At 33.7% G+C, this 288358-nt stretch overlaps 5 protein-coding genes, 4 long non-coding RNA genes and 4 pseudogenes across 10 annotated transcripts; 6 read left to right on the forward strand and 7 right to left on the reverse strand.

The window, feature by feature from the left end:
* Positions 1-49834: 49834 nt before the first annotated feature.
* Positions 49835-52039, forward strand: LOC120196249 (transcription factor MYB58-like). Its single transcript, XM_039198092.1, has 3 exons — positions 49835-50012; positions 50817-50946; positions 51140-52039. Exons 1-3 carry the CDS (start codon positions 49874-49876, stop codon positions 51891-51893), a joined length of 1023 nt encoding a protein of 340 aa, XP_039054023.1. The 5' UTR covers positions 49835-49873; the 3' UTR covers positions 51894-52039.
* Positions 52040-53988: 1949 nt separating this feature from the next.
* LOC120196259 lies at positions 53989-56081 on the reverse strand. The gene is made up of 4 exons (XR_005523147.1): positions 55888-56081; positions 55492-55601; positions 54724-54816; positions 53989-54436 (listed from the first exon to the last, which is right to left on the reverse strand). It is a non-coding gene; the product is annotated as an uncharacterized LOC120196259 (long non-coding RNA).
* Positions 56082-56203: 122 nt separating this feature from the next.
* On the reverse strand, positions 56204-57629 carry LOC120196258 (annotated as a pseudogene).
* A 5087-nt stretch (positions 57630-62716) lies between these two features.
* Positions 62717-63451, forward strand: LOC120196231 (SKP1-like protein 14). Its single transcript, XM_039198077.1, has one exon. The coding sequence runs from the start codon at positions 62791-62793 to the stop codon at positions 63301-63303; it is 513 nt and encodes a 170-aa protein (XP_039054008.1). The 5' UTR covers positions 62717-62790; the 3' UTR covers positions 63304-63451.
* Positions 63452-98830: 35379 nt separating this feature from the next.
* On the forward strand, positions 98831-99252 carry LOC120196384 (pyridoxal phosphate homeostasis protein-like). The gene is made up of 2 exons (XM_039198199.1): positions 98831-99118; positions 99235-99252. The coding sequence occupies exons 1-2, from the start codon at positions 98831-98833 to the stop codon at positions 99250-99252; spliced, it is 306 nt and encodes a 101-aa protein (XP_039054130.1).
* Positions 99253-100182: 930 nt separating this feature from the next.
* LOC120196265 lies at positions 100183-101072 on the forward strand. Its single transcript, XR_005523149.1, has 3 exons — positions 100183-100302; positions 100381-100479; positions 100833-101072. It is a non-coding gene; the product is annotated as an uncharacterized LOC120196265 (long non-coding RNA).
* Positions 101073-105054: 3982 nt separating this feature from the next.
* On the reverse strand, positions 105055-121852 carry LOC120196287 (annotated as a pseudogene).
* Positions 121853-141733: 19881 nt separating this feature from the next.
* LOC120196267 (DCN1-like protein 2) lies at positions 141734-146837 on the forward strand. 2 transcript variants are annotated; one of them, XM_039198108.1, is made up of 11 exons: positions 141734-141872; positions 142244-142305; positions 142651-142787; positions 143117-143175; positions 143310-143333; positions 143983-144065; positions 144174-144238; positions 144468-144517; positions 145359-145460; positions 146054-146113; positions 146453-146837. In XM_039198108.1, exons 1-11 carry the CDS (start codon positions 141870-141872, stop codon positions 146549-146551), a joined length of 744 nt encoding a protein of 247 aa, XP_039054039.1. In that variant the 5' UTR covers positions 141734-141869; the 3' UTR covers positions 146552-146837. The 2 variants fall into 2 exon arrangements, with proteins under 2 accessions (XP_039054039.1, XP_039054040.1); XM_039198109.1 differs by lacking the exon at positions 146054-146113.
* On the reverse strand, positions 146443-173214 carry LOC120196268. The gene is made up of 3 exons (XR_005523150.1): positions 173203-173214; positions 161900-161908; positions 146443-146560 (listed from the first exon to the last, which is right to left on the reverse strand). It is a non-coding gene; the product is annotated as an uncharacterized LOC120196268 (long non-coding RNA).
* Positions 162827-164010, forward strand: LOC120196266 (protein SOMBRERO-like). The gene is made up of 3 exons (XM_039198107.1): positions 162827-163010; positions 163106-163377; positions 163462-164010. Exons 1-3 carry the CDS (start codon positions 162845-162847, stop codon positions 164008-164010), a joined length of 987 nt encoding a protein of 328 aa, XP_039054038.1. The 5' UTR covers positions 162827-162844.
* A 1708-nt stretch (positions 173215-174922) lies between the features above and the next one.
* On the reverse strand, positions 174923-204285 carry LOC120196385 (annotated as a pseudogene).
* A 38277-nt stretch (positions 204286-242562) lies between these two features.
* On the reverse strand, positions 242563-254257 carry LOC120196303. The gene is made up of 3 exons (XR_005523156.1): positions 254247-254257; positions 247404-247408; positions 242563-242698 (listed from the first exon to the last, which is right to left on the reverse strand). It is a non-coding gene; the product is annotated as an uncharacterized LOC120196303 (long non-coding RNA).
* A 25536-nt stretch (positions 254258-279793) lies between these two features.
* Positions 279794-283942, reverse strand: LOC120196241 (annotated as a pseudogene).
* Positions 283943-288358: the final 4416 nt, after the last annotated feature.

Here is a 288358-nt window from a genome sequence, read left to right on the forward strand (position 1 = left end):
TGATTATTTCTTGGGTAGCTTCTTTTGACAAGCTTTTAGGTGCAAAAATCTCAACTTTTTCCTCAGCTATTTCTCGATCAAATCCTACCATTATCTTTCCTAACTGGTAATTGAGCTCAGTTTGAATTTCAGAACCAATCTCTTTAGCAACAATAGTTGTATCCTGATTCTGGATGTTTCTTGCAGCTGTATTTAGAGTATCATTCACTAAATTTCCCCCTGCTTTTCTTGATTCCAAAAGATTTGATATATGTGTCTCCAATATTGTATCTACCTTGCTTCTTTTTAAACCTGTAGGCCATTCTCAAATTACCTTACCTCTTACTTTTTCATTTCTCATTTTTGCATCTTCTTTTAGCTTGAGAAAAGTATCGAGAGTTAAATCTTCCATATACTTCATCTTCCTTGGCTTTTCCTGGTCATTCATTTGTTTTAGCATTATCGATTTCATTTCTGGAGTTGACTCCCAAATGTTTGATCAAAATGGATTAACTGTTGGCATCCACTTCTATAACTCCATGAGTCAGAAGATCTTAAACTCGTCGTTTGAAGTTTCCATAATTTTCGATGGAGTGTCCTCGGATTCCAGCATGATACTCACAAAAGACCCTTTTATTATACCACATTGGGTAATAAGGTACCAAAGGTTTAGCCAGACATGGGGCAAAAAACTGGGCTTTATGTAATTTGTCATATAACTTGCTGCATGAGATTGAAGGAAAACAGGGTAAAGATTCCCTTGATATACCCATTTCTTCACTATTGCTTTCCTGAAAATGTTTGCTTTGATTGTCTGACTTTTGACCAACGTCTTGAGAGAGATGACTTGAAAATTTATTCGTTTCAACTAGCTTTGAATTTCTGAGGAGCTTAGGTTTCCCATTTTTGAAATATAACAACCCTTCTGCCATAAGGTCTTAGACTTTTAATTTCAGCATTATGAAACTTTCAGTAGAATGACCAAAATCTCCAGAATAATAATTGCATGGATTCTGGATATTTTTCCAATTTGGATGCAAATAAGTACTAGGAGGGATGGGTGTTATAAGACCACTTTCAAAGAGAAAGGGTAATAATTCTGAATACAAAATTAGAATTGGAATGAAATGTGTCATCCTTTTTTTCCTTCTTACCTTTTTTATCCATTTTCAATGGGATTTGTTCCATGTTTCTCTTCTTTGAACCAACTTCAATGTCCATGGTATCTGTCGTATTTCCTGACCTGTGAGGATGAGTTGGATTTCTATATTCAACAACAGGTTCTTGGTCATTTTTCATTATATCAATAACTACATTATTGAAATCCAATTTTTTTTCCTGAAGCTTTTATCCTTTCATGTTCCATAAGGTCTCCATACAGTAAAGTAACCATCATACCCGTCATCTTAGACATTTATTCCCTATAATCAACTTGAAACCTTATTTTTTCTTCAAGCATTTCTCGTTGGATTTCTACAAGTTGTTCTTGGATTTTTTTCAGTCTTTCCAACTCAAGCTAATATTCCATTCATTTCCTTCAATCCTTTTTAAGACCTGCCCCTGACTTTTAGAACTCCTGATTCTAAAATCTTTCACTGATTACTCCCATGCTTTCATGATTAACACATGTTATCATGCTATACAAAACATGTATATATGAATGTAAAGGTACATGTAAATGCATGAATGAAAAGGTGTAATTCAAGAGTGACTATCTTAAAACAACTTCCATTGAACACAAAAAGGTTTTTTTTCTTTTCAATACATCCACAGGATCATTACATATAAGGGATAGCTTTCCCTCCTAATTTCTCTATCTCCTTAAAAATCCAAGTTAATTTCCATTTATGTTCCATAATCAGATCGTCATCCTTCTTTAGTTCACTCGTGAAACCAGTTAAGTCCACCAGCTTGTGGGCTACTTTGCTTGCTTGAGCAGCAACTTTCTTCAAGTCATTATCTTTTTCTTGAATTTTACCTACCATTTCCTGAAGTTGTAGACAATATCGTTCATTTTATTTCATTTGTGTTCAAGAAGTTCTTGTATCAGATCTCTATAGTCATCTACTATTTTCATCAATGTGTGGTTCTGAGTTTTAGCGGACTTTAATTCAGCATTAATTTCACATTGATGAATCAGATATGAAGTTTCCATGTTGGTTATATCCTTCTTCAATATCTGGTTTTCAGCTTGACATTTTTCCAAATCAATGATGGTTGCATTGTATATTTCTTCAGTAATTTGAAAGTCATAGGATAATTTCTTTGCTTGATCCTCATGTATCTTTTTCTAATACTCAGCATCACTTTCAGTTTAATGCTTCGACCTCTGTGCTTAATTTCTTGTTTTCGTCTTTCCAAAAACGGGCTCGAGCTTCATAAAATATTTCTCCCTTGTGACTGCTCCTATTGATGTTCTTACCATAAAATGCCTTCGGTACCAGTCTAACAGGATTTTTAAGTGCGTATCCCTCCATTATTTTAAAAGCTTCTTCAAGATACCCTTCTCTGGTTGCTTCACAGTTTACTTGATCGTGAAACCCTTTGTCCATAATAAAAGCCTTTGATTTTGATAATTACTCTTGAATCAACACCCTTGGGTATGTTATGATTATACAAATGCAAACAGAATAATTAATATGTGTGTTTTTAGAATATATACAAAAATTGGTTAGTAAGAAAAAATCATATCCTAACCTCATGCTTTCTAGTTCCATGCTTTGTTTGGAGAAATAACCTAACCGCATAATTTCTAGTTCGCATGCATTTATTCAAAAAAATAAAATAATACTAAATAAAATGAAAGACTCAGCATGCCTTTCCTTTGTGTACTTAATCTTACAAGACTCAATCAGGTTAGGCCTCACCTAGACTCCAATTCTAGGTTTTATTATATGTTGGGTTTTGGCTCTAGAGTAAGAAGGGTCAACGAATTGTCCTTTGTTGGTGTCCCCTTGGACTACCAATCCCTCAATCCTAGTCCATTACAGACTTTTAGATTAAGTTCAATTCGAAGGAACACACTTCCTTAAATCCACACAGAGGTGAAAACCACACGAGGAACATAAGGTGTGAGCTCAAAGAATGGTCCCCCTATCCCATACAGAGGTGAAAACCACGCGAGGGAATAGTTTCTCATTCACTTAAACAGGATAAGAGCATGATTTTAGCTCATGTCATGAATTCAGTGCACAGTGGGTGAGGAAAAGCATAAAAATGAATAAAATAATATACAGCATACTATTCTATTCTAATGACTCAAATTAAATATGTACACAAAAAAATAATAAAAATAATTATAACAAATTATTACAAATTATTATTTATTGCAAAGATAACTAATTAATAAAGTGGTGGCTGGACTCCCATTTTTTAAAAAAATTCCCCAGTAGAGTCGCCAAGCTGTCGAGACGTTTCTTTGCCCTGGCGACGGAGAGTGCAAATAGTACACCTCGAATGGTGTAACTAGTCTCGAAAAAGTAAGTATTTATCCTCCGTGAATCAGATAAAACACCAAATTGTAGAGTCGCCACCAATCTTTTAATTCGGTGAGAATGGTCACCAAAATATCATATTATTTTAATAAAAAATCCTAAGAATAATATTAAAATAATATAACTCAAGCCTGCTTTACCAAAAAAATGAATTCAGGAGTCGGTTACGTATGGGGAGGATTAGCACTGGAATAAGGATTAGCACCCCATAACGCCCAAAATTGGTACCGATATTTATTAATTAAATGTCTTTGCAGTAATTAATAAATTTGTATAAAACAATTTACAAATAATAGATAATTACTAAATAATATTAATTCTATTATTATAATCACATGGATTAAATTATAAAAAATAGTGATAATCTAAAATATAAATTCTAATAATATATACTAATATTCAATATTTAAAATACAAAATATTAAAATTAATTGACCTTAATTTGAAATGACATGAAAGTTATATACCAATTATGTAATTTATCCTAAATTATTAACACGGGATTAAAATATAAATTTATTAATATATAGGGACTAAATGCATAATTTAAACCAAATATATATATATATATATATATATATGTATATATATATAATAGTGACTAAAGTATAAATATTAAAAATAAAAAAAACAAAATTAAAATATATGAAAAAACCTGATTTCGGGACCAAAATGGAATGTTTACAAAGCTGGAGGGACCACGGACATGATTTGCTTCTCTTCGAATTACCCAAATACCCCTCCCCTAAAACCACGCCATTCAGGAGAGGGTATTTAAGCCCTAAAACATGCCCAAAGAGAGATATTTCTCTTATTTCCTCGTTTTGCTTCTCTCTCAAAGGAGAGAGAAGCTCTGAACTCTCTCTAAAAATCCCTCGCCTGAGGGATAGCTACTACCGGCCGGCAGCCTTACGCCGCCGTATTCTGCCATCTCCGGTCACCACCCACGGTGGTCGAAAATATAAAACTTTCCAAAATATAAATCTGAACCTCCTCTATCCAAATCTAACTTCCCCTTTCTCTAAAAACCTTCAGATCGTCCTGGATCTAAAAAAATACCAAAGGTTTTACCTTCGATTTCACGGTGGTTCTGACGATGTTGAAGCTTCGGCAGTTGGGTAAGCTTCTCACTCTTTTTCTCTTTGCTTTTACTGTTGCTGTGGATCGTTGTGTTAGGCTTGTTATATTTGTGTGGTTGCTATCTATCCTTCGTTGTTCTTGTGTCTCCTCTCTGTAGTTGTTTTTTTTTTTTTGCAGGTTCGATAGGGTCCTTTTATAGAGCTCGGTGGTACATCCTTTGGACCGGTCACAAGAGTTCCCTTCGGTGAGTCACCGGAGCTATGGTGGTGACTCATCCTAAGGTTACAACATGTGCGGCTGTTGTACATCTTCTGGAGAGTTCTGGAGTGCTCTAGTGAGATCTGGAGAGGCGGCGATTGTTGTGGCAGCGCCTGGTTGAAGCGATGGAGGCTGTGGCCGGAATAGACCCTAGGGTTACAATGATACCCTAGGGTTTCTGCTGGGACCCTTGGATTTGCCTCTGGATCAGAAGGTTGAGCTACTGGCGGCGCTGGAGTAGAGATGAAACCCTAGCTGCTGATGGATCTGAGCCATCAAATCTCCTTCAATCGGACGGCTGAGGATAAATTCCGGCGCTAAAGTAGAGATGAAACCCTAGCTGCTCGGGCTTCTCTCTTGTGGGCTTGTTGGAATTTAGCCTGAATCAGTCGATGGGCTTGTATCTGAATCGGGCTCGGGTTGATTATAACCGGGTCTGTGATTTGCTTGTATCTTAGGCCTGTGTGCCTTATTTTGTAACCGAGCCTTCGGGCTTTACAAATAATAATATTTATAATATATTATAATATTATAATAACGTCACTATGAAAATAAAATACATCGGTCAAAAATTATACATAACTGTAAGATTATACAAAAGTTGACTTGTTAATAATTTAGATTGTATTAGATTTTGATACCTTAATATATACACTTCAAATATTCATTTTTGTAATTAAATGACGTGATGAAATTGTCTTAGAAATCATAGATGTAGAGATAAGATTATGACTGGGGAGTAGGTTTAAGAGAAATCACAACTCACAAGCAAACAAAAACAAAAAAGCGTCATTATCACCAACAACAGAAGATCAAATCAATTGATTGAGGCATTTAATCAACCAAAATTTTCTAATTTTGAGATATTATAATTTTTTAAGTTATAATTACATATATTTAATATAATTATACAGAAAAAAGTATTATTACTCATCATAATTCTATATCACTTGACATTGGAAGCTCACATTCCTTACATTCTTATTGCATAAATTTGAAACCTCAAAAACAAAAATTCATTTATTACCGCTTGATTCGTACAACTTCTTTTTTAAAGTAGTACGTCTCTCAAATCTGCAAACTATTTCAAACCGAATCAACAAAATATTTCAATCTTCCAACTCTCTCTCTCATTTTATATATCGAAAATTAATATTTTATAAATAATAAATGAACTCAAACACTCTGTCATTCATAGTATGAAGTCTTTTCCCATTATGCAAAAATTATATATATAATCTATTTAACAAACACAGGTAACATATTCTCTTTGTTCCAATAAAAAAAATCAAGTACGAATTGGATTCTTCTAGTTGGGTTAGGTTGGTCACATTTTAGAGGTAGCTTGTGAATGTTTGATCATTAATTAAAACTAATTAATTAATATTTTATTTTGAATCAATCAAATTGTTCCATGTCTAACAATTACTTCTCGTCACTTTGATGTATTTCAGGAATCTTTGTGTATAAAAAATCTCTATTATAGATTCATCACCAAAATCAGATGTACGAACCGTTTCGATCCAAATTAATCAGGACGAAGTATTGAAACTAGAAGACAACAAAAAATACGCCATAGATAAATCCTCAAAATATTAATATCGTTTTAATCAAAAAAAATCATTAGTTTAATCGATTAGTCTTAATATTAAATATAGACTCTAATTTTACATAAAATATATTTAAAAATAGATAAAGTACACAAATGGTCTCCGATTATAAGGCATTCATTTTTTGAGTTCTCCAATTATTAGAAGTTACAAAATGATCACTCAACTATTTATATGTTTCAAATTCGTTTCTATTAAAAAAATTAATGGATGTCTGAACTAGATGTTAATCTGTTGACATAAATATGTAATTTATTTATCAAAGAATGTTTCATATATGATATATGGCAAAGGATTAAAATTTAATTATTATTTAAATAAAAAGAAAATTGAATAATTTCCTAAAGGGGTATGAGATTTTGTGAAAATCTGAGATTGTTCTCATCTGGCATTGAAGAACTTTCATTTGATTGGCGGATGTGAATCCACAAACCCTCCTTTGATGATGCAAAAAATATTACCCATATTGAATTATTTTATTACAGACAGCTAGAATGTGTACAGCTTATCCTGCAACACCGAAACCTTGGCATTGACATTAACAACACCAATCATTCGATGAAGTTTACTGTTTGGTGGAAAAAAATTTGTTTAACAAAGTGGCTTGTTAATTGTCATTCAAGGTGGTGAATATTCCTCAAGTTTAACAGCTCAAAAAATGACAGCCCACAGAAAATGTGATACCAGCCGTCCGAGGAGGACATTAACCATGGAAAAAATGATGTCCTAAACTGTCTCGTTTGAGAGTGAAAAAATAATTAAAGTAATATCAATATAAAATAAAATAACACATAAAAAGAAAAAAAAAAATTAACATAATTTGACATTATCTACCTCTACATGCACGGACGAAATGAACAACAATCAACTATAAACGTAGAAAACAAGATGAGTATAAATATATCATATTACATGTATCCCAAAACCTGATATAGATACTAAAACACTCTTCCAACATCCCTACAAAATTATCTTTGCAACATAAATCCCAAAAGTTACAGAGAACCCAAAAAGGTTACATCTCTTTGAAACAATTCCCTCACATTACCCTAAAGATTAAATATATTTTATATTTATAAAAATAAATATTTGATCACCGTGAATTATTGTCTAAAGTAAATATTTATTTTATTAAATAATAATAATCCTCAACTATTAAAATTACAATAAAATCTAACTTAATTATCAATTATAATTTAATTCAAAATATAACACTTCGTGGGTCCTTCACATCCATTGTCAAGATTGTTGAACGCAATAACCACAATATGGTTACATGATTATTTTAATTACATGTCTAATTAAAACTATGTGGATATGTCCCAATAAGAGTTATTAGTGATCCGCTTTTACTCAAAAACCAAAGGGGTCAGTTTTATCCCCGTTAACAGATAAAGGTTTTAAAATATTTGAGGAGGCTTTAGGCCCAAACCTCAAACTTTAAACTTCTTCAACTGTACAGATACTTTCTATTTCTCTGAGTTAATTGCATCTCATATCCCTAAATTATGAATCTTATTTCAAATTGGTCCTACAAGGTATAAATATTTTAATTTTATCCTCAAACTATGACTCTATTCTATATTAGCCATTAAATTTTTTAACATTCCGATTTCATCCATTTGTTAACGAAATTTATCTAAATATGCAATTAGTTTCAACCATAGTTTAAACTAAATTTTATTTTTCAAACATATAATAGTATAGCTTGGCCTAACGATTTTATTCACATAGGATGCGATTAGTATATACATATAGCATGAGATAAAATTAAAATGTTGAAAAAGTTTGGGGACCAATGTAGAATGAATGAATGAAATTGTTTGGAAATGAAACTAAAATGTTAAAAAAATTTGAGGACTAATTTAGAATAATAGTAATAGTATTATGGATTAAATTAAAATATTTAAAATTTTAAGGACTAATTTAGAAATTGGTCATAGTTTGAGGATGTACAATAAAATTAAGCTGCAATTTTTCTCTTTATAATTTGAAGCCAAACACCCAATCTTAAATCTCTTAAGATCAAAATCGAGATTGAACGAAAAAACCTCAATCAATATTTTTCTCAATTTTAAATATATTTATGTTTAATTTATGTTCGTTAATAACTTTATAATATTTTGCACAAACTAAGTCGCCTTAGCAGTTAAAGAGGTGATTGTTTTTCGGAAGGTTTCGGATTCGAACACCAGTAACTACATGGTATTTAAGCGTTTATTGCCAAATGATTAAGAGTCTTTAGAACATATATTGCCACTTGTAATAACCTTTTATTAATAAAAAATAATTTTAAAATCTTATTTGTATCGTTTATTTGAAATTAAGCGTATCATTCATTTAATATTAATGAATATGTGAAAAAACATATAACCAAATATGTTACTAAAATTTCACCATACGTTTTTTGAAGACACATGAGTGGAGCTTTCATTGAAGAAGATCATATTCTGACTGGCAGCTATGCTTTACAAACTATTTTTCCCCAAAGAGGCATTTCAAACGAAAATCATCTTAAAACCATATTTGATACAACTTGAAAATTATGTCTACATATGTGCATCAAATAATAAGGTAGCACGACAATGAGTAGGCAAACCGAAGTGTGAAGATGTCTCTCTCGAGAACTCGAAAGAACTAAATAAGATATTTCGAAGGCATGAGGCAATAAGCTCTTGCAAAAACAAACTCTCATTGTATTTTATTAAAGAAAAAAAGATGTGTAATACTCCCAATTTTGGGTAGTGACCAAAACATAAATTTTGAAAGTTTGGTAATCAAAGTATAAAGTTGGAAACGTATAGGGACCAAAGTGGTAATTTTTCCCAAAAAGAATTTTTATTCCATAAAGGAAGATTTCACCCCAATAATGACGTTTTGGTGGTAATCATATTTTTGATACGGAATTTGTGTTGAAAGCTATAAAGTGTTAAAGTCCGGTAAAAGTAAAAATTCGGTAAATCGGGTAGAATAGAAATTTTGAGAAAATATGAAGGACATTAAATTAAGCTTAAAAAAATTATTTTCACATGTTAAAATGATGGAAAATATTATAAATCATTGGATTTGAGGATTATTTCCATGTTGAATATGGACAGTTGGATTAAAATGGCAAGATTGGAATTGTTGGAAAATTGCATGGATAAAATAGTAAAGGGTGAATTATTTTATTCATCTTTGACTTTGGAAATATTTTAAGGGTTATGTGGCTTGGTATAGATGTAAATATAAGGTTTCATTAATGGTAAATTTGTCATTTCTCAATTAAATGAATTTTAAATTCATTTAAGCTTATTAAATGGGAAATTAAGTTGAAATTGCATGAAAGTTTGGTGTTCTTCGTTTCTTGTGGTCGTGTACACCAAACCCTAGATAAGAGAAATTATATTTTTTTTTTTTTGAGCAATTTCCTTTGGATTTTGGATCAAGTTGTGAAATAAAAAATTGTTCTATTCGAAAAACGATATCATTTGGTAACATGTTTACAAGCTAATCTTGCTTGATTTAAAAGATCCCAAATTCTAGGTGTAACCCCCTCATACTGATGTGGGTGGCCTCATCCGATCCGAGGTGTCACATTAGGGCCACCAAAGCGACTCACCGTAAAAATATCTAAAAAATTAAACTTGTTGTTAAAACACTTGAATCATAAAACAATTTATAAATACAAAAATAAAATTTAACAATATTAAAAAATAAACAGATATCTGATTCAGATATAAAAAATACAACATACATGCCCCTAATCACATACACCGTAAGTAACGCTGGTGAAACTCCCTTACTGACGTCGATAGTTACCGGTTCAATTCTCTTAACCTGAAAATGTGAGTAACAGTGTGAGCTTTGGAAAGCTCAGTAATACAGAACAACCAAATGATCTTGAAGAACATGCATATAACATATAAGCATATGTTACCTTATTGATTCAGATATATACAGAATTTTAGGCTAAGCTGAGGTCCCACTGATATCTCAGATAGTAACAGACAATAAGCTTTTAGTTCAGAGGAAAATATTTCGGATGACTGGGTTCAGGAGATCAGAATAGGTTGTCTAGTGTGTTCCCACAAAACCAGTGAAAATGCAAAGATCATTTTTAAAACAATAGCAGTTTAAAACCGTAGTAAAACCTTCCAACTGAACGCCATATGCAGTTCCCAGAACTGCATCCATAAGGACTTACCCTAGGCCCAAAAGGGTGTAGGAGCTAACCTAAGGGAACACCTTGGGTCCATAAAGTCTTACCCTAGCCGTAACGTAGGTGCCCACCTGAGGGAAATGCCCTCAGGCCCATAAGGTCTTACCCAAAAGCACATAGCAGTGGTGCCATCCCTAAGGGAGTGCATTAGGGTCCATAAGGTCTTACCATAAGTCCCATTAGGCCCAAGATCACACCCAAGAGCCACCTTAGGTTCATAAGGAATTATCAGTCGGTGTTGAACCTATACAATGAATTACAGCATCGATTGAACCTGCCAGAGTCTTCATACTAGATCCCAGAGTACCTCAAATAAACATTTTCAGTCAGTAAACAGAGATCAGAAATCAGAGCATATATCATAACAGAAATAAGAGAAAATATCCATGTGATCATGGAATACACTAGAGGTTTCATATATTATTCGGAGGTACTAGATAATCTTATCGGGTAGAAAAATAAGGATCTTCAGTATACCGATAGAATACCATAAATTAATATCACTATTGAAAGAGTTCATTAGCTGACGACATCAGTTATTCATATTGTAATTTATCAGGATCATATAGTATTCAGACATTTTTCGGAGACACAAATTAATCAAAAGGGTATTCAAAATCCTTTGCATCTGAGTTACTTGTGTTTTTAGATATGACCAGAGTGATTCCATTATTTAGGAAAATCGAAGGCATTTTGGGCATTAAGTTCTTGGAGAATTCATAGTGATTTGATCTGATAAAGGAGAAACGAAGATTCAGGGAATTTACGATTTGTGTCGATCTATCGGAATATCGGGTTAACCCTAACTGTATAAGTCCCATCCATGATACATGTCAACCGGTCAAATGGTTGCACTTCCAGAGTATTCACTTTTTAATACAGACAATTGTTGTCAAATTGATCATCTTTAGAATCATCGTGGAATGGATCTTAGGGAGACAAACATGTATTCCAATGGTCTTTATTCCAATTCGGCATTGCAACGTTATTAGGAAATGTCGACATGCTTGATTCGTGATTCAAAACCCATATGGACGATACAACATATAAGATCATCAGTGTTTCTAGACTTATCCAAGTTATTCACTTAATTCAAGGTTATCGAGGGTACTTAGGTCATTTAGTAGTCAAGTTTATCCCGGTCACTTCGGAGTTTCCAGAGTAATTCTATCATTTCTGAAATTCTAATACATACGGTATTTTCATTCAGTTCAACTAGGTTATATAATTTAGTCATTCCAAAGCTTAGAGATATTTTGGATTATTTTACTCTTTAGGGGTAATTTGGTTATTTTGTGGTTTACGGGTATTTCAGTCCTTTCCTCCAGTCAGGTCTTTCAATTTACTAAAATTTGTCTGAACAATGCAAACATAAATAATACTTTCGATGTTTTATCCTTTAGGCATTTGCTGATAAATCGTTAATTCTATGTATTGTACCTTCTCGGATGTAAGATCTGATTATCGTGACTTTTCGAAGTGATCAGGAATTTAACAGGTGAATCTACAATTTATCAGATTAAAATATGAATTCTTAGGGTACGTTTACTGTGAGGATTAGTCCATACCATTTTTACCCCATATGGGCAATTTTGTAATTTTATAATCAGGTGATTCTGGTATTAAACCTTTTAACGAAAATAATTATAATTTAATAAATCTGAGGACATTTGCTCTTCATATTAATCATTGTACTAGAAATCATTTCTTACCAGTCTTCCAATTCCTTTATTTAATTCAATAGAGTCTTAACCAATTTATCACCTAAATTGTATTCGGTTCGAGTCCATCCATAATCAAACATACACAATAGACCAATCATATACATCCATGCATTTATCCATTTATCAACATGTTTGATAAAGCGTGCAAAGAGATAGTAAAGTATTACCTTGATTTCTGTGTCCCACCGATCGAACATTTAATCTCTATTTGATTGCCCTCGATCTTTAATTCAATGTCCAATAATTCCTTGGATACACAACAACATAAATTTCATCAGAAATGGAGCTTAATTGTGAAAAATGGATCGAATCAGGTGATTAATCAGTGAAAAATAGCTTATATGGTTCGAATTCCTCAAAACGGACTCAGGACATCAAAAAACATCAGAATAGTTGTACCCGGAAAAAGTCAACGGTCAAGGTCAACGGCTCACCTAAGCGGCTAGACTCAGCTTACTCGGCTCAGCTCACTCGGGTCAGAATGGCCCAACCAAGTCAGACCGGTCCAACCGGTTCAGACTGGTTTAACCGGTTCAATAGACCCTATGGATGGCAGACGATACCCACGCGCAAGGGGCAGCGTGTGCGACGGCTCAAGTCATCGGTTCGGCGTGAAATTTTCCAGTCTTGTGGATCGGAACCTCGGGAGTCTCATACATGCATTATTTTTTACGAAACATGGCGAGTTGCAAAATTTTAAATTGTTCAAAATATTCCAACGATGGTTATCGAGTGACGACGATGGAGCAGCGGTGGCGCGATGACTTCGATCGAGTTTTGAGCACACAACGACGGTGAGTCCAATGATGCAGGCAGTGAGGCATGACGGTCGACAGTTTGGCCGGAATTGATGGAAATTCATGACGATGGGGGTTGAAACTGATGAAACTTTACATCAAAATTTATGGCGTTAGGCGCCATTTCACGGTGAGGGATTTTGGTTGCCGACAACTGGTGAGTTGAACGGCGGTTACGACGTACTGAACGATAGTCAGACGGAGCGACGGGGTGGTTTGGTTTGGGGTAACACATGGTTCACTGGGGGAGATGGTTTATGGTTCTATGATTACAAAGGGGTTCTGATATTTTATTTTTCACTTACTAGGAAAAATGGTAAAATTCAGGGTTAAGTCCCTAAACTTCCCACAAGTTCCAAAACCAAGCTGTAACTTTTTAAAAAATTATGATTTGGCCCTCAATTTCTCCCTTGATACAACTTTAATTATATACTTAAATTTATTAAAAAAAATTAGTCCCTAAATTGGGGTGTGACAATTCTACCCTCCATAAAAGAATTTCGTCCTCAAAATTCACTCAAGTCACAGTAATGCAGAAATGAAGCTTTCATCGGTTGTTTTATGTCTTCAAATAGCTTTTACAGAAGTACAGATCATCTACTAATCTTTAACTAGATGCGTATACATTCTCTTCAGAACTCTCCCTCATTCCAGTAAAAGAATCATAACAAAATTATCCATGTGGAATCAATTTAACCTTGGTTACAAGGTTAGGTCTATAGAACGGTAATATTTCCCAATTTTATTTCTGGATTCGAGTCAGAATTTCTCAGATGAGTAACTCTCACATTACTCCTGAGGCACTTTACAAAATTTGGACAAACATTATTGTATTTCTTTATGCATAGGTCGAGCTCTAATGGATAGGAAACTTAAGTTAGTTCGTTACAGAGAAGAGCTCGACTTTGGAGTTCCGACTTAGAGAAGTATGGTTGTAGTCTAGGGGAATGTACTGACCAGACATCAATTGGCATTCAACTGACCGGTCTATCTAGGAAAATTTTGACTCAAACAAGGCTCTGATACCACTAAATATAACCCCCTCAGACCGATGCGGGTGGCCCGATTTGATATAGAGTGTCATATTAGGGATATCAGAGTGACCCACCGTAAAATATAAGAAAATTAAACTTTTTGTTAAAACACTTAAAATCATAAAACAATTTATAAATACAAAAGTAAAATTTAACAATATTCAGAAATAAATAGATATCTGACCCAGATATAAAAAAATACAACCTACATGTCACCTAATCACATGCACCGTACTCCACAAGTAACGTCGGTGAAACTCCCTTACTGACGTTGATAGTTTCATTGGTTCAATTCTCTTAACCTGAATGGTTGAGTGATAGTGTGAGTTTTGAAAAACTCAGTAATATAGAACTACCAAATGATACTAAAGATCATGCAGAAAATAGATAAGCATATGTTTCCTTATTGATTCAGACATCTACAGACTTTTAGGCTGAGCTGATGTCCTACTGATATCTCATATAGTAACAGATAGTAAGCTTTATGTTCAGAGGAAAATATTTTGGATGACTGGGTTCAGGAGATCAGAATAGGTTGTCTAGTGTGTTCCCACAAAACCAATGAAAATATACAGATCATTTTTGAAATAGTAGCAGTTTAAAACATATGTTTAAAACCGTAGTAAACCCTCCAACTGAACGCCATATGCAGTTCCCTAAACCTGCATCCATAAGGACTTACCCTAGGCCCAAGAGGGCGTAGGAGCCAACCTAAGGGAACACCTTGGGTCCATAATATCTTACCCAAGCCGTAGCATAAGTGCCCACCTAAGGGGAATGCCCTCAAGTCCATAAGGTCTTACCCAAAAGCACATAGTAGTGGTGACATCCCTAAGGAAGTGCCTTAGGATCTATAAGGTCTTACTACATGGCCATTAGGCCCAGGAGCCCACCCAAGAGTCGCCTTAGGTCCATAAGAAATTATCAGTCGATGCTGAACCGATACAAGGAATTATTAACAGCGGCTGAACCTGCCAGAGATAGGAATTACCAGTCGGTGCTGAACCTATACAAGGAATTACTAGCAATGACTGAACCTGCCAGAGTCTTCATACCAAATCCTAGATTACCCCAAATAAAACATTTTCAGTCAGTAAACAGAGATCATAAATCAGAGCAGAGATCAGAACAAAAATCAAAGAAAACATCCATGTGATCAGTGAACACACTAGAGGTTTCAAATATTATTCGGAGGTTCTAGATAATCTTATCGGGCAGGGAAATAAGGATTTTCAGTATACCGATAGAATATCGTATATAGTATCACTATCGAAAGAGTTCATTAGCTGACGGGGTCATCAGTTATTCAGAATGTGATTTATCATATCATATAGTATTCAGACATTTTTCGGAGACATAAATTAATCAGAAGGGTATTCAGAATCATTTGCATCTGAGTTACTTATGTTTTCAGATAAGACCAGAGTGGTTCCATTATTCAGGAAAATCAAGGGCATTTGGGCATTAAGGTTTTGGAGAATTCATAGTGATTTGAGCTGATAAGGGAGAAACATAGATTTAGGGAATTTACGATATGTGTCGATCTATCGGAATATTGAGTTAACCCTAACTGTATAAGTCCCATCAATTATACCTGTCAACCGGTCAAATAGTTATACTTCCAGAGTATTCACTTTTTAATATAGATAATTCTTATCAAATTGATCATCTTCAGAATCATCGCGGAATGGATCATAGGGAGACGAACATGTATTCCAATGGACTTTATTCTAATTTGGCATTTCAACGTTATTAGGAAATACCGACGTACTTGATTCGTGATTCAAAACCCTTATAGATGGTACAACATATAAGATCATCAGTGTTTCCAGACCTATCCAAGTTATTCACTTAATTCAAGGTCATCGAGGATACTTAGGCATTTACTAGTCAAGTTTATTCAAGTCACTTCGGAGTTTTCAGAGAAGTTTTATCGTTTCTGAAATTCGAATACAAACAGTACTTAAAGATATTTTGGATTATTTTACTCTTCAGGGGTATTTTGGTTATTTTGCAGTTTAAGGGTATATCAGTCATTTCCTTCAGTCAGGTCTTTCCATTTACTAAAATTTGTCTTAATAATGCAAACATAAATCATACTTCTGATGTTTTAGCCTTTAGGTATTTGCTAATAAATCGTTAATTCTAGGTATTGTACCTTCTCGGATATAAGATCTAATTATCAGTGACTTTCCGAACAGATCAAGAATTTAACAGGTGAATCAATAGTTTATCGGATTAAAATATTAATTCTCAGGGTACCTTTACTATAAGGGTTAGTTCAAACCATTTTTACCCCATAAGGGCAATTTCATAATTTTATAATCAGGTGATTCTGGTATTAAACCTTTTAACGAAAATGATTAGAATTTAATAAATATGAGGTCATTTGCTCTTTATATTAATCATTGTACTAGAGATCATTTCTTACCAGTCTTCCAATTCCTTTATTTAATTCAATAGAGTCTTAACCAATTTATCACTTAAACCGTATTTGGTTCGAGTCCATCCATAATCAAACATGCACAATAGACTAATCATATACATCCATGCATTTATCCATTTACAATATGTTCCAAAAAGCATGCAAAGAAGTAGTAAAGTATTATCTTGATTTCTGTATCCCATTGATCAAACATTTAAACTTTATTCGATTACCCTCGATCTTGAATTCAATGTCCAATAATTCCTAGGACACAATAACAGAAATTTCATCAGAAACGGAGCCTAATTGCAAAAAATAGATTGAATCGGGTGGTTAATCAGTGAAAAATAGCTTACCAGGTTCGAATTTAGCGAAACGAACCTAAAAAATGGACACAGGACGTCGAAAACATCAGAATAGGTATACCCGAACAAAGTTAACGGTTGGTCAACGATCAACGGCTCACCCAGGTGGCTCGACTCGGCTTACTCACTCGGCTCGGTTCAGCTCAAACCGGCCCAATCGAGTCATACCGGTCCAATCGGTTCATACTAGTTTAATTGGTTCAATTAGGCCGGCGCGTGCGACGACTCTGGTCATCGTTTCGGCGTGAAATTTTCCAGTCTTGTAGATTGGAACCTCGGGAGTCTCATATATGTGTTATTTTTTGATGACGACGACGACAACGACGACGGAGAAACGGTTGCGTGATTACTTCAGTCAGGTTCTGAGCGCACGACGATGGTGAGTTCAATAGTGCAGGCGGTGAGGCACGACGGTCAGCGGTTTGGCTGGAATCGATGGAAATTCATGACGACTGGGTTTGAAACTGAGAAAACTTTATGTCGAAATTTACAGCGTTAGGTGTCGTTTCACGGTGAGGGGTTTGAGGTGTTTTGGTTGCTGACAGCTGGTATGTCAACCGGCAGTTACTTCGTGCTGAACGACAGTCAGATGGAGCGACGGGGTGACTTGGTTTCGGGTAACACGGGGTTCATTGTGGGAGATGGTTTCTGGTTATAAGATTAAAAAGGGGTTTCTGATATTTTATTTTTTACTTACTAGGAAAAAAGGTAAAATTCAGGGTTAAGTCCCTAAACTTCCCACAAGTTCCAAAACCAAACTGCAACTTTTTAAAAATTTATGATTTGGTCCTCAATTTCTCCCTTGATACAACTTTAATTTTATACTTAAATTTATTAAAAATAGCCCCTAAATTGGGATGTGATACTAGGGTTTATGTTTATATTAGGGTTTTATTATTTAATGAAGGGTTTTGATGTTATTGAGGTTGTAGAATTATTTCCAAGCTTGTTTGATGATTAAATCATGAACAAACCTCCTATATATATAGTCATAGATGTTTTGGCCTAACCCTAGATTTGGGGAAAGATTATTATTTGATGAAATTAAGTTAGGGTTTTTATTGTAAATATCTTGAAATGTTGAATAGAAGTTGATTTCGTGTTCGAATCAAGTGAAAATCATGAGAATTCCACCCCTATATGTTTCGACCTTAAGGTTAATGTTGGGGGAATTTGTGAAAATTTCATGTGGCTTAGTATTATCGAATTTGTCTTTTCATTACGACTAGTAGAGTTCGATAGTATATATCCATCTATTTTCATATTCTATCATCATACTTATTCTATCTACACCATCACGCCATCATCATACACAAACCCTAGGGATTATGACATCATACATACTATCGGGGGTAAATTTTCAAATACGTTTTTTCTCTAAATACGACCATCCAATCTTAATTTTGTTTTCACCATCTTCTTATCTTCTCAACCACTTTTCAACGAGCATTCATCCATCAAAATCCACCAACTACATCATTGGGTGTCAACTTCAATAAGGGAATATCATTGTTTCCTTTATTACATGTTGTATTCTTTGTCTTTAATTATTACCCTTGTTTCTTGTCTTTAATCTTCTTTAAATTTATTACCCTTGTTTTTATTGTCCTGATATCATCTCTTTTGTCTATTTTCCAGTAACTAAAGTTCCTCTATAAACCTTAATCTTATCGCCCATACTAAAACACTCATTCAAAGACATTCGCTTCTTCATCGAGTCTAGAACTTTCCTATGTTTACTTCATTGACAAGAGAAACGTTCACATCATCCGCTATCGATTTTTCTATCAGATGCAAGAGAGTAAGGTTGTAGCATATGCATCACGTTAACTTAAACCTGACGAGCATAATGACCCCACCCATAACCTTGGGCTAGTAGTATTGGTACTTACTTTGAAGATTTGGAGGAACTACCTATTGGTGAGAAGTGTCACATCTTCACTCACTCGAAAAGAATTAAATCGTAGGCAGGGAAGGTGGGTAGAGCTATTTAATGATTACGACTATGAAATATACTACTATCCGGGTAAAGCAAATGTAGTAGAAGAAGCCTTGAGCAGGAATCCGATGACAGAATTATGAGCCCTTATGGAACGTTTGAGTTTAACCAGTGAAGGAAGGTTAGAGTTACGATTCAAATCGGAGTTGGTAGGTAAGATAAAAAAATTACAGAGTTCAAACAATCGATTAAGGGTTCTGGTTAAGCAGGTTCGCTAAGCTGAAGCATCGAGTTTCATTGTGTGATGGGGATGTGTTGTACTTTAGAGGTTGGTTGTTCGTGCCCACTTATACTCAGTTGTGTGGAAAGATTCTTCATGAGGTGCATTGCATTGTTCACCCATGTAGTAACAAGATATACCAAGAGCTTTGTCAGTTATTGTTGGTCGGGCATGAAAAGAGAAGTGTTTGAGTTCGTCAATAGATGTATAGTATGTCAGCAAGTAAAAGCGGAACACCATGTTCCCTCAAGATTACTCCAGCCTATTCAAATACCTCAGTGGAAATAGGACAGGGTGACCATAGACTTTGTGACCGGGTTACCGATAACCAGAGAGAGAGACACGATACAATTTGGGTCATAGTAGACAATTTAACCAAGTCAACATATTTTCTTTCGGTTTGGATGGATTATACCTTAGAGATGTTAGCTCAGTTGTACATCCGTGAAATAGTGAGGTTGCGCAAGATACCAACTTCGATCATATCCGACAAGATCCTCGATTTACTTCCTATTTATAGGAAACCCTTAAAGAATCCCTAGGCACCAAACTACATTTTAACACCGCTTTCCACCCTCAAACTGACAGCCAATCAAAATGTATCATTCACGTAACACCTATAACTCGTATACATCTTGAGATACGTGTTAAAGATGTCACTGACTTTTTATAACATTCTATACTAGAAAACTCGTAAAAATTTTGTTTCATTTTAAAATTTCAATTTATTAATTGCAATCAAATAAGTTAATCGCATAAAAACATAAAATGATATTTTATCATCCATTTTGAATCCGATTTTAGGTAGCAACTAGGTAGTTTTATGTTGTCTCTCCACATATATGAAAATGTCATAATACTGCCTGATTTTAAAATTATTCAGTTACCCTTTATATTATAACTACTAACAACCATTTTAATCTATTAGAGCAATTCAAAACATGCCACTAATGAGTAAAATATGTCTTATTGATACTGTAGGTTGGTTTGACTTCCTAAGAAGAGATGCTCTTAATGATCCTTACTTCACGTCCTTTTTCTTTATTTGAACCTACGCATGAAAATCATTAAGCGCTAACTAAAACTTAGTGAGGCAGTAACACAGCTAAGGTGAGATAAAACATAAAATGTCATAAAATACTTTAAAACGTAAAAAATGTAATTTAAAGTAATTTATTGAAACTTTCAAACCGAGTTATTAAATCCAATTTCCTCTTCAGAAAAACCTGAAAATCATCATCTCGTGATTTTTTCAAAATCACATAAATCAACATAAAATATAACAACTATTTTATATTATTTTTCATTCGTACATAATTCAGAACTTTCATTTTCACTTTCATATCATTTCCTTTCAGTTATTTTTCTTAACTTTCATATTCATTTTTCAAATTTACTTTCATAGCCCAATGTATATGTAAGAGAATGCAAGGTACTTGAGTCAAACATAATATGTGCATTAGGCACTTCAAGGTGCCAATCATCATCATCATAAGATGCACTCCAAGTGTAATCATAACATTTAGACCAACGGCGCAATACATAAGGTACACGAATATACCATAACTTGACTCAACTTAATGGCATGCCAATTGTACCTACGAATCTCAATGCAATATACAATGGGCTTTCATATCATATCATATTTGTAACACCCCAATTTAGGGGCTAAATTTAAGAAAATATAAATTGGTAGATTTAATTTGGTATTTTGAAAGAAAAATGGGATTAAATTGTAAAGTTCTAAAGTTGGCAAACCATTTTCAGAAGTGCAGAAAGTTCAGTGGCTAAACCCATGATTTAACCATTTTTTTAATATGTTGAATTATAAATCTGATTCTCGTGCGCAGGCAGCAGAAATTTTCCAGATTTCCCTTCTCCAGCAACCCAACTTCCAACTCCGATCTACTCGTCGTCCGACCTCCAAACGACGAGCCGAAACAACCATCGTGTTCGTTGTCAACCGAGGAACAAAACCCCTCAAACCTTTTGTCGTGAATCATCGCCGTTCGTCGTGAATTTCAGTCGGAAGTATCGTCGGTAATAACTCGGTTTTAGTTGGTTTTTCATTGATTCACAACGATCGGGTCATCTGTTTACGACACCTCCCGCACCATCGTGTTCCTTGTGCTGTTCCGAGTCCACCGGTGTTCTCCTTTTTCTCCGGCGGCGGCGGCGCGTTGGGAGGTGAACCGGTCAAACTTCCCGATTTGTTGAAATCGAGCTCTCCGCCGTTCAAAATTATGAACCGAGCTTTGTAAGTATCTCGAAATCGCTCAAAATAATTTTTAGAAATTTTTCTGGGATTTTATCACTGTTCACGCGCCCCCACGCGCCGCCACTGCGCGTGGGGAAGGGAAAAGTGACCGGTTTGACCGGTTTTAGAACTGTTTTGACCGGTTTGACCGGTCACAACCCAACCCGACCCGTTGACCCGACCCGACCCATTTACCCGACCCGTTGACCCGACCCGTTGACCGTTGACCAGTTGACCGTTGACCGGAGTTGACCACTGTTGACCAAAACTTTGACTGGCTTTGATCGGGCATTAAACGACCTTTGACTTCGACCGAGTATACCTATCCTGACATTTTTCGACGTTCCAAATCCGATTCTGCTGTCCGTTTTTCGAAATTCGAACCCGAAGGCCTCGAAATTGTCAGTCAAACCCGTTGACTTTGATTTTGACCGAAAATTCCAAATTTCCGAAAAGTCATATTTTATGCTTTCGACGTCTTGAATCCGAATCCGAAGTCCGTTTCGCCAAATTCGAACTCGGTAAGCCGTCTTTCACTGATTTATCACCCGATTCGATCAGTTTATCGTAATTAAGCTTCGTTTCTGATATAATTTATGTTGATATGTATCTGAGGAATTATTGGAAGTTGAATTGAAGATCAAAGGCGTTCGAATGGAATTTTTATGGTCGATCAGTATTGCACGTAAATCGAGGTAATACTTTACTACCTCTTTATACTTTATGGAACATGTTGGTATTGATAAATGCATGAATGGAAATGTTTGGTCTCATATGTGTAATTAATGAAGATCTACACTAGGTACGAATACGGTAGAAAGTAGATAACTGAATATGGCTCAGATGACTATTATAAGAAATTGGAGGACGGTTTGAATTAAATTACAAGTTCTGGAATTAAGTAATAAAAGAATTAACCATGGATTGTAGATTATAATTTATCTCATTAAAGGTACTTAGATGATAAATTAAGAGAATATTTCGATTAGGGAAAATTACGAAATTACCCTTATGTTGGAAAATGATAAGAATTGTCTCTGGAAGTGGATTAATAAATCTGAAAAGAATTATTGATCTGCTAAAACTATTGATGTGCATAAGAAATGTTAGTTTTACTTGGAAATTATGGAGAACCGGTTTTTAACCCAAGAAGGTTTATGCAAGATACTAGAAGTGTGTTAAGGGAATTATTTCAAGATCAGAGATTGTTCAAGAAAGCAATTAATCATAGGATCTCTAAATTATATTATTTTCGTTAAGAGCTAATATCGAACTTATCTGGCTAAGAAATTACGGAAATGCCTTAAGAGGTAGAATAGTCTGAGATGACTCTGAATGAGAAAATACTTAGAGGATTCGTACTTAACTCGATTAAGTACAGATTTAATTGTTAAGATCCCGACTTAGTGCAGGAAAATTTATGATATTCCGTTTGTAAAGTCTGAGAAGACACTTGACCTGAAAATATTCGAATAATGAGTAAATACTGGAAGAGTAATTTATCGGGGGTATTCTGCTGTCAGAATTATTCGAAAGGACTGAAGTAAATGATAAGATTGAATTAAATAATAAGATCGGATGGAAGGAAAAGATTGAAATACCGTAGATCTGTAAAATGACCAAAATACCCCTGTAATGGAAATGACCCAAGAATATCACCAAGCTCAAGAATGATTGAATATCCTCGAGTTCTGAAATGAATGGAATAAAACTGAACATCAAAATTACCAAAATACCCTTATGGCCTAAATTAAGTAAATGTCTTGGATTAATTAAGGAATCCAAGTAAGCATAGGTATTGGACTACCTTTAAAGGTAATGGAAAATAATTTAAGTGAGTAGATCAACCCTAAAGCTATGTCAATACCTGAATGACATAGATATTACTGGAACATATGTTCGTCTTTTCAAGTTTGGCTCGATGACGAATCTTGGAAGTATTCAGTTCAGCTCAGATCTAGATCGTATTCAGTACTAAGAATTGGACGTTTGTTCAACAATCAACCACGAAGACCAAATTGAATGGGATTGAAGTACATGTATCTGAAATTCAAGAACGTTTGAATTACTCTGGAAAATTCTGAAGTAACTGGAATGGAGATGACTGCTAAATGAAATAGGTAACCTCAATGACTGAGGATTTAGTAAGTGATTTGGATAAGTCTGGAAACTCTGATGAGTTTACGTAGTGTACAATTACAATGGGTTATGAACAAATTAATCAAGTACGTCAACATTTCATGATATTGTGGAAGCGTGGAAATGAAATAAAGTCATTGGAAGATTTATTCAGCGATAATTCCGAAAATGGTCTACGGACAAGAATTTGTGGTATTAAAGAGTAAATACACTAGAAGGAAAATGAATTGACCAGTCGACATAGATTGTTAAGGTTCTGAATCTTCGTTCTCAAGTTGTTCGATTATCCGATCAATCGACATGGATGTAAAGGATTCTGAATACCCTTCTGATTACGTACAGCTTCTGAAAACTGTCCGAATAAGATAATATCCTGATAATTCACATTCTGAATAACTGATGATTCTGTCAGTTAATGAACTCTTTCAAATAGTGATTCTAAATTCTGATATCCTATCGGTATACTGAATATTCATGTTTCTCTACCTGTTAAGATTATCCAATACATCTGAATAATATCTGTAAATTCTGGTGTGTTCCCTACTCACATGAATATTTTACCTGATTTTCGATTTGATTTCTGATTTGATACTTGACATGGATTATGATCTGATATATGACTGGATTCTGATCTGTTACTTGACCTGATTTCTGATATGATACTTGACTGATTTATGTTTTGATTTTTGATATATCCGTTTACGGACGGACATATCTTACTTGGGGGGTAATGTTGGAGGAAGTATACCTGGAGGCTCCTCGGCTGTGTGCTCAGGGCCTTATTTACCGGTTCCTCGGCTGTGTGCTCAGGGCCAACTGGACTTGATGGTGGGTGTATGGTTCTGGGGAACCTACACAACTTGGACTTGTTGGATGGGGGTATATATATATATATGTTTTTAAAAAAAAGATCTAAAAAGTTACATGATTTTTGGGAACACACTAGAAAACCTATTCTGATCTCCTGAACTCAGTCATCCAAAATATTTCTCTGAAACGAAAAGCTCATTGTCCGTACCACCTGAAATATCAGTAGGATCTCTGCTCAACATAAAAATCTGTAAATATCTGAACCAATAAGGAAAATATGTTTATCTGTATCTGCACGTTTTTCAGCATCATCTGGTAGTTCTGTATTACTGAGCTTTCCAAAGCTCACTCTATTACTCCCCTTTTCAGGTTAAAAGAATTGTACCAGTGCATCTATCGACTTCAGTAAGGGAGTTCTTCCGGTGTTGTAGCAGAGTATGGTACATGTGATTAGGGGGCATGTAATTGTATTTTGATTTATATACGAGTCTGGAAATATGTTTTATTTTTAAATAGTGACAAATGATTTTATAAGTTTACATGTTCTGATAAAAAGTTTTAAAATTTCCGCTATTTTTACGGTGGGTCGCTCCGGTGGCCCTAATGTGACTTCCTGGATCGGATCGGGCTACCTGCATCGGTCTGGGGGGTTACATTTAGTGGTATCAGAGCTATGGTTTGAGTCAAAATTTTTCAAGATAGACCGGCCGGTCGAATGTCAAAATATGTCTGATCAGTACATGTCCCTAGACTGCAATCGTACCTCTCTGAGCCGGAACTCCAGGGCTGAGTCTCTATCTGTAACGAATAAACCGAAGTTTCTATCTGCTAAGGCTATACTTGTACAAAAAGGAATACCAGTAACATCTGTCTAAACGCTGTAAAGTAACTCATGAGCCATGTGAGAGTTATTCATCTGAGAATTTCTGACTCGACTCCGGAAATGAAATTGAGATAGTTGCTGCTCTACGAGCCTATTCAGTATCCAATGCTGAATTGATTTCACAAGAATAAAGTTGTTCTGATTACTTACTTGGACTGAGGGAGAATTCTGAAGAGATTGATTACTCGAGAAAATTTTAAATTCTTTTATTGAAATAAGGAAAAATTTATGATAAGAATGTATGCTCAGCTGGTTAAGGATAAGTGGAGGAATCGTACTTTTATAAAAGCTATTGATAGATTTGAAAGAACTGATGGAAGTTCATTTATGCAATCATGTGAAATGAAGGAATTTCGAGGACGAAATTTTTTTTAGGAGGGGAGAATTGTAACACCCCAATTTAGGGGCTAAATTAAGAAAATATAAATTGGTAGATTTAATTTGGTATTTTGAAAGAAAAATGGGATTAAATTGTAAAGTTCTAAAGTTGGCAAACCATTTTCAGAAGTGCAGAAAGTTCAGTGGCTAAACCCATGATTTAACCATTTTTTTAATATGTTGAATATAAATCTGATTCTCGTGCGCAGGCAGCAGAAATTTTCCAGATTTCCCTTCTCCAGCAACCCAACTTCCAACTCCGATCTACTCGTCGTCCGACCTCCAAACGACGAGCCGAAACAACCATCGTGTTCGTTGTCAACGAGGAACAAAACCCCTCAAACCTTTTGTCGTGAATCATCGCCGTTCGTCGTGAATTTCAGTCGGAAGTATCGTCGGTAATAACTCGGTTTTAGTTGGTTTTTCATTGATTCACAACGATCGGGTCATCCGTTTACGACACCTCCCGCACCATCGTGTTCCTTGTGCTGTTCCGAGTCCACCGGTGTTCTCCTTTTTCTCCAGCGGCGGCGGCGCGTTGGGAGGTGAACCGGTCAAACTTCCCGATTTGTTGAAATCGAGCTCTCCGCCGTTCAAAATTATGAACCGAGCTTTGTAAGTATCTCGAAATCGCTCAAAATAATTTTTAGAAATTTTTCTGGGATTTTATCACTGTTCACGCGCCCCACGCGCCGCCACTGCGCGTGGGGAAGGGAAAAGTGACCGGTTTGACCGGTTTTAGAACTGTTTTGACCGGTTTGACCGGTCACAACCCAACCGACCCGTTGACCCGACCCGACCCATTACCCGACCCGTTGACCCGACCCGTTGACGTTGACCAGTTGACGTTGACCGGAGTTGACCACTGTTGACCAAAACTTTGACTGGCTTTGATCGGGCATAACGACCTTTGACTTCGACCGAGTATACCTATCCTGACATTTTTCGACGTTCCAAATCCGATTCTGCTGTCCGTTTTTCGAAATTCGAACCCGAAGGCCTCGAAATTGTCAGTCAAACCCGTTGACTTTGATTTTGACCGAAAATTCCAAATTTTCGAAAAGTCATATTTTATGCTTTCGACGTCTTGAATCCGAATCCGAAGTCCGTTTCGCCAAATTCGAACTCGGTAAGCCGTCTTTCACTGATTTATCACCCGATTCGATCAGTTTATCGTAATTAAGCTTCGTTTCTGATATAATTTATGTTGATGTATCTGAGGAATTATTGGAAGTTGAATTGAAGATCAAAGGCGGTTCGAATGGAATTTTTATGGTCGATCAGTATTGCACAATCGAGGTAATACTTTACTACCTCTTTATACTTTATGGAACATGTTGGTATTGATAAATGCATGAATGGAAATGTTTGGTCTCATATGTGTAATTAATGAAGATCTACACTAGGTACGAATACGGTAGAAAGTAGATAACTGAATATGGCTCAGATGACTATTATAAGAAATTGGAGGACGGTTTGAATTAAATTACAAGTTCTGGAATAAGTAATAAAAGAATTAACCATGGATTGTAGATTATAATTATCTCATAAAGGTACTTAGATGATAAATTAAGAGAATATTTCGATTAGGGAAAATTACGAAATTACCATTATGTTGGAAAATGATAAGAATTGTCTCTGGAAGTGGATTAATAAATTGAAAAGAATTATTGATCTGCTAAAACTATTGATGTGCATAAGAAATGTTAGTTTTACTTGGAAATTATGGAGAACCGGTTTTTAACCCAAGAAGGTTATGCAAGATACTAGAAGTGTGTTAAGGGAATTATTTCAAGATCAGAGATTGTTCAAGAAAGCAATAATCATAGGATCTCTAAATTTATTATTTCGTTAAGAGCTAATATCGAACTTATCTGGCTAAGAAATTACGGAAATGCTTAAGAGGTAGAATAGTCTGAGACTCTGAATGAGAAAATACTTAGAGGATTCGTACTTAACTCGATTAAGTACGGATTAATTGTTAAGATCCCGACTTAGTGCAGGAAAATTTATATATCCGTTTGTAAAGTCTGAGAAGACACTTGACCTGAAAATATTCGAATAATGAGTAAATACTGGAAGAGTAATTATCGGGGGTATTCTGCTGTCAGAATTATTCGAAAGGACTGAAGTAAATGATAAGATGAATTAAATAATAAGATCGGATGGAAGGAAAAGATTGAAATACCGTAGATCTGTAAAATGACCAAAATACCCCTGTAATGGAAATGACCCAAGAATATCACCAAGCTCAAGAATGATTGAATATCCTCGAGTTCTGAAATGAATGGAATAAAATGAACATCAAAATTACCAAAATACCCTTATGGCCTAAATTAAGTAAATGTCTTGGATTAATTAAGGAATCCAAGTAAGCATAGGTATTGGACTACCTTTAAAGGTAATGGAAAATAATTTAAGTGAGTAGATCAACCCTAAAGCTATGTCAATACCTGAATGACATAGATATTACTGGAACATATGTTCGTCTTTTCAAGTTTGGCTCGATGACGAATCTTGGAAGTATTCAGTTCAGCTCAGATCTAGATCGTATTCAGTACTAAGAATTGGACGTTTGTTCAACAATCACCACGAAGACCAAATTGAATGGGATTGAAGTACATGTATCTGAAATTCAAGAACGTTTGAATTACTCTGAAAATTCTGAAGTAACGGAATGGAGATGACTGCTAAATGAAATAGGTAACCTCAATGACTGAGGATTTAGTAAGTGATTTGGATAATCGGAAACTCTGATAGTTTACGTAGTGTACAATTACAATGGGTTATGAACAAATTAATCAAGTACGTCAACATTTCTGATATGTGGAAGCGTGGAAATGAAATAAAGTCATTGGAAGATTTATTCAGCGATAATTCCGAAAATGGTCTACACAAGAATTTGTGGTATTAAAGAGTAATACACTAGAAGGAAAATGAATTGACCAGTCGACATAGATTGTTAAGGTTCTGAATCTTCGTTCTCAAGTTGTTCGATTATCCGATCAATCGACATGGATGTAAAGGATTCTGAATACCCTTCTGATTACGTACAGCTTCTGAAAACTGTCCGAATAAGATAATATCCTGATAATTCACATTCTGAATAACTGATGATTCTGTCAGTTAATGACTCTTTCAAATAGTGATTCTAAATTCTGATATCCTATCGGTATACTGAATATTCATGTTTCTCTACCTGTTAAGATTATCCAATACATCTGAATAATATCTGTAAATTCTGGTGTGTTCCCTACTCACATGAATATTTACCTGATTTTCGATTTGATTTCTGATTGATACTTGACATGGATTATGATCTGATATGACTTGGATTCTGATCTGTTACTTGACCTGATTTCTGATATGATACTGACCTGATTATGTTTTGATTTTTGATATATCCGTTTACGGACGGACATATCTTACTTGGGGGGTAATGTTGGAGGAAGTATACCTGGAGGCTCCTCGGCTGTGTGCTCAGGGCCAACTGGACTTGATGGTGGGTGTATGGTTCTGGGGAACCTACACAACTTGGACTTGTTGGATGGGGGTATATATATATATGTTTTTAAAAAAAAGATCTAAAAAGTTACATGATTTTTGGGAACACACTAGAAAACCTATTCTGATCTCCTGAACTCAGTCATCCAAAATATTTCTCTGAAACGAAAGCTCATTGTCCGTTACCACCTGAAATATCAGTAGGATCTCTGCTCAACATAAAAATCTGTAAATATCTGAACCAATAAGGAAAATATGTTTATCTGTATCTGTACGTTTTTCAGCATCATCTGGTAGTTCTGTATTACTGAGCTTTCCAAAGCTCACTCTATTACTCCCCTTTTCAGGTTAAAAGAATTGTACCAGTGCATCTATCGACTTCAGTAAGGGAGTTCTTCCGGTGTTGTAGCAGAGTATGGTACATGTGATTAGGGGGCATGTAATTGTATTTTGATTTATATACGAGTCTGGAAATATGTTTTATTTTTAAATAGTGACAAATGATTTTATAAGTTTACATGTTCTGATAAAAGTTTTAAAATTTCCGCTATTTTTACGGTGGGTCGCTCCGGTGGCCCTAATGTGACTTCCTGGATCGGATCGGGCTACCTGCATCGGTCTGGGGGGTTACAATATTCATTTAATAATCAATATTTCCAAACCATGATTATTTCAACTTATCAACATAAAAACCATAATGTGCGTTGTTCATACCCTAAAATAGTTCAAATAATATTTTTAAAATCATCAAGAAAATATATCATTCATAAAAATATTCAGATCATTCTTTAGAATTACATTAGAAAATTCATTTGAAATATTTTCAAAAGATTTAATATGAAAACATGTTGGGTAATTTCATACCCAAAATAATCATAGTTCCTCTGTATACATTATGGAAATATTCCATAATTAAAATAAAATCATACTTGAAATATATTATGAGGTTGACTTATCGCAAGTCTTCCTCGATCAGTAAAAGTAAATAAATAAACTACACTCACCTTTACCTCACTACTAAACCTTCAATACGATATTCTTTTATTCAATCGTTTTGCCCCTCGCTTTCGGATCACTAAGATAGCAAGATTTTTCGTAGTCTGTACGACATTACAATCATAACAAATATTCAAACTATATGTTAGTATTCTACTAACATAATCTTATTCCGATAAAATAAATTCTATAAGGCATAATCGTGACTAAATCGATATAAACCTAAATCACAATTCCATCATAACTTCAAACTTTCCAAATAACTATTCAATTCCATAAATGTTCATTTTCATTACCAATCATTCAATTTTTACAAACTTTGCATTTAAGTCACTATTTATAAATTCTTTTTAGAATTCACATCAACCTTTTCATTTAATTCATATTGGTCTTTCACCATTATTCTTACTACAAATTCCAGAATATAATTAATATACTCAATCCAACAATTAAATATTTGAAAACTTGTAATTTCATCCTTAAATTTCCATAGTCTTTTCGAATCCAACCATTAACTTTAGCAAACTTGCAATTTGATCCCAAATCAATATTTAAACTTAAAATCAGCATTCGAATAATAATTTTCAACCTTGTAATATCATAGTAAAATAATGCCATCACATTTGAAAACTCACAATAAGTCTCAACTTTTGAGACTATTCGAATTCCACCTTGGAATTAGTTAGATTGCATTTTGGCCCTAAACCAACTTTCCAACTTATAATTCAACATCTACAATTAAATTTCAACATTGAATACCCCAAATTACACCTTTATACATCAATGTCTCACAATTCTCAAAACCTACAAAATAATCCTTTTTCTATCTCAAGGTTTCAAATTGATCCAATTCAATCTCCAGAACTGTAGAACACATCTAACATCAATTCTAGACCATAATAAAATTTTCAACATTTTTCCTTAATTATTTCTCCGTGGTCGAATATCACTTGTGCACTAGGGTGAACTTTTCACTCAATTTCAAGCATGAATTCAACCTTTTAATATCAAATTCATGTTATTTCAATCATTATTGCATCAAATTCAATCAAAATTTAACCAATCCTCAATGAACCCTAACATAGTCGAATGCTATACAACCTTCTACAATTGATTTAATCATCATTCATACTTTAGAATTAATCAACAACATCAATAACATAGAAATCTTCCATTAAATCTTCAAAATTAAACATGTTCTTCATAAAACCCACAAATCTCATCATCCAAGCATGATTTTGTGTAATTTTTATACCTAATGATAGAGAATTTCAATATGATTAATTATCTATCTAATAGCTTAATCCAAAAAACAATCATACAAGCTCAAAAATCAAATTTAAAATCCTTACCTTAGTAGCCATGGAGGTTTCGCCCAAGGTGGGAGAAGCTAAAATTTTATGATTTTTTCTAGTAATTATATATAATACACTTGTCTTAACATTAATATAATTGAATTTAAAATTCAATTAATAAGAAATCCTAAAATTGTCATTAATGAATCATGATAATTACCATTTTCCATTGAAATATCTTCCATCAAAACATATCATAGTCAAAGATGAACCAACTTGAGGTTGATTTTCTACTTTTTCCATGCAATTTTCAAATATTTTAATATAGTCGCCAATTTTTCCAATTCAACTAAGTAGTGAAAATTAACTTCAATTCCATTGATCCATGCTAAATTGCACTATTCTAAAACATTGAAATAATATTTCCAACATTTATCTAACATCCTTCAAATTTTAGTGAAATTCTGGTTCGATCTGATATCTGATTTCTTAAAGGGCATGCTCAGGTGCACCATTATAGATCTTGAGAGTAGTTGGTAAGACCATTTATCTTTAATGAAGTTTGCTTATAACAACAATTTTCAGTCGAGCATTTAGATGGCTCTATATGAGGCCTTGTATGAGCGCAAGTGTAGGACTTCGCTATGATGGAAAAAGAACAGTGAGGGTAAGATAGTGGGTCTCAACTAATTAGAGAGACCGAGGAGAAGGTTTGGCTAATCAAGACTCGACTGAGAGAAGCCTCAGATAGGTAGAGATCTTATGCAGACTTGAAGCGTAAAGATATTGAGTTCGTAATAGAGAGACAAGGTGCTCCTTAAGGTTTCCCCTCGGAAGAAAGTATTTTGTTTCAGGTACAAAGGAATGTTGACCCTGCGTTTCATAGGGCCTTACGAGGTACTAGAGAGATTTAGACCAGTAGCATACCGCTTAGCCTTACCCCCCAGAGTTAGAGTGTATCCATAATGTGTTTCACATATCTATTCTTAGAAGATATCATTCTGGTTCTTCCCATAGCATACCCCTAGAGCATATTGAAGTTAGCCAGACATGACTTATGTGGAAAAATCAGTCAAGATCTTAGCAAGGGACATGAAAGAGTTAAGGAACAAACGGATTCCTTTAGTAAAGGTGTTGCGGAAGAACCATAGCATTGAGGAGGTAACTTGAGAAATCGAGGAGGATATGCAGCTTCAGTACCCTCACCTCTTATATCCAGGTAAATTTCGAGGATGAAATTTCTTTTTAGAAGGGAAGAGTTGTAACACCCCAAATCTCGAGTTAAGAAATTCAGGCTAACCCGAGAGGGCCTTTGATAAAATTAATAGCTTGTAGGAAGCCTTGACCCAAGTTTGAGTGGAATTGGACTTGTTTAGGCCCAATAGTTGGTAAAAATGTATTTTTAGAGTTGACCAAAACTTGAAAGACAAGGAATCAATATACCTATTGTTTGAAACAAAAGTTGAGTTCCCTTAATTGTGCATATGTCACCTGTTGATACCTCTTTTTCCTCCTATTTCACTTCGACATTTTCTTTATCTTCTTCAACTCCTTTCATTTTGAACTAGAGCAGAGGTAGAAAGTTTAGTGGTTTTCTCAATTAGTCATACCAAGGCAAGGTAAGAATTAAAAATTCTATCATTAGACATTTCTTTTAAGCCTTTCATCTCAAGTTTTGGCCATGGTAGCCATAAGTGGGTTTAGTGGGGGTTTTATAAACCCATAGCAAACCAGCTTGTTTTTGAAAGATTTAAGCCTCGAGAAATGTTCTAAACTCTTTCCTAAGCTTCTCAACAACATTAGTAATCTTTATAATCAATTTCGTCTAGTGAGAGAAGTTAGAGAAAGCTCTGAGGCCAAGGGAAAAGAGAAACTAGCACTTGGTTGAGTCTTTGAGAGTTTCCAGTAGCTTAGGACATCAAAGTAACTCACTTCTAACTCAACTCTACCACATGTAGATCACTAGGTGTGTTTTGGTATGTTGCATGAGTTATGAAGCATGTCCATGATAGATTCAGCATTCTAGTATTTTTCATCATGATAATAGACCTATTATGACCACTTTTAATCTCCATAAAACTCTAATAATGTTTAGGAACCTCGGTATGACTTAGAGGAGTTTGGGTGTCATTTTTGCACCCAAACAGGGTATTTTTGAGCATAAGTATCGATAATGTTCATCATATGGCTTAAAAATATAAGGGTTTTAGACAAGAAGTATAGATACTCATTCAATGGGTACCTAATATTCTCCAGGTATCGATATCCAGGGTGGAGTATCGATATTGAGCGTAGATATCATATTCTAGTAGCCATTTTTTGTATCAATACTCTAACCCATGGTAGTGTATCGATACTCCCAGTATGGTATTGGTACTGAATTTTTTTCAAACATCGAACCTAAATTTGGTATCGATAATTAGGACAGTATTGATACCCTAACACTGGAGTATCAATACTACATTCCCCCATTCAACATGAAATAGTCACTCAGTATCGATAGCAAAGGGAGTGTGTCGATACTCAGTGGTCAGTATCGATATTGAAGGGTTCAATGTTAGTACCAGCTAGCAGTTTTAGATAAAGAATCCAAATGTTAAGAGGTCTGGCTTGAGGAGCCCAATAACACCAGAATGCCAGTAAATAAAACTACAATTGAGAAAAGTAATTAAATACAGTATAGTTGAAACAATCACAGTTAGGATCACATAAAACTAGCCTTGATTGATTCTTGGGAAACAACCAGGACACATGAGTTTTTTTACCATAAATATGATCGTTTTAGTTGGATATATCTCAGTCAGTGTCAAGGCACTTAGTTATCGACTGGGCGTAAATGCCCCAAGACTCGATAGAGTAAGTTGGTTGGGTGTACGTTATCGACGCATTTTTTAATCTCACCCCAAATACTCGAGTGTATTTTAGGAAGTCTATAGGGGTGTGTACACTGAGATACAGAACCCTCAGCCACACCATGATTCCTATTCAATAGTTCATACAACATCTCACATACATATGTCACTTGCATGCTCATTTAGTGAATGCATGTAGTACAGTACATTTATTATTGTGGAACTAAGCTCGTAAGCTCAGCGTAAGGAATGTGTTCCCGTGTGCAGGTTCATGGGAGACCAATCGAGGAGGATTATCATTGTCAGCAATTCCAGATCAGTCAAGGCATCAGAGTTCATCTTGAGTCGTAACTCTGTTTTTAAAAACTCAGTGTTGTATTATTTTGGATAATTGGGAGCACCCCCTATTTGTAAACTCTTATTTTTATATTTTTATTTCATTTTACATTGGATGATTTTTTGTGATGATTTAGAGTCATTTTAAAAGAAATTTTTTGAGTTAGCTACTTCGGTAGCCCTGTGTGACATTCTAATCCATCGGTCTTTAGGTCGGACAGGATTAATGTGTTACACTCATAATATTCTCATTGATATATATATACTTTTAATAGTATGTTGTGTTTATAAAGTAGTATCAGATTAAAATTTTCTTAATCAATTGATAATACATACATTTTATAGATACAACTGTTCGAACTTAATATCTCTAGGGAGAACAACATTTCCATTTATTACTCAGGTCACTTGATAGGTTCTTTCCACATTTATTGTAAAATAATTTATCGAAAAAAAAATCTAAAGTATGGTAAATTTTGCCTCGAAATATTTGACATTTGTATGCCTTTAAGCCCGTTTTGGTAGGAAAAATGGTACGTGTATTGTATGGGGTTAATGACTAGAGAATATATGGCTCCAAACTCAACAACCAAGTGTAGGTAGAGATCACTTCAAAAAAAAAAGTGTAGGTAGAGACTACTTAAAAAAAGTTTAGGTAGAAATAGATATTTTAGCCTCCAAAAGGGTCCCTACACTATGACTTCATTAATCATTAGTTTACGATATAAAAATAACTCAATTCCTAATTTAGTTCAGTTTTTTTTCTTCGCAAGCAACCCTCTTTCTCAATTAATTAATAAATTTGTGTTTTGTAGCTACTCCCTATAAGATTGTGAACATTGAACTCTACAGATTTGAGGTTACATCTTATAGGGATTGTGCTACCTACTCATTTATGTTGATTGAGTTGTACTTTTTTATGGGGTCATGTCAGATGGAAATTGGAGGGCTAGAAAATGCGAACTAAACATATATAATAGCAAAATAATACACATTTTAATTGATTTCTTCAAAGATATGCTTTTCTTTACCCACTCTAATTGTTATAATTCAAGATATTCGATTGCATTGGAGCAACTTTTTTTTCCCGAGAGAGTGACATCCTCTAACTTTTACTTGTTGAGTATTTAAAACAATTAGGGTAAAATAAAAAATGGTACCCCGACTATAGGTCACTGCTTTGTTAAGTCTCCTAACTATTAAAAGTTATAAAATAGTCTTCCAGTTATATGGTGTTATTTTATTGAGTCGCCTAACTACTAAAAGTTGTAAAATGGTCGCTCGATTATTTATATTCTCCAAACTCGTCCATTTCTATTAAAAAATTGACAATCATCTGAGTTGGACTTCAACTTGTTGACTGAGATATGGTAAAATTTGATCCCAAAATGATTTGAGTTGTATTTTGTGGATCAACTCTATGTTACATTATGTCTTTGAGCCAATGCTTTAAATATTATGTCATCGAGCTCGTGCTTAAAGCAATAACAGTGCCAGTAGACACCATTAAAATATGATTTTATCATATCTCATTCAACAGGTCAATATCCAGCTTAGAAAATTATCAATTTTTAACGAAAAAGGGGGAATTTAGAACGTATAAATAGTTGGGTGACCATTTTATAACTTTTAATAGTCGAAGAACTTAACAAAATAACACCCTAAAATCAGAGGATCATTTTGTAACTTTTAATAGTTGAGGGACTCAACAAATTAAACGTCTTATAGTCGGGAAACCATTTGTGTAGTTTACCCTAAACGTTAATATTCGAATATTAATTTATTAACTGGTTTACTATTTATAAAAAAAGATTTAACATTGGAATCTTAATATATGTAAACAAATATTGATATTGTTCTGAAGTAGGTAATAACAAAATCATGAGAAACGTAAAGAGATTAGAAACCATGGGATGTGGTTGCTTTGACATGGTTCATCTCAGAGTAAATGAAAGCCACACAGTATGAAACCAAAGAGTCTTCAACGACCAAAAATTAAGTCAAAACGTCATTGCGGTTTGGCAAAGTCTTCACCTGCACCCCAAGACAAAAGCTATCTTAACCCACCAAACATCTGTTAAAACCATTGCTATTTAACTTAACGGTCAATTAAACCATTAATACAATGATAAAAGACTTGCGTTAGATTTAAAATTTTGGTTAAAATCGGGTTCATAATTCAAATTCTGAACAATATTTCTTCTTATCCCGTTTCACAAATGGTAGGAAAATCCAACTTAATGCACATAATAGTTTTTTTAATAGTTTAAGATGGATGATTAAGGCAGTATATATTTAAGATCTTTCTTAATCATTGACAATGTATACACATCAACAGCTCATACCGAATATCTCTAAGGAGAATAACACTCACTTTAATCACCGAGATCACTTGATAGGTTCAAGTTAATTTAAAGTTAAACTAAATTAAAACGTAAAATTATTTGAAGTCGAACACATTTTAATATTCAACCCAAGTAATGTGAGTATTAAATCCCAAAAAATAATCATGCACGCATGACATCAATAACTAATTAGTACAAATCGCTTATGTACGACTATGTGAAACCAATTTAAACAAGAGAAAATAACCTCAGTGACCAAAAATGCCTTATAATATACGATTTTAACCAACTTTTTTTTTGGATTTGCCAAAATGACCAACTAAATCGCAATGCGATCGATAATTCGCAACGCGATCTCCGGTATCGCAAATCAGTTTCCAGATTCGCAACGCGATTCTGACTATCGCATTGCAATTTCCCAAATTCGCGTTGCGATTTTCCTAATTCGCAATGCGAATACGTAAATCGCAATGCGATTACGTAAATCGCAATGCGAATTAGGAAAATCGCAATGCGATTACGTAAATCGCATTGCGATTACGTAATCGCATTGCGATTTACGTAATCGCATTGCGATTTACGTAATCGCATTGCAATTTAGTAAATCGCAACGAGATTCTGACTATCGCAATACTGAATTTCAAATTCGCAACTCGATTTCTGAATTCGCAACAGGTTTTAATTTCGCAACACAAATGTTTTGGGTATATAAATACGCAGCAGCAGCAACTCATAAACTAAATCCCTAAATCGCAACTCATTCCATCTCCATCTATCACTCTCTCCGACGACATTCGTTCCTATATCCAACGACATCCTTCCCCATCCGACAACAGGTTTTAGTTTCGCAGCTCGTTTGTTTAGTAAATTAATTTACAATAATGAAATCATCTAATGTTGATCATGTTTTGATAGATTTGTGTTTTGGAGGGTCATGGGGAATGCTCATGGTGTTTTATATGCCTTTACCCATGAATCTTCAACTAAAACTGTCATTAAAAAAGTTAACTTATGAAACTCTAATGTTACGTGTTGCAAATAAATTGAATTTAGAGCCCCTAAGTGGATTTAGGCTATCTTATCAGAAAAATGGTAAAGTTTATTTGTTAACCGACAATGAAGATGTTGAACGATTCATTGCTTACATTAGTGTTTCAAGTGATGATGTTACATTGTATGTTGTTGAACCTAGAAGTAGTGAAGTTGGGTCAGTAGCGGGTAGTAATCAACTAAGTTTTTCAACCCCAGTTTATGGTGCTCAAAATTTAATGGTTCCACCACAATTTCATCACTGAGCAAATATTGTTTCACCACATTTCCAATACCAAACACAATCTTAAAACCCACAACCTTTCCCTAATCCAAATCCCAATCAACTTTCAGCACCAAATTCCGGTTTTCGTATTGACCAGTTAGACGATGATGAGCCAACAAAAAAAATTGTGAGTACTAGTCAGTATTCGAAATTTGATCTTGGTCAATACTCGGACTTTGATCTTGGTCAATACTCGGATTTTGATGATTTTTCAGAAGAAGAAACAGACCCTGCGTGTAATGATTTTGATATTGGTCAATACCCGAATTTTGATGATGAAACAGCCGTTGCCGAGGAAGATGTTGTTGGTGATAATGAGGAGGAAGTTACGACTGTAAATGAACATGTTGAACATCCATTCTATAATTCATATAACACTGAAGAAGAAAAAGAAGAAGAAGAAATCCCCAAAGAAAAGTCCCAGAAGAAAATGCCACGGGAGTATAACTGGAATATGCCAGAATTACTTCAGATACCGGAAGAAGTTGGTAAAGATAGCAGTTGATTGTCACACAAAAATTATTCGTATCAAGAAAGATGATTGTTTTGATACAAAGGAAGACTTGAAGATAGCTTTGTATACGAAATGTGTGGAAGATGGCTATCAACTAAAAGTTAACAAATCAAGCAAAGATCGTTTCGAAACAAGGTGTATGATTGACAAAAACTGTATGTGGCGTATGATTGCAAAGAGGATAAAAGATTGCGAAATGTTTCAAGTTAGGACTTTTATTGATAAACATACATGTTCAAGAACCCAAGTTTTTCCTCACCATAGACAGGCAAACAAAAAGGTGTTGGGTGGTTTTCTGGCTGAGTTAATGTTTTTGAATGGTAGGGTATATCGGGGACATGAAATTATGACTGACATGAATGCTCGGTTCAAGATTAGTATCTCATATTCTCAAGCTTGGAGAGCCAAATGTTATGCCTTGGAATTGTTGAGGGGGTCGCCAGAAGCATCGTTTGCCCAACTGCCGGCTTATTGTCACAATTTAAAGCTGAAAAATCCTGGGTCGGTAACTCATATCAAAACAGATAGAGATGGACGCTTTGAGTTGCTGTTCATCGCCATTGGTGTTGCGGTTAGTAAATCAATATAATTTTGTTGACTCATTTTTGTTAGTTACATGCATTTCACATTTAAATGATTATATTTCTTGTGTATATGATTTTGTAGATTCGTTCATTTATTAATTGCATGCGCCCAGTTATTATAGTTGACGGAGCACATTTAAAAGGTCGATACCTTGGAGTAAACTTATTAGCAGTAGCCATGGATGCTAACAATGGGATACTGCCAATAGCTTACGGGGTTGGAAAATCTGAAACCTCTGATTCATGGACATGGTTTATGGGGCATCTTAGGGATTGCATAGGTCCTATTAGCAATCTGACAATCATATCCGATAGGGCAAACTCAATTGACAACGCTATTAGAAGGTGTTTCCCAGATGCTTTTCATGGACTTTGTGGTGTTCATTTGTATAGAAATCTAAAATCAAGGTCTGATGGTATAAAAAATCACAAATGGACATACTGGAAGGCTATAAAAGCTTATCGTGAAGTGGATTTTAATAAGCATATAAATTGTTTAAGACGTGTTTTGCCTCAGTGTACTCAAACACTAGAAGATGTCGGGTTTGAAAGATGGTCAAGAGTACATCAACTTGGAGCAAGATATGGTTTCATGACGTCTAATAGTGCAGAATCAATCAACGCTCTAAGTCGTCATTCCCGGAAATTACCCATTACTATGTTAATGGAGTTTTTTCGAGCCTCTATTCAACAGTGGTACTACAAGAAAAGAAACCATGCAGGTATTATTTCTTTAAATTCGTAACTTATCATATATTTTACTAAGTATTGTTTATTTAAATTTACAGGAACATTGGAACATCATGTTACACCATGGACAGAAAAAAAGATAACGAAATGTGTTGTGAAGTCAACGTCATGGAGAGTTGAACCATGTTCAAACACTTTGTTTGAAGTACTGGATAATAACTTAAATGGGCTTGTCGATCTAAATGCAAAGACGTGCAGTTGTATGAAATGGAAAACATCTGGTTATCCGTGTGGCCATGTTATAAAAGTTTCTCTTCATCTAAACCAAGATGATTCAAGCGCATACGCTATGGATTGCTACACTATAAAAGTATATCGACAGACTTATGGCGAGATTGTCTACCCTATTCCACATCCTTCTGAGTGGGACATACCAGATGACTTACAAACAGTTTTGCCACCAGCCATGGACAGAAGGCTACCTGGCCGACCAAAAAGTCACGATCGTATATCGTCTAAGGGTGAAGAGAAGAAGAGATCGACATGTAGTCGGTGCAAAGAAAGTGGTCATACAAGGTTGACATGTGGATCACCAGTGCCATCACAATCATATTTTCCTCTACCAAAATATGGATCCTCATCAAAATTCAAAGCTCATATGGTGTCAAGAAAAAGGCAATCAAAATCACAATCATCTTTAAAATCCCAATCACAACCTGCTTCACCTTTTGGGACTGTTAACTTAGGTGATTTTTAAATGCAAACGTTGTATTATGTGGATTTTATGTGTGAACTTTTAACATTTTCAGTTAGGCATGTATTAGTAACTTGAGTTTGAAAATTGCTATGATATGTTCAGTTGTTATCACTTATTAGGCATTCATTTGACTATCGCAACACGGAAATGACGTTCGCAATCATCTTAATGTCTATCGCAACGCGGAAATGACTATCGCAATGCGAAATGAAAATCGCAATGCGAATTTAGTTTCGCGTTGCGATTTTTTCGTTGCGATTTTCATTTCGCGTTGCGATTTTCATTTGCCTTCAACATAATGCAGATTGAAATCAACAAAATCAACCATTACATTTCAATCAATTAAACAAGGCAAATAAGAATTATGTTAACATCAATTAAACAAATCAACTTTTACAAATCATCTTTTACAAATCAATTAAACAATCAAAAAATAAGCAATAATTCTTATTTCCTCATCTACTATTGAATCAACTTTTGCAGCCATACATCATTTTCACGCAGCTCACTTCTGAGATTAACCTGCAGAAACCAAACATTTGCTCAAACAACACTTTCTACACATCTAAAACCTACAAACAGCAAATTATTGAATTCTAGGTACTTAACCAAACATTTTCAAACCACAAGCCTATAAACTTACCAATTATTTATGGACATTTTTATAACGCGGATGCAGGTAGGCAGCGTCTCGTATATATCGATCTAGCCATATAATGCCGAAACCACAAGCCTACTGCAGCTCTATCTCTATCGGTGGGAGGTAGATACTTTATACTTCCTGTGATCAAACGCTCCAACGCCAAGCATACGAGAGACCACAATCCCCTCTGGGTCCTTTCGTTTGTTGTGGTGCGGTCTCGTCTCTGCTAACTATAATATTGAGCTTTTTTGGCTTCTTGTTTCCAGAACGAGTCCAATAATTTATCGCATCCAAGAATTTAGCCAAATGAGAGCTCCATCCATTAATAATATCTCTTAAATCAGCCAATGATATTTAATTTATCTTGCTGTCATATACTATTGCCTTAAAGGATGGGAGCTGAAGCTCGACGAGAAGCCAATGTTTACGTTCCAAAACAGGGATAAACACCTGCAATCATAAGTAATAATTCATTCATTTGCGCACTTATTTATGAATACCTTTAAACTCAATCTAAAATAAATACTAACCTTATCGACCTCCCACCATGCAGGATAAAGTTTAGCTTGTCCATTGGCCAACGCAAATGATTCATCTCGTTGATTCTTCAAGTGAACGGCGTTAAAAGACGTCGGCATAATTGTATATCATGTATTTCTTTTATTTTCCTTAAGTTTCCTAATTATTAGAAGACGTGACACCCACGCATCGATATGCTGTTTTACAAAAAAAGACATATATTAGTAACTTAAATAATATTTTAAAAAAAATAATCAAATTGAAATATAAGAAAAATATAAGACTTACCCCTCCATCGAAATAGCCATTGTCTTCGACCCCTAATAATACGCCCCACCAAGACCGATCAAGCAACAAATAGATATCATCGTTGAGCTTGCATATGTCAGTGAAACACCCCTGGCTCCACTCATGTAGATAAAAATCAACTGCGGTCTTAGCCCAAAGGGTGTTATCCAGAATTGTGTCCGGTAGTTGTCTCCTCTCCACTTCAGATACCGGTATGGTACTGGCCGTTAACTCATACGAGAGCCAACTTGAATCCATCATGTCCGGCACGTCAGAGGGTTTCTCAAGAATCCTACATATGACGCCATGTGAATCGGGCTCTTGAATGGTAGGAGGGACCTCTTCAACGATGACAGTGGCCTCTTGAACGGTGGGAGGGGACTCTCGAGGAATGATAGGGCCCTCTTCAACGATAGGAGTGGACTCTTGAGGGATGACAGGCGAGTTGGGCTTCTTCTTGCGGTGTCTTTGCACTATTGGGGTGTACGGAGACTTAATAGCACGTGCACGCCGTCTGATGCGTGAACTCTGTCGTGCAAGAAAAACCCGACGTAAAGCATCCACCTTATTGGGCCGCTAAATAATTAAATACAAATATCAGTAAATAAATAGACATGATATTTAAACAGTGAAAACAAAGACAAATATGTTTCAAACTTGCATTGAATTCACCCAAGTCATTATTCTATCATAGTTCACAAAATGCATCAGATAACAAAGACAAATATGTTTCAAACTTGCAACACTGTCAACTTAGTATTTGTCTGTGTCTATTGGTTGAAGTAACACAATTCATTCAAGTTTCAATTTGCAGAAGAAGAATAGTTTCTGGAACTTAAAATCGCAACGTGAAAAATGACTATTGCAACGCGAAATGAAAATCGCAACGAGAGAATCGCAAACGAACAAATACTAACTTGAATAAAATATTTCAAGAATAAACTATTTCTTCTTCTTCTGCAAATTGAAACTTGAATGGATTGCATTACTTCAACCAAAAGACAAAACAAAGACAAATACTAACTTCAGAGTATTAAAGAATACACAGTTTAGCAGAATTGGCAGCAAACGAACAAATTTACTTTAAACCAAAAGACAAAACAAAGACAAATACTAACTTCACAGTGTTAAAGAATACACAGTTTAGCATAATTGGCAGCAACCGAATATACTTCAACCAAAAGACAAAACAAAAGACAAATACTAACTTCACAGTGTTAATAAACAGTTTAGCAGTATTGGCAGCAACCGAATAAATTTACTAACCAATCTAAGTGAAATTACGAGATTTATCATCAAGTTAAATATGGAAAATCTTAAACTTACCTCGTTGCGTAGAGTATGAACCTCATTCTGCAATGATACTACCATCTCACGTAGAGCGGCAACCTCACCACGTAAAGTAGACACCTCCACACGCCATGCGCCATCGTTATCGCGTAGAGTACCGATCTCCTCACGCAAGGCATTGACCTCATCACGTAACTCCCTTGACTCATCCCGTGGAGGTGGAGGTGGAGAACAGTGAGATAGAAGTCGTGGCATCTTTGTCGGTCGCCTATCATGAGGTGATGGTGGAGAAGAGGCTCGATGATGTGACGGGATAGGTGATGGCTCTCGTTGTAGAGGTGTATAGTCGGGTCGATCAGGTGATGGCTCTGGGTGAGGTGATGGCTCTCGAAGTGGAGGAAGTAGAGGTTGCTCATCATTCGTTCCATCAAGAAAATGCTGACTAGCTTGCCACCAATCAGTGGCAAGCTCAGCCTCCGTGGGTGTCAGTCTCATTAATGGAGTGTTGGTCTCCTAAAAATATAAAAACTCAAACAAAGTTAAACGTCTACTATTAATAACTTGTTTATAGATGATAGTATTTGTGTTAACTTACATTATTTATTGTCACATATGGTATTAAGTCTTCCCAATCCAACAGACGTTTCCTCTTCCAGGAAATAGCCCTAGGAATATCATTTGAGGTTTTTAATGCATATATTCGCATGCTGGGGAAAGCCTCGAATATCCAAATCTACAAACAATATAATAACAAACATTAGTAATTGTTAAATAATTAATTATAATTTTGAAAATATTATATAGAAATTCTTACCTTAAAGGCCCAAACAAAGCCTGACAAAGTGTATTTCGACCCATCGCCCGCAAACTTTTGCGGTCATCAAAGGCAGACGACAACTTAGTCCAGGTAGCTTTCCATATATGAACCCCACGGAAACAGATTCATGCATTTAGGTCCTCTACCAATAATATTAGCTCCTGAGGAATAGGTTGTCTGGCCTCTCTGCCTAAAAAGCCGGCATACAAAAGTAGTAGAAGGCATACTCGGACAACATCGATGTCATTCATCCGAGTAAAACCATCTTTCTTATTAAATAATTTCTTCAGGTCGTCGACGTGTAAGTTCGGCTTCTCTATTGACTCATCAGGAAAAACCCTGATAACCATGATGGGCGGGGATATGACGAGTGTACCGGCCTACATCATCGTGTCCGAATCGTAGACCAGTGATTAAGCAGAACTCCTTCCGCCCAAAGCAAGTATACACCGGTGGAAAATGAAACCATATCTCTTCCTCACCACGTTGTATACTGTCGGGTAGATCGCTAGTCATGGTCTGAAGCCACAAATAGGTCAAATTAGCAACTCCACCCGGATGCTGTACTCTCAGCCATGGCCCGAAGCAGGTTTCCTCAAACAATTTTCTTTGTGCAGGTGAAAGCTTCGAAGCAATTGTAGTGGTAGGCTAACTTTATTCCTTAATGTCAATGAAGCCGAAAAAAATTTCTACAAAAACAATAAACATACCAAGTTAGATATACCAAAAACTACACTGTGAAGATATACCAAAAACAATAAACATAAATAGTAGTTTATTCTTGAAACTAAAATTTGCAACACTGTTTTGTCTTTTGGTTGAAATGAAAATCGCAACTAGAGAATGAAAATCTCAACGCGGAAATGACTATCGCAACGAGAGAATCGCAACACGAAATGAAAATCGCAACGAGAGAATCGCAATGCGATTTTGGTTTCGCGTTGCGATTCTCTCGTTGCGATAGTCATTTCCGCGTTGCGATTTTCATTCTCGAAACTATTCTTCTTCTGCATTACTTCAACCAAAAGACAAAAAAAAGACAAATACTAACTTCACAGGGTTAAATACTAAACAGTTTAGCAGTATTGGCAGCAATCGAATGAATTTAATAAGAAATCTAAGTGAAATGGTTAATATATTATTGAAATTACCAGTAAACTTATCATCAATTTCAATATGAAAAACCTAAAATAATGCAAAAATTTCAAAATAAAAATAATTAAAAAAACTAACCCTCGGAGGTTGATTTTCTATTTCTGAATGATTGTGAGGGATTTCTGACCGTGAATGGTTGTGAGGGATTTCGTCGGCGATGGGGACGGAAATCTTCGGAGATGGGGACGGATTTCGCCGTAGAGAGTGAGAGATGGAGATGGGACAGAGTGTTGTGATTTTAGGTTTGAGGTTATGAGTTACGATTACTGTGGACGGTTCAGTTTCCGATATATTAAGAAAAAATTCGTGTTTGGAATTTGAAAAAAAATACGCATTAATACGAATGGCGCTATGTAAATCGCATTGCGATAGTCAGATTCGCATTGCGATTTACGTATTCGCATTGCGATTTTCCTAATTCGCATTGCGATTTACTTAATCGCGTTGCGATTTTCCTAATCGTGTTGCGATTTACGTATTCGCATTGCGAATTAGGAAAATCGCAACGCGAATTTGGGAAATCGCAATGCGATAGTCAGAATCGCGTTGCGAATCTGGAAACCGATTTTTTGATACCGGAGATCGCGTTGCGAATTATCGATCGCATTGCGATTTAGTTGGTCATTTTGATAAATCCAAAAAAAATTGATTAAAATAATATATTATAAGACATTTTTTGTCACTGAGGTTATTTTCTTTTTAAAACAAAATGATCAGTTTCTTTTTCAAAAAAAATAGTTAACGGAATACGACGAATAAAGACAATAAATCAATCAATCAATTGCATATGGATGAATGATCATTTTCAAACACTTCACACGGAGAGGGGTAGCGGAAGTCTAAACTACTCAAAGAGATTTAAAATATTTTTCCTTTGTTAAATAAGTCTATACTTTTTTGTTGGTAAATAAGTAATTATACTTGATGGGTTAAATAAGCAACGGTAAGTAATTATGAATTGAGTAAATTAGATTAAAAAAATCATTATTATGATAGATTTTTGTAAAATTTGATTCGAATAAGTCAAACAATAAATTATATACTAATAATTAATTAAAAAAACGAAAAATAACATTGTACTTGATACTGTCTTTTTGTGTGTATGGTCAACTCATATTGTGCACAAAAATTAATTTGGCTACCATTTCCTTTGAATAAACAATTGCATCAAACAAAAAATTTGGAAATGGAAAAGTTCTTAATCAGTTTGTTAAATAAAGTTGGTTTGACCATTAAAAAAAGTAATATTTTTGAAATAATATTTTAAATTTAAGTATTATAAATAAAATAATATATTAAAATTTTATTTTATATTTAAAAGTTTAATTTAGCTCTAGTTTAAATATAATTATAATTTATATTATTACTTTTTTTCCAATGGTCTATGATGATTACAAGGCAGTTTATGTTCAGGATTTTTTTAGTCATTGATAACGTACATGTAGCTGCTTAAACCTAAGATCTTTAGGGTTAACAATACTCATTTTATACACTGAGGTTACTTGATAGATTCTAATTCGTACATTGAAATCACTTTTTTCGAATACTCTGATGGTTACAAGGTAATATTTGTTCAAAACTTTCATAACCAATTGGCAACGCACACATACCCTACAGACACAACTGTTCAAACTTAAAACCTCTAGGAAGAATAATCTTTCTTATTTCTTTTATCATCAAGGCCATTTAATGGGTTATTATACATTGAAATCATAAACGAATAAAAAATAAATAGTTTGAAAATATTGAAATTAATCGAAGAAGACTAGTATTTGTTTTGGGTGAATAGTAAACTAGGTTTAGGGTTTACACTTGGAAATTGGATGAATTCATTTTCTAAGTAATTAGATGCACGTATTATGTGATGGAGTGGTTTGACAAAGTTGCTGCCCCACCAATGAGGCCATCTTGATTCGGCTACAAATCTTGTTATATTTGCATATCAAAACAGAATAAAGAAAACGTGACATCCCCAAATTGAACACTATTAATTTAACAATCCATCAGTCTAAGTATCCTAGCTTACACAGTTATAGGGTAATTATATATGGTGTCATTTAAAAGATAATATTTAAAAAAAATTAATTGATAAATTATGTGTTTAGTATATAAACTATCAGTTTTGACCCGTTTTAGTACCTAAACTTCTAATTTTTTTAAAAATCATACCTAACGTTTAGTTTTTGTTTCGTTTTAGTACCTCACCGTTAAAAACTTAATGGTTGATTTGCACGTGGAACCTTTTTTACGGGTAAATTGCATCATTCATCACTCAACTATCTTCTCACTCCTATTTTGGTCACTAAAGTTTAATTTGTTTTTATTTTAATTACTTAACTTTCAAATTACTCATAATTTAATAACTCTAACTTTCAAATTTATTCTTTTATTTTAAATTTTATATTAATCAAATAAAAATATTATGTCAAAAAATATTAATAAAATAAATTAGAGTAAATAGAGGGCATTTTCATAATTCGGAGGTCTCCTACGGAAGCTGCTCTCAACCTGGCGTTGGGGGTAGCCTACTATCCTACCTCCCCCTTACCCCATTACATATGGGAATAAGGGTCAGCTAATTTTTAGAGTAAATAAAATAGGAGCAATTTGAAAGGTGAGTAGTTAAATTAAAAAAAATAAACTTTAGTACCAAAATAGAGGTGAGAAGATAGTTGAGTGATAACTGATGTAATTTATCCATAAAAAATGTTGTGATGTTAAGTTTTTAACGGCGAGATACTAAAATGAAACGTTAAGTGAGGTTTTCAAAAAATTGAAAGTTTAGGTACTATAACAGACCAAAACTAATAGTTTAGGTACAAAACATGTAATTTACTCAAAATTAATTAATGTATGATCGTTCGAGTGATAAAAAATTATATATAAATTCATTAATTTTATGTTTAATTCTAACATATTAGATTTTAATTGTTTTATTTAAAAATATATATTAAAATATAAAATGATAAATGATATTATAATGAAATTAATTACCTCTTTAAAAGTTAATTTTCTTAGTAGTTTTTGAGATAATTGTACAAGATATCCCTTAAAAATCAATAGATTTGACGTCACACTAACAAAATAACTAAAATAGAATGATACTGATAGTTTGATTATTTATATATAATGTTTTAGTGTTTGAAGATTAATTTAAAATGGAGTTATATTTTGAGGGACGATATAGAATATTGTAATATTTAAGGATCAATTTAAAATGGAATCATTGTATTGAAACCTTTTATGCAATTAACTATACTTTTTTCAATCAAGTTGGTTCCCAATAAAGATTTAAGGATAAACTACTTTAAATACCATTAGCTTTAAGCATTGACTCGTTTATACCACAAACGTTTTAATTTTGTCAATTTTAACACTAGCGTTTACTTTTAAGTGTAATTATATCACTCTAATGTTAATGATTTAACGGTGCAATGACATGGTAGCTCCACGCCATGCATTGCTGACGTGGATGCCTAAAAAATGCCTAAAACGACTTCGTTTTGTTCACATAAATAATATTAATTTTCTTTAAAAAATCTTAAAATTCCTTTTAAAAAAATCCAAAATTCCAAAAAAAAAAACTAAATCCCCAAAAAACTAAAAACTCTAAATCATAATCCCTAAATTCACCAAATATCACTATTGATAGCAAGCGGTTGGCACTGCACTGAAGTCTTCCATTCTCGTTCTACGTGTTATTCATCATTCGCCAGTCGATTGGTCGTCGTTCATGTTCGGTTAGAACATTCTATATTCCATGTTTTGACGATCAATTAGCACATTCTTCTTCGATTTCCTGCGATGAGAGAGTGATGTAATTGGTGGAAAGGGTTTGCCGACAACGTGGTTGGCGGTGGTCGTTGATTCGACGACGATAATGGGTGAAACTAGGGATTTAGTATTTAGGGTTTTGAGTTTTTGGGAAATTTGGAAATTTTGATAATTTTAGAGTTGTTTTTTGAAAAATTATTATTTTTAAGAATATATTTGTATATTATATTTGTAAGAATATAACCAAAATTTTAAGTTAGTTGAGTAGCTAAATCTCATCATTTGTTTCCAAAGGTCAAAGTTAAAATCCTACTAAACTCAAACTTTAACAAAATCTATGTAAGTATATTTGAATTAGTTTACCTAATATTTAACAAAATCTATGTAAGTATATTTGTGGCCTTTTATATATATATATGCACACACACGTGAGTGGGTGACAGAGAGAGCAAAATCAAATCCAAAACAAAACAATAGCTTTTGGTGTTCCCCCCCCCCCCCCCCCTTTATCTGTCTTTCCCTGATTTTTGGTGACTGAAAAAGAGAATGGGGAAAGGCAGAGCTCCATGCTGTGACAAGGAGAAAGTGAAGAGAGGTCCATGGAGTCCTTCAGAGGATTTGAGTCTCATTACTTTTATTCACAAACATGGCCATCCCAACTGGAGATCTCTCCCTAAACAAGCTGGTCAGCCTCTTTCTCTTTTTTTTTTTCCCTTTTTGATGATCGAATTCAAATCAGGCCAGGATGGACTGAGTGGACGAATAGTTCATCTCCACTTAAAATTTTATAAATTTGCGTCTTAATATAAAGTTACGCACACTCTACCAACAAAAACATTGGTAATCACCCGTTATTCATTACTTTTCTCTTCGTTTGATCTCATTTTCAGCTTTTTTCCTTCTTGAATCAATGTTTATTAAGCCACCCTTTTGTTCCAGTTTTCTCAATTTTTGCAGATTTATCTGTAATTTTTATTTTTTGAATATTTTTGCAGATTAATCTGTAATTTCTATGTAGTCTAATACTATGCCAATGAAATCATATTCTATTGATGGTGTTTGGCCAGTTTTGGTGAAATGGGAAAAAAAGGTCCATTCAAGAATCTAGCTTTGTTTTTATACTTGACAATTTCAACTGCAACTCTTTCACAAGTCGAAGAAATTTCCTAGCTAAAAAAATAAGGCCGGTAAACAATTAAGGGTCAACATCACAAAGTTTTATGTATCTTTCGATGATTGAATTGCAAGTCAAAAATCAATGAATGTGACCTTTGTTTTATACAGATATAAAATTTTATGTTAGGAGAGTCAACTAATAAAATTCTAAGAGATGACGAGCATATAAAATTATAGTTAGATTTTAAGAAGTAAAGACATTCTGAATTTTCAACCGCTCCTCGGTTCATCCCTTTATATAATTGTATGGAGAAAATTGTGATTGGATTTTAGAGATTTCAAAATTTTGAATAGACTTATTGTGTGGGTGTAGGGCTATTGAGATGTGGAAAGAGTTGCCGTTTGAGATGGATTAATTATCTAAGGCCTGATGTCAAGCGTGGGAACTTCACCAAATATGAAGAAGACACAATCATGAGGTTACATGAAACTTTGGGAAACAAGTCAGTTTCTATTTCCAATTACTTATTATCTTTCTCACTGTACAAGTAATCTTCTTACATGAGAACAAATCATGCTAAATTAAAGTACAAAAACTAAATCCCAATTCAAGCATAGTAGAGGGACCAAAACCATAATTGGACCTGTATGCTTTTCGTCAAAGTTATCTCAGGTTACGAGTAAATTGGTTCTCAGGTGGTCTAAAATAGCATCGCATTTACCTGGAAGAACAGACAATGAGATAAAGAATGTGTGGAACACTCATCTGAAAAAGAGATTGGCTTCAAAGATTGGAAATACTCATCAAAAAGATAAACCCAAGGAATCTTCCATGGCCTCATCATTATCAAGTTCATGTATCTCATCAAATGGCAAAAACTCTGAAGAGAAACGTGCGATGGCAGTATCAGACAAAGCTCAAGACTTCAAAACTGATCAGCTATCAAACCATGGCAACAGCAGGCCATCCGAGGAGCTGGAAGGATTGTCGAGTTCTTCGATCACTTCCAACACCACGAATTCAGGTCAGGTAGGAGTTTCAAACCCAGAAGACCGAGCAGGGTCATTGTTCAACTTCATGGGAGGTTATTTTGATGCTAATAACAACACGTCGGAGGAGGTAAACAAGCCGGATATCCTCGACAACGCCCTTGACATCCCATTCGAGTCCGATTTGGAGTTTTGGAACATGTTAGATGGCTTAGGACCGTTCCAACCCGATGGGATCGAATCACATGACGGCACCCAGAGCTTGGATTATGGAGAATTTGAAAAGAACAAGTGGTTGGTTTACTTGGAACATGAACTAGGGTTACAGTCAAAGGATGGTGGTGAGGCTGAGCCACTGGTTCCTAAGATGAATGACATGGTGCTGAGGGCAGAAGGTGCAATGGGCATGGGTCATTATCACAACACGGTTCAGCCATATGAGCCAAATTCAACCAAGTAGCTCTTACAGGGCTTAACCAGTGGCTATACCATGTTATAAATATACTTTAGGGTTTACCTAACTTGTTCAAATAGGTCCTTTTAGATGCATGATGGATAAAATAAACAATTTATCTCATCTTTGGGTTTATGCAGTAGACATTGTAGATTGAACCAAACCTAAAATTGTCTCCATTTCAACCTTTTTAAGTGGGTAGCTCGTCTTTTTCTTATCAAAAGAAAATAGGATTTCACTAAAAGGGAGAAGCTACAATTGGGTTGGTGATGATATTCCTCCTTCTGCCTCTCTTTGTATATGACTTTGACCTAATTGAATTTTCAAACATTTTAATATTTTGATCTTCTTAATACTTTTAACATTTTAAACTGAATTTTATTTCAAAGTTTTAATATCATATTAATATCATTTTTCTAGTAATTTAATATTATTTTAGGCTTTAAACACCAACTTAAATCTAACACAAATCATATTTTAAAGTATACGGATATATATATATATATTAAATAAGCAATTTAAATTAAATATGTGATAAAAATAGACGTGTCAATTACTTGAATAATAAAAAGTCATCAACTAAAGCTGAGTATTGGGTCACAGTAGGCAACTTAGGAACGTACATGGATTAGGTTTAACTAATTCAGATTTACTTCAACTTTCTAAAAATTTAAAACACACAACAAATCACGAGCTACTCAAATTCAATTAGGTCGAAGTTCGGTCGACATTTGAATTAAATGAACTCGACTCGAATTTTTATCAAGCCGAAATAAAATACTTATACCAAACTTGAAAAGTTCACGATCAATTCAAAAAAAAAATATCATATTTTTTATTTTTAAATTAAATTATTAATAATATTAACAATTATATGTTACTATTTTTTTAACTGATATAATACTTTCATATACTTAAGGTTCAGATTCGAACGCAAGTTTGAGCTTCAATCTAGCTAAGTCTACAACTATTTCGAATTTCAGTTTTTTTTTCAAGTTCGAGTTGAGCTTCAATTTTTTATTTCGAGTCGTGTTTTAAAATTTTGAGCTCTAGAGCTTTCAAGTCTAATCGAGCCTCATTTTTTTATTTCGAGTCCGAACTTAATTTAAGTAATATGATAACATTAACATTCAGTAAAATTTAAGTAAACTTTTTTATCACTGAAAAAGTTACAAAATAGAAACTAACGCTATCGTGGTTTTTTTTTTTTAACAAAATGATTGCTCTAACCTTGACCCTCGTTGACTATGTGAAATTAAAAAGCTGATTTGGCATCCTATTAAAGAGAATGCTAGTTTGCTTTCAAGGTTTGTAGCAAGCAATATGATAATTTTCCTGCAAATTTTAGGGCATGGTTCAATTTGGTTGTTATTAGGGATGGCAAACGGGTACAGTTTCGTGGATTCCGCACCGCATCCGCTCTAATTGGAGCGGGGATGGGTATAATTTTAGCAGGTAGTGAGCGGGTGTGGATTTATAAAGTGGTACCCGCCGTGGGTGGTGGGCGGGTAATGGATTTGAGACATTACTCGCCCCGCATCCGACCGCCCCACATCCGTCCACCCAGCTAAATATCTATTAAATTTTGGAATATTATGAATTTAGATGTAATTTTAGAGACTAATTTATAAATTTTAATATTGTATAATATATAACATATAATTTATCCAAATATTAAGGATATTTAGTCTTTAATCTGGTCTTTAATTAGGGAAATATTCGGCTCTTTGATTAAACCCATAATCCCACTAACCACGTCACTTTCCATGTTCTTTAGCCCATGTTGCCTATCCAAACACAAATTAGTCGTACTATAAGCATTAACATCAAAAACAGCAGTTTCCATGTTCTTTAGCCCCTCAAAACCCATATTAGGCGCACTATGAGCATTAATATCGAAAGCAACACAACAATCCAGCTCTGCGACTACATGCTCCCTACAATCTGTCTCCATAACATTCGTAGAGCTACTCCTCTGACAAATTGAAGCATGCGCTGTTACCCCATCACGAACTGTCTGGGAACCAACTCCAACATCCCATTAGTTTGCTGTCAAGCGGGTCTAGATAGGTATGTCGCTAGTGGGTAGTGGGTGTGAGGATGGATTTGAAAATGTATCCGCGTGGGCGGGTGTGGATTTGAAAATTTGTACCCACCATGGGTGATAGCCGGGTAGTGGATTGAAAAATATTATGTGAGTATGGGGATGGGGGAGGGGGTATCCGCACCCGACCCGCCCGTTTGCCATCCCTAGTTGTTATCCAAATATTATCAAATGAAAACCCTTTATTGAGTGTGCTAATGCTCTAGGCACTTTGGCATGCATGGAACTATAGATTAATTCTGGAAAACGATTCACTCACCATCATCTCAAAATGTTAACCGAACCACACATGCAACGGCTAAGGTAGGATTGCTCGACTTAAGAGAAAGGCGCTGGTGTTGGGTAGAGGACGTGCCCTTTCGGTCTCCGTTACGTTGTTGAGGACCGCCAGCCACCGTGATAGATCGATAAGTTTTAAGACTTCGGGAAAAACTTGAGACCCCATCTGGAAAGCCCTCAGGAGTTAGTTTCATGATTAACAAAATCATCAACACATTCTTGTATAAAAAATATATTTTAAGAACCTTTTTTTTCTATTTTTTAAAAAAAAGTTGATAAAAATATTTAACATGATAAAATTCAAGGTTAACAAATCTGAAACAAACCAACCGTAACAATTTAGGCTACAGCACCTCACAACTCAAAAGCATCTAGTTTTATGCTATAAAACACCAGGGAAAAGTAATTAACCTAAAACAGTGATACTTGGAAAATAATTAAAATGCTAATTACCTAAATATCCATGATCAATGTGCCCTTGGGGTCATTGACTTGGCCCGTATGATGCTTCTGAGATATCAAGGCCGTGATAGAACCCCTTTTGACCTGCATAAGAACAAATGCTTCACAACTTTAGGATAGAATTACATACAATTAAAGAAGGGTAAACTACATGTTTAGTACCTAAACAATTACTTTTGTTTCATTTTGGTACCCCAAACTTTATTTTTCTTTTCAAAATAATACGTAACATTTAGTTTAGGTTTCAATTTGATATCCGCCATCAAAAAATTAACAGAACTGCTGACATGGCATTGCCTTATGGTGACACATCAACATCACCGTTAAGTTTTTAACGACGATGTACCAAAATGAAACCTGAACTAAATGTTAGGTATGACTTTGAAAAAAATAAAGTTTGGGTACCAAAACAGAACAAAAGTAATAGTTTAGGTGCTAAAAGTGTAGTTTATCCTATTAAATAAAAACAAAGTCTAAATATACTAACCCCTGAACTTTGTTACTCTACTTAACTAAGTCTTTATACTTCTATTTCACCCAAAATAAGCTTAAAGTTCAAATTGTACCCAACCAACTCATTAACCTTTAATTTACACCTAATTGAAAAAACTCTGAATATAAATCAAATTATAAGGACTAGTCCAAGGGCCTTTTTTAATATTTTAGCACAAATGTGATATAACTTCCCTTAACCATTGAAAGTCTCAGAAAAAAGACCGAATTGATATAAAGTCTTAATTCAACAGGACGATATCGAACCTAGGTACGGTCCCGAGGCGGCGCAGATCATATTCAGTTGCTTGTCTAAGGGCCCTAACAAAAGCCTTAAATGTTGCCTCAATAATATGATGTGAATTTTTCCCTGCAAGCTGTGAAAAGCCAATTTGAAATATTAAGTCAAAGGAACCCAAAAGTAGAAACGAAAAGCAAAGTCACAAGAAGCTTTATGACTGGTTTTGCTAAGCATGCATCTGAACTCAAGCTGAACTACTTAATCAAAATTTAGACAAAGTAAAATGAAAGGAAGCTAATGTGCAGAACAGAACTTGTATTAGCATAATATTTTATTAGTAATAAGAGTTTTTTGTATTTAAAAGAATGTTCGGATTGTTCAATATTAACGAATAAAATTTATGAACGTCTCAGTTTAACTACCTGTCGTATATGTAGTGTCATGCCAGAAGGATTGACCAAAGACTGGAAACAATGCTCCAACAACTATGATAATGAGGGTATAAAAATGCGCTGGTGAAATTCACCATAAACATATTTGAAAAGAAAGCAGAATGATGGCAGCAATAACTTAGGAAAGCATATAAAATGTTGAAATCTGGTTCACAAGTTTCCCCCATATTCGAACAGAACAAAAGCAAAGTGGTTTACCTGAATGTCATATGCCCAACTCTTTCAGTCGGAATGTTCAGATCATAATATAAATGTGGTCGGCCAGATAAATCCTAGGCCAAACAACATAAAATTTAGCACAGTAATGACTTTGAACATCACAAGGAAACAAGGTTTCTAAAGAATTACCTCCAAATAAAGTAAATTCAATGATACTTCATACAATCATCATCACCACACTATGTCTAGACTAGCGAGTTTGAGCATTAACTATTTGCCGAGCTTTCTTTGGGAAGATAGCAGTATCCAGAAATTTTCCTAGCATCGAATCCTATCAAGCTCTATGCATTTTCAGGAAATATCTTGGAATCAAATATACACTTTTGACACCTTAGAATTTCAAATAGAGCCATAAAATCATGCTTAAGAAACAACGCATGTCACTCATACCAGTGAAACATGTATCAATGCTTCATCAAGAGGAGCAGAAAAATTGCCAAACCGATTGATTCCCTTCCTGTGGCCTAGTGCCCGAAGCAATGCCTGATGAAGACAGATAACTGATTAGTTCACAAAAACTTGCACAGAGCAGGAAATGCAAATCAAAATGTTGGACCGCCGATACTAAATTAGTATAGCGATATCCCTTGGCCGATAAACTTTAAGCTATTTTGCCGACAACATTTGCAAACACAAAACTGCATACAATAGGAAAAGTTTGAATACTCTAGTTAACACGGAAAGAGTTAATCTCTTGCAGTAATTAATTAGGAGTAGGGAGCATTTGAAATCTAGACCTTCCATTCAGAGTTAAGCTTTTCAGTAATTAAACTCAACTAAATCTTAGAAATAGTAAGAGGCGAAAAGGAAGAAGCGAAAATCACCGTTCCAAGAGCAAGGGCAACATCTTCATTGGTGTGATGATCGTCAATATGAATGTCCCCAGTAGCCTTGACGTGCACATCGAACAATCCATGACACGCTAGTTGCTAAGAGGAAAAAGAAAGGACTTGAAATCAGTTAGCAGCTTAGAGAAATGCTAAATCAAGGCCAAAAAGGAAGGGGAAAATAAGAAGCATACATCCAACATATGATCTAGAAAGGGGATACTCGTACTACAATTAGCAAATCCATTGCCATCCAAATTGATCTTAACCCACACATTAGTCTCTTTCGTCACCCTCTCCACCACTCCAACCCGGCCTAAACCAAGAACCGAAAAAGATTAGATGAAGCAAAAAAGGGGTGATGATTTAGTTATTTTGGAATTGGGGTTCTTTTACCTGGGTGGGGTGAAGAGGAGCCATTGTTCTGGGGAAGAGAGGAACAAGAAAGAGGTGACCTGTGAATTAATATTCATCTGTTTCAGAATGAAAGGGAAAGAGAACGTTGGAAGGGAAACCTAAAAGGGACTCTGGGCTTGTTATTTAGAGTGGCGGTTCTGGCGGCAGTGGAGGAGGAAGAAAACCTGTTTAGGAAGCGACAAGGAAATGAATTCAGCTCCATTTGTGGATAGGATGAATGCTTCATCTAATCTTTTTCGATACGATGACGTATCGAATATTCCTTTCATTTGACAAAGGTTTAGGGAAATGTTTTAAATAGCGTTAATATTAATATTTCTGATAAAAAAATATTTAATTATTATTTTATTAAAAATATTTAAAAAATATTAATATTTTTTATCATATCTTTTTTTAGTTATATGTTAAGATTGTCGTACTTTAGATATCCTAAAACATTTTTTTTTTATAAAAGTGTTTTCAAGGGCTGGATATGTAAAATCATCAATGTATTTTGAAGGGTTAAACTACACTATTAATTATCCAATTATCTCCTCACTTATATTCTAGTCATTAAAATTTAATTACTTTTAATTTAATCATTCAATTTTAAATATTAAATTTTTTATCACTCTACCTTTTTTCCCTAACTCTGTGATGAAAGAATTTTTATTAATGTTTGAGATACATAGGCACTAATTAATACTATTTTTTATATTTTTCACTCTTTATCGTCTGTTGCTTTCATTTGTTAGAAAAAAATAATAGATTGGTTGAATGATATTGATATTTTTTATAGTTTCCTTATTGATTCGGACATCTACCGATTTTTATGCAGAGTTGAGGTCTTAGTGATATTTCAGGCAGTAAAAGACATTAAGCTATCAGTTCAGAGAAAATGTTTCGGATAACTGGGTTCAGGAGATCAGAATAGTGTGTCTAGTGTGTTCCCACAAAACCAATGAAAATATACATATCATTTTTAAAACAATAGCAGTTTAAAACGTATCTTTAAAAACCATAGTAAAACCCTCCAACCGAACGCCAATATGCAGTTCCCCAGAACTGCATCCATAAGGACTTACCCTAGGCCCAAAGGGCGTAAGTACCAACCTAGCGGAGCACCTTGGGTCCATAAGGCCTTACCCTAGTCGAAGTGTAGGTGCCTACCTGAGGCGAGTGCCCTCAGGCCCATAAGAACTTACCCAATGCACACAGCAAATGAGCCGCCCTAAGGGAGTGCCTTAGGGTCCATAAGGTCTTACTACTAGGCCCATTAGGTCCATAAGGAATTATCAGTCGGTGTTGAACCTATACAAGAAATTACCAGCAGCGACTGAACCTGCCAGAGATAGGAATTACCAGTCGGTGTTGAACCTATATAAGGAATTACCAGCATCGACTGAACCTGTAAGAGTCTTCATACCAGATCTCAGAGTACCCCAAATAAAACATTTTCAATCGGTAAGCAGAGATAGAGGAAATCATAGCAGAGATCGTAACAGAAATTAGAGAAAACGTCCATGTGATCAAAGAACACACTAGAGGTTCCAGATATTATTCAGAGGTACTAGATAATCTTATCGGGCAGGGAAACACGGATCTTCAGTATACCGATAGAATACCGTAAATTAGTGTCACTATCAAAATAGTTCAATAGATGATGGAATCATCAGTTATTCAGAATGTGATTTATCAGGATCATAAAGTATTCTGACATTTTCAGAGGCACTAAGTAATCAGAAAGGTATTCAGAATCCTTTGTATATGAGTTACTTATGTTTTCAAATATGACCGAAGTGATTCCATTATTCAGGAAAATCAAAGACATTTTGAGCATTAGGTTATTGGAGAATTCATAGTGAGTTGAACTAATAAGGGAGCAACGAAGATTCTTAACGAAATTTACGATTTGTGTCAATCTATCGGAATATCGAGTTAACTTGAGCTGAATAACTCCCAGAACTAATGCATGTCAACCAATCAATTCGTTGCCCTTCCAGGTTATTCACTTTTTAATACCAAAAATTATTGTCCATAATTCGTTTCCAGAATCATCGTTGAATAGATCTTAAAGAGACATACAAATATTCCAATGGTCTTTATTTCATTTCTACGTTGCAATAATATTATGAAATGTCGACGTACTTGATTCGTGATTTATAACCCATAGGGACAGTGCATCATGTAAGTTCATCGGCAATTCCAAACTTATCCAAATCACTTATTTAATCCTCAGTCATTGAGGTTACTTAGTTCATTTAGTAGTCAAGTCTATCTCGATTACTTAAGAGTTTTCAAGAGTAATTCAGACGTTTCTGGAATTCAGTTACATATGATACTTCTGTTCAATTCAATTTGGTCATACAATAGTCATTTTGGTATTCTATGTTGTTTTAATAATTTCAGAGCTTGAGGGTATTTAGTTATTCCATGACTTAGAGATACTTTAGATTATTTTACACTTTAGGGGTATTTTGGTCATTTTACACTGTGATTTCGGTATTAAATCTTTTAACAATATCAAATAGAATTTAGAGATTATGAGGTTATTTCATTTTTCCAGATAATCACTGAACTTGAAATCATTTCTTATCAGTCTTCTTGTGTCTAAACTTGTAGTTCGAGCCTTATTCGGTTTACTTTACTTTATTTCACATTCGGATCGAGTTTAGAAAGTGATCACTACATACATATGACCAATTATATCCATCCATGAAGAAATCAATGCCAACATGTTCCATAAAGCATGAAACAAGTATTATTATATTACCTCGGTTTTTGTGTCATATCAATCGACCATTTAAACTCCATTCGATCGCCCTTGAACTTGAATTCAACGTCCAATAATTCATTGGATACATAGCAACCAAATTTACGTCAGAAACTAAACTTAATTACTTCGGATTCAGAATCAGGGTGTCAAAAAACATAAAATAGGACTTTTAAAAAAATTTGACTTTTCGGTCAAAGTCAACAGTCATATAGGTCAACGGTTAACGGGTTAACTCGATCAAAGTAAACGAGTTGACTCTACCGAGTTGACTCTGCGACTGGGTCAGGCAGGCGGGTCGGGTCAACCGGGTCTGGTAGACCAGACCCGATTCTAGAAATTTCCTAGACCAAAACAAGTCTCACACGCACCATCGACGCGTGCGACGGCGACAGAGGCAATTTTCACCGGCCGATCACTCCAGCTGCTGCCAAACACCAAATTCAATCCATAACTACTCAAACTTCAGCCAAAACAACTTAAAAGTAAACAGAAAAATAGAATAAAAATAATTTCCATGGTGGTCGGAGAAAGAGCGATGATTAGGTGGCTATAATGATTGGGTTTTAATCGACATACCACAAGGATCTCAACGGAGTAAGAGGTGTGGCAAACTGATAACAGGATTGGTCAGAATCGTTAAAAAAAGTATGACGACGACGAGTTTTCGGTTGCAGCTTTCGATGAGCTTTCCACGTCGAACGGTAGTGGCTCACGGGGTGTGGCCAGTCAAGATTTGATCGGGTTGAGATGATGCCTTGGCTGGTTTTGGATGTGTCGGTCATAGGCGTTTGGAGGCGTACAATGGAGATAGAAAGTGAAGAATGTTTCTCTCAATCTTCCCGACGAATGGTGGCCTGAGCAAGCAAATATATATTCAGGGTTCGCTCGAAAGGTGATGACGAAGCCAATGGTGCTGGCGGTGACGATCACCGCCAGTCAGAAGAGGCTGAACGTAGGGCAGCAGGTAACGACTGGAATGATTCTGTTGGGAGGCCATCGGATTCTGGCTTTTATTATTTTAAACTAGCCTAGTGGCTAGGGCATGTCATCCCATACCATGGCACGTGGGTTCAAAACCCATCAGCACATCCCTTTCAATTTACGTTTAAATTTTTTTCCAACAGACAGGAGAAGGGAAAACTAAGGATTAAGCTCCTAAACTTCTAAGAATTTTGAAAATTACCTTGAAATTTCTAAACTTCACATATCAATCCCATAAATTAATTAAATAGATTTGAATTAAAAGCAATGGAAAATTAAGGGTGTTACAATAAACTTATTTTTCGGTTTATTGTTGCATCCATCCAATTAGTTTTTCAACAATTTTCTCAAGAAAGGTTAAGTATCTTTATCAAATAGTTTTAATGTTATATATATATATATATAGTTTAGACCCAATTTAGAAACAACTTTTGAATAGGAAAAGACTTAGAAAATTCCTTTTAAATTTGTTCTTCTCGGTGATAGAGAAAGATAAGATTATATTCGACTGATCACTGCTGTTATATTTATTGTTGTGATCGTTTGTTGTTATATCCTCAGAGACCTAGGTCCAACGTTACTCAAAGCACCGAGGATAGGACGAACCTTTCTAACTTTCTTAAGGAAATTGTTCGTATAGGCCTCAACAAAATATTTTCTTCGATTTATCATACTTTGCTCATCTGAATTCATATCTACATACGACTAAATAGTTTTGTTTCTCTGTTTTAATTTTGTATTATTTTACTTCGTTCGATTCAAGAGTAATATCTACATATTTTGATTATTATTTTATTGCCATATTTCACATATTAACGTCTTGTCTAATATTATTCTCGATTGTCTACTATTGTCGCCTGTTTTCTCTGTTTCTGTTCCAAAATAGAGCCACTGTGAAAAGGCTCCATGCTTGACAGTCTTTTAATTGCTTCTCTTTGAAGGTCTGAAAGTTGAGGTAGAAATCTATTCCAGACAATGGGTTTCATCTTTTGTATTTCCCAAATACCCCTGAATGAGTGTGGAATTTGCAAACTTCTACATTCAGTAATCAGCTGTAAAAAGCATGCTCTAAGATTATGAATGATATCAACACTAGATCTACGGAGTTTTAGGTAGTATCCAATTAAATGGATATACAATTTACGTTCAAAATGATGAGACGCATTCGGATAGAAAATTTGAAATCATTTGCCTCCAACGATGGTAGCCAACAGTGGTCAAAATAGAAAATGAGTATTTACTATGTGAGACGGACCAAACCCACTCGATTCATTAACCAAGGAAAAAAAAGAAGCCTCCAATGATGCAATATCATCAACACCCAATTAATCAGGGAATAAAAAGGAAACCATTTCAGGTAGAACTTAGGATATTAAAGAAGAACACACTTCTCTTTAATTACCGAGACGATTTGATAAATTTATTTAATATTATTTTTTAAATATTATTCTTGCAAATAACTATTGAAAAGATATTACACTATAGTTAGAAATAAAAATTCTAAACTATATTGAATTAGTACTCTAATAATTTACTTATTTCCCAAGTCAATGGGCCACGATATATATACCCTCAGTCCTAGCGATTTCTACCTACAAATTTCTCAAAATCTTCGATCCCCATCCAAATCCCTAACCCTAGTTCTCCCCTTTTGCCTCCACCCCCACACTCACGATGTCAACGATTCCAGTCAACAACAACAAAATAACAATCCGAACCGCCGATAATCACGAGTTCGAAGTGGATGAAGCAGTGGCAATGGAGTTCGGCACCGTCAAAACCTTCTTTGACGAAAATCCCGACGCATCCGATGAACCCATTCCGCTCCCCAACGTCTCTTCCAAGTGTCTCTCGACAATCATCGAGTACTGTAAATTCCATCTAGCACTCCGCGCCCGTGATAACTCCCTGTCGGTGGAGGATGAAGCCAAGGCCTATGACGAAGAGTTGGTCAAGGCTCACGACAATGAGTCGCTGATCGAGTTGATTTTGGCAGTTAATTATCTGAATATTAAGGATATGCTTGATATGCTGAATCAGGGCGCAGCTGACAGGATTAAGAATAAGAGCGTGGAGTATGTGAGGAAGTTTTTCGGAATAGAGAATGATTATACGCCAGAGGAAGAAGCTGAGATGAGGGCACAATACGAATGGGTGTATGAAGGTGTCGATCCGGACGAGGATTGATGATCGGGTTAGAGTTTTACTGTGTTTATTTTATAAACAGTTTTTTTTCTTTTCTTTTGGATTTAGTATTATGTACTAGTCGAACTTAATTTTAGTATTCTGAGTTGAATGTTTTTACAATTTGGTAATGATTATCTGCTTTACTCGTGATTGAAAATCCAGCTCTGTGAAATTTTATGTGATTTGGAAACTGACATCTGCTCTAATTATGATTGACTGAATCTAGTTTCAGTATGACCATTCAAGACCTCTATCCGTACATCTTCTTGCACACTCTGAACCTCTGTTTGCATAAGAAAACTAATGACCCAATCGTTTTTCACATCTTGAATCAATCCTCTCTTTGAAACACTCATAATATCAGTAGTAGGGCTCTGAACGACTCGAAAAGTGTAAAATTGAGCGCGATTTGAAAATTTGTGAACTTTAAATTGTCGAACTTGACTCAGCTTGAAAAAACTTAAAATAAAAAACTTGAGCCTTAAAAGAAGAATAACATATAGATGTTAATATTATTAATTGTTTAATTTAAAATTTTAAAAATATATTATTGTTTTGAGATGCTCTTGAGTTTTCTAAGTTGGATATTGAGTAGTTTGTTTTGGTTCAGTAAGAATTTGAATCGAGTTCAAATTTATTCAATTTGAGAGTTGATTGAACTTTGACAGAATCAAACTTGAGTAAATTACGATTTATCACATTTCATTTACAATCCTAATCAGAAGCAAAAGCTTTTTTCATAGGCAAAAACTTCTGCATATTGCTTTCTATCCTTTCTTACCAAAACCTCATATACATAGTTAACAGAATTATTGTTACTTTTAAGGCTTAAGTGCACCATTGTCCCTTAAAATATATTTATTCGTATGGAGTTGTCCCATAATGTATTTTTCGAGACGTTTGCTCCCTAAAGTTTAAATCATTACCTCGTTTGCTCCAAACAGTTAACTCCGTTAAAAATAGCTAGGTAAATAAACACAAAATATAATAATATTAGAAAGCTTATTACCTTTTTTTCTTTTCTTTTCTTTTTTTTTTTTTTTTGCTCCCTTGAAATTGTCCATTGAAGTTCCTAGGATAGCATTTGGTGGTGGAATGCTTTGAACAAGGTTTTGTGAACTGCTGAAGTAGCAGAAGCACAGTTTTCAACACTAAGCTTAGAAGATGGAATGCCATTTCTTCATAGTGTAGAATCCCTTCAACATTTTGGTTTTAGAGAAGCCTTGGAAGCTAAACAACAATCCTTTCGTTCCGGAAATGGAAACCCAGATTCAATCCATGGAACTAAAAAGCTGTGTAACCCATGAAATACTACTAGACTTGCATTCACCGGTCAAATCTGAGACCAAAGTTCTTAAGACAAGGCCCTCTTCAAGTTCATGTTTTGAAGTTCTCAACTCTAGGTCGAACCATGACCAACCAAACTCAGCAACAACAGACAAATGTGGTAGACAAGACAACAACTTGGGGTTGTCCAAAAACTTCACAAAATCCCCTCATGTCACTAGGGAATGACGGAATCAAAACGAACCAGGGCAGCCAAGAACAAAGAAGAAGTCGAGAGCAGACGCATGACACACATTGTCGTCGACCGCAATTGTAAACGTCAAATGAGCGATTATCTAGATTCCCTTAGCTCTCTTACGCCTCCTTGTGAAATCCAAAGAGTATTATTTTAACCTTGAACTAAATTTTAGCCTCGTTATTCTAACCATGGAAAGTCTTAGATTAAAAGTTTTGCACCTCACATTACCACTTCCCAAGCATATGTTCTTTACTCGTTCAATCTCAAGGTACTAGTCATTCTCTAAAAAAAGTTTTGTTTTGTTTTGGCTCAAACCGTAGTTCCCAAATTTCTCAACATTTGTCTTGTTTTCTTAAAGGCTTTGTTTTGTTATTTTCTGGGGTTGTGCTGTAAATGAAAATGGTAGATGGAGGACGACTCTGAGCTAGGATCAACGGATGAGATAGCAGCAGTAATTCATCAAATATTCAGCTAGTTCAAAGCTACAATGTTAGGGATAAATATTTTATAAGTTAAAAGATAAAAAAGAATTGTTATATATTAATTTTAGTCAAATATAAATGAACTCTTACATATTACAAATTTAAAAAATAAATTAAATCAAATTAGGTGATTAAAATGAAATAAAAATTTAAGTTTAATGATAATTTTAAAAAATAAATAGTTGAATTTAAGACAAATGAAATAACAATTTAAACTTTAAAGATTAAAATATCTTAAAAAATACTTTAGATGTCAACTCGATATAAATAATAAAGAAGGGACAATGGATTTAAGCCTACATTTTAAAACAGAAGTTTGAAAATTTAAGCCTTTTATATTATTTATGGGTTATTTTCACTTCTAGTACTTGTATTATTTAAATTTTTTTAGTCTTGGGAATCTGGTTTATTTATATTTGTAGGTCAACCCTTTAAGTTTATATTTTTACTATTTTAGTCCTTTAATTTTATGTTTTTGTTATTTTAATCTTTTAAGTTTCTATTTTTTTATTTTAGTCCTTTAACTTTTTGTTTTTTTTCTTTTTTAGTCCTTTAAGTTTTTATTTTTTCTATTTTAGTCCTTTAAGTTTCTATTTTTCTATTTTAGTCCTTTAACTTTCTATTTTTTCTATTTTAGTCCCTTAAGTTCCTATTTTTGTTATTTTGGTCCATTAAATCACTGAGTGAGCTTATTTGTATTTTAATCTGTATTGTTTTCTAATGTGTATTTTAGTCCTTCATATTGAATATTTATTCTACATGTCATATTGTTACTTGCGCTATGTAATAAATATTATTATCTCTATTTATTGTAAATATTTTATTTCACATATTTCCATTCGTAGTTATTTCCATTGTATTTCTTTATTTAAGTAGTATATGAATAATTTCAAGAACACGTATTTGTAGAACGGGCGTGGAGAGTATCACTTGATCGAAGTGGTACAATCCGATACGACGTTCGAACGAAATGAGACTTGAAATAAATTTAATTTATTTTACTAATTAAATCTCTTATGATTCAATGTATTTTTTATATAGCAATTTAATTTATGCAAAGGTCAATAATCAATTTATATTCAATTCGTATTTTTAAATCAATGAGGACAGAATATTCTTTTACGAATGAGAAATGGTTGAAATAGCTTTCCCAATGGAGGATTGCAAATTTCAAGATATCTTATCGAGTAAAAGGATTTTCTTTTAAATAATTAATTCGAAGCAATTTAATAAATGAATCACATTTTAATTTTATATTTGATTCCTAATTTCCACCATGCACGACAAAGTGTAAGTCACACAATACCAATTTTGGGCTTTGTGTGGGTATTAATCATTTCCTACGTGTAACAGACTCCCGAATCCTTTTAAATAGAATCTTTGGTAAACGCAGGCTGATTTTTGTCTAAAAACGATTTTTCTTAAAATTGTTTTAAAAAGACGTTTTAAGGTATTCGACCTACCAAACCCAAAGGTCGATGGCGACTCCGATCCAACTTCATCCAATTAATTCCAAATCACCAATTTTCCAAATAAAGAGTCATAACTGTTTTTTAAAATAATATTTTAATTGTTTTTTAAAAAAATTGGTTATGACAATACTAATATGGGAGAAGGTGGGAAGTTCGGACGTCTTACTGTGGTGGTTGATTTGAATAAACCCTTCCTCCCGTGCATTGGAATAGAAGGTTTCGTCCAAAAATTCGAGTATGGAGGTCTTCAAAATGTATGTTTCCGATGTGGTGTATATGGACACGTCCAAGATGCTTGTGGGAAGGAACATCCAGTGCCCAAAGGTGACGTGAATAAGGACCATTCTGCACAACTGAATGGTAAGGAGCAAGAGGGGGGGACATGTGAGGATTTGTATGGTCCTTGGATTATTTTTGCAACCCGAAAATGACACCCACGAGTTTTTTCGAGTAAACCTGGTCCCGGTGTTGGTGGAACTGCGGAGAAGAGCCAGGCTGGTCAATCTAATTCCCGGTTTGCGGTGATGGACTTAAATAATGGTGGTGATTTGAGTCCAGCTTCTAGAGCTGCTACAAGTTCCCTTCCCCCGAGTAATGCTAGTGTAAGCAAAAATAAAGGTAAACGGGCGATTAAACCGGATGGGAACAGAAAGCAGGTAGTTGCTGGTCATTCTCCTGAAAGTGCAACAGGTCCGAGTGGTGTGAGAGATGCTGCTGTGAACAATGTCATAGCTGGGTCATCTTCGACTATTTCGGGAATTCTTACAGCTTCTACTGGTGTGGGGAGGCCACAAGTGGACACATCTGGGTTAAGCAAGGAGGTTCAAGTTGATTTTAGGGAACCAAGTCTCCAGTCTGGAAATCATTTGGCTGTTTCTATTTTTGATCGTACAAAGGCAAACAACCTAGTTGAAGTAGTAGAGGGATTGGTGCTAAGGGAATACGCCTAAAAAGACAGCAAGGTCAAAAATCTCCTGGGTTCTCACGGAGTGGGTTCAATTCTCTGGTATAAATATCAAACCGGTGTCTAAGAAAATGGGTGAAGGGTTCTGGAGAATTGCCAGCTGTGGGTAAGGAGAATCAAATGATGCCTGCCCCAGGGTCTAATATTATTCCGTCGGAAGGGTCAGATTTGGGTGCGGTTGCACCACAACAATGACGCCTTCCTGATGATTGGTAGTCTTTTTTGGAATTGCCAAGGGGCGGGTAGCCCCACTTATCGTCGTTATTTTCACCAGATTATTAGAGACCACTATCCGAACGTGGTTGCCTTCATGGAGACTCGTATTAGTGGCTCTAAAGATGATGATGTTCTAACTAAATTTGGTTTCCCAAACTCTTTCCGAGTTGAAGCTATCAGATTTAATGGCGGTATTTGGTTGATTTTGGCTAAATAAGATTCAACTTCAGGTTTTGATAGATTCTCAGCAATTTATCCACTGTTGTGTTTCTAAGTCTAATTGCGATAGACCCCGATTCATTACTATTGTATATGGTGTTGGTAAAATAGACTGCTGCAAAATGAGGCATTAGCATTGACTGAAAAATATATACTGAAATATATAACTAAAGAACCAATTAATCGTGTCGTGGTATTAACCACTGCCTTAGAAACGAATTCGTCCCGATGTGTGTAATCGCTCCAATAGGCGGATTGTCCCCCGAGGTTAACACGGTCGCTCCAAATTTCGTACACCAGAAACTGGAGTGGACTGCTGGTGGTATTGCACTTCTGATCGGAAAGCACGAAGATAACAACTTTAGAAAACACTTAGAGAGTGAATTCTAATCGTAGAGAGTGTGAGTTGAGAAGCTGAATTCAGTTCTCTATTTATAGGCTATAAGTAATGGTAAATCCATTCAACAAGAAAATCAAATTAAATTTGATTTTAATTCTGAATTTAAACCCTTTTTGTAACTCCTCTTGATGAATTTGGCTCAAAAAGAGTCTAGGTTCATTGCATAAAAATAGTTATAACTCCTAAAATTAAATCAGATAACTCCTGTAACTCTTGTTATTAACAGTTTGTCTCTCCCAATAACAAAGCTGGAAATCAGTCTAGATGCATCTTAAGTTCTGATTTAATTTAGGAAAGTAACTGTCTCAGTAGCCTATAAATATCAGATGAATCTTTCACATTTTTCATTTAATGTTTCAGAGAAAAATTCCTTACGAATTTTCTCTAAAAAGATAATATTCGTGCGGACGTGTCAAAGACACATATTACCACACCTTGTTCTCTATCACTCAATAAGAGAATGGAGAATATGAACCTTAAATACCATTCTCACTAGTATTTCCAACTCTATGTGGGATTGAGCATTACCAACATTCCCCTACTAATGCGAAAGAATTCTTCTAAAACTCGAAAACAATCTTTCCAGAAGAGAAATAGCGAGATTAGTTGCTTAAGCACTAGTGAACGTATCTGGAACTAGTACATAGTGATGATGAGCAATTTTTCTCTTAGATAAGTGAAACTAGTCTTAAACTTTCTAAGATGAGGGTAAACTCATAACACACAACTAACCCCTTCATCCACTTAAGTCCTCGATGTGTAAGATATATATATATATACACAAAAGTATATATTTGGCCATCTTACCTCAGGATTCTAGTAAGCGTGCTAGAAAAGTGGCCCACATTTTTCATAGAAGGCGGCTAACCCTTCTCACTTACATAGGTTATTTCATCAAGTTTATCTCGACATAAACCACCCTTAACAGGGATATGAAATAATTAAGAGCTTTTATAATAGCTCATCCTCACAAAGGGTATGTTGACTTTCTTCAAGTTCATTATTAATGAACCATCCAAACTCTGGGATAAGAAGTCATTAAGAATAAATATTCAATCTCATTAATCGGTAAATTCAATAAGTCCTTCTCACTAGAACCATCCAAATTCTTGGATTTGAATTTATTAAGAGTTTAACAAACTCAACCTTTCTGTCGGTAAGTTCATTATTTCCTTCTCATTTAGGATTACTCACTCACTCTGGTTCATGAACTTATTAAGAATAGATATTCAGCCAAAATCGGTAAATTCATGAAGCCTTTCTCACTAAGACCACCCAAAGCCTGAGCTATGAATTTATTAAGAGTAATCAAGCTCATCCTGGGCATGCACATTATTCATCATAGGGATAGGCAGTAGGAATGTGCACTATAAGTCTTTCCATGGTTTCGTTTGACCACATGGAACTTAGATAACTAAGTTGGGTATCCACCATGAATTCCTCAACCAATGGGCTTTAGGCCCATCCCCCTCGACGAATCTAGGACCAAGGATTTGCTAGGTTTATTTTCAACTTAACATACTCTAAAGAGAGCACTCCATTAAGTGTCTAACTAATTCATGCCTTATGTGAATGTTTCTTTTCTTACCATTGTACAAATATTGCAGCTTGCGAATTACATAACAAATAAATCGGAGGAGTCGATCTTCCCCACAACAGAATATCTGCTAACAAGCTTCTGAGCCACTCGGCTTCTTGCCTATCTAGGTCAAGAGCTATAAACTTTGACTCCATGGTAGAACGAGCAATACAAGTCAGCTACGATGATTTCCACGAGATTGCTACTCCATCTAAAGTAAAAATATACCCGCTCGTAGAGCTTACCTCATCATTATCAGAAACCCAGTTAGCATCACAATATCCTTCCAGTACCACAGGATAGCCAACAAACTCAAGTTTCCAATCCAAAGTACCCTTAAGATACTTCAGTAAGCGTCTAATAACAATCCAATATTCACCACTCGGATTATGAGGATATCTACTTAGTCTACTCACAATATAAGCAATATCAGGCCGAGTATAGTTCATTAAGAACTTAAAGCTTCCGATTAATTTAGCATATTTTGTTTGGGAAACGCTACTTCCTTTATTCTTAAAGAGATATATGCTAGGGTCACAAGGGTTCGAACAGGGACGACATCAAAATTGTCAAATTTCTTTAACACTTTCTCAAGATAGTGTGCTTAACTTAAAGAAAAAAACCCTTTTCAGTTTTGGTAATTTTGACTCCTAAGATTACATTGACTTCTCCCATATCTGTCATCTCAAATTTAGTGGACAAGAAACCATTTGTTTTGTTAATGGACTCAATGTTAGAACTGAAAATCAACATGTCATCAACATACAAAACTTATGATGATGCAATCAGTACCAAACATCCTCGAATACACACAAGCATCCGAACCAATCACAATAAAACCAAAACTAAGTATAGTTTTATGAAATTTCTTGTACCATTGTTCCTGTCGTAACCGGTTTTCGCCCGAGCACGAATTTTTAACTTGGCGGGAAAAGTGATGTGAATAAATGGTTTTTAAAATAATTTGGGAGTCGCCATCGGCCTTTTGGGTCACGTAGGTCGAATACCTAAAAATCATCCTTTAAAAGAGTTTTTAAGAAAACATCGATTAAAAGATAAACTGATCTGCGTTTTAACCAAAAATTCGTTCTTTTTAATAATAAAAAAGGGATTCGTGGTCGGTTACGTTTAGGGAAGGATTAGCACCCCTACAACACCCAAAATTGGTACTTTTTAATTATAAATTGTCTCTATTATTAGAAATTTAAAAATTCAAAATATATTTAATTTATAATCCTATTATTTCAAAATTATAATTATGAAAAAAATATTAATTTATATATATTTATAAATAAAATATTTATTTATTTAGAAATATCAGAAAAGGACTTCTAGGTGCCTTAAGACAGCTCTTTTCTTCGATATTAAAAAATAAATAAATAATTAAAATAATTAATATATAATTTATAAAATAGGATATTTATTTATTTAAAAATATCAGAAAATGTCATCCAATTGTTTTAAGACTGCCATTTCTTAATATTGAAAAATAAATAAATATTAAAACAGGATTAAAATAAGTTAAAAGTAATTAAATAAGATTTTAATAAATAAAATAAATATTATTTATTATATAAATATATATATTTTATGGCTAAATAATAATAATAATTAAAAGTAAACATATAAAATTAACATATAACTAAACAATGAATAAAATTAAAACTATATATTTAAAATAAATAAAACTTGTAAAAAATAAATAAAAATTGAAATTAGTGACTAAATTATAACCTAATAGAATTAAATACCTAATTCATAATTAATTATTTAAAATTACAGGGATTAAACACATGTTATTTTACTCATTTATTAATTTATGGACTAAAATAAAATTATATTAAATTCAAATATTAAATTAAAACAAATTAAAACATGTTGTTTGTGATTAAAATAATAATTACTAAACTATAAGGGACTAAATTCAGTATTCACCCTAAATATATAATTATACTAGACATGACTGAAATAAAATAAAATAAACTTCGAAGACTAAATAATAATAGGCAAAAATTACTTTCAGTGACTAAATTGCAAGGTATACAAACTTGGAGCACTGCGGACGGGGTTTACCCTTTATGAAATTACAGAAACACCCTCCCCCAAAACGGCGTCGTTTGGGAGAGGGTATTTAAATACCCTAAACGGCTGGCCCTTCGAGCCAGCATCCTCATTTCTTCTTTCTTTATTCTCTCTCTAACTGAGAGAGTTTAATATTCTCTCTCGCATCTCTCTTCAAATCCCTCATCGGAGGGATTAAAGTTCCGGCCGGCAACCGTGCTCTGGTGCCGACCACCGCCTCCGGTGGCCGGAAAAGAAAAAACCCCTTAAAAGATAGATCGGTACTACCTAAAACCGATTTAGACCTCCATTTCCTTTAAATAGTCTCGGATTTACGTAGATCTTAAAAAACTACCTTCGGTTTTTGATTTTCTGACGACGTTTAGAGTTCTGCTCGGTGGTAAGTCTCTCTGTTTTTTTCTTTTCTCTCGGTTTGTATTTGCTCTCAGGTTTTTGCTTGCTTTCTATCTGTTGATTGTTGTATGCTTGCTGGGTTGTTGTCCTTCTCTTTGTTGTTGCGTTGGTTGTTCTCTCTGTCTCCTCTCTTTCTGTTTCCTCTCTGTTGGTTTTTTTTTGTTCTCGCAGTATCAATGGCTTTTATAGCCACCATGGAACTCCCTTTGGTCTAGGTAAAAATGGCGTCTTTTGGTGAGTCACCAAACTAGGGTGGTGACTCACCCTAGAGTATTGACGTGGGCGGCCATCTGGTGCTTCTGGAGACTTCGTCGGAGGCGGTGGCGCCATGGTTTAAACACCTGGCATTGGAGGTGTCGACAGCGTCGATTGGTGCACTTGGCATCAAAGGCTGAGGCGTCTGGAAGCTTGGAGCGACGACTGGTTGCTGAGATCATCAGAGGCGGCTAGAGTGCTAGGGTTTAGAAACCCTAGCTAAAACCCCAAATGTTTAAGGTTTTATTTTGGTCTGGGCCAGCAGAGAACGAGCCTTGTAAATGGGTTTAGGGTTTTGTAATATTTAATTTAATAATATCAATAATATATATAATAATAATAATAATTTTAAAAATAATAATTTAAATAATTTAAGTAAAATGAAAAACTAGTGTTTACAGCTGCCCCTCTTTGCTCATTCTTGTGTTAACAAGAATAGAGCAAAGACGAAAAAAAAAACAATAATTTTTCATTTTTCTTATTTTGAGTAGGACTAAAATGTTGAAAACATCATTCCAGAGGTCCTAAAAAACATCATGCACTGAAGGGATTACAGATGACCCTAAGGTTTTGAAAACATCAAAAAGCTCCCGAAGGCTTTTTGGAAACATGATGCACTGTAGGACTTACAGATGACCCTAAGGTTTTAAAAACATCAAAAAGCTCCCGAAGGCTTTTTGGAAATATCATGCACTGTAGGACTTACAGATGACCCTAAGGCTTTGAAAACATCAAAAAGCACCCGAAGGCTTTTTGGAAACATCATGCACTGTAGGACTTACAGATGACACTAAGGCTTTGAAAACATCCAAAAAGCTCCCGAAGGCTTTTTGGAAACATCATGCACTGCAGGACTTACAGATGACCCTAAGGTTTTAAAAACATCAAAAAGCTCCCGAAGGCTTTTTGGAAATATCATGCACTGTAGGACTTACAGATGACCCTAAGGCTTTGAAAACATCAAAAAGCTCCCGAAGGCTTTTTGGAAACATCATGCACTGCAGGACTTACAGATGACCCTAAGGCTTTGAAAACATCAAAAAGCTCCCGAAGGCTTTTTGGAAACATCATGCACTGCAGGACTTACAGATGACCCTAAGGCTTTGAAAACATCAAAAAGCTCCTGAAGGCTTTTTGGAAACATCATGCATTGTAGGACTTACAGATGACCCTAAGGCTTTGAAAACATCAAAAAGCTCCCGAAGGCTTTTTGGAAACATCATGCACTGTAGGACTTACAGATGACCCTAAGGCTTTGAAAACATCAAAAAGCTCCCGAAGGCTTTTTTGAAACATCATGCACTGTAGGACTTACAGATGACCCTAAGGCTTTGAAAATATCAAAAAGCTCCCGAAGGCTTTTTGGAAACATCATGCACTGTAGGACTTACAGATGACCCTAAGGCTTTAAAAACATCCAAAAAGCTCCCGAAGGCTTTTTGGAAACATCATGCACTGCAGGACTTACAGATGTGAGAAATAGTTTACTAAGTAAGAAACTATGAAAATTGTTTTCTTACTTTTCAACAATTTCATTTTTAGAAAAGATTGAATGAGAAACTATGGAAATCGTTTTCTCATTATTTTTCAAAATAACATGTTGATTGGGTATCATGCCCCAATCTTAAGATAAGGCTGTTTTTATGGATTACGTCCATCTATTCTTCAGATGTTTGCGTGATTCATGTATTTGCGGTTTTTAATACCTTCTTCTTGTAAGGTATTGTTCATCATGAATCTTCTTTTTCATATGAAGATCTGCAAAACCTTATGTTTGAATGCAATCATATGTATCAATGTAATGCATTGTCTATTGTGTAAATGATATTCTTATGAATGCATAAATGTTGATGCAATCTTCATTTGACTTCAAGTGGTGAACTAGGTCTTCCTTCACTTCATCATTTATTGCCAGGGTTACCTCTGGATATCAGTATAGAAACTTATGCTATCAAGCTTGCATTTATGCAGAATCATCTGATCAACTTGTATCTTGGTGCCTTCTTTGCTTCATTTAAGTCTCAGAAGAAATGTTTCATTTGTGGAACTCTTGCTGTAATCAGAACTAGGATTTTGATGCCCTATTTTATCTTTGGTAACACCGGTTTTCTTTATCTGGACTTGTGTAGAAATCCAATAAAGCTTTCATCTTTGAAAAGAGAATCTATCATCTTTGAAGAGTGTAGATGTAGATATATCTGACTCAGCAGGGATTAATTAGGAGAGTAGAGTATGTTCTAATTTAACTCTTGAAACACATCACAAGGAAGATTTATTCCAATTCCTTTCATGTCTCCACATATAATCAGATCTCAAATAAGGCAACTTGGACCATATCATGTCGAGATGTTTAACAACAACATGTCGTTCAACCTTAGTTGGCGCCACTAGTTTCTTGTTGTTAAAATTTCAACTCTCCTTCTGTGGAAAGAAATCTTCATTATATCTCACTTTTAATCTTGGGGTTGAAGAAGACAGACTTCATCTTCTATCAATAAAGGAAAACCATATGATAACAATATTGGTTCAACACCATAATCACTGGTTCATAAAACATTTGACAACACATTCTTCATCTTCTGTGGCTTCTGCTCGAATTGCTGGTCAATGAAGCTCTTTGCATGGTGTTCAAAGTTTTGTATGATGTCACAAGACCACTTGAGAACATAACTCAATGGGAATACAAGTGAAATACTGGTATGACCAAAAAGTTGGCCAAATTCGCCAAATGTGCTGGTGTCGAATTGAATAGGAGACACTAATTGATCTCGATATCATCTCGGGCAAGGGCAAGTGTAATACTGATCACGTTTTCTTCTGTAATGAGCATTGTAGAAAGTAGAAACACTTCAGCTATAGGATCCATGTACAGAAAGATATCCGTAGATTTCTTGCTGCTGGGGATGAAACACACATGATAAAACCCAAAATAGATAAAAATTCAGTTCATCCTGGCTGGCAATGATAACCCCAGTAATAGCGGGAATAACAGTAATGTAAGTGAGTCGAGTCTCCTTTTCCAATGTCATTGATTAAGCGAAAACTATTGTGAAAAACAGCTTCATAATCCCAACAGTATGGTTGTAACTAACTGCCAGGAATCTCAAAGAAATATTTCCAATCATCACCGACATACATAATACAAAATTCAAAGCTGAGATCTTGAGAAACTGAACCTGGATGGAGTAGTCTGCCTAGGGACCATCTTTGTCCATGATGTAGTTTAACACACTGTCATGTGACTCATGGTTTAAGAAGATTGGGTATTTGAAACCATACTTGCTGAGTAGATATTTGTTCGACAACAAGATTCTAATGCAACCGCCTGATGAACGAAGCAATTATGTATAGTCAGCTCGACTGTCACTATTTTATCATTTTCATTCTTCAAATCTTTCTGTCTCATTGGAAATATTTTCTCAAATCAATGATCTTTAACACATGATGATATGGGCCTTCAGCATGCCCCAACATTGCTGATACGAACGTTCAAAAATGCATCAACAGTCCTAATTCTGATTAAAATGGGCTTTCAGCATGCCCCGATATTTGCTTCTTGTTAATCTGAGCCTTCAAAATGCCCCACATGGATCTGTCTGAAGGAACCTTTAAAATGCTCCAACATTTGCTGATACAGATGTTAAAAGTGTGCTCAACATTACTTCTTGTTGAGATGAGCCTCCAAGAATGCCCAAATATTCATATTGTTGTGAGCCTTCAAAATGCCCCAATATTCTATTTCTGGTTGAAAATGGGCCCTCAAGATGTCCCTCTAGATTTGTCTGATTCACTCTCAATGTCTGTTTTACTGAAATGTCATGATCCCCACAAGGTCCAATTTTGACAATGAACTGTTGTAGGTACTTGTGGCTTTATTCATGCCCCAAATCTGTTTATCTTGAATACCCTCATTCTGGTGTCACTAAACAGTAGTATTGTAAATTACTGGATAAATTCTCTTCATGTTGTCACAAACTTAAGAAGTACTCAATCATTCTGACAGAAACGTCTGAGATATGTGTCTTCTGAATGAGGTGACCATTTCTGTATCTGGAGGGATTTAATCAGACAGAGCAGTAAAAATAGCTTGGTCATCCGTTCCAGGCTGACACAATGGCTTATTATTTTTCAGTGAAGGCCATCTCTGAAATATACTTTTCCGTGGGAGAGAAACCAATTTATGCAAACAGTAATCTGATGCAATAGCAAGACTACATATACAGTGGTACAGTCTCATCAAAAATCCACACCCATGCAACATGTTGATTTTGATAACTACTCATCTGATTATGAAGCGATCTTTCAGGATGATTTCATAAATATTGATAGTTCTTCTGATACCGAGGAAATCCTGAATTCTGATTCTGATGAGGAGAATAAACTGTTATACTTGACGAAAATGGGATACTCAGATGCTGAGTCTTCAATAGCCATGGAGAGATGTGGTCCGGATTCATCAATTGCAGAGTTGACAGATTTTATATGTGCTGATCAAATGGCTGAGGCTGCTAACGCACTTCTTCTGGTAGAAGATAAGAAGCCATTATACAATGATCCCAATTACAAGAAAAGGCAAAACTCGGGTTATGATTGATTTTTTTTAGGAAGAAACAGAGGAATCTTGAAAAGAAACTTCTTAATGAAGACTATCATCATATTCATCTTTCAAATCTAATGATTGGTTTTGGGGTTCATACCAAACCAGATCAGATAACTCAAAGAATACTTCCAGAAGATGCTATTGGGTCTCCTTATTTCTACTACGAGAACGTGGCACTTGCTCCAGTTAATGTTTGGACTGGAATATCACAGTACTTATTCGATGTAGAGCCAGAATTTGTAGATTCGAAGCATTTTCATGCTGCTACACTGAAAAGGGGCTATATTCATAATCTGCCAATTGAGAACAGATTTCCTCTTATCTTGTTTTCTCCTCGCACTATGCATGATATTTTTCCATTGACAAAGAAATGATGGCCTTCATGGGATCCAAGAACAAAGTTGAACTGTTTACAAACATGTACAGGAAGTGCCAAATTGACAGAAAGGATCTGTAAGGCTCTTGAAGCTTATGACGATGAGCCACCTTCGAGTGTCCAGAAGTATGTTCTTGATGAGTGCTGAAAATGGAATCTGGTATGGGTTGGAAGGAATAAAGTTACTCCACTTGAACCTGATGAGGTGGAAATGCGTCTAGGTTTCCCTAAAAACTATACATGAGGAGCTGCTAGAGACATGTTCTCCGGTGATATCAATGTCCTGTCTTTTTTTTTCTGGGATCAGTGATGCAGAGGTCGCCTTCTACTGTCTTGGCATATCTTTGGAAACAGATGTGCAAGAACTGAATGATGATCGGTTGGAGCAATTGATGAGTAGATTTGTCGAATTTGACCTTGTTGTCGGTGGCATCCAGCGTAACAACCTTACTGGAAGAAATAAACATCATCAGGATGAACTAGAAGATTTTTGTTGGTGCATTTTCTTGCAATGAATGCTACGAAAACTGTCTCTTCTGCTGCTCCAATATATCCCACTCTTTTCGAATCATGGAACGGTTTAGTTGACAGTAAAACTGGTCATCTTCAACTTTTGGAATCATGTAACCAATGTTACCCTATATAAAAGGCCTATAAGGGTAGATTCTGTTCCAATGTCTTATTCTGTGCCATAAGTCCTCAAATTCAAATTCAGCAATCTTCTGAAGGACATAATGGATATCATCTTGACAAAGAAAATGATCGGTATAGAAGAAGTAGCAATGATGTATCAAGAGTTGAGCCAGCATCACGGTATAACCAGAGTGCAGGTAGTGACTTGTTCATGGCTCTATGATGTAATCTTCTACAGAACATAAATTGATGGTTGGGGAAAATAATCTGTCTGGTGATGGTTATCACCCTCAGCATGAGATAAACGATAATATTTCTTGATGAGCTACTAATAATGTCATAGGAGAGTGTCACAAGTTCAATTTTCTAGACTTTCTGGCTTCTTGGACCACTTGCCTTCAAAAATGTGAAGTGCTTCATTATTCTGGCCTCGTTCATTCTTTTTCTACAACAGAGGTAGAATAAGCAACAATTGCTTCAAGGACCTTCCTCATTTGAGACTGTCCTGTTTGAAAATGTTTTTTTCTCCTTTCATTATTGAAGAATGAAATAATTTTGTAAAGTATTACCCCTTTCAGGTTCACAATATAATCAAATCATAAACAATGAATTTAATGAATATCAAATAAATCAATCTACACTTTTAAATCATTCAAAAATCATAGTCATATGACAAGTGTCAAAATTATTGATTGATTTGAGGTGTAGGTTGATTTTGGTAAAGTAGGTTCTTTCAAGTTGGTTCAGTATGTCGCTTCGGGCTTCCACTAACTTGAAGAAATGGTTGTTATGCTCATCTTGTCGAGATACTTCTTGATTTCAGAATCTCAGGAACGTCTTTTGGGATGTGCGGTGCTTCATTTAAGAGCTTAAGATCATCTCTTATGTCGTTTGTTGCACCATTCAATATTCGAGCCACCTTTTTAGGTTTTCAACTCGAATCCTCCTTTGGTTTCAAGATGTTATTTAAAAATTTACATCTTGAACCCCCTTTTATCATTTTTCATATCATGCATTAAAGATTTTAAAAACCAATTTTTGCAAATAAAATCAATCTTGAGAGGCGGAATGAATTTGAAGATATTCTCTCTTAATTGGATGCCTTCAATCTTGCTTTGCTTGACTTGGATCTTTGCTAGGGATTTTTCCATCATCTGGATCCCTCTAGACTGCCAAATTTTGGATTCATTTCCATTTTTTCATATCTTCATCATTTCTTGCTCTTCTTGTTGAATATGAATATCTGAATTAATTGTACTTGATCCATCTTGTAACTTGAGGCTCCCTGGAGTCACCCATCTTGATTCAATTTCTCCCCTTTTTCTTTTTCCCTTTTTTTCCTTTTTTCTCATTTTTCTTTTTTTCATCTTTTTCCTTTTTTCCTTTTTTCTCATTTTCCTTTTTTCATCTTTTTTCTTTTTTCTTTCTTTGCTGGATGAGTATAAGACTTTAATTGCTTTGAACACCTCTTTTTCCTTTTTGTCCTTTTTTCTTCTTCAAGTATAATATTTCTTGACAGAATATGAGTTTATTTGGTTTCTCAGAACTTTCCCTTCCGTTTTTGCCAAGATCGACGCTTCTCGGGAAAAGGCCTTTTTTTACAACATAGGTCCCTTCTCAATTAGACCTTCATTTCCTACAGAAATCTTTATGTATAGGCAATATTAGATCACACTCTTAGAACTCTCTCGGATGTACTTTCTGTTCGTGACCTTTCATCATCCATTTCTGATACATTGCCCATGGCAAATAGCTTTCAATTGGTTCTCATCAATAAGGTTGATCAAATCGAAATTGGATACATTCAGTCTTCTCCAATTTTTCCTCCTTTAGGATACAAAATAATGGGATCTCAACTTCAATTGATAATACTGCTTCCATCCCATAGACTAAACAATAAGGTGTTGCCCCAGTAAATGTTCGCACAGTAATTCAATATGTATATAAGGCAAAAGTAGCTTCTCGTGCCAATCTTTGTAAGCTTCAGTGGTCTTTGTAATGATCCTCTTAAGGTTCTTATTTGCTACTGCAAATGCCCCATTCATCTTTGGGTGATATGACACTGAGTTGGCGTGCTTGATCTGTGTGCGAAGTTTAGTCATCTCATACATAGAAGTCCTTGTAAAAAGAGATATCTCCAGGGGGATGAATATTCAAGATTAATTTTACTTACATGAAAAATGTAATTAATGCATGATATATTTATTTCAATTAATCAGTTTTCCTTCTTCTTTGAGTATGCCCTAATCACTTGAAATCATCTTCAATAAGTTGGCTCCATGATGCCTTATCTCGTCTCTTCTTGCAGTAAGATTCCCGGATAATTGAAAGTTTGGTTCTTTTAAGGTTTTTTTGGTTTATGATGGTTTTGTGTTTGGAATGACAAATTTGTGACTTATGAAGTCATGTATATGGTGGAATGTAGTGTCATCAATCAATTCTACCAGAGAAGATAAACATCTAGAGTGAGTGTCTCAAAAACAGGTAGAGACATTTCTTCAGAGTCTCAGATAATTGTAATGTTAGAATTTGGTTTTAGTAAGGATCAAGTAATTGGCATTGGATGGAAGGTATAGTTTTATCACTTGCCAAAGATAATAATTCTTGAAAAATTAAAAGAATATTTAATCTACTTGATACTCAATAATCTCAAGATTAAAATTTGATTCCTTGCTCATAACCATAAAAGAAACACACATTTATTTATTGCACAAAAGCGGAGAAAAGAAACAAAAAAACAAGTTCAAACAAGATGCTGAAAATAGAAAAGTACTACAGTGGTAGATAACAACTTCCACTTGTTTATTCAGCCTACCCTATCATTCCAGTAATGTTGGGTATGTAATGGCCCCCATTTCTTGATCATTTCTTGTGTCAAAACCCCTTTGTCAACAAGCATCTCAATTTCTTTTAACAGTGGCCTATAATTACCTGTAGAATGCCCATTTACCCCCAAGTGGAAATTACAAACACTATCTTGATCATAACTATGAGCAAAAGGTTTGATGTCACTTCAGTTGGTCTTGGTGTGATGTATTGACCTTTAACCAAATGAGGATACAAGTCTGAAATGGAAGTTTGGAACACTTCCAAAGTTTTTCTTAATTGCATGACTTTCTTTGGTCGATCCGAATAGTTACTCGCTCTTTTTCTTTTGCAATTGCGAGAAATCTAGATGCGACACTCATTCACATGATCAGCTTTTGCTTTTTGATCGTCGGGATCCTGGATGTGACTTTTGAGTTTTCTTCATTGATTACATTCTCAATTAAATCTCCACTTGTCACAAAATTCTCAAATTCCTTCGTCGGGTTTGCCTGCATTAACTTGAAGAAAGGCGCTGGAAGGGAAGCACGAAACATACGTGATATCTCTTCTTCTAACATGGGAGGTTGAACTTGTGCTGCCACTCCTCTCCATCTTAAGGCATATTCTTGAAATCTTTCATTGGTTTTCTTCTTTACTCTTCGAAGATCCATACGTGTTGGAGCTAATCCTTTAACATACCGATATTGTTCCAAAAATGCATCAGCTAAATCAACCCATCTCTTAATCTGTTCTTGTGTCAACTGATTATACCAGACTACTGCTGGGCCAACAAGGCTATCATGGAAAGAGTGAATTAACAGATCATCAGAACTTAAATATCCTTCCATTTTTCTGAAAAATTCTTAGGTGGATTAGAGGACAACCGGTGCTATCATATTTTTCAAAATTTGGCATTTTGAAATCATGGGGAATAACCAAGTGTGGAACCAAGTGAGTTCTCTTGCTTCTAGTTCTTTGTGGGAAGTATCAACACATTTCATATTTCTGATTGCTTCATCCATCCTCTTGAATCTTTCCTCATATTGTGAATAATGAACAAGGCTATTCTTTGGGTTCAATTGGGATGCCCCAGAGGGTTTTACCATTTTTGACTCTTCAATAACAGCAGGTTGCTCTTTATCAATTATCTCTTCTTTATCAGATGACATACACTGAATAATTTGATTTGATCCATCTGGTACTGAATCTGATATTTATTTCCTTATATCCTGAGGTAACCCTATCAATTGTTCTGGCCATTGATCTTGTAGTCCCTCATAAGATTGCTCCATTATTTTCATGATGATGGTAAAGTAATATGAATGAATGATCTTGGTTTTACTGTTACAAAACCTTTCATAGATTATTAACATGTTTTTATAATTAATGTGTACAACAATACTAAAAAATGTAATGTAAATGCGAAAATGCATAAATGAAAAATAAGAATGCAAATTGTGTAATGCAAAGATGTAAAAAGTAAGAATACAAAATGGAAATGCACAGATACAAAATGTAAATGCATGTATGAAAAGGTGTTACTAAGAGTGATCATCTTATAACAGATTTCATTGAACACAAAAGTTTCGGTACATCAAACAAAACTTTTACATGTAAGGGACAGCTTTTACTCCTAACTTCTCTATTTCCCTTAAAAGCCAAACTAACTTCCACTCATACTCAAGTGTGGAGTTATCAATCTGCCTTAACTCTCTCGTGAAACCAGCTAAGTCCACCAGCTTATGAGCCACATTGTTTGCTTGAGCAGCGACTTCCTTCATGATATTGTATTTTTCCTTCATCTTTTGCATTAACTCTCGAAGTTGTAAACAATATTGTTCATTTTTCCTTGTGAGAGAATCTTTATGTTCAAGAAGTTCTCGTACAAGATCTCCATAATCATCTACACATTTCTTCAATGTTTTGTTCTTGGCCATAGTGGCTTTTAATTCAATATCGATCTCAAGCTGATGAATCTGATATGAAACTTCCATGTTGGTCATAGCACTATTCAACATTTGATTTTCGACTTGACATCTTTTCAATTCACTAACAGACGTATTGCATCTTTCTTCTGCAACTCGTGAATTATGATAAAACTTCTTGGCTCGTCCTTCATGTATATTGCAATTCTTTTTCAGTTTGGTGACCCCTGTTATCCACTCTTTTGGGGTGTTTCCTATGCCAGCATTTTGAAAGGCTTGACTGACCTTATGGAAATCTTCATGTATGGTTTCCATTTTGGTGCTCAATTTATCGTTTTCAATCTTCAAATGACGTATTTGAGCTTTAAACCTCAACAAATCTTCTTCTCTCTGAGCGCCCCTACTGATACTCTTACCTTTGAAGACTTTTGGTATTAATCTAGCAGGACCTTCGGTTACCAAACTAGGTCGATTATTTACCATAAATTGTAAGGTTCCATGATCCAAAAGACTTTGGACTCGACGTTTGAAGGCAAGACAATTCTCGATGGTATGTCCTTGAGCTCCGGCATGATATTCACAATGAACGTTGATGTCATACCAATTTGGATACGGAGGTTGGAATGGTTTTATGTAATATGGAGCTACTTCTCGTGCTTCAAGTAACTTTTCATACAACTCTTTATATGATATAGGTATAGCATCAACATGAGAACCGCCTTTTATCTTGGATTGAACCTGAGTTTTAGACGTCGGGAGCATACTAAACTTTGACGATTTCAAATTGCATGATTTCTTCTCATCTCTAGAAGCTTTTACAGTGGTCATCATTTCTTCGGTATCTCCAGACGATTTGTGAATACGAATGATGATTGTTTGTAATTTCTCAAACTGGTTAAGATCAGAAGTCCCTTGTGTATCTGACATTGCAGAGTTAGGTTCATTGAGCTCTCTCTCTTTCTGTGCAGGGGTTTCTTTTTCTTTGTCCAAAACAGATATTCTATCCATCATCTTGGTCATCTGCTCTCTTATTTCTCGTATCTTCTCTTGCTCCTTAATGGACATATGATCTCTAGGTGTATAGCTCTCTTCTATCCTCGGAGTTCCCTCGGGATGCGATTCCTTGGCCGCGTCATATTTTGTTTGATCATAAAACTTTTTGTCCATTTACGATTTCTTTCCAATTTGATGAACAGTCTTTCAAGTCAACACCTTTTGATTATGCCATGATCGTGCAATGCAAACAAAAGAAACAATATAAACAAGTTTAGAGCAATGTAACATGCATGAAAAAATAAGAAAACTAATGAAAAAAATATATATATCTATCAAGGTATAAATCTTAACCTCATGCTTTCTAGTTCCATGCTTTGTTTGGAAAATTTAACCTAACCGCTTGATTTCTAGTTCGCATGCATTTATTAAAAGACAAAAAATTAGAACTTATTTCTCCTTTGTGTACACCTATGAACAGAGGTTCAGTATTGTCTTAGATCAGGTGAATTTCTAGGGTTTTATTATATGCAGAGTTTCAGTTCTAGGAGTAAAGGTACTCAAATTGTCCTTGTTGACGCCCCCTTGGGATGTCAAACCCTCAATCTTAGTCCATTACAGACTTAAGCGGATCGAGTTCAATTCGAGGGGACACATTTCTCTATGTCTGACACGGAGAATAAATTCTCACGAAGACGTCGCTTTCACTCCCACTTAAAAGGGACAAGCTTGATTAGAAAGCTTATGTTATGCAATGCAAGTGTTGTGTGTGAGGAGAAATGTTCAAACCTCTAACAGACAAATAAAATAATTAATACCTGAATAAAATAAATAAATAATATTAATAAAATAATAAAAAATAATAAGTAATAAAAAATTTGAAAGAAAAGAATTAAAAATTAAATATATGAATTTTTAATTTCCAACTGATAAAGACAATTTACAATTGATTTTAAAGTTTGACAATCCCCAGCATAGTCGCCAAGCTGTCGTAACCGGTTTTCGCCCGAGCATGAATTTTTAACTTGGCGGAAAAGTGATGTGAATAAATGGTTTTTAAAATAATTTGGGAGTCGCCATCGCCTTTTGGGTCAGGTAGGTCGAATACCTAAAAATCATCCTTTAAAAGAGTTTTTAAGAAAACATCGATTAAAAGATAAACTGATCTGCATTTTAACCAAAAATTCGTTCTTTTTAATAATAAAAAAGGGATTCGTGGTCGGTTACGTTTAGGGAAGGATTAGCACCCCTACAACGCCCAAAATTGGTACTTTTTAATTATAAATTGTCTCTATTATTAGAAATTTAAAAATTCAAATATATTTAATTTATAATCCTATTATTTCAAAATTATAATTATGAAAAAAATATTAATTTATATATATTTATAAATAAAATATTTATTTATTTAGAAATATCAGAAAAGGACTTCTAGGTGCCTTAAGACAGCTCTTTTCTTCGATATTAAAAAATAAATAATAATTAAAACAATTAATATATAATTTATAAAATAAGATATTTATTTATTTAAAAATAGAAAATAGACATACAGTTGTTTTAAGACTGCTCTTTCTTAATATTGAAAAATAAATAAATATTAAAACATGATTAAAATAAGTTAAAAGTAATTAAATAAGATTTTAATAAGTAAAATAAATATATTTATTATATATATATATATATATATATATATGGCTAAATAATAATAATAATTGTAATAATAATTAAAAGTAAACATATAAAATTAACATATAACTAAACAATGAATAAAATTAAAACTATATATTTAAAATAAATAAAACTTGTAAAAAATAAATAAAAATTGAAATTAGTGACTAAATTATAACCTAATAGAATTAAATACCTAATTCATAATTAATTTTAAAATTACAGGGATTAAACATGTTATTTTACTCATTTATTAATTTATGGACTAAAATAAAATTATATTAAATTCAAATATTAAATTAAAACATGCTGTTTGTGATTAAAATAATAATTACTAAACTATAAGGGACTAAATTCAGTATTCACCCTAAATATATAATTATACTGGACATGACTGAAATAAAATAAAATAAACTTCGTATACTAAATTATAATAGGCAAAAATTACTTTCAGTGACTAAATTGCAAGGTATACAAACTTGGAGCACTGCGGACGGGGTTTACCCTTTATGAAATTACAGAAACACCCTCCCCCAAAACGGCATCGTTTGGGAGAGGGTATTTAAATACCCTAAACGGCTGGCCCTTCGGGCCAGCATCTTCATTTCTTCTTTCTCTCTTCTCTCTCTAACTGAGAGAGTTTAACATTCTCTCTTGCCTCTCTCTTCAAATCCCTCATCGGAGGGATTAAAGTTCCGACCGGCAACCGTGCTCCTGTGCCGACCACCGCTGCCGGCCACCGCCTCCGGTGGCCAAAAAAGAAAAAACCCCTTAAAAGATAGATCGGTACTACCTAAAACCGATTTAGACCTCCGTTTCCTTTAAATAGTCCCGGATTTACGTAGATCTTAAAAAACTACCTTCGGTTTTTGATTTTCCGACGACGTTTAGAGTTCTGCTCGGTGGTAAGTCTCTCGGTTTTTTTTTCTTTTCTCTCGGTTTGTATTTGCTCTCGGGTTTTTGCTTGCTTTCTGTCTGTTGATTGTTGTATGCTTGCTGGGTTGTTGTCCTTCTCTTTGTTGCTGCGTTGGTTGTTCTCTCTGTCTCCTCTCTTTCTGTTTCCTCTCTGTTGGTTTTTTTTGTTCTCGCAGTATCAATGGCTTTTATAGCCACCATGGAACTCCCTTTGGTCTGGGAAAAATGGCGTCTTTCGGTGAGTCACCAAACTAGGGTGGTGACTCACCCTAGAGTATTGACGTGGGCGGCCATCTGGTGCTTCTGGAGACTTCGTCGGAGGCGGTGGCGCCATGGTTGAAACACCTGGCATTGGAGGTGTCGACAGCGTCGATTAGAGCACTTGGCATCAAAGGCTGAGGCGCTGGAAGCTTGGAGCGGCGACTGGTTGCTGAGATCATCAGAGGCGGCTAGAGTGCTAGGGTTTAGAAACCCTAGCTAAAACCCCAAATATTTAGGGTTTCATTTTAGTCTGGGCCAGCAGTGAACGGGCCTTGTAAATGGGTTTAGGGTTTTGTAATATTTAATTTAATAATATATATTATAATAATAATAATAATAATTTTTAAAATAATAATTTAAATAATTTAAGTAAATGAAAAACTAGTGTTTACAGTTCCCATATAGATCTCCTCATCTAGATCTCCATTTAAAAATGCAGTTTTAACATCCATTTGATGTACTTGCAACTTATGAATGGAGGCTAGTGCAAATAATGCATGGATCATTGAGATGTTCATAACGGGAGAGTAAGAATCAAAGTAGTATAGAACAAACTTTTGAGTGAACCTTTTGACAACTAGCCTTGCCTTGTACCACTGGATCAAACCACCTGGTCTCATTTTCTTCTGAAAGATTCATTTTCTACATATTGGTTTAAATCCTCTAGGCAAGTCAACTAATCCCAAGTATGATTAGACATTATTGATTCTAGTTCATCATTAATAACGTTTTCTAGAAACTAGCATCGATAGATCTTATAGCTTTTTAGGATCCTCATATAATATTTAAGCTATATGATCAGAAAAAGAGTCTAAATCATTTATCTCAGAAATAAAGGAAGTGATAAAATTTGGTCCAAATAGCCTTTTACTTCTTCTAGGCTCGAAATCAATTTCTTGAGAAGACCTAGCAGGAATACTAGAAGAAGTAGATAGAATATTTTCTATTTGAGTTTCTGCATTTAATCTACATTTTAAGACACCCCACATTTCTAACATTTTAGGATATCCATAAGTTCCTTGTAAAACGTGTAAACAAATACTAATCATACTAGAGTAAAGTTTGTTATGAGTTTTAGCCATAAAATTTTAACAAACTCAAGTTTTGTTACACATAATTATATTCTCAAAATTTTGAGAAGTTACAAATCATTAAGATTAAAATGCATAAACCACTATGAAATTCTATATGACTTTTTCTCATTCAAAATGAATTTCGATTTTTTCCTAACATCAGGAAAAATGATCTCAAGTTCAAAACAAGAGATTTTAGCACAAATTCTGAAATAGATAATCTCTTTTCTTTCCTCTACTTAGGAAAATCACTTAAAGAGATTTAATAGCTACAACATACTTTTAGTAGCAATATAGTCTATCATATACTTATTCATGATATTCAACATATTAGCCTTAAAGAGATCATCATATATTTTATTTACTATGACTAAATTTGGTATTCCACTCAACCAAATTAATCTCCACTCTTTTAACTTGTGCACTAAGTTTTAAGAGTTTTTATCTTGTCATAGTATTGGAATAGTGAGCATAGTAATGAACAATTCACCAGGTAGGTTTCTATGAAAGAGAGGTGGTGCACTAGGCACGCTTAAGTACCAAGTCTTCATAGAACCAATCCTAGACATGCACTTTCATACTCATCACACTACTTTCCAATAAATCATTTATAGATTTTCTCTTTCTTAAGGCTTCTTAAGAATTATGTTTGATACTTTTAATCACAATAGTATCTTATTAAACATATATATTTTTGGGCTCACACTACTGCCTTAGCCTTAGTAGTACCTTAGTCTTTACTAGTGATTTAATTTCATTTCATATTATCCACTGAGTTTTAAAGACTATCTTAAAGGTTCATACAATCTAATTCATGTATTTAAAAGGCATGAATTAACAGGAAATAAGTCTAAATAATCTGACCTCGCAGATAGAATCACAATTCCAAATAAACTTGTTCACAATGAATACAACTTCATTATTTGCATCATCATTTCTAATCAGAGTGATCCCAAAATCCATCGTGACAATCACTTCATCTGAACCATCATCTCTTTTGAATCTTCTGAAGTCAAATGAAGAATATACATGGTTAGTCACGAAATTAATTTACTAACAATAAATTGATAGTGACAAGATCCTTATCTTTAGGATTTTGGTTTCTTATCTTCAAGAGATTGTGGAAATCAAATCGAATTTAACAACTATTCGATTTTGGAGAATCTTCTCATTTCAACTTTACCAGCTCCATATTCCTCCAAATATTACACATTTCCTGTATCTTTACAATTTTTTTAAAGAAAATTATTAGTACGGTAAAAAATATTTATAATTATTTTCACCTTAGTTTTTAGGAACTATATTACCCAACATGGGAATAAGTTATTTTATATCTCCACATGAACCAACTATCACACATGCATTATCTCTCGTACCCATATATCAACTATCATCAATTCATAATTTGATGTATTAATTTAATATTAACCTCTCAAACCACATGATTAATATATTATTGCATTTATAAATACAAACAATACAAACGTCAAAAACATTTATTCACATAAGATACCATCATAAATTTTATAACTTATGTACATTCATTCTTCACAATAGCATTTAAAGTGTTATAATTTCTAATAAATATATATCCACAACTCACATGAATTTTTTAAATTTTTTTATTCAATCATTAATCCATTTAAAATTCAAATGAATCATCAATTAAAAAATACTACTAATGCATACTCAGCTGATGTACATTAAACACCAACGTTCCAAATTAATCAATAACATATTATCATGCATAAATGCTTATAACACAATATTAAAACTACCAATTAATAATAAAAATTGTTATCCTTTAAACTTCATAAAGCATTTATTATAGGACGTTGGCTGTAGTTAAAATATTTATAATTGCTTTCAAATATACCTAACGCATATCCATCTTAAAATTATGAAGCATGTTGTTACATCAAATAACAGCCAATCTTTAAAACATTGAAAGCACATTAATATTAATAATTCAAGCATTAAAACATTGAAACCACTAAAATTCATGGCATCGTCACTTGCATCAGACTGCATCGAACTACGATAATAATAATTTGTATCAAAATATTACATACCACTTTGATGCTAGGTTGAACTGATATTTGAATTCACACTTATACACAAACTCGAATCCAACATGTGGTTTCATCGTTCCTTTTACAAATATCATGCAGCAGCTCGAATTCGTTTCTAAATTGTTGGTAAAATACACTGCTGCAAAACGAGGCATTAGCATTGACTGGAAAATATATACTGAAATATATAACTAAAGAACCGATTAACCGTGTCGTGGTATTAACCACTGCCTCAGAAACGAATTCGCCCCGATGTGTGTAATCGCTCCAATAGGCGGATCGTCCCCCGGGGTTAACACAATCGCTCCAAATTTCGTACACCTGAAACTGGAGTGGACTGCTGGTAATATTGCACTTCTGATCGGAAAGCACGAAGAGAACAACTTTAGAAAACACTTAGAGAGTGATTTCTAATTGTGGAGAGTGTGAGTTGAGAAGCTGAATTCAGTTATCTATTTATAGGCTATAAGTAAGGGTAAATCCGTCCAACAAGAAAATCAAATTAAATTTGATTTTAATTCTGAATTTTAACCTTTTTTGTAACTCCTCTTGATGAATCTCGCTCAAAAGGAGTCCAGGTTCATTGCATAAAAATAGTTATAACTCCTAAAATTAAATTAGATAACTCCTGTAACTCATGTTATTAACATATTGTCTCTCCAATGAACAAAGTTGGAAATCAGTCTAGATACATTTTAAGTTCTGATTTAATTTGGGAAAGTAACTGTCTCAGTAGCCTATAAATATCAGATGAATCTTTCACATTTTTCATTTAATGTTTCAGAGAAAATTCCTTACGAATTTTCTCTCTAAAAAGATAATATCCGTGCGGACGTGTCAAAGACACATATTACTACGCCTTGTTCTCTATCACTGAACAAGGGAATAGAGAATGTGAACCTTAAATACCATTCCCACTAGTGTTTTCAACTCTATGTGGGATTGAGCATTACCAAAATATGGCAGTCCGCATGTTGTTTACAGGAACCAGCTTTGGATGTGTCTAGAGCAACTTAACCCTAGTCCGAATTATCCTTGGTTGCTTGGGGGATATTTCAACGCAATCCTTCGTTTGGCGGAGAGGAGATGGGGTGTTGTAGGTCGTATGGGAATCAGTAAGGGCTTCGCTGGTTTGGTTGATTGCTGTGCTCTTCTTGATATTGGGTTCCATGGCCCTCCGTTCACTTGGTGTCGTGGTAATTTGCAACAACGGTTAAATCGATGCCTTATAAATTCTTGTTGGTTGAGTGCTCATCCTGATTCTTCCATTTTCCACCTGGATGGACTCAGCTCGGACCACATACCAGTTTTGTTTCGCACTACCTATAATCGTAATACTCTTGGTCAAAAGCCTTTCCGATTCTTATTTGCTTGGCAATCTCACGAGGAACTCCATAGTGTTCTTCGTGATTGTTGGTCTAGGGACCTTGATTTCAATGCCAACATTTCCAATCTGCGAGGGAAGCTTGCCAATTGGAATCGTAACAATTTTGGCATGATTGGTGCTCGTAAGAAAAGGGTTATGGCAAACTAAGAGGAATTGATCGTGCCTTGGGTTGTCAGAACTCGGATTACTTATTGGAGCTGGAAAAGAAGTTGAAGACTGGGGTCCTTGAATAGGAAGAGAGTCTCTGGATGCAGAAATCTAGGGCTAATTGGATTGTTGATGGAGATCGAAACACGAAATTCTATCATTCCTATGGTAGAATTTTCCGTGATCGGAACACTATTCTTTCTCTAAAGCAAGCGGATGGCTCGTGGTGCTCGGAACTGAGGGAGTTGGGACGAATGGCAACTGACTTTTTTAAGAACCTCTTTACCAGTGGTGGTACGTATGGCTACACTTACAATATCAGGGGTTGTTTTCCTTCTTTGTCGAACTCATGCTTGCTGGACTTTTTGACCATGGTCTCTGACGACAAGATTCGGCAGACTATTTTCAATACGGAGCCCTTCAAAAGCACCGGGTATTGATGGATTTCATGTAGTTTTTTTCCATAAAAATTGGGATGTGGCTGGTATGGCATTTTGTCAGCTTATCAGAGAGTGCTTTTGAAACAGAGCTGTCACTCCTGATATGAATAAAACTATTAGTCTTTATCCCAAAAGTCAGTGCGCCAGAATCGATTTCTCAGTTTAGGCCGATAAGCCAATGTACTGTTCCCTACAAGTTGGTTACTAAAGTAATTGTTAATCGTCTGAAGCCCCTTCTCCCAATGCTAATCTCGGAGAACCAAATAAGTTTTGTACCTGGTCACAGTATCAAGGATAATATAGTCATTACCCAGGAGGTAATTTACTCAATGCGAAAGAAAAAATGGAGTAAGGGGTGGATAACTATCAAGATCGATCTGGAAAAGGACCGTTAGAGTGATCGTTCATTGACGAAACTCTTCAGGATATAGGATGCCCAAGCGATCTCCGGCAGCTTATTATGAATTGTGTTTCGACGGGTACTACTCTAGGTCAGTGGAATGGTGTTCTGTTAGATGAATTCAAGCCTTCTCGGGGAATCAGGCAGGGCGATCCTCTCTCGCCTTATCTCTTTGTATTATGCATGGAGAGGTTGGCTCAAGCTATTAGGAAAGAGGTTAGAGACGGCAATTGGATTCCAATTACCCTTTCTCATGGGCCCCCCTTACTTGTTTTTCGCTGATGATCTGGTTCTGTTTGCGTAAGCGTCCTTTGGGCAGTTAGATGTAATCCAGAGAGTGTTAAATAATTTCTGCTTTAGTTTTGGTCATCGGGTAAGCCAAGCAAAAACACATTTTGTTTTTCAGATAATGTGGATCCCAATCTTCGCAATGATATTAGTGGAGGTTTCCAATTTACTCCAGTTGATGACCTTGGACGATACTTGGGAGTTCTCTTCCTCCATAAGCGACTTACCCGTGAAACGTTTACTTACATTGTTCAAAAGATTCGTGATCGACTAACGGGGTGGAAGCTGAAAAATTATCTCTGGAGGGGCGTGTTTTGCTTGCTAAATCAGTTCTGAATACCATACCTTCGTACGTTATGCAAACTAATCGAATTCCAAAACCGGTGTGCGAGGAAATAGAAAAGTTGAAAATGAACTTTATATGGGGGCACTCGGATTCTAAAAGGGGAATCAACTTAGTCCGTTGGGATCAAGTTTGTTTACCTACAAAGGAGGGGGTCTTGGCTTACGAAGAATGGAGGTCCAAAATGATGCTTTTCTTATGAAACTCAGGTACCTTCTCATCGTGAATAAAAATCAACTATGGGCGAAATTTTTGTGTGCTAAATAGAAGGTCCAAGATGAGCTCTTCAGGAATTGCTGTTCTCGAATATGAAGGGGCTTGGATACGATTTGGTCGGATATCCGGCAGGGCATTGTTTGGACGATTGGTTCAGGTACGACGGTGGACTTTTGGAGAGACGATTGGCTGAATGAAACGGGACCATTGATAGTCCATTATATCGGCAACCAATCGGATTTGCCGGGGCCCACGCCAGCTGTTGATATGGTTGATCCAAGCGGTGATTGGAGGTGGAGCTATCTTCGATTGGTGTTACCGGATCATGCTCTCCTTGCAACTGCTGCGATTAAACCACCTACTTGGTGGGAAAGGAAGACAGGCCTGGCTGGAAATGGGATAAACACTGGAGATTCACGACCTCGAGCGCATATTCTAAGCGCCTTGGCGAACAGGTAGTTGACTCACCGGAGCTGTGGCGCTGCATTGCTCGGTATAAGGGACCTCTTTTTTGGTTCATTAGTGTGGTGTATTTGGATGAAGCGAAATAGGTTTATTTTTTCAGCTGAAACGTTGGTTAGCGAGAGTACTCAGGATATGGCGGACAGGATGGACGGAAGTCAGGAATGCTGCTAACTGGAAGAAGGTGGATCACTCGGGTGCTGTGGAGGATCCTAGACATTCAAAAAAATGGTGCCCTCTTTCTGAAAGCTGGATGAAGTTCAACACAGATGGTGGTCGGGATTTAAATTCGGGAGCCGTCACTTGTGGCGGGGTGTTACGAGATTCAAATGGTCACTGGATTACGGGTTTCTCGAGAGCTTCGGGGCGTTGCTCGGTGTTAGATGCCGAGCTCTGGGGAGTCTATGAGAGCCTGCGAATTGCATGGGACTTGGGAATTCGGAAGTTGATCGTAGAGATGGATTGCAGAGAAGCTTTGAACCATCTGTTGCAAGGAGAGGAGATGGAGCAAATATCTCATATTGGCTCCCACCTTATTGAATTAATCTCGAGAAATTGGCAGGTCCATTTTGTCCATACCTTTCGTGAGGGGAACAAGACTGCTGATGCCATGGCGAAAGCCGGAAGGATGCATCCGGTGGGGCTAGTTCAATATGCACTGCATCGACTGTGGATCGTCTGCTTGAAGAAGATTTGTCTCTGGTTGCTGCTAGCTAGTTACTGCTTTCATCCCACTTGTATTAAAAAAAAATTGTTGTCTGCCTCCCCACTACTCCACTGCAGCAAAGCAGAAATGAAAGCAGCCGGCTATGACTCCACAGCAACAACGTATCACAGTAAAGCAAAGCTTGAAGGCGACCCAACGGTGATTTGTACTTGGAATTTAAGAATCGAGTATTTGAGAATTTAGAGATTTAAGTTTAGAGGTTCAAGGCGACCACAAGGACAATGGTCGGTCAATAAGTGTATGGTAACGAATGCATGGTTGTTTGGTGAAAGAGGTAGTGGCTGGAGATGATCGACGACACTATTGGGATTTAAATTAGAGATTTGAGGGTTTAATGAGTTTTTTGGTATTTTACGGTGAGCAAAATTCGAATAGACTAAAAAATTGATTTTTTTAATTTCAAATTATTCTAGTCGAGTTATTCAAGTAACTCGAATTATTAATTCGATTTTTGAGTTTGAGTCGAGTTGAAATTTGAAAATTTTGAATTACTCGAAAAACTGAAATTTTGATTTAGTATTTGATAGTTTTACGATTTACTCCTTGATTTTATTATTAATTCAATTTATCATTTGTTTTAAGTCAATTTTTTACTAAATTTGAACCACGTGCTCTAAACCATAACAAAATACATATGTATTTTCAATTATTTATAATAAATTTTCTATTTTTCAATTTAATCCTTCAATTTTTTATAATTTCCTTGTTTCTTCAATTCATCCTTTTTTTTATCAAATTTGAACCACATGCTCATATACCATTATAGAATATATATAACTTTAATTCTTATTTTTTCGAAAAATATACTCTTTTTTTATTTAGCCCCTTAACTTTGCATTTTACTCAATTTGATTTTTTGACTACAATTGTTTGCAAATTATTTCTTTTTATTAATTATTTGACTCCTTTATATTCCCATCAATATTTTACCCTCAAAATACTTTCTTTAAAATATAATAATGTAAATATATTTTATAATATTAGATTGTATTCGATATATTAAATAACATTATAATGTGAAAAGAATAGTATAAATAATTATAAAAAAATTATTATAGAAACTCAAATAAATCGACTCGAATAACTTAAATTTCTTAAACTCGACTCAAATAAAAAAGTCAACTTAAATTCGAGTTATAAAATAGACTTGTCAACTCGAATAGCTCAATTTTTTGACTCGACTCGATCGAATACTAACCCATAATTTTAGAACGATTTTGAGATGTTATTTTAAAAAATAAATATTTAAAATTTTATAAAGGTGGCACGTGTTATTTAATGAAAGAATTTAATGACGATGACAGTCTAAGCATCTAAAAGTGTAACATTAGAAAAGTTAAAAAACAATTTAATCACTTAAGTAAAAAAATGATATTATTTGGGCACTTAGTTTTATGTAATTTAATATATTTTTAGTCAGTCTAGAAATACAAGTCAAATGAAGTAAATGGTGTAAAACCATGATCATCCGTTTTGTTTATGGTAATTGGTATGATCCAATTCCCATTTGATTCAATAAAGCCGGTTGGTCACCTTCATATCAGTATCTAAGCTGAAGTTACTCCCAACCCTGTTTGCACTCCCAGGTAAGTTTACCATTATACGTGACTTACTTGAACGTATTGTAATAACCATTTTAAAACGAAAAATAAAATTAAAAATAATTATGAATTTATTTTGGGAAATTGATTTTTTTTATAAAATTTGATTTAATTTGAATTTGGAGTGGATATCGACCTTTGGGTTAGAAAGATCGATTACCTAAAAATGTCGTTTAAAGTAATTTTAAGAAAAAATATTTTAAAGATAAAAATTAATCGGTGTTTACCAAATATTTTTAAGAATTCAGGAGTCGATTACGTGTAGGGAAGGGTGAGCACCCCACAACACTCAAAATTGGTACACAATCGCTTATAAGTCGTCTTAAATGTGGAACTTGCAAATTCGAGTAGTGGAACTTGCAAATTCGAGTAGAAAATTGAAGTATGATCCTTTTATTGAATAATTGATTAATTTATTTCGAGTCATGAAATTACACAAAAATGGGCTTGATTTATTTCAAGCTCGTTTTCCGTTTGAATGTCGTCGAATCACACTTCTCCTATCGAGTGGTGATTTTCACACGTATTCTACGACGAGTATTCTTGAAAATATTCGAGCGAGATACATAAAAATAAAAATACTAACAAATAAATGAAGCATTTTGTATTTTTTAAAAGAATACAGAATATATATATATATATGACTCAAAATACAAAATAAATATATACACATGGCACATAAATGGATGATAATAATAAAAAAATGTATAATATATGTACATGGTAAAATACAAAGAAACATACACCCAAACGTGAAATAATCATAGGGACTAAATCATAAGAGAAACAAAACTATAAGGACTAAATATGACCTTAATTATTAAATTACACAGTGACCAAAATGAAATTGAAATAAAATTTAAAGATCAAACTAAAATAATTAAAAGTCTCATCAGGGACTAAAATAAGATACACGTGAAACTAGAAGGAACAAACATGCTATTAACCCGAACACAAATGTCAGCATAATAGTGACTAAATGAATGTGCGATAAAAGTTAAAGTTCAAAGTAAAAGAAATGAAATTTGCATTTAGTGATTGAAATGAAGGGATACAAACATTGAATGGTCCCTGGTGCGATTATCCCTTAACTAGGCGTGCAGCAACTTCGACCCCTAAACAGTGTCGTTTTGTGCTTGGTATAGAAGGGTTCATTTGCCCTATTTTCCTCATTTCTTCTTTCTCCTTTGTTTTCTTAAAACTCTCTACCCTCTCTCTATTTTCAAGCAGTCGGTGATAGGCCCCGTCGTCGACACCGTGATTGCCACCGTCGGCCATCGTAGACGGTGGTCATTGATCTCCAATTTACACAGGTGTATTCGTCTCGACCTCGTGAGTGTAGATTCGGTGTTGGTTTTGCGAAAAACGCTTGCCCTTTTCCGATGAACGGCTACATCCCCAATGAACGAATAAGCGAGATAAGTCTTCTCTTCCCCTTATTCTTTCATTCTCTTTTTATTTCTTTTTCGAACTAATCTCTTGCAATCTCTTTCTTCTTTCGTTTCCTTCGAATCTTTTTTTTTTTTTGCTCGAATCCTCCTTACTCTTCTCTCACAAATTCTTCTCTTTCTTTTCAAACTACTTTCCCCTTTAAAAATGGTTACTGCTTGGTTGCTGATGATGAGGCTATGGCATAGAGGTGATGATGGCTCCCGGGAAATCCGGGATTTTGGATTTACTTTTGATTTTTTATCGGGGTTTTGTTTAGGTTGTGATTTTGACCAGATTTTGTTGATTGTTGATGATGATTGAACAGGGGTTTCGGTCGGGCTGAGGTGGTGGTGAGATGGCTCTAGCTTGGCTCCTCGGTGACGGCGACGGCGCGACTACTGTTGAAGACTGGCATCGGCGAGAGTGAAACAGTGGCTAGGATTATACTTTAGGGTTAGAGCTTGTTTGGGCACGATTGGGCCTGCTGTGTTGTAACATTTGGCCTGCAAAATAATAGAAAAGAAAAGTAAACAATAATAATATTAATATTAAAATTATAAAATAAAACCCAAATGAAAACAGGTGTCAACACTTATAAACTAAATAATTTATTCATTATTATTTATTATAATATTAATTTCATTCACTATTAATTATTTGAATAATCAAAATTGATCAACTTCATTTAGCTTATAATATCATTTCTTTATGGTTTAATGGAAAATAAATCAAAGTCGTTATAAATAAACTAATGCAACTGCTCTTTTTTCCCTCTAAATCATTGTTTGTTTTTTTCTTTTTCTTTTTCATCTTTGATTGATAGGCCACAACATTACTCTTGGGGTGATTGGATCATGGAATTCAAGATTCCGGGAATTTTTTTTTCCATATTCAAATTCCCATGTTTAGATGGGAAATATTCCCAATAGGGAGTAATGATATATTCTCAACAGTAAAAAATTCTCTCTTTTTACTGGGAACGTTAATCTCTTACTTTTCTTAGGTAATATTTTATTTCCATGTGCTGGGCTAAAATACCCTTCATTTTCTCCCAAGCGTTGTTTTTGCCTTCGTGCTCTCTTTGTTATTTTCTTCCCTCTCTTCATTTCATCTTTTCGGTTCTTCTTTAGATGATCTGTAAACCTCTTTCATGGAAAACACATCACAAATACTGATGAACAATCCGGAAGAGTCCAAACCAGATCTCTACCCACAACATCAACGAGAACAAGATATGACAGCCTCGTCGGCGACGATTGACGGAATAGCAGCGTCGGCTCTCTGGTCAGTTCTCCAGAGAGTCCAACAGGTCGCCGAGCGATGTGGTCGTGAATCACAGCGGATCCACGTCGTTGCCGTCAGTAAAACGAAACCCGTCTCCCTCGTTCGCCAAGTGTACGACGCCGGTCATCGATGTTTCTGCGAAAACTACGTCCAAGAACTTGTCGAGAAATCCCTTCAGGTTCTTCCTCCACTTCATTCAAAAGAAAAAGCATCAAACTAGTCAAAAAAAATCATTTCTATTTTGAAAATGATAAAGTACCGAAGTAATAATCATTTCCGTGCTTGCAATCGCAGCTTTCGGATGACATATAGTGGCATTTTATTGGGAATTTGCAGAGCAATAAATTGAAGCCTTTGATTGGTAAGCAAAGCTATGTGTTTTTAGGAACTTTCGATTAAAATGTTCGTGTTTACATCATAGTTTATTATTATTGCTTTTAAGCTGAGCTTTTTTAATGGGTATCTGAAATTGAACTTTTACTTCATTTGGTTTTGCTGGAGGGCAATGTTTGTTGTGTGTTTACTTATTATTCATTGTTATACAGCTGATGTGCCGAACCTCGTCATGGTGGAAACTGTAGATGATGAGAAGGTAATTATGTTCATTTCCATTAGTATAATTGCTATAAACTGTTCCTTTATGTATTGGAGACAGAATTAGAGACAACTTTTTTAATTAATTTATACCTAATTTTGAATCTAGTTTTAGCGAGAATGACTTTATGATTTTGTTTTCTTATATCATTAATCATTATGTCAAAGCTTTCAATTGATAGTGTCAATAACAACATTCATAATGTGGCCAAGTATTTGTGTTTTTTCCTCATTAAACTGAGCATCTTCCTTATTTTGGGCCAGATTACAAATCATCTTAATCGTGCGGTTGGAAACTTTGAAAGTCTTAGTCCAGGTGAACACCAGTGGAGAGGAATGTAAGTAAATTTATTTTTATTACAACGAAAATATATTGTTTTCGTTGAGTTGTGTCAAGGCTTTGCACGTTCAAGCGTGTTGTCATGTATTTGTCTTTAAGTTTGCTAGATAAAACTGGTCTTGTTTCTTTAGCTTCTAGTTCCGTACTATGCTCTATCAACATGGCTATTGGAACCTAGTTCATTGGGGCTAAGTACCTAGTTAGATTAGGTCAAGTATATTTGCTGACAAAGAGCTCCTTTTATCAACACTTGGAGATCGTTTTCATAGTATTTTCCTGCATCATGTTATTGCAGCAAAATCTGGTGTTAGCCTTCAGGTTGTGTGGAACTTGCAAAACATGTTAGTCTAAATTGCCCGAATCTTCAATTTTGTGGATTGATGACAATCGGGATGCCTGATTATACATCAACTCCGGAGAATTTCAAGGTGGCTGAACTTCTTATCTCGGTTTTTCCATCTTTTTCAATCGATTCTTTATTTTTCTAACTATTTTTTGATACCCAGACATTAACAAATTGCCGAAGTGAAGTCTGCAAGGCTCTTGGAATACCAGAAGAACAATGTGAACTGTCAATGAGAATGTCTGGCGACTTTGAGCTAGCTGTAAGGATTGTTTTCCCATTACCATCTAGATAAGGAAAACTTTATATTTGTATGCAATTGGCTTTGTCTATGCTTTAGTACTAAAACATTGTTGTGCAATGTCTGTGCTCCTGCCACATACCGTGCACAAAACCATGCTATGTTACTCAAATTTGGGTGTGTTAGATATGAGTATACTTAATTTTTTTTTCGAAGTTTATCATATATTTCGAGAACTCTTGTAGGGTTGTACCTTTATACTCATGTACCTATTGTGTCATATTCCCTAACCAAACCCCATAGAAGTAGCATTCAATTCTTTTAAAGCTTACGAGAGAACGACTGTCTAATGGATTGTCTCATTGTTTCCGCAGATTGAAATGGGCAGTACCAATGTCAGAGTTGGATCAACCATCTTTGGGGCAATGGAATATCCAAAGAAGAAATGAAACGCTGTATTGTTATTAAACATAATCATCGGGTTGTTATTTTGTTACACCGGGTTGATGTGGTTTGATCCGAGAGAAAGAATACACTGACTGATAGTAGAATCCATTTAACTTGTTTATTCCTTCTAAATAATGCTAATAAAATTGTAATTGTTTGATCTGAAATTCGATTCTTATTGTTCGGTTGGAAAATTAACCTCAAGTACACGAGTTTGAGTCTTTCGTTAAATCAGTTTCTCCTCACAAGGATCCCACAATGAAGTCCTCGCCACCTGCATATCCACGCTCAAATCCAACACACCCAGATTCCCACGCATTCCCCGGCCTCCTCAAAGCTTGCACTTCTCTGTTAGTCTGTTACGCACATCCAAACAAGGTCTCGAGGTCTTTAATTCAATCAATCGAACCAATTCAATTAGAGTCGGCTGATCTAGTGGTTATAAAATTGGAAATCCGAAAAACTGTACTTAAAAACCAAAATTGAAATAAAAAAGACGGTTGAACAAGTTATTTTATGGCTGAGTTAAGTACAAATTAGATTAGGATTGAATATTATTAGCTTGCTTGCTTTTCGTAATCAAGAGTTAAGTACAAATCAAATTTGAACCGAGTATTAATAATTTTATTAAAATATTAGCAAAGATAATGATGAATGACGGTGAAATATAGAATTATAGACAATATGATTTTTAGTGTTATATTTTCTTACTTATTTGAATTATGTTTTGTAATATAAATTAATGAGATAAATAATAATGATAAAGTATGCAGAATTAAGTATAAATATAAAAGATAAATAAATAAATTATTGTATAGAAGATATAATAAATATTATATCTTAGATAACAAAAATAATTTACATCTTTCTATTATTATGATATCTATGAAGAATTTCCACAATATAAACATTTAGTTAAATGTTGATGTAAAATTTTAATATATTTTACATAAATTATATAAAATTTAATATTAATTAAAATTAAATCATACATGATATTTAAATACTCAAGTAATATATATCAACAAATAGAATTTTTATATAAATAATTTTTATTTAAATATTTAGAATTTCATTTGTTAAAAAAACAAATATAGAACAAGGACAATTTGGTAAAATATACATTCCAATAATATTTTATTCCTTCAACCAAACACTGTAATCTTACATTCCTGCCAAACCAACCAAACACAGTAATGTAACATTCTCAGTAATCTTATTCTCTGGTAATCTTTTATTCCCACTGGTAATCTTACATTCCGTGAACCAAACGCACCCTTGGTGTTAATTGTTGCCTTCAATATATATATATATATTCTCCCATCTTTATTTTTTGTTTCTAATAATTTGTCTTTATAACATGATTTTTCCTGCCTTTATGATATGCTATTTTGGGTTTTTCATTGATATTTTACAATTTCTGTCATTCTTTTAAAGGTTGGATTTGATGTCGTCACGATTGATCAAGATAGCGTTCATTTATTATCTCGCTAATAATCCCTGATTTGGACACTCAAATTGAATTTAGATAACGCAACTTACGTACATAGATAGTTTTCTCTTGTTTGCCTCTGATTTGGATTTACCGATGGTCTTTCAGTATTCAAATTTCCTCGTGTGATTTATTTGTCGTAACAATCAAATCTATTTGAATTTACATATTGTTCAAGTTTTTTGAATGAGTTTTCCCCCTTTTCATTGTATGATCCTTTTATGATCTTAAGTGGCTAGTTTCTTGTGTTAATCTTTATCAGAAAATACCCTAATTATGTATTTAGCTTACAAATATAGTTATAAATAGAGGTGTTAAACGGGTCATTCTAATCGGGTTTGGGTCGGATCATTTCTGATCGGGTTATTTCAGATCTAGATTATATTCACTTTAATTTTGTTCGAGAGGGATTGGGTTTGGTTCGGATTAAGTTCGGGTGTATAGTAAATTGGGTCGGTTAGGGTATTGGATCAGGTCAATTTTTGGGTCGGTTGTTTTTTGGTTCGAGTCAATATAGAATCGGTTGATATTCTGGTCGGGTTAATATCAGATCAGTTGATTTTTTTGAACGGGTCAATATCAGATATATTGATTTTCGGTTCTGATCAATGTCGAGTTGATTGATTTTTGGGTCGGGTCAATCTTTAGATTGGGTCAATTCGAATTGAATCGGATATGAGTCTAATTAAGTATATATAGAATATTGATATTATTGTAAAAAATATGTCTATATGTTTGTCAATTTTATCATATAGGCTCAATTTCAACTTTCAATCGTTCAATATTTTGAATTAAACTATTATTTAGATATGATATTTAGCTCAAACTCGATCTTATAACGCGTGCTAGAGTTTGTAACTTGAATTTTATATTGAACTGATCCAAAAAGTTAATAGGGAAAACTCTTTGATAAAAAAATAAAATTTACTATTATAAATTTTATTTTCAATCATATGTTTAATGTTTAATTATAAATATTTCTTGAATTTTTATTAAACTAATCCGAAAAGTTTATAGGGAAAACTATTTGATAAAAAAATAATTTTGCTATTATAATTCATGCTCAATTAAAATTTTCAATCATATGTTGAATGTTTAATTATAAATTATTTATTAAATTTTAAAAAATATACCTAAGTAAATTTTTAATATTTGTATTATAAATTTAATATTTTTATTAAAATTTTAACTTTGTTTACATTAATTTATTATTAAAATAACTTTGATAGTTTGAATTAAGGTGAATTCTCTTTATTTAAAATTTGTGTCTCATGTAATTTGTGTTCCATGTTATTTTGTGTTCGTAAAAAATGAAATTACTTTTCTTTTAAAGTTAATTATTATATTCCATCTTTTTTTAGTAAAATTATTATATACCATCTAAGTGGTGAAATTAAATTTAATCATATAAAATAAAGTTTGGGGTAGTAACTTGACTTTATAATACTTCATACCAATAATTTTTAATTTTTTTTAGAATTATATCGGATCAAATAGGAGACAATCTTTTAAATGATAGAAAACAAATAATAACTATTAAATTATTATCAAACGTGGTACTAGTGGTTATTAAATTATTATCAAATGTGGTACTGATGGTTACTAAACTATTATCAAAGGTGGTAATTAACTATTAATATAATGCAAAAAGAGAATAAATCATGCATCATTTTTCTATTTATCATATTGTTAACAAATATATATAATAACAATAAATTATTCAATCATTTACTCATTTATTATGTTAAAATCGGGTTAATGTTCGGTTGGAAGTGGATTTGGTTAAATTAAATTCGGATTGCTTTCGGTTTGAGTTGCTATTGTTCAGGTTATTTCGGTTCAGATTGTTTTCGATTCGGATTAATTTTGATTCGGTTTATTTTCGGTTATGATTGTTTTTTGTTCGAGTTGCTTTCGATTCGGATTATTTTTGGTTCAAACTATTTTCGATTCGGATCAAATTGGATATGGGTCCATATTGGTTCAACTAAAATTTGGATCGGTTTTTGGTTCAAGTTGGATCTGATTCGAGTTTGGATCAAGTTTAGTCATCATGTTCGGATTTATATCGAATATCAGATCGGGTAAATCGATTTAGGTAATCAAATTTGAGTCAATTTACCTGATCTAGTTATAACCCTCGTTGTAATTTTAAACATTTTTCTTTCTTAATAAAGTAGCTGCTTTTTAACTTTATAGAACTTATCAAAGTAATGAAAGATTAGCCGAGAGACATAAGATATTAATATTAGTTTAATCTAAAGTTAAGCCACTATGTTAATACCAAACTAGCTATTCAAAGGAAAGTTGTTGAACCATCCGAGAATGGAATTTTACATTCCTATCTATAATGTAAAATAACCTGATCCAAACACTCTTATTACCTAGTTCTGGAGGATTATATCCAGTATACTTCGTACAAATGCAGACACATAAACGACTTTTTAAGAAAACACCATAAACACAATTTAAAACACAAGTGCATCAAAATCCAAGGATTCAAAGCATCACAAACAAGTCAAAATTTTAAGAAACGAGTCATGTTCAACAACAAACACAAGTCAAAATTGATGGGGACAGAGTAGAACACAATCAACAAGTCAAAAAATAAAATATTCATGTGTAGTAGTACACATAAGAAGAGATTGATCAAATTTCAGAAACAAGAAGCATCACTCAGATGGCAACTGCTATCCTCCCAGCTACTTGGTCGAGGTCGCGTTGGCCATTGGATGTGATTCTCCTACCACAGATGCACCTAAAAAAACGTTAAGATACGAGGACAATAAAGTTATTTCATCCCAAAATCAACTTTCAAAAGCCAAAATACCATGATCTTTGTTTTTCCTATCTGGTTTGTCAAACCATGATCTTGACAAAAGCCAAATACTTTACCCGTGCATTATTGTTTTTACATTGAAAACAGCTTGTAGCCTCAAGTGTTGGTTTAGCATTGTTAATTTAGTTGAAAGTATTTGCAAAAGTTACCTAACAGCTTGTTTCTTGGTTAATTTCCAAAAGCATTCAGCGTAATCTATGCATTCAGTCACCCAACTATCACTTTGGTTTAGTTTTGGTCACCCATCTATTACTTTTATTCAAAAACCATACTTAAAGTTACGCTTTGATCATCCGTTGTTAAAAACTAACGATGATTTTGACATGTCACCATAAGATAATGTCACATCATCATCGTAAAAAAATTTAAAAAATTGTCACATTAACATTCAACAGTTTTATTAAATTTTAATGGTCGGTGACCAAAATGGAACCAAAACGTATCATTAAATATGATTTTGGGAAAAAATAGTTGGGGACAAAACGGAACCAAAGTTAAAGATAGGTGACTAAATTATAGTTTAGTCAAGCATTTCCTAAAGATTTTTATTTTGGAAAGGAAAAAACCTTTGGTTTGTAGTACTTTTACTATCAAAACATGCTTTGGATAGCCAAGCAATGCTAAACACACCCTTAAGACTACGGTTAAACGACATTAGCCATTTTTTTTATTGTTTATTTCAGTGATAGAGATAACCAACTATCTTAATAATGTCGCAACAGTCCTACGGTGGTTCCGGGATGGCGTTTCGACTTAGGGTAATGGAGTCACCTGATTATTTTCGAATTAGGTTAATCGGACACCTGAAACTTACCACTTATCTGATTTGTAAATTACCAGAATTAGTCAGATTCGGGAGTCGATATAGTCAAGGAATGATGAGCACCCTTGTACTGCCCTTTCGATACCAATACAATTACTCGGTTGTCTTAATTGTGAAAATTGAAAATTTAATTAAAATTTAAATGTTCGATCCAAATTACTTACTTTGATGAATTTGATGTTTAAAAGGACCTAAAAGCATGAAACTAATGTTTAAAAATAAAAAACTGCAACAACAAAAAAAACTGGGCCAAGGCACCAATTTACAAAAATAGAAATAAGAAAATAAAAAGAAATAAAAGGCATTAAATTAAATTAAAATTTATGGGTTAAATTAATGTTAAATAAAAAGCTGCAAACAAAAAAGGGTCAATGTACCAATTTATAAAAATATAAAAGTAAAATTAAAAAGGCTAAATTAGATTAAATTGAAATTCAAGGGCGAAATTACAATTGGTGATCAAAATAAACTACGCATCAAAGTTATAGGGAATGCGAAAATAATTTAAAATCTGCTAATTATACTCTAGTTCTCCTTATAAATAGCCTTAATTCATTTTCTCCTCATTTTCATCCTCTCTTCAAAAACTAAAAAAAAAACTCTCTCAACCCTTTCAACTCAAACTCCCCTCCTAAATCGGTCACCCCACTAGTGCTTAGAACCGCCACTAACCACCACTTCGACCACTATCATCGGTGGTCGAGAAACCTAAAACTACCCCAAAACATCCTCTCGACACCCAAATACCGAAATAGCCCTCCAAACACCAAAAAATGAAACTCGCAGCCTAGATCTAAAACACCTTTCGGTTTTACCTTTTCCGACGAGTCTCATCACCTCCGATGACTCACTCTGACGAGGCTAAGTTTTCTCTTTTCTCCCTCGTGATTTTTATGATTAGCTTTGGGTATTCGAAAGCTTGATGCTCGTTCTTTGATGCTTGTTTTTTTTGGTGTTTCAATGCTTTTTTAGTGTGTTGATGCTTCATTTTGCAGGGTTTATATAGCCCTTGAAAGTGGTTTTTTTCCTCTTAAATCGGTGATGGATTAATCAAAATGGGGTTATTCCCCTCATTTTTCCAATTTACTCGAATTTGGAGATATATTTCATTCTCACTGAAAATCATGGAAATATTGATTCTGTTTTGTTTGCTCGGATTATGTTGCAATTTGGGTACTTTGAAATGCTTCGGTTTGGTGCGTAGCACGTGTTGCTGCTCCTCCGGCGCGTGGTGTCACGCGTCGGTCAGTTGGTGACCTTGTGTCTCTTGATGTTCTGTGGGTCGTTGGATCATTTGATCTAATCCAACGACTATTGTACTTGCGGAGCTGGATTGTATGTAAACCCTAGCTAGTTGGGTCAGACGATTTAGGTTCTTCCTACTGGGCTCACTCTGGGTTTGCTTGCTGGGCCAGGCTTGCATGTTCGGTTGGGCTTCGTTGTTAGACTGAACTTGGACTTTGACTTCTTGGACTTAGAGAATAAACCCCAAAAATATAATTACTAGTATAATAAAAAATAGAATATTACTTGAATATATAATGTAATGTAATGTAATGTAATGTAATGTAATGTAATGTATGTAATGTAATGTAATGTAATGTAATGTAATGTAATGTAATGTAATGTATATAATAATATAATATAATATAATAATAATATAATATAATAAATAATAATATAATAATACTAGTATAATATATAGTATAGTATAGTACAATAGTATAATACAGTAAGTACATATAGTATAGTATAGTATAGTATAATATAGTACAATATATAGTACAATAATATATATAATACAATATATTATATAAATATACTATATATTATCTTATATAATATACTATAATATATTATACTAAATATAATATATATATAAAAGGTCTCGAACGAAAATGAGTGTCTACAGCTGCCCCTCTTTGTCCATTATCGTATAACGAAAATAGGGCAAAGATAAAAAACACAGATTTTCGTTCGGTAAAATAAATTTCGAAAGCAAGCATGTTTCTATAAGTTTCTAAGTCTGATATCCTTCATGGTGAAATTGAAATCTGACTTAATATTGCAATCGACTCCCTTATCGAATATCCTCCCCATAGAGTTGAAATTCGACCTAGAGGTTAACTTGGCATTGAATGGTCCTTGAGTTTGCCTGATATTATTGTCTTCTTCTACTATAATATCATTCGTCGTGAAGTTAAAATTTGACTTTGGTTAGAAAATAGCTCCTTGTCGTTGAGCCAAATTATGGATAACTCATTCGTTGTTGAGTTGATCCGGACTGAACACGATATCCTTCGTCATGAAATTGAAATCGTGGCTGACTTCTTCTTCGTGAAGTTGAGTCGATCTCGGATGACTCGAGGTGGATATCCTTCGTCGTGAAGTTGAAATCTAACTCGGATAAGCTGTTTTAATTTAATCTCGAGTGTTCTTTGAGTTCATATCCTTCATTGTGAAGTTGAAATTGACCCTAAGAAAAATCTGCAAAATTGTGCACATGTGTGCAATGCTATAGATGCGATGTCCTTATGTCTGCCTAAAATGTATATGCAAATATGTTTTTTAGGATTTTCTGTCTTAGAGAGAGGTCTTGATCTTTTTCTGTCAGTCTTGATTTTCTGATCCTCTGATGTCTCTTGATCCTTATAAGTGCCTTTTCTTTTCTTAGTGGATTTGAATTGGTACCTGTGTCATTACTCGAGCATCGTGCAAGAACCTCTATCAGCTTCCAAACACTTGTACTTTTCAGGAGATCTTTATACAATAATGCGTAATGATCTTTTTTAAAAGTGAATAAATCATTTTTATTTAAATTCAATGCAAGATGCTAAGAATTTGGGTTCTCTCAAAATCATATTTATTTATGAGGAATAAAAGTAAATACATGACAAACATTCAAAAAAGAGAAGATATTCAAAAATACAAATAGGTGCCCTAAATATCAATTATGTGGACTCCTTTGAACTGGCTCACCGTTAGATGGCTTGAGTGTAGTTTCTATCAAGGGGACTTCAAGATTGTGACAATGTTTGAAGGGTGCAAAGTTCCTCCCAAATTATAAAGTCTTCGAAGACTTGGATGCGTGATGTTTTATCGCCTTGATCCAGACCTCCTCGTGCACGAATCCTGGATCGTTACCCAAGCCGCACTTTCGGGTTTTCAACTTGGATCCTCCCATGTTTCAAGACGCCCTTTGCGGGTTTTTATCTTAGACATTATACTTTTTCGATTTAAAGTGCCCTTTCCGGGTTTTCACTCTAAACATCATTTTTTTTTTTTTTTGTGATTTAGAGCGCCTTTTTGGGTTTTCACTCTAAACACTTTTTGAAAAACTTTAAGCGAAATATCTTTTGAACGCATTAGAATTAACTGGGTTTAGCAGTTCTGTCATCCATTTCAGAAGATTAACGCTCCCCTGAGAAGGCACGGCATAAGGCCCTTCCCAATTTACATCCATTTCCCTCGGAAGTCTTTGTTAGTAGGCAAATATTTCATCACGATATCTCCCTCATGAAATATTCTTGGGCGCACCTTCTTGTTATGTGTTCGAATCATTCATTTTTTATATATCCGACCATGGTGAATGGCTTTCAACCTCTTTTCATATATTAAGTTCAATTGATCATATCGAGTTTGTTCCCATTCCGCATCATCCAGCTTTACCAATGATAAAACTCGGAGTGATGGGATTTCATCTCAATGGGCAACACTACCTCTATTCTATAAGCTAGTAAAAATAGGGTTTCCCCAATCGAAGTCCGTACTGAAGTTCGATAGGCAACCAAAGCGAAAGGTAACTTCTCGTGCCAGTCTTTGTACATCTCAGTCATTTTCTCCATTATTTTGATATTATGTTTGTTGCTTCTACCGTTCCATTCATCTTTGGTAAGTAAGTAGTGGAGTTGTGATGTCTGTTGAATTGTTCACACGCAGCCTTCATCATTTTGTTGATTAGGTTGGTTGTATTATCAGTAATGATACTTTTGATAAACCGTACCGACATATGATCTCATTTTTCATGAATTTACAAATAGTGGATTGAGTGACATTGGCATACAACGCAGTTTCCACCCACTTGGTAAAGTAATCGATTGCCACCAGGATAAATTGATGGCCATTCGAAGCTTTTGGATGAATTTGTCCGATGACATCCACGCTCTACAAAGAGAAAGACCATGGAGCTGCCATTACGTGAAGAGGACGAGGTGGAACATGTATTTTATCTCCATAGACTTGTTATTTATGGCATTTTCGAGTGTAGTTAATACAATCACTTTCCAATGTGGACCAGTAATATCCGAATCTTATAACTTGTCTTGCCATCATGTACCCGTTTGCATGAGTTCCACACACACGGTCATGTACTTCTTCCAAGATTATTTTTGCCTCTTTTATATCTACACGTCTTAACAAGACTTGATCATGACTTTCTTGTATAAGATTTCTCCATCAAAAACATATACTCCCGCCATTCCTCTGATTTTTCTCTTGTCATTTTCAGTCGCTTCTTCTGGATAGCTTTGATTTTTAATGTACTGAAAAATATTGTGGTACCATGGGTTTTCGTCCTTTCTTTCTTCGATATGATAACAATGAGCTGGGTATTCATATGCTTGCATGTTGATTGGCATCATGTCGGATTCTCCACCAGCTTTGAATGCTACCGCCAAGGTAGCTAAAGCATTTTCCATCTAATTCTCTTCTCTGGCACGTAATGGAATGTGACTTCAACAAAATCTTCAATTAAATCCAAAATGAGCTTTCTGTACTCCGCCAGTTTGGCATCTTTTGTTGCTCATTCTCCTTGAAGTTAAAAAATCACTAAAGTAGAATCCCCATTCACCCTTAACGTCTTTATGTTCTATCCAATAGTAGCTCGAATCCCTAAAATACAAGCTTAATATTATGCCATGTTGTTGGTAGAATCGAAATTTAGTCTGGTAATGAATGGGTAATGATTTATGGGTGAAACCAAGATAGTCCCAATACCGTGTCCTAACGTATTCGATGCACCATCGAAGTGCATTTTCCAGAATCATATATGGAAGTATTAACTTCTCCTAAAGATATGACCATCGAGTATTCATCTGAGAAATCAAAGTCCAATGGTTCATAACTTTCGGAAGTTCTGCTTGCAAGGAAGTCAGATATGGCGCTTCCCCTTTATAGCCTTTTGACTTACGTATTGAATGTGGAATTCTGATAATAACATTTGCCATCGAGCCAACCTTTCAGAGAGATCGGGTACACCCATCATGAACTTTAATGGATCCAACTTGGAAATTAACCAAGCGGTATGGTATATATATTGTCTGAGTCTTCATGTAGCCCAGACTAGAGCACATCAAACCTTCTCAACTGGTGGATATCTACCTCATAATCAGTAAACTTCTTGCTAATGTAGTAAATCTCTTTCCGTTTTTCCCAGATTCATCATGTTGTCCCAGACACATCTCATTGAATTCTCAAAGATTGATAGATATAGAAACAACGGTTTGCCTAGAGTAGGTGACATTAAAACAGGAGTGTGAGACAATACTCCTTTATTTTCTCGAATGCGAGTTGGCAATCATCATCCATGTCCCAGAATTATTCTTTTGAATAAGACTAAAAATCATATCACACTTATCTGTCAACTGAGATATGAACCAAGCAATATAGTTCAACTACCTAGAAAACCTTGAACTTCTTTTTGTGTAAGTGGGGGAGCAAGTTCTGAATGGCCTTGATCTTGTCTGGATCAATCGCAATTCCTTTTTTGCTACCAACGAAGCCCAACAGCTTCTCGGATGTTACTCCGAATGCATTTGTTTGGGTTCAGATTGAACTGAAACTTTCTTTGTCTTTGGAAGAGTTTCCTAGGATTCTCGATGTGTTCATCTTCAGTTTGGGCTTTGACAATCATATCATCAACATAAACTTCAATCTCCTTATGCATCATGTTATGAAACAAGGTCACCATGGCTCTTTGGTATGTTTCCCCATCATTCTTTAGTCGAAAGGCATCACCTTGTAACAAATGTCCCCACATTGTGACGAATGTGGTCTTTTCTATGTCGTTAGGATGCATCTTTATCTGGTTGTATCCTGAGAAACTGTCCATGAATGAGAAAAAAGAATTTACGACCGTGTTATCCACTAGACTATCTATGTGTAGCAACGAGAAATTATCTTTAGGGCTTGCTCTGTTGAGGTCTCTATAGTCAATGCACATGCATACTTTTCCATCTTTCTTTGGCACCGACACTATGTTACCCACCCACTCTGTATATTTGGTTACTTGGAGAAAACCAACATCATACTACTTCTTGACTTCTTTTATCTTAAGAGGCATTTCAGTCCTTATCCTTCTCAGTTTTTACCGTACGGATTTACATTCTAGCTTGATAGGTAGTTTATGGACTACCATATTCGTGTCTAATGCATCCATATCTTGGTATGACCATGCAAACACGTCTTTGTACTCTTAAAATAAGTCTATCAAGCTTTGTCTTGCTTCAGACGAGAGTATTGTGCCGATTTTAACTTTCTTTTCCCTTCCTTAGTCCCAAAATTCAAAACTTCAATTTTTTCTTCATGGGGTAATATTGATTGTCTTTTCTTTCCACCATTCTCAACAATTCGGAAGGTAAGTTGCGCTCTCCTTTATTGTCACACTCATTGATTTCCCTTAGACACTTGAGCTGCTCAAAATCGATCTCCAGGTCAGAGTCAACATTATCCACATCATTAACATCTAAAGACCTAAAAGGAAAATAGGGGAAAATATATATACATGCGAGAGAAAAATATCCCACATAGAATGTAGAAACAAAAGTATTATATTTGTATATACATGAAAAAGAAGTGAAAGGAAAAGATGTTTGCTAAAAAAATTGCATCTTTTTTTAAAATATAAAAAAAAACAGTTTATCTACCCTACAAAAGATTACCTATTACCCCGAGTATAGGAAAATAGGGAAAGTTTAAGCATTACTCTGAAAGAGATTTGAAAACCACAGGTAGTTCTTCAGTAGTCCAGATGTTAAATATGAACCCCGACGGTAACGGACGGAATTCCAAATTGTCAACCTCATTAGTACTATATGTTATTATAGCATTGATATTCAAATCTTTTAGAGCTTTCTCCAAATCAAATAAGGTCATCATTATTTCTCCCTTAAACACATAACCGCCAAACCTGAATGTATCGTAAAGAGGAGGAAAAACCATTGGTTCCCATTTAACCTCTTCTCCAGTTAGCCTCGTTATTCTTCTTTCCTGGCACTTCTGGATTTCCTTCTTCTTTGTTGGTGACTATGTTGGAATCCAAGTCCAAACTGATCAAATTTATCAATTAGGTGAACAGGGTTCATTCTTCTAGCAAAAAACTTCTAAACCCTCTTTCTATCATTGCACATCTTCCCAATGTTTGCTTGATTTCCATCTTGGTGCGTTCTAAAAGTCTGGGTTTGGAAATCTTACCCCTTTCAGCCACAAATATGAAATTGACAAACTCTAATAAGCAAACGAACATTCGAGAGCTTCCTCATCTACATCAACGTAAGGGGCATCGGTGGTCACGTTTACCATTATGTCTTCTTCAACATTGATGATAATAAGAGACCCATTAATAACAAACTTGACTTTCTGGGAGTGTTTATGGTACTGCCCCAGCTTGATGAATCTATGGCCTTCCTAAAAGGCAGTTATACGAAGGCATAATCTCCATCACTAAGAACTCTACATTGTAAGTGGCAGGCCAATGTTCAATGATACTTCAATTTTGCCAAACACCTCCCTTTTCGTCCTATCAAATGCTCGAACCACACTTGGCATATTCTCATGTGGGAGGTATCCATTGGTAGCCTTTTCAGAGTGACCAAATGCATTACATTAAGAGAGAAACTATTGTCAATTAGTACAATTCGTAAAGCATGCCCCTTGCAATGAGTTGTAAAGAAATGAAAATGAATAATGTGTAAAAATGCAAGATGCATGAAACTTTCAAGGAATTGATCCAAAATGTGTATGTTATTATAAATAGTCTTCATTGAGACAAAAATTTTATTACAAAGAGACCAAAAATTTTAGAGGTACATTCTAGCTAGATCTTCTAGACCCCAAATGACTTCTAATAGATTAATAAGTCTTCTTGCATCATCTTTCACTGGCTGAATACCTTATCGAACTACCATAGCTTCTCTTGCCAAACCATACAAGTGACGGGCTATTTTTTGTACCTGCTCTAAGAATTCTGAATGATTGCATCCCTAGCCTTCACCTTTTGCTGAGCTTGTTCCTAACGGACACGTCATTGGTGTCCTCCATCATAGGGGACTATTTGGAGTTAGCTTGCCTGTTTTTTATACTTGTCCACAATGCCCTTCAGTTCAGCTATACGTTCTTCAAAGCTCTATTGTCATGCTCTTGTTTCTTTTGAAGGGATCTCTCCAGGTCATTTACCTTGGTCTTCATCTATTTGTTATGGTGTTGACTTTCCGATAATTGTCTTTGGGAAGCCCTTATTCGATCTTTTAGTGCTTCTTTGTCGCCTTGCTCTTCAAACTTCCTTTTCAAGTTACCAACTTTGTCCCTCCAATACTCTGAAGAACTTTTCAAACTAGCATTTTTCTAGACCTGCTCTTGGTACCCCTTTCTTAGATCCTCCTATTCGTAGCAAACTTTCTTATGTTCCTTCTCCATCATGTCTGCTCGATCTTTTTGAACATCTGTATATAGTTTCCACTGAAACCTTTCAGCTTCTAATTTCTTCAATCTTTCATTCAACTCTTTCTTTTCTGCTTCAATTGTTATCTCCAGTCCAGACGGAATTGATTTAAGATGCTCTTCTATGGACCGAGTGTCTTCATGATCAGGTATGGGGATGTTTTCATTCTTCCTTAACTTCCTCCATTCCAAATAATCCAGAGTAAGCATATCTTGGAGGCTACAACGTCAGTTCAGAATTTTTTCCATGACTCAACTATGTCCTTAACTTTCTTCTTGTAGTTATCTTCATGATATACGAACTCAGACCCAAATAAATCATGTCTAATCGGAATGAACTATCGTGCCCCATACTGTCGGAGGGCTAAAAGTGGAGTATAACCAATTCCTCCTCATAGCCCAAGTAACATTACCACTCCTGATTCTCCACATCGGTAAAGAATATCAGTATGTGTTAGCCAAGGGGATCTCCACACGATCTCCTTATCTAAGGTGAGTAAATACCTTTGTCCACTTTTCTCTTGAACGCTTTCTTGCCATTTTGTTTGAAGAATTCCTCCAAATGAGAGTATGTCGAACTGAACCGACAATAGAAAATCTCGTAAGTCTTCCAGAAATGGCTATGAATCCAAACTTGTAGTAGTTGTGTGCACCCTATAAAACGACCTCCTCCCATCTTCCTATAATGATTTAATGACCTGAAAGACTCGAATAGGATTATTGGAGAAGATTCACCTTTTTAGGCAACTGTTCAAATAATTCTACCACAGTTGCTTCAATATACCCCAACATTTTTTGGAAAATAACCAGTCCATAAATACCAGTGCAAAAAGATCGATCTCCTTCCATTTATCTAGATGATTCTTTATCAATTGCATGATGTGGGTCACGCAGTTCCTTCTCATTTTCCTTTTTTGAATTCGATCCGTCACCCATTTTCCATTAACCCCTGCAACCTTTGCATGTTTATTTTTGAAAGGCGAGATCTTAATATATTTGATGAATACCTGATCTATTTTGATTCCCTCACAATGTAAAGAGTGGTGTATTCTTCAATTGTGGGTACCATGTCCTCTTGATTGAAAGTAAAACAGTTGTACCCCAGATTCCAAAACTAGACCAAGGCTCAAAGCAGAGGTTCATCTACCTTAACATAGAGCATATATGCGATATCCCCATATCGTTGGCAAAATTTTTGCTTCTTGGCACTTTTCCAACTGTCCCAGATGCTTCGCAGTTCCTGAAGATCCTCTTGCTTGAGGCTGATTGAGGCATAGCCAGCCAAATCTGACATATAATTATTTTTTAAACTGTCTCCTTTTTCCTTTTGAGTCTTTTCTGACCATAATCATACCTCGACATTCTTGACCTCTTGCATTACAACCCCTTTGTCTATTAATAAAAACTATTCGAGATTAATGAACACTTTTGCGGATCAATACCTTTTTTAAATGATGCAAATGGTGGAAAAGAAAACAAAACCAGAAGAAAGAAAGGAAAACAAGTTAGTAAGGGAGAAATAATAATCAAATTAATAATAATTCATACCCCACATGCATTTATTCTTACCTGACATGATTTCTATCCCGCATGCTTATTTTATTGAACAGACCTAACCAAATATATTTCTAGTTCGCATGCTTTTGAGCAGTAAAATAAAACAATATAGTAAATCAAGCAGCCTAGGTCTTGAATGAGGTTTTGGGATGGACTCTAATTTCTCGCAACATCATGGTTTAGTTCTAAAAAGGTACTCGAGGTCTCTTTACTAGTGCTCCTTGGGCCTACTAGACCCTTAGTCCTAAGCCCATCACAGGATCTTATGGACCAAGTTAAACTCGAGAGGATACATTCTTTTATGTCCGTACGGAGAATAAATTCACATGAATACATAAGGTACATGAATCCCGAAGGTTACTTACTAGGCCTATACGGAGAATAAATTACCACGAATGCATCGCTTTTGCCCCCACTTAAAAGAAATGGTTTGGAGCTCGAGTATAGAGCTTGAGATGTATGATGTCTTTTAAAATAGGTTGAAATCATTAGAAAACCATTAGTCCAACTATTTATTTGAAAAAATAACAATCAAAGGTAAATAACAAGGATCGAAGAGATAAATTATAATCCAAACTTACAACTTTCACTTAGAAGATAACCGGAATCATTTTTAGGCCTGACTTTCTCACGATCCTCAGCAGAGTCGCCAAGTTAAATTTTCAACTTAAATTGATTATCAATTTCGAAAAATTAGATATACAAATTTAGTCGGGAGTCGATTACAGTCAAGGAATAATGAGCACCCTTGTACTCCCATTTCAGTGCCAATACAAATACCCGATTATCTTAATTACAAAAATTAAAAAATTAATTAAAATTTAAATGTTCAATCCAAGTTACTTACTTTTGATGAATTTTGTTGTTTAAAAGGACCTAAAAGCATGAAATTAATGTTTAAAAAATAATAATAAATTGCAAAAAAAAATGGGCAAGGCACCAATTTACACAAATAAAAATAAGAAAATAAAAAGAATTAAAAGGAATTAAATTAAATTAAATTAAAATTCACGGGTTAAATTAATGTTAAATAAAAAGTTGTAAAAAAAGTTCAATGTACCAATTTATAAAAATATAAAAGTAAAATTAAAAAGGGCTAAATTAGATTAAATTGAAATTCAAGGACAAAATTACAATTGGTATTTACACGACAAATCAACCACGAATACCGAACTGAACTGAACGAAAGTACAATATGTATCACTAATTCAGGAAAACGTCCAAATTACCCTGGAAAACTCCGAAGTAACTAGAATTGACTTGACTGTTAATTGGACTAGTAACCTCAATAATTGAGGATTAAGTAAGTGATTTGGATAAGTCTGGAAACTCTGATGAGTTTACATAGTGTACTATTTCTATGGACTGTGAACCACAAATCAAGTACGTTGACATTTTCTAATATCGTTGAAATGTGAAAATAAAATAACGACCGTGGAATATCTGTTCGTTCCCTTAATTTTATTAAGTGATGATTCTGAAGAGAATCTTTGGATAATAAATTTTGGTATTAAAGAGTGAGTACCCTTGAAGGGAAAGGATTTGACCAGTCAATCGCATTAGTTCTGGGAGTTGTTTGATAATCCGATCGATAAATATAAATGGTAAATGCCCTGAATCTTGTTTCTCCTTTATCAGCTCAAATCACTCCGATCATGTCTGATTCACACAAGTAACTCGGATGCAAAGGATTCTGTATATTCCAACTTTGTTGAGTAATGAAATTACTCTCCATAAATATGAATCTATAACTCATATGTATAAATGTTCATGAACACCTTCCTGATACACTTGAATCATAGTGGAATTCTAAAGTATCGATTTTAATGTCTGATTTGAACGAATAGTAATTGACTCCTTTTTAATAGGACCTCGTTCATGAGATTTGATCAAAAGACATCAGTTTCATGTTATCTATGCTGATAACTGCAAAATGCCTCTGATAAATACTGGGATTTCTCTAGTGTGTTCCTTATTTTTTTTAATAAATTTTTTTGTTGTTTTAACATGAGGTACACTGAAATCTATGGTTATTGTTTAAGGGATGCACTGACTTAATGGTGATGGCTTATGGATTTGTATCACGGTATAAATTGTATCTTGGAGATACAGATTTATATAGTATAGCTCTGATCAAGCTGGAAAATTTTTATGGACCTAATGTGACTCTTAGGTAGGCTCTGCGGCCCTGAGATTATTCTTGGGTAGGCCCTGTGGCCCTAAGATGTGTTCTTAGGTAGGCCCCGTGGCCCCGAACTTTTTTGGGTAGGCTCTCAGGCCCTAAGATGTTCCCTTAGGTTAACTCTTTGTATGGTTTTAAAATACGAGTTTAAAAAGCTCCACTACAGTATGGTTTATGGGATTTATTGAACTATCATTTGATTAGTGTACCTATTATGATTTTATCGTACTGATGGAACACACTAGACATCCTATTTGATCTCCTGAAAATGTGATACTATGAATGCTTCTTATGAACTGAGATATTCATGGATTTTATTCGTTGATCTACCAGTGGAACTTCAGATTTTCCGAAAACGGTATACGTTTGATTAAATAAGAAATGATATGACTTTGTTTATCGGCATGTCTTGCAACATCATCTAGTAGTTTTGTATTACTGAGCTTTTCTAAGCTCACTCTATTACTCATCATTGCAGGTTAAAATAATTGTACCAGTACAACTATCAACATCAGTAAGGGAGTTCTTCCGACGTTGCTTGCAGAGTATGGTACATGTGATTAGGGGGCATGTAGATTGTATTTTATTTTATATCAGAGTTTGAAAAACTTGTTTTATTTTTGAATAATAATAAATCATTTTATGATTTTACATGTTTTAAGAAAAGTTTTAAATTTTCCTCTATTTTTATAGTGGGTCGCTCCGGTGGCCATAATGTGACACTCCAGATTAGATCGGGCTATCCGCATCGGTCTGAGGGGGTTACAGAAACCGAAACCGAATGGTTAAAAAATCGAATTATGTGAAACCGATTTTTTCGATTCGGTTCGATTTTTTTAACGGTTCAATTTTTTCAGTTTGGTTCGATTTATCAGTTTTTCAATGAAAAATTCACTTGAAACTATAAATTTTTTAAAAAAAATTGTCTATTCGGTTCAATATGGAACAAATGGGTTCCATATGGAAAACCAAAACCGAACCGAATCAATAGAATTGAGAGTTTAAACCAATCCGAAAACTGAACCGTATAAGGTCAAACCGAACCGTTTTACTCTGTTCGTGTATATTTTTTAATTTTATCGATTTCGTTACTCAACCCTAACTGGCGCTTAGACCCACCGCCGACAGTCGCTCCAACCATCACCATCGGTGGTTGAGAAACCTAAAACAACCCCAAAACACTCTTCTCGATACCCCGATACCGAAATAGCCCTCCAAACACCCAAAAAATGAAACCTGCAGCCTAGATCTAAAAAAACCTTTCGATTTTTACCTTTCCCGATGAGTCTCTTCACCTTCCGGTGACCACTCACTCCTCCGGCGAGGCTAAGTTTTCTCTCATCTCTCATGATTTTTATGATTAGCTTTGGGCATTCAAAAGCTTGATGCTCGTTCTTTGATGCTTGTTTTTTTTTTGTGTTTTGATGCTTTTTCGGTGTGTTGATGCTTCGTTTTGCAGGGTTTATATAGCCCTTGAAAGTTTTTTTTTCTCTTAATCGGTGATAGATTAGTCAAAAAATATGGGGTTGTTCCCCTTGTTTTTTTATTTGCTCTGATTTAGGGATATATTTCCCTCTCACCGAAAATCGTGGAAATATTTATTATGGTTTTGTTTGCTCCGATTTTATTACGATTTGGATACTTTGAAATGCTTCGGTTTGGCGCGTAGTAGTGCGTGTTGCTCTTTTCACCGGCTCGTTATCCTCACGCGCCATTATCGGTTGGTTGGTGACCTTTGGGGTCTCCTGATGTGCTGTAGGCTGTTGTATCATTTGATCCGATCTGACAACTATTGTGCTTGCGGTGCTGGATTTGTATGTGAAACCCTAGCTCGCTGGGTCAAGCGACTTGGGCTTCTTCTAGGTTTGCTTGATGGGCCAGGCTTGCATGCTCGGTTAGGCTTCGTTGTTGGACCTGAACTTGGACTTTAACTTCTTGGACCTAGAGAATAAAACCCAAAAATAATAATGACTAGTATAATAAAACATATAATATTACTTGAATATATAAATATAAAAATAAATGTACAATACAATATAATGTACAATACAATACAATGCAATGCACTACAATACAATATAATATATATTATATAATACAAATTTATATAATATATTATATAAGTATATTATATAATATAAAGATATATTATATATATACTATTAGGGATGGGCATAGGACCCGAACCCGACTCGATCGGGTCAGGTTTTTAAAAAATTTCGGGTTCGGGTCAGGTTCGGGTTTAGGGTGAAAAATACATGACCCGACCTAAAAAAATATATATGATTTTACCTTATATATTTAGAAATAATTACAATAATACCCCTCTATATATTATTTTTTTAATTAAGTCACTATTTTTATTGAATAAAAATAATATTTTATCATTATTTCAGGTCGAATTAGGTTGAGTCGGATTTTGAAGTTATATATCGGGTCGGGTTCGGGTCGAATGAAACCTTGTTTTGGTCGAGTCGAATCTCAGGTGGAGGATTCCTTGTTCTTGGGTCGAGTAGGGTGGAACAAAAACTCGACCCAACCAGACCCATACTCATCCCTATTTACTATACTATACATACTATATAACATAATATTATAAAGTATACTATGTAATATAAATATATATAGTATATATTATATACCATATAAAATAATAAACATATAATATTTATATTATAATATATACTATATAATATTATCTTATATAATATACTATATAATATACACCGTACTATATAATATATATTATAAAAGGTCTCGGAGTAAAATTAGTGTCTCCAAATACCAACAAAACACAAATGTGAGTAGAAATCAGAATTTAACAAGCAGAAATAATCATAGCAAATAAAAAACTAACCCTTTAGGATCAATATCAATGATGTTAACATTCTGCAATTGTTGAAAATGTGACGAGCCACAGGAATGAGGCACTCCTAAGAACAATAACAAGTATTGAAATGAAGCTTTATTCATAAGCTTTTTTTTATATATATAAAATGCGCACACCATCGGATCATAGGGAGGAAGCTCCTTGAGTTTGCCATCTTGACGATATCAGTCCATGAAGGAAGCTCAATCTAAGCAGATAAAAAGGAAAACCCATTGTTAATTATAATAAAAAAAATGTTGAATTTCAAAACCGTAACTGCATCTCTAACAGTCAAATAGGGAATAAATTTCATGAGGAACCAAGGAGAAGAAAAAGAGAAACCTTGCCGGAGGGCTTGAGATGGGCGGCGTAAGCCTTGGCAAAGTGGTGGGGGAAAACGTCTTTAACTGTTCTCGCTGCCTCCATTTTGTTTCTCTTTGATTTCTGCAACAGAGACTGATTGTTTATTTTTGTGGCCTCGTGGATCTGCCAAAATATGGTTTACATAGAATTAGGGTTTCACGCTCATGCTGCTTGGAATACTCTTAATTACCTAAATACCCTTTGCCTAATTCATAAATCATAATCTCCTCTCTGTCCCCTGCATATGTGCCGGGTTAAAATTTCTTTGCTCATTTTCCTATCGACTCGAACCAAACTATCATTTAATGTTAAATATTTTCGAGGCTTAATATAAAAAAATATCTAAATTTCTATATTATATTATTTAACAATTAAGGCAAAATGTTTTTGGACTTGAATTGAATTTATTCAAAGTTTTCAAAAATAATTCAAAATCCTTAAAACTTGGAATTGAGCACAAAACAATTTTCTGGACAAGCAGTATCGATACCTCATGAACAATACTGACATTGTTCATATGGTACCGATACGGTAAGTGAAGTATCGATACTCACTAGGTAGTATCGATACTACCAGTAATGCTGAAATTCCAGAATGCAAAAATGGTGTCGATACCCAAATGGGTACCGATACTACTTTACATAGTAGTATTGATACCATAGGCATAGTATCGATACCATCAGGCCCCAACGGCTAGTTGATTTAAAATTAACAAATGTAGTACCGATACTCTCTTTAGGACTACCGATACCCTTTGTACTGGGCAGTTTTATTTTGTAGAGATTTCATCCCCAAACGGCTAGAAATCATCCCCAACAACTAGAAACGGCCACAACTTCATTCCAACATAAAAATACAAGTTCAAAACACTTGAAGAATTGTCAGAACACCTATCAAAGCAATCAAACACAAGAGAAGAGTTTTTCAATCTTATTTTCCTTTCTATTGTAAATATTGTGTTTGTGTTAGCTTAATTCTTTGTAAACACCTACCTTTGAGAAGTTCATTTGTTTATTTCTTTTTACCTTTTATAAAAGGGGATTAGTTTTCTCTTAGCCAAGTGAAAAAGATAGGGAGTGTAAAGGTTATTTCTTGATCCTAGAAAAAGAAAGAACAAATTAGTGAATTTGTTGGAAAATCCTAAGTGAGGAGCTTATGTAGTGGAAGTAGACTTGGTTGATTAGTCGAACCACCATAAATCCTTGTGTCAATTTTCTCTATCTTTTACTCCCCTTACTTCCTAAACAAATTATTTCCAATTCACTCTTTTACAACATTTTCGGTTGTCAATTTGAGCTTCCGCAAATCCTAATAGTTTCAATGTCCATTGTTCCTTTAGGAACCCATACTTGTTTAATTTTAAAATGTTTTCCTTTATTTAAAGGACAAGTATGTTCTTGTGACCATGATAATGACAATGTGAGCATTTTATCTTTATGGAACTTGATGAATTGTTTAAAATGATTTTTTTCTTTTGTTAATCATTCAAGCTTAACTTTTAAATTAAAACATTCTTTTTCAAAATTTTCAATTTTCACTTTTGAAAGCTCTAAATCATTTTTCAAAATTTCATTTTGTTTTTCAAAATCTAATTTTGCTTTAAAAAGAAAATCATTTTCGACTTTAAATTTTGAAATCATTTTCTTATATTTAGAGTTCATGATCTCAAACTCCAAAAATAATTCATCGTATGCATCTTGCAACTCATTAAAAGAATATGAATTAGATTCACTAGAGTTAGAAGATACCTTGGTCTCTTCAAGAGCCATTAAGCACACTATCTTTGGTGGTTCTTCTTTCTTGTTACCATGAAGTTCTTCGAGCTTATTCCAAAACTCTTTATTATTTGAACAAGAAGAAACTCCCTCATAGACATCGGGATCAAATGCACAAAACAACATGTGTATGACCTTAGCATTTTGTGGAGTTTTCTTCCGTTCTTGGGTGTAACCCCCTTAGACCAATGCAGCTAGCCAGATCTGATCTAGGGTGTCACATTAGGGCCACAGGAGCGACCCACAGTAAAAATCTCGGAAAAATTAAATTTTTTGTTAAAACATGTAAACTCATAAAACAATTTATAAACACAAAAGTAAAATTAACAATATTCATAAATAAAATAGATTTCAAACTAGTATATAAAACAAAATACAACCTATATGCCCCTAATCACATGCACCGTACTCCGCAAGCAACGCCGGTGGAACTCCTTACTGAAGTCGATAGCTGCACTGGTTTGTTTCTGTTAACCTGAAATGGTGAGAAAAAGAGTGGGCTTTGGGATGCACAGTAATACAAAACTACCAATTGATGCTACAGAACATGCAGATAAATGGAAAGCAATAAAATTTCCTTGTTGACTTAGACTTATACAAATTTTCAGAATGAGTTACGGTTCCACTGATATTTCTTCGAGTAACAAGCATGAAGATTTCAGTTCAGAGGAAACATTCAGAGAACCAGGTTCATGAGATCAGAATAATTCGTCTAGTGTGTTCCAACCAAAACCAGTGAAAATATATAAATCTTTTTACAACATTAATTGTTTAAAACATGTTTTCAAAATCATAGTAGAACTCTCCAACCGAACATCGTTATGCAGTTCCCCAGAACTGTATCCATAAGGGCTTACCCTAAGAACACAACAAATGGAGCCAACCTAAGGGAATGCCTTTGGGCCCGAGAGCCTACCCAAGGGTTACCTTAGGTCCGTAAAGATTTACCAGCTGGATCAGAGCTGAACCTCCATACTCCAGAATCCAACCCATATATAATCTAATAGAAATTAGTTTTAACAGTAATTCATGATATCTGGATCGTGATCCAGTTAAATCTCGTAAGTGTGCCAATGAAATAAACCATATAATTGCCCTCCACCTGTACACCATATATAGTCCCATTATTAAACCAAGGGAGTGCCTTGGGGCCTGAGAGCCTACCCAAGAAAGTTTCTCGGGGCCTCATAGCCTACCCAAGGGTCACCTTAGGTCCGTAAGGATTTACCAGCTTGATTAGAGCTGAACCATCAACCTACCCAGATAATGTCACAATAAAACAGTTCAAGTATAACCAGTGAAAACAGAAAACCATAGTTCATAATCTAGTAAATTCCATGATTCCAATAATCAAGAACGATCATATTTTTCAGTGAAAACCGAAATCAAAGAACACATACCATGTAGCCATGGTTCATAAGCCAGTAAATCAATAATTTCAGTGAAACATATTTCAAAACATATAAGACAGTAACGTAGTACATGGGGAACACACTAGAGGTTCCAAGTATTTTTCAAAGGCACTCGGTAGTTATCAGGAATGAAAAACATGAAACGCAATTTGATCAGATTCTAGGAATGAGGTCTTATTAAAAGGGATCGATTACTAACGGATCTATCATATATCTAAAGTTGATAATTTAGGATCTTTTTATGGTTCAGGTGCATAAGAAAGGTGTTCAGGAAACTTTACATCAAAATAATTCTAGATTCAGAGTTACTGAGAGTGATTCCATTATTCAAGCCAACAAGGGCATTTTAGACATTACAATTTCTAGTGGATTCTTAACTTAATCAAATAAGGATGAATCGATGATTCATGGTATTCAAGATTCATATCAATTTATTAAGATATCGGGTCAACTCAAACTGATCAATCCCAACATTGTGATACTTGTCAACCACTTTAATACCGAAAATACTAGTCGAACTGATCATCTTTAGAACCATCGTTGAACGGAGCTTGAGGAACTCTACTTATTCTGATGGTATTAGCTTAATTTATGAATTGTAACAGTCTCCAAGATGACCAACATACTTGAGTCGTACTCCCCAACCTTTAGGGGATATGCAATACTCAAGTCTTCTTGGTGTTTCCAGAATTTATCCAATAAGATTCACTTATTTCTAGGTCATGAGGGTATTTAGGTCATTTAGTAGTTAAATATATCTCGATCACTTTGGAGTTTCCAGAGTAATTCGGATATTTCCGAAATTCAGATATATATGATACTTCAATTCAATTCAACTTGGTCATATAATAAAGTTATTTTGGTATTCGAGGTTGATTTAATCATTTCAAAGCTTGAGGGTATTTAATTATTTGAGTGCTTATATGTTCTTTGGGTCATTTTACACTTCAGGGGCATTACAAATAGATAAGGAATTTAATCGGTGATTCCAAGGTTCAAGTGGATCAAAATGTAAGTTCTTAAGGCGTCTCCATTATCATAGCCATCGAATGTACTTTTTACACTTTAAGCATATCATAGTCATTCCACTCAATTCTGTCAGTGGCATTACTTTCGATAAATAGACTTGAAAGTATTCTAGTTCCTTTAGCGTTCAGAGTATTTTGTTCCTTTGATCATTGGAGGTTATTATAGTAATTACGAAGCTCGAGGACATTTCAATAATTTTTTCAATTCAATCATATGTATTGTTTCTGATAATTGGTCAAGTATGTCCTTTTCGAGTTATTTTACACCCTCCGGGTAAGTCTTGGTATTTTACAGTATAAGGGCATTTTTGTAATTTACCTCATAGGGCTAGTTTTGGTAATTTCTTATCCAAATAATCCTGGTATTAACCTTTAATTAGATTAATCATAATTTATGTGTCCTGAGATTGATTGATTTACTGATTAAATCACTGAACTTAGATTTATTTCCGATCGGTCTACCAATTTCTCATTTCCGAGCCGTATGAGTCTTATATAATGTTATGTATTTAATCCAACTTATGACTGAGTCCAATGATAGTTAAATACATCTTATGGACAAATCATTTTCATTCACGCATTTTCCATCTATCCATGAGTTCCAAAAACATACAAAAGTAGTAGAGTATTACCTCGATTTTTGTGCCATATCTATCGACAATTTAAATTCCATTTAATTCCATGTCCAACAATCTTCGGATACATAGCAAACAATTTTACGTCAGAAACTGAACTTAATCAGAAAACCAATTTTGATTCTGAAGATAAATCACTAAAAATAGCTTGTCGAGTGCGAATTTGGAAAAATAGACTTCGGATTTAGACTCGGGACGTCAAAAAATATTAAATAAGACCTCTTCAAAAAAGTTAACTTTTTGGGTCAAAGTCAACAGTCAACGATCAAAGTCAATGGGTCAAAGTCAAATCGTTAACTCTAACGATTTGACTCATCCGAGTTGACTTAGTCTGGGTTAACTCGATCGGGTTAACTAGACCCGGTTCGACTGGGTTGACCGGTTCAGGCTGGTCCAAACCGGCAGAAGAGCCCCACACGCACTATCGGCTCATGGTGGTGGTGACAGGGGCTGTTCCGGGCAGTCGATTCTTCCCTGATCATCTACACAACATATCAAGCTAAAAATTAACTCAAACATCAACCATAAACCTTCTAACATAAAAGAAAAAGCTCGAAACCCTTACCACACTGGTGATCGACGACTGGACAATTTTTGACTGAGGAGATCGATAGGGTTATAAACAGACGATGATATGGAACTCAGTGGTGGCGACAGTGAGGCGAGCTGACAACCGAGGTAGTCGAAATTCATGTAAAACTGTACACGAGGGATAGTTTCGACGGGGATTTGAGCTACATTTCACAGCGGAGGGAGACATTTCACGGCATGATAAAGTTCGGGCTTTGGCCGACCGATGGGGAGTCGAATAGGGGTAGCAATGGTCCAAACGGTGGTCGGACGGTGATAGTTTGGGGAGGCCAGTGAGGCTTCGATTTTGGGGGAAATTTTAGGGATTTGGGTTATGAAATTAGGATTTTGGGGTTTCACCGATCGGGGGGTAAGTTTATTTTTCACTGGTATAAAAATAGTAAAATTCAGTTTCAAGACCTTAAATTTCTTAAACTTCCTAAAAATGTCTGCTAGCTTCGAGATTTTACAATTTAGTCCTCAATTTCTCCCTTGATACAACTTTAATTCGATACTTTAAAATTAATAAATTCTAGTCCTAAAATTGGGGTGTGACATTGGGCACTCCACTCCTTCGTCTTCTTCTTTGGAGAAGGGTAGTCGTTCTCGATCATCTCCTATGCATCAAGATTATTAGATTGGATGAATAGCTTCATTCATTTCTTCCCATTACGATAGTTAGCTCCGTTGAAGTATGGAGGATTGTCGATCGGTTGGGAGTCTTCCATGTGGAATGAGCCGAATGTGGAAGCCATCTTCTCGGTAGTGTCAAAAATGGATAGAGCTTCTTCAAGGATCGTCTTAAGGTTGTTATATCTTCTAATGAGTCAAGCTCTGATACCAATTGTTGGGATATTCGATGAAGCTCAATCGATCAACTAAATATTACCAAGAGGGGGTGAATTGGCTTTTTGAGATTAGGGAGTAAAGAGTATGAAAAGATAGACAATTTGCAAAAGGATTTATAGTGGTTCAACTTCTCAACCAAGTCTACATACATTATCTTAGCTCATCACTAAGGATTCTCTAAAAAATATTCACTAATTTGTTCTTTTTTTTAAGGATAAAGAGATAACCTTTACACTCCCTAGCTTTTCAAAGGCTAAGATAGAACCACTCCCCTTTTAAAAAAAGAATAAAATGAGTAAACAAGAAAACCTCTAAAAGGTAGGGTGTTTACAAGAAAATTAAGCTCACAAGAAAACAATTGAAAGATTTACAATGAGCTCAAAAATATGAAATATTTATAAGAGAAAGGAAAATAGAAATGAAAAACTCTTCTCTTGTATTTGATTGCTTGGATATTGTGTTCTAACCCTTCTTCAAGTGTCCTCAACTTGTTTTTATATGTTAGAATGAGCTTGTAGCCGTTGGGGATTATTTTTCTACAAAATAAAACTGCCCAGGACAAGGAGTATCGATACTACCTTTATAATTTTTTAAATAAACTAGTCATTAAAGATCTTTGTGCTTGACCAATATCAATACTACGCTTCATGGTATCGATACCATTGTGTAATGTTACACCCCTGACCCGTACCCCACCCAGATACGAATCCAATGTGTCGCATTTGACTTTTTAAACATACGAAATTCACAAATAGTCATAATTTTAAAAATTATTGTTCCAATCAAGATAAAAAAATAATACCATTCCAAATATAAAATCATTTCATATAAAATCTTAATAATTTACATAGATAACCCAAAAGTAAGAGTTTACAAAATACAAAATTATACAAGTTTAAAAAATCGACCAGAGTATTTCAAATTAAACGTGTAATACATACCAACAGTTTACAAAATAAGCAAAACCTATTTTCAATTTGTATTGATCTGATCTTCAGAAACGTATGTTATCCTCAACCCCAGATGAATCGTCAGCCTTCTTCAAACCTACGTGTGAGAGAACACACGCTAAGTCGATGACTTAGTGAGGCAATACTAATAGTGCTAACTTATGAACATAAATCTTATTTGTTTTATTCAAACTGTTTTTCAAAGAGCTTTCTTAATTTCCATGTCAAAGGTATACTTATGAATAATTATACTTTGTATGTTTTTGTTCCAAGTGCCCAAAGTATACTATTGATAAATTTAGGTATTTGAGTAATATGAGATTGTGCACTAATGTTGTCACCACAACTCGTAATTTGCACGAAGTGCCATATAATTGTCCCAAAGACTACATAATTTGCACTAAAGTGCCACATATTTTTCCTGAAAGACACATAGTTTGCACCAAAATGCCACATATTTGTCCCGAGGACCACATAATTGTCTCGAATGATCACATAGACCCTCGACTCTTGGCATGCCAACTATACCTCTAATCCTCATACATATACATTGGGCTTTTAATCACATAATTAGGTTAAATCCTTAATCAAAGTGTTTCTTATTCACATAGCTTCTCTGTCATAGAGTATATTCACATTCACTTATTCGAAGTTCATATTCACTTGTCAAGGTTCATAACACATAATTTGTAAAAATGGAAATTGCATAAAACATTGAAATAAAACATAAAATAAATATAAAGTTTTTGATCGAAAACACTGAGGTTGGCTTATCGCAAGCCTTCCTCAACTCTATTACAAAAAAGATAAGTTGCACTCACCTTTGCCTCACTAAAGTCTAATCCAGATCCTTTCGAATCAATGTTCAAATACCAAGCTGACTGGAAGTTAATCACGTTCGATCACTACACAGGACAATAAAAAATCAATATCGTTCTTATCTCAATTATATCATAATAACTTGGGATGCAAGAAACCCTATATTTCATTTCAAGCTTAGGGGGTATTAGTACCTACTCATGTACCGATACCTAAATTGCATTCGAAATTGCAAGGGTATCGATACCTCCCAGTGTACCGATACACATGTAGCACCAAATGTTTTAAGGGTATCGATACACTCCTCAGTGTACCGATACACATATGACACTCAATGTTTTAAAGGTATCGATACACTCTCCCTTTTAATTACGCATGTTCTACTCGTGAGGTATCTATACTTCTCCTAAGGGTACCGATACACTAAGCATATAATGGCCATTTTCAACCCAAAAATCACCTAAAATCCACCCAAAAACTCTCTTAAACACATACTTTGAGTTTATAAACTCACCTTTATACCTTCAAACCAACTTGTACACATTTATAACTTCAAATATCCCAAATTCTCATTTAAACACTTGAATCTTCAAATCATACCCAACATTCAAGCATGTTATTACCCAATTATAACACTCATAATCCTTTAATTAGACTATTGACAAGTCAAATATCTCATTAAAACTTCAAAAACTACTTCATATCAAAATTTCATCTAAAAACCCATTTTTCAAATCATCTCTAAAACACTTATCTTGTTGTTTTAATGCCATTTAAGCTTTCCTTTAGCTTATATAACATCTAAACATCCATTAACAAACCAAAAATCAAAGTAATACCACAAAATTCAGATTCTTACCTTTAAGATGGAGCTCACGTTGAAGAAGAAGAAAACAATATGAGTTACCAACCCTTCTCTCCTTTTACTTCATATATATCCAATCCAAAACCATTTAAAATATCCTTCCCTACAATTTACCATTTTACCCTAGTTATAATTCCATATTTGCTATAATACCAACACAAATTCATCCATAAATCACTAAACTTATAACTTTATTCTAATTCAACCACTGAGTTTAGAAGTTCTTACAATTTGATCACTGACTTGATAATTAGGATATTACATGTAAAGTAGTATTGGTACCCCTTTGGGTATCGGTACCTATTTTGCATTCAGGAATTTGAGCTATTTGTAAAACAACTAGTAATATTAGTACTAGAGGGATGGCAAACGGATACAGTTTCGTGGATTCCGCACCGCATCCGCTCCAATTGGAGCGGGGATGGGTATAATTTTAGCGGGTAGTGGGCGGGTGTGGATTTATAAAGTGGTACCTGTCGTGGGTGGTGGGCGGGTAATGGGTTTGAGACATTACCCGCCCCGCATCCGTCCGCCCCGCATCCGCCCGCCCAGCTAAATATCTATTAATTTTGGATCATTATGAATTTAGGTGTAATTTTAGAGACTAATTTATAAATTTTAATATTGTATAATATATAACATATAATTTAACCAAATATTAAGGATATTTAGTCTTTAATCTGGTCTTTAATTAGGGAAATATTCGACTCTTTGATTAAACCCATAATCCCACTAACCACGTCACTTTCCATGTTCTTTAGCCCATGCTGCCCATCCAAACACAAATTAGTCGTACTATATGCATTAACATCAAAAGCAGCAATTTCCATATTCTTTAGCCCCTCAAAACCCATATTAGGCGCACTATGAGCATTAACATCGAAAGCAACTCAACAATCCAGTTCTGCGACTACATGCTCCCTATAATCTGTCTCCATAACATTCGTAGAGCCACTCATCTGACAAATTGAAGCATGCGTTGCTACCCCACCATGAACTATCTGGGAACCAACTCCAACATCCTATTAGTTTGTTGTCAGGCAGGTCTAGAAGGGTATGTCGCTAGTGGGTGTGGGGATGGATTTGAAAATGTACTCGTATGGGTAGGTGTGGATTTGAAAATTTGTACCCATCATGGGTGGTGGGCGGGTGGTGGATTGAAAAATATTAGGTGGGTATGGGGATGGGGGAGGGGGTATCCGCACCCGACCCGCCCATTTGCCATCCCTATGTACTACCTAGATATATCGATATCTCTTATCTTTGGTATCGGTACCACGCGAACAATATCGGTATTATTCATGCAGTATCGATACTGTAAGAACAATATTGGTACTATGTACCCAAAAAATAGTTTTGTGCTCAAATTCTAGTTTAATGGACTTTAAATTATTTTTGAAAACTTTGAACAAATTCATTCAAGTCCAAAAACATTTTGTCTTAATTTGTTATATCAAAATATTATAAAACATGGTTCAACAATTTAGTTCCAAGTTATGAAAACGTCAGTAGTGTTTTTAGTTTAAAATACAGATTCACCCTCCAACCGTACACCATATGTAGTTCCCTAGAACTTCATCATAAGGACTTACCCTAGGACCAAATGGCGTAGGTGCCAACTTAAGGGAGCACCTTAGGTCTATAAGGTCTTACCCTAGCCGAAACAAAGGTGCCCACATAAGGGGTGTGCCCTCATGCCCATAAGGACTTACCCAATGCACATAGTAGAAGTGTCACCCTAAGGGAGTACCTTAGGGTTCATAAGGTCTTACCCTAGCTGAAACGAAGGTGCCCACCTGAGGGTGTGCCCTCAGTCCCATAGGACTTACCCAATGCACATAGTAGAGGTGCCACCCTAAGGGAGTACCTTAGGTCCATAAGGTCTTACCACTAGGCTCATTGGGCCCATGAACCTACCCAAGGGTCACTATAGGTTCATAAAGAATTACCAGTTTGATCGGTGCTAAACCTACATAAGAAATTACCAACTTGATCAGAACTGAACATGTAGATACTTCATACCATATCCCAGAGTACCTCGAAGAAAAACATTTTTCAGATAGAACCAGTAGTGGCAGGAAATCAGAGTTCAGAAATATTTATTTATCAATAAAACAATAACCAGAGAACATGTGTCAAGCAAGCATGATTTAAAAATATAGTAAATCAAGAATCATACTTAAATTAGATAAAGCATAAATCAGATAAAGCATACGGTAGTCAAATCAGAGCAACCAATTCATTTCAAATCAGAGAAAATAATCATGTGCACATGGTATTTCAAACAAATTTTTAAAATAGTTATATGGCATACAAGGAACACACCTCATAAAAAGAATCAGTATGGGAGATCTATCGAGCACTGACTTCACTACACTCTTCTACTGTACGTGAACCTAGGTTATTACAAAATAGGGTTATAATCTGAGTAATATACTGAACTAAATATTTAACAGGGTTATGAAACTATACGAGTAATCACGGGCTCTCACGATTGAGCGTATCGGGAGTAACCGGGACAAGCAGAAAAATGGTCAAGAGATCTACGAGTACCTTAAATATATGATAACATAAATTAGTCCTTGACCCTTCAATTAAATTAGATGCACTAAAATAAATATTTAAATTACAAATGTACATTTGGGTTTGACAGCCAATTCGGAGGCTTTCGGGTTCGAATTTGGAAAAATACTTTTGATTCGGACTCAAGACGTCAAAAAACATAAAATATAATTTTTTGAAAATTTTGACTTTTTGGTCAAAGTCAACGGTCAAAGTCAAAGTCAACAAACATATCAACGTGCAGGTCAACGGTCAGGTCAAAGCCAACGGTTCGGGTCAAGGTCAACGGTCAGACCGGTTTAGGTTGACTCTAGTCAGTTCGGGTGGACTCGAGTCAGTTCGGGTGGACTCAGATCGGGTTGACTCGATCGGGTCAAACAGACCCGGTTCAGACCGGCTGCGCCGGTTCGGTCCACCTGGACCACTCTAGAATTTTTCTGGGGTGAGGACGAGCACCACGCGCATGCATCAATTCGTGGTAGTGCATGACGACGACGACGAGGTCGGGGCGACAACTGACTACTCTAGGAGCACCATACATCACTTCCAAGCCATACCAACAATCAAAACGGTTAAAACCATCAGAATCAAGAGAACAAGGTCGAAATAGTTCCCCAAATCGACGAAGAGGAAAATGGCGACAGTGGACGACGGCTTCAATCATGTTTTGAGCACACGATGATGGTGAGTTTAATAGTGGCGGCGGTGAGGCGAGTGAGCGGCTGGAACGATCATAATCGAGGAAGATCGACACAAGTAACATAATCGTGACAAACGGCGATCGAATCGGTGTCGCTGACGGTTAGGGACGGGTTGTTGGAGGACATCAGTCACACTGGTAAGGTCGGTGACTACAACAAAGGCCGGACTGAGAGGAAATCGGTGAAGGGTCTGTGGCACTTAAGGATTTTGAGGGAAGAAATTTGAGGATTTTTTTTTGGTTTTGGGTATTATAACCCGGGTAAAAAAATAAAATATATATTTATTAAATCATATTTGAATAGTGAGTTAGGGCAGATGGTAGGGGGATTGTGGTCATACCTTAGGTATAGGTTCGAGCCTCTTAACCGCCTTATTTTTATTTTTGGGGACATGTGAGTTATGGGTAAATTATGAGGTTAGTCCCTAAACTTTCTACACATTCAAATATGACCCAAAAATCTTCATAATTATTCATTTTGGTCCCTTAATTAAATAAAATTAATTAATTATATTTTATATAAAATTTGGGGTGTAACATTCGTTGCATTGTTGGTACTTAAAAAATAACTTTTGAAACACTAGACACCTAAATTAACCAAAAAAATTAAGCACTTAAATGGAAAAATGAGGTCGAGTTTAAACACTTTTCTATTTTAAGCCTGTTTTTAATAAAAAATAAACCTATAAAAAAATCAAAAATACTTACTAATATATATATATATATAACAAAAACGACAATAATAATAATATATTGACGCAATTATAGAACATGACTAGACAAGATAACCATACAGAGAATCTTGTTACAAATGATAATAGCTTTTGTTGAAACGGGACTTGCCTTTATACAAAGAAGCTTGTATTCTCTACACGAGGCTTTGTAACTGTTAGACCTTTGTAGAAAACTATTCAAGTCATTATCTCCTTATTTGAGACATGATAGGATAGGACACTGCTGTCAAATATGACCTTATAAAATGATCTTACATAGAATCCCTATTAAAAAGAGAACGCTTTTGTTGAAACAAATTTTCCTTTTATGCAGAGAACTTTGTATCCCTTATTCTTGAGGGGGGTCACTATAAACCCTATTTTTATTTGGGTATTATATTATTTTTTTATTATATTAAATAATAAAGTATTATAAATAAAATTCAATTCAGTTATTAAATAAAATAAGTGTCTAAGTTACAACTCAAATCAATCCAAAGGTCCATAATGAATAAAATACAAATTACCCCAAACCCTATTATATTTTAAAACTCAATCAAAATCCAAACATAATTGGCCCACAATTTAAGCTAAATCGAAATCTTAAGGTTCTCAATTTCTAGCCGTCATCTTCAAGTCTTTGTGATCGTTGGATGGCCATTTAATATGCCTTGGAAATCATGAAGGGCTATTAATGAGATGCATGAGATTTAATGTTCCATTTATTACACCATGTCATTAATCAGTGTGAGAAAGACCAAATGTATGCCAACTGTTGGATCAATCTTGATCCAACAGTCACGGGACGAATGCTCAATAAGATTCACACGTGTCTATCGCATGAGACTTTCAGCCGCGTATCACCTCAACCAATAAGAAGAAGTTGCATGTTTTGTCTCCAATCACTGGTCATCTTGTCATCATGCATGCACACAAATAGAAAGCATCAACAAAGAAAAATGATAAAAAAATCCTTATATGAACACGCAAGGAAAAGGCAAACAAAACCAAAACACATAATCATCGAATTCTAGGGCAAACACCAGCAACACGTCATCATTTTACAGAGTATAAATAGTCTCATTTATTACGACAATTATTAGGGATACACATAAAAATACATGCAAAAAGCAAGACCAAAAAAAAAAATTTACCGTCATCGTTGCTGTCGTAGTCTCGAATAACTCAAGGTTTTACCGAAGTATCACCGAAGGTAAACCCTTCATTTTTTGGTGTTTCTTTTGGATTTTATTGGTTTCAAAAAGAGGACGACATAAGTCGAAGGATCGAGGAGATTTTTTAGGTTTGAAGATGAGAGGTTGCTTGGTTTTGGATAGTGTTTAGGATTTAGGGAAAGTTCAGAGCATTCTATTCAATTCGGGTAGTGTTTTAGGTTTTAATTTTGAAGAGTTCAAGATTTAGATTGAAAAGAGAATGGGTAGTTTTTGGTTTAGGTTTTTTTTTGTTTTGATTCGAAAAAACAAAAAAAAATGCGAATAATTTAAAGATTTTTGGATCGAGAAAGATTAGGGATGAAGAACTAAGGTTGAATGTTGTTTGGGTTTTGTTTTTTATCTTAAAAACTGTGTTTGGAGGTTAGATTTGGGTATTAGTCTAGATCGAATAAGAAAAAGGGTGAAGAACACGTTGAGTGTTCATAAGGGTTTTAATGGTGTTTTTAATGGGTTTTAATAGGTGATAAACTTGTGAAGAAAAAGATCAAGAAAGTTCAAATTTTCTAGGTTTTTGGGTGTTTTTGTACAGAATGAAGAGGGCTTTGGTTGAGAGAGTTTTAGAGAGAGTGTGAAAATAAAAATGAAGGAAAATAGGCCGAAATTGAAGAGGAAAAGGCCTTAAATACATGTGTATATCGGGCTAGAGGTTCGCGCTTCCTTGCATGTGGCCCGCACTTTTTCGTGCCTTATTTTCGTGGATTTTTAGTATTGGATTAATATGTTTAATAAATTCAATTTGATCCAAATTCAATTTAACTTTAACTTTATATTTTAAATTGTTTCAATTTAGTCACCATGCATGCTTTACTTACTTTTAATTTCTATTTCTAATTTAGAATTACTTTAATTTAATCCTCAATTCGTGTTTTAATTGCTTTAATTTTAGCTTATGAATTTTACATTCTTTTAATTTAGTCATAGATAAATTACTTTGCTTTATTTTGAACATTTAGAATTAGGTTTTTTTAAGCTAGTCCCTAAACTTAGTTTAATGTTACACCCCTTTCCCGTATCCGATATCAAACACGAGACAGAGATGTCACATAACATTTATATACCAATCTTTATTTGAAAATCAATAAAAAATTATTTCTTAAAATTTTATTCAAATTTAACATAATTCATCAAAATTAATGTAATCGCGTAAAATCAAAAAGTAATATTTAAAAATATTTTTCGCATTTGATTATAGGCAAACACATAGTAGTTCAATACCGTTTCATATAAAGAGTGAAACAACCTAATTTAAAATTCATTTAGATAGTAAGTGAAATATAATTTAATAAACTACTAAACATGTAAACCACCATTTATACCTAGTAGTATCCATTATAGTCTCATATGTATTTAATGCTACAAACCATTTTCAATCTACTCGTATCAGATCAACAAAACATATATAGGTAAATGTCAGCTAGAAATATCAAAAAATCGAAAGATGACATACTGATACTGATGAGGCGATTCTCGGTAGATGATGTCCACTAATACTCCTTACTCCGAACGCTTTCCTACCTACCCGTGAAACCATCACACGCTAAGTATTCACTTAGTAAATCATTAATAATAATAAAATAGAATATCAATGGATATAAAATCTCATGTAAAACATAATATAGTAGTAACATATAACAATGTGAAAACATATAAAATAGACTTAACAAAGTCTCTTCTCTTCCTATAAAACACAGTTCATGTATATGTCACATTAATCAAATCCAAGTTGTTAATGAAATATTTACTTTCAATTAAACCAATCAACCTGCACTTTTCAATTTCACATAACTATAGCCCAATGTATATTGGATGAGAATGCAAGGTATGTGCGTCTCATCAAGTGTGTGCAATATGCACTCAAAAGTGTCTCTAGATAAATTCCACTAAAAAGTGCCTATACATAACTTGCACTAATGTGTCATATAGAATGAACACGAATGTACCTCGTTGAATGTACCAATAATCACTTTACCTCATGGTATGCCAATTGTACCCAAGACTCTTAATGCACATACAATGGGGTTTTTATATCAAAATTATATATCATTCATTTAACAGAAGTATCCATAGATACCAACATATCAAAATATCATGAAAAGGTGCATTGGCAGTTCATACCTGAAATCATCGATAAACCATTTAGTAAAATACCATATAAATATGCATTGGCCATTCATACTCAAAATCATCTGAATACCATTTTGTAAAACATTATGAAAATAGATCAAAATACGATTTAAATTCTTTTATATCTAAAATAATTCGAGGTTGACTCATCGCAAGTCTTCCTCATATTATATATATAAATACGTAAGAATGAACTTTGAAAACCTTACTTTCGATATAACCTCATTCTTATGCTTTTTCCTTTGTTTTAAGCTTCTTTGTATCTCGATCTCGATCACGATCTACACAAACATCATTTACCAAACACATACAATTCAAAGCATATGTTAGTATATACTAACATAGGAGCATACTAGAAATAAAATTCATAAAAATTCTTTGATACTAATTCAATGCTAGTTTCATTTCACAACATCAATGTTGACCTTAATACTTCAAAAAGACATTTCAAGTCCATTTCAAAATGACAATCTATATGAACTGTTTTGGAATTTAAATATTCTAACTACATGATATATGTTTTATCGTATGCTTTGACTTCTGATGTCTGATTTACTGTATGTTCTGGAACGATCTCTAGTTACGATATTTCTTTATTTGATTTTGAAAAATGAATGTTTTCATTTCTTAAAGAATTAAACCGTTGTTTTCACTCAAATTCATGCATATTTACTATCATTGGGGCTATGATTGGAGGAAGTATCTCAAGCCTAGTCTCTAACTTGTAAGACCTTACCGCCGACTCTTTTGCTTTGTGCACAGGGTAAGACCTTACCGCATGTCCTTATGCTATAAGTATAAAGTCCTTTCCAAGCGTATGGGAAGGTGTATGATATAGGGGAACATACACATTTTAGTGTTCAAACGGGGGTGGTGTTTATGTTTTAAAGAGCATGTTTTTATAAAATACTTTTATTGAAGTATTTATCTGAATGTTTTATATACTGTAAGGAGCACATTGTGGTTTTTAGCTCGCTCTTTAATTTTAACTTTTTAGATAATATCCAACAGTAAGCTAGCAGACTTGGCACCAATAGGATCGACGGTTCTCTGTTTTTGTTATACTATACATTTCTTATGCCCATCTCTATTAGATTTTGGTGACACATATTTTGCTATTATTCGTATGTATATGTATTACTGATATTTTTGTTCTGGATAAGTTTCATACGAATTTACCGATGTACTTATGTATATGTTTACTGTATAGACCCTACCGTTATACATATATTTTCGTACTTTACTACTTTATATATTTTATTTACTGAATTGGATTTTAATTGCGTTTTGAATATGAAAATGATATCTAAATAGATATGTGACCACTTAGATTCGGTAGTACTGTCTAGGCTAGGTCTAGGGGGTTACAATCCGTTAATCTATCACTTTTTTGGACCCTCATGTTAATTATTGATAGACACTTGCAATCATCGTAAGATAAGTCTTGATTGAGTTGTAATAATGTCGGTTTATCAACAAATCGTTATTTTTGTGTTAGTGTTGATGATATTTATCCTTCACTACTAGTAATGATATTTTTTAACTTTATGATTTGTCTGAATTATTTGGTTAGATTTTTAATTATTTTCCAGTATAGTTTTTTTTATATTATTATTATTTGGGTAAATTATATATTTAGTACCTAAACTATTAGTTTTGATCCATTTTAGTACCTAAACTTTTAATTTTTTCAAAACCATGCCTAATTTTTTTTTTCTTCATTTTAGTACCTTGTTCAAAATTTAATATTAAGTTTTGAAAAAATTGAAAGTTACGATACTAAAACGGACCAAAACTTATAGGTTAGATACTAAACACGTTAAGTTTTTAGTGGTGGGTTACCAAAATGAAACAAAATCTAAATGTTAAGTATAATTTTGAAAAAATTGAAAGTTTAGGTACTAAAACAGAACAGAACTTATAGTTAAAATGCTAAATGCGTAGATTACCCTATATTTTTTAAGTTATTAGTTTATACATCTTAGATAATTTTCAGAAAAATATTTTACTTAAATCTCAATTGGGTCTTAGGCATGCCTGACCTTGGATTGGGGAACCACCCGTGACTTAAATATTCTTATACCAAAAAAATATTTTACTTATATAACTAATTTACTCTTATTATCGTAAATTCTTTACATTACGTTATATTTTTTGAATGCTGCATTTTACAGCACAGTATTGCGGCTAGCTCAATGCTCCGGGCCTGATAAATAGCCCCAGAGGCATGGGTTTCAATTCCCACACCCGGACTAAATGTGAAACTATGTCAATTTTATTAATTGTTCACATAAGTGTTTCCGTCAATTATTAATGAAAGTGACTTGATTGATAAAGTTCAATAGTTAAGTGGTTTGATTGACAAAATTAAAATATCGATAGTAAAAATAAAAGGGCTAAATAGTTAAGTGGTTAATGATATAGTTTACCCAAAAAATTATAATCCTTAAGGGTGTGTTTGGTTGGGGGAATGTGAGATTCTCATGGGAATGGAATCCACATTCCTCCGTTTGGTTGGCCGAGAATGTCATTCCCGGTAATCTTACATTATCAATAGTGAATTTTTTGGGTATATTATCGGGAATGTCATTACCTCCCTTTCCTTAGGTATTGTTGGATTACCGGCGTTTTGGACTAAAATGCCCTTAATTTTTTTTTCTTTCAAAAATATCCTTATTCTGTTATTTAATAATAAAATTTCTACGAAGGTTAAATTACAAATTTATCCTTAAACTATTTTAGATTTACAAAAAAATCTATAATTAAAATTTTATATGAAGTTAAGGGGTTAAAATAAAATTTTACATTTTCATTAAACCTTTTTATATTTCAATTTTGTAAAAAAAATTATATAAATTTTATGAATTTAATTTTTTTAAAGAAAACATATAAATATTTTTCAACTTGTTAAAAAAATAAATATATAATAAGGACAATTTGGTCAAATATACATTCTAATAATTTTTTATTCCTTTAACCAAGCACGGTAATCTTACATTCCTGCTAAACCAACCAAACACAAAATACAACATTGCCAGTAATCTATTCCCTGGTAATCTTTTATTCCCACTGATAATCTTATATTCCGTGAACCAAACGCACCCTAAAATAAAATATGAAATAGCAAAAAGGAGTTACTTGTATAATACGTACCTAACTTATAACTCTTATTTTAAATTAGTCCTTAATTTTTTGAATATTTTAATTTTATCCTCAAACTATAACTTTCATTCTAAATTAGTCCTTAAACATTTGAACATTCTGATTTTATCCTTAAACTATGACCCTCTTTCTAAATTATTCCCTAAACTTTTGAATATTCCAATTTAATTCAAATATGTAATTAGTTTCAACCATTGTTTAACCTAAATTTTGTTTTCCTTGGCCTAATGATTTTATTAACGAGGGATGTAAATAATATATACATATAGTTTCGGATGAAATCGGAATGTTAAAAAATTTTAGGGACTAATTTAAATTGAAGGTCATAATTTAGAGATGAAATTAAAATATTAAAAATTTAAAAACTAATTTAAAATAAACTAAAATATTTAAAAGTTTAGATATCAATTTAAAAGGCGCGGTCTTCAGCCTTGGTGCCCTTTTTCAATTTTGAAATACAATTACCTCGTTAAAAATAAGATGTAAAATACAATTTTGAAATGTTTATCTTGGAAGATAAGTAAAGACGTGGTCTCAATTTTCTCTTCACAATTGTGTATTTAAGCGGTTTAAAAAGAAAACGGAGTGGAAAAAGAAGGAAGAAATTGAAGGGGAAATCCTGCGATTTCTTTCTTCTCACTGAGCGTACTGCAACATCTGCGAACATACACTCCCAATTTGCTGTCGATTTTAGGGTTCTTTAATTTTCTACAGTAAACCCCGATATGGTTAGTTCGTTTCCCTTTCTCTTTTTTCCTTAAAAGAAAAACTGTTTGTTTATCTTCGGTTGCTGCTTCCCATATAGAAGTTGCCTTTTGTTATTTTGAATTTTGTTTTCTTTCTACTTTCTTAATATTCGCCATAGAAAAATCGAAGGAATTAAGTTCTAGAAAACGATCATTAGGGAATCTAACTGAAACTAAAGATTTGCTTTCTGCTGAATTCAAAAAAAAAAATGTATGGGTTAGCTCTTGTAAGATGTTATTCTTACAGGCAAAATTTATTTCAAAATGAAAATGTGTTGTTAATTGTATAACCAGAAGCATGTTACCAAATTCCTAGCTTATATCGCGTAATATGATTTTGTTGTTCGGAACAGCATAAACTGGGCAGAGGTCATCGGGACAAAGTCCAGCAATTCATGACAATAACTGGAGCGAGGTAACCTCATTTTTTTATTGTTAATATTTGGGTGTACCTAGGATTTACTTTCAAAATAACTGTTGATATAGAGGTAGTTTTAAAAATGGACGGGAAAAAACAATTTCTGTGCAAAGATGGAAAAGAATGAGAAATGGATGTGTAAAAGATACAGATGATTGAATCAGGTTCCTCAGTGAAAATCTGTTCGTACTCTTCCCATGTTTACCAATGCCATTTTTCCCTGTTATCATTAAAATTATGGTTTTTGTTATCTATAACAAGATTGAAATTGTATCTGTGACTTGCTTCCCTCTTTTCCATTCTTTAGTTCATGTATTTATTTATTTGGTTATTTAATTGTAGTGAAAAACTTGCTCTCCAAGCTTTGAAGGCGAGTGATTGGCATCTTGAAGGAGCTTTCGATTTTTTCTATAGCCAGCCTCATATTAAAAGTTATACTGACATTACACGTTTGGAAGAGCTTTATAATAGATATAAAGGCAAGATTTTCTGTCCTTACTCCTTTCATTTTTTGTTTCTCTTCCTATTTTTTAGTTTACCTTAATAATTTGTGGTTTTGCTTGAGTATAGTATTGTTGATAGAACATAACAGAGAATATTGCTGATTTTCTTTCTGTTCTTTTGAGATATCGATATGCTCTTATTTTCAATTCAATGGAATCCTGAATTTCATTTCTGCTGCTTACTTTCCATTGATTGATACGTTGGCTGTATTTAGTAGCTTGTACGATTCCTTTCAAAGGAAAAAAAAGAAAGAAGGGTAAATAAATAAAATAAAATAAAATACTTACTCCAATATTTTATGCAGATCCTTACACAGATATGATACTAGTTGATGGTATTACTCTTCTATGCAATGACCTCCAGGTAGCTTTTTTTATCCTTCGAGATCTGTTGTCTGACATCTTGTTTACCCCTTTATTTCAATTTTTTATCATTTCATTTATACATAAATTCATCGGCATTTCAAAATATAACACATAGTAACCTTCTTTTGACAGGTGGATCCCCAAGATATTGTTATGGTATGTCCGCTGCCTGAAGTACAATCTCTTGTGATAAGAATCATAGATTCTTTTTACTATTTATATTCTCCTCTTTGGCTTACGTTTCCTCAAGTCTAAAGTGCTAACTAAAAGTTTCAGAATCCTGCTGATGTTGTCGATTGCTTTTATCATCCTTTCCTTGCACTGCATGTGTGTTGATCATGGTCTTTCCTTTTTCTCATTGTGAATACTTTTAGTTTCAAATTTTACATCCCACTAAATAATAGTCTTCACAAATGGTGATGCGGCTTTTCTAAATTATTTTTGAAGTAACTGGTTGGACTTAAAACAATTTGCAATTTAGTGGGTTGTGGAAGGAATATTTTTGCTTTTAGCAAAAGCTAATGAGTTGACTAGAATAGTTCTGAAACTTTCATTAATCAATGCTGCTTAGTATGTTTTCTCAGAGCTCTAGCTTCGGTTACGATGATTGATGACTTGGGAAAATGACAATGGTGGTACTTCAGGTTAAATGTTTTGTTAAACTATTGGAGGAAGTGTTGACATTATCATAGACGGTTAAATCTTCTAGGAGGTTTCACAAGATGTTAATTGATATTTAGAAGTTGTTCCTGTCTGGTTCCAATATTTTGTGGACACGTGTGCTAATATTGTTGGTACATTGCAGTTAGTCGTTTCATGGCACATGAAGGCTTCTACCATGTGTGAATATTCCAAAGAGGAGTTTTTCATTGGGTTGCAGGCACTAGGGTGGGCATTTATGTCTTTCTAATAATTTCCCAACATGAAATGAAATTAGATTCAATAATGACTTGCTGTAATGTGATTCTGACAGAAATTTACAACTTTTCATGGCAGGGTAGATTCTCTGGAGAAGTTTCGTGAGAGGATACCATTTATGCGCTCTGAGCTGAGAGATGAACGTATGTTCAAGTGCTCCATAGAGTATAATTTTCAGCATCCTACAAGAAATTATTTTAACGACTCGTGCATGTTGCGTTGGCAGAAGAAATGTCTTCTATTTAGATATAGTTAGAGAATTAGAATTTTTCCTCCTCCAAATTAGTTAGGTATATTCATATGCTGTGATTCATAAGCAAACATATTTGTGTGATGCAAGCTTGTTTTCGTCTTTGCTTATTGTGACTGCAGAAAAGTTTCGCGAGATATATAACTTTGCATTTGGCTGGGCAAAAGAAAAGGTAGTCTATCCTTTCATGTCAACTGTCCATGATAGAAGTTTTCTCTATGCAGAAGAATAATTTGCTGCTAATTGAGTGAATAGTTGTGGCATGGTGTTTTGTAGATTATAGATGGTAAATAGAGTTAGATTTACTGTTAATAACTAAGTAGTTTAGATATCATATGACTCTTATCTCTAAGTAGTTTAGATATTCTATAACTCTTATCACTTAATAGGATAAAATTTTATCTAGAGTAATTTTTACTTGTATTGTAACTCTATGCATCTAGTCTATTTAAAGGATAATTGTAACTCTATTTTTTCAAGAAGAAAATTATCACATAGAATCAACTTGATCTCCGTCACAAACACTTAGTTTCTACATGTTTCTTTCTCCTTGTTGGCAGTTGCTTGCTTCGGATGATTATCTGTGTTATATCAATTGGAGAATGTTTATGTTACAAAAATAAAGTTTCAGCCTTTAGATTACATGTCTTGCAATATATTTAGTAGTACATAAATTATTAGATGGTCCCGGCTCACCATGTCATCCATGGTCCCAACTAATAACATTTGTCCACATCATTTTTTTCAAAGGTGAATCTTCACCTCTTTCCTACATGTAAATAAAAAGTGGGTGGTTATTTGGAAGTTATTTTAAAATTTGTGGCTGTCATTCATTGGGACCATGGATGACGTTGTGAGCTGGGTCCATGAAATAATTTCTCTTATTAGTAGGTTTTCTTTAAAATGTGATTTATCCCTCAGAATATCCACTAGAACGTTAATCTCGTGAATAAAATACATTCCCCTAGATAATGGCCTTATGCAGGTACTTAATAATATATTTTCTGTCTCAGAGTCAGAAATCTTTGGCATTGGATACTGCAATTGGTATGTGGCAATTGCTGTTTGCTGAGAAGCAGTGGCCATTGGTTGACCATTGGTGCCAGTTTTTACAGGTACCTTAAAGCTTTCCTTCTTAGTACTCTTAGGAATTCTGGAGTGATCATTTTTAATTGACCTGCTAGATTACTTGCATTAATAATTCAATGGTATAATTTTCATCATATAAATTTAAATTAGTTTATCAACACTGTGATAAGAAACTGTGGCAAAAAGGTGATAATGCTTACTCTGCTATCGATGGTTGAATGTTCTTAGTCTTTTCTTGGTATGAAGGATGGAAAATTTGTTAATCAAATGGTTTTGAATCTTAACCATTTGATTAACAAATTTCCGTCCTTCCTCATTTCCATCCTCATACCAAGCAAAGCCCTAAAGTTGAGTAAATCTTCTGATAGCTGTCTTAGCAGGAATTTCTTTAGCATGAAATTATGGCTGCAAATTTTAATGGAATTTCTTTTTTTTTCTTTTTCTTTCTTTCTTTCAATCACTCATGAAAGGTACAATTTTTGCCTGATTTCCATAAATTTGAATGTACTATCCTTTGTAAAGTCTTGTCAGATATGAAATTATAAGAGCTTGCTTGTATTTCATCCACCCTGACTAGTTGCTCTTTAACTGTATTTATCTTTGATGCCGCTTGAACCAGGCTCGACATAATAAAGCGATCTCTAGGGACACGTGGTCTCAACTTTTGGAGTTTGCTAGAGTAAGTTAAAGGCTTCAATTCAGTGTCTTGGATATTTCTGCATGCATAGAGTTTAAATCAACTGTTTTCTATCATCTGTTCATTTGATTAATGACTTAATGCTACCTGACTTGCTGCAACTCGAGTGTTAGTGTTATACATGGCTATGTTGTTCAGATGTGGGTGTAAGTATCATACAAGATCTAAACGATCTGCGGATACTAAATGATAACTGGTCAGGCAGCGAGAATCCATTAAAACGTTATTGCTGAGGCACTGATGACATGTTAATTCTGTAATATCTATCATGTTATGTTAATGAAAAACATTATGATCTTTATATTTGTGTTTGTCGTGCAGACGATAGACCCTGCACTGTCGAACTACGACGCGGAAGGTGCGTGGCCCTATCTTATAGATGAATTTGTGGAGTACTTGAAGGAGAATGGCATCTTTTAAAAAGGACTGCTGGTTGGTGGACATGGGCGTGGAATTTTCAAGATCCATATCGTTAGTGTTGTTTATGTCGCGATGCCAACATGGAAGTAAGTATTTGATTTTTCTGAAAATAAGATGCAAAGTACCTGGTGTGGTTAAAGTTAAGCATTTTCTTTTAAATTACTCGACTGTGCTTCCATTTTTATTTTCTTTTATTTTTTAGGTTCATTGGGGATAAGAAAATGTGTTGGACTTTGGATTGCATTTGTTATTTGGACTTTAATCTTAATTATGAATTTTAATTTAATATTTGGTATTTGAATTTTGGTACTGCAGATTGATTTTAAAACCATGCATCGTGTTAAATTGTTTAAGAAAAATGCTTAATATAATTCAATAAGTAAAAACTACTACTGACGTTTTACATAAAAATAATAAAAAAAAGAATTCATCAAGTGGCATGTGGTAAAAAAAGATTATTTTCTTTAGTATTAGGTTCGAGCAGTTGTTGTAGGGTGTATATTGTCAATAGGGTAACAAATGTGACTTTCAATTTTTTTTCAAGAAAGAACTATTGTGGAATTCTTTGAATAGTTTTGGTGTTTAAAATGAGTATTATTTCCCTCCCTTTAAGTTTATGGATTTGAATAATTGTTTCTGTAGAGTATGTGTGCATCGTCAATGATAGAAAAATCATAAATATATATTATTTTGTAATCATCACAAATTATTAAAAAAAAGGAAATAATTATACTTTATTGTTACTCAACTTCAATAATAAAAGAGTATTTTTCCGTCTATAGGTAATTAAAATCTCATGGTGTGTATTTTTTAGACTAGAAGGGTACCTTGATTTCCTATCTACATCACATCAATGGAGTTCCGTTCATAATGATTAAGTGGCCACAAAACCAAGCCATTCATATTTTACTAGTTATAACTGGACTAGTTGGATTTTAGAGCCGCCTGCCAAATGGTATGAAAAATATTATAAATTGGAATGAGAAGATGTGTGGAATAGATCCTTCCATGCTTCTCGGCATTGGTGAAGAAAGCAGTTTGTGGATGTACACAAGCATGATTATTCAAAAGAAGATTGCCCCCTTTTGTTTTCATTTATGGAAAACAATGGCATTGGCACTGATTGCTAAATCTAAACGCAAAATGAATATGTACGCGTAAGCCTAGGATTCCCTCCTCATCATACAGGCAAAGGCATCTTTTGCATTAATAAGCAGCAGTCATGTCCGTGAAGGCAACGCAACTCGCGGGTACCATGTTTTGGATAGCAAATGATAAGGCCTGAAGAAGAGAGGGAGATTAAAGTAGGATTTTCAGCTACCGTGTTTGACCATTCACTCTTATTTCCCCCCCATTTTTATTTATTTTTTACCTTCAGCATTTAGTGGTAGCGTGAGAATCACTTTTCTTTTTTATACTCAACCCATCAATGTGAGCTGCATTTCCTCACTACTCAAATTTACCTTCTTCTAACACTTTGATTTAAACCTATGTCGGTTGCATCTATTTGGATCTGATATTTTTTTAATAACTTGGGTTATTACAAGGTAATATTTGTTTAGAATTTTTTTACTCATTAATAAATCGTACACCATATAGATATAACTACTCGAATCAAAATTTCTAAGGAGAATAACACCACCCTTTACGGATGAAGTCACCTAATGAATTCTTTGAATTCAATATTTTATCTGTTAATTAAAATGTTCAACTTTATTAACTGAAATAATTATCCACAATATTAATTTTGTTACATTAAGGGTAAAGTATAAAAATTACGTTACTTTGTTAAGTTTTTTGACTATTCAAAGTTAGAAAATGGTCTTTCGACTATACGACGTTGTTTTGTTGTGTCATTCGTCTATTAAAAGTTATAAAATGATCATCTGACTATTCATATGTTCCAAACTCGTCATTTTCCGTTAAAAAATTGATGAACGTCGTTAACCTAATGATCGAGATATGATAACATCATATTTTAATGATGCCTACTAGCGTCGTTGTTGCTTTCAAGCACTGTCTCAACGACGTAATATTTCAAGTATTAGCTCGAAGATATAATGTAAACGAATAGTTAATCTAAAAAATACAACTCAAACGGTTATGGGACTGGATTTTATCATATCTCAGTCAACAAGTTAACGTCTAACTCAGATGACTATCAATTTTCTAATGAGAAAGGACGAGCCTAGAATTTATGAATAGTTGAGTGATCATTTCGTATCTTTTAATAGTCAGGAAACTCAACAATGCAACGCTATATTATTAAAATGTATAAAAGATCGATGATCAAAGTGAAAATGAACAATAATTAAGTATTCATAAGTATAATTTCCCGTAATTTATCATAAACATTTCTCACCGTGTAAAAGAAATTCCAAAATTAAGTCTTTGTCTAAAGAAAAAGAATCATCATAAACAATTTTCAACTTGGGATTGAAGTGAGATTAATTAAGGATTAAACTCAAAATCTATACCTACAACTGATTGTCACAGGTGAGACAGAGTAATTATGATGGATGAATGGCAGTTAAAGTTAATCCCTAGTGATTCTTGCATCCCAATACCCAAAAGGCTTATTCTACGCCTTGCACTGAATTTCATGCCATGTGACATTATATAATCATTCAAGAACTCTCTACGTACTAATTCCCTGTATATATTCAATATACAAATAGGTTATATAAGTACACAAGTGAATGCCTTTTTTATTATATTTAAATACAATTATCTATATCTTAGCTAAAATCAATATTTATTATTCAAAGATATAGATAAACATAATAATAATAATAAGGAACTTTTTATTCAAAGAAAAATAAAGAATTTTAATTAAGTACAATTATCTATATCTTAGCTAAAATCAATATTTATTATTCAAAGATATAGATAAACATAATAATAATAATAAGGAACTTTTTATTCAAAGAAAAATAAAGAATTTTAATTAAGTATAGAGTTTTTTTTTGGGAATATAATTAAGTATAGAGTTGGTTTGAATGAAAGGGGCAGTCAAACTGCAGAAAAGACTTATTTCATTCCTCTGCTTAACTTTGCTAAGATGGGGTATAGGTGAAACGTACATGTATATCCACTAAATAATTAATTAATACTTGATCACCAAAAAAATGAATTATTAACTAATGAATACTTAATTGACAGCTGTGCAGATTTTACTCATTTTATGAGGCGATATCCAGGAATAAGGTCTCCCGTTCAACGGACATATGCCCAACCCTCTATTTCATAGAGGAACCCCCATTTAATATATATTATATCTGCTAATCCATTCTAAATTAATCATGGGTAAACTACACAAATAGTCTCATGATTATAGGGCACTACTTTGTTTAGTCTCTTAACTTTTAAAAGTTACAAAATGGTCACACGACTATTCATATATTCCAAACTCGTCATTTTCTGTTAAAAATATTGATGGTCTTCTTCATTGGACATTAACCTGATGATTGAAATATGATAAAATAATATTTTAATGATGTGTACTAGCACCGTCGTTGCTTTAAAGCATTGGCTAGACGACAAAATGTTTCAAGCACTACGACGATATAAACGGAGAATGGATCCATAAAATACAAGTTAAACAGTTATGAGATCAAATTTTATCACATCTCTGGTAACATTTCACTACAAGAAGTAAGATCTTTAGTGACTATTTGATTGTGACATTGAAGAAAGTCTTCACAGTAAGTAGATTATTTGTGATTAATTTTGTAACGTCTGAAATGAGTAATTGTGACTTAATTTTATTTGGTCACTCATCAGGTAATAATTGTGACAAATTTAAAGCACATCACAAGTAACTTGTCACTAATAGTGTTTTATTGTGACCAAAGTAAGTTGTCATTATCAATTAGTCACTAATAAAAGGCTTGAATTAACGCCAACTTATTTTTCACGAGAAAATTGTAATAGTGACAACATATAATTGTGACAAATACATTTTTGTCACTAGTCTTAGTTAGTGATTTGTGACAACAAATGTTTTTTTTTTAACTATTAAAATAAATAATTGTGTCCTATTTCTATTTGGTTACTTATAAGTTTTGACAATGTCATTTAATATTCAAATATGATTATTTTTTCTTAAAAAAGTGATAAGTTTTTATTTATAGTTTAGGCTTAAAGTAAAAATAAGTACATAAACTGTAACCCCTTAGACCCGACCCAGACGTTACGACCGAATCTAGGCGGTCACATATCGTATTCAAAAATCCTTTTCATATTTAAAATGTATTTGAAATCTACTTTAGTGAATAAAATACATATAACAGAAAATATCTAACAAAAAGGTTCATACGGTAAACACACACACACACACATATACAAACATCGAAAATCTGTATAACACATGTTTAGAAAAAATACAGATCATACAAATATATAAAGACAATAGCAAAAACCCATGTCATCAAAATATAACAAAAAGGGCATATATAAATATATAGCAGGTAGAAAGAAGAACAATTGATCCTCTTGATGCTAAGTCTGTTACTCTACTATCTGGTAATATCTGAAAGGTTAAATAATTTAAAGAGTGAGCTAAAAAGCTCAATTTGCACAAAGCAGAAGGACATGTGGTAAGGACTTACCATGTGCACAAAGCATGGTAAGGACTTATAGCATAAGAACTTACAATAAGAACTTACTTTATGCACAAAGCAGAAGGACCTACGGTAAGGTTTTACAAGTCATAGATTAAGCCTGAAGTACTTCCTCCATGAATACCCCTAATGACAGTAAATATGCATGTATTTCAGTCAAAACAATAGTTTAATATCAAAACGTGAAAACAATCCATGTTTTAAAATCATATTCAGAAAAATACGGTAACCAAAGATCATGCCAGAAATTTATGGTAATCAGAATCCAATAATCGATATACAATAAATCAGAGATCATGTCAATAAAATGTTCAATATCATCATAAGTTCAGAACGATTAAGATAAATAAATTAAAACAAAAATTTAACACCATCATAAACACACCAATATCAGTATGAGAAGTCTAATTGGGTAGCCTACTACGGGTCTGCCTATCACGATCAACGACAATGCTAGATCCTACAAATGGGAGAAACTATATCACTAACCTAATAGAATAGTTAATAAACTTTATTTAAACAATTTATATAAACCTACGAGTAATTCTCGAAGTACGTGGATTTTACGGATCTGTTGGACTAAAATCATCAGATCTAGTTGACCCTTAGTCGAGGAAACACGAGTACTTTCATAAAAATATATTCTCAAATCAATTCATTATTTAATACCCAAAAAATCATGTAGAAATGTTAAAAATACTAAGTATTTTTGGGTTAACGGGCTTATTTTGGGGTTTTCAAATTAGAATTTGGTGAAACAAACAACAAAATCAGACTCAGGACGTTGAAAAACAACAATTAGAAGGTTTTCAAAAAAAATAATAATGCCAATCAACATTCAAATTCAACATCAATCAATGGCAGTCAACAGGGCCAACGAACAAACGATTTGGTTCAGCTCGGTGTGGTATAGCTTGATTGGACTAGTTCAGCACCAGTTGGGCCATTTTGGATTTAAGCCGGTTTGGTTTGGGTTAAATGCGTTTGGAATGAGTCAGGCGGGTTGGGTCAGACAGGTTGGGTCATACGGGTTAGGTCAAACGGGTCAAGTTGACCCGATTCTGGAACTCTCCTCTAGGAGTGGAGGAGCCCAACGCATAGTGGCAATGTGTGCGGCGACGAAGAGCATCAAAAAAAATTGAAAAAAAATCTAAAATTCTTAAAACGAGGTTTTGAGTCACTTACCAAGCTTGATTCACGACGGTGAATGATAGAGAGATTGAATTTGCTATGTCAGAAACTTGTTTTCCTTCACCCTCTCACATGTCGTCGATGATGACTACAAATCTGACAGCGGTGAACTCAGGACAACTCTGGGAATGCAGTGGTATGGATGATATAGCAAACAGAGCTACAGTCAGTGAAATAACGATGATAGTTTTTTTGAGAAAAAGACCAAAAAAGAAGGAGAGAGAAAGAAAGAGATAATGGGTTTCTAAAAATGGAAAGTTTTCAACATCTAGGGATGGGTTTTAAACTTAACATATTTAAAAATGGCAAAATTATTTCATAGGTCCTCAAGTTTTTACTACTTTTTGAATTTGATTCAAATTTAATTAAAAATCCAAAATAATATCTAAAATTAAAATTAGGAAAAATTTAACCCCTAAATTGAGGTGACAACTCTCGACCCCTTAAAAGAAATTTCATCCTTGAAATTTACCTAATCTGAACAGATGTGGGAATTGAGCCTCCATCGACTCTGTTGTCTCTCAGGTAGCTTCTGTGGCATTATGATTAATCCACTTAACCTTAACAATCAAAATATGTCTGTTCTGAAGAACTCTCTCGTCTTGATCCAAAATCTGAACAAGCTTCTCATTATAAGACAAATCAAACCTCAAACTTACATCCTCAATTTGAATAACGCGACTTAAATCTAGATAGTATCGCCTTAGCATAGATATAAGGAAAACGTCATGAATACGACTAAGCTGAAAAGGAAACTCAAGCTGATAAGAAACATGCCTGACTCTTTTCATAATACGATATAACCCAATAAATCTCGGACTCAACCTTCCATTGCGTCCAAATCTCAACATCTTCTTCCATAGAGATACATTCAGAATAACCTGATCCTCGACTTCAAACTCAATGTTCTTCCTCTTCTGGTTAACATATGATTTCTGTCTATCAAACGCCTCTCTCAGGTGATCATGGATCAGCTTGATTGTATCTTAAGTCTCTTGAACCAACTCAGGACCCAAAGTCTTCCTATCATATAACTCAGTCTAACAGATAGGAGTGCAACACTTCCTTTAATAAAATGCCTCATGCGGTGATATGCAGATACTAGCCCGATAGCTTTAATTATAAGCAAACTCATCCAAAGGTAAGAAGTCCTCCAAACTACCATATAAGTTGATCACAAAACCTCTAAACATATCCTCTAGAACCTATATCACCATCTCAGACTGGCCATAAGTCTATGAATGGAAAACTATACTGAAATTCATATGAGTACGCAGGGCCTCGTGTAGAGTCTTCAATAATCTAGAAGTAAATCTCAAATCTCATTAAGAAATGATAGACAACAGAACATCATGAAGTCTAATGATCTCTGAGATATACAACCTAGCCAGCTTGTATAGAGAATAATTAGCTCACACCAGAATAAAGTGAGTTGACTTGGTGAGTCAATCGACAAAAATCATTTTTTGAATGAGTCAGAGATAGATCAGTAACAAAGTCCATCGTAGTTCGCTCCTATTTCCACTCGATAATCTTAATAGGTTGTAACAGACTCAAAAAATTCTGATGTTCTACCTTAACCTTCTGACAAGTCAGACACCTCACCACGTAACCAGAAATATCCTTCTTCATACCAATCCAATAATAACACTCTTTAAGATTCTTGTACATTTTGTCTCTACCAGGATGCATAACATAAGGGCTATTATGGGCCTCTTGAAGAATAGTTCTCCTCAATTCATCTTCATTATGAACACAATAACAGCCTTGAAAGCATAGGATACCATCCTGATCAAAAGTATAATATGAGCTTGATCATTGCTCAACCTATTCAATAATGGAAAGAAATGAGCTATTTTGGATATGCTTAGCCTTTATCTCCTCGGCTAAGGTTGATTTAACCTGTAACTATGCAAATAGACTGACATCATCATAAAAACTCAAGTTAGCAAATAATGCTCTCAGATAAGATACTACTTTATGGTTCAAGGCATCGACCACCACATTGACCTTACTCGGATGATACTCTAACTCACAATCATAGTTCTTCAAAAGCTCTAACCAGCGACGTTGTCTCAGATTTAGCTCTTTTTGAGTAAGCAGATACTTCAAACTCTTATGGTCGGTATAGATATAACACTTCTCTCCATAGAGATAGTGTACCTCCGGATCTTCAAGGAAAAAACCACTGCATCTAACTCCAAATCGAGGGTGGGATAATTGTACTCATATGTCTTTAACTAATAGGACGTATAAACTACAACCTCCATCCTGTATATGAACACATCTCAGTCCAAAGTGAGAAGCATAACTGTATAAATAAATATCCTTCTTAGACTCAGGCTGAATCAACATTGGGTATTTAGTCAGAATAGTCTTTAGTTTCTCAAAACTAGATTACTTATCCTTAGACCAGACAAACGTAACATCCTTCCTTAATATCTTCGTCAGAGGAGCTATAATGATGAAGAAACCCTCATTGGAACAACAATAATAACTAACTAAACCTAAGAAACTACGAATTTTTGAAATGTTCTTGGGTTGCTTCTAATTTAGAATAACATCCAACTTACTCGGATCCACCCGAATACCCTCAAATGATACAATATGCTCAATAAAAGTTACCTCGCTGAGCCAGAACTCACACTTGCTTAACTTCGCATACAATTTATGATCCTTCAAAATCTACAAAATGATTCTCAAATACTCATCGTGTTTTGCTTCAACCCATGAATACACCAATATATCATCAATGAATACAACCATAAAATGATCCATATAGGGTCAAAACACCCGATTCATTAGATCCATAAAGGCAACTGGGGTATTAGTTAACTCAAATGACATCACTAAAAAATCATAATGCCCATATCGAGTATAGAAAATAATTTTTGGGATGTCAAAATCTTTCACCTTGAGTTGGTAGCAACCATACCTCAAGTTTATATTAGAAAAGACAGTAGTAACTCAAAACTAGTCAAACAAATAATCGATTTTAGGCAAAGGATATTTGTTTTTGACTGTGAGTTTGTTCAACTTTCGATAATTAATATAAAGTCTCAATGTCTTATCATTCTTCTTGACAAAAAGAACTAGAGAACCCCATGGTGAAACACTAGGTTGAATGAATCCCATATCCAACAACTCCTGGAGTTAAACTTTTAGTTCTTTAAGCTCATTAGGGGTTATGCGGTAAGGAGCCATCGAAACTAGTGTAGAATAAGAATTGAATTCAATCTCAAACTCAACTTTTCTATATGATGGTAATCTAGAAAATTCTTTGATGAAGGCATTAAGAAATTCCTTAATAGCCTGAATTCATTCTATATCAAATCTGGAATATCTAGTATCTAGAATATAAGCAAGAAATACCTTATAACCCTTAATGTTCATCTTTTTAGCTATTAAAATAGACACACCATCAGGAACCTACAAACGTACCCCGATCATAACTATTTTTCTGTTATTAGGAGTCTTCAGAACAACTCTCTTGGTCTTACAATCAAGATTAACTTGATGCTCCATGCCAAGAATCAAGTCAAACTCATCTAAAGGCAAATCTATTATATCGGCCAAGAAGATCTCCCTATGAATCTCTATAGGACACCCTCTATAAATTTGATCTAAATCTATGGACTGACCTATGAGAATCTAAACTGTCACAACAATCATGATATTCTCAATAGGGTTATTAAAACCCCTAGATACAAAATGCGATATATAATAATGGGTATAACCATTATCAAATAAAGTAAAATATGGAACTTAATAAATAGTAAAAGTACCTACAACCACATCAGGCTCATCATGGTCCTGACTGTTTGATCTTAACTTGAGTTAAACCCTTACTCTGAGTAGGTCAGCCTCTACTAGCAGACCTGAATGTTCTCTTCTGACTACGACCCCCAGTTGGAGTTTGAACTATACTTTGAGTATGAGTGAGTGTTTGAACTATCGTCTGAAAGGTAAAAGGTGTCTCTTGACACTCTCTCAAGAAATGGTCGTCAGACCCACATCTAAAACAAGTACCCAACTTCTTATACACACACTGAAGTAATGTTTCCTACAGTGCTCACAAGTAGGCAATGTCGATAACCTAAAATAACCACCATGACTAAAAGCTGAAATAGTTAAAGTAGCTGACACTACAGACCTAATAATTGTACAACCTCTCTAAGAAGACTAGCCTATACCTCTCTTGCTAGGACGTGTAGAAGATTGAACAGAACCAGAAGGCCTCCTAAATCGATCTCGGTCTCTATCTGTCATACGCTCTATACCTACTCACTCAATCTCTTTAACAGTCTTGGCTATCTCAATTAAAGTATCAAAATTTCTCTCTCGATGGGTAGCAACCTAACTCCTGATCTCATATCAGAGCCTTTTCTCAAATTTTAGGCATCTATCCATCTCATATCTACAAGCCCAGTAATATATCAACTCAATATGATGAACTCAATCTCATAATTAGTAACAATCATATCACCTACTCTAAATTTTGAAACTTATGACGTAGCTCCTGCATGTATATCTCTCCAACATATTGACTCTAAAACATTCTTTGAAAAGGTCCCAAGTCAACTGATTATCTGGAATACTCCTGGAAATCAATCACCACCACCTATAACCTTCCTTCTTCAGCATGGCTAGTACCCCCTTTAACTTCTTTTCAGGCCTCAGTTTTATCTCATCCATAATCTGCTTAGTATACTCCAACCAATACTCAACATCAATCGAAAGTCCCCAGTGATGCCCTCAAATGGGACTAATCTAGTAGCCACCAAAGACTTTGATATATCAACAACTGACATACTACCTAAAGTTTTAGGCATTCTCATCCATCTTAGTGTCCTCATCCTCAACGATGAAAGGGTTTCTCGTAGGCGTAACCAGATCATCACAAGAAATAGACGGATTAACAAACGAAACATGAGGATCTTGAGCTAGGATCAAATAGTGTGTATAAATAGAAGGTCGAGTTGTTTACCCAAGACTATGACTTTACCTACAACCTCGAGTAACGCTTATCTGACCGTGATTTAAACATAAGTTAGTCCGACATAAAAAATCTTGAATTTATTTAAAACTCGTAAAATAAAGTGACACAATGTTTGTAAATATTAGAAAATATCTTTCAAAAATATGATATTTAGGACTCATCCATAGTCTGGATGTTTATAACCAAAAGCTCTAATACCACCAAGTGTAACCCCCTAGACCTGACCCAGACGTATGCATGAATCTAGACAGTCACATATTGTATTTAGAAATACTTGTCATAATTAAAATGTAGTTGAAATTTAGTTAAGTGAATAAGATACATTTAACAATAAAAATATGGAAATATCCAACAGTAAGGTTTATACGATATATATATATATAAGTATAAAAAAATCAATATAACATATGTTCAGAACATAATGTCGATCATATAAATATATAAAGACAGTAGCAGAAACCCTTGTCACCAAAATGTAACAAAAAGGCCATATAGAAATATACAATGGGTAGAAAGGAAATCAATCGATCCTCCTAATGCCAAGTCTACTAGTCTATTGCTGGTAATATCTAAAAAGTTAAAAAATTTAAATAGTAAGTTAAAAAGCTCAGTGTGCTCCTTGCGGTGTAAATAAAAAAATACAGATAAAATAATTTGGTAAAAATTAATTTGAAAAACATGTTTTTAAAACATGAACACTACCTCCATCTAAACACCAGAATGTGTAGGTTCCCCTAAACCTTACACCCACATGTACACCCGTTAAGGAATTTATACTTAAAGCATAAAGACTTGCGGTCAGGACTCACCCTTTGCACAAATTAGAGGGGCTTACAGTAAGGTCATACAAGTCATAAACTAAGCCTGAAATACTTCCTCCAAAAATACCCCAAAAGATGGTAAATATGCATGTATTTCATTCAAAACAATAGTTTAATATCAAAACATGAAAACAATCCATGGTTTAAAATCAAATTCAGAAAAATAAGGTAACCAGAGATCATGCCAAAAATATACGGTAAATTAGAATCTAGTAATCGGTATACAATAAATTAGAGGACATGTCACTAAAATGTTCAATATCATTAGAAGTTTAGAACGATTCAGATAAATAAATTAAAATAGAAATTTAATACTATAAGGAACACACCAATATCAGTTTAAGAAATCTGATAGGGTAGCCTACTGTCGGGTTTACCTATCACAATAAACGACAATGCTAGATCCTACAAACAAGAGAAACTCTACCACTAACCTAATATAATAATTAATAAACTTTATTTAAACAATTTACGAAAAACCTACGAGTAATTCTCGAAGTACATGGATTGTGCAAATCTACTAGACGCGATTCACAGGATCTAGTAAACCCTCGATGGGGGCGGCGGAACATAAGTACCTTCATAAAAATAAATTCTCAAATCAATTCTATATTCAATACCCATATAATCATGTAGACATATTAAAAAATACTAAGTATTTTTGGGTTAATGGGCTTATTTCGAGGCATTTAGGGTTAGAATTTGGCGAAACGAACAATAAAATTGGACCCAAGAAATCGAAAAACATCAATAGGGAGATTTTCAAAAAAAGTCAATGTGGTCAATGGTCGAAGTCAATGCTGGTCAACAGTAAATGGTTGTCAACAGAGTCAATGGAAAACAGGTTGGCTCAACTCGACTCGAAACGGCACGACTCAGCTGGACTAGTTCGGTCTGATTTAGATAGACTAGTTAGGTTTAATTTAATTGGACTTATTTGGCCTGATTCGATTGGGTTGGGTCAGTTAGGATTTGGATCGGTTTGGTTTGGATTAGGTCAGGTGGGTTGGGTTGACTCGGTTCTCGAACTCTTCTCCAGGCATTGGAGGAGTCTCACTCACAGGGGCGATGTGTGGGGGCATGTGCGGTAGCGAAGCGCATTGAATTTTTTTTTAAAAAAATTATAAAATTCTTATAATAGGGTTTTGTGTCACTTACCAGGCTTGGTTCACGACTATGAATAACGGAGGCTTGATTTTTCAACGTTAGAAACTTGTTTTCCTTCACCCGATGAAGATTACTACAAAGAAGATATCGGTGGACTTGGGACAACTCCAGGAATGCAATGGTATGGGCAGTGAAGCAAACAGAACTACGATCGAAGATGAAATAATGGTTAAAATTTTCTTTGAGAAGAAGACCAAAAAGGAAAGAGAGAAAGCTAGAGAGAATTGGTTTCTAAAAATGAATAGTTTACGACACGTGGTGAGGGTTTTAAACTTAATATGTTTAGAAAATGGCAAAATTATGCCACAAGTCCTTGATGTTTTGCTACTTTTTTTAATTTGATCCAAATTTAATTAAAAATTTAGATTAATCCCCAAAATTAAAATTTCAAAAATTAGCCCCTAAGTTAGGGTTGACATAAACTATTGAACTATATTTTGATATAACAATTTAAGGTAAAATGTTTTTGGAATTGAATTGAATTTATTCAAAGTTTTCAAAAAAAAATTCAATGTCCATTTAACTTGGAATTGAGCACAAAATATTTTTCTGGACAAGCAGTACCAATACTATTCTTACAATATCGATACCTCATGAACAATATTGATACTGTTCATATGGTACCGATACCAAAGGTAAAGGAAGTATTGATACTCACTAGGTAGTATCGATACTACCATCATTGCTCAAAATTCCAGAATACAAAAATGGTACCGATACCCAAAGGGTATCGATATTATTTTACATAGTAGTATCGATACCATAGGCATAATATCGATACCATCAGGCCCCAACGACTAGTAACGACTAGTTGATTTAAAAATAACAAAGATAGTACCAATACTCCCTTTAGGAGTACCGATACCCTCTGTACTGGGCAGTTTTATTTTGTAGAGAAAATATGCACAAATGACTCCAAATCATCCCCAACGGCTATAAACGGTCACAACTTCATTCCAACATATAAATACAAGTTGAGGACACTTGAAAAAGTGTTAGAACATATATCCAAAAATTCAAACATAAGATAAAAGTTTTCCAATGTTATTTTTTATCTCTCTTGTAAATATTAGTGTTTAGTGAGCTAAATTTGCAAACACCCTACCTTTGAGAGGTTTTATTGTTTACTTCTTTTTACTTTTTGTAAAAGGGGATTGGTTCTAATTTAGCCAAGTGAAAAACTAGGGAGTGTAAAGGTTATCTCTTGATCCTTGAAAAAGAAAGGACAAATTAGTGAATTTGTTAGAAAATCCTTAGTGAGGAGCTAAGGTAGTGGATATATACTTATTTGAGAAGTTGAATCATTATAAATCGCTGTGCAAAAGTTTCTATATTTTCTCTCTCCTTACTCTCTAAACTGTTTTTGCCAATTCACCCCTCTTGCAATTTTTTTGGTTGTTCAATTGAGCCTCTTCGTTCCCAACATAAACTATGCTCCTTTTTTGCTTTAGGTACTTAAAGTATTTTTTTTGTCAAACTAGGTATTTAAACTATTATATTTAATTATTTTAAGTCCTAATATTTTTTTAGTTAGAAAATTATTTTTCGACAACTAAGATGTTGACACACCAGACAGAACTAGGTCTAGTTTTGACCAAAAAATATTTTAGGGGCTTAAAGCAAAAAATGGGTATAGTTTAGGGACTTTTTTGACCAAAAAATTGTTGATGTACTTAACGTGGTTTCATATAATAGTTTAAGTACCTAGTTTGACCAAAATATAATTTAGGTACCTAAAGAAAAATAATATATTTTAAGTACTTATTTTAGTTTAAGCCTATAATTTATGATCTCTATTGAGATATATGTGAATTCTGCAAAAACTAGTTAATTATTAGTATTTTGTTTTTTTAATTTAGGATTTCCACCACAAGAGGTTAATACACTATCAAATATTCTTATTTTATTTTATTTTATTAAATACATTTTAAGGACACTTGATATTATTTTGGGCTCAAATCTTAATAATTATATTTTTATATTTTTCTTCCATGAACATATTCCTTATGAGAGATCATAGAAAATTTAATATATATATATATATATATATATATATATATATATATATATATATATCATAAAATAAATAAAATTAATTCCAACAATAGTTTAAACAAAAAAGTTATTCTTGTCAAAAACAAATATTTTTTTCTTAGTGATTACTAGATAAGCGTTGCACTCTTCACATGAAGGTTTCAGGTTCGTTCATCTTAAAATTAATGATGCCAATGACTACAATGCAAGTTTCTAAACAAGATGAATACAACTAAAAATGTAATATCTACTATAATGAATTCATAATGAATTTTTTAATTAATCAATTTAATTATGTAGTTATGATAAAATATTTGTCACTAATAATGATAATATTATTGCCTAAATTTCCGTCATTGTTATTAATCTTTATGTGCCGAAAAAATGTATTCACAAAAAACATAAGTAATTGTGACAAAATTCATTATAGTCATCACTAATATAATAGTGACTGAATTATTAGTTATGCCTAAAAAATTTTATCACTATGATATTCAATGCCTAAATTTGATACTTTTATTGACTATTCTTAGTGTCACTGAAAATGCAATTTCTTGTAATGTGTTAACGTCCAGCTCAAATGACAACCAAGTTTTTAATGGAAAAGGTCGAGTTTAGAATATATAAATAATCAGGTGATCATTTTTATAACTTTTAATAGTAAGAGGACTCAACAAAGCAATGTCCTATAGTTAGCGGACCATTTTATAACTTTAAATAGTGGAGGACTTAACAAAGTAGCACCATGTGTTCTTTACCCAATAATTAACTAGTATAAATATATAAGTAAAGAATATATTTTATTATCTGTATTATTTTTTAACCCAGCCAAGCCAGCCCATCCTCGGTTGTCTCATATTTATCTACATTCTCATCTCTCTCTCTTAAAATCCCTAACATCGTGCCTTTTAAGCTAAGAAATCTCTCTCTCATATCGTTGCTTGCCTTTACTTCTTCTTCTCTTTGTATTGTTTCGTTTGTACAGTTATCATACTCATTCACATCCTTCAACGCCAAAAAGAAGGTTTGCCTTTCCATTTCCTTTACTTTTCTCTTTGTTACTAACTAATTATATACCTTTCAGCATGCATGCGGTTGTAATTTATTTACTCATTAGAATTTAGGGTTTGTTTGTTGTTTAGGGTTCAAACTTTCACTAACACATCAAATTTGATTCTATAACTGCATGGCTTCTCCATCTGTTCATCAATCCCTAAACTATACAATAACACAAAGTTCAAACGTCTGAAGCTTTCTTTATAAAATGAAAGGAAAAATATATATACGTATAGAGTATGTAGTTTCTTGTATTATATATAAATGTAACCGAGGTAGTTTCTCTTTCCTTTTACATATGTAGTTCTTATTTATTCCTTGTAATGATGATCTATATATACATATATAGTTACTAACAATGAAGGTATTTTGGTGTTCCAGAGCAATCGTGGAAATTAAAGTGATGGCAGGAAATGTGCAGCTTTCAGTTCCGCCAGGTTTTCGATTCCACCCAACAGACGATGAGCTTCTCTACTATTACCTGAGGAAGAAGGTGTCGTATGAAACTATCGACCTCGATGTCATAAGGGAAGTGGATCTCAACAAACTTGAGCCTTGGGATCTTAAAGGTCAGTTCATCTCATTCGTTGATTACCTCCAAGCTTTAGACCAACCAATCTATGATTAAATTGAGAATGTTTTGTGGTATGAATTTTACTTGCAGAGAAATGCAGAATTGGGTCGGGTCCTCAAAACGAGTGGTATTTCTTCAGTCACAAGGACAAGAAATACCCAACAGGAACTCGAACAAATAGGGCAACCTCAGCTGGTTTTTGGAAGGCAACTGGGAGGGACAAGGTTATCCACCTCAGCAACTCCAAGAAAATCGGCATGAGGAAAACCCTAGTTTTCTACACAGGACGTGCCCCTCATGGCCAGAAAACCGATTGGATCATGCATGAGTATCGATTAGACGACGAGGATTCCGATGCTCAGGTAAAGGCCTTGACTTAGATCACAGTTTCTAATTGTAATCCAAGAACAATAAGTGACAATAGCTTATAATGGCCTTGCTAGCAGGAAGATGGGTGGGTTGTTTGCAGGGTTTTCAAGAAGAAGAATCTTGTCAGAGGTAATTTTCAGGCGGATTTCAGTATTGAAGAAGAAAACTTTTGTCACATGAAGAGTGTTGCTTCTTCGTCTCAAATGGAGCCGAGGCATAATAATAATAACAACAATCATTTGCATACTCTGCATGATCAGTATTCCTTTGATGCCTCCATGCATCTGCCGCAGTTATTTAATCCAGAATCAACGGCCGTTGCTCCTTCCTTTATATCACCACTATCTTTGAACTCCATGGATATAGAATGCTCTCAAAACTTATTGAGGCTAACGACAAGCAGTGGCGGTGGACTTATGCAGCAAGATCAGATGAGGTACAATGGTGAATGGTCGTTCTTGGACAAGCTTCAAACAACGCAGCCTCTCAGCATGGATCATCATCATCACCACTCTCAAAACAAATATATCTCTCAAACGCAGCTTGATGTGGGAAGTTCAACTCATAAATTCCCATTTCAATTCCCAGGCTGTGAGGCTGCTGACACTCTAAAATTTCCCAAGTAGCTATGTTCTGGTTTTACATATAAATATAATGTTGCTTTTTTATCATCCTATGCAGTGGCTGTGGCAAAGACACTCTTTCGAATCGCGTCTACTAATTCATGTTCTATCTTTTTTTTGTCATCGATCTGAGTTTGAGTTGTGCTGCTAACTTTGTTCTCTATTCCTTTTTCTGTTCAGGGTCATATAGATAGCAGTTAGATTAGGGATCGACATAGGACGGGATGAGTCGGTTTGCGGTCAATTCAACCCGACCTAATAAAAATATACATTCCACCTAAAACTTGACCCTATTTGGGTGACTTCACTCGACCCAAAATCCAACCCATATTGGAAATTAACAAAATTAAGGCCATGTTTGGCGATATCTTGCAAGCCAAAGATTGATATAAGGAACTCCAAGCCGGTCTCTCATTGTTGTTGTTTGTCTAATTCCAGTGTCAATTACCTACTAGAAAACGGAAGGTAGAAGGTAATAATGGTTCTTCGGGTCTTCTTCGGGTCATTGAATAACACAACACCTGAAAAAAAGGTAATAAAAAATAACAAGTAAATATATACAAAAAGAAGAAATAAAATAGTGCAATAACTAAACTTCAAATATCAATTGCAATCTCTAGCAGTGTCTCCAAAAACTTGTATGCGTTGTGTAAATGTGATTCGCAAATTGTGCAAGTATACACATCGCTCAAGTAATAAAGTGATGAGTGGGATCATCTCCAAAGGGATTGGAGGGAAATTAAGTACAGAATATGCACACTAAATCTATAAACAAATATTGTATATAAATGGTATGAACAAGGTGAGATGAATGTTGTAACAAAATAAGAAGTGTGAAATGCTGTAACAAAAAGGTAAAGTAAATAAATGTTGTAAAATTATGTTGAGAACTGGGTTATGAAATAAGACAACGATACGAAAGTGAAACTCTCAAGAAGGATAAAAGGCTGGGTCTATTGTAGACTTCTATGTCTTATCTTTAATAAATGATTAGCATATTCCAGTAATACGCTACTCGATAGAGTTTACTAAAGTGTGTCTAAGCTATCTCTAGTAAGAAAATGATAGTGGAAATGCTAAAGCAATACATTTCTGTGTAAACCCTAGCAAGTTACTCTCTATGAAGCTCTACTTTTTTTAATCGTTGAAACTCTTTCCTTATCTCTAAGGTGAGTTAAAGTTTTGCTTCTCGGCTCAACCTCATTGTTCACGTAGATCTAAGCTTAACTCTCTCGACGATTAAGCATCATAGAAAGATTAAGGCTACTCTTGAAAGCTCTTACAAATCTAAGCAATAAAACAGTAAACAAAGCAAGTATTTTGTTGAACTAAATTTTGATTTTGATAAATCAAGATTATTATAATATTTTAAATTGATAAAATTTACAACTTCACAATATTTATATATAATTTGTCATAAATAATTTTAAAGTATTTTTAAGTGTGAAAAATTATCCCAAGTGTTTTTGAATTTATCCACTTTATTAATTTTAAAGCTCAAAACACTTAATTTTTGCCAAAATAACTGCCAGTCTTGAGACCATTTATTCAGTCTTGATTCTAAAAATGTTAGAATGCTTTTTAGTCTCGAGAGCAAAGGGTGGGTATCGATACTAATTCAAACAACATCGATACTGAAGGCTTAACGGCTATAAATTTGACTGTTGGAAGGGCTTTGTCTCTATACCAACTTGTTGGTCTCGATACCAAATATGCTGGTGAGCATTAAATGCTCAAAATTAATGAATCCAACAGCTCTATTCAATCCCCAATGGCTCCAAACGGTTAGATTGATGTTAGAAGACATAAAAGGGACCAAGATTCAAATGGAGAACAACAAGAAAGTATATTGCAAGATCATTTCAACATCAAAAGAGTTTTTAGTGCTAAATTGTCAAATTCGTTGTAAATGCATTTGTGAGCTTCTTGTTTATTCTTGCTCAAGTGTAATTTTGGTGTCTTCTTAATTAGTTGCAAACTCATTTGCCTTCGTTAGGTTTTCTTTTGTTTGCTAAGTTTGTAATTTCTCTTTGGGAGAGTGTGTAAACAAGGTTCTGGGGGTATAAATCTTGTGTGTCTTTGTAAGGTTACACCTTATCCTTAAAGATTTGCAAATATAGTGGATTTGAGAAATGCTTAGTATGGATAGCTAATGTAGTAGATGCAGACTTGGTTTATAAGTCGAACCACTCTAAATCATTGTGCAAAGTTTTTATTTTTTGATTTATTCCAAAAAAAAATTTAAAAGCCCAATTCACCAACTCTTGGCATTTTTCAGTTGTTCATTAGAGCTAACAATTGGAACCAGAGCGGGTCTCTAACAACGGTTTAACAACCTTGAGAAGGTCATTGAAGAGCTCTATCAACTTCTTCAATCAACCGATAAAGATGGCCTCAACTTTCTACTCCTATAATGTTGAAGATTCTCAATCCATTACAAGACCCCCAAAATTCAATGGTGCAAATTATTAATATTGGAAGAATAGGATGATGTTGTTCGTTCAAGCTACCAATTACTCAGTTTGGGATGTCATCATTGATGGTTCACTTACTTCTCCAAGAAATAACTCGAAATGGACCAACGAAGATAGAAAGCTAGCTCAACTTAACGCCAGAGCCATGCACATTCTCTTTTGTGCACTTGGCCCCGTTGAGTATAGCAGAGTGTCCTCATGCTCCAATATTAAAGAAATTTGGGACAAGCTTGAAGTCACTCATGAAGGAACAAGCCAAGTCAAAAACTCCAAGATTGACATTCTTATTCTCAACTATGAGAACTTAAAGATGAAGCCCAATGAAGACATTAAGATGATGTACGATCGGTTCACCACGATCATAAATGACTTGAAGAACTTTGGGAAGATTTATCCCAATAAAGAGATGGTGATAAAAATGCTTGCCTCATTGCCTACAACTTGAGAAGATAAAGCTAATGCCCTCGAAGAAGCCAAGGATTTGGAGTTATACACCCTCGATGAGCTCATTGGTTCATTACTCACTCATGAAGTAAAACTCCAAAGGAATAAGGAAGAATAAAAGAAAAAGAAAAGAAAAAGGATGTTGGAATTGCTCTTAATTCCACTAAAGAAGATAAAGATGATTCTAGTGAAGAGGTGTATGAAGAAGATGAAGAGATGGTCAAGCTCTTCAAGAAATTCAAGCGATTCATGAAAGTGAGGGACAAAATTGCCAAATTTGGCATTTCCAAGCTTTTAGTCTCGAGATTAGTAAATTGGTATCGAGATTGAAATTCCAGTAGCCAAAATCGGTATCGATACCTCCCTGTATTATCTATACTTGTTTGTAAGTCTCGGTATCGAGACCAGGATCATTACGCACGTTAAAAGGGGTTGTTTTCCCCAAAATCATTTTTTATCCTCATATTAAAACCCTAACCTAAGAACCCTCTTTAATTTCTTCTACATCATCCCAAAATCTCTAAAACTTGGTGTTGATTTCCTCATTCTTTCATAATCCTTAGTGGTTTTACTTTAAGGATTCATAAAAAATCATCTGTTTTCATCAAAAATTAAGATAATTTTCGCATAAACCCATTCTATTTCCCCCTGAAAATATGCCTAAATTCTATCTTTGATCATGTTTTTAAGTTGCATTTTCTTCTAGAATTTATATATACATGTTTAAATTTTCTTTTGCTTAAAAACATGTTTTTTCTCAAAACGTTTTCAAGAATTCTTTAACAAGGGGTTTTGAAATTTTTGAAAATCATGTATCTTTAAACGAATTTGTTGATATTTTTTTGTTTATTGGGTTGATTTAAATGTGTTTTTCTTGTAGGAGGTCAGCTCATTCTCCATTTTTAGCCTAGAACCCCTGTTTTAGGATTGTCCACCAAATGTTCGATAAAATTCCTAAAAGACTTTTATCTTATCTTTAGCCTCATTTTTTTGTTCAAAATGCCTCCTAGAACAAATCCCAAGCGTTCTAGGACTAGTAGGACTATCCTTCAAGGTCAATCTTCAAATTCCTATAGCTTTGAAAACGTTTGTTTTAGGAATCACGATGCTTTACTTGTTAAATAACTTTAAAAAAAATTAAAAAATACATTCTGAGAGTACCATAGACCTTAATTTTCTCATGTCCGAAGTGTATCAATTTCCTATCTTTGAAACCTCCATCTTGTGGGGTTGGTTGGACTTGTTTTGCATTCCTCCCAAGATTCATTTGAACCTTGTTTGTGCTTTCTTTGCTAACGCCATTCTTGTCCATGCCCAAGGAAATGGGGATAGAATCATTGGAATTGAGTCGTACCTTATGGGTCAAACCTTTACTCTTAGTTCATCCTCTATTGTTTCCCACTTACATATTGTTGATAGGGATTATGATCCTTTCAAAGAAGTTTTCCCTACTAATTTCGAGAGTTTCCATATGATATCCATACTCATCTTGATTTCTCGAATCATCTTTTGCTACTCCTCATCACTTGGTTCTTTCGTCCTTCGAGTGGTAAGGTTACCCATATGTGCACTCGTGACTATTGGTGGTTTTATAACATTAAGAACAACTTACGTCCAATCTTTGCAAAGATCATATTTTTAGAACTTGTTGATGTTGTCCATAAAGGGTCTAATTACACCAAGACACTTCCCTATACTTGAATCTTTAGCTATATATTTAGGGATAAGCTTAGAGTGTCTATCGCCCTTGACCCTCCTATTCCCCTCGTTAGTGTCATCGATATCAAATCGACCTACAAGGCCAATTAGGATTTTAATGACATGTCCAGTGAGTGGCATCCTTTTAGACCAAACAAGGATGAATTCGAGGAGGAATAGAACAAAATGGAAGAGCAACCGGTGCCCCCACCTCAAGAGGATATATCGATGAAGATTTTGTACAATCACGTGATGCAAAGACTCGAAAGCATAGATACTCGCTTGAATGAGCTTGAGAGTGATGTTTACATGACACATCATCACTTGTTTCCTCCCTCTCATTTGCCACCGCCTCCGAAAGATTAGGCATTTATTTGGCATTTTAGGACATTTGCATTTTGATTTGGACTTATGCACTTTATGACTTATTTTGGAACTTTATGTTATTTTATGTTTGATACTTGGTTTGTTGGTACTTTATGGATTGATGTTTGAATTATTGATGTTGATATTATGTTTTTGAACTTGAATATTTTATGATAAGCATAATTTGACTTTTGATTATTTTATGTTGAATAATTGAGTTCACTATTACACTAACATATTTTCTTTTTTGAAGCTTAACTTGATTTTGCTATAACAAAAAGAGGGAGAATTATTTATAAGTGTAAATTTGATAACCAAAACTCATTTTAGCCAAAAATTGTTTTTCTAATGGGGGACTTATTTTTCACAAAATATGAAAAATCATTTTTAAATCAAATTTTCACAAAAAGTTTTGTTATATCAAAAAGTGGGAGATCGTATAACTAAATTTTGATTTTCATATAACATGATTATTATAATATTTTAAATTATTAAAATTTGTAATTTCACAATATTTATATACAATTTGTCATAAACAGTTTTAAAATATTTTAAGTATGAAAAATAATCCCAAGAGTTTTTGAGTTAATCCACTTTTTATAAACATTATTTTTAAAGCTCAAAACACTTAATCTTTGCCAAAACAATTGCCAGTCTCGAGACCATTTATTCGGTCTCGATACCAAAATGCCATAATGCTTTTTGGTCTCGGTACCAAAGCCCCAATCTCGAGAAAAAAGGGTGGGTATCGATATTGATTCAAATATTATCGATATTGAAGGCTTAACGACTATAAATTTGACCGTTTGAAGGCTCGATCTTGATACTAAATGTGCATGTGAGCATTAAATGCTCAAAATTAATGAATCCAACGGCTCTATTCAATCCTCAATGGCTCCAAACAGTTAGATTGATGTTAAAAGACATAAAATGGGCCAAGATTTAAATGGAGAAACACAAAAAATTCAATTGCAAGATCATTTCAACATCAAAAGTGTTTTTTGTGCTCAATTGTCAAATTTGTTGTAAATACACTTGTGAGCTTCTTGTTTGTTCTTGCTCAAGTGTAATATGGGTGTGTGCTTAATTAGTTGCAAACTCATTTGCCTTTGTGAGGTTTTCATTTGTTTGCTAAGTTTGTAATTTCTCTTTGGGAGAGTGTGTAAACAAGGTTTTGGGGTATAAAAATTGTGTGTCTTTGTAAGGTTACGCCTTATCCTTAAAGGTTTGCAAATCTAGTGGATTTGAGAAATGCTTGGTGTGGATAACTAAGGTAGTGGATGTAAACTTGGTTTAGAAGTGGAACCACTCTAAATCATTGTTCAAAGCTTTTATTTTTCGATTGTTTCCACCAAAATTTTAAAAGGCCAATTCAACCCCTCTTGCCATTTTTCGATTGTTCATTAGAGCTAACATATTTAAATCAGGAAAAAGCTAAATTATTCATTTAAACAAAAGCATCAACATCCACAATAAACCCACACCAAATAAAGTTAGTTCATGGTTGGGAAACTATCATTCAATATCATTCGTTTCATTACAACCCAACAAATATAAATAAAAATTGAGATCAACTAAAAGAGAAAGAAAACTCCCAAGCCGCGAGCTGCTATGAAACGCCTCAAGATCGCTAGCTTCTCTAAAAGGACTAGCTTTCTATCCCCTTGGAGCTTCTCTCTTATCTCACAAAGTCTATTTTACCTTTAATGTGGGTGCCTTTAGCTTTATATAGTAGGGGCTCTTAGGGTTTTGTGCCCTAGTTAGTTGTGTGTCCTAGGAAAAGATTTCCTTCATATGCGGGGCACAATTAGCCTTGTGGGGTTTCACATGAACAAAAACTATAAATATATTCTTTTTTCCTTTTTTTTGCTCCCATGAATTCAATGTAGAATGCTACAACATTTCATCTTTTCATAATTTCAACGTAAATCACCATCAAAACACCATATTTCCTTCATAGAAACACCATTAATTCAACAAATTAAGCACAAACAAGAAAACTCCAAAACATGCATGAAATATATATCTAAATGCTACTAAATGAACTTGACAATGAACAATAACCTAAGTAAAAAGGCATGCAATATACCCTTTTTACAGGGTTATCACCCCTTGTCGGTTGAGAGGTCCTAATGCAACCTAAGTCATGTGGTGGGCTTGGTTTCCGCAACCTTCAACTTCATAACTTGGCTTTCCTTATGAAAATTTATTACACCCTTGTTAATGATCATGATAGCCATTGGATCACTCTTCTTCACCAAAAATATAATATGACTGATCATTGTCCATCCTCTATCAATCGTTCTAATTACTCCAACATGTGACATTACTGAACATGTCCTTGATATATTTTTCTTTAAACTCTTTTAGAAAGAATTCTTATGTAATCTACTCTATAGGAACCTATGTAGTGATATTCGTCTAGCACACACTAGCTTGCTCCATTAGTAAAGAAACTACTCCCTCTAATTTTCCATGATAATCATAAGGAATTCTACTCAACATACTTTTAATATCATTCAACCTGTAATCAGTAGCTATGAAATTTGAATTAGTATCACCCCGAAAATCTAGCATTTTCATTTTTCTCAATTCATTTGGAATTAATACTGGTGCTCGATGATTTATGATAGCATTCAAATACCTGAAGAAATAAACTTTGATCTTAAACAGGTATATCATGTTGATCTTGAGCAGATGACTCCACATTCTACTGAGCAAGAGACAAATTTTGATTTACCTCATTACTGTTGCTCTGTGTAAAAGTATCATGCTCAATTGTTCGATAGGACTCTTGATGACCTAACATTTCTATATAGACATTATAATTTAAAATTAGTCACGAATAACTTTACTAAATAATAGGCACCAAAGTATATATATACAATTATCAATAATTATGACATCATGGTGGCATGTATATTATCCCAACTTACTTCAAACTCGATTCATGTCCAGAAACGACTAAACTTGTAGTTTTGATACCAATAAATATAACATCATTTTTAGTATTCAAATTTTGAATACGGGTCAGAATATCACAAACTGAAGTACTAACATTCACTAATAGCCATTTATCCAAATATTACACATTACCACATATTTTAGTATATGTTTACTCACCATTAAATAATTAATCATTTTATCATATAAATCAATTTCTATTTTTTTCAACAATCAAACTAAATTTGATTTCAGGAAACAAATTAGCAATTCATAACTACAACTTATAAAATTATAACTATATAAAAGCTGCCTAAATTCAACCTTAACAAGCTTCTCCATTTTTATTATATACTATATCTTTAATTCATTTAACCATTTTCAACACTAATATAAATACCCATCATTCATTTTAATAAACATAAACTAGTTTACAAGCTATTACAAATTATGTATAAACTAGTATAAAACCAACTACTGTTAATATATACATGCCAGCTAGAGAATCAAAATATGTCAGATAAATGTCGTTACTATTACTATAAGTATATTACTCGATAGGTAAGATGCCAATTACTCTTTCGGTTTTTTCTTTTGACCTATGCATGAAAATCATCACACACTAAGTATATACTTAGTGAGACTTTAATAATAATCAATGCAATACAACATATATGCAAATAAATATCAATACTTGGTGCATCATAATCATTGTACATGTATCACCATCATGTTATATATATTAACATGAAAACAATGTATAAAATTTCTTACCAATATACTGACCATTTATTCCATAAGCTCATAAGCTTAATCATCTGTTTATCATTTACTAACCAATAAACCATAACCTAAATATAAGCATGTGAGAACCTTGAGTACACGTGCCAAAATATGCACCTGAGTGCGAATATATATATACATATAAGGTGGTGCCCACTAATATACATATAAGGTCATGTCTACCATTTTACTAAGTGTCCTATTATACATTGTAGTTCTAAAGTGTATATGTAGCATGTTGTTAGATTCTGTGACATGCCAACTATATCTCTGTCTCTTAATGACATACTTGGGCATACAATCAATAATTATTTCATTCATATCAAAGTATATCAATATAATTTAACATTGACCAGTTCATACTCGAAATAATATTCATTTTTAAGCTTGAATAAACATGCTATGTCATTGAACATAATATTCTCATCATAACTAACAAAAAACCAAATCAAAACATCTATCCTTTAACTTTTTATCTTTTGTTGACTTGGTCCTAAAATGAAACTAATGAATTTGTCATCATTTGAAGAATGAAATCAACATCACAACACTTATTTCATAATTTTCAAGTCTTGAAATATCAAATTTCATCATCCTTTCATCCACCCTTTTTATAAATTTAAAGGATTCAACATGAATAACATGAACTAATGGTACCAAATGAAAGAGAATTCAATGGAGAAAAAGTTTGAATTATCCAACTCAAAATGCTTGAAAATAAAATTTAGAACTTACTTGGGTGTTCCAAATGACTCACGGCAGAAGAAAATAAGTTTAAGAAAATTGAACTTTGTTTCTTTTCTTTTAGTCCTTTTTGGATTTTTATAATCTAAACGAATTTAAAATTCATTTTAATCCAAAATGACCATTATATCCTTAAGATCCAATGTTCCTGATCATTCTACATGTCAATTTCTTTATCCAAAGGCTAAAATTAAATCATGAAGTTAGTAGTAATTTACCACTTTACCCTAGCAATGTTCCAAAATTATAATCGTGTCATTTTTAATCCAATGATTAAAATTTATAATGAAAATCAACTTAATTTCAATGGTTCATATTAAATTTTATCATTTTAAAGCATGAAAAAGAAATTATTTTCCTTTGCTCTATCATCTAGTAAATTTTCTTAAATTTTTTATTCGATCTGATTATTTGAATTTTTCTCAAACTTTCACACTTTATATATTTTAACATAAACTTCATACTAAATATCTGAGAGTTTAACTATTCATTACGAGACAAAACATATTTTTGAGAATTAACATTTTAGTCCCTAAACATTCCCAAGTTATACTTTAACCACCAACTTCCATTTTATCCATTTTGATCACTAACCAAAATTTTTGGGGTATAACACATTATGCTTTTGGTCCTGATAGTGAATAGGTGAAGGTAGTGACAGATGCATGATTTTATGTTAGAGGTGAATTTCCAAAATTTTGAAGTGAACGAATTTATAAAATTAAGGGGGGCTAAAACACATTATAAATAGAAAATATTAAAAAAGTCTAAAATATATTATACATTGAAATTTTCAGGATCTCCAGCTGCCCCTAGTTCATCCATGGGTGGAGAGCTTTGCATGGTATGCAGGACGAACCCACGTTATGGATGGGAGGGGCAGCTGTTCCCTAACTTTGACAGTCTAATTACATGTCAGGTTATTAGATATTTGAAACTATTACAATTAAGTCCTGGCTCCTCTCAAAATTTCTTGGTATAATTGTTTTTTTTGGGATTATGCTAGTTTTAAAACTAACGAAATTAAGCCTTGATCTAAATTTATTTGATTTAATTATTTTTAAAGACGTCTAAGTTTTAAATTTTAATAGAATTAAACGTTTAATCTTTCAATTTTATGATTTAATTACTTTCTAAGATTTTATTTGTCTTGAAGTTATACAACTTGTCCCCTTATAGTTTAATCCTAGCTCCGTCCCTCATGGTATGACTATAAATTAATATGGACAGTAAATTTCTTTGTACACACAATATTACCATCTACATAAACAAGCAACTTTTCAGATATATATATATATATATTATATATATATATAAACACAATCTAATAAGATGAAAACACAATACCGCAAGAAACCCAACAAATTTCATAAACCTTAGTAGTAAAACTGTTGCACTAAATTTTTGAATGCATGAACTTGTAAAGATGCAAAGGGTATTCAATAATATGCACAAAAGTAATCCTAAAAGTTCCATCCGAAATCGTCAATGGAACTCAAATCACGATACATTGCTGAAGACATGAGTGTGGACTCAAGAAGGCCAAGGTCAAAGCTACCACCCTCGAATCCGAATGAAGCATCCATATCAAATTTATGGTCTGTTATCTCGCAAAACTTCTTCTTCTCTTGTTGCTGCTCTTGTGGTGGTTGCAGATCTTCAACTCTCGGTTCTTCAAATGTTTCAGCAATGGCTTTAGCATCCCAAAGCAAGGGTTTTCGTACAACATGTTACCAACCATGTAATTGAGTTGAAGGAGAAAAACAATTGTGGTATCCAAGGATGAACAATAAGGGTATACGGTGGATTCATTAAGATTCTGACCATAACAGCATTAGGGTTTTGGGGTTGAGCTAGGAATCTGCATTGCCATGGTGGTGTTATTGGTATCTTTAGCCTGTGAACTGATATGAAATAGTGAAGGAACTTTGTTGTGAATATTTGCATGCAGCTTTATTAGAGGCTCTTTGGCGAAAGGAGAGGAGATTGTGTGCATGGTTTTCAGAACCGGACCGGGAACCGGCCATGCTATCGGTTCACTGGTTCAATCGGTCAAACCCATATGACCGGTCGGAAGAACCGGACGACGTTATAATTATTTAAAAATTAAATAAAAATACTAAAATATTTAATAAAAATAATTTTTTATATCACAAGTTATATTCAAAGCAACTCATAACATATATAAGTTAAAAATCATAAAATCAGTGAAACAAAAATAATTCAAATTAACTACAAATAATATTTAAGGTAAAACATATTAAATAAAATATAATTATATATAAATAATTAAAAAATAAATGGGGCTAAAAAATCATAACAAATGATATTGTTTGGTTTAATTTTTTTTTTTAAAACAATCTCACATGGCTAAAAATAGATAGAGCATCCCAAAGTCCTAAAGAGTAAAATATGAGAACAAAACAATCCCTTGGCGGGTTTTTCCGATTTTTAGTCGGTCCGATTCGAACGGTTCATTGGTTCTGGCCGATTCACTAATAACGATTCAACCGGTGTAAATTTAATCGGACTAACACCGATTCCCGGTTGAACCAACCGATTGGTCCGGTTTTCAAAACGTTGTTTGTGTGCTTTTGGGTCCAATCCTTGCGAGAGCAGCCTTTTCTTAATGCATGAGTTACAAAGTTCTTTACCTCGTTGTCTGTTCTTCTAGGAAGATGCTTGGCTATCTGAGCCCTCTGTTGAAGCAAAAGACACAACATCCAATGAAATCATTGAAATGTCCAAATGTTTTTACAAGGTCAAGTTCATACAGATACATGCACACATCATTTGTTTTTTATAAGGGATGAATTAATAAAAAAATTAAAAACAAAGTATATTATTAATAAAAAAATATGAAAATAATTAAAATATATAAATTTTAAAATCTTCAAACCTGACGCACCCGCAGTTCGTCTCAATCCATCTCTGACTCCTATATGTTGTTTTCCAATCCGATTTACCACTCTACTATAATTTGATTATATTCAGTCATTTTATTTTTAAAATGTGTCTTTTCAATTCCGATTAACATTTCGGTCAAATATTTGGTTATGGTTATTTTATTAAAACATACTATGATGTGTCATATATTTTTTAACATTTTTTTGCAATTAGACAAAATTATTATTTGTTATCTGTTTATATTTTTTTCCTTTGACATGAACCATTAGTTTCTAGTAAAACAGGGCAATAATCCTGGCGTGTAAATTATATGTCCAATAGGGTAGTCCAAAAAATATTAAAATATAAAATTTAAAATCTTCAAACCTGACGCACCCGCAGTTCGTCTCAATCCATCTCTAGACTCCTATATGTTGTTTTCCAATCCGATTTACTCACTCTACTATAATTTGATTATATTCAGTCATTTTTTTTTAAAATGTGTCTTTTCAATTCCGATTAACATTTCGGTCAAATATTTGGTTATGGTTTTTTATTAAAACATACTATGATGTGTCATATATTTTTTAACATTTTTTTGCAATTAGACAAAATTATATTTGTTATCTGTTTTATATTTTTTTCCTTTGACATGAACCATTAGTTTCTAGTAAAATCAGGGCAATAATCCTGGCGTGTAAATTATTATCCAATAGGGTAGTCCAAAATTTATTTTAGGATCTACTATATTCACTATAACGAAGGATGAAATAAGTCATCATGTGGGGTGACAAATTTGAAAAAAAATATAATTTTTTTATTAAAATTAGTCAAGATAGAGTAACTTATGATAAAAAATATATTTTGTAGTCACCTTACTTAACGAGCTTCAAATTATGTAGTAATACTGTAAATTGCTAATTTATTTATGGGCGTTTTTCGAAAAATCACCGGACCGATATATTTACGGCTCGATAGTTTTGGATTCCTGTACAAAGAGATGTGTCGAGCCACTAACTGCACGCGTATGCTATCGCGGATGTCTCCTGCTGCTGTAGTCTTGGGTATGGTATCGATTGCCCTTTTATGTCCCGTTGTCAAGAACCCATTCGTATTTCCACTATTATTGAGGTAATTGTAAATCTGATTTCGTATATTAATCATTTTATACAATATAATAATTTTTTTCCTTGAATAGGTGGTCTACTGATAAGAAAATCATCAGGAGCTACCTGATGATTAGAAAAATTAGGGTGATCATCGATCAAGGTTGGCACACAGGTATGAGTTTAATGTTTAAAAATTGATTTTAGATTATAGTTATAATTAGATTATCCTTTGAAAAATTATATATACTTGTTTTAGTTTGAATGGGTGTCATATTTACTGATGATATGAGGGCGGTGATCCCACCTGAGTTGAGGGGACCATCATATGTTTGGATGGCGATGGTCCCCTTGATCTTTATGCGACCGTCGAGTGGCACTCCATGATCGGTGCTCGGATTTGGTTGTTTTCAACCAATTTCGGAAGCAACTTGCAATATGGACGAGTTGCATAGCACAGATAGATGCGGCAAGACAAACACAGATTGGCTGGTGAGGCATCATGAGTGGGTCGTGTTGTGGGAGGATCGACATCGGATCCTTCCCCATAGAGAGCCCATTTTACTTGACCTCTTGATGGTTACTGACGGTTATTATGAGTGGTTCAACAGTAACGGGAAACCGTTTCTTCTTCCCAAGGATGCACGAGGGCAGACCTTTCCACGACGTCGACAGAGACGTTCACCGACACAACATCATTGTCCCCTGACTCATGGACGGAGATCAGGTGCTTCCGGTTCATCTCAGCTGCACCAGCACGACCTTCACAGCAGTCACCGCATCCATATATGATGTCGCCACTGCCTTCCCATTACCAGATACCGCCGCCGCCGCCTTCACCTGGTTTTATGACCCCGTCGCCGCCACCGTCACAGATGACCCCTCCTGGAGGCTATTATCTGTCTATGTTTGTAGATCCAACTTGGGGTTCATATGATAGATATTTAGCGGGTTCAACCTCATCACCCATGGCTGCAGCACAGACACCTCCTGTACAGTTTTCACACTCAGCGATGTCTGGTTTTTATGAGTTTTCGCAGGCCAGTGGGATAGTCAGTCATATACCTTCAGGGTCCTTATTCTATGGAGGTGCTTCATCATCATCAGCTCCTCATCAACCTAATGTACCTACTCAGGACGATGACGACGACGACGACTACGACGACGACGATGATGACAGCTAGGAGTCACAACCAGTGATACGAAGAAATCCTCCTCGAGACCGACAGCCACCGCCTGCGGAATATATTCGCATCGCAGGCATCGATAGATTTTGTTTTTTATTATATTTGTATTTAGTTTTTTGGACATTTTAATTGTAATTTTTATTATTTCTCATTTAATACTTACTTTATTTTGTTAAATTTGTTGGACTTTTTAATGTATTTCACTTAATTTTGTTATTATCATTAATATCAGTTATTGTAATTTGGTTGTCATTTACCATTTAATACTTATTGTAAGTTGTTGTATTTAAATTATTTTGAAATACCAAATGTTATCAGTTTGATCAAATTTATGATTGTGTTCGATAACTTTTTAAGTTTGTCACTTATTATCTCTTTTATTATCACATAACACAAACGCCAATCTTGTATTATTGTATCATTTTTTTAATCTTCATCAGCGATTATCGAATGACATTAACTTGAAGTAAATGCAAATTAAAGTACAAGAATTATTATTTGATAAATAAATACATCATTTTCTCATCAATTGTTACTTGATGGCAACAGAAGTGGACATGTTTTTCTAGTTATCCTGTGTTTCTACAATGCCCACATCTTCTATCTTGTCTAGATCTTTCTCGAATATCCTATCGCATGAATTCAATTGGATTTTGGACGACCACGCTCCCTCAATAAACTCAGATTTGGTACAATTGGAAGCCAATCTTGAACCTCATCAGGGTCTCTGTCATTACCTATGGGTGGAAACTCAAATTCGTATACCTTAAAAACTTCAGATAGTAGGTATACGGGATCCACAAAATGGTTATAGTCTTGACGTTTATGCGAGCAAGCTGCTATCACATGAGAGCATGGATACTTCAGAGCTTGAAAAAACCCGCAGTCGAACGTTCTGTCCCTTAGATTACTCTTAACGACACAACTTCAATCCCTTGAAGAGGTCGCGACAACTATGAACGAAACATTTCATGCCTTCTAGAGAAGCTTGTTACAGACATTCCATTTGATGCAAAATTTTTTTTTTTGTAGATCTACAACTAATTTAGGGTGATAGACAAGACCGCCTTGCATCCAGGTTTGAGCTTGTCCCCCGAGCTTCACAAAAGCGCCCCCAAACGAAAATATATAGTCTTTACCAAAGCCGCTACTGATAAGTGACGTGTATCCTTTAAGGTTGAATTGATTGCCTCTGCCAAGTTGGTCGTCATGTGTCCATATCGATATCCACCATCATATGCGCTCGTCCACATTTCTTTATCGATGAGGCTGATGTAATCGTATCCTTCCTCGTTCTTCGCCTGCAAATCTTGAAACATGATTCAAACGTTCGAGGAAGTAGTTCGTAACCTGATAAAAAATGTATACTTACTAACCTGCTTTCTTGCAAAATTAAAACGATCGAAAGAAAACAAACTACATCAGTTTCACTTACCCATGTGCACAATTAATTGACGTTCATCATTCTCCTTGTACCTTCCATGGTAGTTCGCAGCAATGTGTCAGAGACAATACCTATGTTGGACAAAGGGTGGTTGCCACATTGGACCCAAAGACTCCATTGCTGCTTTGATCCCATCTCCGCGATCTGAAATGACGCAGATGTTTTCCCTCGTGCTAACATGTGCACGTAAATTTCAGAGGAAAAAAGCCCAAGAATCTGTGTCTTCTCCTTCGACAAGAGCAAAAGCAACTGGAAGAATGTTGCGATCTCCATCTTGGACAATTACCAATAATAAAACTTGCTTATATTTTCCATACAAGAAAGTCTCGTCGATCTGGACCACATGCTTGCAGTATTTGACAGCATTAACGCATTGTGGGTAATTCCAAAAAACCCGGTTGAATTGGCATCGATCGCGATGAACTCGATCATTATGGTATGCATAGGAGGTTTCGAAGTCCAAAATTATCCCAGGATTCAACATCCGCACCAGCCTAAACGAACTTGGAAGTTCGTTGTAAGATGCATCCCATTTGCCATTAAGTTTGACAATGGCATTTTGTTTTACCAACCAAGCTTTTTTATAGGAGACAGTGTACCCATACTGCTATTGTATAGTTGAAATCAACACTGCAACAGCCATATGAGAGCTTGTTTTTACCATGGGCATGATGGTTTGGCATATTATTTTAGAGTCCAAGTTGGGATGATCTTGGTTGACCCATCCAGCACAACACGTGTGAGGACCGTTGTATACTGTTAGTTCTCATATGTTATTTTTCCTCTTCATTTTTGATACACGAACCATCCAATTGCATCCGTTTTCACGTCGGGCACAATAACATACATATTTTTCGGTCGTGGATCGGTTGATTCTGGACTGAACAAAATTACGAATATTATAATTTTTTATAGCCATCACCGCTTCTTCTTTGCTTGAAAACTCCATGCCTAAAGATAACTCACCATTATTTATTAATGAGTAATATCCATAGTCACCGAGATGAGGCATATCCGCAAATTCTGGCTCGTACATTGCACCATAAACAGCTTCATACATGTGTGCAAGAGGGTCAGTTTGTGCCACATTTCCTGGAACTTCATCATCATCGGAGTTGAATAGCGGTGATTCTGGGTGAATGAAGAGTCCAGTCTCAACACCATCCGCACCAGGCTCACGAAGCGGTTCTTCTGGTGGAGATGATGGTTCCTCCATGCACTCCACATTTAGGTCGAAGAACCTACTACTTGCACGCCTTCCCCTTGAATTAGAATGCATATCGACATTGAGATCGAAAAAGCTTGCAGTCAAATGCCTCCCCCTGGAGCTTGAAGTCATCGTGTCAAATGAAAACTGCACAGATGGTTGCGTCGATGGCATCTCCATACGGTCAAAGAAATTTGCAGATGAATGCCTTCCCCTTGAACTGGACGCGGTGTTTCCATACAGATTGTTTGTGGACCCTCCTCGGTACATATCGTAAGGAGTTGCGGGTGAATGTCTCCCCATTATGGCATTAAAATCATTACACATTACTGTAGTCGGGCTGTCAACTTGATCAACTTGTTCAGCCAGCCCATAGTGGGAGCTTAATGATTGACCCCGAACAGCACGCACTTGAACAAAATGTGCATACATCTCAATATTGGCGTCTGAATAATTACTTTGAGCTTCAACCATCATTTCAACATCATCATTGTTTGAAAGTTCGAACGCTGTATAAGTTAATGGCAACAATGATGTTGGAAATCTGTACTGCAACGACGACATTCTTCTACTACTTCCAACATGAATCTTCCTCAAAATCTTCGTTATCAGCTCCTTAAGAGTTATGTTTCTCTTGAATGATATTTTAACACGCTCATTTGATACGAAAACAACGCCGGTTTCATCTTCTTGAATTTCACCATCATAATAAACAATAGTTGAAAGTCGCGCCATTCTTTGAGTTTAAAAGTGCGACAATATTATATCTGTAAAAAAATAACTGAAACAAACCTGATTAAATAAATAATAAATGAACGAATAACACAATAAAATTTTGACACATCAACGTAAATAATTTAAATAATATAATTATATATTATTACATGCACCACAAAACTATTTCGACGTATACTCCTGCTTTCCAATTTTACAAACACAAAAATTAATTGAAAATAATTAGTATAATATTTTTTCAAATAATCATAATAAACAATAAGTATAATAAAAAAATTATAACAAAATTACCTTATAAAGAAAAATCACACGAACTTCTAAATCAAATATGAGAAGATTGCCATAATTATTGATTCGTTGACGGAATTATTGTATTAATTTATAAGTTGAGAGGAGAGATGTGAGGAGATGTGAAGAACATAATAGGGGAGATGTGTATTTATAGCCGAAGTTGCTATACAAGGAGCGGTACCTGCACCGCGCCTTATATAATTATATAAAGGTATGGTGCGGCCCCTACCCCTCGCTATACCTCTACGTGGCGTAAGGCGCGCTTCAGGGGGCGCGTCTTACCCCACGTGACGCCAAATCAGCATATAGCGCGGTGCAGAGAGCTCGCTTTACTGCTAAGGGTGTTATATCGTGAAATATAGTCTGACCGGTGTTAGATCGGTAAATATACCGGTCACCAGTGATTTTTTTGAGAAAAACGCTTTATTTATGGACCATCTTAAAAACTCAAATGATTATTCCGCCTATATTATTAAGTTAATTTCGCCATAGTTTTTATCCTTTTCGGTCAACAGTTTAAATAGAGATTAATTATGTTGAACTGAATAGGCCATGAATTTAAATGTGCAAAAAAGTTGTCCAAACTCTATAAAAATATGTCAATATATATTTCTCAGGTAATCGCATGTTTAAAAAATAATAATGAACATTTTTGCCTTGTTATTGAAAATGCACATGTCAAAGAACAAAGTACTAGAAATGATCAAATTATTGTATAGGGACTAAATATGTCCAAAAACGCATAGTAGAGGGACCTTCTACAAAATTTGACCTTTTCAAAGACTTCAAATTGAATCCGAAGCTACCTGTTGCCTAAAATTCTATGAACATCAATGATTATCTGTTCTTCATCAGCTGTGAAGGAACCCCTCTTTAGGTCGGGCCTTAAGTAGTTTGTCCATCTCAATATGCAGCTTTTCCCACACCTCTGCAAGCCTGCAACATACACAACACCTAAAAGTTGCACGACAACCATATATATAGTTTTTCAAATGTTTAAGATCGTTGGATGAGAAAAAAATAGACAACTTAGATTAAAAATGAATAATAAGAATAAAAAAAAAAGAATTAATCTTAGCAGTCTAGTTTTACTCGTCCAATAACTCTAAATATGTGAAAAACTAAAAAAATGTTTTATACTATGTAAGTGGATCTATCCGTGTATATATATACCATCAAGTTTAGGCACAGAGCTCCGGCTTCCATGGCCATGGGCAGTGATATGTTGGCGGAGCTTGTCATCTTCCTCAGGAGACCATAAACCTCTTTTAAACTTCTGTTTGGTGCAGCAGCGATGACCCAACCCGCCTTTTCCTAAAAACTCACTTCATCAGCCTTCCACTCCAATGAAGAGGGTTTCCATTACTATATTTAAAGGGACGCCTTTTCTCATAGATATATATCAAGAGAAAGAGTGGGCTTTGTGAATGTGGAAAAGTGTATGAGAAAATGTCTCTTGAAAAGGTTTTAGTGTAAAATTTAGAGAGGTCTATCGTTGAAGATAATTAACACGAGTAAGGGTCTAAGACGGTCCCAATCCATTGATATATTGATTCCGAGACAATGTTTTTCTCAATTGGAGTATAAAATTGGGTCACTTATATCTTACTCTTTTACTTTTCGTGATAACTTCCCTTGTTCCTCACTCTTTATTTGTTGTAAAAACTTTTTTTACCATTTGTATTTGATTTATTGATGGATTAGTTGGAATTGAAGTACTATAGAGATCTATTACGAGAGTAATTCTTTCCATTGAGTTTGTTTCTTTTACAACATTAGAATTCAAACATTTGACCTTTGCAACTACTTGAACCCAGGGACGGACACAAAATTTTAAGTTGAAGGACGAACTTGAACTTATAAAATTTTAGGGAGCGAACTTGAACTAATAAAGTTATAAGGGAGCAAAAACATATTTTCAATAGAAAATACATAGAAAAAAATCTAAAATCTAAAATATATGGTAATTTTAGAGTTTTATGGGAGCGATAATTTATAATTTTAGGGAGGGCGACTGCCCCCACCCGTTCCCCCTAGGTCCATCCCTGCTTGAACCCATAAACTCTAGAGAGAACAACACTCCTTTTAATCATTAAGATCACTTAATGAATTATTATTGATATATTTAATTAAATCATTTCTATAAAAATTATGTGCATTATTGTATCACGGATTCGTTACATGTGTTGAATATTTAATTAAATTATTATTTCTAATACTGTTTTTATATTAGAAACACTATAGGGTTATAAAAATCAGAACCTCTCCAAAACCTTCCACAATGGTCACCATAGCCAAAACTTGAGATGGTGGGCTTGAAATGGAGCTCTAGATGAGGAGATTATCATTCTTACCTTTACAAATCCGAACTAGGAATGTGATAAAAATCAAGTTATCACCTTTGATGGCATGGAAGAGAAAAGAAAAAGATAAAGAGAAAGGAGATAAGGAAGTTCCCTCTTCTCAACGTGTGACATATGCACAATTAAGGGAGATCACCCAATTTTTTTTCAAACCATGGATAAATTTCTTCTTTGCTCCTCCCTCAATTGCCCTCAATTTAAAAATATCCTTTTAACATCTTGTGAGCCTAAGTTCAAGCCCAAACCAACCCACACTTGACCCAATTGCATCCCAAGAGTTTACCATAACACTTTAAGCCCAAAATGTTTACCTGAAACTACTAACCCAATTTTTGAGGTGGTACAGTCAGTTTTTCTCAAATTCTAGCAGCCTAATTTGATATTGTTACAGAGTCAAGGAGGCCCAAAGAAGCCCTGCCTTGCCCTGTGCCCATCCTTAAATCTCTATAATCACTCTAATAAGCTTGAAAGTGAAAACCCGAACATTATCCGAGAAGTAAACAAAATGTTATAAAGAAATGATACAAAAGACTTATACCTTTATGTGATACTTAGGAAAGGATGAGGACACCTGTGCTACTTGGATGTATGATTTTTGCCTAATAATTATGTATGAGATATCCATATATTCTCCTATCATTGTAAGGCACTTTAGTATCAATACGAATGCACTTTCATATCAGTGTTGAGGCACTTTATTATCAATGCTAAGGGACTTCCGTTAATCGATCGCAAGGCCTCGATATATATATATATATATATTGCTATGTCTTATGCTTGGTACATTTAGTTGTCTCATGACCATACTTGCTGGTATACGCAATTGATAGATGCATGTAGTATAATAGAGTTATTTGTGTGACACTGAGCTCCGTAGCTCAACGTTCGCAATTTATTTTCGTGTGCAGGTAAATAGGTGCTGGTTGAGGAGCTTATCGCTAGATTTTTGGATTCCAGATTCTGTAGAATTACAGAGTACGTCTCGATTATTTTAGAGGGCATGTATTTTCATAAACCTTTCTGTTTAATTGAGTCGTAACTCTTTTTGTTTAGAACTTGAATGTTTATTTTGAATGTTATTTAGGAGCTCCCAACTTGTAAACCTTAAACTTTTATGTTTAAATTTATGGATGATTTACTTATGTTTTGAGAGATGTTTTAAAAAAAATGGTTAACCACTTTGGTGTTTTGTGTAATATCCAAATCTTTCGAATTTCTGGTTGGATTAGATTTGGGTGTTACAGAGTTAATTTTGGATTTAAATCATTTTAAATTGATAAGTTGAAATTATTTTTAGTTAGATTTATTTTAAATATGGATCATTTGAATTTGAGACTTTGGTTTTTTAGGTCAATTCATGTCGAGTTCTACCTAGTTTAAGTTAAGGTCGAATTACTTATTTGAGTCATTTAAATTCACATCATTTTGATTTTGGGTAATTTTGACTCCAAATTAGTTTGGTTTTAGGTCATTTTGGATTTCTGTTGTCGATATTTTATGGTCAAATGAAAATAATTCAAATTTAAATTTAGATGTACGAATCAAACAACTTCACTGGTTAAGGAACTTGTTATCTCTTGAGCTCTGAGACAGACCCGTGTTTGAGCATGGGCAAGAGGGGCATTTCCAGGGCCCCTATTGCCCGAAGCCCAAAATTGTGGAGTTCATATATAATTAAAAAAGGGTTAACTACTTCAAATACCATTGACCTTTAAGCACGGGTTTGAAAATGACACTGACTTTTCAATTTTGTCAATTTTAACTATGATGTTTATGTTTAATTCCAATTATGTCACCTCGCCGTTAATTCATTAACGACACGAAGACATGTCATCTCCGTGTCATGACGATGTTGATGTCACTCCCTCATCAAAACGACGTCGTTTTGACGTAACCATTTTGATGCTTAAAAAAGCTAAAATGACATTGTTTTATTAGAGGTATTTGATTAAAAATCGATTTTCATAAGATTTGAACCAAGGATCTCCTGAAACAATGCTATGCACCCAACCACCAAACTAACTTGAAAACTTATTTTGTTTTTAACAAAACTAATATATATATATATCTATTAAATAGTAAATGTATACTTTCATCTTCCTCGCAAATCCATAGACTTTCAGTGATGCCAATCAACTGTTCGACGAAATGCCAAGTTCAAGATTATTGATTTGGCTTCCACGTTGAACACCCAATCTTCCTTCCTTCAAGATTTTCAATTCGATACTAGACGTTATTGTTAAGAAAGATATTGATCAAGGAATCCTTCGGCTAACGTATTATGTGGGCGAACTTATATTCTTGCACTGTCTTTTCCATTGTCATCTCATATATGATACCGAAGCTTTCCTCTTATATATGTATATGATTTCTCTATCTCCTTTATCTTCAAATAATAAAAAAATCGTACAGGCAGTGCAGACATGTTCAAAACGTGTTATTGGTAGTGGTAGTTGTTATGGAGGCCAAGGAAGTTATGGTGGTGGTAATAACATGTTCAAAACGTGTTATTGGTAGTGGTAGTTGTTATGGAGGCCAAGGAAGTTATGGTGGTGGTAAAAACTATGGCACCGGTGGTAGCTACGGAAGCAAAATTATCAATCTGAACTAATTTTATTTGCCATCTTATACGTTGATCTTTGCCCTCTATAAAGCTTGATGCTTTTTCAGTATTCAAAAAAAAAAAATTCTTGGAAAGCACGAGCTTGGTTGTTGAAAAATCTAGAGCTTGGCATTTTGTCGAACAGTTTGTTAGCATTACTGAAACGTCTATGGATTTGGATTGGTTAGGAAGATTAAAAACTACTATTTAACATGTATATTAGTTTTGTTAAATACAAAACAAGTTATCAAGTTTGTTTGGTGGTTTGGTGCTTAGCATTAATTTATGGACATCTTTGGTTCAAATCTCAAGAGAAGCAATTTTTAACCAAATGCCACGAATTATTCGTCGTTGTTTTGGCTTTTTTAAGCATCAAAACAGTTGCGTCAAAACAACTTCGTTTTGATGAGGGAGTCACATTATCACCGTCACGGCACAGAGATAACATGTTATCGTGTCATTGCGTAATTGGAGTTAAATATAAACGTCAATTTTAAAATTGAAAAAATTGAAACGTTAGTGACATTTTCAAACCCGCACTTAAATATCGGTGATATTTGAAGTAGTTAACCCATTAAAAATAATAAATTATTTTTTAATCACACATCTATTATTTTATTTTTATTTTGGTTATTCAATTTTTTTAAATTATAATTAATGTTACATTTTAATTTTATTGGTTATCTATCATTAAAAAATCAACAACGATATTGATATGATATTTTAAAATTATTTTTTGATTTTTCACTAAAATTATACTTCTTAATTTTTTTTTTGGCTATTAGAGGGTGCAGAAATTTTCTATTATATTTTTTATTTTTATAATTTAAGCCTTTAATATTCTTTAATTTTAGTTTTTTATCTTTATAATTGAGGTCCCTAATTTTTATAATCCTACTTTTTATTTTTATAATTGAGGCCTTAATTTTTTGCAATCTCCTTTTTTAAAAAAAATTTATAATTGATGATCCTAAGTTTTCTAATCTCACTTTGTACGTTTATAATTGAGCTCTTGGTTTTATTTCAATATCAATTTTTGCCTTTATAATTGAGACCCCTAATTTTTCAATCTCATTTTTTACTTATATAATTTAGGCCCCTAATTTTTTCAATCTCACTTTTTACTTTTAAAATTGAGGTCTCTATTTTTTTAATCTCACTTTTTACCTTTATAATTGAGGTCTCTAATTTTTTTAATCATAATTGAGGTCTCTAATTTCTTGTCAATCATACTTTTTGCTTTTATAGTGTGAGCCCATAATTTAATCATTTTTATACAATTTATTAACAAAATATAAAATTAATTATTCAAAGAATTAGAATATACTTTCATTTTATAAGGATCTATATTTTTATTTTGCTCAGGGCATCGAAAATGTCTGAGACGGCTCTAATAGATAGTTTATTAAACGTAATAAAAATAATTTAAAAACAAATTTATTTATTTGTTCTTGCTCTTACAATTTAATTTTTTTCGATACTTATTATTGGAGGCCTAATTTTTATATTTACCCCGAATTACTAAAATCTCAGAAACATGCCATGTCTTAGATTTAAACACTTAGTGTCAAATGATTAAGAGTCTTTAAATTTGAATTTAGATTAATCAATTTAAATTTTCGAATTCGCATCGGACTTGATAGATCGTTTCCAAAGCTGAACTCAACATGCAAGGCGAAACCATAGAAACATGATAGATTATAATCTAATTATAAATTTTAAGAGGTCAAAATAAAATTTTAACTATTAGATTAACTTGTAATTTTATAATTTATAAGGGACTTAACAGCAGTTTTACTATTTTGAGATCAAATCCCCTGCATCCTACCAGGTTAAAGAACACAAATCTCCTGCACGCAATTCCCCTTCACACGATGCAACCACGTGTTCCTAATTAAAACCTAAAATAAGTTCGTTTGATTAATTGGATCACATTTTCTTAAACTATAACTTTCTTAATTAATTTTTAAACTTTCAAATATTCTATTTATTTTCTAAATTATCATTATAAGGTAATATATCTCATTCTAATAAAATTATTAAAAAAATTATTAACTACTATGCAAACACTAATGTGTATTAGATAACAATATAACGGGTCAAAATTATAAGTATTCTTGGATTTTAATAGACTATCACTAATGTTATATGATATTATTACATAATCAACGTCATTGTTTACATTATAGTTATTAGTTTTATAACAATGCTATTAAAAGGTGACTTGATTAGTATATAATGATAGTTTGAAGATAAATTTGAAATTTTTAAAAGTTTGGAGATCAATTTAAAATGATTCATATTTCAATAATGAAATTGGAAAGTTTTAACTTTAAAATAAAGATCATAGTTTGAAAATGTGGAATACAATGTCTGTTTGTTTTGGGGAAAACCAATTATGTAATTCCTTTTACGAAAAATGTTTTCCTTTGTTTGTTTCACGTAATTCGTTTTCCGAAAAATATTTTCTAATGTTTGGTTGGTGTAAAACTGGTTGGTCAACATAAAACATTTTCCTGGTCAACAGAATTTCCTTTGTGTTTTCTGGAAAATGACTTACGGTCTGATTTTCCGTAAGTCATTTTCTGAATTTTTCACTTCAAAGAATAAATACTCAAAATAATTTTATTTTATGAAATTAATATTAATAAAATATTTTAATATCATTTTAATCAAAATATTAATTATTAAAACATTTAAAATATATTTATTAATATTTCTAATAATATAATATTTTTAATATTATAATAAAATAATCAATTATATTATTATAATATAATATATTTTTATTTAATAATATATAATAAATTATTAATAAAATTTATATTAATATAATAATCTAATAATATTTTAATAAAGATATTTAAAATATACTAATTAATATTTTTAAAATATAATATAACACTATTACTTTAATAAATAATTAATATAATTTATAATATTTTTATTTCAATAAAATATACCAATATTAATATTTTTATTAATAAAATTATAAAAATAATATTTAATAATAAATAAATTATTTATTGTATTTAATATTTGTAATAAATAATTAAAAAAAAACACATCAACTAGTGGAAAAAAGGTTTAAACAACATATTCCAAACATCGTAAAACGTTTTTCAGATGTTTTTCAGAAAAAAATATAATTCATTTTACGGAAAATATTTTCCGGAAAACGTTTTCTAGAAATGTAATTTATTTTCCAGAATTCAAATTCCTGTAATTCATTTTGTAGAATTCAATTTCTAGAAAACCAATTACAACCAAACAAACAGATCGTTCATATATCCCATTAAACTTTCAATTCGATTAATAAACATTGATTATAAATTTTGGGATAAAAAATTGAAAAACTAAATTGAAGTCCAACGAATTGAAATGAGTAACATTTATAATCGATTTGATGATAAATATCAGGAGAGTATGTAAGAAGATGAAGAAAATTAGAGAAGCAAATGCAAGAGTTGTTGGTGTTGTTCTTAATTTCAGGAGTGCACTAGCCGCATGATGTTTGTAATTAATGCTTGTGTCATTTAATAGTGCGTATTAAGGGTAAGTGATGGGGTGGGGCAATTGCTTATGCTAATTATTTTTGGGTAAAGTACATAAATGGTCCATCGACTATAGGGTGATTTTTATAAAGTCCTAACTATTAAAAGTTACAAAATAATCCTTTGATTATTGGGCATTTCTTTGTTGAGTCCCTTGACTATTAAAAGTTACAAAATGGTCAGCTTACTATTCATATGTTCCAAGCTCGTCCTTTTCCATTAAATAATTGATGGCATGTTAACATGTTGGGATATGATAACCATTTGAGATTCTGATATCATATTTTAGTTAGCAGGTTAACATCCAACTCAAATTATCATCAATTTAATAAAAAAGGATGAGATTGGAATATATGAATAGTTAGGTGACTATTTTATAAATTTTAATAGTGATATACTTAACAAATAACAATCTATAGTTGGACCGATAATTAAAACTCTAGACGTTTAGGTATAAATCGAATTTTGTCATGTATAAATATCATTTATGTGATTTTCAGTTCGTGTTAAATGTCACTAGAGATAAGAATGGTCTATAATTATTCTTATATAACTTTTGGTTATGATTCATATGTCTATACTTTATAATGATCAATTTTGAATTTAATTATATGGATTATATTTATATTTATAATTATATAGTTTATTATATGATTTTAATTTTAGGATGTAAAATTTTTACTGTTGCTTTTTTTAAATGAAGCTTTTAGAGAAATATTAAAAGAAGAAGCAATTTACTATCACTAGGAGTTGAATATCTTATAATCATGCTTTATTGTAAAGTTAAATATTTAATAAATTTATATATTTTATGTCAAATAATTTTAGTTAATATTTCATCTCAATTTCATTCTGAAAATAAATATTTTAACTTCATAAGAGGGAAAAAGTTGACATCATAAATCAAATAAACAATAGAGGATGCATTATTTGACAATTTTCTACAAAGTTAAACCGTTCAATGAGACCTAAATTTGAATCTTCAAAGATCATAAAAAACTCTTTTTTACTGCTAAAAGAAAACCCCATAATAGTAAGATTGTTGTTTTTAAATAATCTATAAATACAAAAAGGGAAAAATTCCTATATGCCCAAATTAAAATAATCAACATATAAAATATTGAACAAAATTAGAGCAAATAACAATGGTTGTCACTTCTTGTTACTATCTAATTACTTGGCTTAAACCAAATGGAAGACCATACTTATAGTAATTCATCATATAATATACTATTTTGTTGTAATGATTAAGTAGTCTGAGACTTTACTTCCTCAAATATATTATTGTACTAATAATTTACCTACGCTCCAAGCAAACTTCAAAATGAAAGCATCAATTCAATTAAGCGAAAAGTATTTCAATCCCCATTAATAGAATTTTCAAAGTTCATAAATTAAATTAAAATATATGCCAACTCGGTTGTTAATTAAAAAAATTATATTATCATTATTTTAAAAATGATTTTTTACGAATCAAGTTATCTCAATAGTCAAAGGGAGGTTTGTTGTTCCTTAAGGTTTCGAGTCGAGAACCAACATATGCAGAGATATTTGAATATTCATTGTCAAATGATTTTAGAATCTTACTACCCTGTAATTACCTCAGTTTAAAAAAATAAACTTTTAATATCGTAATATTTATTTAAATATATGACAAAGTATATAAATGGTCCTCTGACTATAAGAAGTAGCTTTGTTGAGTCCTTATACTATTAGAAGTTATAAAATGGTCACCCAACTATAGACACTGTCTTGTTGAGTCCCTCGACTATTAGAAGCTACAAAATGGGCACTCGACTATTTATAAGTTCCAAACTCGTACTTTTACGTTGACGATCGTCTGAGTTGAATGTTAACTTGTTGATAGGAATATGATAAAATCTGATCTCATAACTGTTTGAACTATATAGTCATTTGCGATTCTATGATCAAATTTTATCATATCTCAGTCAACATGTTAATATAAAGCTCAAACTATCGTAATTTTTTTAACGAAAATGACGAGTTTAGAACATATGAATAGTTAGATGACTATTTTGTAATTTTAAATAGTCAGGAGGCTCAACTAAGTAGCACCCTATAATTGATGGATCATTTTGTAACTTTTTACAGTTGATGGACTTAATAAAACAACACCACATAGTTAGGGAACCATTTATAAAATTTACCCTTAAATATATAATCATCTTAATTTCTTGATGAAAGATATTTAGGATCTGACGTATGATATTTGGTGAATTAAATTAAGTTTACAGCAAGACCAATAACAGATTTTTCAACACTTGCGGTGATGGTAAAACAACTCATAAAGAATTGGATAATCAAAGTCTACACTTCAACCGAAAACCATTAATCTTTTCAAGGTTGACTTATTTGCTTCCTAACACAACATTGAATTGGATAATTACTTATAATTATGTAGTGTGGTATATATATTTAGTCAATCAATTAATTTGAATTCTATTAAATTGAATATAATTAGAATCCCAACTACACTATAGTTTTTTTTGGGGGGGGGGGGAAGAGGACAAATTTATGTAATTACATGGCTTCAATTTTAACATCATCATCATCTAGTGTTAAAATATTCACAAACATGCATATTTGTTTACAATTTCTAGAAATCAGTACGTTGGATTGTTCTTGTTAGATGTAATATGCATGGATTCAAATTGCGCTCGTGGCCATATTTTTTATCGTATTTTATTTATCGCGATGCTAGATATAACATATGTTATTTCGGTCATTACGGATACCACAGAAGTTAATCACTTTTAATAAGTGTTTTCTAAGACTTATAAACTTTTATTAATATGAATTTCATATGAATATATTATATTAATTCATAACAAATAAAAAATAAAAACTATCAAACATTCATCATATTTAATAATTTATAAGATTTTATCGATAAAACAATTAAAAGTTATATAAAAGAAAGATCGAAGAATGTTGTTTGAAGCACATAATTTTTAAAATTGGATTCAACATGAAGTAGGGGCTGCATAAAATTTTCAATGTAACAATTGGATGATACTAAAAAAATATATTTATTGAAATCTTAATATAATAACCCTACTTTTAAATAAAATAAAAAAATTGAAATTAATTTAGGTAAATTTAAGGGATTAAATTGTAAATTTTAGAAACTTGCAGTTCGATTTCAAAACTCTGGAAAGTTCAAGGACTTAACACTAAATTTTCCCATTTTTTCTTGGCAGTGAAAAATAACAAAAATCTACAAGTTGTGACTATGGGGTCTCAAACCCCTGACCCATGCCTCCGGGATAAGGCCGGTCGTACTGTTTGAGATTTTTTTTATTATATATATATATATATATATATATATATATATATATATTAGATTAAACCCGGTTAACCCCAAAAATCCCCAAATCAAAAACCATAGTTCCTAACCCCTAAATTTTTTCCCCAGTCGAGCCCGAGTCATCGTCCCCGATTTCGCCTTCATTCAACCATCTTCATGCGCGCCACCACTCCCAATTGATTTGCCGTCGACCGACGAACAAAACCTCCCAAACCCCTCGTCCAAAATCAACGTCGTTCGCCGTAAAACCTGTCGTAAAGCTTCATCGTCTCTACCCCCAATTACCTCAATTTAACATTGATTTCGGCCAAACTGTCGACTGTCGCGCCTCACCGCCATCTCTATTGCATTCACTGGCATTGTGTGACCAAAACCCGATTGGATTAGTCCCTAGTTGTCGCGCCGCAGTCAACTGTCGTTGGGGGTAAGATTCGAATATTTTCGATTGATTTAAGTTGTTTTGGGTTGGTTAAATGACTGATGTGGATTATTTTAAGTGTATTGTTGCTCAGGGGAGAATCGTCCATTCAAAAAGAGCCCCCGTTGCCGCCACACACGCCAACAGTGCGTGTGGGATTCGTCCTCTGATCTAGTAAGCTTTTGGAAATGGTCCAGTCGGATTGAATTGGTCCAGTCAAACTGATATGAACTGAGTCAACACAGGCAAAGTCAACCCATTAACTTTGACCATAAAGTCAATATTTTCAAAAAGTCTTATTTTATGTTTTTTGACGTCCTGAATCTGAATCTGAAGTCTGTTTCGCCAAATTATCACTCGATAAGTCATTTTTAGTGTTTTATCCTCATATTCAATTTGGTTTTTCGATTAAGTTCAGTTTCTGACGTAAATTCAGTTGCTATGTATCCGAGAAATTATGGGACGTAGAATTAAAGTTCGAGGGCAATCGAATGGAGTTTAAATATTTGATTGATTAGCACGAAAATCAAGGTAATACATTACTACTTTATGTATGATTTATGGAGCATGTTGACAATGGTTAATGCATAGAAGAATATGTTTGGATACATTTGTGTAATTAATATATTTCTAAACTCGATCCAAATGCGATGAAAAGTCATTAAACTGAATAGGACTCAGATTTCACGCAAAACACCCTAGAAGACTGATGAGAAATAATTTTAGGTTCATTGATTAACCGATAAAGTAATCAACCTCAGAATCTTTAAATTCTAATTATCTTCGTTAAAAGTTTTAATACCGGAATCACCTAGTTAAGAAATTACAAAATTTCCCCTATGAGGTAAAAATGGTATGGACTGACCTTGATAGTGGAAGTACCTTGAGAATTCATATTTAATCCAACAAATTATTGTTTCATCTGTTAAATTCTCGATCTGCTCGGATAGTCACTGATAATCGGATCATAACATTCGAGAAGGTACAAGACCATAATTGTTGATTATCAACAAGTACCTAAAGACTAAAATATTGTTAGTATTATTCATGTTTGAATTATTCAAAAACAATTGAATTAATGAAAAGACTGGACGGAAGGAAAGGACATACTTGTCCAATTATCAGAAAAAGTTCATATGTTTGGATTAAAAGGAATTACCGAAATGTCATTGAACTGCGAAATAACTAAAATAACTTCCGATATTCTAATAACTGAAATACCCTAAACCCCAAAATAATTAAAATACCTTGAACTTCAAGATGACTGAAGTAACCTCGAGTGTTGAAGTGACCTAAATATCCTAACGACTTGGAATAAGTAAGTGTCTTTGGATAAATTCTAGAAACATCAATAACTTATGTTGTATTATCCCTAAAGGTTATAGAGCATAACTCAAGTATATTGGGTATTCTTGATACTGATACATCACAGAAAAATATAATACCATCGAACTCATGATCGTCTCTTCTAGTTTCGTTTAATGGTGATTCTGGAAGTCATCGGTTCAACCAGTGTAATCAATATTAAAAAATGATTATTTGTAAAGTATATCGTTCTGATTTATTGACAAGTTTGACAGGGTAGAGATCGATTAGTATGAGTTAACTTGAAGTCATGATAATGCGATATAAATTCAGAATAATACAAACTACTGTTTTACCCTTACTGGATCAAGTTACTAAGAATCCATCAGAAATTAAAATGTTCGAAATACCCCTAATTGCTTGAATAATGGAAACACTCATGTTATCTTTATATCTTCAAAAATTTTGATGTAAGGGTTCCTGAGTACCTTATTAATACACTCAAATCTTAAATGATTCTTGAAACATCAATTTCTTGAAACATCAAATTCTAATGTAAAGTTCCTGAGTACATTTTTGATGTAGTTTCGGATCTTACCCTAGATACCTAAGGGTATCCTATGTAGGCTAGAGGGGTGTGCTGCCCCAAGATGTAGCCCATTAGCCACACCATAATGTTTGTGTATTGCATAGTAGAGGCGCTGTTGCATTCAGATAATGAACATTAGAGTTAATATCACGTTTAGATAATGCGTAATAGTTATAGTCATTAATGTTAGAGACCCTTTAGTGGTGTACCCATGGCGAGGCCCTTGGTAGAGGATTAAGGTAAGTGTGAGACTCATGCTTCAGAGATAGATTAGTAATACCTCAAGTATGTAGCACTTGATCTAGATCATGCATGTACCTATTGCTTAGTACCATGTCTTTAGCATGCTTGTGTTTATGAAACTCTTAATGTTGCTCTAGATTAGCGATTATACTGTTAGGTTTTATAAGCCAAATCTTCGGATGTTTTTCGTGGGCAAATTGGTAGCTTGAACAATTCATAGAGCACCGTCGCAGTAGGACTTCCAACATCTCCTTCAGAGTACTGTACTATAACTTTAGTGGGCATGTGTATTCAGAGAACCTTACTTATGTATTTTTTGTATCAAACATCGAGATGTATTATTTGGGTTTTAAATTATGTTTCATGGAGCTCCATTTTGTAAAATGTTTTTATAACAATTATTTATGATACCATCTAGCATGTTTGAAAAGAAAACGAATAGATTTAAAAAATCAGGGGTTGCCTCGATAGCCTAATGTGGCACTTTAGGCCCAATCGGGTGTAAGAAAAATCATTATTTAAATTAAATTTGAATTCTTAGTTTTCCATTGTAAAGACAATAATTAATCGATTAGATATCAAATTTTGGGAATTGTGGAGGTGCTAATCCCTCCTCACATGTAATCGACTCCCGAAATGATTTTTTTGAAAAGCTGACCTAAAAATCATTTTAAAAAATTAAAATTTATTAAAATGATAAAATATTTTTTGTTGATCCAATCACACCCTAAACAAAGATTGGTAGCAACTCCTTCGAACCATATTTTTTAATTTTCAAAAGGAAAACCCTAAAATTGTTATTTTTATTTTTTTATAACGTTATGACATGTATCTTTTTTTACTGAATGATGACAAAGTGGTTGATCCTCCTACATCAGTATGAACAAGTTGAAGAGGCTTGATTTCTCTTCAATGTTGTTTCTTTTAGAAAACTCAATCTTACATGCTTGCCTAGGAGACATGTCTCACATAATTGATTAGAATTATTAATGTTCAAAATTTCATTAACCATCTTCTTTTCTCTTAACATCTTAATTACTGCAAAATTGATGTGGTCAAATCTCATATGTAAACACCATGCATCATCTTCCATATTGGACGCCAAGCACTTTGCTTCAACTTTATTTAGATTCAACAAAAACATTTAATTTTCTGATATGGATACTTTAGCAATTAAGCTGATATACTGATCTTCTTTGATTCAAGACAAATGACTCAATTTATATCAGTTATAACATTTAATATTAAACTTGTCATACTTACGATCATTGAATGTTATAATCTTATGATCAATGACCGTAAGTATAATCTTTGATATTATTATGAAATGATTTATTTATTCTAATATTCACTTACAAACTCTATATAAATGATTATAAGTGATGAATCGATTGAACAAGATTTAGACTCTATGACTCAAACATACTAACGGTCATTGAATGTTATAATCTTTATGATCAATGACAGTAAGTATAATCTTTTCCATATGCTTAAATAATCTTTGAATCAAAAGATTTAGACTCTATGACTATTGTACAAGTTATGGGTGAGTTATAAGCTCAAGCATATAGATCCAAAAAGAGATAAGACTATTCCATTGAACAAGCAATCAAAGCCATGATATCTTTGAAATATAGTTAAGAAGAAAATCGCCAAAAAGGTCGAGGTTGTGAACAAGAATGAGGTTATGGTCAATGAGGATGCGGAAGAAATGATCATAAAGATTATACCAATGATGATGTAGGCCCATCATCGCGGAATCAAAGAAGATCAACGGGAAGAGTGTTATAATTGGTATAAATTGAATACACTTATAATCAAAGAAGATCAACAGAAAGATAATACATTAAATAATCTTATGAAAAATCTGAGAATCGAATCATCACTTATAATCATTTATAAAGAGTTTGTAAGTGAATATTAGAATAAATAAATCTTTTCATATAAATATCTATTCAAATGAATTATTAATCTCTTAAAATAATAATGTTGTAACCATCCTTCGGATGGGCCCGAAATTGAGTTCTGACTTAAATTTGATGTGATAGAGCCGCCACCGATCATTTAAAAAAATAGGTTGGTCGGATACCTTAATTTACCATTTTACCTGATCTGCATTTTTACTAGAATTGAATCGCATTCGGGAGTCGATTACAGCCAGAGAAGGATTAGCATCCGTATACTGCCCTTTCGATACTTAATTTAATTTCTAGGTTGCCTTAATTGTGAAAATTAAAGGTTAAATTAAAATTTAAAAGTTCGATATGAATTACTTACCATTGAAGGATTTGAAATTTACCTAAAAACATAAATAAAATTAATGTTAAAAAATAAAAAAAGAAAAGAAAAGAAATAAAATAGTGAATTAAAAGAAAATTTGAATTAAAAGGACCAAATTGAAAAGAATTAAAAACCAATGATCAAATTGGAATTAAATAAAGACCGCAAGAAGAAAATAAGAAGTTATGGGGTCAAATTGCATAAATATAAAAAATATAAATAGGGATTAAATTGAATAAATTCAAAATTCAAGGGAAAATTTACAACGGGTGACCAAAATGAATTACGCATCAAAACTGTAGGGACATCGGAAATAATTTAAGAATTTTATATTTACACAAAGGTCCTCCCTATAAATACCCTCAAATCACAAAAAATAGCATTTCACCCATTTCTCCCAAAATCAAATCCTCTCACTTCTCTCTAAACTCTCTCCCAACTTACCTTTAACCGACCACAAGCCAGCCACCTGCCGATGGAGCCCTACCGCTCGGACCGTCAAAACCACAATATATATATATATATATATATATATATATATATATATATATAAGTTTTCAAAAATTATTTTTCAAAATCATAATATATATATGTTTTCAAAATTGTTTTTCAAAACCATACAGTATATATGTTTTCAAAAAATGTTTTTCAAAACCATATAGTATATATGTTTTCAAAAAATGTTTTTCAAAACCATATAATATATATATTTTTTAAAATGTTTTTCAAAACTATATAATATATGTTTTCAAAAAAAAAAGTGTTTTTCGAAACTATATAATATACGTTTACAAAAATGTGTTTTCAAAACTATAATATATGTTTTTTAAATCATATTTTCAAAACCATATAATATGTTTTTAAACCGATTTTTAAAATTATCTATTATATGCTTAGAAAACATTTAAATTATGTGTTTTAAAAAAATATTTTCAAAGACCACATTATATTATTATATATGTGCTAAATAAACTCTGGATGAAAATGAGTGTCTACAGCTGCCCCTTTTTTGCCCATTTATCGTGTAATGAAAATAGGGCAAAGATAAAAGGACGCAAAATCTTGTTTCGTAAGAAGAGGGTCCAAAAAGTGAATTTGCTCATGTGAGTCTTATATATTTCTCTGTGATTGAAATCTGACTCAATGTCTGTTGACTCTCTTATAGAATATCTTCCGTCGCGGAGTTGAAATTCGACTTGAAAATTCTAATAGATCATGGCTCCCTGCTGTTGAGCTGAATTACTGGTGACTCATTCCTCATGAAGTTGAGTCGATCTTCGATGCTTCGAGCATGATATCCTTCACTGTGAAGTTGAAATCTGAACTGGAAAATGGCTTCTTGTAGCCAAATGGTAGTTAGCCTTGGTCTTCTTCTTGGTTTAAAGACCTCGATTTGAAAAGTTGACTGAAGAGTAGTTCCTCGCTGCTACCATGCGGTTGATATGCCATCGAGCTGAATGGAATGGAATCGAACTCGAAAGTTTTCGTTGACAGATAACCCTTCTCGCCTTGAGCTATGTTGTAAATTAGGCTGGGAGATAGTTCCTTCTTGTTGCAAATGACTCATTTGTTGTGAAACTAAGTTGATTTATTGGGCATGATATCCTTCTTCGCAAAATTAAAATCGTGGGTAACTTATTCGTCGTGAAGTTGAGTCCAGATTGAATAAATTTGCCTTGGGCCAGGTGTCCTTCTTTGTGAAGTTGAAATCTAACTTGAATACGCTGCATTGTTTTTAATTTTGAGCTTCATTTGAATTTAGTAGTCTTGAAAATGACTCTGACAAAATCTGCAAAATTATGCTTATATGCAATGCTATGGATGCAATGTTCTTATGTATGCCTAAAATGCATATGAAACATATATTATTTTAAGGTTTAGAGAGAAATCTCAATCTCTTGCTGTCATTTCGGATGACTCTTGATTCTGGAATCTTGAATTCCTCAACAGGCCTAGATCTGATATACATTATGTAAAATTACAAAAAGAAGGTTTACTTCTAGTCTTGATTTAAACAATGCCTTTCAATGAACTAGAACCCATTATCTCGAGTATGGTGCAAAAAACCTTTATCGGCTTCCGAACACATGTACATTTTGAAAAAAAACTTTGTACAATACTATGCAATTATCTTTTCAAAAGTGAATAAATCATTCCTATTTAAATTCATTCTAAGATGCTTGAAAGTATTTTACTTTTTTTAGAGAAATGACCATATTTATTTATGAGGAAAAAGAATAAAGAGTACATGGTAAACATTCTGAAAAGTCAATATTTAAAAGAAATACAGGTAGATGTCCTAGATCTCGACAATGCGGACGCCTTTGAACTGACACACCGTTAGATGACTTTTGAGTACATCTTTTGTCGAGGGGAATTCGAAGATGTGACAACGTTCGGGAGAGTGTAAAGTTCCTCCGAATTGTTAAGTCCACAGAAGACTTGGATTCCATGATGTTTTACTTCCCTGATTCTAGACCTTTCCCACGTGCGAATCCTGGATCACTATCTAAGCCGCCCTTTCGGGTTTTCAACTTGGATCCATCCTTGGTCTCATGATGCCCTTTTCTAGTTTTCATCTTGGACTCGCCTTATTTTTTGTTATTGTTTTTCAATTTAGAGTGACCTTTCAGGTTTAACTCTAAACATTTTTTTAATTTAACTTAGGGCGTCCTTTTAGGTTTTCACCCTAAGCAAAATCATTCAAATTAACAGGATTAGGTAGTTCCAGCCCGTCCATTTCCGACAAGATCAGTGCTCCTCCGGAGAAAGCATTTTTTACAACATAAGGTCATTCCCAATTTGGCATCCATTTTCCTCTGAAGTCTTTTTGAATTGGCCAAATCTTCTTTAGTACAAGATCTCATTCACAAAATACTCTTAAGTGCACCTTCTTATTATGTGCTCGAATCATTCATTTTTTGTAGAGTTGACTATGGTGAATGGCCTTCAACATCTTTTCTTCTATTAGGTTCAATTGATCATATCGAGTTTGCACCCATTCTGCATCATCCAGTTTAACTTCCGACAAAACCCGAAGCGATGTGATCTCCACCTCAATGGGCAATACTGCCTTCATCCCATATACTAAGGAAAATAGGGTTGCCCTAGTCAAAGTTCGTACCAAAGTTCGGTAAGTGAACAATGCAAAAGGTAATTTCTCATTCCAATCCTTTTATGTCTCGACCATTTTCTCCATTATTTTCTTGATATTTTTGTTTGCTGCTTCTACCTCTCCATTCTTCTTTGGCCTATAAGTAGTATAATTGTGATGATTTATGTTAAATTGTTCACAAGCAGCATCCATCATCTTGTTGTTCAAGTTTGTTGCATTATCGGTAATGATTCTTTTGGGTAAACCATACCGACATATGATCTCTTTTTTCAGGAACTTACAAATAATGGACTGAGTGATATTGGAATATGACATAGCTTTCACCCATTTTGTAAAATATTCAATTGCTACAAGAATGAACCGATGACCATTTGAAGCTTTTGGGTGGATTTGTCCAATGACATCCATGCACTGCATAACAAAGGGCCATGGTGTTGTCATCACATGAAGTGGGTGAGGCAGAACATTTATTTTATCCCCATAGATTTATCATTTATGACATCTTCTAGCATAGTTGATGCAATCGCCCTCCAATGTGGACCAAAATTATATGCATCTAATAATTTGTATTGACATCATATGTCCATTTGCATGAGTTCCACAAACTCCGCCATGTACTTCCTCCACTATCATCTTTTCTTCTTCTGCATCTACACATCTTAACAAGACTTGATCATGCTTTTCTTGTATAAGATTTCTCCATCAAGGACATATTTGGTCGCCATCCTTCTTATAGTTCTTTTGTCAGTTTTGATGGCTTCTTCTGGATAGCTTTGATTCTTAATGTATTGCATAATGTCGTGGTACCAAGGCTTGGTGTCTTTTATCTCTTTGATTTGGAACAATGTGCCGGGTAAAAATACAACTACATGTCAATTGGCATCATGTCAGACTCCCCACTAGCCTTGAATGTTGTTTCCAAGGTAGCTAAGGCATCGACCATTTGATTCTCTTCTCTAGGCACGTAATGGAAAGTGACTTCATCAAACTCTTCGAATAGATCCAATATAAGCTTCATGTATTCCACCAACTTTACATCTTATGTCTCACACTCTTCTCGGAGTTGATAGATTACTAAGGCAAAATCTCTATATACTCGTAAGGTCTTTATATTCTGTTCAACAGTAACTCGAATCCCTAAAATACAAGCCTCGTACTCTGCTATGTTGTTAGCGCAATCAAAGTTCAATATGCTAGTGAACGGATAATGATTTCATTTGGGTGAGACCATGATAGCTCCAATACCATGCCCTAACACATTTAATGCACCATCGAAATGCATATTCCAAGTGTCACATGTGGAGGTGCTCGTTTCTTTTAAAGATATGGCCATCAAATCTTCATCTGGGAACTCGAAGTCTAGTGGTTCATAGTTTTCAGAAGTTCTGCTTGCCAATGAGTCATATATGGCACTTCCCTTTATAGCCTTTTGTCTTACATATTCGATGTCAAATTCAGATAATAACATTTTTCATCAGGCTAACCTTCTAGAGAGAGCAAAATTGCCCATCATGTACTTTAGTGGATCTAACTTGGAAATCAACCAAGTGGTGTGGTACAACATGTATTGTCTGAGCCTTTGTGTAGCCCAGACTAAAGCGAAACAAACTTTTTCAATGGGTGAATATCTAATCTCACAATCAATGAACTTCTTGCTCATGTAGTAAATGGCTCTCTCTTTCTTTCTGGACTCATCATGTTGGCCCAGGACACATCCCATTGAATTCTCAGATATGGATAAATACAGGAATAAAGGTTTGCCTAGGATGGGAGACATTAAGACAGGAGTGCTAGATAAATACTCTTTTATTTTCTCGAATGTAGTGTGACAGTCCTCATCCCATGTTCCAGAGTTCTTCTTTTGAAAGAGGTGGAAAATTAGGTCGCACTTGTCGGTCAGCTGAGATATGAACTTTCAAATATAATCCAATCTACCTAGAAAACCTCAAACTTCTTTTTATGTTCACGGGGGAGGTAAATTCTGGATGGCTTTGAATTTATCCAGACCAATCTCGATGTCTTTCCTGCTACCTACAAAGCCTAACAACTTTCCAGATGTTACTCTGAAGGTACACTTGTTGGGATTCAGTTTCAATTGGAACTTTCTTAACCTTTGGAAGAGTATTCTCAGATTCTCAACATGTTCATTTTCAGCTTGTTCCTTGACAATCATGTTATTAACATAAAATTCAATCTCTTTATGCATCATGTTATGAAATAAGGTCACCATAGCTCTTTGATATATTTCCCCAACATTCTTTAATTCGAAGGGCATCACCTTGTAGCAGAAAGTTCCCTACATTGTGGTGAACGTGGTTTTTTCCATGTCATCTGGATGCATCTGAATCTGGTTGTATCCCCATAATCCGTCCATGAATGAAAAGAAAGCATTTCCTGTCGTGTTTTCCACTGGAGTATCTATGTGTGGCAAGGGGAAGTTGTCTTTAGGACTTGCTTTGTTAAGGTATCGGTAGTGAACACACATGTACACTTTTCCATCATTCTTTGGTACTGTCACTATGTTAGCCACTCACTCCGGATACTTAGACACTTGAAGAAAGTCGGCATCAAACTGTTTCTTGACTTATTCCTTTATTTTAAGGAGCATTTCAGGTCTCATCCTCCTGAGCTTTTGTTGTACGGGCTTGCATTATGGCCTGATGGGTAGTTTGTGGACTACCATATCCGTATCTAGCTCATGCATGTCTTTATAGGACCATGGAAACACGTCCTTGTACTCATGGAGTAAGTCTATCAGGCTTTTCCATGCTTCAAATAAATGTGTTGTGTCAATTTTAACTTCATTCTTTTCATCTTCTGTGCCCAAATTCAAGACTTTGATTTTTTCTTCATACGACAATATTTGTTTATCTTCACTTTCCAATATCCTTAATATTTTAGAAGCTAAGTTGCACTCTTCTTCATTTTCACATCCATCAATTTCCCTAAGACAACTGAGCTGTTCAAAATCCACCTCTGGGTCAGAATCATCATTGTCTGCATCATTAATATCTGAGGACCTGAAAGGGAAAGGAGAAAGAGAAATGTGTATATGCGAGAAGAAGGTATCTCATACGGAATGAAAAAAATTAAATACAAAAGAAAGGAAATGAAGAAAGGAAGAAATGTTTGTCGAAAAAGAAAATGCATCTTTTATGAAATATGAATAAAAAAAATTTATTAACCCTTACAAAAGATCACCTATTGCCCCGGTATAGGAAAATATGGAAAGTTTGAGTATTACTCTAAAAGAAATTTGAAAACAACAGGTAGTTCTTCAACCGTCCAGTTGTTAAGCACGAACCCCAACGATAATAAACAGATTCTGGATCTATCAACATCTTCAGTGTTGTTAGTTGTTATGGCATTGATGCTTAAGTCTTTCAAAGAAACCTTCAAGTCTGGTAAGGTCCTTTCAAACACATAGCCACCAGATCTAAATGTATCTTAAAGAGGAGGCAATATCATTGGTGCCCACTGAATTTCATCTCGACTCAATCTTACCAATCTTCATTCTCAGCGCTTCCAAATTTCCTTCCTTTTCTGTTGGTGATTGGGCTGAAAACCAAGGCCAAATTGATCTAGCTTTGTGACAGGAAAAGTGGATTCAATTCATCCCTACAAAAGACTTCCAAATCCTTTTCCTATCTCAACACCTTTTCTCAGGGTTTGCTTTAGCTTCATCTTGGTGCATTATGAGAACCAAGGTCTGGAAATCTTTCCATCCTCAGCCACAAATATGGCATTTATAAATTACAAAGAACAAAATGAACATTCTAAAGTGTCTTCATCCACCTCAATGTATAGGGCATCAGTGGTCACACTTTCCACTATATCTTCCTCAGCGTTGATGATGATAATGGTTTCATCAATGATAAATTTCATTTTTTTTGTGAAGTGTTGATGGTACCGCCCTAGCTTGGTGTATCCATGGCCTCCCTAAAAGGCTGTTGTATGAGGGCATAATGTCCATCACCAGGAATTCTATATTGTAAGTGGCAGGTCCAATAGTTAGGGGTAATTCAATTTTGTCAATTACCTCTCTCTTTGTCTCGTCAAATGTTTGGACCACACTCTGGCATGCTCGCATATGGGAGGTATCCATTGGTATTCTTTTCAAAGTGACCAAATGCATCACATTCAGAGCAATTTCATTGTCGATTAATACACTTGGCAAGGCATGTCCCTTGCAGTGAGTTATAATGCAATGCTTTAGCCCGACCTCTTCCTCCAGATGGGATTTCATAATCAGAAAATGAGATAAGATTATCAGCCTGAATGTTGTTGACCAACCTGTCTAGCTTGTTGACTGGTATGTCTTGTGGTACAAAGGTATTATTCAATACCTTTAGGAGTGCATCTCTATGTGCTTTCGAATTCAGTAGTAGTGCTAACATCGAAATACGTGTTGACAAACTGTGTAGTTGCTCCACAACATTGCATTCACTATGTTTTAGGAATTTCAAAAACTCCACTACTTCTTCCTTTTTAATAGGTTTATTTACAACTATCTCGTCTCCCTTTAATGGCTCAAATGGTCTCTAGGGTGGATAAACTTTCTGGGAATAACACTTCCCACTTCCAGCAGTGTGCCCCACTTCATGAGCACCTTCTTTCATAGTGCTCACTTGGAAATCGTATTTCCAAGGCACTTGACAATCGTCTTTATAGGGAAAAGGTATGGGTGCTACAATCATTACCTTTACTGGTGAATTCTCTATCGACTTCACCTTAGGGGTGACCATCAAAGGGCACCTCACACCATATCCTTGATCATATACTTCTCTAGTTGCATATATGTTTTCTTCCGAAGTGTACTTATTCTCTTCATAACATTCCAACTCTTTTTTGTCCATCATCAACTGGATCAAAGAACTAAATTATGGACATTTTTGCACATCATGCCCTTCTTCGTTGTGATAATAGCAATAACTGGTACTTGTATCATTTGTTACACCGGGATTCGGTGCAAGAACTTTTGTCTTCACCATTTGTCTTCACACCCAAGCCAAAGAAGACTTTACTTTAGAAACACTGCTTTTAACTTTTTTGCATTTCTCCTCAGTGACTGCATTAACCCCAGCCTCTTGATGATTAGACAAAGGATTTTGTGAGACATTTGATGCTCCTGAGGTGTTGAAGTGGATCCAATTCCTATTGTATATTCTCTATATTATCATCTTGAATGCGAGACAATTCTCAATAGTGTGCCCTAGAACACTGCCATGATATTCACAATATGAGTTCTCATTATACCACCTGGGGTATGGGGGCTTCGTAGGTTCCACTGGATATGGTGACACTACATGAGTATCAAAAAGTTGTTGATAAAGTTCTTTGTAAGTCATGAGAATAGGAAATGTTCATTTTCGCCTTCTTTCCTAGGTTCCCTTGAATTTTTGTCTAGAAGTACCTGATGGTACAACTGCAGTTGATTTTGGGTTAGAGATTGTAACACCTTTGTTGGTGTTGTAGGTATTGATGTTGTTGATCTCTCCATCCCTCTTCTTCATAGGAGGTGCTGTTACAGTTGTAGTATTTTTTTATGGTCATTTTTATCATCTCCCCGGCCATAACCAAGTTCAAAAAATTTCCAGATGTGACTGCAACCAGGTACCCAAAGTAAGGAGCCTTCAGTGTTTGCACAAAGAGCTTTCTGGTTTCATTCTCATCCAAAGGTAGATGAACTTGCATAGCTAAATCCCTTCACCTCTGTGCATATTGTCTGAAACTTTCGTTATGTTTCTTCTCCATACTTTGCAGCATAACTCGATCTGGTCTCATATCGTTTACATGTTTGTATTGTTCCAAGAATGACTTGGCCAGATCCTTCCAAGTCCTTATATGAGATCGGTTCAGCTGGTTGTACCACCGGATGGCTGAACCTGACAGACTCTCCTGGAAGCAGTGAATCAGGAGTTGGTCATTTCCTATGTATCTTGTCATCTTTCAACAAATCATGGTGATGTGGGCTGAAGGGAAACTGTTTCCATTGAACTTTTTGAAATCTGGGACTTTAAATTTTGGTGGAAGAATCAAATCTAGGACTAGGCTTAACTCCAAGGCATCAACTCCATAATAGTCGTTGTCCCCTTTAACCATCTTCATCTGATCTTCCAACTGCTTGATTGTTTCTTTCATTTTCTTTTCCTTGTCGTCTTCATCAAAATCCGATATATGGTAGTCATTTGGATTATTTTGAGGATTAGATACAGAAGTCTGTACTTTACAGCAGAAGAGGCTTGTGTTTTCGCAACGGATGAGTCCACTTGAAGTCCTGGTAGGATTCTCTATGAGATAACCACCTATGGGGGTAGGTGACACAGTTACTCCTTCAGATGTCCCTACCCCAGGAGCACTTGCCCGATTCAAGCCAAATAACTTTATGATGATTTGGCCAACCAAAGATTCTTGGCTTTAGTGATCGATTCCAGAGTGCTTTGATTATTTTGACTTATTTTTTCTTCAAGCTCCCTTTGTAATCTCATCATGTTCTCTTCGAGATGAGTAATCTTAGCTTCCATTTTCTTCTTCTTTGAATATGTATTATGAGGATGAGGTGTATCCAATGACTGGGTGGTATGTCTAGTGTTTGTTCCTTTTTTTAATGAGACATTTTCTGTTAGTTAATGTGAATGTAAAGAAATAAAGAGAAAAAAAATAACAAATGCAAAGTATGTGAAAATGCATGATGCATGAAATTTTCGAGGCACTAATCAAAAAATGCGTCTGTTACTATAAATAATCTTTATTGGGACAAAAATGTTATGTCTTAAGAGACTAAAAATATCTTAAAGGTACATTCTGACTAAGTCCTCTAGACCTTGAACGGTTTCTAACAGGTTGACAAGTCTTCTTCCTTCATTTGTCACCGACTGAATACCTTGTCGAACTACTCCAGCTTCTCTTGCCAAACCGTGCAAGTGATGTGCCTCTTTTTGTACTTGCTCTAAGAACTCTTGAATGACTATATCTCTGGCTTTTACCCTTTGCTGAGCTTGCTCCTAACAAAAACGCCATTGAAATCCTCCATCAAAAGGAACTATCTGAAGCTCACTTGCTTGATTCTTAAACTTATCCACAATGGCCTCCAACTCAGCTATGGTTTTTCTATCCTTTTTTGTTGTCTTTAAAGATACCTCTCCAGATCAGCTATCTTAGTCTTCAATCGTTTATTCTGGTGTTGGTTGTCTAACAAACGTCTTTGGGAAGTCTTTAACTGTTCTTTCAGTTTCTTCTTTTCATCTTGTCCTTCGAACTTCTATTTTAGGCTGGTGGCTTCACCTTTCAAGTATTCAGACGATCTTTTCAGACTGTAATTATTTTGAATTTGCTCTTGATACCCTTTTCTCAAATCTTCCGAATCAAAGCATACTTTCTTCTGTTCTTTTTCTAACATGTCTGCCCGATCCTTCTGAGTATCGACATCTAACTTTCATTGGAATCTTTCATCCTTGAGTTCTCTTAGCATTTGTTTCAGCTCATCTTTTTCAGCTTCGAATTCTTTCTTTGCTATCTCCAAGTCGGAGGGAACTGGTTTAAGATGCTCTTCCATGGTTTGAGTATCTTCATAATTTGGTACGGGAATGCGTCATTCTTTCTTAACTTCTGCCATTCCAAATAATCTAGAGTAAGCATGTTTGTAGCAGCCACGACGTCCATACGAAATATCTTCTTCCATGACTCAGCTACATCTCGGACCTTCTTCTTGTAGTTGACCTCATGGTATATAAATTATGATCCAAATATTCCATGTGTAGTTCAGACAAATTGACGTGCCCCATACTGCCGAAGTACCAAAAGTGGAGAATATCTGACTTCTCCCTATAATCCAAGTAACATTATGATTTCTGAGTCTCTGCATCGATAAAGGATGTCATTATGGGTTAACCAAGGGGCTCTCCAAACAATGTCCATTTCTTGAAGGTTCATAAATACTTTTACTCATTTTTCTTTTGGGATGCCTTATTGCCATTTTAGTGTAAGGAATTGCCCCAAAGGAGAGTAAGTGGTGCTGAATCGGCGGTAAGAAATCATGTCAGTCTTTCAGAAGTGACTATGGATCCATACCTGAAGAAGTTGTTTGCATCCTATAAATCTTCCTCCCCTAGTCTTTCTATAATGGTTGAGAGAACGAAAAGTTTTAGCTAATATTTCTAGTGCAGGGTTCAGTCACTTCGGTAGTTGTTCGAACAGTTCCACTACAGCCGCCTCGATATATCCCAAAGTTTTTGGGAATATAACCAAGTCATAGAGACCTAGTGTGAAAAAGGTCTATCACCTTACATTTATCTGGATGATTCTTCGTTAGTTGTTTGTTATGGGTCCAAGCAATTCCCTTTCTTTTACCCTTATGCTAAATTTGGTCAGTTACCCACTTTTCATCTACCTCTGCATCCTTTGCCAACCCATTCTTGAAAGGGAGACTTTTGATGTGCTTGGTGTAGACCCGATCCATTTTGATTCCTTCACAATTTAGTAAAGCAGTATACTCTTCGATTATGGGCACAATGTCTTCTTGATTAAACGTAAAACCGTTGTACCCCAGATTCCAGAATTGCACTAAGGCTCGAATTAAGAGCTCATATATCTTAACATATAGTAGAAGCGCGATATCACCATACCATTGGCTGAATTTCTGTTTCTGGTCGTTATTCCAGCTATCCCAAATGCTTCGCAATTCTTGAACATCGTTCTGCTTAAGGCTGACAGAAGCATAACCAACCATTTCTGACACATAGTTATCTTGCAGACTGTCTCCCTTTTCTTTCCGAGTCTTCTTTGTCCTCTACGTTTTTCACCTCTTGCATTTCAACCCCTTTGTCCATCAATGCAAATTATTTGTGTTTAACGAACATTTTGTTTTAGATCAATCACCTCTTTAAAATGATGTGAATGAAAAAATAAAAGGAAAAAAATGAAAGGAAAACAAGTTATTAAGATAAAAATCAAAATCAAAATAATAATAAAAGTAAAAATTCCTACCCCACATGCTTTTATTCTTGTCCGAACATGATTTCTATCTCGCATGTTAATTTTTGAACAAGTTCCAGTCGCATATTTTTCTAGTTCGCCTGCTTGAATAAGAAATAACTCATGAATCCTAGGTTTTGAATTAGAGTTTCGGGGTGCTCTCTAATTCCTTGCAGTCTTCCGGTTTAGGTTCTAAAAAAGGCACTCAAGTTCTCCTTGCTGGTGGCTCCTTGGGCTTGCCAGACCCTCAGTCCTAAGCCCACTACAAGCTTATGTGCATCAAGTTAAACTCTAGAGGAAACATTCCCTTATGTTTTTACGAAGAATAAATTCACACGAAGACATAAGATATATGAATCCCGAAGGTTACTTGCTAGTCCTATACGGAGAATAAATTCCCACGAAGACATCGCTTTCACCTCCACTTACGAAAGGGTTTGGAGCTCGGGTATAGAGCATGAGACGAATTTTTGAAAAGATGAAATCATTAGAAAACATTAGTACGACTATTTATTTGAAAAATAATAACCAAAGGTAAATAATAAGGATCGAAAAATTAGATTAAAATTTAAACTTACAATTTTCGCTTAAGAAGACAACCGAAAATTAATTTTAGCCTGACTCACATACCAGTATCCAGCAGAGTCGCCAAGCTGTCGTAACCGTCCTTCGGATGGGCTCGAAATTCGGTTCTGACTTAAATTTGATGTGATGGAGCCGCCACGATCATTTAAACAAATAGGTTGATCGGATACCTTAATTTACCATTTTACCTGATCTACGTTTTTACCATATTGAATTGGATTCGGGAGTCGATTACAACTAGGGAAGGATTAGCACCTTTGTACTACCCTTTCGGTACTAATTTAATTTCTTAGTTGTATTAATTGCAAAAATTAAAGGTTAAATTAAAATTTAAAAGTTCGATCCGAATTGCTTACCATTGAAGGGTTTAAAATTGACCTAAAAACAAAAAACAAATTAATGTTAAATAATAAAATAAAAGAAATAAAATAGAGAATTAAAAGAAAATTTGAATTAATTGGACCAAATTGAAAAGAATTAGAAACCAATGATCAAATTGGAATTAAATAAAGATTGCAAGAAGAAAATAAGAAGTTATGAGGTCAAATTGCATAAATATAAAAATATAAATAAGGATTAAATTGAATAAACTCAAAATTCAAGGGAAATTTTACAATAGGTGACCAAAATGAATCACGCATCAAAACTGCAGGGACTGTGGAAATATTTAAGGATTTCATATTTACACAAAGGCCCTCCCTATAAATACCCCCAAATCACAAACAAAAAACATTTCACCCATTTCTCCCAATATCAAATCCTCTCACTTCTCTCTAAACTCTCTCCCAACTTACCTTCAACAGGCCACAAGCCGGACACTTGTCGATGGAGCCCTACCTCCAGAGTAGTCACTTTGGCCACCAAAAACCCTAAGCATACCTCAAAAGCTTCCTCTCTACTCCCCGAACCCAAAACCGAAGCCTAACTACTTGAAATACACCCCAAACAGAGTAGATCTAACAAAAAAAGGTTTCGACTTTACCTTTTCCGGCGAGCTTTCCAAAGACTGTTGCATTATCCGAGCCTAAATTGACGTTCACCTCGCCCCCTTTGGATTTATTTTGCTATTTTCGAATGATATTTGCTTGATTTTTTGTGTTTTGGCTAATGATTGCTTTCAGTTTTTCTCGACCGAATATTATTTGGTTTTTGGTTGTTTTTGTGGCTTTGATTTACTTGGATTGGTGCTTTGATGCTTTTTCGGTTGTTTCTTCTTGTTCTAGTTGTAGGTATTTATTTGCCCCCCATCAGAGTCATTTTCAGTTGTTTCGAGGTTGTTCCTGATTACTTCGAGGTCATTCCCCCGTTCAATTTAACGGGGCTGTTATGGACTTTCAACGGGATTTCACGCTCTTGTGTACTATGCTGACCGTTTCACCGGCTGTTCCTTGTTCGACTGGTGTGACTTGCGGCGCTCCTGCCATACTGCTTCAGGGTTCACAAAACCCTAATCTTTACCAGGCTGGATCGGGCCCAAACCGGGCTTGCTTGGCTGGCATGGCTATGTTGGGCTTCATTGGACCCGAATGAACTCTTGGACCTAAAAATAAAAACTGAAATAAATAAAGAAATAAAAATAAAATTAATAATAATAGAATAAATAATAAAAACTAAAAATAATATGTCTTCAAAAATTATATATTATATAGGTTTCCAAAATAATCATTTTTAAAACTATATATTACATATGATTTCAAAAATTATTTTCGAAATTATCTAATATATATGTTTTCAAAAATTGCTTTCCAAAACCACAATATATATATATATATATGTTTTCAAAAATTGTTTTTCAAAATCATAATATATATATGTTTTCAAAAATTGTTTTTCAAAACCATAATATATATATGTTTTCTAAAAATGTTTTTCAAAACCATATAATATATATGTTTTCAAAACTATATAATATATGTTTTCAAAAAAAATTGTTTTTCGAAACTATATAATATACGTTTTCAAAAATATGTTTTCAAAACTATAATATATGTTTTTTAAATCGTATTTTCAAAACCATATAATATGTTTTTAAATCGGTTTTTAAAATTATATATTATATGCTTAAAAAACATTTAAATTATGTGTTTTCAAAAAAATATTGAAAATGAGTATATACAAATAATATCCAACATACTGCAATATTTGCTACTACAGAATTCAGTATCTCAGTATCTTTTCCATATGCTTAAAGATTTTCCTCTAACTCTAATTATCACTACTTCTAAACGCAGCTTGTGAAAATTTTTAAAACTTTTGAGCTTAAAGTTAAAAGATTTTTTTGTTAAAATAATTTAAATTGATATATTAACTTTGCCAAAAATAATAACTTCTATTTAATCAGTGTAGTAACTTCAGTCATACTAAAGAACGTTGTAAAAAAAAAACAGTTACCTTTGATGCCAATCATCAAGAGCATACATCAAACAACGAGTTTTGGCCTACTCGCGAGATTCAAACATTGTATACATGGATGATCAAGACGAAGCGACCGATTAAAAAAATTAAAATTATTATATATTTTAGATTTTTTTTATATATTTTTATTGAAAATTTATTTTCGTATCCTAAAATTCTATAAATTCAACTTTACCTCTTTTAACCTAAAATCATAATTAGATTAAGTAAATATTAAACAATTCAAGGACCACTTTTTGATTAAACCAGTTGAAGAAATTAATTATAATTAGAATTAGAATACATATGAATTATTAATTTTTTACTAAAAATATTATTAATATAGAATTTTAATTTGTTTAAAATTAGAATTATTAAATCATAAAGTTGTTGCCCGCCTCCATTGGCAGTATACTCAAGCCACCACTGGTAATTGGTTTTCACTGGAAAACATTTTTTCTTCATTCTCTGTTGTCGAAAACCTAAATCAAGAGGAGTCTGTTCGATTTTCTCCATTGGCAGTATACTCAATTCGTTTACTTCAAGTGCCGGCGACCGTTTCCTCCTGTTGTCAAAGCTTCTAGACACCTTCGGAGAACCATGAACCATCTGAAACCGTTTCCCTTCCTAACCAGACTGACCACGACCGTCGCTACTCGTCCATCTGAAATCTCTGTGTGAAATCGCCGCTTCTCGTCCGGTCGTACTTGGGTAAACCACCATTGTTTTTATTTTAATTTGAATGGTCAAATTGCAAACTAACGCTTAATATCAATGGATAAATTCAATTAAAGGCCCCCGTACTTCTATTTTAATTTAAATAGTCAAATTGTATGCAAACGGCTGTGCTTTCCCCTGTTTAGACTTTAGACTTCAAGATTTTAAATTATCTATGATTTTGACTTTATTTTTATTTTGATAATCAACTTTGTATTTACACTTTAATTTTAATTAGTAATAATATTAATACTTTATTTTAATCATTACTTTTTATTAATTGTAGGTTTCATCATTAAACTCTATTAGTATTAATTTTAATTAGAAGTAATATTAATACTTTAATTTTATTAGACTTCTAGATATTCGTTTGTAATTCAATTTTACCTTCTTTTTGTATTGAAGCTTTGATATTGAACTAATAATGTAAAGTTGAATCTTAAAATTTAAACTAGCTCTTAGAATTATCAAGATAAATATTCAAAATTAATATCAAGTTAAAATTTAAACTTAAAATTAATGTTAATAAAAATTAATGGTTAGTTCAAATCAAAGCTTCAACTACAAAAGGAACGCAATAAATGAGTATCTAGAAGTCTAATAAAATAAGGTATTAATATTACTGCTAATTAAAAGTAATACTAATAAAGTTTAATATTAAAAGTAATACTAATAAAAATTAATAATTAAAGTAAAATATTAAAATTACTGTTAATTAAAATTAAAAGGTAAATTCACAATTGATTATCAAAATGAAGTCAAAATCATAGAGAATTTAAAACCTAGAAGTATAAAGTCTAAACAGGAGAAAATATTGAGGTTTGCATGTAATTTGACCATTTAAATTAAAACATAAGTATGAAGGCTTTTTTGATGTAATTTATACACTTATATTTTAACACAAACATCCTTTTTACCTAGAAGTCTTAAATCTAAACATGAGAAAATATAGGGATTTTACATGTAATTTCTTTATTCAAATTAAAATATAAGTATGGTGGTTAGTTTGCAATTTGAGCATTCAAATTAAGACATAGACAGTCGGGGTTTACCCAAATCACGGTCGAACGAGCTGCGAGAATTTCATGCAGACATTTTAGACGAAAGGATAGTGGCAATCGTGGTCGGTCTGGTTGGGATGGGCGATGGTCGCGGATGGTCACGGTTCTGCAAAAGTGTCTATACGCTTTGGAAAAGAGAGAAAACGGTCGGCGACGCAAGAAGAAAACGGGAACAACAGTGGCACGAGACGGATGTTTATGTCACCGACGACAGAGAATGAAGAAAAAAGTTTTGGCCAAAAAACGGTTAGTATTCGAGTTTGCAAGCAATTTGACTATTTAAATTAAAACAGAACTATGAAGGCCTTTCTTGTACTTTATCCACTTATATTTAATAACAAACATCATTTTACCTTGAAGTTTTAAATCAAAACATGAGAAAATATAGGGATCTACAAACAATTTCTCCATTCAAATTAAAATACAATTATGGGAACACTACTGGACGAACAACGAGGATTTCATGCAAAGATTTCCGACAAACGAGCAGTGACGTGAGACTATCGTTTATGTCACTGACGGCAAATTGAGCGACGTTTGCTGAGAAGTGCGAACAAATCCCTCTTGATTTAGGTCACCAACGACAGAGAATGCAAAAAAAAAAAAAAAAAAAAAAGGCAAAAAACGACTACGGGCGATCACTTGGGTATACTGCCAATGGAGGCAAACAAAAACTTTAATCTAATAATTCTAATTTTAAACATTAAATTTTTCTATTAAGAATATTTTATAATAAAAATGAATAATTTAATTATTATCTAATTAGAATTAAAATTAAAACTTTAAACAGAATTAATCATAAAATAGTTCTTGAATTATTTAATGTTTACATAATAAATCTAATTTAACTAATGATATGCTTCGATATATTTTATTAATAATATATTTTCGATGAACTGTGTAACTTCCTCGTCATTGCAAATCCATTGGAATGGCAACCTCACCTCCACCTTTCATCCGGAATGTGGAGATCGACAGGGACCCCCTCTCCTCTCCCCTTATTTCTTTGTCCTAGCTATGGGGTGTCTTGACCACAGTATTACTATTTCCGTTCATTCTGGCAATTGGCACCCTTATCGTTTTATTCGCAACAGTATGCCTCTATCGCACCTTTTTTTGCCTATGATCTTATATTGTATGCTAAGGCTGATATAGACCAAGCTAAAGTTATCGATGCCATCCTCACTGAGTTCGGCTATGTTTATGTGTAACACCCCTTTTTCGTATCCGTACCTGAATACAAGTTAAATATGTCACACAACTCTTGTAAAACATTTTTTATTCGAAATTAATAAAATTTTGTGTTTTTAAAAATTATTCAATTTAACTTTTTCACCAAAAATCTTTAATCATGTAAAATCAAAATATAATAATTTAATATACAGAACAAGTTCGATTTAAGGCAACAAATTAGCAGTTTAATATTATTTCATATTAAGAATGAAACTGCCTAAAACTGTATAAATAACAATTCATTTTTAGACTAATAAAATATAATTTTTTAAAACATAAAAATAAAAATCTAAATTTATCACTATATTTTGCTTAATAAAATTCACATGTGAAATTTTATCATAACAATATTCAAAAACCACTTTTATAACTATATCTATATATATATCTATATATCTATATATATTACTTATTAAGTTCACACACATATAATCTATAACAAATATTTTAAGCATTATAAATATTAGAGCCTTTTTAATCCATTTCAAAAATACTATTAGGATATTGCAGACATTTATTATAAGTATATATACCAACTAGAAATCAGATCAATAGTAAGATGTCATTATTATTACCAATAAGTGGTCTCTGAGGATTGATGTCAAACTTAACTATTTACTCCATTCGTTTTTTTACATACGTGTAAAACCATCACACGTTAAGTATACACGCAATGAGACATTTTATAACTTTAAAATAAATATGTCAAAAATGTATGTATATAACAAATTATAAAACATAATACAAATATCATTTTACAGCGTATAATATAAAACTGATTTTCAAACCTTTTTTCTTATGTTGTAAATAGCATAACCTTTAAAAAACATCTTTTCACAAATATAAGGCATGAAATGCCAAATCAAAATTTTCTGTAAAACATTAGGTTTCATTCAAACTATATAACCTGTATAAGCATTGTTTCATATATATAAGGCATACAATGCTAGATAAATTACGTAGTAAATATTTTGCTTTCTTTTAAATCAGTTAACATGTACTGTTCACATATTCAGATCGTATAATATGTATTTGTTAGGATTTATGAAGCTCGATCGATCAACCGAAATATGCCAAGAGAGGGTGAATTGGATTAACAATTTGCACAAAGATTTATAGTAGTTCAACTTCCTCAATGAAATCTACATCCACTACCTAAGCTCCTCACTTAGGATTTTCTAATAAATCCTCTAATTTGTTCTTTTTTTTTTCAAGGATCAAGAATAACCTTTACAACTCCCTAATTTTTCACTTGGCTAAACTAGAACCAAAACCCCTTTACAAAGGATAAGAAATGTGTAAACAAGAAGACCTCTCTAGGTTGGGGTTTACAAAGATTTAGCTCACAAAAACAAAACCTTAGGATATACAATTAAGCTTAAAACACAAATATTTGCAAGAGAGAAAATAAGGATTGAAAAACTTCTCTTGTGTATGAATGCTTGGATAGGTATTGGTAACCTTCTTCAAGTGTGTTCAACTTGTTTTTATATATTGGAATGAGTTACTAGCCGTTTCTAGCCATTGGGGGATGATTTGGAGCCATTGAGAGCTGAAAAATCTGCAATTCTGCGCAGGGGTTTCAAAACCTTCATTTAAAATTTTGATTGTTGGGCAAGGGGGGTTAGAAACCTTTGGCATGTTTTGCATTCTGCTATAGGGGTTTCGAGGACTCTTGAACAAGTTTTGAAACCAGGCCCAAAATTGTTTGTTTCACATTTTAAAAACTTAAAAACTTTGAATTATATTTGCAATGTTTGAACAAATTCAATTTGATCCAAAAACATTTTTCCCTTATTTTTTATATCAAAATATTAGTTCTACAATCTCCCCCTTTTTTATATAACAAAACCTTTGAAAATGATTTTTAACAAAAGTTGTCCCTTTGAAAAACATTTGATGGAAAAGAGAAATTTTTTTGAAGAATATTTGAGCTCGCCCTTTTTAATTCTTTAAATAGAATTTTTCAAACCTATACTTTTCCCCCTTTTATTATATAAAAAATAATTCAAACTTTAATGTACAAAATAACAATGAGGAGTAAGTATTAATTTTAACATTAAAATCATTTGAAAAATAAAAAGCTCCCCTCAACAAATGCATTCCAAAGAAAAATTTGACTTTAAGAAATTGACACTTAAAAGACATTGAATTTCAACAAAGATGAACAAACATGTTAGTAACACATGAAATTCAATATATCCAAGTCTATACTACTTTATGCACAATTAACATGAGACATTAAGGTTCATATGCATAATGCATTTCAAAAATGTTATGCACTTTAAAATTGATATCGATTGTTAGAGAGATGCCATTTGCAATAAAATCAATGCATAAACATTTAAGTTAAAATCAAAAATTAAAATTTGTAAAACAAAGCATTAAAACCAAATTTGACCAAAATTCATTATGATGAACAAACATTCAAGAAAAATCATTAAAACTTTAGAAAATGTTCATCACAATTCTTTTTAACATACATGAGATAGAAAACATAAAGTCATTTAAAATCAAAACTCGTCCATGCTTAAACCAAATGAGCAACCAAATAATTAAAATAAGCTTAGAGGTTACCTATTCCATATCAAGTGTGGCTAGAGCATTTGAATATCTTCACTTTCATCACCGTTGCTAGCACACACCTACAAGAGACATTTAATTGGATTTTGGTATCCAAATTGCTTTAGTTCCTTGAACGTTAGTTTCAATGCCCCTTGTTCCCTTGGGAACCCATACTTATCTAATTCTAAAATGTTTTCCTTTCTTTAAAGGCAAGTATGTTTCAATTGACCATGAAAATGACAAAGTGAGCATTTTGTCATTGTGAAATTAGATGAATTATTTAAAATGATTTCCTTTTCTTTTGTTAAGAATTCAAGCTTAACTTTTAAATCAAAGCATTCTTTTTCAAAATGTTTAATATTTACTTTTGAAAGCTCTAAATCATTTTTTCAAAATTTCATTTTGTTTTTTAAAATCCAATTTTGCTTTCAAAAGAAAATCATTTTCAACTTTAAATTTTGAAATCATTTTATTGTATTTGGAGTTCATGGTCTCAAACTCCAAAAATAATTCATCGAATGCATCTTGTAACTCATTAAAAGAATATGAATTAGATTCATTAGAGTTAGAAGATATCTTGGGCTCTTCAAGAGCCATTAAGCACACTACCTTTGGTGGTTCTTCTTTCTTGTCACCATGGATCTCTTTGAGCTTATTCCAAAGCTCCTTAGCATTTGAACAAGAAGAAACTCCTTTGTATACATCGGGACCAAATGCACAAAACAACATGTTCATGGCTTTGGCATTTTGTTGAGCTTTCTTCCGTTCTTGGTCACTCCACTTCTTCGTCTTCTTCTTTAGAGAAGAGTAGTTATTCTCGATCATCAATCATGCATCAATATCATTGGATTGAATGAATAGATTCATTAATTTTTTCCAATGACGGTAGTTTTCTCCATTGAAGTATGTCGATCAGTTGGAAGTCTTCCATGTGGAACGAGCCGAAGGTGGAAGTCATCTTCTTGGTTGTGTCAGAAATGGATAGAGCTTATTCAAGATTGTCTCAATGTTGTTAAACCTTCTAATGAGTCAAACTCTGATACCAATTTTTAAGATTTATGAATCTCGATCGATAAATCAAAATATGCCAAGAGGGGGTGAATTGGCTTTTTGAAATTTTAGGGAGTAAGGATACAAAGGATTGACAATTTGCACAAAGATTTATAGTGGTTCAACTTCCTCAATGAAGTCTATATCCACTACCTAAGCTCATCACTTAGGATTTTCCAACAAATCCACTAATTTGTTCTTTCTTTTTCAAGGATCAAGAATAACTTTTACAACTCCTTAGTTTTTTACTTGGCTAAACTAGAACCAAAACCCCTTTACAAAGGATAAGAAATGTGTAAACAATGAGACCTCTCTAGGTTGGTGTTTACAAAGATTTAGCTCACAAAAACAAAACCTAAGGATATACAATTAACCTCAAAACACAAATATTTACAAGAAAAAAAATAAGGATTGAATTTTTTTTCTCTTGTGTATGAATGCTTGGATAGGTGTTGGTAACATTCTTCAAGTGTCCTCAACTTATTTTTATATGTTGGAATGAGTTAATAGTCGTTTCTAGCCGTTGGGGATGATTTAGAGTCATTGGCAGTTGAAAAATCTACAATTCTGCGCAGGGATTTCGAAACCTTTAAGGGGGTTTCGAAACATTTAGCAAGTTTTGCATTCTACCATAGGGGTTTCGAAACCTCTTGAAGGGGTTTCGAAACTAGGCCTAAAATTGCTTGTTTCACATTTTAAAAACTTAAAAACTTATAATTATTTTTGCAATGTTTAAATAAATTCAATTTGGTCCAAAAGTATTTTTGCCCTTATTTGTTATATCAAAATATAGTTCTACATTACTTTTTCACAAATTCAAATCATATAATATGTACTTTTCACTTTCACATAAGTATAACCCAATGTATATTGAATAAGAATGCAAGGTACACAAGTCCATGTTGAGTATGCGCGCGCTATTTGCAATTTAATAGCATGTAAACAAATTGCATTTATAGTGCCACATATATTATTTACAACATTAGTGCCATATAGATGTACATGTATTGTAGAACACATCATTGTTGTATCACTAATAAGGAATACATTGCACTATGTACTATATTGTGCAGGCACCATGTGTTATGTTGTGCCATATAATGTATCCTGGAAGTATGTTTTGTGACATGCACTTCGTTGTGCTACGTATTAATACTGCAATTAGTAATCATTCCAACTCTGGGCATGTCAATTGTACCTATGACTCTCAATGCACATACAATAGGCTTTTGATATTAAAATCATTTATCTTTAACTTATCAGAAGTATCCATAGATGCTAACATGTTATAATATCTTATAAAGGTACGTTGGGCAGTTCATATATGAAATCATCTATAACCATGTAGTAAAGTATCATATAAAAATAAATTGGGTTGTTCATACCTAAAATCATTCATAAATTATTTAGTAAAATACCATATAAAAAAGTATTGGGTAATTCATACCTAAAATCGTGTGAATATCATTTAGTAAAACAGTATAAAAATATATCAAATACAATTTAAATATTTTTCTTTTCAAATTATTTGAGGTTGACTCATTGTAAGTCTTCCTCATATCATATATATATAATAGGTAAGAATGCACTCACCTGGTAATGACTTACTTTTGTGTTTTTTCCTTAGCTTCTAGTCCGCTTCGATCTCGATTTTGATCATGATCTATATGTGTACCATTAACATAACACACATAATTCAAAGCACACATTAGTACTATTTTAACATAGGCCCACTTTAACAAATAAATCCAGAAAATTCCTTCGATACTAATTTCATTTTATGACATCAATGTCAATTATAACAATCCCAAAATAACACCTCAAGTCCTTTACTATTCGTATCCATTAATAATTCATATGACATTTTCAAATTCCACATTTCAAATATAAAAATGAATTCTTTTAGAATTCATCTCAACTTTTCCAAAATATTCAAAATAGTCCCTTTTCATTTAATTTCAATTCAAACTTCTAATAGCAAAATTGAACATTCCAACATTTACACAGTTTTCATTTAAATCCCCAATTTCTCAACATTTACAATTTGGCTCTTATGCTTGTACAAACTTCCAAATTGGTCCAAGCAATATTCTAAAGCTTGTAAAATCATTCAAATGTCATTTCTAAGCTTAGGGAAATTTTTTCATATTTTTCTTCACTATGGCCGAATATCACAGGACAATGCCTTAGACATAATTTCCAACTTTATTCAAACATGTATTCAAGCTCTGAACATTATTTCCACGCAATCTCAATCAAATACAATTCAATTTCAATTCATATTCAACTTTTCCATAAAACCTTAATTAACCAAACTTCGATTCAAACTTTTCTAATTGTTTTTAATCATTATATGAGCTTGGAAATGATTCCATAACATCAACTACATCAAAATCCATCCTTAAATAATAAAAACCAAAATTCCCCTTCATCCATTAATTTAATGAACTAGTGATTTAAGCATGGAAACATGAACAAATTACACCAAATGATATAGAAATTCATGTAGGTAAATTTTACGTTTTATGCTTTCATCCAAAAATCTAATAAATTGGCTTGAAAAAGAAAAAGAAAAGTTCCCTTACCTAGCTATGGAGTTCACGGCATAACGTTGAAGAAGATGAAGATTTCTCTTGCTTTTTCCTTTAAAATATCTAATACACTTGGCTTTAAAAGATTTAAAATTCATTTTATGCTAAAAGATCTTTTTACCCATAAAAATTCATGATACCATACCATGCCACATCATGATATCATCATCCTTATATCATCAAGCCATATATATGTACAAATATTTTCCTTTTTTCCAACTTTGTCCTTGAAGTTTTCCCGAAATTTTAATCTTACCATTTTAATCCAATAGTCCCGATTTAACATGGAAAATCAACTTAAATCCAATGATCCATGTTAAATTATAATAATTTAAAATATAGAAATAACATTTTTAACCTTTCTCTATCATCCTTCAAAGTTTTTCAAAAATTTGATTTAATCTGATTATCCAAATTTTTCCTAGACTTTATCGCTTTATAGCTTTTAATACAATCTCCGGATCAAAACTCTGAATTCCTCATAAATATCATTCTTGAGGGTGAACTATCCAATTATGGGATAAAAATTTCTTTTCAAAAAAATTACCACTTTAGTCCTTGAATTTTTCCAAAATTTATACTTTGGCCACTAAACTTTCAAAAACTATATTTGGTCACTAGAAAATATTTTGGGTATTACACTCTAGCCATTGTGTTAACAACCGAAAAACACAACTCTACTTCTCTCCCTCCACCAAACATGAGACTAGAGCTTCAATTAGCTTTAGGCTGGGATTTCAGATTGTGGAATCTCTTGAAAAATATTTAGGAGTCCCGGTTATACATAAATGAACTCGCTGCTCCAACTTTGATTTTATTCTTGACAAGATGAAAGCTCGTTTAAATGGCTGGGCAGCCAAAACATTCTCCCTTCCTTGTTGCATCACCTTCGCGAAATCTTTTCTCTCTGCTTTCCCCGATTATTTCATGCAAACGTCTCTCATTCCCAAGACCGTTTGTAGTGAAATCGAACACCTTACAAGGAATTTTATTTGTCACTTTCTCCCGTACTACCAAGGTTCCTTTAGTGAAATGGAAATCAATTTGCCAACCTCTTTAATTGTGGTGGCCTTGGCATTCACAGGACTTATGATCATAACAAGGCTTTTATAATGAAAATTGGTTATGCCTTAATCACCAATTCGGGGGCTCTTTGGGTTAAACTTTTGCATGAGAAGTACAAAATGGTGGATAGGCTCCCCTCAAGTATTCATCGACATCGCTGCACTACCTTTGGACGATCGATTGCTAAAATCTGGGATGATCTTCTTCCCAATATTGCTTGGAGCCTAGGGAACGAAACGCAAACTTCAGTCTAGAATGATGTGTGGGTTCACACCCTTGGCCCCCTATGCAACCATGTCATCAACCCCTCCTGCAATGATTCTTTCACTAAAATTTCTGATCTTACTGGTGATAATGGCTCATGGAATTTGGATAATCTAACCTCTATTTTCTAATCAGCTTCTATTCCTCACATTCTGTCTATTAAATTCCCAAATCATTTATACATTGATGATATCTGCTATTGGAGATGGACTCCCCAACACAATTTTGAAGTCAAGTCAGTTTACAAGTCTCTTGTTTCCCACCAATGGGTGAAGTCGATCCAATATGGAACTTGTTCTGGCACCTTCCAATCCCTCAAAGAATTCTTTTTTTTTTCGGTTAGGTTGCCTTGCAACAAAAAACTATAACAAATCTTGAGCATTTCCGACGTTCTCTCACGAGTGATCCTACTTGCAGCCTTTGTGGAACATATCAAGAATCAGCTATTTATGTCCTTCGTGACTGCTTGCATACCAGAACTATAAGACAACACTTCAATTTAAACGATGATCCTCTAGATTTTTAGTCTACTGGTATTCGAGAATAGCTGGCAACAAATCTTAGTTCTCACCGGATGTACCTTCTGTCGAATGGTAAAGCCTTAGTAACTTGGAATCTCCTCTTTGCTTCCCTAATCTGGCAAATCTGAAAAAGTCGTAATGACTTTGTCTTTAGCTCAGTTACCAGTCCAGCAAATGCTATTATCAAGCAAAGTACCCTTTGGGCTATCCACTTCCACCAAAACTGTTTGCCCCCAAATACTACTTGCTTATTGGCCAAATCACCTCATGGATAGATTACCCTTAATACTGATAAAGCGGTTCATCCTATCTCTGGTCAAAGCTCAATAGGCGGGTTATTCTGAAATGAGAAAGGCTCTTGGATCACTGGGTTCTTTCGATCCATTGGTATTACAAATGCGTTGCAAGATGAACTCTGGTCTATCTATGAAGGTTTAAAGCTCGGTTGGTCTCTTGGCTTTAAGTTCTTACAGATTCAATCTGATTGCTCCACAATGTTATCCCTCATCAACTCTCAGGACGCTAATACTAGCCCCCACTCTCTAGTTCGAGCATTGAGGATCTGCGTAGTCGGGCTTAGGCAACAAAGATGATTTGGATTCCTCACGGGGTTAATCTTCCAGCGGACTACCTGGCCAAGCTTGTGGCACCACATCATTTCGATCTCAATACTTATTATACCCTTCTCTTTCGATCCTTGACCTGCTTTCCAAGGATGCCTGCAATCCTTCTGTAAACCTTAATGGGAATAGTAGTGAAGACACTAAGATTTTGCCCATTTTTATTTTTATTATTTTTATTATTATAAATATTTTTATTATTATTATTATTATTATTATTATTATTATTATAAATATTATTATTATTATTATTTCAGGCCTGAACCAAATTACAGCCGGAACCCAAATCCTATCCAAATTATTACAAACCCGACCCGGTCCAAACCCGAGAAGGCCCAAAACTCGGTTAGGGTTTCTACATATTCTGCTAAGGTTTCTAAACCCTATCTCACCGCCATTCCACTTCCAGGTGGACTAACCAACTCTGCCGACACTCCACTGCCACGCCACCTCTCCGCCAAAGCCTCTAGAAGCACCACGTCGGCCGCACACGTTGCAGCTCTAGGGTGAGTCACCACTATAGTTCAGTGACTCACCGAAAGCCCCCCTTTGTGATCGATTTTTAGGGAGTGTTAATAAGGCTTATAAAAGCCATCGGTTACCTACAAAGAAAAAGACACAAAGAGCAAGAACGAGGAACCAACAAGCAATAACCGAACACCATCGGAGAAACATACCAACAAATAGCAACAAAAAACAAGCAAAACGAGAAGAGTGAAAAAACTTACCGCCTAGGAGAGCTCAAACGTCGCCGAAACCATCGCTTAATCGAAGGTAAAAACCTTCGGGTTTTTTTTAGATCTAAGACGATCTAGGTGTTTTTAGGTAAAACGAAGGCCATATTCGGCCTTAGGATCGAAAAAAGAAGATTCAGAAGTGTTTTCCCGAATTCTGACCACCGTGTGGCGGTGATTGACGGCGGCGTAAGGCTGTCGATCGACGATCGGTTTCCCTCCGACAAGGGAAACCTAGAGAGAGGTCAGAGAAAGAGAGAGAAGCAAAGTGCAAAATGGAAAAAATTTGGCCTTTAGGACTTGTTAAAGGGTATTTATACCCTCACCAAAACGACGTAGTTTTGGTGAGGGACTTCCATGTAATTTGAGAATGGGCAAACCACACGCGTAGTCCCTCTAGTTTTATAAACGTCTATTTTTGGTCACTCGAATCATATTTTTGTATATTTTAATTGTGTAATCGTATTTTATTTTATTATAATTTAGTCACAGTCTATATATATGTTTAAATATTTAGGGTAAATATCTATTTAGTTCTTACAAATTTTAATAATTTTTATTTTAATCCGGTATTAATATTTATGGCTAAATTACCCCGTTAATACTTATATTTGATAATATTACTAATTATGTCCATTAATTTTTATATTTTATAACTTAATAACTGATTTTTATATAATTTTCATTTTGACCATAAGTTTTATTACTTTTTCAATTTGATCATATAGTTTTAATTTTCTTTATTTTAGTCACTATTAATTGTAATTTTATTTTATTATTACTCTTATGTTTTAATATTTTAAAATTAGTACTTTAATTATTACTTTTTATTTTATTTTTTTATACATTTATATGAAAAATTCATAATATAACTTGATTGATTTTGTAACTTGATTAAAGGATAATATTTATTTTTTTATATTAAGAAATGACTGTCTTAAAGCAACTAGATGTCCTATTATGATATTTAAAAATAAATAAACACTCTGAAAAATCAAATATGCTTATTTTTAATTTAAAATTCTTAGGAAAATTTATTATATTTTTTAATATTTATTTATTTTTTAATATTATAGAAAGGTGTTGTCTTAAAGAAACTAGATTGTCTTTTTCTGATATTTTTAAATAAATAAATACCTTATTTATAATTTATAAAAATATTTTTATATATGTTTTTCTTTAGAATTATTCGATTGAATCTGGAATAAGGGGATCATAAATTAAATTTATATCTAAAATTTTAAATTTCCACTAATAGAGATAAATTATAATCGACGAGTACCAATTTTTGGCATTGTGGGGTGCTAATCCTTCCCCAAACGTAACCGACCACGAATCCCTTTTTTATTACTAAAAAGAATAAATTTTTTGGTTAAAATCAGACCGGTTTATCTTTTAACTGATGTTTTCTTAAAAACTCTCTTAAAAGGTGATTTTGAGGTATTCGACTTACCTAACCAAAAAACAATCGATGGCGACTCCCAAAATACTTCCTTAAAAAACTATTTATTTATTCACATACTTTCTTGCCAAAAATATTCGTGTCTGGACGAAAACCAGTTACGACGAGTAGTTAACTAGTTTTTATCTCTTTCAATTCAAAAAAATAAAATAATATATTCCATTCGTAGTCTTTTCCATTCCTGTAAACCAAACATAAAATAATTCGTTTTCATTTCCAAACGACACAAGAGTAGTTCTGCTGTGCGGCGGTTAAAAAACGACTAAAGAACGATGTGACCGTTAAATAAATGACCGATTAAAATTTAGACCGGTTATGTTATATTATTTAACCGTAAATATTATCAAGTAAAATAACAAATTAGGTAACGTTTATATAATGTAATAGATAGCGCTTATATAATAAAATAGGTTAATTACTGGAAACATTATCAAGCACAATAACATATTAGGTAGCGTTTATATAATGTAATAGGTAGCGCTTATATAATAAAATAGGTTAATTACTGGAAATATTATCAATCACAATAATATATTAGGTAGCGCTTATATAATGTAATATGTAGCGCTTATATTGACCTATTCTATCATAAAACCGATATATTTATACCGGTAACATTGCAAAATTACTTATTACATTATAATTATCGGTTTCGATGGTTTTGGAATCGATACAATTTTAAATGTATCGACACTTTATGCGTACACCTCGTTGGGCATTCATTCTGGAAAAAAGTATCGACACAAACTTAAAACGTGTCAATACATTATGTAGACCTATTTTCTCATAAAACCGGTATATTTCTACCGGGTACATTGTAAATTTACCTATTATATTGTAATTATCGGTTTCGATTTTTTGGGATCGATACTTTTAATAAATGTATCGACACTTTATATGTGCACCTCGTTGGACATTCATTCTGGAAAAAAGTATCGACACAAACTTAAAATGTGTCGATACATTATGTAGACCTATTTTCTCATAAAACCGATATATTTCTACCGAGTAAATTGTAAATTTACCTATTACATTGTAATTATTGGTTTCGATATTTTTGGGATCGATACTTTTAATAAATGTATCGACACTTTATGCGTGCACCTCGTTTGGCATTGATTCTGGACAAAATGTATCGACACTTTTTAAATTTGTGTCGATACATTATGTAGACCTATTCTCTCATAAAACCGATATATTTATACTGGTTACATTGTAAATTTACCTATTACATTATAATTATCGGTTTCGATATAACATTTGTGTTGATACTTTTAGAAAATGTTTCGACACATATGTTTAACTATTCTCTCATTATAATATAATTAATGATATATTATTTTTATTATAATAAATAATAAATATAATTTATAATAATTTTATTTTAATAAATTATTCTAATATTTTAAAAATAATATTATTATTTTGTTAATAAATAATATTATTTTATTATATTTTATGTTTATAATTATATTGTAATTATGATTATTTTTCATCACTTCATTATGATTATTTTTTAAAATTATATTGTAATTATATATAATTTTTTTTATTTTATTATTTGAAAGCTAATATCGAAATAGAAATACCGTGTCTTTTTTTTCAATAGTTATATTGTGGCAACTTACAAACTAAAAAATTAAAATTAATTTGTGTTTACTAATTTTATCATTAAAAAGTCTATTTTTATCGGTTTTGTTATTGTTGGGCATAACAAAACCGGTAAAAACTACCTAAAACATTATTATTTCTACCTAAAACATCAATATTTTTTAACATTTCCGGTAAAACGCCCAACAATAACAAAACCGGTAAAAAAATAATAAAACCGGTAGTGCTTTACCTGTTTTGTTAAAATAATGATGTTTTCGGTAATTTTTACCTGTTTTGTTATTGTTGTATACCGGTTACATTGTAAATTTACCTATTACATTATAATTATAACATATGTGTCGATACTTTTAGAAAATGTATCGACACATATGTTTAACTATTCTCTCATTATAATATAATTAATGATATATTATTCTTATTATAAAAAATAAAAAATATAATTTATAATAATTTTATTTTAATAAAATATAATAATCATAATTTTTTATTTATAAAATTATAGATATAATATTTTAATAATAAAATTTACATAAATAATGTTAAATAAATTATTCTAATATTTTAAAAATATTATTATTATTTTGTTAATAAATAATATTATTTTATTGTATTTGATGTTTATAGGCGCTATTACTGTTTTTCTTTTAAATTTCAAAAGTGTCGATACTTATTTAAATAGAATCGATACTTTCAACATATCTGGTAGGTAGTTTAATGTAATAGGTAGCTCCTATTTTTTTACCGTTTACATTATTATACTTGATAATGTTTACAGTAAATAACCGGTTATGTTATCATTGGTAATATTTTAAGCGTTTACCTAATATATTGTAATAACAAATTAAATAATTAACCTATTTTATTATATAAGTGCTACCTATTACGTTATATAAGCGTTACCTAATATGTTATTGTACTTGATAATGTTTCAAGTAATTAACATATTTTATTATATATGCACTACCTATTACATTATATAACCGGTATCTAATATGTTATTGTGCTTGATAATGTTTCTAATAATTAACCTATTTTATTATATAAGCGCTACATATTACATTATATTAGCGCTACCTATTACATTATATAAGTGCTACCTAATGCATTATATAAGCGGTATCTAATATGTTATTGTGCTTAATAATGTTTCCAGTAATTAACCTATTTTATTATATAAGCACTACCTATTACATTATATAAGCGCTACCTATTACATCATATTTTTACCTGTTATATTGTAAAGTTTCGATCCTTTTTATAAAAAGGATCGATACTTTCAACATATTAGGTAACATTATGATAAAACCGGTAAAATTTACCTTATATGTTGAAAGTATAGATACTTTTTATAAAAATGTATCGATACTTTGTTGAAAGTTATGTAATTTATGTTTCAAATTTTTTTAATAGTGCTTCATGTTTTCCACCTACAATATTAATTTAATAATTTCATTTACACAAAAAAATATTTGATTGTTTTGATATTTTATAAAATATTATCTATAATTTAAATTTAACAATTTTAACCAAAGATAATAATAAATATGTAATATATATGTTTATTATTTTTAATTTAATAATAATATATACCGTAACATAAAAATAAACCATTAGACGTGTATAATTACTAAATTAATATCTTAAAACTCACTAAAAATAACCTTAAATTAATGTTTTCCATAGTGAAATAAGTATAGACAGTTATATATATGTATCGATACTTACCGATAACCAAAGTTTACCGGTTATCAAATTTTTTAATAATTTTTCATATTTTCTACCTAAAACATTATTAGTCTGTCAACATAATAAATAACACTAATACCGTATATTAAACATATATTAATCGCCTTTACTAAGACAATCACACGATACAAAGAAACCTTGCTCTCTCAATAGTCGTCTCGATTACCGAGAAAACGTACGGACTTGGGTTCCCTTTTATCCCTTCCGGTAAAGAAAACGGAACTTTCGGATTTTTTCCCCCACGCTCTGTTCTTTTAGTTTCGTATTTTGATTATTAGATTTTGTTTTTTCTTTTGTATATTCTCACACGAATTCATTGTTATGGTTTGAGCCTGATTCAGTATTTCTCTATTTTCCTCTATGTAGGCAACAGGCATCTGAATAGTCAGCACAATGGTTCCCTTTGAAATGAACGACCGAAAGAGTAAAGCTCTTACTTTGATGCCTCTTTCATTCAATTTGTCCCATTATCCTACCTGTTTTGCAAGAGTGCATGCACGATCGGGAGAGTTCAAGATCTCATAGTAGAAGACAGAAAAGTTCAAAGCCAATCCTAATCTGATAGGATGAGTTGGGGCCAGCTCAGCAGTTGCAATGTCCTACAAAGAATACAGAACAAAAGGATGCAGATAACATTACAAAGGAGCCCAGATTATGGACAAAACACAAGTCATGCTTCTATGAATCCGTCATGACTTTTGTGAGACCTATGGTGTAACACCCCAATTTAGGGATTATGTTTCTTTTAGATTAAATATGAAGTTGGTTAGAATATAATTATTTTATTAGACCATTATTTTATTAAACAAATGGAGGATAATGAATTAGGTAGAATGTGGAATTTATTATTTTATTCAAAATGTTGGAACAACAAATTGATGAGATTTTTTTAGTTTTGATAGAAAAAACATCCCGATCTCTTTACTGTTTCTAAAGCTCATCTCAAAGCTTTTCGTTCAAGCTCTTGCCTTCTATTTCCAAGTGCTCATTCTCTAGCTAATTCTAGATTTCATGACGCGAAATGGATGAGGGTTTTGATATCCCGACGACCGACGATATGATGAACGACGACATCGATCTCCCCGACGAGGCTCCCATCATGAAGGTTGGGAGAATCCTAAAAGCGGTGACGAAGTTGAAGTTCATTATACGGGGACATTTCTGGATGGAACTAAGTTCGATTCCAGCTGTGATAGAGGGACTCCTTTCAAGTTCACTCTTCGTCAAGGTAAATGAATATTGTCACTTTCGCTTTTGGAAATTTCTGAAAACAATTTTAATCTGTTTTATATTGAATTTGAGGGAAAATAATGAAGTTGAAGATTTAGTGCTTCAGAGCATGTTGATAATGATTATTAATAGGAATTATGCGTGGAAGAAAAAGGGAAATAAGAAAAAATATGAATGGAAAAGAGACCACGTGGGTTGTTTGAAAAAGTTAATAAAAGATGAAGGGAAAATTACAAGGTAAGCCATCCAAGTTGTTAAAAGTTCAACATTGTCTCTTAGCTTTCATATTGTTATGATAATGACATAATGGTTTTATTAAGATCGATTTAGTCACTAATTTAAGTAATTAAATATTTTGATGGAACAATTAGTTTTCAATTTTATCAGTTGAGTCATCAAATTATTAGTTAGATTCTAATAAGTTATTTTTATGGCGAGAAAAATTATTTGAAGTCGTATTTGTACGATAGATTGTCCGTGTTTGTTAGAAAAATATTGGAAGCTAGAAATCAAGTTGGCGAGCTGGAATTCTAGAGTAATATTTTGGGTTTCATTGACGTTATGCGTCCAATTCCGAAGTCCGTTTCACCAAATTCGAATCTGGTAAGTTGTTTTTCACTAATTAATCACCCGATTCGATCCGTTTTTCACAATTAAGCTCTGTGTTTTATGAAATTTCTATTAATATGAATCTGAGGAATTATTGAAGTTGACTACTAGATCGAGGGCGTTCGAATAAAATTTAAATGCTCGATCAGTATGGCATGAGAATCGAGGTAATACATTACTACATTTTCATGCTTTATGAAACATGTTGGTATTGGTAAATGCATGAATGAAAATGTTTGGTTTTATTGGGATAGTTAATTAATTCATACACTCGATACAAAGGAAGTAAAAAGTAGGTAACTAAATATGGCTCAGATGACTAATATAAGAAATTGGAGGACAGTTGGAATTAAATTACAAGTTCTGGGATTAAGTGATAAAGGAATCAACTGTGGATTTGTAAATTATAATTTATCTCATTAAAGGTACTTGGATGATAACTTATGAGAATACTTCAATTAGGTAATTACGAAAATACCCTAATATTGTAAAAAGATAAGAATTGGCCATGGAAGTTGGATAAGAACTTTGTAAAGACATATTGATCTAATGAAACTACTGATGTGCATAGAAAATACTAGTTTTGCTTAGTAAATCTGGATAATCGATTTCTAAACCCAAGATGGCTTGTACAAGATATTAGAAGTTTGATAAGGAATAATTTCAAGTTCAGAGATTATCCGGGAAAGAAATTTACCTTAGGATATCCAAATTATAATTATTATTGTTAAGAGTTTTAATACCGAAATTATCTAGTTACAAAATTACGAAAATGCCTTTAAGAGGTATAAATATTCCGAGTTGACTCTGAGTGAGTAAATACTTGAAGAATAAATTATTGAGGGTGCTCCTTTATAAGAATTGTTCGAAAGGACTGAAATATATTATAAGTTTGAATTAATAATAAGATTGGACAAAAGGAAATGATTAAAAAAATCCTAGATCTATAAAATGACCAAAATATCCCTGGAATGAAAATGACCCAAGAATATCACCAAGCCCAGGAATGAATGGATATCCTCAAGATTTGAAATGAATGGACAAACATTGAGCACCAAAATGACCAAAATGCCCTTATAGTCTAGACTAAGTAAATGCCTTGGGTTAATTAAGGAATTCAAATAAACATAGGTGTTGTACTACCCTTAAAAGTAATGGAACACAATTTAAGTAAGTAGATCAATCCTAATGCTATGGCAATACCTAAATGGCATAGATATAACTTGAATGTGTGTTCGTCTCCTTAAGTTTAGATCGATGATAATTCTGGAAGTACTTAGCTCAGCTCAACTCTACAGCGCATTCGGTACTAAGAAGTGGATATTCGTTAGAAAAGTCAACCACGAATACCAGAATGGCTTTATTATATGACTAAACTGAACTGAAAGAAAGTATAATATGTATCCGAAATTCAGAAACGTCTGAATTACTCTGGAAAACTCTGAAGTAACCGGGATATACATGATTGCTAAATGAACTAAGTAACCTCAATGACTGAGGATTAAATAAGTGATTTGGATGAGTCTGGAAACACTGTTGAACTTACATGATGAGTTATCCTCATGAGTCATGAACCATGAATCAAGTACGTCAGCATTTCCTGATATTGTTGAAACGTGGAAATGAAATAAAGACTGTTAGAAGAGCTATTTAGCGATGATTATGAATATGATTTATGGACAAGAATTTTTAGTATTAAAGAGTGAATACCCTGGAAAGACGATAAATTGACGGGTTGACATGCATTAGTTCTGAGAGTTGTTCAGTTTGAATTGTTTGATAAACCGATCGATCAACATGGATTGTAAATGTCTTGAATCTCCATTTCTCCTTTTTAGCTCAAATCACTCCGGTCATTCCTGAACACTTTCCTAATGCACATGAAAACATAGAGGAATTCTAAAGTATCAACCTTAAATGTATGATTAGATCGGATAGTAATCGATTCTCTTCAATAGGATCTTATTCCTAGAATTCGATAAAATTGCATAAGTTTCATGTTATCAATATTGATAACTACAAAATGCCTCTGAAAAATACTTGGATTCTCTAGTGTGTTCCTTATATATTAATAAATTGTTTTATTATTTAACACGTGGTACACTGAAATCTATGGTTACTGTTTTATGGATGCATCGACTTAATGGTGATGGCTTATGGAATTGTATCACTATATAAATTGTATCTTGAAGATACAGATTTGTAAAGTACAGCTCTGATCAAGCTGGAAAATTTTTATGGACCTAATGTGACTCTTAGGTAGGCTCTGCGGCCCTGAGATCATTCTCGGGTAGGCCCTGTGGCCCTAAGATGTGTTCTTAGGTAGGCCCCGTGGCCCTAAAACTTTCTTGGGTAGGCTCTCAGGCCCTAAAATATTTACTTAGGTTAACTATTTATACAATGGTTTTAAACTACGAGTTTAAAAAGCTCCACTATAGTATGATTTATAAGATTTACTGAACTATCATTTGATTAGTGTATCTATTATGATTTTATCATACTATTGGAACACACTAGACATCCTAGTCGATCTCCTGAAAACGTGATACTATGAATGCTTCCTATGAACTGAGATATTCATGGTTTCTACTCGATGAACTACCAGTAGAACCCCAGATTATTCCGAAAATCGGTATACGTCTGATTCAATAAGGAAATTATATGGCTTTCCATTTATTTGCATGTCCTATAGCATCACTTGGTAGTTCTGTATTATTAAGCTTTCCGAAACTCACTCTATTACTCACCATTGCAGGTTAAAAGAATGGTACATGTGATTAGGGGGCATGTAATTGTATTTTGTTTTATTTACGAGTCTGAAAATTTGTTTTATTTCTGAATATTGACAAATTATTTTAAGACTTACATGTTTTAATAAAAGTTTTAAATTTTCCGAGATTTTTACAGTGTGTCGCTCAGGTGACCCTAATGTGACACTCAAGATCGGATCGGGTTATCTGCATCGGTCTGAGGGGATTACATTTAGTGGTATCATAGCTTTAAGTTGAGTCAAATATTTTCTAAATAGACTGGCCGGTCGAATTTCAAAATATTTTTGATTAGTACATGCCCCTAGACTACAATTGTACCTCTCTGATCCGAAACTCTAAGATCGAGTATCTCTCTGTAACGAGCTAATCTAAGTTTCTATCCGTTAAGGCTCTACTTTTGCAAAAAGGAATACCAGTAACGTCTGTCTAAACTCTGTAAAGTACCTTACGAGACATGTGAGAGTTACTCATATAAGAAATTTCGATCCGACTTCAGAAATGAAAATGGGATATGTTATTGTTCTATGAGTCTAATTTCGTAACCAAGGCCGAATTAATTCCACAAGGATAAATATGTTCTGATTCTTTTATTGGACTGAGGGAGAGTTCTGATGAGAATGTATACTCACCTGATTAAGAATTAGTAGAGGATACATACTTTTGTAAAAGCTGCTTGAAGATATAAAAGAACTGATAAAAGTTTCATTTCTGTAATTCTGTGACATGAATAAATTTCGAGGACGAAATTCTTTTAAAGAGGGGAGAATTGTAATACCCCAAATTTAGGGGTTATGTTTCTTTTAGATGAAATATAAAGTTGGTTGGAAAATAATTGTTTTATTAGACCATTATTTTATTAAACAAATTGAGGATAATGAATTAGGTAGAATGTGAACTTTATTATTTTATTCAAAATGTTGGAACCATAAATTGATGAGATTTTTTTAGTTTTGATAAAAGCAAAATGGATTAGGGTTTCGATATCCCGACAGGCGACGATATGATGAACGACAACATCGATCTCCCTTACGAGGCTCCTATCATGAAGGTCGAAAAAGAAAAGGAAATAGGAAAGCAAGGCTTGAAGAAGAAACTTGTTAAGGAAGGTGAAGGTTGGGAAAATCCTGAAAGCAGTGAAGAAGTTGAAGTTCATTATACGAGGACATTCATGGATAGAACTAAGTTCGATTCCAACCGTGATAGAGGGATTCCTTTCAAGTTCACTCTCGGTCAAGGTAAATGAAGATTGTCACTTTCGCTTTTGGAAATTTTTGAAAACAATTTTAATCTGTTTTATATTGAATTTGAGGGAAAATAATAAAGTTGGAGATTTCTTGTTTTGGAGCATGTTGATAAGGATTATTAACAAAAATTATGCGTGGAAGAAGAAGGGAAATAAGAAAAGTATGAATGGAAAACAGAGCACATGGGTTGTTTGAAAAAGTTAATAAAGGATGAAGGGGAAATTACAATGTAAGCCATCCAAGTTGTTAAAAGCTCAACCTTGTCTCTTAGCTTTCATATTGTTATGATAATGACATAATTATTTTATTAAGATCGATTTAGTCACTAATTTAAGTAATTAAATATTTTGATGGCACAATTAGTTTTCAATGTTATCAGTTGAGTCCTCAAATTATTAGTTAGATTATAATAAGTTATTTTTATGGCGAGGAAAATTATTTGAAGTCGTATTTGTACTATAGATTGTCCGTGTTTGTTAGAAAAATATTGGAAGCTAGAAATCAAGTTGGCGAGCTGGAATTCTAGAGTAATATTTTGGGTTTCGTTGACGTCTTGAGTCCAATTCCAAAGTCTGTTTTGCCAAATTCGAACCCGTTAAGTTGTTTATCACTGATTAATCACCCGATTCGATCCGTTTTTCACAATTAAACTCCGTTTTTTATGAAATTTCTGTTAATATGAATATGAGGAATTATTGAAGTTGATTACTAGATCGAGGGCGTTCGAATGAAATTTAAACGGTCAATCAGTATGCACAAAAATTGAGGTAATACATTACTATCTTTTCATGCTTTATGGAACATGTTGGTATTGGTAAATGCATGAATGAAAATGTTTGATTTTATTTGGATAGTTAATTAATTCCTACACTCGATATAGATGAAGTAAAAAGTAGGTAACTGAATATGACTCAGATGACTAATATAAGAAATTGGAGGACAGTTGGAATTAAATTACAAGTTCTGGGAATCAGCCGTATATTTGTAAATTATAATTTATCTCATTAAAGGTACTTGGATGATAAATTATGAGAATACTTCGATTAGGTAAAATTACGAAAATACCCTAATATTGTAAAAAGATAAGAATTGACCCTGGAAGTTGGATAAGAACTTTGTAAAGACATATTGATCTAATGAAACTACTGATGTGCATAGAAAATACTAGTTTTGCTTAGTAAATCTGGATAACCGATTTCTAAACCCAAGATGACTTGTATAAGATATTAGAAGTTTGATAAGGAATAATTTCAAGTTCAGAGATTATTTGGGAAAGCAATTTACCTTAGGATCTCTAAATTATAATTATTCTTGTTAAGAGTTTTAATACCGAAATTATATGGTTACAAAATTACGAAAATGCATTTGAGAGGTATAAATATTCCGAGTTGACTCTGAGTGAGTAAATACTTGAAGAATAAATTATTGAGGGTGCTTCTTTATAAGAATTGTTCGAAAGGACTGGAATATATGATAAGTTTGAATTAATAATAAGATCGGACAGAAGGAAATGTTTGAAAAATCCTGGATCTGTAAAATGACCAAAATATCCCTGGAATGAGAATGACCCAAGAATATCACCAAGTCCAGGAATGAATGGATATCCTCAAGATTTGAAATGAATGGAAAAACATTGAGCACCAAAATGACCAATATGCCCTTATGATCTAGACTAAGTAAATGCCTTGGGTTAATTAAGGAATTCAAATAAACATAAGTGTTGTATTACCCTTAAAAATAATGGAACACAATTTAAGCGAGTAAATCAATCCTAATTCTATGTCAATACTTGAATGGCATAGATATCACTTGAATGCGTGTTCGTCTCCTCAAGTTTGGATCGATGATAATTCTAGAAGTACTTAGCTCAGCTCAACTCTAGAGCGCATTTGGTACTAAGAAGTGGATATTCGTGAGACAAATCAACCACGAATACCATAATGAATTTATTATATGACTAAATTGAACTGAAAGAAAGCACAATATGTATCCAAAATTTAGAAACGTTTGAATTACTTAGGAAAACTCTGAAGTAACCAGGATATACATGATTGCTAAATGAACTAAGTAACCTCAATGACTGACGATTAAATAAGTGATTTGGATGAGTCTAGAAACACTGTTGAACTTACATGATGAGTTGTCTTTATGAGTCATGAACCATGAATCAAGTATGTCAGCATTTCCTGATATTGTTGAAACGTGGAAATGAAATAAAGAGTGTTAGAAGAGTTATTCAGCGTTGATTACGAAGATGATTTATGGACAAGAATTTTTAGTATTAAAGAGTGAATACGCTGGAAAGGTGATAAATTGGCGGGTTGGCATGCATTAGTTCTGAGAGTTGTTCAGTTCAAATTGTTCGATAAACCGATCGATCAACATGGATTGTAAATGTCTTGAATCCCCGTTTCTCCTTTTTAGCTCAAATCACTCCGGTCATTCCTGAACGCTTTCCTGATGCACATGAAAACATAGAGGAATTCTAAAGTATCAACCTTAAATATCTAATTAGATCGGATAGTAATCGATTCTCTTCTATAGGATCTTGTTCCTGGAATTCGATTAAATTGCATAAGTTTCATGTTATCCATATTGATAACTACAAAATGCCTCTGAAAAAATAATTAGATTCTATAGTGTGTTCCTTATATATTAATAAATTATTTTATTGTTTTAACATGTTGTACACTAAAATCTATGGTTACTGTTTTATGGATGCACAGACTTAATGGTGATGGCTAATGGAATTGTATCACTATATAAATTGTATCTTGGAGATACAAATATGTAAAGTACAACTCTGATCAAGCTGGAAAATTTTTATGGACCTAATGTGACTCTTATGTAGGCTCTACGACCCTGAGATCATTCACGGGTAGGCCCTGCGACATTAAGATGTGTTCTTAGGTAGGCCCCGTGGCCCCGAAACTTTCTTGGGTAGGCTCTCAGGCCCTAAGATGTTCCCTTAGGTTAACTCTTTATACAATGGTTTTAAACTACGAGTTTAAAAAGCTCCACTACAGTATGATTTATGAGATTTACTAAACTATCATTTGATTAGTGTATCTATTATGATTTCATCGTACTGTTGGAACACACTAGACATCCTAGTCGATATCCTGAAAACGTGATACTATGAATGCTTCATATGAACTGAGATATTCATGGCTTCTACTCGATGAACTACCAGTGGAACCCCAGATTATTTCGAAAACCGGTATACGTCTGATTCAATAAGGAAATTATATGGCTTTCCATTTATATGCATGTCCTATAGCATCACCTGATAGTTCTGTATTACTGAGCTTTCCGAAGCTCACTCTATTACTCACCATTGCAGGTTAAAAAGAATTGTACCAGTGCAGCTATCGATATCAATAAGGGAGTTTTTCCGGCGTTGCTTGCAAAGTATGGTACATGTGATTAGGGGGCATGTAATTGTATTTTGTTTTATTTACGAGTCTGAAAATCTGTTTTATTTCTGAGTATTGACAAATGATTTTATGACTTACATGTTTTAATAAAAAAGTTTTAAATTTTCTGAGATTTTTATAGTGGGTCGCTTAGGTGGCCTTAATGTGACACTCCAGATGGGATCGAGTTATCTGTATCGGTCTGAGGGGGTTACATCTGGTTAATCGGTATTTGATATTATTCAATATATGATCCCTTGAAATTCTAGTGTAATACATATTTCTAGACTTGGGAATTATATGCACTCTACTGACTCTTTTAGTTTATTATGCATGTACAAGCTTATAACTGTTTTTTTACATTGAGGCAATTTGGGAATGATTTGAGGGGATAATTTATTTTTATGAGCTTCGATATATGTTTGATTAAGTCACGCGGCTGGTTCTTGAGAAGCTTGCCAAACACAGAATATTATTTATTTTCCAAATCAATATTCCGGGAACTTGTGCAGAGTTATTCAGACTTGTGAGGAGTTCTATTAAGTAGCAAACATTAAGAGGTTTTAAGAACAAATGCTATCAAAATATGAATATAATTTTTCTAGTAGGTAATTTCAGCTCATGTTCGATTTGCTTATATAGTTGAAGATTTTTAATTGATATGCAACCATCTTCATTGGCTAAATTTTGATACTCTCATTCTTTCATCAAATATGGTATTTCAATAGAATGCAGTTCCAGTTGTTAGCTTTAATTTTGTATTCCCGTTATTGTTGGTGAAGTTTGTGCACCATGCTTGCTTGGTGGTGCATATAATGCTATTGTTTAAGGAATACAAAGTATTTTTTTAATTAAAGGAATACAATGTGATAAACCCTCTAGCATCTGGGTTTTGTACAGAAAATGCTAATTAAAGACTGTTTAGGATTAGAAACTTTCCTAGGAGTATTTTAGAATGATCTTATAATATGCAAATAATATATGAGAAGATTTCTGGTCAATAAAACTGTTACCTACACCCCAGTTATATGGTTATGGAATTATGGCTCTTTAGTTACTATAGTTCTCTGGAAATCTAATCTTTTAGTTTAAACTGAACCTGTTTGCTGAAAAAAGTATATTTTTAGTTACATGGATTCTTGAGATTGAAAATGCTTGGAAGCGAGTAGAAGTGATTTGTTGCTCTTACATTTGATTAACACAGAGACTTATGACTTAATTTGTCATTAATATTGAGGAAAAAAATGTTGAATGAACAACATTTTAGTTCACTTTATTCAATTAACTTTCATAGTACTAATAGTCTAATATATGATGCCATGCAAAACAGAAATTGGGCTAGGATTAACGGGATTTGGCGTTTTGTTCTCGTTTTTTGGAATTATCTTATTTTTTGGACAAGGGGTTGCTTGCCATGGGAAATGTAAGCTAACTGACCTCTATTCCAAACTGTTTCATTTTCCCTTGAATCACGCTTGAATAACACCTTTTTATAGATCCTTTTTGTATCAGGAGTGACCTTAACCATCGGTCTGAAATCCACCATGCAATTTTTCATGAAGCGCCAAAACTTTAAGGTTTCTCTCTCTCTCTCTCTCTCTCTCCGATCGGTATGTTTAGTTTGAAAGTCAAGTAAATTTCCTTTATAAACTGTATGCTGGAATTGCATGCTTGTATTCTATTATCTTAGTTCTTGGTTGGTTGGTTGCATGGTGTAAAATCTCTGCAAAATATTAAAAGAATCATAAAACAGTTTTAAATTTTGAAAGGCCAGAGAGTGTGATGTTTTGTGTATCTGAGAGCATGAAAGAAAACTTAAACATTATCTAAATCCTAAGTTCGCATTGATATTTACTACTAGATCAAATAGGTGGAATCTAAAGACATTATTCTGTATTCAATACATGAGCTACTGAATCAACATTTCTTCTATTTGCTGAAAGGAGTGTGTTATCCCTTGTTTCAACCTAAGACTGGAATATAAATTAGAATCATGAAACTGTAAAATCAGAGCTGATTATTTACTGGTTAATTCACTAAACCTCAATTGAATAATTTGTTTACTGAGATGTGTGGTTGTTTTCATCTTGCTTTTCAATGAAGTCCAGTAGCCTTTTTCATCTTGCTTTGACCTAGGAGAGCGTGGCATAAGAATATGAGAGAACTTGTGAATATCTTCACAATATAGCCGGGTGCACATTTAGTTGCTCTGGTCAAGCACCTTGAGGCATTGATGGCATAAACGAGTATTGCCTTTGGAACCTGACTCAGCAGCTAAATAACTAAACTATATTCATTTCTTTTTCTATTTTGGGTGAACTTAAATACATGACCTTATTTAAGAAGCCTTTAGTCGATGTATGTATGGTATTGCATAGCGTTATTCTTTTCCCCTAATAAACCTGTGAAAATCTATCTATTGTTGTTGTTGACAAAATAACCCAGTCCCCTTGGTACTTATGATGCAGTTGCTCATTTTGCAGTTTCTACCTTTGCATTTCAAAAGTACTTATGTTTCTCGTAATCATAACATTATCCATGCCTATATTTGTTTGTATATATTTTTCTATTGTTTTAGGAGTGCATCTTTAATGTAAAATTATTAATCAACTTATTGTAGTTTTTTGCACCTCCCTTTGCTAAGTTTGCCCAAGGCATCATGTTATGCACATGGTGCCTACTCGTTTTTTATTAGTTTGGCATCCTAGGGGATGATCAAAAGGCACATATGGATGGATAAAGACAGTTCAGATTGTAACTGAAACCCAAATTTAACCTTTTTGTTTTTCAACTTTTGGTTTTTTCTTGCATAGAGCATTTCATGCGTGCATGTAAGAACTTTTCATGGAAAAATGACAGTAAAACTTTGAAAAGAGAGTTGATATTTATAATCATTGGAACTTTTATGATTTAGAGGCCTGCAAGAGGGTACCTGTGTAATCCCACATACAAGAGAAGGTGGAAGGAGCTGCAGCCTAGATGAATTGTAAGTCTGTAGATAATTGCTTTGAAGAAGACTGTTCTGCAATTTTCGTTTGTCATTACTGATTTCGTGTTTTGTTGATATGGTGATGTAGAAAATTCGTGCTATACGAGTTGGGAAAATATTCTGATTGAAGAATGGAAAGAAAAAGAAAGAAAAACAGAAGTAAAAGCAGTAATTCTAATAAACTTTGTCGGTTCCGACTTGTGTAACCAGGTTTGTTTGCTGAACTAAACTTTAAAGAGTTGAGTTGACCATTTAAGGTCATATATTTTCGATATAGACGGTAGGGTTTTAAATCTCAGTCTGAACACGTGATAGCACCCGTGAAATAGTGGTTTTGCCGCCGTTCGAGTTACCCGTTACACCCGTAATAGCGTCCAATAGCGCCATGGCCGCAATAGCACCTGCGACGGTCATAATAGCTCCCGCGACGGCCACAATCACGACAAACCCAAAATGACCGAAAATGAGACCGCGATCGTGATTTGAAACTCTGATAGACGGCCTCGGAATCTTTCGATTAATTTCTTTTCAAATGCATTTTTAATCATTGTTTACAAATATGAAGAGAAGTAATGGGCGTAGATCTTAAAAGAGATATGAGTGAAGAGAATAGGGTATATGACAGACGTTAATATTGTATTTGTAATGTGTGTCCTTGCCCTCATCGGCTCATCCCAACTTATTATTGGGGCCTTAGTTGTTCTCACGGCAGCTTGCAGATGCAAATGATTTTTTTTTAACTCGGCATTTGTATTAGAATCTATTGATCGGACTAAATGATTAAAACGAGTGTTCTCTTTAAAAGTCTTAGGTTCAAATTGTTACGTTTATATGATGTAGATATATGTATTGTCAATGAAAAAAAAAAGATTTTGAATAGATATTACTTTATAATTTTTTTAAATTACTAAAAAAGACTTATTATTATATTATTAAAAAATACTAATTATAATTACATTATTTTTACTTTTTATTTGTATTAAATTTCATTTAACGTTTGATTTTGTTTTTAAGTTTTGGCTTAGCTAAAATAGTCTAAATTATACGTCTTTTTCCATTTTGATACCTAAAATTTTTCGGTCAATCTAGGTGTCTAACATTACAAATATTACATTCTAAGTGTCTTGATTATAAAGGTCGTTAAAAAATTTGTTACGTGACACGAATTGCATTTATATAATTTAAAAAAATCATATATTTATATTTTTAAAAAAAAAGCTCAAATCTTAAAAAACTCATAAAAGTTTGAAAACTATAATTTCAATCTCTATGTCAATGTCAGTCGTCACCGTTTATCATTGTTTTATCGATCGAACCTTCTCCTGATAACAAGACCTTTACGACCTAGACCCAGAACCCAGCAACACCCACGCAACTAGACGTTAAAAAAATTGAAAAATTGTGACGCACACTACCGGACGACAAGCACGATGACGACCAACAAAAGAGATGGCAAGGGCGGCGGCAACGTTGATGGCCATGGTTGGTAAGGGATATGATAATGTTAGGGTTAGAGTTTTTATGGATCTTTAGGGATTTTTTTGTAATTTTAGAAAAATTAGAGTTTTTTAATATAATAATATTTTATTTTTTTTAATAAATAAAAAAAATAAATGTGAAATAGTCACTTAATGAATTTTAACTACTGTTAGGGTCGAGACACTTAAAATAATAATATTTGTAATGTTAGATGCCTAAATTGACCAAAAAGTTTAAGATGTATAGTTTGAATATATATAAGCTTTATATAAAAAGTAGGGTAAATTATGCATTTAGTACCTAAACTATTAGTTTTGTCCGTTTTAGTACCTAAACTTTCAATTTTTTTAAAACCATACCCAACGTTTAGTTTTCATTTCATTTTAGTACTTGTCGTTAAAAGCTTAACGCATTTAGTACCTAAACTACGTTTTAGTATCTAAACTTTAAATTTTGAACGGGGATACTAAAATGAAACAAAACTAAATAAAGAATGAAATTGAAAAGGATACACTTACTGAATCGACTCTCTCTAATACTAATTGATATGATCTCGATAATTTGTTTTGAGTCATATACGTTGTTTCCCGATCGTGATTCTAGTAAGAAACTCCACAGTGCTTGAAATGATTATTATGAAAGTGCAAAATTAACGTTGTGAATATGAGATAAACAAATAAAGAATGAAATTGAAAAGGATGTGGATAAAGTTAAAGTGGTTTGCAAATGAAAGGAGAGTGGTGATGATAACGGTTGAATGAATGTAACGAAAATGGTGAAGGATGGTTGTAGTCGGTGAGGAGGATGATAGAAATTCAAAGGATGGATTGTGACCCGATAGCTTATCTCTTCAAATTCCTTGCTGATTTTATCACTTAATTTGGTGGTTAAATGAAATAAAATCAACCTTCATTGCTTGTTCCCTTGTAGAATATGATCAGCCTTCAAAAGATGATAAAGGCCTTGAATGCTGGTTATTGCACGTCCCCTTGCTTGAACGTGTATGGCCTTCAATGGGTGATAACATCAACCTTGAATGCCTTGAATTGGTGAATTAAGATGGCCACCAATTGCTTGTCTCTTGGTAGAAGATGAAAGAACTCTTCCTTGGCTAAAACTCATCCATATCATCATTGTATAAAATTCTCGTAATGAAAATCCTAGCCTGCACTGTCTTCAGTAAATCGATTATATCTCAAGCTCTCGCTATCGGATTCAGGTGATTCAAAAGGTGTTGGAAAGCTAAGAGATAGAGGAATAATGTCCAATTGATTTCTGGACCCAAAAACGTCTGTATCGGATCTATAATTAGAAGACATTCTGATTGATATTCTTGCATCTGTTAAAACCGTTCAACTTCTCTCATGCACCTAGACACAAAGGTGAACTTTATTCAATCTTTAATTGAAAACATGCATGAAACAATTCAGAGTTTGTTTAATAAATGAACTAGTTTAATTAATGAACTAACTTTATTCAATGAACTAGATGTTTTAAATGCAATTCATGATTAAATGAACAACACACTTATTAAATGCATTGAATGTCATGCAACTAATAAAACTCATGTAAATCATGCAATGAATGATATCATATGATAACCATATCCCAAGTGGCAAATACAAACGTATGATAAAATATAGTGAATAAATGAGCAGGTATAGGATGAAGAAGGTAAAACTCCCTTTGAATCAACCTTTAATCAGATCAAGACGAAAGTTAGGGCTGATTGAGATCACATCATTCCCTCCCTCTTTAATGTGATTTATCCCCAAATCGAAGCTTGCTACAAAAGGAAAAAATCTCGATTTCCTTTTAGCTGGGAACTTCTTCATTCTTGTTTTACACAAACACCATTCTTTGGAATTAAGTTTTGCTTGCTTGTGCACTTCATTTCCATGTTGTTCATCCGAATAGGTATATGTTCTTTGCACTCCTTCATTGTGTTCCTTTGAATCATCATAAGAGTGGGTGGAGAGTCTTGACCTTTGAACTCCTTCAAGTAGGTAGGTTACACCATCTCCTTTAATCTTTGTGCTCTTCCATATGATGGCTCTTGATTAGGTGGACGATGCTTGCTTTATACTACTGAATCGACTGATTCTGGGCATAGTATATACTTGTAGAGTGGCCTTGTTTTTGTTGGAACTTGTCCTCATAGGTATGTAAGATAACTCCAAGCACATAAATTAGTTTGCTGCAAAATAAACCAAAATTAGCAAATGAAAAGTAATTAATAGAATGAATGGACATATCAAACCATTGAGGGTAATTAATGGAGTTTGTTGCTGAATTTTCTTCAAGCTTGGCATATCTCTTGGAATGTCAACGAACACAACTATTGAGACTTCAAGTGACATATTCTTTAGAACTTCAAATAGCTTAACTCTTGTAACATCAAGTGACTCGTCTTGTGAGTATCCAAAAGTCTATGTCTATTGGTGATTCAAATGACACATCCTTTAGTTCTCCAAAAGTCATGATTCTTGAATCATCTCCTTGAAAAGATATGTCTCTTAGATTGTCATGAAAAACAAAAGAAATAATAGGTGAAGAAGAGTTGTTAGGTAAAATATGTTCTTCACTTTCCTTTTCTTTTCTACACTTATTTTCAACTCCAATGTTTCTTTCATCCACTCTCTCATTTTCATTCTTTTTATTTTTCCACTCTTTTTCTTCCATGTAAATGCCCTTTTTTTTATTTGTTTGTTGGTACGTAACTAATTTCAAGTCATATCTCTTGAAACATCTACGCCTTTGCCTTTGGGTACACAATAAACATGCTCATCATTGACGTTGCAAATGGTCGTTGATTGACCTGTTGAGGAATATCCTTCGGTGGAAGACTCTATGTTACTTTCCTCATTGAAGTTGGATTCTTCCTCGGATGTAAACACATTTCCACCTTTGCTTGCACTAGGAACAATTCCAACATTGGTGGTACAAATTAAAGGAAGATCGGACTTACTTGTTATTCCGTGTTGTGAGTACTATAAAATTATACGCAAATAATGTGCAAGTATACACAATCGCTCAAGTAATAAAGTGATGAGTGAGTATCATCTCCACAGGGATTGGTGGAAATTAAAAAGTTTAACCAAAGCAAAGCACTACTCTATCTAACTATAGTTAGTGTTGATATGTGCTAATGGGGAATGTCACGAAAATGGAAAGTATATGTTGGTGGATATGGATTGATAGTCTGATGTGGTAGCAAATGGAAATGTAGTGGCAAGAGCAAATTATACTATTGAAAATGATAGAAATGTCAAGGCAATCAAAAATAGTAAAAACAATAAATAAATAATAGTTTGATAATCCTCACACAACAAACTTCCACGGGAATGAATGGTAGGGATTAATTTAAGGATGCTAAAACTTATCTCACAGGCAGATTTAATTTATCTAAACTTCACTTGCTCGACAAGGTTTTCTAAAAATGCTCCCGCTATATCTAGTCAAAGGAACCTAATAGCATAGAATGCCACGACATCTCCTCTCAGTCTCAACTATGGCAGCCTACACTATTAATAAAAACTAACCCTCTTAGTCATTGAAATCCTATCTTAGTATCTCTTAAGCACTAAGGGATTTGGATACAATATTACTAGGTCGGTTCAAAGCTTAAGAAAATACTACACCACATTGCTTATACGGATCTTGCTTGTGTTTCTCTCGAATACTACAAGTATTAATAGCTAAGCTTCTCTCGAACACCAAGCCTTCATTTAAGTAATGGACACTCTCTTGCCTCCTACAAACTTAGAAGATTAAGCATTCATAAGTAAAACAAGTAAATACAAAAGATAAATATAAATCTACCATTAAAATAATGTTAAACATCCATAAAATCAACCCCACCAATTAAGGTTAGTTTATGGTGAGGTTAGAATCATCCATGAAACAAAACATGAAATTTATCCGTTCCAACAACCTAATATCAAATGGAAAATAATAGCAAAGGGGAAGGGAGAAGAAGCCTTCGACGCACGCAGCCGAAGCTCTCCTCAACCACCACGACTCGCCTTAGCTCGCTAGCTCCTCTCGGACGCCTAGCTTGCCACTCCTTGGAGCTTGTAAATGGAGGAACACCACTAGAGAATGAAAAAGAAGGATACGAAGATGAAGGTAAGAAAATCTAGCTGAAGGTGATTGATTCTTATCCTTTTCTTTTCTACACTTATTTTCAACTCCAACGTTTCTTTCATCCACTCTCTTATTTTTCATTCTTTTCATTTCCCACTCTTTTTCTTCCATGCAAATGTTCTTTTTTATTTGTTCGTTGGTATAGTAACTAATTGCAAGTCATATATCTTGAAACATCTTTGCCTTTGGGTACAGAAAAAACATGCTCATCATTGACATTGCAATTGGTCGTTTATTAACCTGTTGAGGAATATCCTTCGGTGGAAGACTCTATGTTGATTTCCTATTTGAAGTTGGATTCTTCCTCGGATGTAAACACATTTCCACATTTTCTTTCACTAGGAATAATTCCAACATTGGTGGTTGTTGAGTTAATCGATCAATGGAATTGACCAAGAGGGGGGTGAATTGGCAATTAAAATTTTGGTGGAAGCTTTTGCAGAAAATTGAAAGTAATTGCACAACTATTTATAGTGGTTCGACTTTCTCAACCAAAGTCTACGACCACTACCTTAGCTATCCACACTAAGGATTTTCCAACAAATTCACTAAATTGTTCTTTCTTTTGAGGACAAAGAGTAACCTTACAACTCCCTCAAGAATTTTACCCCAATTCTTGAGCACACTCTCTCCTAAAGAGAAATACATAAATTTCACAAACTTACAAGAAAACCTCACAAGGTAAGATGTTTGCACAATTCTAAAACAACAAAAGAACACTTAAAAATGATTACAAATGAGCACAATGTATTTTCTTGAAAGCAAAATGAATATTGAAGGAAAATTGGCTTGAATTGCACAAACTTGGTGTTTGATGCTTTCTCTCTTGTTTCTCAATGATTTCTTGTTTATCAATAGCTTCAGAACTTGTTTAAATACACCTTGGGATGATTCTAACCGTTGGGAACCATTTGGATGAAGTTAGAGCCGTTGTAGTGCGAAAAAAAATTAATAAAATAGCTTGGAGCGTGGGGGTATCGGTACCCCTTCATAGGGTATCGATACTTGCAGTGTAAAATTTAAATATTTCGACTGTTATATGCCTTAGGGTATTGGTACCTCCTGAGGGGTATCGGTACCATTGCATGGGGGTATTGATACCTATGGGGGGTATCGGTACCTTATAGAGGGGGTATCGGTACCCTATAGGGGGTATCGATACCACACTAAGTAAATTTTATTTTTGGCTCGAATATGACTCGAAATACTTTGTAAAAATTGTTTCAAAAATATTTTAAGATTGAAACTTAATTTTACACTTGAGTAAGGATTGAAATAGACGTTTTGAAAACTTGGAATAATAATTTTCATATTCAAATAATTTAATCGAATATATAATTCAATATAAAATCTTAAAATTAATTAACACTTAATTTGTTAGATCGAAACATCAAAATGTTTTCAACAATCTCCCATATTTTTATATAACAAAACATTTTAGTAATTTTAAGGTTTTATAATTGAAAATCATTTTTGAAATCAAGTTTGAAAAATTTGAAAAAATTACTCCCCCTTACTCTAACACTTCTCCCCCTTTTTGTTAAATAAAAAAGAATACTCTAAAAGGTTTATAAAACAAGTTTTTTCCAATTGATGTGAATTAGATAAAGTTTAAGCTGCTAAGATCAAAATCAAGAGAAAGATTAGCCATGAGATCCATAATCAATTTTCATAAACAAATGTGCAATGCAAATTGGTCATATATTCTAAATGATGCAAAATTAATAGACTTTTAAGTTCAATATTCAAATAAAGACATTCAAACCAACAATTACCATCCCAAACATCTAAAATATCCATAACAAATTCAAATCAAAAATATTCAAAGCAAATTTAAACATCCACAAAAGCATCAAAAAAGTTAAAAACAATAAGTTCTAAGTTCAATCCTATATATCTAAAGCAAACAAGGTTCAAGCATCCGTTGGAGGATCGGGAGGAGGAAAATGAGCTCGCATAGCTGCCATCTCATGTGTGAGCGCATTAATACGTTCATTCATAGTTATGTTGTTCGAGCGTATCTCCCAGAGAATTTCCAATTGTTGATCTCCCATTGTGGATAAATGAGACTCTATGAAAGTTATGCGCGAATCCATGGATGCATATCGAAAATCGAATGTCTCCATAAAAAATTGAAAATATGGAGGCATTTGATCCACTTGTTGTGCTTGTTCTTCGGGTTGTTCTGGCTCATCGTCGGCTTCGCCAATATCTTGCATTAGTTGTTGAAGCTCTGGATTATCGTCCGCTCCCAGTGGAGCTCGTGAAGAACTAGCTCCCGGAGTTTCCTCAGATGGTCGAACCCATTCACCAGTTTCCTTATCCTTTATCCATCCCGATCTCGTTAAGGAAAGAAGATTAATTTGGTTTTTGAGAGGGACGACTTTCTTAAACAAGTTACTCATTAGACAACCATAAACTAGAATTGGACAAGTTTTCTTATTAGAACGAGATTCACGGTGTCAACGAGAACCAAAAAGATGATATAAGGAAGGTTAATTTTCATATTATTATGGATACAATGTATCCACCACAAATCTAAGGCTCTAAGAGTGGAGTATTTTCCTCCGGATGGTCTAAACCGCCAAGAGATCATAAGATGAAGAAATCGATCGTGATGATCTAAGATACTCGCACTCGATCTAACCTTGTAATGGGAACCTACGATTTGTTTTTCATTGTATAATCCATTATCATCTAAGCCAAAAGCATTTGTTATATACTGAGAATCAATCTGAATAAATTGACTGATAAGATAGGATCGGATCCCTATAGTTGCGGTTTGTTCTTAATTTTGAATGCAAATGGCATTGGAATAGTAGATTCGAACGAGTTGTTGATAAAAAATCGGCTCGAGTTGACAGAGTTTATCAAATTTTCAATCTAATAGGGTAGGTAGATATCTAAAGTTCATATCTACCATAGCTTGAAGGGACGGGATGCGTTCTTCGCGAATTTTATATGACTAAAAGTAATGAGAATAACTATAGTAGATATCTTGTCTACGTCCAGGTTCATTAAAGCACGAATTACCTATAGTCATAATGGAATCAGGAATTTGAGGAGGAATTGGAGGATTTGGATTTGGAGGTCGATTTTGAGGTTGGTTAAACATACTAGAGGACCTAGGTCGTTTGTAAGACATGACTTAAGAAATCGGAATAGAATGGATAACCTGCAATTTTGAAAACACATGTATGAAAATATATCAATCCCAAAACTCAATTGAGTCCTCAATATTTCAAGGTTCTCTAAAACAATCCTAATGGGCAAAGTTTTGAATACTATTTTGAAAATAATGTTTAAAAATCATAATACGTATAGTTTTCATGAAAACAACATAATTGAATCAAAAACATCAATTAAACCCATGATTTTTGAAAATAATATATATATATTCAAAATTTTGAATTTTTTTGAAAAGTATTGTGTTTTTGATGAAATTTGTTGTAGAATCTAGTTTAGAAATAACATGTGATCAATGCCCGATAATTATTTCAACCTAGAACAAATCTAAACTAGTCCTAAGTTCAAAAATTAATTGAAATAGATATTTTTGAACAATACCTTGAAAATTTTGGATTTGAGTGGAATGTAGTGATGTTTTGCACGAATTAATGATTGAAGCAGGATTGGGAGTTGAGATGCAAACAAATTCTGACTAAAAATTGATGTTTTGAAGCAATGTAGTGATTTAGGGAGATGGAGAGAGGGAACAACGTCAAAGAGTGAGAAGAGAGGGTTTGAGAGAATGGGGTTTATTTGGGGTGTTTATCAACAGACCCCGTGGAGGGTATCAGTACCATCAGGGGGATATCGATACCCATTCAAAGATGGTATTGATACCTATTATAGAGGTATCGATACCGGTCTTAGGGGTCGATACTCTATGCACAAAAATGTCAAAAATTCGTTTTAAACACTCAAAATGCTAAATTAATTAGCTCTAGTGGTTTTGGCAACTCATATATTGAAAATTAATCATGTTCGATCAATCAATTTAATCCATAAAATTAATTTTCTCCAAAGAACATAAACTCCCCCTAACTAATAGCAAAGAATGCAATCAAAAATTTATTATTATAAGCATTTTTCATTTATTCATAAAAGTGCTAAAATTAATTTAAACACTATGTGAGGAAAGGTCAGTTAAACCTAATTCTCTCCTAAGTGTCCAAAATCTTTCTTTATCTAAAGGTTTTGTAAAAATGTCTGCTAATTGGTGCAAAGTATCAACAAATTCTAGAACTACATCTTCCTTAGCGACATGGTCTCTAATGAAGTGATGTCTAATTTCAATATGCTTAGTTCTAGAGTGTTGGATGGGATTTTTAGTGAGACAAATAGCACTAGTATTGTCACACTTGATAGGAATGGTACCTACTTCAATTCCATAATCAAAAAGTTATTTCTTCCATAAAACTTGTGCACAACAACTACCGGCTGAAATGTATTCCGCTTCAGTGGTAAATAATGTCACACAATTTTGTTTCTTTGAAAACCAAGAAATCAGCATATTTCCAAGGAATTGGCAAGTACCGGAGGTGCTTTTCCTATCTAATTTGCATCCTCCATAATCCGCATCAGAGAAGGCATGCAAGCTAAATCTAGAGTCTCTAGGATACCAAACTCCTAAACTAGGAGTGTCCTTAAGGTATCTAAAGATTCTCTTAACAACTAGTAAATGTGATTTCTTAGGACATGATTGAAATCTGGCATAAAAGCAAACACTAAACATAATGTTCGGTCTACTTACGGTTAAATAAAGCAAAGAGCCAATCATTGACCTATATAATTTAACATCCACACATTTACCCCCTTCATCTATGTCAAGCTTTGTTGATGAGCTCATTGGAGTGCCATGAGGTTTCCCATTTTCTAGTCCAAACTTCTTGAGCATATCTTTGACGTACTTAGCTTGAATGATGAAGATGCCATCTTTTCTTTGCTTGATTTGGAGTCTCAAGAAAAATGAGAGCTCCCCCATCATGCTCATCTCGAATTCACTTTGCATTAGCTTAGAAAATTCTTGACAAAGAACATCATTAGTAGAACCAAATATTATATCATCAATATAAAATTGAACTACTAATAAATCTTTACCTTTATGCTTTAAAACAATGTATTGTCAACCTTCCCTTTTAAAAAACCTTTTTCGATTAAAAAAATTGACAATATTTCATACCAAGCTCTAGGAGCTTGTTTTAAACCATAAAGAGTTTTTGTCAATTTAAGAACATGATTTGGATATTTTGAATCTTCAAAACCAGAAGGTTATTCCACATACACTTCTTATTTTATAAAACCATTTAAAAATGAACTTTTAACATCCATTTGATATAATTTGAATTCATCGAAACATGCAAATGCTAATAACATTCTAATAGCTTCCATACTAGCTACGGGAGCATATGTTTCATTATAGTATATTCCCTCTTCTTGAGTATACCCTTGAGAAACAAGTCTAGCCTTGTTTCTCACTATATTACCACTTTCATCAAGCTTATTCCTAAATACCCATCTAGTCCCTACAGTAGATTTATTACTAGGCCTTTCAACTAATGTCCATACTTTACTTCTCTCAAATTGATTTAACTCTTCTTGCATAGCCATAATCCAATGTTCATCATTTAATGCTTCTTTAATATTTTTAGGCTCTATGAATGAGATAAATGCAATATAATTACAAATATTTCTAAGAGAAGATCGAGTTGTTACCCCTTTGGATGGATCACCTATTATTTCACCATCCTTGACATAATTGTATTCCCTTGGATAAGAGACTTCCCTTTCTTCAATGGTTGGATTCTCGAGAGGATCTTGAGTTTCCTCATCTTTCATTTCTTCCTTTGATGATGGTTCTCCAACGTCATGTCCAACGTCATTTATATTTATAATGCCTACATCATCATTCACACAAGAATCCTTCCTCGGAAGGGGAACATCATCGAAAACAACATGTATAGACTCTTCTACAACTAAAGTTCTTTTATTAAATACTCGATAAGCTTTAGAATTTAAGGAATAACCCAAAAAAATTCCTTCATCACTTTTAGCATCAAATTTGCCAAGATTGTCCATACCGTTGTTTAAAACAAAACATTTACATCCAAAAGGATGAAAATAGCTAAGGTTATGCTTTTTATTTTTGAAAATTTCATATGAAGTTTTCTTTAAAATATGCCTAATCATTACTCGATTTACAACATACAAGCGGTATTTGTGGCTTCCGCCCAAAAATATTTTGGCAAATTATTTTCACAAAGCTTGGTTCTAGTAATTTTTCTTAAATTTCGATTTTTCCTTTCAACAACTCCATTTTGTTGAGGGGTTCTAGGTGCTGAAAAATTATGGCTAATGCCATTAGAATTGCAAAACTCAGTAAATCCAAGATTTTCAAATTCAGTGCCATGATCACTTCTAACACTAGTGATAGAGTAACCTTTTTCGTTTTGGATTATTTTAAAAATGTGATAAAATGTTCTAATGCTTCATCTTTAGTACTTTAAAATAGAACCCAAGTATATCTAGAATAGTCATCTATCAAGACAAATGCATAGTGTTTTCCACCCAAGCTAGTAGTTCTATTTAGCCCAAAAAGATCTATATGGATCAACTGTAATAATCTACTAGTTGATACATCATTAATGGATTTAAAAGAAACTCGCTTTTGTTTTCCTTTAGCACAAGCATCACAGATTTTACCATTATCAAATTTTAGTTTAGGCAACCCTCTTACTAAATCCCTTGAATTAGCCGTTGCAAAACACTCATACTAGCATGTCCTAGCACGAAAGCAAAATTGATATGTAACGGCATTTTTAGCGGCGTTTGGAGAGAAAACGCCATAAGAGTTAAACATATAGCAGCGTTTACAATCGTAGCGCCACAAATTGATACTTTCGCGGCGTTTGTTGTAAAAACGTTGCAATAGATTTGACATATAGCGGCGTTTTTACAAAAAAAACGTCGCAATAGTGTGGTTTATTGCGGTGTTTTTTAACAAATGCTGCAATAGAATGGTAAATTAGTGGCGTTTATACCATAAACGCCACAATAGATTAACATATAGTGGCGTTTTAGGCAAAACGCCACAATAGATTGGTAAATTAGCGGCGTTTTTTATAAAAACACCGCAATAGGGTGGTTTATTGTGGCGTTTTTTAATAAATGACGCAATAGAATGGTAAATTAGCGGCGTTTATACCATAAATGCCACAATAGATTAACATATAGTGGCATTTTAGCCAAAACGCCACAATATATCGGCAAATTAGCGGCGTTTATACCATAAACGCCGTAATAGATTACACATATAGTGGCATTTATTCTTAAAACGCCGCAATAGTGATAATAAATAGTGGCATTTTTAAACAAACGCCACAATAGTGTAATCAATAGTGGCATTTTTTTTGTATAAACGCCGCAAAATGTTAAATATATAGTTTTCATTTTCTTTTACCCGAACCTTAAAATCATTTAAACTCTTATTCCCTCAAAGCTTCTTCTCTGGAACAACAATAGCTCTCAAACGATTCGATTCCTACCGACGTCGTCGTTTGTATGTCCCACCAACCAAATCGGGCCTCTCACCGACGAACTATAACACAACTGCACGGTTTGATCCCTCTTATCATTAATGATATTTTTCATTTTTTTGGTCTTCTGAAAATGGGGAAAACCCAAAAAGCTAATGTATTTGATAAAAAGAGAGCAGGTGTTGCATTGAGTAAGAGAAATTATCGTCGAAGAAATGTCTAAGTGGCGTATTTGCTCTGATGATGGATCAAATTATCGTTGGGAGGATATCGGTCCTATCTCGCCGTTGAAACTGGATGATGACTCGAAAGGAACTTTTATTGCTCCATACCCTTCCATGGTCGATCTCCTTCTTGAAGGTAATAATCTATGAATCTTTCAGCCGCTATAATTTATTTTTCTATGCTCAGTCAAATTTCATAGATCGTACGCATGTAGGATCTTTGAAGCTTATTGAGAACGATGATATAGGAGTGGATAAATACCCGATGTTTAGAACCGAATTTGGTAACTCTGTGGCGTTGAAAGAATCTTCAATTGCAAAAGTAGTATCTATCCTCAATGAAGTCGACGTTGTCTCTACTGTTACTCTAAGTAAACGTTTCTATCATCTATTTAAATTTATTTTAATGTTTGATTCAGTTCCCAAGCCACCTCCAATCAAGTTTTATATTGTAGGTGGAAGGTCGTTATCTGTTTCAAGTGAAGCACTGAAGCGCGCAAGGAGTCTTCTTGGTGAACCGGATGTAGGGGATTTATTTGGTAAAATGGATGAAGATTTTCTCCATATAGAGTTTACACAGAGAAAAAACTTAACGATGCATCGTCAAACAAGGAAAACAGCTTTCCTACGTCCTTTATCCACGAAGGAGCACAACTAAATTGTAGTGAAACAATATGGTGAAGACTATTTATGCATAACTTTAATGTTTCTAAATTTTAATGTATTTTATTGTTAAGTATTTTTATGCATAACTTATGTCTTAATTAAAATGTATGGTTGTTGTTAAATAGATAAAGCTACATATATCAGTCAATTTAGTGGTTGTAGAGCATAAATGAAATATGTAAAATCAACTAATCTTATTTACATAAAGGTAATTAGCGGCGTTTGTATCAAAAACGCCTCTATATATGAACTTTTGCGGCGTTTGTATCCAAAAACGCCACTAAAGGGCAGATCTATAGTGGCGTTTTTATACAAATGCCGTAATAGATGTAATATTTAGTGGCCTTTTTACAACAAACGCCGTAATATTTGGGGATATACCAGCATTTTTATATAAACGCCGCCAAATAGTAATACTTTAGCGGCGTTTATATAAAAACGTCGTAAAATAGTAAAAATTTAGTGGCGTTTCACCGCAAAAAAAATAGGGATTTTGTGACGTTTTTATGTAAACGCCCCAATACAGTAACACTTCTGTGGCATTTGTCATACAAACGCCGCTATAGAGTTGGCCAGTAGTGGCGTTTTGGCGTAAACGCTGCAATATATTTGGCATGTAGTGGCGTTTTGTTTGCAAACGCTGTAAAGTATTATAAAACCCCCAAAATCTGTCATTCGCCCGAGCCCTAATTTGTTTATCACCTTCGACCCTCCCACAATTTTGGTGCCCGTTTGAGTCGACTTTTCAGTAAATCGAGCTTCCATTGGCCACCATTGACGTCGTTGACCCTAAACCCTAATTTGTTTATCGCCGTTGAGTGGCCATCAATCCAGTAAATCGGGCTTGCTTATGGCAGTCTCTTGCAGATCAAGGAGTTGAATTCATACGTTGCCCTTCATAATCAGTAAGTAGTAGATTTTATCCATTTTGTTTTTTTGTGAAATGAAGAGATAACTTTATTCATTTTCATGAATCATTCTCGTACTAGTTGTATAAATCATTCATATTATACCTCATTGAGTTTTCCCCTTTTCACTGGTTCTCGGTTCTGATTTTGAAAAATTAAGCAAACACTAACATAAAATCGTTAAATTGGGTGGTGTTACAATTCCTTGCAGAAGAGGTATAATTCGTTGATCTCACTTTAAGCTTGCAGTAGTTGCCTAGTGCTAAAACAATTTAATCGGTGTTGCCGCGTCATACTAAGGTGGTCGTCACTGGAAACAATCGTAGTAAATCAGTGCTCGTTGGTCTTTAAGGCGTCGTTAACAAGGATTTTGGACTTGGCGGCTGGCATTGGCTGGTAAGTGGTAATTCTTTGGATTTTATTTTCAGTTTTGCTGGAAATGAGAGGGGGTATCTAGTTTTATAAGTTTAATTTTCTAATGAAACTGCAAGTTTAGATGTTTCAAGTTGATAGTTTACTTTAATTTTGATACATATTCTGCTATCTAATTATTTTGATACCTGTCTAAATTCGGGTTTTGGTATGTGGCTTTCGATTGCATGCAAGTGCCAATTAATGGATCTGGTATTTTGATTCGTTTTAGCAATTGCATGATGCTATTCTGGATTTTTCGCAATGCATTCTGATTTCCTCGGGATTATAGTGTTTTGTTTTTTAAAAGATATAAATTATGAAAATTTCTTTTATTAAGGTTAATTTTCGATTGCGTGATTGTGTTATTCATGTATTCTTGATGGAATGGTTTTGGAATCTTTCTCAATAAGAAAACCTTTTTGTTCTGAATTTTTAATGTCGGTTTCTGCCTGGTATCATTTTCTTTAGATTTTTAGCTGCTCTTCCGCTATCTAGAACTAGCAATCATATTTTCACTTCCTTGGTTTTTAAGAAAATCTCCCCCTTTTTATGTGCTTCGTTCTTCATATTTTTGTTACATTCATTACTGGAGTACATGAGTTAGATTCCTGGGTTATAACTTGTATTCTGCTAAGGATTTCAACTGAGAAGAAATCGGGAAACCATCGGTCTTTAACTGGGTTATAACTCAATCAATTTGATTAATCAGTTTTCACCTTTTATCGTTGAATCCTTGTTTTACATGTCAGTGTCATTTGTGTGTCTAATCTTTGTGCTAAACTTATTTGTGTACTTTGTACGATGATTGTTGTATGCCACTGCTTGTATTGTTAATATGTAATTATGATAATATAATAACACTATATGTCTGATTGAGTTGTATGAATGATGAGTATATATTTGCTTAAATTGTATGTATGAATGAAATGCATGTTTAATCCATACCATTTGTAACTGTTTATGGTTGACCACATATCTGTTCCAATTGCACAATTGATAAGATTATTCGTTCAATCTGTATTACCTCACATCCTTATGTATAGCACATAGATAACTTGATTAAATTGGTATAATTTGGAACATGTATGTATGACATTTTGTATTATGCACTAGGATTGGTTTAAACTGAGGAAGTTACTGTTTTAGTTGTTTCCTCTGTTTCATACATTGTTCCTCAAAATTTTGTCAAACACTGATATGTATGGAAGTCCAATTAAAAAAAACAGTTTGTTTGCCTCAACAATAACATGTGCATCGAAACAGGAAGTCAATAATAATGTTGCTTATGAACCCATGGTGTCGCGTATAGAGAATGAGTTAAAATCAAAGCAATTTTTAGTGGTGAAGAACACAAAGAGGATGCCAAAATGTTAACTTCCTTAAATGATTCCTTGGTTAAATTGAATGTCATATGGTTTAGGGGTGAAATAAACTTAATAAACCAGTTAAATTCCTTGTTTAAATGTAAAAATCATATGACTTTTGATGTGCTGCTCCATTAGGAGCTTGAATTCGAAAAGAGGGATTTGTTTATTCTCTCATGTATTTATTGTTTTAATTATGTTTTTGTGTGTATGCTACTGAAATATTAACTTGGTAGGGAATTGGATTATCTTCAAGTTATGTACTCTCAATTTGTCGTTCTGATGGTTAGAAATATTATGGCTTTCGCTTGTAAGATACATTTGTTTAATTTATTTAAGAATCTTATAATATTTGTTTAGTAATCATGTTTATCATGTACGATTATTGCATGTTTATAATTGAAGAGGAGGTGTGAAATAAATGAAGAGTCAGAAGAAATGTCCAGTTAACTCTTAATCAATTATCCATCTTTGGTTCTGTTAACGACATGGTTAGTGACACAAGACGAGGGTCTTCTAAAATTTGCATGAACTATGTTGGAACCATCTTTTCTGTCCTTAACGATCCCTAAATGGTTCTGTTTTTGTTTCAAATACATGTTTACTGTGTTGTACACAATAAATGGCTCTTAATTCAGTTCACTTCACTTGTGAAGACGTGTATTCGTGCTCACCTCTTTGGTTTAGGTTCTTTAAATCATTTAACGTATTAGCCCCCTTTTCCCTTATGATGATATGTAATCGTGGTTTATTTGCTACAGTATACTTGCTTTGCCTGCATGGTTGTTAGAATTTGCAAAAAAAAAGTTACATAAATCACTGTTGCTGTTAGAGTTTGATCGAGTTGCACAGGTATTAGTGACATGCATATATTATTCTGGTTCATCGAAATAACATCATAATAAACATTTTCCAGGTTTGTCCATGATACTCATTAAGTAAAGTATTTTTACGTTGCTTTAAGATTGTTAAGTCAAATGTATTAAATTATTCTTGGTGTCGCATAGTTGACTAAGACTTAAGTGGATTGTCCTTGGAATTCTAACTTCTAACAATCATAATTAATCATAGAGATATAGTATGCATTTCACTGAGAAATTGTTGACTACGACTTAAGTCGATTGTCCTTTTGTGTTATTCTTTTTCTTTATTTCTTCAACCCTTCGCTAATGGGTTAATTGGGTTTATATTTTGTTCTAAGTTCTTAATGCCTCTCTCGGTAACAATGAAACATGAGTCTGTTTAGATGTAAATGCTACATTTCGATGAAACATGTGTAAGTATTTCTATAGTATGCAGTTGTATATAATTCTCGTTATAATTTTTTATAAATTAACTGAGATACATTTGCTCCCATAAAATTTTATCAATTTAAAAGTTGTATAATTTTACGAGTGATTAGTTTTATACTATGCAAATATTATATGCACTAAATATGATAATTTAATGCTTTGTTTAGGTTCTAATTTATCTATTTATTAGTAATTAACATTTGAAATTGAAACTCCAGAAACACGAAATGGATCAGAGTTGGATGGATTTCTCAAGGGTAAGCGTCGAATATCAAAATGGAGTCAAAAACTTTCTAAATTTAGCTTTTCTGAATGCAAGCCAAGAAAATATGATTCTTTGCCCTTGTAAGAATTGTGTGAACATTAATTGGCACATTCGTGAAGTTGTGTACGAGCATCTAGTTATTTTTGGATTTGTTCGGGGGTATAGAAAATGGATCTTTCATGGAGAGATTGTATCAGATAGATCTGCTTTCACGAGTTACTCGACTTATCGTGCTCCTTCTCCCCATCCAACTTTTAGAGAAGATAACATGGAAGGGATGTTACGAGATGCATTTAATATGCACAATCATCAGTCGTATGATACAGAAAATTATTGTCAGGATGATGTTAATGATTTCATTGAGATTGGAAGAAGTGGATATGATGAAGAGCCAAATGGAAAAGCGGCAAAGTTTTACAAGTTGCTGACTGAAATGAATGAACAACTTTATGAGGGATCAAAGTTTTCAAAGCTTTCTTTCTGCATTCGTCTTTCCACTTAAAATGCTTGGGAGGGTGGACTGGTAACTCCTTTACGCAATTGTTGGAGTTACTAGGAGAAGTGTTTCCTTTTGCAAAATCCCTCAATCATAAAAAGATATGAAGAAATGATCAAAGATTTGGGTCTTGGATATGACAAAATTCATTGTCCGAATGATTGTATGCTATATTGGGGTGATCGAAAAAATCAGGAGTCTTGTCATGTTTGCGGAAAATCTCGATGGATGACTAGAGAGGCAAAAAATGTTACTGAGGATGAAGCTCAAGCACGATCAAGAAAGAAACCAATCAAGATTCTGTGATATTTTCCTCTCATACCTAAGCTACAAAGATTGTTTGTCCTCCAAGATGCTGAGTCTATGAGGTGGCATCATGATGATGGCAGAACCGATGATGGATTATTACGGCATCCTGTGATTCTTTAGCTTGGAAGTCATTTGACAACAAGTATCCAAGTTTGCGAGAGATCCTCGAAATGTCAGGCTCGGTCTTGCAACTGATGGGTTTAATCCATTCAAACTCATGAGTACTTCGTATAGTACTTGGCCTGTTGTACTTGTTCCATACAGTTTGCCTCCCTGGATTTTGCATGAAACAATCATCTTTCATCTTATCCATGATATCCCCGGCGAGAAAGGCCCCGGAAATGATATTGATATTTACATGCAGCCTAATTGCAGAGTTAAAACAATTATGGGAAGGGGTCGAAACGACGAGTGTTGACGAAGGAGAACTTTAATTTACACGCTACTTTATTATGGACAATTAATGATTTTTCCTGCGTATGCAAATTATCTGGTTGGAGTACCAAAGGTCGTTATGCTTGTCCTTGTTGTGCTGCACAAACATGTTCAAGTGGTGGTTAATGGAAAAAAGTTCTCTTATATGGGACATCATCGGTGGTTACCTGATAATCATAGATTTAGATGTCAAAAGAATATGTTTGATGGTGATGAAGAGTTTCGAAATGCTCCTGACCAAACAACGGCTCTGAAATATCAGAATGTTGAAAAAATATCAATTTTACTTATGGAAAAGATGAATCAACCAACTAGTACACGATCAAAGAAAAAGGCAAAACAGGTCAATGAAGAGCTTGAAGTTGACGAACAACTGATGATGAGTGTGAAGAGGATGATCCAAATGAGGTAGACTTGTGGAAAAGAGGAGTATTCTTCGAGTTGCCTTATTGGAAAAAAAAACAGATTTGAGACATAATCTTGATGTAATGCATATTGAGTGAGAATTTATCGGGACCATTTTGAATGATGGCAGAAAATCTAAAGATAATCTTAAGAGTCGACTTGACTTAGTGGAAATGGGAATTCGACATGATCTTCATTCGCAATTACGTCCGAATGGAAGAAATTTCTTACCGCCTTCTATTTTTTCTCTTCGAAGAAAGAAAAGAAGTGTTTGCACGGTGTTGAAGGATTAAAGGTCCATATGGGTATGCATCAAACATTTCTCGATGTGTTAGTGTTAAAGATCGAAGATTTTATGGTTTAAAGTCTCATGATTCACATATTAATGCAAGATTTACTACCAGTAGCTGTTCGTGGTTGCATGTCGAGTAAGGACGTCTTGTATCATTGAACTTTCTAATATAATGAAAGCCATATGTGGGAAAGTTCTAATGGTTGAAGAACTTGATAAACTACAAGATCGAGTTGCCTTGACTTTATGCAACTTGGAGAAGATATTCCGCCTTCATTCTTCACAATTATGGTGCATCTGTTAATTCATCTTCCTCACGAAGCAAGAGTTGGGTCCCGTTTTCTATCGATGGATGTACCCTATAGAGAGGTGTTAATTGAATTACACGTTTTAAATTACTACTGATTATACATTTGAATAAAATGTATTTACATAGTAGTTGTTTTCTGTATAGGTTCTTGGGCAAGTTGAAGTCTTATTGTCGTAATAAGCGTTATCCGGAAGGATCAATTGCTGAAGGGTATTTGGCAGAGGAATGTATGACATTTTGCTCTAGATATTTGGAACATGTTGAAACAAGATGGATAGACCAAATCGAAATGATGAGTTGGGTATGATGACTTAACTCAACATTATTTGTTGGAAGTTATGGTCAACCATTAGGGAAAGTTGAAATTGCACATTTAGATGACGTCTTGGGTACAAGCACACCGATATGTTCTTTTCCATCACGATTCAATAGATCACTTTTGCCGTAAGTCTTTCGGACCCAATCCTAATGAAATCTCTTTATCTTTTATATTTCAATTTTAACGACATAATATTATTTATAGTGAGTTTAAAGAAGTATTGAGATCTCGAGCATGCTCCCGAAGATTAAATCAGCGAGAGCTACATAAGTTATTCACAGAAACTTTTCATGAATGGTTAGACCATACGGTAAGCAACTAAATCTTACGGAACACTTATAAATAATATATGTCTTGCTTTTTATATCGACATCAATGCAAATTAATTCACCATTCATGTGTAATAGGTTTGGAGTGGGAGAGAAGTTAGGAAGAAGTTAAATGGCTTTCTCAAGGTCCGAATAGAATAGTTAAAAGATAAGCCTTCCTCATTAATGGGTTCAGGCTTCACAAGAAATCTCATGAAAGATTAAGGAGGACACAAAATTGTGGAGTCGTAGTTACTTCATCAACTACAAGTTATGCTACTGTAAGGGACAATAATTCGCAGGATGGAGAGGTCGATTATTATGGAAATCTTACGGACATTATTGAGTTAGATTATTATGGCCCTTGAGTAGGTGGACTATGCTTGCTTCATACTCTTGAATTGACTGATTTTGGGTAGAGTATATACTTGTAGAGTGGCCTTGTTTTTTTGGGACAATCTTCCCCCAAATAAAAATGGAACTTGTCCTCATAGGTAGGTAAGATAACTCCACATACATAAATTATTTTGCTGCAAAATAAACCAAAATTAGCAAATGAAAAGTAATTAATAGAATGAATGGAAAACAAACCATGGTGGGTATTTATGGGCGTTGTTGCTGAATTTTCTTCAAGCTTGGCATTGCTCTTGGAATGTCAACAACAACTATTGGGACTTCAAGTGACATATTCTTTAGAACTTCAAATAGCTTAACTCTTGTAACATCAAGTGACTCGTCTCGTGAGTATCCAAAAGTCTATGTCTATTGGTGATTCAAATGACACATCCTTTAGTTCTCCAAAGTCATGATTCTTGAATCATCTCCTTGAAAAGATGTCTCTTAGATTGTCATGCAAAACAAAAGAAAGAATAGGAGAAGAAGAGTTGTTAGGTAAAATATGTTCTCCACTTTCATTTCCTTTTCTACGCTTATTTTCAACTCCAACGTCTCTTTCATCCACTCTCTCATTTTCATTCTTTTCATTTTTCCACTCTTTTTCTTCCATGCAAATTCCGCATTTTTTATTTGTTCATTGCTATAGTAATTAATTTCAAGTCATATCTCTTGAAACATCTTCGCCTTTGCATTTAGGTACACAAAAAACATGCTCATCATTGACGTTGCAATTGGTAGTTGATTGACATGTTGAGGAATATCCTTCGGTGGAAGACTCTATGTTGCTTTACTTTTTGAAGTTGGTTTCTTCCTCGGATGTAAACACATTTCCACCTTTGCTTGTACTAGGAACAATTTCAACATTGGTGTACAAATTAAAGGAAGACCAAACTTACCTGTCTCCAAAGAGATCTCATCTCTCGAATCTACAACGGTTGCAACTTTGCTCTCATCTTGGCTTAGGTTAACTTGTTAAATCACCAATACATTGATTTATTCTCTTGGTTTACAATTGATGATGACTTTATACATGCCTTTAGGCTTTTTAGCACTCCGTTTTAAACATTGACTAGGTTTGTTCCATTTTCCCAAGCAACGATAGCATCTAAAATCTGGATGTAAGCTGCATTTAGTTGGAGTAGTATTCTCTTTTGACATGTACTCCTTCGATTGAGAAACTATGTCATCTTTTATTGGTCTTTGACTCGAGCTAGAGATAAAACCCGAAAGGTTCTTTACAACATTTCTTTCTCTTGATATGGTTCTTATTTATTCCCTCCATAATATTGACAACTCAAGAATCATTGTTTGTGTTTGTAATTTAGGTGCAACACCGTAACTTTTGTTGTCACCTTTTCCTGAAACATGATAATTGTCTCTCGATTGTTGAGATATAGTTAGTAAATAACAAGATTTAAATCCTCGCCAACAAAATCTCACCAATACACTCCAAGGAAAAGTCACTCCCACTCGCGTTTCACTCGGGATGGTTTTTACCCTTAATGTACTCTCGTGCCTTTTTCCGCTCTTGCTTTTATTTTCAAGTTCTTTGAGAACTCCCTCAAGGTTTCAAGTGCTCTTGTGGCGTTTTGGCTGAAACAAGTGTGGCTAGGTAGCAAGGATAGTGAAAAGAAATTGTGTTGAAAACATTTTAATGTTTCGATATAACAAATAAAGTGTAAATGAATTTTAAGATTTTATTTTCGATTTCAAAAATAATATTCGATTAAAATAATCTAATATCAAAAATATTAATCCAAGTTTTCAAATGTCAATTTTAATCCTTACTTAACTGTAAAATTGTGTTTTAATCTTAAAATATTTTTGAAACAATTTTTACAAAGTATTTCAAACCTTAATCAAGCCATAAATGATTTTTAAGAAGGGTTGTACCAATACACTCTTTGGATGTACCGATATCCCTAAATTTCAAATGTAATAAGGGTACCGATACACAGCCGAATGTACTGATACCCCTCTGGCTTCAAGAAACATCGAATGCAACTAGTGTACCGATACCCCTAGGAGGTACCGATACACTTAGTCAAATAACGGTTGAAATATTTGAATTTTACACTGGGTTTACCGATACCCCTACGCTCCCAACATAATTTTTAAATGGAAAACATACAACAACGACTCTATTGACTTCACCAATGATCCCCAAAATTCAAAATTAATCCAATGTGTATTTAAACAAGTTCTAAAGCCATTGATCGACAAGAATTAAGAGAGAAACAAAGAGAAAGCCTTAAATATCAAGTTTGAGCAATTCAAGCCCTATTTCCATTCAATATTCATTTTTGCTTTCAAGAACACAATTTGTGTTGAATTGTATTTATTCTTGAGTGTTCTTTCTTTGTTCTAGAATTGTGCAAACAATCTACCTTGTGAGGTTTTCTGTAAAGTTTGCAAATTTGCAATTTTCTGTTTGGGAGAGAGTGTTCTCAAGAATTTGGGGTATAATTCTTGAGGGATTTGTAAGGTTACTCTTTTTCCTCAAAATAAAAACAAATTCGTTCTTGAGTCCTTGCCCGTCAACAAGCCTCATTTTTTCAATGGAGCTAACTATGCTTATTGGAAAAATATGATGAGGTACTTCATTCAAGCTAGTGACATGGGAGCATGGAAAATCTTGATGAACGGATACTCTGAACCATCCACAGATCCGAATATATGGAGTGAAGAAGATACGAGAATGTTCCATCTCAACTCAAAGGTTATCCATATTCTTTTCTATGCACAGGTACAGATGAATAAGGGAGAGTTTCATCTTGTACAACAACCAAGGAAATATGGGATAAACTTCAAGTCACTCATGAAGGCACCAACGAGGTAAAAGAATAAAAAATTAGTCTTCTTACTCATAGCTATGAAAATTTTAGGATGAATCCAGGAGAAGATATCAAAGTTATGATGGATAGATTTTTTTGATTGTCAATGGTCTCAAAGTATATGGAGAAATCATTCAAAAAGAGAAGCTTGTGAGGAAGATAATTTATTCTCTTCCAAAAGTTTGGCAATCGAAGAAGACAATGATCATCGAAGCTAAAGACCTAAAGTCTTTCACTCTTGATAAGCTCATTGGTTCTCTCCTCACGCATGAAATGATGATTCAAGATGAGGTAGACCTCGAGAAGAAGGACGAGACAAAGAAGGAGACGGAGAAAAAGAAGAATGTTGGAGTTGCTCTGAAATCCACAAAAGATGAGAGTGATTCTGATGATGATGACGATGATGAAGAAATGGCATTATTTGCCAAACGGTTCAGAAAATTAATGAAGCCCAACAGAGGAAGAAAATTCAAACGAAATAAAGGCTTTAAAACTGAACCAAAGGAGAAGGACCCTATCTTTTTCTATGAATGCAAAAAGCCCAGGCATGTCAAATATGATTGCCCAAAATTAAAGAAGAAGGGTCAATCAAAGAAGAAGCACAAGGCACACGTGGCTACTTGGAGTGATGATGAATCATCAAATGAAGAGGAACAAGAAGTAGTGAACCTGTGCTTGATTGCCACCGAGGAAGATTCTCATGTAACCTCTAAGTCATTTGATTTAGAAGATTATTCTTTTGATGAGTTATTAGAGGAATATAATGGGTTGTCTTTATATTATGAGAAATTGTTTTCAAAATACAAGAAAGATATTTCAAAACTAAAAACTGAAAAATATCTCGTGTCCAAGACCAACATTGATCTTGAAAGTAAGATTAAAAATTTGCAAATCAAACTAGATGAGTTTGAAAAGAAAAATATTGATTTGCATAACTTACTTTCAAGAGTAAATGACGATCATCAAAAGAAACTTGATGATCTTAAAGCTTCTTTCAATAAAGTTCGAACAAAACGTTTTGAAAAAGGTGAAAGTTCAAAATCCAACTATATTAGAAAGAATTTTAAATCTTACAATCATAGAGGTCCCCAAAAAACCTCTAATGGTAAAATCGTTAGAAGTATATGGGTTCCTAAAGGACTCAATACTACTAAAGATAAAGATGTCCTAAATAAATGGATACCAAAGGGGACTAAGTTTTAGGAACTAATGAATATGAACGCAGAAGAATTTGGGTACCAAAAATAAAAAATTAATCTATGTTTGTAGGAAAATGAGCATTACGACAAGGCACAAAATACAAGTTCAAATTCATGGTTCCTTGATAGTAGATGCTCAAGACACATGATCAGAGACAAGAGCTGGTTTGTAGAGCTTAACGACAAAAATGGAGGAGTGGTAACCTTTGGTGACAACTCAAAAGGTTATACTGAAGGTTTAGGTACAAAAGGTAATAACTCTTCCATACAAATAGAAAAAGTGTTATATGTGAATGGGTTGAAGCATAATCTATTGATTATTAGTCAATTATGTGATAAAGGATACAATGTCTTGTTTGAAACAAATTGTTGTAAAATTGTTGACATTGCATCTAATCAGATTATGCTCATTGGTCATAGAATAGGAAACATTTACATGGTGCATTTAGATTCAATAAGTATGACTAATTTATGCGTAGTTGCTAAGGATGAGCATGATAGTTGGTTATGGCATAGGAGACTAGGGCATGCTAGTATGAGTGTTTTGCAATGGCTAATTCAAGGAGATTTAGTAAGAGGGTTGCCTAAACTAAAATTTGATAATGATAAAATCTGTGATGCTTGTGCTAAAGGAAAACAAAAATGAGTTTCTTTTAAATCCATTAATGATGTATCAACTAGTAGAGTATTACAATTGATCCATATAGATCTTTTAGGGCCAACTAGAACTACTAGCTTGGGTGGAAAACACAATGCATTTGTCTTGGTAGATGACTATTCTAGATATACTCGGGTTCTATTTTAAAGTACTAAAGATGAAGTATTAGAACATTTTATCACATTTTCAAAAATAATCCAAAATGAAAAAGGTTACTCTATCACTAGTGTTAGAAGTGATCATGGCACTGAATTTGAAAATCTTGGATTTACTGAGTTTTGCAATTCTAATGGAATTAGCCATAATTTTTCAGCTCCTAGAACCCCTCAACAAAATGGAGTTGTTGAGAGTAAAAATCAAACTTTAGAAGAAATGGCTAGAACCATGCTTTGTGAAAATAATTTGTCAAAATATTTATGGGCGGAAGCCACGAATACCACTTGTTATATTATTAACCGAGTAATGATTAGGCCAATTTTAAAGAAAATTCCATATGAAATTTTGAAAAATAAAAATCCTAACATTAGTTATTTTCATCCTTTTGGATGCAAATGTTTTGTTTTAAACAACGATAAAGACAATCTTGGCAAATTTGATGCTAAAACTGATGAAGGATTTTTTTTGGATTATTCCTTATATTCTAAAGCTTATTGGGTATTTAATAAAAGAACTTTAGTGGTAGAAGAGTCTATTCATGTTGTTTTTTATGATAATCCCCTTCCGAGGAAGGATTCTTGTGTTGATGATGACGTAGGTATTATAAATACACATGATGTTGGAGAACCATCATCAAAGGAAGAAGTGAAGGATGAGGGAACTCAAGATGCCTTCAAGAATCTAACCATTGAAGAAAGGGAAATCACATACCCAAGAGAATTCAACTATTTCAAGGATGGTGAGATTTTAGTTGATCCATCCAAAGGGGTAACTACTCGATCTTCTCTTAGAAACGTATGTAATTATGTTGCATTTATCTCATACATAGAGCCTAAGACCAAGAAGCGTTAAATGATGAAAATTGGATTATGGCTATGTAAGAAGAGTTAAATCAATTGGAGAGAAGTAAAGTATGGACATTAGTTGAAAGGCCTAGTAATAATTATATTGTAGGTACTAAATGGGTGTTTATGAATAAACTAGATGAGAGTGGTAATATAGTGAGGAACAAGGCTAGACTTGTTGCTCAAGGCTATACTCAAGAAGAGGGTATAGACTATTATAAAACATATGCTCTCGTAGCTAGGATAGAAGAAATAAGAATGTTATTAGCATTTGCATGTTTCAATGAATTTAAATTATATCAAATGGATGTTAAAAGTGCATTTTTAAATGGTTTTATAAAAGAAGAAGTGTATGTGGAACAACCTCCTAGTTTTGAAGATTCAAAATTTCCAAATCATGTTTTTAAATTGACAAAAGCTTTATATGGTTTAAAACAAGATCCTAGAGTTTCGTATGAAAGAATGTCAAAAATTTTTAATAGAAAAAGGTTTTCCAAAAGGGAAGTTTGAAACTACATTGTTTTTAAAGCGAAAAGGTAAAGATTTATTAGTAGTTCAAATTTATGTTGATGATATAATATTTGGTTCTACTAATGATGCTCTTTGCCAAGAATTTTATGAGTTAATGCAGAGTGAATTTGAGATGAGCATGATGGGGGAGCTTTCATTTTTTCTTGCGGCTCCAAATCAAGCAAAGAAAAGATGGCATCTTCATCAATCAAGCAAAATACGTCAAGGATATGCTCAAGAAGTTCAGCTTGGAAAATGTCAAATCCCAAGCCACTCCAATGAGCTCATCTACAAAGTTTTACAAAGATGAAGGAGGTAAATTTGTAGATGTTAAACTTTATAGGTCTATGATTGGCTCTTTGCTTTATCTAACCGCAAGTAGACTGGACATTATATTTAGTGTTTGCTTATGTTCTAGATTTCAATCATTCCCTAAAGAATCACATCTAAAAGCCATTAAGAGAATCTTTAGATACCTTAAAGACACTCCTAGTTTAGGACTTTGGTATCCTTGAGACTCTAGCTTTAGCTTGCATGCCTTCTCTGATGCGGATTATGGAGGATGCAAAATATATAGGAAAAGCACCTCCGGTACGTGTCAATTCCTAGGAAATATGTTGATTTCATGGTTTTCAAAGAAACAAAATAGTGTTGCATTATCTACCACTGAAGCATAATACATTTCAGTCGGTAGTTGTTGCCTACAAGTTTTATGGATGAAACAACTTTTAGATTATAGAATTGTAGTTGGTACCATACCTATCAAGTGTGAACAAACTAGTACTATTTGTCTCACTAAAATCCCATCCAACACTTTAGAACTAAGCACATTGAAATTAGACATCATTTCATTATAGATCATGTCACTAAAGGAGATGTAGTTCTAGAATTTGTTGATACTTTGCATCAAATAGCTGATATTTTTACAAAACCTTTAGATAAAGAAAGAGTTTGGACACTTAGGAGAGAATTAGATTTAACTGACCTACCTTGACTTAGTGTTTAAAATGATTTTAGTACTTTTAATTAGAAATGAAAAATGCTTATAAAAATAACATTTTTGAATGCATTCTATGCTAATAGTTAGGGAGATTTTATGATCTTTAGTGAAAATTAATAATATGTTCAAATAAAATTTAAGAGTAGATTTCATTGATTGAACATAGTTAATTTTCTTGATATGAATTGTCAATAGCACTAGAAGGGATTAATTTTGCATGCTGAGTGTTTTAAAGAAGATTTTTGACATTTTTTGGTAACTAGGTAACGATACCTGTCACCCAGGTACTGATACCCCTTGTTAGGTATCGATACTTCTTCAACGTGTATCGATACCCTCTTTGAATGTGTATCGATACCCCTAGAGGGGTACCGATACCCCTTGTCGGGTTTAGGCTTTAAATCCCTAAAATTATATTTTACCAAACCCTCCCAAAACAAAATACTCACGCTAGTTCTCTCTATCAAAACCCTAAACTCTCTATTTGCTCAAAATCGACGATTTAAGTCGGATTCCATTCGATTTTCAACTCCTAATCCTGCTAGCATCATCAAAATTGTGCAATCAACAACAAAATCCACTCAAATCCAAAATTTTCAAGGTAACTTTTCAAAAATACTATTTTATTGATTTTTGAACATCGGACTAGTTTTAGTTAGTTTTAGTTCAAAATAGTGATCGGGCATTGCTTATATTATGATTTTAAACAAGAGTCTACAACTAATTTCATGAGAAACACAAAAATTCTTCAAATTTTTTAATTTTGAAATAAAAATTATTTTTGTTTTAAAATTGTTGTTTTTGATTTAATTATGTTGTTTTTAATGAAAACTATACATATAATGATTTTCATAATTAGTTTTTCAAATAGTTTTCAAAATTGTCCATTAGGATTAGTTTTAGAGAGCCTTTAATATTGAGGACTCATTTTAAGTTTTGGGATTGATATTATTGCATACATGTGTTTTCAAATTGCATGTATTTCTTATCCCATTCCGATTTAAACCATGTCTCATTCCAAATGACCTAAGACTTCATCTAGTCGGTCAAACCAACCTCCAAACCGACCTCCTATTCTACCTTCTAATCCAAACCCAAATGATCCCGAGATGACAATTAGAAATTCCTATTTTAACGAACCTGGTCATCGGGAAAATCTCTACACTAGGTTTGTTGACCTATTCGAGTCCTATAACATCCGGAAATAACGTATCTCTTCTATTCAAGAAATGATCGATATAAAATTTAAATATCTTTCTACCCTCAAAACTTGGAAATTTGATAAACTTTTTTAGCTTGAACCTGTCGTTTATCACCAACTAGTCTGTATTTTCTATTCCAATGCGGTTTGTGTCGAAAAAAAGTCTCAAACTGCCACTGTTAGTATTCGTTCTTATCTCCTAGGCCAATACATTCATATTAACTTTGACTCAATCGCTAGGACATTTGGTTTAGATAATGAGGGCTTAGATAACGAGAGAGAAATTGTGGCTATTGTTATAAAGCCAAGGCTAGTGCGAGTACGTTGTCAGTTCACCATGAACATTTTCTTTATGTGATCATCTCTTGGTGGTTTAGACCATCAGGAGGTAGATACTCAACTCTTAGAGCACTTGACCTTTGGTGGATACATTGTATCCAAAATGATAAGAAAATAAACCTGCCATAGATTATTTTTGTTGAACTATTTGAAACCGTAAACAACGTCCCATCTAAACACTTAGAAACCTTAGTTTACGGTTGTCTTCTTAGTAATATGTTTATTAAAAACCAAGCTTAGGGTTTAGCTTGATGTAGCTATCCCTCTTAAAAGCCAAATAAATCTCAAAACTTTACGCAAATCGGGATGGTCCGGGGATAAAGATCAATGGGTTCGATCAACCCAAAAAACACCTGGTACTAGTTCTTCACGAGTGGCACAGGCTGCTGATGATCCAAAACTTGAAGAAATTATATGGGATATTGATGATCCCGTTAACCTAGCTGAGGACGAGCCGATATAGCAAGAGAGTCATATGCATCCATATTTTTGATCATTTATGGAGACATTTGACATGAGGTTTACATCTATAGAATCCCACTTAACCGCTATGGGGGCTCAACAATTGGAGAATTAACGGGAGATGCGAGCTAACAACAAAGCAATGAATCATCGACTCATTGCTATGGACGACGGACTCAATGCGCTTACACTCGATATGGCTGCTCTACGAGCACATTTTCCTCCTCTCGACCCACCAATGGATGACAAAATCTTGCCTTGCTTAGTTTTCATATGTTGAATTTTAACTTATTGTTAAAACATTTTGAATGTTTTGGATTTGTGTGTTTTGGATTTTGGATATATTTATTTGAATGGTTTGAATGTTTTGTTTGAACTTAATGTTTATATTAATTTTCATTAATTTTTGCATCATTTACATCTTAGTTAAATTATGACCAATTACCATTACATATTGTTTATGAATATTTTTTATGGACTAATGGCTAACAATTCTCTTGATTGTGATCTTAGCAGCTAAATCTATATCTATATAAATCAATTGGCTATTTTCCTTAAAAAAACTTGTTTTAAACGTTTTATAGAGTCTTTTTGATTTAACAAAAAGGGGGAGAATAATATAGTAAGGAAGAATAATTTTTCAAAAATTGATTTAAAAATGATTTTCAAAAAGAAAATCTTAAAATTACTAAAATGTTTTGTTATATATAAAAAGGGGAGACTGTTGAAAACATTTTAATGTTTCGATATAACAAATAAAGTGTAAATGAATTTTAAGATTTTATATTTGATTTTAAAAATAATATTCGATTAAAATAATCGAATATCAAAAATATTACTCCAAGTTTTCAAATGTCAATTTTAATCCTTACTTAAGTGTAAAATTGTGTTTTAATCTTAAAATATTTTTGAAACAATTTTTACAAAATATTTCGAACCTTAATCGAGCCAAAAATGATTTTTAAGAAGGGGTGTACCGATACACTCTTTGGATGTACCGATATCCCTAAATTTTGAATGTAATAAGGGTACCGATACATAGCCGAATGTATCGATACCCCTCTGGCTCCGAGAAACGTCGAATGCAATTAGTGAACCGATACCCCTAGGAGGTACCGATACACTTAGTCAAATAACGATCGAAATATTTGAATTTTACACTGGTGTATCAATATCCTTTGCAGGTGTACCGATATCCCTATGCTCCCAACATATATTTTAAATGGAAAACATACAACAACGGCTTTATTAACTTCACCAATGATCCCCAACGTTCAGAATTGATCCAAGGTGTATTTAAACAAGTTCTGAAGCCATTGATCAACAAGAATTAAGAGAGAGACAAATAGAAAGCCTTAAACATCAAGTTTGAGCAATTCAAGCCCTATTTCCATTCAATATTCATTTTTGCTTTCAAGAACACCATTTGTGCTCAATTGTATTTATTCTTGAGTGTTCTTTCTTTGTTCTAGAATTGTGCAAACAATCTACCTTGTGAGGTTTTCTGTAAAGTTTGCGAATTTGTAATTTTCTCTTTGGGAGAGAGTGTTCTGAAGAATTTGGGGTATAATTCTTGAGGGTTTTGTAAGGTTACTCTTTGTCCTCAAACGAAAGACAAATTAGTGAATTTGTGGAAAATCCTTAGTGTGGATAGCTACGGTAGTGGACGTAGACTTTGGTTGAGAAAGTCGAACCACTCTAAATCGTTGTGCAAATCTTTTTAATTTTCTGCAAAAGCTTCCACCGAAATTTTTATTACCAATTCACCCCCCTCTTGGCCAATTCATCCGATCGATTAACTTAACAAATTGGCTACAAGGAAAAGAGATGGTAAGTAAAGGTAACAAAATTGAATAATGGAATATAAAGATGAAGTAAATATTTTTTTCTTTAAAGATGAAAAGAATTACTCCCTCATTAAACTTTTTCTTTCTTTTATTTTTTTCGAATTTATTTTTCGAATTTTTAGTAACCAGGAGAGAGAAAATGATACGCTTACTGAATCGGCTCACTCTGATACCAAATGATATGATCTCAATTATGTGTTTCGAGTCATATACGTTGTTGCCCGATTGTGATTTTAGTAAGAAACTCTGCAGTGCTTGAAATGATTATGAAAGTGCAAAATTAACGTTGTGAATATGAGATAAACAAATAAAGAATGAAATTGAAAAGTATGTGGATGAAGTTGAAGTGGTTTGCAAATGAAAGAAGTGTGGTGGTGATAACGGTTGAATGGATGTAACGAAAATGGTGAAGGATGGTTGTAGTCGGTGAGAAGGATGATAGAAATTCAAAGGATGGATTGTGACCCGTTAGCTATATATAGCTAAGAACCAACAATATAATATGATGGAATCGAGGTGGAAGAGGAGGAAACGTGACCCACTAGCTATAGGTGAGCTAGGAACCAACGTTATAATAAAATGAAATGGAGGTAGGCTTCAAGACTGACATGAAACCGATAGATTTCTTATCCAAGAACTAAAATGAAAGAAACCTTTCAACGAGTTTATTATGCAAAAAGTTCCAAGTATAAATGCCATGGAGGTGCCTATTTATAGTGTTGATATGCACTATATGAAGATGTTTTACAATTAAAATAAAACAATCACCTAAAAGCAATTGAATTCAATTAAATAATTTGTCATTCTTCTTATCCTTTGTTAGCTTACCATGTAGATTGAAAATGGATGAATTAAGCTTTAATTTGAGATAATTCTAGCCTTAAATTCATCCAAAAATGAGGTGTGACTCTTGGGCCGCTTTGCTTTGCTTGCAAATGGAAGAAAAGAGGATAAATGAAGTCATAGGATGAATGTGGACATCCTACATGTCCAAATCAGCTTGTCTCTTCAAATTCATTGTTGATTTTATCACTTTATTTGGTGGTTAAATGAAATAAAATCAGCCTTCATTGCTTGTTCCCTTGTAGAATATGATTAGCCTTCAAAAGATGATGAAGACCTTGAATGTTAAGTTTTGAATACTGGTTATTGCATATCCCCTTGCTTGAACGTGAATAGCCTTCAATGAGTGATAACATAAACCTTGAATGCCTTGAATTGGTGAATTAAGATGGCCATCAATTGCTTGTCTCTTGGTATAAGATGAAAGGACTCTTCCTTGGCTCAAACTCATTCAAACCATCCTTGTATAAAATTACCGTAATGAAAATTTCATCCTGCACTGTTTTCATTAAATCGATTATATCTCAAGCTCCCGATATCGAATTGAGGTGATTCAAAAGGCGTTGGAAAGCTAAGAGATAGAGGAATAATGTCCAATTGATTTCTGGACCCAAAAACGTCTGTCTTGCATCCATAAATAGAAGGCATTCTAACTGATATTCTTGCATTTGTTGAAACCGTTCAACTTCTCTCATGCACCTAGACACAAAGGTAAACTTTATTCAATCTTTAATTGAAAACATGCATGAAAGAATTAAGAGTTAGTTTAATAAATGAACTAGTTTGATGAATGAGCTAGTTTAATTAATGAACTAACTTTATTCAATGAACTAGATGCTTTAAATGCAATGCATGATTAAATGAATAAACACACTTATTAAATGCAATGAATGTCATGCAACTAATAAAACTCATGCAAATTCATGCAATGACTGATATCATATGATAAGCATATCCCAAGAGGTAAATACAAACATATGATAAGATATAGTGCATAAATGAGCAGGTGTAGGATGAAGAATGTATAACTCCCTTTGAATAAGCCTTGGTGAACTTCAATTATTTAATCAGATCAAGATGAAAGTTAGGGCTTATTGAGATCACGTCAATAATTTTCCTTGTATTCTCTTTTCTTAAACCAGCAAAAAGCAATCACTTTCTATATATATATATAACGAGAGACGATGAGCACTATTAACAATAAGTATCATTAATTTAATTTATAAAAATTTAAAATTCTAAAGGACTCAATATTTAATTATAAATTCGTTGAAAGTTTAAAGGTAAATTATTTAAAATAAAGTGTAAACTATACAAGTGATCGTCTAACTATTGTCCCTTTTCATTTTGACCACTATTTTTGAAATTTTGTCAATCAGGTTACTCAATCATTTGAATGCATTCAATTAAGTCACTTGTTGTTAATATTTAACAGAGAAGCTGATTTGACAGTTAAAATATTTTGTATAATTACACATTTGATCGTTGTTACTTATATATTCTATCAATTTGGTCCTAAATTTAATAAATAAAAATAAATTTAACCCTCAAATCAAATGGTGTCATGTGTCATTCGTGTCAAGTGTAATGACATGTGTCATTGCCTCACCAGTCCTAATTTTAACTTATTACATGGCAAACCAAAGAAGAGGCCTGAGTTCATGCCATTGTTGAAATTGTCAACTCCATGGTGGAACTTTCAGGGAAGAATCAAACGGTAGACCTAAATGCAATCAAATCAGCCGCGTGTCAAAAATATGGACTAGTACGTGGCTCTAATCTGGTGGAGATGATCGATGCGCTTCCTGAGTCAGATCGGGAGTCCTTTCTAAGCTATGAGCCAAACCGGTCCGAACCGCCTTCGGAATCACAGTCATGGCGGTAATGTCGAAGCAGCATACTGGGAATATTTGTGTTTATTGCCCAGGTGGACCGGACTCGAATTTTAAGTATAGTACGCAGTCATATACGGGATATGAATCAACAAGTATGCGATCAATTAGAGCCAGCTAAGCGTTTTTCCGTTCTTTTTCACTTTGCTTTCTTTTGAGTTCGTTGATTTTCTGTTTTCATATTATGTTGTGTTCGGGCGCTTGGATATGCATAAATTATGAAGGAATTAGTTGAGATTCAAACATATATACATATTGTCAAATTCATAAATAGTATAAGAGTTTCAAATTCTATACTTAATAGTTATATAACAAATCCATGAATTTGAGAAATGATCTTGAATATTGTAATTTCATTATTTTTTATCCGACAATTTACATTATTTTTAAATTCGTAATCCAAAAATTTGAAATATGAATTCCCAAATACTACCTCAAGAAACTTTTGAAATTTAAATATTAGTTAATTTTTTGTTCATTGAAATAAATGGGAGCTGGTTGTTGGCATTGGGTTGAATTGAATAGTGGGTGAAAAGGTCACGTTTTGCATAGTTAAAATTGAGACCAAATTAATAAAAATATACAAGTAACAGTGACAAAATCACCAATTTTCCCATTAAATATTAAAGACAAGTAACTTAATTGAATGCATTTAAATAGTTGAGTGATATGATTGATAAAATTTCAAAAATAATAATCAAAATAAAAAAAAATAGTTAAATGATCACTGTTATAATTTACCTTTAATTTATTAATAACTAATTTATAATTATACGTTGAACTCTTTAAAATTTTAAATTTTATAAATTAAATTAATAATATTCATCGTTAGTGGTGAGCATCGATTTTTGTTGAGCGTTATAGAATGTTTCCAGATATTTTCCATCATAAGCCCACTAAGCAAAATTCTCCCGGAATTTTAGCTAAAGCATGATGCATGCAACCGGTCAGAGATGTCGGCTAAATACAACATAAAAAAAGAGCTGATCCTCTCATCCATGATTAACTTAATCTGAATCGGATGACATTTCAGAATAAGGGTTGACTATCCTAACCATGTTAGACAAAGTCTCACCAATGTCTTCCACTTCATCCTTTCCAAATCCCCAACTTCTAAGCAACTCTGCTCCTGGACATCCTCGCTCGATACCGAATTTACGAAGATTCCCCAATCTGTTCTCCAAAAATGGCATGATAGCAGAGGTGGATCGCATTCTAGCGGCCATGGGAATGGAATTGAACATCAAGTGATCCTCTTGGTGCTGAACCTAAGATTGGACTTCCCAGCAGCTCACCATGTTGTCCAACAAGATTACCGAAGATTGAAGGGAAAGGCAAGGGAATTGGAAGAGGGCATTGGGCCACCGATAGATGGCAGAACATTGGCTTAGAGGTTGCACACCCATATACACCATGTATTGCATTCTTAATTTCGGAAACTGAAGCGGTACAACCTCCTGCAACGAAATAAATAATCTCGATTACCAGGGCTGCTAATGCCACTTCAGAATGAGAAAATTGCTGATAAAAAACACAATATCACCACATCAAGAAATGATTCATCCCTAAAAATATATGGTGTTGAAACTTCGAAGTATATCTGCCTTACTGGTTCGTAAGCCGATTCGAGTGGTAAAGCATCTAATGAGCAAGGATTTCTAAAATATTTGTTGTAACGTGCCTGATGCTTCTTAGCGTATTCAAGGGATAATAATAATATACTTTTATCTGTAAATATACACATATCCTTAAAACAGTACCTGGCCCTGTTGCTCCATGCACAATCATTGATTCCACAGCCTGCCAATCATCCACATCCTCTGCGACCTCTGGAGTCAATGTCTGCAGATTTGCAAGCAAGGATTGCTCATTCTGTCTCCCTGGAATTCAGAATTTGGAACAATCAAACCACACAATCTGGTTTTCCTCAGCAATAACTCAATTTTTTTTCACTAAAAAGAAGCATGAACTGAAAAGCCATTGTTATCAATGGATTGAGAGGGAAAGGACTTCACGTGGTACCTGTCAAACTGGGGCCTGGCATTTCAACATCCATAATGGCCACCATGTTCTGCCTGGATTGTCCTGCTAGCATTTGTACAATGCCATTAACATCCACAGCACCACAGACATCAGATGAATCTGCAGTAGGACCAAGTGCCTCCATGCGGAATGGGAGACTTGTAGAGTGTAGAGCTGCAGCATATACAGCACTGCAGTGGTAGGGACTCTCAGCTTTAATGTTGAGGAAAGTTGAAGCTTTACCTTCAAAATTAGGTGTGCGGAATCTTTAGTCCATTTAAGAAGATAAGACCAGGACAATTTCATTAAAGGGTATCAGGTTAACAGGCTAACAGCATAAATAAAATAATTAACATGTTACATGCATTTTTGACAAAATATGACACAGCTGACAGCTGAATATTATACGATATGCTGTATGATCAGGAATGAAACTGTATGTACATATGTACCAAGAAAATCCTCGTTCTGAAACAAACAATTTGAAACCATGTAAAATCATATGAAACATATACAACAATAATTTAGAAGGCAGCCAAAATCATAATTTGACTTACTCCTACTCAAGAAGGGTAAACCAACAGGCACAATCAGTTTACAGAAAGATGATAATCTTGTGAAAGATACTGCATCATGAAGATCTCTTACAACTTTCTGCTTCCTGCTACTCAGGTTCATATGAGAATTAGGGCCCCTAACAGCATATAACAATACTGGAGTGTTCGTGTAATCATCAGAAACAGTTTCCAGAAAATCGGCAGCTAGTGGGGAGAAACCTCCCGAATCATCAACAATGAATTGAAACCCCTGATTACATCATCAATAATTGAAAAACAAATTAAACTCGCAACATTAAATCTGAATATAAATCATGTTTAAGTGATGCTCAAACTTAAAAATTAAAAGGGAAATGCGGAGAGCTTTCCGAACCAAATTATCCTGTGCATCATTAAATTCAAACCTCTAGAAAAGTTCATTAAGCAAAACCATCAACATCCATATAAAGTTGACAACCAAGTGTCTTAAATGCTGTCCACTTACAGGTTTTGATATTGCAGAGAGATTTCAGCAAAGGATCACACTATATAGGTCAGTTTTACCTGGACATGATCACACTCTTCTGTGAAGAACCGAAGCCGTTCACATATTTCTTCTCCTCGTAAATTCTCCATGAAGACATCCTTCCCACTTCCATAATTGTCAAATTCTTGAGCATCCATCCACAATCCATTTATTTCGTACAAACTCTGAGGATGATAGTGGACTTTTGAGAAGTCTGTCCAAAATTGAACTCCTTTATCTAAACAACTGACTATATCTGTATCCTGAATTTCATTTTGAGAAGCCTTTTCCCCATCATGGATACCGTTCATCAAAGGAGCATCCTGCTCTTCCTGATACAAGCTTTGCAAGAATAAATTCCTCTTCTGTGGTTCAGATGCATGAGTAGAAACATTTCCCACCCTGCAAGTTCTTTTAAAGATGTTCAAGTTAGCTCATTTATAAATCTTATGCACCCAAAGCTCACACAAGGACGAAGAACATAGCCCTGAAAGTCAGAAGACTTATGACTGTGAATTTTATGTAATTAATCACAAACTTGTGGTAATAAAGTGCTGCAATAAAACAGGAGTCCATTTGCATTTATCACAATATATCTTTAAGAATTCCAAAACATAAGTCTTAACCATAAGCATATATCATAAGTATTATTGGAAATCAGAAGCAATTGCTTTTGTTATTAAAACAGAATTACTTAATATTAGTAAAAATGGGGCTGAGACAACATTATGTTTATTAAGGAAAGCATTCTTCACAGAGAAAAACAGTAATTATTTATGAATAAGAACAAGAATGATCAGTTAAAATATCAGCTTCTGCTAGGTATTGAACTCCAACACTCAACCATCTAAATGTCATTGAAAAAGCAAAAAAACAGCATACTATTTCTGCTACTTCTATTTATTTTTGAAGGGGTAGTGCTCGAAAGACGATGGAAAACAAAAGAAAATAATGTACACCATAAGACTAATGCAATTAGTTGAAATGGAAAATCTCACCAAGTAACAACTTCTGATGATGCATTAGAATCCTCGCTATAGAACGTTCCCTTTGAACTCACTGATCCAAGGGATCCTACAATATATTAAAGTTCTCACGAGTAGAACCATATGAAAAGGAAACACAAATCGACATCACTATCTCATCCAAACTATATGAATGAAAAGGAACCAATTATGGTTAGATCTAAAAGAATAAGTAGAACTAAGCTTAAAACTTAACAATGTGGAATGAATGGAGCAGACATAAACTTTGCAAATAAAAATATGCACCTTGAAAGTCAATCGAGAGAAGACGAGGAGTATATGTAATAGTCCCCTGCACATATACAGCATCATAAACAACTTCATCACCACAAAAAGCAACAACATATTAACTACAGTGAAGGGTTCTAAAACTAAATTCGTGAAGGTTTCGCAATAATAACATAAGAAGCTCTTCTTGTATCTATTGTTTGGAGCTTATTGCATCAGAGATGAACTGTTTGTACGAGTTTTCTAATATAAATGAATATAATATTATTGACTGAGAACAACAATACTTATATTATAAGCAATTGGTCAAAGTTGCACCTGATGCGTTTCACCCGTACGGTAGAGAACATCCATGTTTAGACTCTTAGTTTTGAAGAGCGGAGAAGCATAAGGATCGGCAGCTAAGCCAAGCATTTCATCCTTCATTTTCAGTAAGAAATAAACAATTTAAAGAGCATAAAAAATAAATATAATCAAATTAAAAAGAAAGGAAATAAGTAAAGATTAGCTGAACCTGGAAGTTCCAAAAGTGAGAACCGATGTAGTTAGCGAAACCTCCAACTTGGACAGTGACAATTTCTCTCATGATTATTTACCTAAACGAATGATATTTTAGGTCAAATAGCTAATTTGCTACAAAATCTTATATAGAATTTTTTTTTCTTCTTTTTGCACTAGAAAAGTTGGGATTTTTAGATGCTTAACAGAGCACTAGGGTTGCGGAGATTGATATTGAGATATTAGAGAGACAAGGGAACTTAAATATGTTTTATAAAAGGCATAATGCCATAAGTACCCCTACATTTATTAAAATAGTCATTTAGTCCCTTTTATTTTTTTTTAAAGCATTTTAGCCCTCAACGTTTCAGGTTAGGACAAAAAACCCCTCTATAAATAGAAATCATTATTTCACACACAATTAGCACTCTAAAATAGGAGTTTTTTTAACCTAAAATGAAACATTAAAGGCTAAAGTGCTCCAGAAAAAAAAAGAATAAGGGTCAAAGTGATTATACTGTTAAATGTTAGGGGTCTTTTTGTCTTAAAATGGAACATTGAGTCCCAAAATGCTCCAAAAAATATAATAAAGGCTAAAATGACCATTTTAGTAAACATTAAGTGCTAATCTTGGTATTACGCCTTTATAAAATTTGTATTTTAACTATCACTTTTAACTATTGAAGAAAATCAATGGATTCTCCGATAATACTTTTCTTTTTATTTCATAGAGCATGAGAATTTTACATAATTTATTAGAAAATCTTGATTTGTACAGGAAGAATCCAGAAAATCTAAACTGATATTTGATTTTTGATATAATATGTGATTATATTTTGAAATAAATTTTTAGACATAATAATATTCAAAGTTGTCTCAGATAGTTTCGGGGTCCTGGACGAAAAATAAAAAAATATATCTTTATAAAATGAAAGTATATTTTATTATTTTAAATAAGTAATTCAATATTACATAAATAAATCATAGAAAAATAATTATTACAAAAAATACACTATTTTTATTATTTTATCAAGAAATCATCTTAAATACAACTAGGAGAGAATAAATATAAAAAATTAAATATGTTTATGATACATAAATTGACTTTGAATAATAAATAAATAAATAAAAAGAATTGTATATTATTTTATTGTTAGATTGAGATTGAAGAAGACAAAAAATTAAAGAATATGTGATAAATTTAAGAGTGAGATTTGGGGAAAAAAAGAGAAAACCATGATTGAATTTAATTCAAAATTGAATGAATTAATAAGAGAAATGAAAAAAGATGGTCAAAAACTAAAAACTTTATGAAATTATAAAAATTAGGGGTCCTAATTGTAAATATAAAAAATTGAGTGCCCTAGGTATAAATACAAAAAAATGGGGGCCTGAGCAGCTGCTCAGGGTCCTCCCTAGAGCTGGGTATGCGGGCTACCCGCCTGTTTAACCCGCGGGTTTTGACGGTGCGGGCTTAAACTGAGCGGTTTAAAAAGCCCGTAATCATAAACGGTTTTAAAATCTAAGGTCCGCGGCCCATCCATTTAACCCGCGGAATTGTAACACCCCAATTTAGGGGCTAAATTTAAGAAATTATAAAGTGGTGGATTTAATTGGTATTTTTGAAAGAAACGGGGGATTAAATTGTAAGATTTTAAAGTTGACAGACCGTTTTAAGAAGTACAGGAAATTCAGTGGCTAAACCTATGATTTAACCATTTTTTATATATGTTGAAATATAATCCCCCACCCGTGCTTAGTTTCTGGAAATTTTTCCAGTTCCCCTCTCCCGTCAACCCCTCTTTGAACTCCGATCTACTCGTCGTTCGACCTCCGATCGATGAGCCGAAACCACCATCGTGTTCGTTGTCAATCGAGGAACAAAACCCCTCAAACCTTTCGTCGTGAATCATCGCCGTTTGTCGTGAATTTCAGTCGGAAGTATCGTCGGTAATAACTCGTTTTAGTTGGTTTTTCATCGATTCACGACGATCCGATGATCCGTTTACGACACCTCCCGAACCATCGTGTTCCTTGTGCCGTTCCGATTCCACCGGTGTTCTCCTTTTTCTCCGGCTGCGGCAGCGCGTGTGGAGGTGAAGCGGTCAAAGTTTCCAACGTTTCAAAATCGAGCTCTCCGCCGTTCAAAATTGTGAACCGAGCTTTGTAAGTATCTCAAAATCGCTCAAAATAATTTTTAGAAATTTTTCTGTGAATTTTACGCTGCCGGAATAGTGCCCACGCGCTCCCACACGCCTCCACTGCGAGTGGGGATAGTCTAAATGACCGGTTTGACCGGTTTTAGTGAATAGTTGACCGGTTTGACCGGTCACAACCCGACCCGACCCGTTTACCCGACCCGTTTACCCAACCCGTTGACCTAACCCGACCCGTTGACCGTTGACCGTTGACCGACGTTGACCACTGTTGACCAAAACTTTGACCGCCTTTGATCGGGCATTAAACGACCTTTGACTTCAACCGAGTATACCTATCCTGACATTTTTCGACGTTCCAAATCTGATTCCGCTGTCCGTTTTTCGAAATTCGAACCCGAAGGCCTCGAAATTTCCGGTCAAACCCGTTGACTTTGATTTTGACCGAAAATTCCAAATTTTCGAAAAGTCATATTTTATGCTTTCGACGTCCTGAATCCGAATCCGAAGTCCGTTTCACCAAATTCGAACCCGGTAAGCCGTCTTTCACTGATTTATCACCCGATTCAATCCGTTTATCGTAATTAAGCTCCTTTTCTGATATAATTTCTGTTTATATGGATCCGAGGAAATATTCGAAGTTGAATTGAAGATCAAAGGTGTTCGAATGGAATTTTTATGGTCGATCAGTATTGCACGGAAATCGAGGTAATACTTTACTACCTCTTTATGCTTTATGGAACATGTTGATATTGGTAAATGCATGAATAAGATAATGTTGGTCACTTTTGTGGAGTTGAATAATTTATTCACTCGATATGAATGTGGTAGAAATTCTGTAACAGAATACGGATCGAATGTCTAATATAAGAGATTGAAAGATTGTTAGAATTAAATTACAAGTTTGTGAATAGTGATAAAGAAATCAGACATGGATTTGTAAATTATAATTTATTTCATCAAAGGTTAAATGTTAAAGGTATTTGGATGAGAAATTATGAGAATAGTCCGGTAGGGTAAAATTACGAAAATACCCTTGTGTTATAAAAAGACAAGATTTGAATATGGAAGTTAGATAAGAGGATTTTATAGACATATTGATCTGATAAAAATATTGATGTGCATAAGAAATGTTGGTTTTATTTGGAAATTATATTATTTTCGTTAAGAGCTAATATCGAAATTATCTTGTTAAGAAATTATGGAAATACCCTTAAGAGGTATAATAGTCTTAGTTGACTCTGAATGAGAAAATACTTAGAGGATTCGTACTTAACTCGATTAAGTGCGGATTTAATTGTTAAGATCCTGACTTAGTGCAGGAAAATTCCTGATATTCCGTTTGTAAAATCTGAGAAGGCACTTGACCCGGAAATATTCGAATAATGAGTAAATACTTGAAGAGTAATTTATCGGGGGTATTCTGCTGTCAGAATTGTTCGAAAGGACTGAAGTAAATGATAAGATTGAATTAAATAATAAGATCGGATGGAAGGAAAAGATTGAAATACCGTAGATCTGTAAAATGACCAAAATACCCCTGTAATGGAAATGAACCAAGAATATCACCAAGCTCATGAATGATTGGATATCCTCGAGCTATGAAATGAATGGAATAAAACTGAATACCAAAATTTACAAAATAACCTTATGGCCTAAATTAAGTAAATGTCTTGGATTAATTAAGGAATCCAAGTAAGCAGAAGTATTGGACTACCTTTAAAGGTAATGGAAAACAATTTAAGTGAATAGATCAACCCTAAAGCTATGTCAATACTTGAATGGCATAGATATTACTGGAACATGTGTTCGTCTTCTCAAGTTTGGCTCAATGATAATTTTGGAAGTATTCAGCTCAGCTCAGCTCTAGATCGTATTCAGTACTAAGAATTGGATGTTTGTTCGACAAATCAACCACGAAGACCAAATTGAATGGAATGAAAGTACAACATGTATCTGAAATTCAGGAACGTTTTGAATTACTCTGGAAAATCCTGAAGTAACTGGAATGGACATGACTGCTAAATGAACTAGGTAACCTCAATGACTGAGGATTTAATAAGTGATTTGGATAAGTCTGGAAACTCTTATGAGTTTACGTAGTGTACAATTACAATGGGTTATGAACAAATTAATCAAGTACGTCATCATTTTATGATATTGTGGAAGTGTGGAAATGAAATAAAGACATTGGAAGATTTATTCAGCGATGATTCCGAAAATGGTCTACGGACAAGAATTGTGGTATTAAAGAGTAAATACCCTAGAAGGAAAATGAATTGATCAGTCGACATAGATTGTTAAGGTTCTGAATCTTCGTTCTCAAGTTGTTCGATTATCCGATCAATTGACATGGATATAAAGGATTCTGAATACCCTTATGATTACATACAACTTCTGAAAACTGTCCAAATAAGATATGATCCTGATAATTCACATTCTGAATAAC

The sequence above is a fragment of the Hibiscus syriacus genome, unplaced genomic scaffold (genome assembly GCF_006381635.1).
Source record: "Hibiscus syriacus cultivar Baekdansim isolate YM2019G1 unplaced genomic scaffold, ASM638163v2 tig00117032_pilon, whole genome shotgun sequence".
NCBI classification, from domain to species: Eukaryota; Viridiplantae; Streptophyta; class Magnoliopsida; order Malvales; family Malvaceae; genus Hibiscus; species Hibiscus syriacus.

Bases quoted from the DNA above. Each gene is read 5' to 3' on its own strand.
- LOC120196384 (XM_039198199.1), top strand. From the start codon at position 98,831: ATGAACAATCCGGAAGAGTCCAAACCAGATCTCTACCCACAACATCAA.
- LOC120196249 (XM_039198092.1), top strand. From the start codon at position 49,874: ATGGGGAAAGGCAGAGCTCCATGCTGTGACAAGGAGAAAGTGAAGAGA. The intron at 50,013-50,816 runs GTCAGCCTCTTT...GTGTGGGTGTAG, and splicing joins ATCTCTCCCTAAACAAGCTG to GGCTATTGAGATGTGGAAAG. The intron at 50,947-51,139 runs GTCAGTTTCTAT...ATTGGTTCTCAG, and splicing joins CATGAAACTTTGGGAAACAA to GTGGTCTAAAATAGCATCGC.
- LOC120196231 (XM_039198077.1), top strand. From the start codon at position 62,791: ATGTCAACGATTCCAGTCAACAACAACAAAATAACAATCCGAACCGCC.
- LOC120196267 (XM_039198108.1), top strand. The intron at 142,306-142,650 runs GTAACCTCATTT...ATTTAATTGTAG, and splicing joins ATGACAATAACTGGAGCGAG to TGAAAAACTTGCTCTCCAAG. The intron at 144,239-144,467 runs GTATGTTCAAGT...TTGTGACTGCAG, and splicing joins CTCTGAGCTGAGAGATGAAC to AAAAGTTTCGCGAGATATAT.
- LOC120196266 (XM_039198107.1), top strand. From the start codon at position 162,845: ATGGCAGGAAATGTGCAGCTTTCAGTTCCGCCAGGTTTTCGATTCCAC. The intron at 163,011-163,105 runs GTCAGTTCATCT...TTTTACTTGCAG, and splicing joins TGAGCCTTGGGATCTTAAAG to AGAAATGCAGAATTGGGTCG. The intron at 163,378-163,461 runs GTAAAGGCCTTG...CCTTGCTAGCAG, and splicing joins ACGAGGATTCCGATGCTCAG to GAAGATGGGTGGGTTGTTTG.